Genomic DNA, 252,917 nt, shown 5'->3' on the forward strand with positions numbered 1-252,917 from the left:
TTAAAGGGAAATTAAAAGTACAAATATTTAACTAATCTGCACAGGCTGACAAAGAATCCAAGAGTGGTTTCAGAATATATGGTGTTTAAGGAACTGTTTTGATTTTTAATCTAATGTTCTTTGTGAAGGCAGCCAATTTAAAACTCTGTAACAAAATGAGTTTCTAGAAAATGAAAACAGCTGAGCCAGTTTAAAGTGAAAAATAATGAATCTTGATTGATCAGATTTAGATTTTTTAAATTATAGCAGTAATTGGTCATTAGATGTCATCATTTATAGTTTATTTAGATGATTTTACTTTATTTAGCTGATGATTACTCTGCAGCAACTGGATTTCTAGTGACTCTGACTTTTGTCAATAACTCCAAACAACAGGAGCAATAAACCATTTTAATGAAAACATCAGTGTTAAGTCTACTATTTTGCAAAGTCCATGTGAAATATAAGAAGCTGCAACCCAACATATGTACAGTACAATTTAAACCCGACAGAGCTTCTGTGTGCCAGAGGAATAAAGCCCGTTTCTTGCTCCCTCTAGTGGTCATACCTTCACGTCAGACTTCACACAACTACCTCACACGACATGATGTCCAATGAACAATAACACAAGCATCCCTTTAAACAGATTTATGACGATTTCCTGTGACGTCAGTTCGCTTCCTGTAAATCAGGATGACTCAAACAACTTCATCCTTTCTTGGGTAGAAAGGCCGTCTTTTAAACTCTGAAAAACATAAAAAGAAGAAACGAAAAGCTGGAAAATCATCATAAACAGAGGAAAACAGGAATAATAGTTTAGATCTGTTGAGCTGAGCGTTACAGCCCCTTCCTAAGGTTGGTGCAGCTAAACAAATCTTGAAATTGGTCCATTCCTAACCAGCTATAGATACAGAACTCAGTCATGTGAAGAAAGTATCATAATCCCATTTTTCATTTAGTAAATAGAATAAAAATGAATCAAATGTAAATTACATATATACAACAAATGACTAAAAAGTTTGTGTTGATTTTTACCCTTGATCTGAATCCTCGTATTTGACGCAAGAAGAAGGTTTTCTCTTTCTTTTTGATCGCAGGGTTGTTTTTCACAGAGTCATCTATAAATAAAGACAAAGTGGCAGAAAAGGCAGTGTGAAGCCAGCTTAATAGTTATTTAATAAATAAAACAATACTTTGCATCTTTTAAAATGACGACAGAGTGAGAGTTTACTCACCAACACGATGTGCTGAAGCGTCTCTGCTCGGAGACCAAGTGGCAAACTTGGCTTCGTTGTAGTTGTTTGTATGAAGCGCCTTCAGTTTATTTTCCGCATAAACTTTGTCCTATAAAATATGGAATTGTACATAATAATACAGTATGTATTGTGTGTTTTATGTAGAATTCACAAAACAACTTCTGTTAGTAACAGAGATAATCCCTGTTGATAAAATTTGAAATTTATAAGATTTTTTACCATTTGAGCAATCTCTAAGTCCTCTCTGAGTGAGATCGCTTCCTGTTTGAGATGCTGCATCTCTGCCTCCTTTGCCCTCAGGATCATCTATTACAACAGAAACATCATACAGTGTCACACATATACCATAACTATTGAGTTTTTCAACATTTCCTCATGTTTCATACAACATTTATTTGGGGATTTCATGTGAGATATCAACGCTAAGTTGATTTAATTAATATGTTTGGGGTTTTTTTACTATTAAAATCTGGAAATTTCTCTGTATCCCCCTTGAGTTGAAACATTGTAGAGCCACATGTAGTAGTAATTTAAGCTACAAGTCTGTTGGAGTTTGTCTCTATCTGGTATTCACTTACAGACTGAAGTTTCTGCCAGTTTTGTTTTGTTTTTGCTAAATAGCGGAAAATCAGATTGGATGGAAAGCATCTGTGAAAACACTTACTTTTACGTTTTGCTACAGATTACCAGCTGAAGTTTGACTAGGTAAGTTTATCAATAAAATAAAGTGCAATTGATTACATTGAGTCATTAGCTTTGAAATAGTTCCTTATCCTGAACAAGCATGTGGCCACAGTAGAGAGGAACTACTGCCTTTTATTCCAAGTTAAAGGATTCCAGCTTTTTCCTGATGAATCTGTTCCTAGTTCTCGTGTGCTACCTTGATTTGGACAATCACATTAAATCTCAATAAAACACTAGTTTGTTTTGCAAACTAGTGCATATTTTCAGAGTACATACTATATAACATTAATGGTAATATGACTTCTTTTTTCTTTTTTTGTTTTAAATGTTGCTTTATTAGACCCCTCCCAAAACTTTATAGACACCTACTTCCATCTGGCAAACATCAGACTGTGCTTGGCTTCCTGGTAGCCGAGTCACTTCTTCTGGCTCTCTCTTGACAGGAAACAGAAATAAAACATTTTTGTAAGACTAATATTGAGTCTATGCACTCTAAGTGAAAAGAAAATGTTTCCACCTGCTTGTGTTTGAGTTCCTGGTTTTCCTGCTGGTACTGCATCACTGATTCCCTCTCGGTCTGCAGCTGCTGGCTCAGCTGAGAGTTTTCCAGGCATGTTTTCGTGTGCTGATCTGACAACACCTCCAGCTCCCTCTGCAATAATTGGATCTCCTTCCTGCAAATGAAAAAAAGCAGAGGCATGGAGGATGTTGGAGAGCTAAGTGAGTTTGGGAGGAAATTGCATTAGGTGGTGGCAGTTATTTGATTTATAAACCAAAAACGGAAAGTAAGAGAGCCGTAATGAGAAAATGACATTACTGGACAAATAAAGAGAAACAGAGAATCAATTATTTACAATTCTTCTTTTTTTAAAAAATATATATATTGGGAACATTTGAGGTCCAAAACGTGCATTTCTGGTAACTCACTCGTACTCCACGTGGAGTTCAGAGACGTCTGCACTCTCCCTGATCTGCTGATTCAGTCTGCTTCTCTCCAGCTCCTTTTTATGAGCTCGCCGCATTGCTACGATGGCTGTAAAAAATACAAGTCATTTTCATATCCCTGCTGCTGGAGGTTTACGGCTATTTTTTCTCTTTTATTAATAAGTGCTTAGCACAATTCCCAAGAAGAAGAACCAGACAGACAAAATGATAAAACTGTATCTACCGGACATAGTAGCAGCAGTTTCCTCCTGCAGGAGCTGGTCTTTCTCCCTCAGAAGTTCGGCTACCTGCTTCTGATGCTCCTGCTGAAGGTCCTTTATGATCTTCCTGTGCATCTCCTCAATGGCAGTGAACCCAAGATCACACGAAGCCTGTAGCAAAATGGGGAAACTAGTTTTGGCTGCAACAAAGGTGATTTAAGCGGACAGTTCTGTTATTGCTAAAGCAGAAAATAATATTAAAAATAGAAATGATTAATTTGGTCATTATTGCACCTCTAACCTCAGGAGAAGAACAACAAACACTCAATTCTTCCCTCCTCCACCTCCTCCTTGCTGGACAATGGGTGATACCTGTTTTTGATGATGCCTCTGTTTTTGTGCCAGATGCGGCTAAAATCTCCAATTAGATTACTTCTGTATTTGATGAGAGGAAATTGTGAACAAACTTAGCTCAGAGATTAAACTTGTAGCATCAGCTTGCTACTATGTCAACAGTTCTTTGTACTTTCACAAAGTAAATTAGCCAATTCCTGCTTACATTTACATCTTCAACTATTTGAAATACTTTTATTGATCTACATGCTGAACCACTCAAATCAAACTTAATAGCATTTTCATTTTCAATAAGCAAATATTAACATTTTAGAGCTATAGTCTGTGTTAAAATTCACGCATTTATGTGAGAGGCCCCTAAAGGTTTGAGGGACCCCAAACAGCAGCTCGTTTTGCGTATGCCTACGGCCGGCTCTGCTTTGCTGCAAAGGACCAGGGAGTTGTCCAGATGCTACTCTGCAAGTCAAAGCTTTCCAGTTTTTCCTCTTACAATAAAAATGTAAATTCTTTAGTCTTTTTCATTTCAAAATCATCCAATGTCAGGAACAACATTTCAAATTTCCCTACTTTCCCGCTTTTGAAGGTTAATGAGTCAGAAAGACAGTAAAACACAGAGGTGGCAGCATCATGCTTTGGGGAAGCCTTTCTTTCACAGGGACGAGAAACCCAGAGGAAAACCTGGTGGAGGCTGAAAAAGTTCTAATACTGGAGTGGAAGTTTGCTTTACAGTAAGACAATATAATGACCTAGTCAAAGTCCACATATAAAACAGGTACAAATGTTTATTTTTGCAAAGCTAGTTGAGACTTAGTTTAATAACAGCCATTTGTACTCTGCTCATCCATCAAAGACACAATGAATGCACAGTTCCTAAGAAATTGCTTGAAATGTCCTTAGAGATATTCTATATTCACCAGCAGAGAAAATATTTTTTCAAAATCTAATGAGAAAATATTTGTACTACCTGCAGCTTTTCCAGATCTTTCAGATAAGCTTCTCTCAGAGTGGCTCCATCAGCCTCTTTGGTTTCGTCCTCCTGTCCTTTGCGCTCAGCCACAGCCTGGTCAGACAGAGAGCAGATGGGAATCTCCTCTGTGCACAGTTTGTGCTGCCTTTCTTTAGAAACACACGATTTGGAGTAGTGGCCGTGCAACTGCTTCATCTCCTCCTCGTGGATCTGCTGCAGTTCCGTTATCTTCTCTTGAAACTCCGCCTCCAGCTTCTGTATCTGCTCCTTGTGACAACCCTCGATTTTCTGCATGTCTTCCAGGAGTTTCTGGTTCCCAGTCTCCACCGACGTTATCTTCTGCTCGGCCCGCTCCAGCTCCTCTCTCAGCACGCAGTTGTCGTCCTGAAGCTGGTTGAAGGCTTCGTTTAAAGCCTCCTGCTCTTCCATCACGCTTCCAAGCTCCTGCTCCTTGCAAAGATCTTGCAAACTGTTCTGTGACGCCTTGCTTTGCTGAAACTCTTGTCTTGTGTCTAAATAAAGCCTGTCAGACAAATACATCAACTTGACCTGCTCCTGGAAAAAAGTCAGATCGGCTACAGAAACATTGTCCCCGCTATGATTCATGCTTTCTTGGACTTGGGTGTGGTTGACAGGAAGCTCCTGGCAGACCTGACATAAGAACTTTGCCCGCTTTTGCAGCCGAGACAAGATTTGCTCCAACAAACCTCTTTCTCTCTCCTCCTCTACCTTTTTCTCCTCAAGTCGCTTCTTTATGAATTGTTTTGCAGCTTCATCTGAATCTTTAGCTTGCTCATCGTAAGGAGACAACTCAGAGGGGCTGATGTCTGCCAGGCCTTCCCGCTGATCATGACTGTTTCTTTGAATAACGCTCTGTTGCTGAAGTTTCAGAGCAGCGTAAATGAGCTCGGCTTCAGCACAGAACCTTCCTATCAGGCTCTCTAGAAGCTGACCGCCGTCACATCCTGTTCCTCTGGACTCCATCCTTTCTTCACCTTTTAGGCTCAAGATTTTGGAGATCAAGTTTTTGTAACTGCGAACCAAATCGACCTTATCCTCCTTTTTTGCTGCAGATAGCTCGCAAATCCCGTTTTGACTCTGCAAGACAGAAACCATTTTCTCCACAACAAACAGCTCCTTGATCAAATACTTCCCCACGTCCGACATGCCATGTGTAGGCTGGGTGTTGGCAAATCTAGAAACGATCTCTTGTTCAGCTCCAACTAGTTTCTCGTCGCCAAGGATCCTGCCCTCTTCTTTACTCAAGTTGCGTGCCTCCTGCTGGAGTCTCTCAGCATCCTTCTCCCCTTGCTGAAGGCAGCCAGCGACCCCGGCCAGCTGATTCTCTAAGTCGAGGGCATTGACGGGAGTTGCCTGAAGCCTCTCCCCGCAGGCCTGGACAACATTGAGAGCCACCTGAAACCTGCCGACCAGCATCCTGCAGCGGGCCTCCGTCTCCTGGGCAAAACGCTGACTCTGCTTGGCCTGGCTGTGGAGCAGCAGGCTGAGGTGCTGGGCCGTGGCTCGGCTCTGGGTCAGCTGGGAGCAGAGTTGGGGGTCCCGGCAGCTGACGTGACCCTGCTGCTCCTCCAGTCTCTGAGTGATGTCTCTCAGTTTCTCCTCGGTGATGAACAGCTTGATTTCAAGCAGCTGGATTACGGACATGAATTTTTCCGAGTCGTCTCCGGCAGCGGTGAGGTGCTGGCATGATGCATCCACTGAGCGGGAGCGGGATCTCGCGTGCTCCAGAGACTTGCTGTTGCTTCCTTGAGAGACCTTCGTCAACTGAGAGTTTGGAGCCTCGAGAGTTTGTCTGTCTTGACCCTTCTGTCTGTCTTGAGGAAAAGAGCAGGTGCAAACTCTCATCACTTCGCTCAGTTTCACTTCTGTCTCCTCTAAGCTGTTACCCAACACCTCCATCTTCAGCAAGACCTCGCTCAGCTCCTGCTCCTTGTTGTCCAGCAGCCTTTCATAGCCTTCCCGGATGTCATGTGTTTCAGACTCCCTTTGCTGCACCTTCCCCAAAGCAACCTGCAGATCCTCACAGGCTCTCTCGTATGAGTGCTCCAGGTTGTAGTAGTGTGTTTCCTCTGTGTTCAGGCGATCCTGCAGCCTGCCCACCTCTCTGTCTGCCTCTGACAGCTGGCTCTGCAGCTCCTCACAGCGACGGTCCAGCTGCTCCCGTTCCTCTTGCAGCCGCTGCACGGCTGACACTGTATGAGCCAACTCCTCCTGCAGTTGCTGCTGCGCCTCTTCAATTTGTCTGGTCCACGTCTGAGTCTTGCTGAGGCTCTCCAGCTGCTGCTCGGCCCTCTCCAGTTTGTCCCTCAGGTCCTGGGAGTGTCGCTCGGCCTCAGCCAGGCTGGCGCCCAGGCTCCTTCGTTCCCTCTCCTGACTCGCCTGGAGGAGCAAAAGGTGCTTCTGCAGGCGGGCCTCTTTCTCGGCCTGAGCGTCCTCGTAAGCGCGAAGCTGGCCTGACATCTCCTGGAGGTGTTTCTGAAGCTGTTCGGCCTCCTGTTGGAGGCTCTGTTGGCTCTGCAGCTCCTGCTGCAGCTGGGCCACCTGGGACTCTGTCTCCCTCCTCTTCTCATCGCTGGCGTTCAGCTGGGCCTCCAGGGAGGTCACGCTGTGCTCCCACTCCCTCTGCTGCTCCTGAAACCGCTGGCGGTCCTGCTCAAGGTGCATTTGAGCGAGCGCGGTGGCGTCCCCGGTCACCAGCAGCTGGGCCTGCTGGGCCAAGAGGTCGACTCTTCGCCGCAGCTCGGCCTCCTTGGCCTCTTCCTGGCTCCTCTTCAGCTCTTCAAGCTCCATGCGGAGGTTGTGGTTTATCCTCTGCAGTCGCTGGAAGGTTAAGGCTTGCTCTGAAGAAGAATTGGCGTCATTCTGCAGAGCATATCGGGAGAACAAAGATTTCAGTCTTACAACTTGCACAATAGAGACCTTTAACTTAATTATGACTCCTCTTTGTAAAAGATACAAGTCCACAGCATCACAGATCCTCCATCATGTCTAATCAGTAGGTGTGAGATGTTTTTCCTCATACCCATCCTTTGTTTCACCCTAACTCCACCTGGACTGTGGGTTTCGGAAAAGTTCAGTATTAATCTCAGCAAAGCAAAGCACACAGCTTTGATTAAAAGCCCAGCTGAGCTTAATAAACTCCACAGGTTTATGTTTGTGATGGTGGGACCGTAAAGGTTTTCTTAATGGCATTCCTAGCAATGTACGGGTCGCTATTGAGACACTGTGCTCCCAAAACACCATTAGATTACCAATTGCAAATTCCTAGAAATTCTGATCAACTTGAGGGAAAAGAAATTGTTGGATTTACCTTAAAGAAAAACGTTATGGGTATCAGTGCAACTGTGTGGTATCTACTGAAAACACATTTTAGCCTCAAAGCAAATGTATTCAAATTAAAAGTATACCAGGGATGCAGATAAATTTGACGCAAGGTTAATCATACAAATGTCTGATAGTCTTAATTTCACCTGTACACAAAGAAGTTTCTCTGAAATAATCTCTCGTTCTTGTTGCAGCTCGTCCTGCAAACTCTTGTTTAGCTGCTGGATTCGTGACAGCTCTCTTTGTGTTTGTTGCAGCTGTGGAGAAATAGAAGCAACATTTTTTCTAAAAAACATGCTAGCCTTCTATAAAAACAAGATAATCCATATTTTGTTTGTCCCATTGAACTTTATACAAGATTTTCAGTTTGCAGCAGTTTTGTTGTAGATAAAATCTCACCTCTTTGACAAGTTGCCCAGTTTGCTGCTGACTGAGCAGTGCTGCACGGTCCTTTGCACATGTGGGGTTTGTCAACACCTGCTGCTCTTCCCTCTGTGCCTCAGTTTCACAGCCCTGTGAACGCGGCTGCTCAGCTACTGTCTCTGTACCTGCATGTTTCCGGAAATCCTCACCGTCAGACAGCACCACTGTTGAAGAGGAGTCGTCGCTCTGGAATCCCTCAACAGATATAGATGCGTCTGTCGCAATACCACTTGTTAATCTCATCAAATGTTTTATGTTTCATAAAAAAATATTCACTGAGAAAAATGTTGATGCGTTTAACACTGAAGAATACATATTCTACACGTTATCAATCAATTTTAGCATAGATCTCACACTTTACTATTTTCTTAATGCAGCATCACAAACATCTGGGCTGGTGACATAACTCACCAGTCTCATTGGTTTCCGCAGGAGGGTGGCACTGGGCTTCTTCAGTCTCCTCCACCCGCTGTGGAGGATTTGCAGGTGGAGAAGAGGGCGAAACAGGGGGACGAGGGGATGACGGGTCTAAATCGGCCAGGCTTTGCGTTCCTTCTAGCTCCCGTTGAGACGTCAGTTCTTGTTCACGTGACTCTTTGCAGTCTTCCAGCTCCTCTTCTTCATTCTCTGCAACGGAGCTGGGAGAAAGAATAGCACTTCTTCACACAAAGGGTTAAATGTCAACTCAAATTGCAATTATCACAATTTATTCCAGAATTCATTCCTAAACCTAATGAAATCTGAAATGAAAAGAATGTAGTGCACTGGAAAATTGTGTCAACTTTAACGAGGTCCCTTAGGGAATAACATAAAGCCTACCTTTGGTCTTTTTGTGTACGATTGGGCTGCACATTTTTAAAAACTGCTTGCACCCAGTTGTGCTTCAGTCCAGCGGTCATTGCACACAGTGTGTACACCCCATCTTTGATCTGTGATAACAGAAAAATATATTAATTTCCAGCATCTTGTCCTGACACATCTGCAGTGTATCTTAAAGGTGTACACACCAGGTAAAATGAACATTTCCCATGTAACCAAATGAGACCATGATTAATCATTTAATACAGTTTTTCAAATTGCAAAGTAACACATTTTTCCATCAGGAGTCATCCCTAAAACAAACAAAACTCTTTGAATATAAGACAATTTAAATAACTCAGTCCATATCCTTAAACTCATGCTTGGTTATTTTATACTGTATATATACTGTATTTTATTTTATTCTGGAGTAACCTCACAACATTGGAAGCTCAAAACACTGTCCTGAGCCGTATGCAACGAAATTTCGTTCTGTATACACCCTGTGCATGCAAATGACAATAAAGTCAGTCTAAGTCTAAGTCTAAGTTTAAGTTTAAGCTCACCTTTCTTTCACATTCAGCATAGGCGTCTATATTCTGCATCTTAATTTTCCTCCAAATCAATTCAATTGCAAGGACATTCCTTTTAAGGTCAAAGCACAGATTTTCTTCCAGAGTACTGGGTTCTGGCTAACCTTCGTCATATTTTCTTTAAATCTTTTTGTCTCGATTTATTTTGACTCACTGTGATGCTAAAAAGACTTAAAACCTTCTTTTTCTTTAACTTTCCGGTGAATACATGTGTGCAATTTTAAACGACAGATGAGCAGTAAAATGAAAGTATATATTGCACCTGCTTCTTTTCTTTCGTGGTCTGGTGATGACATATGGCAGTCGAGACCACAGAGGAGGAGGATGGAGTGGAGCTGCTGCGTAATGTTAAAAATGGTAAGGACACAAAAAAGATGCATTTCAGAAAGAAAACACTGAAGAAAGACTCGCAAAATTTAAATATTCATTAAAAAAAATTAAACTTTACCTAATTCTCTCCACCGAAGAAGATTGTCTCCCAGAATCCAGTGTTTTCTTCCCAGTACTTTGTCCTTTTCTTACTTGTGAACTTGCACTGGTATAATATGTATCTTCTGTGGAATCAGAAAACCTCATAAATATCAAAGCGTCTCAAATATTATTTTGCTGAAAATGATCATAACCCCTGCATAATGGATCGCACATATTTAAGAAAACTCACATAATTAGTAGAAACTAGTAAACAGGGCAATTACCAGTGGATCGCTCATCAAGTCTGCTGAGTGAGCGGCTGCTCCTCATGAACGGAGCGGCGGTCAGAGAAGAGGCTTGCAGGGAGGAAAAGCTGCGGCTGCTCCGCAGGCGGAGAGCTGGTTTTGCTGGTTCTGATGTTGGTCTGGTTGTCTGGTGGCTGCCGCTGCCTCTTCTACCAGCAGCTTTACTCCCAGTTGCTGTCGAGTCACTTCCTTTGCTGCTTTTCCCACCAGCAGTCCTAGGAGCGCTGCTGGAGTTCTGCTTGCCTCCAACACATCCTCTGAGCTCCTTTAAGAGAAAAAGACAAGAGTTTTCGCAAAAAAAAAAAAAAGTCAGATATAATTCTAGCTCCTTAGTTGAAATATCAAACACCACACCACAAGCTCATCCCAGCCAAGCTGGGTGTTTTGACACATGCAATCCAATAAACCCAGTGGGAGAGGCTTTTAATCCTGACAAGAGCTCTTAATTTACTTAAGTACCATCTGACCCACACCGAGGCCACAGACAGAAACAAACACACACACACACACATACTTTAAACTTAATCACACTTGATCAAATGAGAGCCACCACATATAGGCAGTGCACTCCAGTGTCTATAGATGCAACCTCAACTACTGCAGAGGCAATGAATCTGTGGCTGGAGCACAAGGCAGAGAAATCAATAGCAGAAAGGCTGAGGAGGCCTGACTTAGGGATTTGTGCAGACTGTAAATACACCGAGCTGATCTTTAGCCATTTATGGCAGCATAAATCAGACAAAACACATGCAGATCTCACATTATAAATCTGAAGTAGTTGTGCTCATATTGCACAACAACTTTCACGTCCACAGGGAATATTGTTAATGGTAGAAGGCCAAATCTGAACAGTTTGTCCCTGGTATAAATGGTATTGTTTTATTAAACTGAGATCCATATTGACAAATACAATGTATTCCCAATTGCTGGATGACCTATGTTTGTATAAATAGATTATTTTCTTATTTTATTTAATAAAACTATTTAGTATTTCTACTGGAATTACTTGAACACCAGCTGGATTTTTACATTGTAATACTTACATTTTCTTTGTCCTTTTGCACAGGTTTGTTGATCTTTGTGGTTACCAGTGCCTCATTCGATCTGCTATAGACACAGACAGAAGATAAATCATCACGGAAACCTTCACATATATACAAATGTCAGTGTAGACTTTTTTATGTAAATTGTCTGGGATGTCTTTGATTTAATTTTGAGAAAAGTTAATCTCTCTGCGCAAACTATGAAGATACTTCCAAGATGTTCTCACTTAAAAACAAACAAACAAAAAAAAGCTCTTTCTATGTAACCAAAAATATTTTTGGAACTGGTAAAAGTTATGACCAGATGTACAAATGTTTAATGAAACACATCTAGAACAATGTCTGCCTTAAAATGTTTTATACAACATGCAACATTTACTCACGTTACATTAGATCACATTGACCTACCTTTGCTTTTTGGATGCCATCTTCAGCTACAAAGTGAAGGAAAAACTCATGGAAACAAAAATTGAAAAGTTTTCATGCTTATGTGATCACCCGGTGCAAAAAAGGGGTCAGCTTGTCTGGCAGAAACTGGTGAATAAATCGCAGACAGGTGAACAGTCCCAAAGACACCCACACAAAGACTCACCCACACTTAATCCTATGCAAACTTGACACACTCCATTAGAGTTTTGTAGGATTAGCCCGACAGCCCAACAGGATTACCATGCTGTGATTTAAGAGAACTTGATGCCCCAACCTTTTGCTACTTTACAAAGTTCTCCAACTATATCAGATTATTAATAAATCTCTTGTCCACAGCCCTCTTTTGCATATTTCTGGCAGATTTAGGGTTTTAAAACTTTAACTTTCCTCACAAGAAGGAATTCTTTTTTGGATCTGGTTTAAAGTAAATGCTTTCTTCATCATACAGCATTGAAACAGACCTGGAGATTTTGGTTGAGAACTGATTGCTGTTCATGATTTAATCATATTTAAAAGAGAAGACCTCAGAGCATGATGCTGACACCGCCATGTTTTACCGTGTTGTTGCAGTGTACAGTATATGTATGTATGCATGTACGTTCAACAAATCATAACATATTCTTCATCAAGGGTTGTGAGAAGTTTTAGAAAGGATTCATTGTTTTTGTTTGTTTGCTTCTTTTTAATTAATTTTGCAACATTATTCATCATCTGGTCACATTAAGAATCTAAGAGATGTCTGTCTTCATTGTGCCACAGGATATGCACATGCAGTATGCATATAATTCTTATTATTTCTTTTTAGCTTTACTGTAACCTTTATGCAAACTGTGGCTTTAGCCAGAAGAGTGTAAATGAACAAATATCAAGAACACACCACCAGAACAGCGTTTGTCTTTTTTTAATATTATTAAAACTGAAGCGCATCAACTTTCAAAGTTTTTATGTTATTTCTTTTACTATACAGTCTTACAGATTTATAGTGGTAATTCGATTGAGACCTGTTGGGTTTGTGGTCTAATTGGTACAACATAATTTATTCAACGTTTACGTGAAAACGCATGATAAAAGTAACAATATGATACAGTAATGAACATAAACTATTTATTTTATATACAGGAATATCAAATACAGCTTCTTCGATTCATGTTAACACACACTGTACATGCTCATGAACCCCAGCATCATGTTTAAAAAAACAAACAAAAAAAACGTGCATTGTCCCAACCATAAAGGTGCAGACGATTTTAGAATTGAATACTGAGGGAAAATCAATACATTAAGTACTAATGCATTTATGTAGTGACACACAAATGCAGTACTATTATAATAATACCTCGATGTTGTTTGCCAACCGAAATAATAAAGAGAATACCTTAATGAGCGAAGCCAAAAGGTTCGGATCATTATCCTAAATCCCACCGCTGTGCTCTCCTCTGTGACATCGCCGCTCCTGATTGGCTGATCATCACGGGACCTCACAGCTGATCCGGTTGGATGGAGTGTTTTCCTCTGAGCAGTTCATCATCATCATCGTCTCATGTAGCCATTTCTGTTTAGCAGAGAAAGCCTAACAGACCGACACCTCTGCCGAAATGGCACAGGCCAACTCGTTTGATGCAAACAGCTCTCAGATTCAGGTGGAGCACGATAAAAAGCGTCGGCAGTTTGTCATAAGACTGAACGGTAGGCTCTGAGTTTCGGGGCTGGCACAATGTGTTAGCTTTGTAACGTTAGCTTCCTGCTCTGCTAACATTGTTGTCGTTGCCCCTCGTGAAGGACTCCAGCTGCCATTTCAGGCACAGCTGCTTTCTTCAGCTCATGACAATGAAGCTTCACAAAAGCTGGTCTTTTCGGGTGGATTCTTGAATAATAAACCCAATCAGACCTATTTCTTCTTAAGATCAAAGGGTCTGTAAGATTTTTAACTCTCTTGGGTATCAATGCACTGTCTGTAACATGTCTGTTTTTTTTTTCTTTTTCAGAGTTTTTATTAATTGTCTTTGCATTCAGCTATATGTGGTGCTTAGTTTCATTTAGTAGTGGGAGACATAAGAGGTTGCTTAATCCATTGTTGTGAATGATGATCTTTATTTCCCTCATTTTGTTAAGCAGCAGCAGGACTATTCTCCAGAAGCCTAAAATCATATCTGCTTAGCACACTTGTGATTTTTACTTTTGTAAGGGCCATATGGGAGCTAAGATGTCCAGGGCAGCACTGGGAATGAGGATGCTTTAGCACCATATAAACATGTCAATTACTTCCTAAAAAGTTATATTGCTTTTATTCATTTCAGTCAGTAGGGACCTGAAACCCTTTGCTTGATGCTGATAATGGGGTGACTAGGTTGGATGCCATGTGTTAAGCTGAATATTATTTTATCCGAGCCCAGAATCTCCGTTAAGTTCCTGCTTTTTAACTGGCTGATTGGCGGCAGAAGGACAGGCTCACAAGAACCGGCACTAATCACTCACATTTTGTCTCACTATGTTTTAGCCTTAACAATATATTTTTATAATTCTTTTACCTCATGCAGTTTGTCTAATCTGATTCATTGGCTGTAGTCCTCAAAAACAATCACCACACAAAAAAATGTGTGTGTTCTCAGGATCCCACGATCGAGCAGTCCTCCTGTACGAATACGTTGGGAAGAAGACGGTGGATTTACAACACACAGAGGTTCCAGATGCTTACAGAGGGAGAGGAATTGCCAAACACCTGGCCAAGGTTAAAATTTGTGGATTCGTTATTTTTCACTTTCATTAAGGTTTTGTTGGGATTTGCAACCAACCGACCTCCACACAAACGTATTGGATTTCCTGTAAGCAATAGAAAATTGTAGCAGCAAGTTGGGGATGGGCCGTGATGCATTATTATTAGTTTTTCTGAGTCTAGATGGAGCATTCAGCAAGAGGGATTTTTGAACATTCCTCTTTGCAATATCTCATCCAGAGTTATGAGTTTGCTGCCTGGCCTTGACATCTAATGCTCACTCCACAGGTTTTCAGTTGGTTTAGGTCTGGGGATTGAGATGACTATTGGAGAAGGTTGATTGTGTTTGGCCAACCACTTATCTGTTGATTTCTAACCACTTTCCCCTCATATTTCAAAGAATAAATGAAGCCATGCCTCTTCAGATAAGTTCCGGAATATAGGCTATCCTACATATTCGTCCTTTGTTTCATGCCTATAAACTCAAACTTATTCTTACCTGACATGGTTTCAGTTTAGGTCTTTGTAGCATTTAGAAACCTCTGTCATTGTTTAATTTCAGGCAGCCATGGATTTTGTGGTGGAGGAGGACCTGAAAGCTCACTTGACCTGCTGGTACATCCAGAAATATGTTAAAGAGAACCCTCAGCCTCAGTACTTTGAACACATCCATCAATGACCCAACAGGACAAGCAAAAAGACTTGAACACAGAGACTGTGTGCAGTAAGTTTTAGGCAGGAGGTTTCCAGGATACAACAAGAGAAGCCTCCGTAGTATTGCTAAACGCAAAACCAAGTGAACGCAGGTGATCTCAAACCAGAGCTGTCGCGTCGGGTGGACGCGGACTGCTGGAGTAAATCGTGCGATCTAGACTTGCAGAGACAAAGCAGCCCAAAGGTGGTGGCTTGTCCTTCCAGGACGTCGCCCCACCACTGACTTGACGCAAACGTTGGTTACAACAAAATGATGTCCTCCTTTTAACTACAAGGTCAGACCGACTTTGTGTCTTTTTCAAGTACTCAGATAAAGAGAAACTGTCATCGTTACACTTATAATATTGTAAAATAATGTTACTTTTAAGATTTTCCAATATTACTCATTTTTCTCTTAGTACATTAAAGTAGTGCTACTACTGAAGAGTCTTGGATGAAAAGACATTTTTAAAACCCGGCTATGATTTCTTTGACAGAAGAAGATGCGTTAGGGGTTGATATGCTAAGGATTTTTAATTACTTTATTCCCCTTTCTCTTTATTTATTTCTCTTTTTTATTTTTTTGAAACTCAGTTTGAGTACAGGAGTGGAAACTGAGCATTTCCATTCTGACTGTGATACAAGATGAACTTGAGGTTAGAGACACTGCTACTAGTTAACACTTCAGTGCGGATATCTATATTTACTTCAGCTCAAACCGGCATCAGTGGCGACACTCTTTAGATTCAGGGCATTTTTATTTCCTAAAGTGTGTTAGTCCTTACTCTCCAATTCAGGAAAATTAGCTTTCTCTTCTCACCACAAGAAAAAAAAACCTGAGAATTTGAGATTTTGCTGTAGACAATCGTCAGTGTTGAGGAGACAAATACCTCAGGCTAACTCAACACACTCCGAAACACTTTCTACTGATAACTGCAATAAAAATCCCTTTTTGTATAACTTTCATATGGTGGCATAAGGCCATAAACTGGCCAAGGCATTATTTTTTTTGTCTTTTTTATGTGAGTTTCTTTGGGTATTTTTGTAATATTTGTTTTGTATTGTTAAAACAATGCCTGATATGTGTACTGAGCAGGTGGCTCAGTCTAACAGATATGTCCAAATGTTCTTGTTACGCTGTTTTATACTTGATATCGTTTTCTCTCTACTTGTTCTGAATAAATGACTCATCTACTCGTCACAGGTCAGTTTGTGGATTTGTTGAAAAGTGTGCATCTAAAGCACAGGTGTCAAACTCCAGTCCTGGAGGGCCACTGCCCTGCAACTTTTAGATGTGCCTCTGCTGCACCACACCTGAATAGAATAATTAGGTCATTAGCAAGGCTCTGGAGAACTGATCTACACAAGAAGGAGGTAATTAAGCCATTTCATTCCAGCGTTTTTTGTACCTGTGGCACATCTAAAACATGCAGGACTGTGTCCCTTGAGGACTGGAGTTTGACACCCCTGATCTAAAAGTTATAGAAAGTTTAATTTGATGAAAATCTCGTTGCGCCAAACAAAAGTATTCATGCCATTTGAGTCTTTCCAGATTTTGTCATTTTACAACCACGAACGTCAATGGATTTCATTTGGATTTTTTGTGATCTACCAACATAAAGTAGTTGATAAATGTTAGATTTGACCAAATATTGAGGTCGCCCTTTGTCGCCAACAGGTGGTTGCAAGAAGAACAACATCAGTTGATCCAAACGCCTGATCTAATTCCTGTCAGTATCTGTAGGGGTGGATGGTTTGTGTGTTTGTTTGTACTTTAACATTTTATTAAACTACCCATTGCATTATTGTAATCTAATCCACTCATGAACAAAGACATTGATTTTCAAGGTCTTTGTCATCTGGGGAAGCTAAAATTCAAGTGTTTAGTCACAAGGACCATTGTTACATCTGCAGAAGGAAAGAACATTATGTGGAAATATTTTTCAAGACTTCAGCAGAAGGATTGAAAACTTGGACATAGATGGGCCAATATACATGCTACCAGATTAGTTAAGAAGTGGCTTAAGGACAACATTAATGTCATAGAGTGGTCATCACAAAGTCATAAAAAGATTTGTGGGGGAAAAGGCAGCCAATAAACATTGGTCAATATTCCAGCAGCAAACTATTTTGAGAAACCTGTGGTGGGAAACCCAAAATATTTCAGCAAATAGAAATAATTTTTTGGTCATCATAACTGCCGTGAAACTGGAAGTAATGTATATTCTATTATGTATGTCTGGAGTATTTCGAAAAGCAATAAGGTATTTTTAACTGCACCTTCAAAAGAGTTTGAGAATAAGAATATTACGGTAACTCGGAAATAAAAACAAAAAATAAATCTAACTGGCATAAAATTAGACACTCTAGGCTTGCAGCTATACATAGCATTATTAATATCCCCAGAAGTTTTAACTTGTATTGATACGTGATGCGTGCGTCATGCTGGCTGGAACCTGAAGCTGTCACATTATTGTCCGCTGCCCAGCATGTGGTTCAAAGCGATCTCACATTCCTGAACGTAGCATTTATCTTTGTTACATCCACAGAGCGTCGGGTTTCGACAGGCGGACAGAAGCCTCACACACGCACACATCCACACAGCACAATATGGGTGAGTGTCCAGAAATATACTCATAAAGCCGCAAACCAATAGAAGACAGCGGTTTGTAGGATATGTTAGAGACGATATGGCCATGTTCTGTTTGCATGATTACAGATTTAAAATCTAAAATTATTAATATTTTAGTTTATGTAGTGCAGTACACTATATTTCTTTAATCAAGTAGATTTACCTTAATTATTTTCGACAGGTTTAATAAAGAATCTCGCCTGACCTCTCAAACTTGTTACAAAATACGTACAGCAAGTACACATAACCTCAATGCATCATGGGAACTGTAGTTCGGCAAATAAGCGATACCCACACATTCCGCAATTTTATTCACTACAACACCCAAAATGCTGAGCGCGACTGTACGTCAACCGAAATCACAGTCGTATCTTCCAACATGGCGTCGCTGGGAAGGAGGCGCGGTGTCCCAGTAAGCAGGGAGAGGTCAGTTACTCCAAATTCAGGCTTTAATGTCAATTTATCGATACAGGATATAGAGTTTTGTTAATGCCATGTTCAGTTCTCGAACACGCACTTTATTTGGGGTTCAAGCGTTTTGCGCCAACGAGGGAAATTTTATTTTTTTTAGCCATGGTTAGCTGTCGTTAGCTACCGTGGTTAGCAGAAAAACAAACTAGCTGCTCATGTGATATTTGGAGTATTTCAGGCAAACTGTTGAAAATGTGGAGAGAAGTTGCATTTCAGCATGAGTCTGTTCCGAAACTAGTATGTTGTACCGGGGGGACGCTCGGTTCGAGGTCTGGCTGGGCTGCGAGAGTCCGCGGCTGGGAAAGTAATACGGTCCTGAACTTTAACTGGACAGTCCTCCAAAACTTTTAAGTATACAGGAGACTGAGGTGCTTATGTAGCCGCCGCTCAGGGACATTATGTTCCTGGTTAAAATCGTCGGGGAATATGTAGACTGTCACCTAGGATTAATAACCTTCTGCCATTACACTTAGATGAGTTTTAATCGTTTGAGGTTGAATGTTCCGACATTTCCTCGGCGGGATCTGGAGGACCTCGGTGTAAAATCAAAATGCAGCAGAGCAAATGTAGCTGTTACCACTTCACATGAGGTTGCAGTAGGTTTGTTGATAAAATGTTCAAATGAGTTATGGTCTTGACGGTCCGTTGTATTATATTTACTTCTTAAAATATATTTTAATAGCCTTGCTATGCCATGTAAATAATTTTGGTTACTTCCATATATTCACATTTATTATGAAACGCTGTAATGAATCAAAATAATGCATGAGCTTCAATTTTGAATTGAGGTATACAATTTTACCTGGAAAAAAAAACATTTAAATGACACAAGAGTTGCTCCATTTGTCAAGTTAAAGTCTTCCTTGTAGTCTTACTATTTGCAGTATCGCTATTAGAAAGAACCATTTATTGCAATATTTAATGGGCTGTCCTTGTGCAGCTTACATAATGTCAACATTCTGATTGAAATTCAGCCAGCCACATAGTTCATGTTGGTCCTAAAAAGCTGGAATTCTCAAATTAATTTACGTTGAATGCTGTGAAAAGTTGTTGTCCAAAATCACAAAAACATGGTTAACTTCCCAAATGTCAAACTTTAAGTAACTGATCTTTGATTGTTTTGTTTTTATTTGTTAGAACAATTGTTAGTGAATTGGACAGCATGGGACATAAAGCAATTGTTTTCCGCAGTAATCTACAATCAATTGCTTGCTGCTGCCGTTGGAGATATTTACAGAAACAAAAAGACCTTGTGGATGCAAAAATATTGTGTGATAAATTAACAAGTTCTAGGTTGCAAAGATTATACAGTAGATGCATGTAAACTACTGACTGTATTTGTGCTGTCTACTTTATTACTTAAAATGTTTTATTTTTAAAGTAAATAGAAACAGAAACAAGTGGGGCTAATAGATTCCCAAAAATATTGAGTTGTGCAAGCACATTGATGTTTGCTTCATCAGCCACTTCTGACTTTCCAGAACTCCCAGCATGAGCTAAACCGGATGACAGAAAACCAAGACCAAGTAATGTTTGTTTATGCTGTGCTTGTTTACCCTCTGAAGTCCAAACTTGGATCTGAGAATCACATCAAACCCGACTTAACTGTTCCAAGTTCGTCAAGCAGTAACACCCACTAATTATTTCCAGTGATTGGATTAACTCTTGATTGCAATAAGCTAATAATATATTTTCTCAACGTGTCGCAGTCTCATACACTGCTTTGACGTGTTTGGGTCTGCTTGTTCTGTAAGTAAATGATTAAATGAAATGCAAATCGTCAGAAACAGATTAATTTTTTACCACAGCTGTGACTAAGTTCTTTATATAAATTTTTAAAAAGTAGAAAAAGAAGTACTATTTTAAGATCTCTTTCAAGGCAGTGGTGGTTGAAAAACTTTGCCCTGGCTATTTATTAAAAAGCAATCATAAACATTTCAAAAACAAAAAAAAATCTAAACCTGAAAGAAAAGAGTGGATTTAACTGGGGAAACATAGTTGTGTTAATGTTGACGACCAGATAGACGTGACACAATAAGTTGAAGCTGTACATGATTTTGTTGTCACAATATCAGTGTGTGCAATATTCATATCAATAACTAACCTGTTGCTAAATATTAGCACCAGGTGGGATCTGGTCAGAGGTTTATATTTTATGCGTGGGAAATTTTCTAAAGGCAAAATTCTGATCCTAAAATCAAAAAAATAAAATTGATGAGGGAAAACTATCTGCAAGCTACCTTCAAGCAATTTCTATAATTTCTGCGTTATCCTGGCAACTCACATTTTCCCTCGCCAACACCCCAATCTGTTTCTGTGCAGGGCAGTGATGGCCGACTCGAACTGCTACATCGTGCACGAGATCTACAATGGAGAGAGTGCACAGGACCAGTTTGAGTATGAGCTGGAGCAGGCGCTGGAGGCCCAGTGCAAATACATCGTCATCGAGCCCACGCGGATGGGCGACGAGACGGCCCGTTGGATCACGGTGGGGAACTGCCTGCACAAGACGGCTGTACTGTCGGGCACGGTGTGCCTCCTGACGCCGCTCTCGCTGCCCATCGAGTACTCGCGCTACGTGGCGCTGCCCGCCGGTGCCCTCAGCGTGGCCTGTGCCGCGCTCTACGGCATCTCATGGCAGTTCGACCCCTGCTGCAAGTACCAGGTGGAATACGACAGCCAAAAACTCTCACGGCTGCCCCTGCATACGCTGACCTCGTCGACTCCCGTGGTTTTGGTACGCAGGGATGACGTCCACAGAAAGAGACTCCATAACACGATAGCGCTGGCTGCTCTGGCGTACTGCGTCAAGAAGATCTATGAACTCTATGCGATATGAGCGCGCTCTGAAGAGAAGTAAGAAAAAAAAAAACATGAAAACAGAGGAAAAAAAATCAACCATAACAACAGAACCTGCAAGTGGGAGGCTCAGCCGTTAGCGCCACATGTGGCAGGCACTTCCATGTAAACTCTGATCAGAGGGATATAGTTAAAACTAGAGAAGTTCTTTTCCCACGTGTTTCCTTTACTTCTAAGTGACGACAACACATAGTCATTTTGTGCCACCTCCCTTCTCCTCTCCACCTTTTCCCCCGACACACAACGAACAGGTTCACGCAAAAGGGAATGGCTGCAGTTCCTCTGGACTGAATCGCTTTGGATTTGAAATGGGACGATGTGTTTTATGTACCAGGCTCTTTTTTTCCTTTCCCTCGGAAGTTTTGCTGTACTCCTTTGTCGCTGATCATTACACCACAGTTTCATTAAACATTAGGATATTTCAAACTTACTTTTCTGTATTTTTCCCCCCCCCCTTTTAAATCGATACCCTCCGATGTCTGGAAAAGAGCGAGAAGCTGATTCACTGACTGTCCTGCTACAGTGAACTGGTTTTAATGAATCAAATTAAAATCACACGAGAAGCTGATACAGCTGTACTTAACATTAAGGGGAGACACAATGCAGACGCTGTTGAACGCTGTTGACGTTACACAGACCTGAAAAGCTGTAAACGGAAAACTAAAGGATGCATTCAGCTCAGAGGAACTAAACGGAATGAAACAGAATTCAGACATAAATGTGTTGACTTTTCTCTAGAAACTAGAGTCATATGTGAGGTATAGTTCCTTTAAACAGCTGAAATAACTCATTAAACACAGGAAATTGGTGCACTCGTTTACATTTGTTTTTGTGCTTCCTTAATCCAAATACGATCAAAACTATACGGACACCGCACACGCTTTTAATCATAGCACCGGTTTCCTTCTGTTATTATTCCAGAACCACTTTTAATGTTATGTTTATAATTGTCCTGTTGAAAAAGCTAGTTCTAAACCATCTGACCCCAAACCTTCAGAAATAGAAGTCGGATGTTCCTAAAAACGCAGTTTAACGTCATCATGGACAGAGGGCGGCCACCAAAAATAACCCCCTCCTTCAAAAGCTACACCTTAAAGCGCAACTACAGTTGCACCTGTGCTAAATGAGTTCTGGCATACAGTTTGCTGGTCACATGAGAATGATTGGATTTTTTGGCCACAAAGATGAGAAGTGTGTTAGGAGGATTCAAGGTGAGGCTTTCAAACCTAATGACCAGCTGTCAAGCATCATGACTAGGCTCTCTTTTTGCACAAGGTAAATATAATAATGAAGGAAACATTAAACTTGTGCACACATTTCTTGTTTGGAAGTGGTTCCTGTATGAACTATCCCACAGGCTTCTAAAGAACCAGAAACAGCATTAAATAGATTATATTCATGTCAATGTAAAGAGTGAACCTGTTGCACTAAAAACACAATTCATTTAAAATGTTTTTCTCTTGCCAGTGATGAGTTTAAATTTCTATTTGGGTTACATTCTATAGTTAGCAAATTAATTGGTTTCAATTCATTAATCAATTAGGCTTGTCTTTCCAGTTTGCTACACCCAGGGGCGCAACTACATACTTTCTGAGGTATATGCAAACATGTCATTGACCCCCTCCACTGACATAAACGTGTACAACTCATTTTAATTAAAGTATCAATAATGATAAATGTACATATATGTAAATAAATTGCTGCCTACAGGGCAATTAAAAAACAATGAAAAAAAAAATCCCATTATTTAATCATTTAATATATTTGAGCCATTTGTGTTCGCCTGTGTCTAGAACCGCCTGTGGGCTGCAAGTCTCAAGCATTTTGTTAGCATGTTTTCTATCATTCTTACAGCTTCATAGGGAGCCTGATCCAACCTGGCAACCCACATTAATAAAATGGTGAAATAATATTGACCACAAAACATTGTATTTATAAAGGATATCAGCATTCTTCCTACACGATCCTAACAGACGTTTTTTAATGTTGAAAAGATAAACGGTTTCTCTTCACAATATTTATTCATCTATTTGTATGATTTGTTCTTTAAATCGCCATTTATATTATTTTTCGGTCTCAGGGAATGACTGAGGGATGAAGAGACTGGTGTCTGGTTCTTTAGGTTCTGACGGGTATGCGGTGTTCCTCTCCTGACCCATTCTGTCTGATATCAACAAACCCACTGTGCGCCACTGAATATCGCCGACACATTTTTAATGCCCCTATTAAACCTCAGTGATTGTTTAGCCTGTGACTTCACACTACCGTCTGTATTTTTGCCAGAGGTTTTGCTTCTAAGGACGGTGTTTTATCGGGTGGACATCTTTAAAAAGACGCGGGTTGACAGCAGCTCACTGCGGTTGCGTAGTGTCGGTCTCTAGGTAACCATGACAACAGCGTCAGTTCGTGGGAAGAAAGGGGGGAGGAGGGGTTATTTAGGTCCCACAACCACAATTTAGCTGACCTTAATAGTTCCCGTGTTTTGTTTTGGTCATTATTATTACACTTATTGTGTGATAGGTGTATCTATCAGACATTTATAGCAATACGGAATAAATCGAGACAACAACAACAACCGCCTGTCATTTTAGCCTAGCTTAAGCTAACCTGAATATTTACAACTCTCTTGTTGATACTCTGACTTTACTTACCTTCTGTCTTTCAACCATTTTGAAAAGCTTTTCTTCGTCTCTCCAACATCTTTATCCTTACCCCTCTTCCGTTTTCTGTTTTGTGCCCCTTAGTTTTTTTTGTGCCGTCCCATCTTTAGCTCCCTGTTGTCGAGGCATTACTACAATTCAAATTTAAAAAATAAAAACCGCCTCAGCGCGTCATCAAAGGGCCGCTGCCCAAGCTACCTGTATGGGAGGGGAGAGCGGCTGGCAGGAGGGGAGGGCCGCCTAATCAGTGCTGCTCCTCTGTTATTGATCATTTCATACACAAACAGCTGTTAAGTTAAGTACATAAAATGCTGACTAGAAAAAAAATTCCCCACATCGTTTCTGCCCCCCTCTAGTGCAGCGCCCCTATGCGCCACTTTTTGCGCCATTGGCTACACCTGACATATTCAGGTTTGGGGATTCAACACATTAGTCCTCACATCAACCTTTGCTGTCAAATACATCAGCTGATGGAAGTTGGAGAGCAATTAAATTTCCTCCTAGGTTTAAAATGTAAAAACATTAGAATTTTGTTATGCGCACCCATTACCGCAGCAATGCCTCTATGCATTCTGGGAAACAACCTTTGAAAATTAGGGGAGGAATGGCGGGTTAATTATTTCTTAGTCTTTCTACCAAAACTATCTACAGGAAAATGTTGCAGTCCGCCAACCATTTATGGAGAGACAGTTGATCTGATATTACAGGTGAGCACAGCCTGTTCCAACCATGCAAAACATTAATTGGTCTTTGTGGGCAGCTAATCCACCAACAGACGAATAAGATAAACAAACGATTTGTTTTAAACTACAACAACAACAACAAAAAGCTCCCTTGCATCGAATAAATTCTTCATAAATGTCAGTGACGTGAAACTACCCTTCCCACGATCCTGCGCGGCAGCTGTGCGCAGACCGATCAGGCCCGTGGAGAAACATGCGGATTGTTTTCAACCAAACAGGAAGTGATCCGTTTTACTCGCACACACCTCGCGCTCTGTAGCCCTCGAAATCAATCCAGGTGAGTTTCTGACTAAGTCTAAGCTGACAAGCTATCGACTGTTGTCAAGCTTATTTGCAGCATTGATTATAGCTAAAGTTAGTGTTACTGTTTTACTCTGTAGAGATAAATTGACATGTGTGGGTTCATTAGAGTAGTACATGCCACTGTCACCATGTAATGAAAAGCCTGCTATACATTTCAGCATGTTAACATAATTAACAACAAAAACATGATCGCCACTGCTGCCGTTGATAGACTAAAGGTCTTTTGCTCTTCCTTTTCCAGTGACGAGTCAGACACCTTTTAGAGGGAAGACATTTTCTGATTCATGTTTTGAAATTGCTTTCTTAGTCATGTCCATCTGTTTACATCTTGCAAAACTGTGTCTCAAATGTGAAGTACTATACATTAAGTTGTGTTTATCATTATTATTATTAGTCAAATCAGCCTCTCGAGGCGCTAAGTCAGAAATCTTATTTTGCATAAACTTTACTGCTTCAGTTTTTCTTGAGGCAATTTGCCTTGAGTTGCAAAGTGACCCTCATCTTCACTTTGTTTTAGCTTTGTACTGAACAATACAGTACTTTGTAACAAAGTACTGTATTTGCATCATTTTTAATTGTCCTTTAAATGGCTCAGAGGGGGCGGAGGGGTGTTAATGAGGACAGAGCAGCATATATCTTCTTTTTTTTTAAAATTTTTACCCTGATTGAATTAGAAGCAGAATATGGTTTCCTTAAAAAGCGGGTGGTGGTTGAAATCATTCTTCTCCCACAAAGCATGGTTACTTCCAAGGGTGTGAGTGTTGTAATTACTGCTTTGCATCACAGAAAAGAATGTTTCTGGATGCCTAAAAATGCCCAGCTGCAGGCAGAGCATCTCCTAAAGATGGATGAAGTAATGCTTCAGGGCAGAGATTTTCCCCTGAATAGCAACTTTATGTTTATGCCCAATAAGGTACTCAGATTATATTGTAGAGGATTGGGTTGAAGTTCTTTTTAACCAGTGAAATTATGTATGCATGTCTTATTAGAAATTTGTCGACTTCTGTACAGCACTTTAGCACTTTGAGGCATTTCTTTGCTGGTTACTGCACTTTCAGTTCAAATAGATTAAATGCATTAATTTACCAACAGGAAGGGTTATCGTCAGACAAAGTGCACCATGGGAGGAGCAGTGCTTCCTCTGGTTATAGCAAGTGTGGGAGTGTTGCTGCTGTTCCAGATGCTTCTCCGCCTCAGACGGGGAGCATCCGTCCAGGGTGCGGTCGTGGTCATCACAGGAGCCAGTTCTGGGCTTGGAAGAGGTCAGCCTTTCATTCATTTTTACTTTAGGTGATCAGGACAAAGTCTCCTAACAATAGCTAACTTTTTTGTTATGGTGTAGAGTGCGCACGAGTCTTCCACACTGCAGGCGCTCGGCTTGTGCTGTGTGGAAGAGACGCAGCTCGCCTGCAAGAGGTGGTGCAGGAGCTTAGGGGAAACTCAGCAGACGGTCAGCGCCAGGTAGGCAGACGTCCACATAAAAAGGCAAACTGGTATAATTATTTTTAAAGTTTGTACTGTCGTTTTAGTGAGAGAGGGCAAAATTCTCTAATCTAGAGGGGAACAGTTTGATTTACCATCTTCGTTTTGTTCATCTTGGCAGACTTTCGCTCCCAGCACTGTTGTCTTCGACCTGGCCAAAGCAGACTCTGTGGGAAAAGCTGCCAAGGAGATCCTAAAATGTTATGGACATGTAGACGTCCTCATTAATAATGCAGGAATCAGTTACCGTGGCAACATACTGGACACCCACATGTCTGTTCAAAGAGATGTTATGGAAACCAATTACTTTGGTCCCATTTCTCTCACTCAAGGTTGGTAATGAGTTTGAGTGGATCACCTAAAATCCATTTAATTTTTACAGCTTGCATTTTGATATCAGACTGAATATGGAAGCAATTAGATAAATTTTTTTCTGCAAAAGGATTCATACCACTAACTTTTAATACACTAATTATTTTGGGGATGTTTATTTGCTAGATGAACACAAAGTAGGATGTAATTGTGAAATGGAAGAGCAATTTGTGATTTTTAAAAAAAATATTCCTGTAGAACAAAAAATTGGAAAAGTGTGACTTGTATTCATATTTATCCTTTGCTCAGTCGATACTTTCTAGAACCTAAACCCAGTTTGAAAGCAAACTCTTTAAGAGTAAGAAGCTGAAGAAAACTTTGTCCACATGAAGCACTATTGTTGTCTTTGCAGCTCTCCTGCCCTCCATGGTTCAGAGGTGCAGCGGCCACATCGTTGTCATCAGCAGCGTCCAGGGAAAGATAGGCATTCCTTACAGATCTGCTTGTAAGCATTTTTAGTTTTCCTCCTTCTGGACAATGTTATGTAAAAAAAATCACCAATATCTGTCTTTTTCTTAAATTATATGACCAGATGCAGCATCTAAGCATGCCACTCAGGCCTACTTTGACTGCCTGCGGGCAGAGATGGGACACCTGGGTATCCCAGTAACGGTGATCAGCCCCGGGTACATCAGAACCAACCTGTCGGTCAACGCTGTAACTGGAGATGGATCCATGTATGGAGGTGAGGCTTTCAAAGAGCAACCACTGCCTTATTGACCGGAGGAATAGATTTAAAAATATAGAGCAGCTGTCAAATGACTTAATGAAAGTATCTGAACTGTTTTTCTGTATCAACATGCTTTACAACTCATCCAGTTGTGGATAAAACCACGGCGTCGGGTTGGGACCCCAGAGATGTGGCACACGCGGTTCTGAAGGCCGTCCGTCTGAAGAGCAAAGACGTGGTTTTGGCCGGACCCCTGCCCACCGTGGCCATCTATCTCCGTACACTGTGGCCCACGCTCTTCTTCAAACTCATGGGGTCGCGGGCTCGCAAAGAGCAGAAACACAAAGACGAGTGACGCAGCAGCTAAAAGGGATTACGTACGAGTGAGTCGGGCCAAACTGGGACTCTGGACGCTCGAGGTCAAACGGATTTAAAGTGGACAGAGTGAGCTCTTTGGTAATTCTTCACACTGCTGGACCCGGTTCCGGGTCTCGCAGAAACCAGCGTGTTTTTTGCATATTGTGGGATTACTGTTAAAATGTTCTGGAACTGATCAGGTGAGGCCGGCTGCTTCCTGCTAGAAATGATGTCTAAGTATGACCAGAAATCTGTTTCAATGTCATTTGTAAATGCCACATCATTATTTATCATAAACAGAAGTATTAGAGGCCAAATTAAACAGGAGGTGATGTGATATCAACTGCTTGCAGTTTTGTTAAATGACTAAATAATCTGATCACAATGGATAAAAATCCTCCATGTTTTGGTTCTGACCCCATCTTTCAGGGATTCGTTTTAAACAAAAGTCATACTCTGTGCTTTTCAGACATTTTCTCCTTAAGGGAAACACTGTTTATCTCCATTTCCTGTTTAACCACAATAATGCATTTTTCAGCCTCCTGCATTCAGTACATTTCTGTTGACTTACTGTTATCTTCCAATGTGCATACAATTTGGAGGTGTGGGCGCACAGATCTATGGGGAAAACATGCTAGTCATACAACTATTTATTACTGCAAATTTGAATTGGTGTGGTGAGAAAGGCTTGTAGGTAAATGAACGTTTTTACATCTTAAAGTTCACCTAAATCAAAGGTGTTTTAGTATTTACGGCAGATCTATGGATCAGTGAAAAAGTTGAAACACTTGAAACTGCCATTAACATCCCACGACTGGGACAATTAGCACAAGAAACGACAAGCAGATGTTGCATCTATCTTTATACACTGAATAAAAACAGCTCTTACAAAACTTAAAACAGGTTTATCCTTTTAAGATGACACCTTAATATTAAGTTAAACAGAGAAAAACACTTTAAGAAATGTTAATAAATAGTCCAAATATCATTTTTTTCATTATGTTACACAGGCGCAGAGAATATTGGAATTAACATTTGTACAAATCCTTCAACAGAAAAAGACAAAACGTTCCAGATTAAAATACAAAACCTGCCATTTATTCCTTATACATATATAGAGTGTCACAAAATGAAGCTAATTTTTGATGTCCTCCACATCGCAGAGCTTCCACAATGTGAAGTCAAAGCCACTGAGGCGCTAAAAGAAACGTCTTCAAATTACTTTTGTGGAGTGAAAAAAAAAAAGCCGTCCTGCAGTTTGTACTCTTAACGTATGATGCCGCGCAGAAGATGTCCGCAAATATGAACCCTGAATGCACCAACTGTGGGCTCACAGCAAGATGCATGTTATAAAACACTGCATGGATAAAGAGGAACCTGTTATCTTAATTAGAGTGACATGATGTCAAAATACAAACAAGTTCAGAAGTCAATCTTGTTGATTTTAGCTATAGTGTTTTAGTATAATTTAGTAACAGTCAAAGGGGAATTAACCTTCAGGGAAAAAGGGGGGGAAAACCTTAAATTAAGTTAAGAATCTACTATGGCTTTAGTGTTTGATCCAGTTACATTCTTCTGACTGTTTGCTTTTACGCTGGGGGGGGGGGGGAAGAGAAGCACCACAGAAGTAGATAATCTCAATAGTCCAGGTGCGTCCATATCGGAAAAAGCATACAAAACCTGCACAATTCGTATAAAATAAAGCGCCAGCTAATGAAATGTAAAAAAATAAAATAAAAAGCTGAAATTTGTCTTTTCAGCTTTGTTCCAACAGCAAACCATCTGACAACTGACACTGCTATTTGAACATTTAGTTGTTTTTTTTATTGTGATCTGCAAAATACTGACAAAGTAGCTCATCTCATCTGATTCCAAGCCGGCAAGCTACAAAAATATCACCTAATTAACAAGCTGCCATTCGGTGAGCGACTGTAAGAAATGAAGCCAGGTTCAAACAGAGCGAGAAAACTTGAACTGATATGAAGAACGGGCAAAATGCAGAGCTCAACGACGGACGCCGTTGCTGGTTTGTGCTACACGTCTACAACTTAATTAGAGCGAGTACCTCATCGTGTTCAACCTATGACTCACTGCTAGATGTTAGAAAGAAAGAAATAAACCACACTTCAGGTTGGGCTCCTGCACATTTTGATGGATTTCCACATTTTCGGGGGTCGATGTAAGAGTAGAGAAACACACGAGACATACGGAGGCAGGTGAGAGAGACTGGTGGAAATAGTTTTGTTCGGACATGGCATAGTATTCTTCTAGAAGATGAGGCTGTGCTTTGTAAACACGGTGATTCATCTAAAGTGTATATGATTTTAAAGGGTGTGTTTTTCTTTCTTTCCTTTTTTCTTTCCTTTTACCTTAAAGAACAGTTCAGAGGAAACCAGAGTTCAGGTTTCTCTGTTATTATTGCACTTATACTCCAGGGCAGGGATGGCTTTGAGGGGGCTTTCAGGCTGTCTCCACGGCAATCCGAGGCGGAGGGACAGTCGTGCGTCCTCCAGATGGCTCTGTTCATCACGGAGGAGGTATGGAGGGCTCGGTGACGGCCAGCTCCTGAGCCAGGTCATTGAAGCGAGCAATGTAATCCACGCTGCTCTCGCTCATCATGCAGGCAAGCTGAGTGTCCATCTGCAATCACAACCATAAAAAAAAGAAAGAAAAAGAGTCCTGGAAAATCATTTTGAGTTCTACTTCCACAAATTACGATTACATTAGTAATCGATTATTCTGACAATTAGATTAAAAAATCGGCACATTCTGCAGATTTTTCATCTAGCCACAATCCTAGAAATACATAAAAAGTACACATGAACAATTCAATTCCTTTTTAAATAAGAAAATAGACATTTATTGCCTAAAATGCAATGACATGGCATTACTTTACTGTTTCTTTTTTTTTTTCCGAAGAGCGGCGCTAGTGGCTCGTATTTTTTGTACAGTAGGCAGACAGGAAGGAGGGTGAGGAGAGGGGGGAAGACATGCAGTAAAGGTCGTCGGGACCGGGAGTCGAACCCGCGACGTCCGCGTCGAGGACTAAGGCCTCCAAACGTGGGGCGTGCTAACCCCCTGTGCCACCACAGCACGCCCCGGCATTACTTTACATTTGATCAACTGTAGCAAAAGTGCATCTCCATCTAAAGACATACTTTTAACATCAAAATGTTTAAAGCTCACCCCGTTCTGCTTGCCTTAGCATCAATAGAGTGTAGGGGTAAATCCACTGATTTTTTTTTAGATTAATATTTAGATGGTAAAAAGTGCCTAAAGCACTGGTTAAATCATAAGTGATGAGTCACATTCACCAACAGTTTACAATACTCCTTCTGCCGGTTGTCACCACCTTTGTTCACACCGAGATGTGAGGAGACGGCTTGGGGAATGATTCCTCATCCTCAGTTAAAATGAGATGAGGAAGATTTTTATTTAAATTTTTTTTTTTTACCTCTGCCACGTCTGGAAGGCCACGGGACTGAAAGGAGTCATGGGAGTTGCAGTCCAGGAGACTAGGACCGAGCAAAGCGGTGCCGCTTGAGGGGCCAGAGGGGGTGAGGGTGGTCCGCCTGCTCTTATCAGGGGAAACCATGCTGGCTGGAAGAGGAAAAAGAAAAGTAAAGCAGGGGGGCTAGTGAATATTCAGAGCAGCAAATATGAGGAACAAAAATGTTTTTCTTTTCATCTTTGGCCATCGCAGCTGAGATTCTGTCTATGTTAAAGCATAAATACCTGAAAGCAAAGAGCTTTTTTAAAATTAAATTCAAATTGTTGTTCTGATTTTACAGCATGTTAGATTTAACTGACACGTTTCTAACCTTGTGGAAACACAAAAGGCTTTTTAAAAAGGAATAATTTATATATGAACTATAAACTATGAGCAGACAGGCTTACATAGGAGGCAGCCCAGCGTGGAGTCTGAAGAGTCGCTGGGGTACCACTGGGGGTCGTGGCTGGGCGACGGGATCCAGCCCCTGGACGGGATGACTGAGGGAGACGAGGCCAACAGCTTGGAGGGGTCACCGTTACCCAGCTTGGCTGGAGAGAGAGCAGCCTCTTCACCTGCAAGAATACACGATATGTTTTTATTACCACATCAATACCAAGCCAAATAAAAGGGGGGAAAACCAACAGCAGGAAAGATTCCTCAGATTTTATCACAGAACTCTGATGGTTCTCTCTTCTGCTGTAAATTATTTTTAAAGAGTCGGCATGTGGGAGTCTGAACGACACGCACCGTAGTTTGTTGAGTTAATGGCGAGCTCGATTATGGAGTCGCTGATGTGTGTTTGGGGCTCCCCAGGGGTGAGGGCCTCTTCAGGGGGGCCGGGCAGAGAGATGTCGAGGAGCGAGGCGACGCTGGGTGGGGAGAGGAGGGAGTCCCCGCTGCCTGCCCCGCCAGGAGACGGAGGCGGCAGACCATTCTGTGGAAACGATGAGCGTCATCATTCAGTCACGTGATAAAAACACACCAGATGAAACATCGTGGAGCAGGAGTTTCTATGGCGGGTCTCAACAGATCAACAGCTGAACTGTATGAGTGAGTGTTTCAAACCCCCAGTCAAGACTGTGACACATTTTTCATGTAAAAAGACTCCAAAGTGAATTTATAATTTATTATTTTTAAAATACAAAAAGAAACTGCTACTGACGCAATTTCTAGTCTTCAGGTTGGACGGACTGAGGGATGGGCGTATTATCCTAACCACATATATGTAGGATGAGCAAAAAATACTCAAGTTCACAATTAATTAAAAGTTAAGACATTTCTACAAAGGGTCTCATTTAAATCCAGAACTTGTATGAAACAGTAAATAAACAATAAACAAAGGTCAGGACGTAGGGCACAAAGAGAAGGGAGAAATGAAAGAACGTCAGGATCTAGGAAAGAAGGAAGTGAGATAGGATACAAGGGAAGAGAGACAATCTTCTACATAAAAAGTGCTCTAATCGCTGCAAAAGAAATATTATATTAGGATATTTATCAAGCAAACAACAAGCAGAGATTGAAAGTATTAAAGATTCTTCATATGTGCAAAATTCTTCAGTTCCATAATTTTAACCCTGAAGAGTATTTATCATGACTTGACATTAACCTATAAACACCTTTGCACCTGTCTGCACATTTATTGCATCAGTTCTTTAATGAGATCAACTGGATGGTGCTCGCTACGTACCACTGGGACATTTTGCTGGAGGAGCTGAGTGTCTGGTGCAGCATCAACAATGGGCGTTGCTGTGAGGACGGCAGCGTTGACAGCCAGAGAATCCAAGTCCCGGCAGGGGCTGCCCGGGATGATGCCTGCGGACTTCGCTGCCAGGTCGATGGCACCCGAGAGAGCGTCTATCAGGAATACAGAGTGCACCACATTTCAGCATTAGCATGAGGATATGAGTGGGAACTGCAAGTAGTGTCAAGACTCAGCAATACAACCCCAAAATGGGGGGGGGGGGGGGGGGGGGGGAGAGAGAGATAAGGAAGTCATGCTGTGAAATAAATTGTTGAATGAAAATTTGTACTGGAGAGCTGGCTGGGTGCTGCTGAGGTGGACGCAGAAGGTGAAGTTTTGGTCACGGGAGGGCGGGAGGACGGAGCCAGGCGAGTGTTGATTGGCCGGAAGGATCCGGTTCCTGGGGAGGAAACAGGAAGTGACCGAGCAAGCACTTAAAGTTGTTGTAGTAAAAGAGGAAATCGAGCCATTTATTTAACTGCGATGTAAAAAATATGCAGTTTTACCCATCAACGTCCAAGAACTGGAAATATAATTACAAACATAGATCACTATGAGGAAAAACGTGTCTGAAGTACCAGTAGCAGAGGAGTTGGAGAGAATGGAGAAGGAGCAGACGTGCTGAGGAGTGTCTCCTGTCGTCCTGGGCAGAAGGGTTCGCTGTGAACCACAAAAAATGCACAAAATTAAGATTTTAAGTGACCAATCAGGCTCATTTTTACTGATTTATGCAGAAATATTGAGCTGGTCTTTCCATCAATACCTGAACTACGAGAGGTTTCCGAAACTGTCTATTCCGAGGTTTTCTCTGTCTGGAAAGAAAAAGATCTGACTGCATCTGGAAGAAAAGATCACCCGGGTCGGTATTGGGCGTAGAGAACGAATGAAGACATCATATAACGGGATGTCGAAGTGATGCGTTGCTCGCTCTTACGCTGATGGAGTCCAGCTGCTGCCTGAAGGCTAGCTGGGCCTCCTTGTTGGGGGAGAACATCCGGCTGTGCCGCGAGCTGTTGGGGGGCAGCGTGGTGGGAACGGCGAACACGCTGCCCTCGCCGTCGCCAGGCGATCCCAGCAGAGACCGAGGCAGGTTCCGCCCACCTGGGGAGGTGAGGAAACAAAACATTGTGAGTAAGTGTGCTTCCTGTCTCCGACAACTGTTAAGTTCCTAGTCGGCTCCAGATATAGTTGGCATATTGGTGCCACAAAAGTCAGAAATACCAGAGGCAGCAGCTGCGTTTGGCGGGTGGGTCCTGGCGCCCCGAACGGACGCCTGCTGCCGGCCGAAGCTGGGGCTGCGGACGCCTGCGACCGGACTCTTCCCTGGAGACGTTAGCGTCTGGTTCTGCTCATCCGGACCAGCCTTAAGAGGAGACGTGGCGGTGGAGCACACCTCTGGAGCCTGCGGATCAAAAATGCAAATCAATACTAAATGTTATTACCAATTTAGGTGTTCTACTCCACACACGTATCTGGGAAAACTAAGGCATTTTTATTCACGTTGGCCTTTCATCCACATGGAAACTCAGTTTAATATCACTAAAAACGATTATTTATACAAACTCTGACTGAAGTGGAGATTTGAGAAAACTCTATATTTGTGTTTGTGTGTACATGGGAAAATTTAGGGTGCCTGCGACAAACAATGTGTCAATATATCCACATACTTACTTGTGTTTTATTAACTTTACATTCTAATACTCTATTCAAAAGTAGTTCAACATATATGTCTTTCCATACAAATGGCTCTCTTGGAGCCATGTTTAATTCCTAACAGGAAGTAGTGGTGCTTTGAAGCAATCTGATTGGCTGACATTCTTTAGCTTTGTGCTACACTGCCCCCTATGGGTTTGGCATGGTTAAAGAAACGCTCAGGGGCAGATTTGTGCAGATTCATGTGGATGAAAACTTCTGAAACCAATCCTGTGTGTACAATATATTTTTTAAAGAATGCGGTGAAGATATTAGTGTTTTTAAAGACCTGGCTGCGTGTGGACAAGGTATAAGATCATTAACAACATAAACTTTTCTGGTTTGTGTTAAACCTTTAAAATTTTAAGAGTTTTAAGAGTTAGTGCTCCACAATAGCACTAACTCTTGTGTTGGTGGTCTTGAAATCCTGAAGCATGAATAAATACTTTGTGATGAAATGAAAGAAATCAAATTAATTAAGATTGAGATGGCCATAGTTGTGCTCAGTACTGTTACCCTAAACTTTGTTTTTAAGGTTGATCCAATTTCCTCTTTTAAATCATTCTACATCCAACCTTTTATCCCTGCATCTCCAGCACCTCAACTCTTTGCTGTTAGTAAGGCCACACACACTTCTGTCTAGAAAACATCTGATTAACTTTAACCTTAAATACAAACACTAACTATAATGTATAAAGGTTGTTGCATGTTTGGATCCTTACCAGAGGTTTAGGGTTGATCTCGGTGGAAACCAGCTTCAGCAGGCAGCGTAGAACCCTGTGTGTCCTGTTGGGTTTGGGCGTCTCTGGCGCTTGCCCGTTCTCCTGGTTGCTGGAAGGAACTGCGGCCGGCTGCCACTCGTACTCCAGCTGCAGCTTCCCCGGCTTCCCGAACATCAGATAGAGCTCGGCCAGGGTGACGTTCTCGGCGTCGCGGGCGCTCCAGCCCTCATCTCTGATCTGTTCCACGCTGCGTTCTTTAGCCGGCGGTGCAGCACCCTGCGACGCATTCTCCTCTAAGCTGGTCACCGCAGGTTTCGCTGACGGAGCCTGGGTTAAATCTGAAGAGCCGCCCGACTGCTGCTCCTCTTTGCACTGCTCTGATTGGGTTTCTGCACCACCGTTGACCTCCAGGCCAGTCTCTGTAGAACCCGTCCCATTGCCCTCTTCTGTCTGCTGACAGGAGACAGAAACAAACAGAGGTTTCTTCTCCTCTACCTTTCCGGAACCGTCCGGAGATGGTTCGGGGTTGGGGGGCTCAGTCCGGCGGCCGTCAGCTTGGATGGCCGCTGAAGCGTTGACAGCGGCAGCAGTGGAACCTCCCCGTCCCGATTTGCTGCCACTCCGCAGAGGCGGAGCACTTTGGATGCCCAGGATCTGGACCGCTGGCAGCTCCTTGGCATTGGGTCGGCTCTTGCCGCTCTCTAACCAATGGACGGTGCAAGAGGCCTTGGAGTGGACCACCCGAGCCACGCCAGGCAGCATGGTCAGGGTGCTGCTCTCGGCAGGAAACAGAGTGAGCTCCTGCTGATGAGCTTTGCTGGGGGAGTCCAGGCTGCTGCTGCTGCCCTCTAGAGCCTCCCTCTCCATGAGACTCTTCAGCTGGAGAATCGGCGTTAAGGACAACAAACGGCACCACAGATTAAAAACCAACTCTGGGATCTTTAGCGCGTTGAGGCAAAGCCGTCATGGTGGAAGCAGGCTTTTCATGACCAGCCTCCAAAATGGAGTGCAAACAGTGACAGTATTTTCTAGGATACAATTCGCTGGTCTTGGTACGCCCACTTCTGTTTGAGATACTCGATGAGGCAGGAGACTTTCCTGTGGAGTTCCACCACCATCCTGTGTTGGAAAAGACAAAACAAAACATTTAGCTGGTGGTTTTCCAGTTGATGCAATAAAGAAAGCCTCTTTTACATAATAGATTTTTACACACATGACACAGTCGATCCCAAAGTCATTCAGACCTCTGGCAGATTTACGTTTCAAATTATTTTCATTCAACCAACAAGTTTCTTTTTGATCGGAAATAAAACAAGGGTGTCTATCAATTGTATTTACATTTAATAATAATAAGTTATTAATAATTTCACCAAACATGAGGAAGCGGCATTCAGTTTCTACGACCCACAAATCTGGATAAACTTGCAAAGATCCTGAAACACTGAGTTTCTTTAAATCAAGGCTAAAAACCCACCTGTTTAGAGTCGCCTTTGGTTAGTAGGAAGTGGAATATTAATTGACATATTTAATGAAAACATGACATTTAAAATTGGAATATCACATCACAATTAACAGAAATAAAAGAAAATATCCATCTGTGTGCAACTAATCTATATAATGTGTCTTACGTGAACCACAAAGTTCCAAAAATAAATATGTTTTTCAATAATATTGAAATTTATTGAATGGGTTGGAATAATTGTAGAAAAATTGTTCTATTAAATCATTAAACAATGAGGCAAACATGCCTATGATTACTGTACGCAAATATCTAAATGGAGACGAGTGTTACTGTAACCTCAGAAGCGTGCTACAGCTGCAGTCAGGGAACATCTGAAAAACTAGGTGGAAATATTCAAACAGGAAATCAAACCGCTTCCTTTTCAAAAGAAAAAAGAAAAAAAAAAAAAGGGTGATGAATCACTGAACTTCTCAGCTGGAAAATTTAAACAGAAACGTTTAAGTAAACGACACCAGTCATGTTACCTTTCTCTCATTACGAATTACAGAAATGAGAATTAAATAGTAGCGGGGCAACGTGACTCTAGATGTAACATATTGATTTATATAAACTTTAGGATAATATGTATTTTTTTAACACCTCCTACCTGAGGCGGGGATTGTAGGCTAAGCTCTGAACACGGGCCCAGGAGTGGTTACTGCGAGGTTGAAGCTCCACTGCCACCTTCAGAGGGAGACGAACCGGCTTCTGATCTTCTTCATCGCTCACCCCTGCAGAAACAGGAACGAGTGGCAGAAACGAACACAACTTTTTATACACCTGGAGAATGAGAGCGGCCAGACAATTACTAGTATTTCATCCATCTGGTGTCATGTAGACAAAAATTGTAGTGGGAGTTCTGTTTTTATTTTTCATTTTGAATGATTGTTCTAACTATTCTTATAAACCACCTTTTGATGACGTTTGGCATGTTTGGCGTTTGCATGCTCACCGTCTGGATCGCAGAGTTTCTTCAGTGCTCGACACATGGGGGCTTTGATTCGGAGGTTTCTCCCCTTGGAGCGCACGGTGGTGGCTCTACATAAACAGAAATTGTTGTTTTGTTTTTTGGGGGGGCTTTTTTTGTAAAAGTTAATTTAACTACTTGTCAATTGTCTTGATGAATCCTTACCCCTGCTGGATGAGTTCATTCAGCTTTGCCACGTTCTTCTCATCCATCACTGTCAAATGCAAAACAACAAACCAGAGAGCTAGTTATGTCATCGTCCCAGAGGCGTGGTAGTCCCACGTGACAGATTTAATCCCATCCCTCGTGTCCCAGCCTAATGAATCTAACAAACACATCCCCTGATTTTATTGGGATTTTATGTGATAGACCAACACAACGTAGAGCATAATTTTATGTAATAATCCATGGTTGTTCAGAAAACTTGAGCGTGTTTCCTGACTAAGTCCTAAAGACATTGGTGACTGTTGCTTTTCCAGTAACACTGGCTCCCCATCGTTTTCTAGAGCAGTGCATGGACAAGCAAGAGCTTCTGTCTAAGAACTTTTAGGCAACGTTTTACACAGCAGGAATGTGCGACCCAAAATTGACCCAATTTGTATCTTTTCGCCCCCCAAAAATCCTATTGGTAATACTTCCACATGTGGTTTTAAATCAGACAAGTACGCGATTGTTTTCAAAAGTTTGACCCAACTTTTGCCTCACTGACACGGAAGAAGCCAGACACAATAAACCTGGATATAAAATAATGCCTAAAATTAAATAATGAAAGTAGTCAGTGTCACTTGCCAATCCCACCAGTTTGACTACGAATCCAACCAGACTTCTCTACAGAAGTTGCAGTCAATGCTCCACAAAAGGCGTTCACAATCAGTTGTGGTTCCTTTCTATTAGCTTCCTTCGTCTTCTTATGATTTTGTGACCAAACAGTCAGCTCTGAATAAAATCGATCCATAGACAGCTTCTTCTGTACTTTTATTTGTGTAAACAGTGTGCTGCTGTGTAACCTTCGTTTTTTGTGCATGCGAGTTGTTTTGGAGTCACAATCTGTAAAGTCTGATTGTGGTCGCATTATTCAGTAGTAGTATGAACAAACATGCAAAAGAAAAAGTCTGATTTTTTGCAAAAAATTGGAATTGCGCATCAAGACCTGCTGTGTGAACGTAGCGTTAGCTCTTTATGTCGCTAGCCTGTTGGCTGTCTAAATTACCGGGTAAATTAAAAGGAGATTTTTACCACTGTTGCTCCCCCCCTTTAGTCTGTTAAAGGAATCACTTCTTATTTCTCTGATTAGTACTGTCCTTGGTTTGCAGTACTTCCACACTCTTTCCATGCTGCTAGATTGAATATGAGACTAATTTAGGCAAAATCTATTTATTAATTAGGCGCCTGCTAAAAGCGACAGCTTGCAGCAGATTTTATTCAGGAGTATCATAGTACGGGGGCCGACAGTAGATACAGATGTTATTGTTTCCTTTTCCTTCCACCTCACACTCAGGTGCTGCTTTGTGTTGGTCTATTACATAATCAATCAAAATTAACTGAAGTCAACGTGAAACAGCTGAAGAGTTGCAGATACTTTTGCAAGGCGCTGTAACATGAAGAACGGTTTCCACTTACGTCCTCCGACTTTTTTGCGCAGCTCAGCGTAGCAGATGAGGCCGTACAGCTCTTGGGACGATTTTTTCAAAACACGGGAGTAAACTGAAAAGAAAACAGGGTACACATGTCACATGTGTGAAGCGACTGGGACTGCGTATGCTACGCAAAGATAACCCAGCCATAACACAGAGAGGACATGACTTCAGCCTTATCTGCTAAACCTCTTTATCTTGTGCTTAAAGGGAAGTCTTGCCAAAGAGAATAAATGCCATTCAGAAGATGTTAAATGGATTTATGTTTAATTTATGTGCTGTAAAAGGTCTCATTAAAATAAAATGCAGGTTCCCCACTCATAAACATTGAGGACCCCCCAAGCAGAAATCAGGAAACTCGACCTCGCCCTTGTTCTCTTGCTGAATGTAACAACATTGCGTCCAAGTGACAAACAGCTCCAATTGAATGGCTCCAGCAGCCATAACAGGTCAGATATGATGACAAAACATCCTCCAGATTTGACCGGCTCCCTGTCAGATCCAGCGTTTGTGGATGAAAGGGAATCTCACCGTTGGCAAAGTCGATGTGTTTGGAGATCTTGTGCCAGGTGCGGTAGTAAAAATGGCGGACCTGCTCTTTGTTCTTCACCATGTTGGCTGGCTTTCCCCTCTTTCTGTACTTCATCGCAATGTTGTTCTGGATTGCCTCGAAATCCTTCCCGTGCTGCAGGACAGGAAGAGCGACGATGAGTATAAAATGGAAATCACGTGTGGGATTCGCAAAGTCCTCTTGGTGCAAGTTCTCACCTCATAGAGCCCCTCGAAGAAGCTGTTTTTGTCCTCCGCACTCCACGACTCCCACTGCCGACGGGCTCTCTTCTGATTCCCACCTTGCTCCTCTTTCTCAGCAGACCCCTGGGCCCCCTTAGGCGTCTTGGAAACGCCTCCTGTGGAGCTGGCCACAGATTGTCCCACTGCCCCGTGGGAAGAGGAACCATTTTCTGCCCCTGTGATGCACAGAAACAGAGCGAAACTAAATTGGTATTAAGACAGAAAAGTGCAGATCAACTTAAGAACACCAGAATATTTAGGTTAAGCCGCCTGTCTGACTTTTAAAGCATAAAATCAACTATTTTCACGACGAAGGTGATTTGGAGGATGTTAAAATGAATGCCCACTAAGCCACAGACTGTCATTACAGCGTCCAACCTGCAGAGCTTCACATCTCTGTGGCTGAGCTCTGGCAAGCAGGCAGGAAAAGCAATCAATCCCCTCTGCCAGGCCTGTGGTGAACTGGTCCAAAAGCAACCGCGTCGCATGGTGGGCTCCACTGGCCAAATTTTTACCCGAGCACAACGCCAGGTGTCATTAAAGTACGCACTATCTCAGTTCAAGTTTCAGAACTGTGACGTTACGCAAACTAGATTTCAGCAGAAAAGGGGGTTCATTTCCTAAAGCGAATGTGTTTGAATGCAAGCAGGCAGCGGCTAAGAATAGCTCTCTTCAAAAACAGATGTGCACGACTAGATCAATAAGAATTATTGTGGCTGAAAAGTCAAACAAATACGTGTAAGAAAATAGCAGCTTTTTTCCTCAACCAACAGTAAGTGGAGGAAAGCCATCAGTCAAACTTGTTAAAGCAAACCAATTCTTCTCACTCGAAACATTTAATTCAGTTTAATCTGAAGGGCCAACACTTTTAGAGTTGCTTTTAAAAAGAAAAATATGACCAGAGCCAAAACAAACCTGCCTTTTTTCTGAACTATTTCCTATATGGCAGCAGCTCAGTGCCAGGATCTCAAATGCACAGAAGCTGGATTTTCCTGCACATATTTACTGGTGACAAAAATCGTCCTCATTGGCACAAATCAAATTGCTAAAATCTGAATTTAATTAGCATGAGGAAGGAAGCCTGATAAATAGCTATTAGTAATCCGATCCAAACAGAAACCCTTACGTTTGCTACAGAAAGTAGCCGAAACTTGGCTGTCCTTAAAAAAAAAGACTCCATTTTGACTCTAATAATCAGCTAAAGTGTTCAATCAATAATTTATGTATAATGCATTCAATTTCAACATGCCAAACAATAAATTTGCCCAGATGGAATTGATTTTTATTGTCCTAAGTGAAGGAGATACTGAAACTCAGGGACAGTGACAATAAAAAAAAAAAAACACAAGTGCAGGAAATGTGGGTTAATTAATGATAAGAAATGTAATATTGTCCAAAATGATGTTCAGCCCCAGCATTACTGCACCGAATTTCACCATAGTTACTGGCAACAGTGATGGTCGGACTGATTAAATCATTCACAAAGGCATAAAAGTATCCACAATAAAAACACACCTGATTGCTGCTGCTTTTTGTTGACCTGTGTGAAACGTGAAATACAAACACACAACTGGCAACATCAAATCTGAAATAATGGACTGCTGCGACAGGCTGAATCAGTGGATCGAAAAGTAGATGGGATGTTTCCACGGAAATGTAATCATCTTTTTTAAAATCGTTGAAAGAAAAAAAAATAATGCTTTTTGTACACTGCCATTTGTACCAACACACAAGGTAAAAACCATGTGCTTGAATAGTCAGCCACCTCATTGAAATCCAGGAGGAAGATGGGAGACAACAGAACCAGCAATGCAGATGAGCTGAAGGTCGCTGCTAAAGCGACCAGGGCTTCCTCAACTCTTTTGATGCAGTAATTCATGCAACAACAAAAAAAAAGCAGTGGCGAGCAAGCACTGCCTACATGGACGCACTCTTCAGTTGGCTAAAATTTCTTCACAAGAAAGATTATGTAATGTTCTATTTTTAAGATAAACTGCATTTCTACTAAATAAACATGCATAATGTAATAAGAGCTTCTCCAAGATGAAAATTCAATTACCGACATAAAATAGTCTGATTTATTTAGCTGTACTTTTCTTTTCATGTTCTTGCAAAAAAAAAAAAAAACAATATGGTTTCTGCAGCTTTATGGAGGTGTGTTAACGGTGCCATTGTTGTCTGTTTCTGGGTAAGTGTGACTGTAAATAGTCGGGGAACAACCTGATAGAAATGTGAGTTCTGGTCTCTCCTGCTTTTTAATAGAATGATGTTGCAACTTAAGCTGGAGCTGCCAGAAGTGCAGCCAGAGTTAAACCCTGCAAGTGTCTCGGGGTTAGAAAAGCAACAAAAACACGCTCAGCTTTAGACATCAAAGATAAACAAACTACACACACTGCGACACGACTAAAAGTGGGAGCAGACCGCCTGCTAATCCAGCCTCTGCCCACTTTTTTTATTTGGACCGATCAGCCGCTGTACCTTTCGATTTTGCCCCGCCGTGTCCATTGATGGTGGATCCGATTGAATCCTTCCGTATCCGTTTGCTGGGAGGTCGGACGCTCGATCGCAGAAAATGATGCTGGTCGTGACACGGAGGGGTGGATTCCGCGGAGCTCTGGGGCTGCTGGTTCGAACCCGCTCCGGTCCGGTTCGGCGGGGATCCGGGGAGGACCGGGGCCGGACCGGAGCTGGGACCCGTGGCTGATGGATTAAGAATTTCCACTCGCTCCTCTCCCTTTGTACTGCGCTCGTCGCTCGCCTGCTCTCCGCTCTCCTCCTCGTCGCAGCCTTCGAGCTTTCTGGTCGGATTCGGCTTCCTATCGACACCGATCCCCTCCCTGGAGCCCAGTGTCATGCTGCCAGGGACACATTCAGAGGGAAATTTGTTCAATTAGGAGCGAAGCGTCGGGCAAAATTAACTTCTAAAGACGACGGTCACTGTCTCTCAACATGGCCGCCGCTGTTTGTTTCAAATCCCCTCTTCGGTCCCGTCAAAACAACGCAAAATTTCTAAATTAATCAAACTGAAACACATCGAAATCAGCAACGGAAGCCGTTTGGCGACTGGCGCGGGTGTTTTACCTAGAATCTTTCGCCTTAAACGTGCAATGATATCGCAGAAAATCAAACTAAATTCAAAACGCGAGCGCTTTTCAGTTTAGCGCCCTGCAGAAACGACGACGAGAGGAGCTCCTCGCTGCATTCGACCTCTAAATAAAGTGCTCATCTCAACCCCGTTTTTACCCATTTTCGAGCTCTTCGGAGGTGGAACACGTCTTCCTTCTCTTCACCATGAGTCCGACCGCTTTGCTTGGCAATCGCCGATCAAATTGAGCATAATAAAGCCGAAAGCGATCCCTCTGCTGCCTGCCCTCTTCTTGCTCCTGCTTCGACTGAGCTGAACTCTGCGCAGTTCAACTGTTTTCTATCAGCAACAACATAACTCAACGAGCTCCCCCCCCCCCCTGCAATAACAAATGCAAATAAAAGATAACTTCCAAATTTAATATATGCATCTTCAGATGTGGATGAGCAATTTCCTAAAGCTCCAGTCAGCCGCGCCCGTTTAAAATGAGAAGTATACATAGTTACACTAACATGACTGCATACAGACTTGACAATACGTTACAATCGCCTGCAGAAGTTATATCAGCAATACTAATTATTTATTGCACATAGTTCAGCTTTAATGCATAAATTTACTGCTTAGTATTGCCCTACTTATATTTAATACATTGCTCAAATGGACGCCAATCAATCTTTGTGATCGCGAATTAAACATTAAGTCCAAACATTTGACCCTTGGATGACAGTGTAACGATAAGAAAAATCAGTTCTCTCATTCTGTGTAATCTTCTGTAATCCTGTACTATATTACCCAAGCTGTGCAGTACAAATTGCAGTAAAAAATAAATAGAAACAAATGAATATATATCTAAAAAAAATATAAAAAAAATGAAACATGCCTAATCTGAAAATGAAGAGGCAGCACATTCTTTGTAAGGTGACACAAAATATTTCAAACCCTCCAATGTATCCCACCTTACAGCTCACTCTACGGTTGGTCAGGTACAAAACACAACTCTGGTCATTCACAGGGTCAAAAACTGTTTATATATTTTTTTTATATGAACTTATGATACAATATCTTCCTGTATTGTATAACAGTTGCAACAAAGGCAGAGGTGCGCGCCAATAATTGCGTGTTTCACCACTTTTAAACCTTCATAAAAAGGTAGTCGCATGTCAGCAAAACACTCACACAAAGAAAGCGAACGTTATCCCACAGAGTTAAAAACATTTTTCATCGCTGACATGCAACTATTCAGTGAGCTTTGAGCTTCTTATATTCTCTCAACAGATTTGCTTTTGTAATAAAATGCTAATAAACACACAGAAGAATTGTAGTTCTGTAATAATTAGCTGTTCGCATGAATTGTTCTTTAAATGGGCATCGAAAAACATTTAGAAAAGAACTCTCAACATGCATAAGTTGCTACCTAGCATAGCTGCTAAATGCTGTTAGGTTAGCTAACGTTAACGCCAAGTCGTTGAAACACACTAAGATGTTGCTAAACCGCCTAACTAAAAAAAATACAGTTTTAAAAAATAGATCCCAACCGTGTTAGTTTTGTAATAACACGCAGCTGAGTCGAAGCATTACCTGAAGTTGAAGCTTCCCAATGGTATTCCTGACCGAGAGGGAGGCTAGCATTGCTAACCGTCTGCAACCTGGTGCCGATGACAGCTCCCTGGGAGGCGCGGAGTCCCGCCTACTACAACTCAAAACAAAAGCCGTGATTGGTTCACTGTTTAGGAGGGCGGCGGTTTGAAAGCCAACTGACAGCAAGATCCGCCAACCGCTGTTGAGACAAGACTCACAAAAGAACCAATTGTGTTTTTCTTCCTGTCATGCCCCGTGAATTGTCCGATCAGAAACTTTGAAGATCAAAAGCGGTTTTTACTCTTTTGATTCCAATCGTGTTGTATCCCAACATTTTATAGAATAAATTGCAAATTAATTTTTTTTTTTCTTCCAGAATTACTTCCTCCCAAATTGACTTTTGACCACCAAAAATTCAACGGGTGGAATCTGGGGGATATGTTTGAATTTTTTATCGGCGTATCCCAAAAAAAACGCAGACGGAAGAGTAGTAGATTCTCCGTAAAGGCTCGGATCGTACGTAAACGTCGCCACCATATTGTGAGTGGCATATTCTAGCCTGTTTAAAAGAATTTTAAGTAAAACTGTTTTGTTGTCTGGTCTGTTGTTACAGTGTGAGAATAAATTATAGAATATATCATTTAAAAATAAATACTAAGGCAGTTATTTTGTAGATAAGTTTTTATTTAATCATGTTTACATGCCTAAGATCTCTGTGGCTTAGAACAATTTGTTGAAGCCCAGATGATTATGTCATGACTTTATAAGTTTCTCAGAGGTCAGTCTGCTACTTTTGAATGTCACAGAGGCACACTTGTGAATGTATTTTAAGGCAACCCAGCAAACATGCTGGTTTTTGAGCGATATTGTCTAAAAATAAGAAAATAAAATAACTAACATGTCAAGAATACCTCTATAAATCTGATTCATCCCAGAGTACAATTTCAAGATGCCTGAACATTTACAAGTTTAAAAGGGTAAGGTTGTGGAAAAATACCTAAACGTTTGACCCAAGTCACATAGTTTAAAAGACAATGCTACAAAACATTAAAGAAATTTAATTTTAAAAAAGTATTTTATGATTATGTGTCAAACTCAAATTAATGTAAGATTCCATTTTTCTGTTTACACATCTGAGACATACGGTGGCCGACAGGTGCAAATGCGCAGCAAAAGAGAAAACATGCAAACAAACAAAAAACACGCGCACAAATTAAATGCAGCAAACAAAAAGAGAGACGCAAACAAAAAAGAAGACACCCCCGAATGAAATGCAGCAAACAAAAAGAGAGACGCAAACAAAAAAGAAGACACCCCCGAATGAAATGCAGCAAACAAAAAGTGAGACGCAAACAAAAAAGAAGACACCCCCGAATGAAATGCAGCAAACAAAAGGTGTTGAAAACGGAAGTGCTCCAGACCACTAGGGGGAGTCAAAGAAAATCGAGACCGAGCCCAGAACGGTATGACTGACACAAAGTCTATCACGCTACCCATAAATTATTCTGTTATTCTATAATATTATAAAAGACGGCGTATCTGAAAAGAAATATAGTTATACGTACCTTTACTTTTTTTCAAATTTCTTTCTTTGAATCTCGCATCTGGTCCCATAGAAATGAATACTATTTTCTTTGACTCCCCCTAGTGGTCTAGAGCACTTCCGTTTTCAACACTTTTTGTTTGCTGCATTTCATTCGGGGGTGTCTTTTTTGTTTGCGTCTCTCTTTTTGTTTGCTGCATTTTATTCGCTTTTTGCTTGCCGCATTTAATTTGTGCGCGTGTTTTTTGTTTGTTTGCATGTTTTCTCTTTTGCTGCGCATTTGCACCTGTCGGCCACCGTAGAGACAGTTTAAGTACAAGTACTTTGGAAAGAATTGCTTTTCCAAGGGGAACTTGCCACTCACAATATGGCAGACACCTATATACTTACGTAAATATAAAAAAAGATATATAAGCAATTTAACGTAGGTTGTAGTGCAGGGGTGCCCAAAGTCAATCCTCGAGGACGGACTTTGGGCACCCCTGTTGTAGTGCATATGGAAAAGAGCTTTGTGACGTCATTTTCTTGAAAAACATTGGCTTCCGAAGCGAACTTGCCACTCACAATAACGGTAGACACGTATAAGTGTCGTTCCTGCAGGGTAAGGAAGCTACTGAAGCATCAACTTTTCATATATGTAAAACTTATAAAAATACAATAAGCATTTGTGTCTTAGGAAATTAGACTCCGCCAGTCGCCTACATTTTCTTCTCAGGGTGACTGAACCAAGCGAACCCTATTGCTGCTCAGTTGACCGCTGACCAATAATAACTCTCTGCGTCACAGCTGGGTGGAGTTAAATTCTTCGGGACTTTTGTTGGCTGCAGTGCAGACAGGGGGCGAAGTTATTGGTCGTCTAGGTGGCAAACTGAAGAAGTTTCCTTCTAAAATTTTGACGTAGTTCAAACAAAACCACTATGACTTCGACGAACATGTTCCAAGGATTGGGTTCTGGTGAAAAACCAAGTTCCAGGTGACTATAATGCCGTCTAACGGCTAGTTTAGCCGAAAGATAGAGGCTTATTTTGACTGTTGATAAACGTTGACGAGTAACGTTTTTCGCTTTCTTGCAACGTCACTTGCTAATTTCTTCTAACATGAGGCTGTAAATATATATTTTTTACCAGGGTAATTTTTACATAATGTAATATGACCATTTACCCAGCTACATAAATATAAGCGTTATTGTTTAAGTTAAACTCAAGAGTCAAGATAGCCTCCAAGCTAGCCTACCAGGCGTTGTCTGTCCCTGCGGAAGTGCGAAATGCTCTTCAGACTGCTCGTCTTTGTATTCACCAATAACAGCGGGGTGGTCACATTGCTCTTGTTACTCAGGAGTGTGTTTTTCTTCTTCTTTCTTTTACTATCATTCGAAAACATCAGCTATGCGGTCAACCTCACTAAACAGTCGACTGCAAGGTAGTTGTATCCTGTTTTAAAGAGATATTGCCAAACTAAAAAAAAAAATGTTTTCAAGCTTTCAGCTTTATCTCCGAGCGCATATAATCAAATAACATGTAATTTGGCTGCCCTTACAGTATGTTTGGCTGCCACATTATACAGGCAGATTACATACTGTTTATGTCCATACTTATTTTTAAAAAAACAAACAAACATTATATTGTGGCTGTTTAACCAGATCCATCCTGAAAATAACTACTCGCTACTTTTTAGGCTCAACCAGTGTAGTCTTGAAAATATAGTTTGCTTTTAGTCTTTTTTTTTTTTTTTCTTCCCCAGAGATGTATAAGTATGTGAAAGCTTTTGTGTTTCAAATCCTATTCTCCATTTCCTAAAAGACAAAAATTAATTTCTAAAGTAAATTGTTTTTTTTTTTTTAGAACTTGAGTACACATACTTTATTTTGACAACAAAAAAGGTTTAAAACAGCAGTTAGAGCGTGACATGGAGCCTGTGCTTACTTTGCACCAGTTGTTCTTGTTTTCACTGCCAACACTCTGGCACAAGAAATGGAAAATCTGGAGGTATGGCTGAGCGGTAGAACCACTTTTCAGAGATTCAACTATGAGATTTTGTGTCCTATTTCTGATCTCAAATCTTTTTTTTAAAGCTCCAACACATAAATATTACTTTTAGCTGTTCAGTTCATTTTAATATCTGTGAAGGAGAGGCTTCAAAATAGGTTTTTAGCTTTTGGGCAAACTGAAATGTTAATTCCTTTGGTAATTAAGTATTTATAGTATTATAAAAAAAACATTGATTTTTTTATTTAACCATCTCACTGGTCATCTACTAATACAATAATGCACTCCGGGTTATGGGACAGTGGTGTTTATACTAATAAAATTCAACTAAAAGCACTTGCAGGACATGCAATTTACTCTTATCCTTCTTCATTTCTAATTAAGAATATTTAACAGTTCTAATTTTCTATTTGACAAGAAAAAAGCCTTGAATTTGTAGTTTAAATAATTCATTATTAATTTATTGTAACTGTACAGGAGCCTTTTTTTGTCAAGATGGATCATTAAATATTCATATTGGGAACAGAAGCGACGTCGTCCTGTGTGTGTGAGAGAGCTTTAGCTGTTCAGCTGTTAAACATGATTAAATTATTGTTAAGAAAGGGAAGAAAAGACACAGAATTGACATTTAAACTGTTTTTAGCATTAGATTGTTGTTGTAGTTTGGTGGTCGGCATTGCTGACTGTAAATGGGATTCCCTATGTGTATTTCCTGTTGATTTACTAGATATTAGAAGTCAGAACTCAGCATGTTTAGTGATGGATAAAATTAGACTCTTCCAACGAATAAAGATGGAAACAGAACAACTTTGCTGTTCTTTATTCTCCTTCTTTTGATTATATCTGCTGGTAATTTCTTCAATATATTTGTATGTAAAGATTGAAATGATCCTTCTGCATAGCACTCTAGGTAACTATTCCACTAAGCACTAGAAATGGAAAATGTTTTTAAATTTCTAAACGCTGAAGTCTTCAATTCTAACCTTAGAGTTTTCTGAATACCTAAGCAGTCTGTTAGTTTAGAGATATAAACTTTTAACAAAAGAATAAAAAGGTTATCTGTCCTCGTTCCTTAGTGAAGGAATATTTGTATGTCTGAATGAGATAAGAGTGTAATGTAAGAGTTATTGTTTCGTTTTTCCATGCAGGGTGCTGCAGCCTCCTGGTGGCGGCTCCAGTAACCTTTTTGGTGGCTACGAAGAGGATAGCGCTCCATCAAGACGGTCTAATAAGATGGCCTCTAAAGTTTTTGCCTCACCAGAGGAGCCCCAAAATGTATCAAGACGCTCCAATCCGCCAGGTCAGCTTTGTCCAAGTCTAAAGTGTGAAAGTTGTGAGTCTGATGTGATAATGCTAGTATAAATATAGCTCCTATGTGTCTGCTCCTAACTCTCCTCTGGGTTCTGTCAAGTGTCTGATAAAACCAAATCAAATCTGAGCTCAGTCTAACTGTTGAAAACTTGTCTACATTTTGTTTTTCTGTCATTAGATTGTGCTCACAACCTGACATGAATTTGTTTCTACACCCAGATTACAGTTTAACGTTGTAACCTGAAGAAAAACTAATGGAAACATCCTTTAATGTCTGTCAGTGGATCATTTCAGATTTTTCAGCAGCTTGATGGCAGACACATTGAAGCATGTAGATTGACATTAGGTAAAATATGAAAACAAAAATAAGAAACTTTACAGTAAAGGTAAATTGACAAGATGGGGGTGGGAGAAATATCATACTCAGATTCACAGAAATGTGCAGCTGTATAAAACCATTTTCTGTCGAACATAAATAAAATCTTCTGCAAATGTAACAATCTAACTAATTTTGGTATCTAACTGTAGAGCTGTAGAGCTCAGCGTCATCCAGACTTTATTACTGCTGCAAAGTGTGACCACAGCTTGCTGTTACTTTGTGCAGGTGGGAAGAGCAGTGGGATATTCGGGGAACCCGAAGCACCATCTCGGCCACAGAGGCCAGTACCTCCAGGTGGAGCCTCCAGCAACATATTTGGGTCTGCAGAAAGCACACCTGTTGTAAGCTCCAGCCGAAGCCACCCAAACAAGCCAAAGGTAAACCAGAAGCCCACTTTTTGGTCTCTTTGATTAAAAACCTCAGTTTCTATTAAAAACATAGCATCTTTTTGTGCTTTGATTTCTCCTATTTGGCTATCATTAACTATTGATAACTTTTACTCTGACAAGATTCAGATTTTTCTCGAGGACTCTTCATTTAACTCTCCTGCAGCCCCAGAATTTATTATAGTGTTTCAGTTTTTTTAAAAGGCTACTGAAATGCAATCCTTAAAATGTCAGATTTCTCTCTAATAATTTATTTCAGAATGAGACTAGGCACCAAATAAAATGTAATTTACTATCCATGTTATTACAAAATAGTTTGTGGGTTTATGAGAGCTGATAAATGATAATAAAAAAAGAAGTTGTTGTGTGGAGATCTATAATAAATGTTGAACCTTTCATCTTTTGATCCAAAAGAAAACGTTTCAGTACTTGAAACACATGGCTGATTAATAATAATAATAATTTAAAAATAATTTTTGAAAAATCAGTTTCGCATATGACGCTATAGAACTAATGCAACTGTCTTAGGTTTGTCTCCTAAAGTTGCCTGAGCTCCTGAACCATTGATAATTTGTGGCCAGTCACAGGATTTGGTGTAAAACTGTTTTCGTTTTGCTCGGGGATCCAAGAAGAGAAACTCAGATTGAACTCGTTGTACTATCTCTTCCCTTCTTCACCACTTTGCTCCTGTCCTGATTTACTTATTTTTTTAAAAATCAGCTTTTAGTTTCATTGAAAGTTTTCACACTGCATGTAGTGGAAGTGATTGTTGTAATGGCGCCAATAAACAGAAAGTCTCTTATATTCACTTATCCAATAGCTACTTAGACTACAGTGTCACCGGAATCAGATTAATGAAAAATGAAATGTATTTTAACAAAAAGAAAGGCATAAATAACAAAGAAATCAGTTGCCCCCTCAAACATTGTTACATTTGCAGAAAATGTAATTTATGTCTGAAGTCTCCCGTCATATTTAATTTGCTTCTGGACACTACAAACTGTATTTTACTATTGCTTTGTCATGCAACACAACAGAATTGCGTTGCATGCCACCTAGTTTCACAGAGAACTTTTTTTTCCCCATCAAAATGAAACTGAATTAATCTTTTTCCCTTTTGTTATAAAATAAATGTATCTGATTTTGTTGCAGGACAATCTAAGTGTGGGACCTGAGCCTAAATCACCAGGTGAGTTAATGTTGTCGGTTTTCAAAATGTTTTTTTATATATATATATATATATATATATATATATATATATATATATAAATGCTGGAAATATTTTTGCTAAAAGACATGAATATGGAAATAAATTAGCTACAAGTCTGTCCTTGCATAAAAGGGTCATTTGTTCCCAATCCACACAGTACTCATAATTCAGTGAATGCTTTTTACTTAAATTATTAACCCAAATTTGTACATTTTTGTTACCCCATGTATATCGTTATTGGCTCTGTGTTGCATTTATTAAGAATAAATATGGTACAGCATTAGGTCACATGGAAAAGACTCTTTCTTCTTTTCAGGAATCTAAATCTTAGCAAAACTATTTATTCCACTAATCTGCTACTTATTGTAGAAACTCCCCTCTGTTTCTGAGGCAGACTTTAAACACAGTAGTGCTAAAGTCTTAGAAACAAAGATTTTTTTTCCCACTCTAGTAAGTGAAGGAAATGCCTCCCATAAGAACAGCAGGAGATGTCTGTGATCGCACCTTAGTTTCCTCTGTGTTGGACATGAAGCAGTTTTCATTTACTGTGACGCCTTGTCACTAACCATCATTTGAGAAACTTTTTTTTTTCCTCCTCTAAGCACCTGAAGCCAAAGTGAGCCAGCCAGCAGTGAAAGAGGAAGTCGCCAGCCCTGCACCTGTGCCTTCTCCAGCTCCAGCTCCTGCTCCAGCTCCTGCTCCTGCTCCTGCTCCTGCTCCTGCTCCTGCTCCAGCTCCAGCTCCAGCTAAGGAAGAGCCTCCAGCCGTCTCAGCCAGTCCGGATCCAAAACCTGCCGCAGCTGCTCCTGACGAGACAATGCCGAAGAACCACGAGCCTCATCTGGGGCCTAAGCCTCGCTCTCACAACAGGGTCCTCAATCCCCCCGGAGGAAAGTCCAGCGTGGTTTTCTACTGATGATCACACACACATCGCTTCTCCCAGTTTGTTCATCGTCTGCTTCCCTGTTGATTCTCTCATTCCTGTTCTGCACCTTCAGTGGTTAATTCATCTGTACAGCACACAAGCTGCCTGTAGATCTTTTGGTGGTGTTGTCCACATCAGATTTCTGATTTCTAGTTGTTTTTCAACTTGTTTTTGCACTTTTCTCTCTTTGTCTCAGTCCTGTCCTTTTGACTCTTCACCCCTCCTCTTCCTCCTCACTGAATCCTGCAATGATACAATCACACACAAGTCAATCAGCTAGCTAGGTATGTCCCAATCGATATGACTGTAACAGTGCTCAAATTCAGTTGTGCGGTTATTCTTGTTTGATTTTTGAGGATATGTAGATTGGATAAAAACAAATTTTCCAAATGAAATGGAGACAATTTTTATTTTTAACCTCAATGGACCTGAATTTATATTGTGGAGCTGATACTTATTAATAAACCTAATATGTAGCCTTTCAGTTAGGAGATATAGATTTTTTTTTTTCACACCAAAGTTTTGTGCAAAATGTTTCAAGAAATTTAGCGTGGTTTCAATATTTTTGACCTGTCAGATCCTTACGGTTTTTATCATTTAAATGTGTAATTAAACACCTTATTAGCTTAGCATTTGTCATCTTGTTTTAATTTACTATTGCCTAACATGTAGACAAAGCTGACATTAAAAATACGATCTGTATGGGTGCCAAAAAACCACAATCAAACAAATATGAATCCTAAGATTGACTTTTAAATGTTTCCTCAAAGTAAGTTTCATTTTGATTGTATGTGAATGTATTGTGCGGGTACTTCTCTGCTCTGTCCTCGTTGCTTGCATTATCTGAGAACATGCCTTTCTTTTGCTTGGGGGTCAGCCTCTGTTTATGTTTTAAATTAAAACGGCTGAAGACGTGTGAACTCTAAACAAGCTCGCAGCCCCATTGAGTGCAGGTGGGCTCCTCTGGTCGCCTTTTTCATCCACATCATTAAGCACAGACGAGTTATTCCGATGCCAGCCTGTCCCCTCTCTGTTCGATGTGCCTGGCAGCAAATGAGTGCAGCAGAAGAAAGGAGTCCTGTGTATTGAAATAAAACTTTTGTTTTGCATTTGAGCTTTGTTTTGTTTGCACTCCCAAGAACAGGGAAGCATCTCTTGATGACCTTGATTTCACTGAAGAGTAATTAAAATCATCTCCATCTCAATTACACTTGGGTTTGACATAAATTTGATGAATTCTTATGTTAACTTTTGATGACAGCTGAAGAAAACAACTAGTTAGGATGCATTTCATAGACTTGGGACAATGAGGCGAAGACGCTGAAGCAACAGCTGGTGTAAACCTTAGACATTGCACCATGCTGTCACGGGTGTGATGCAGAGAAAAGCAACCATTTACATTGCATCAGAGTGTCTATAGCCAAGAAACGCATGTTGTGTTTTTTAAATTTTTTTATTGACTAAACATAAGATCTCCATACAGGTAGAAAAAGTTTATTTAAAAGGGGGGGGATCTGGCATCACTAGTGAGGCAAGTTTGTTCTACCAACATTTAGAAGTTACCATCAAGACATGTTTTTCTCAGCAAAACAAAAAACAACTTGTGGCTGGCGAAAGTATTTATGTCCCTTTCCCACATTCAACAACCACAAACCTCAACGTTTTGTTTTGGGTTTTATTTTGACAGGCCAACACAAAGTAATAATTGCAAGCGAAACTGGATCGACTTGCGTCTTTGTAAGGTCGTGAAATGATCGCTGATTTCCTCCTCTGGGCTTCAGTCTGTCAGCTTCTGAAAATGAAGCTGAAGAGGAACAACGCTGCTGACTCACTGTCAGTCACAAGACTTTAACAGCGACACATTACACGAGATATTCCTGTTTTCTGTGTTTAAATAACTACCCTGGCAAGCACTTAATTGGATTGTCTACATAGCAAATCTCTAAAAAGGAAGATTCATCAATTTTATAAAATGGGTAAGTAATGTTAAAATGGTTAAGTATAAATACTGCCTGTTGTCAACTATATAAAGTGATTTATTGAAGATTTTGAAGAGTGTGTGGTCGTTATGACCAAGATTCTGGCATCACTTATTGATGCGGATACAAGTCAAGTAAAATTCCGTCAAAAACATGTGGGCTTCCGGTTTAATACTTTCAACGTAAAACTAACAGTGATAAGCAGAGGTAAAAAAGCTTTTCTTACTATTATTTCTGTAGAATCCATCTGTACATATGGTTATTTAAGTGGCCCATGTTAATAATAGATTTGTAAATCTGATACAAAAGTCTTAGTACTTCAACAGCCTTTTTCTATGTTTAAGGCGTTTTTAGATAAATATTTTTCTAATTATGTTTTTTATTAAGTGGGAAACTACAATTACAATACTTATTACTCAGTTCATAGCAACGAATGCTAATGAATAATTTCCTGTTATTTTTCTGAAATGAATTGCATAGCTTTGTTTTTTTTTTCTTCAGGAAATAAGATTAGTGCTGTACATTTTTTTCTCAAATAAGAGTAGCATTATTTTAATGTGTTTTTACTTAAGTAGAAGTAAGAAATAGTTAGACACACAAAAAAACATCCCAAGTAAAAGTAATAAGGGATTTTAAAAAAGGCTGTTGAAGAACTGGGTAACTGTTCATACCATCTCATTTAATTGTTAAAATGACTTAATTTGACAGAGGAAAACTATAAAGTTATGTGCATGCATATACAGTACAGTATAAAGTATTTGCTTGACTATATATTCAGTACATAGTCAAGATGTACTGACTATGTACGCTTCGCAATAAATCAGAATGGTACTGAAAAATGTTTTTATTTTCAAGAAAATTAGTCAATTAGACCTGTTAACTTGTTTTAGTCAGCATGAAAATAGAGAAAAAAACAGAACAGAATTAATAGGACAAAGAAATCATGTCAATCCTCAAACTGGGATAATTTAATAATTAAATGCAACCACATTTTTTTCAAAAAGAAGTGATAAATGCCTATATTTTCTGTCCCAATTAAACCATGCACACAATTGTTAAATACTCAGTGAACTCATCATTCAAACTGTGATTTGTACAGCTGAAGTTGTCGAAACAAGAAAGCTAAAAATGTTCCACTCAAACTGAGCAACACACATTCACTTCAAGAATGATATGTTTTTATGTGTGTTGATCTCCTGGGAAAACACAGGGTTGGGGTTGCATTATAGGAAAAGGTCAAAAAGTATAAATAGTTTTGAAAAAATAAATATGCCCCACTACTTAATTCTATAATTAATGAGCAAATAAGAACACGCCTGGAATATAATTAAGAACTTAAACGCAATAATGTCTTTAGAAGAAAGGTTTCTAAATCGTCCAGCAGAGGTCCACACAGACACGTCGAAGCAGCTTTTATTTTGAAATCGTACAGCTGTTTTCTCGTCCGTGTTGCTTGTCCGACTTGACTGATTGCAGACGGCGTGACGTGGGGCTGACTCGGTCAGCTGGCTCCTCCATCTGAACGGCAGGGAGAGCCTCTCCCAAAGGGAGACATCACCATCAACGCCCGACGCAGCTTCACCGGCGGCCCGCCGGAAGAGGAGAAAAACATGGGCGGAACGCGGCTATAGTGACGGATCGGGCCCCAGCGGCAGTGGGGAGACGCGGATTATTTATTCACCTATTTATTTATTTATTTATTTCCCCCGCCAGTGTAATGGCAGGGGTCCATGGCTGCGGCTGCTGAGGAGCAGGTGCAACATCATCGTCGGAGGCTTTTCGTTCCTCGGCATGGGCTGGGAAAGGGCCGAACCCCAGGCTGGATCACTCCGTGGGAGGGGGCCAAAGGCTGGGCCGCGGCTGGGGGCCAGAGCCTGCTAAGACTACAACTGATAAAAGCTCTGTGAAGATCGGCGTATTTTATCCAATATGGCCCTTTTACGGCTCAAGGTTATCCGCACACAGCAGCACGCGTAACCGGCGCATCTGCAGACCATGGAATAAGCGCTTCCTGCAGCCTGTTGGAGGAAAGACTGTAATAAAATACCCTCTATTTCCCACCCTAAGTGCCGACTGGGGTCGTAACACTGTGACAGTCCAGCCTCACAGGCCTGAACATTTTTTTTTTGGCTTCTATAGTCTTGTTTGGATAAACAGAGTGCTGCTGCCACGATGATGGAGATAGACGAGGTGGTGTACCAGGACGACTACGGCTCCGGCACCGTGATGTCGGAGCGGGTGTCGGGCCTGGCCAACAGCATCTACCGCGAGTTCGAGCGGCTCATCCACAGCTACGACGAGGAGGTGGTGAAGGAGCTGATGCCGCTGGTGGTCAACGTCCTGGAGAACCTGGACGCGGTGCTCACCGAGAACCAGGAGCACGAAGTGGAGCTGGAGCTGCTGAAGGAGGACAACGAGCAGCTCATCACCCAGTACGAGCGGGAGAAAGCGCTGCGTAAGCAGGCGGAGGAGGTGAGTAACAGACACTCCCTCATCCTCATCCTCACCTCATCAGTCACGGCCCTTCTGGAAAGGATTGGTTATTTTAAGACAGTTGGCATCAGTCTATTATTTATCAGTATACTTTATGCGCGTAGAGATTTTTTTACAGTCTTACATATGTAATAATAGATGCATTACAAGAAACAGCCTATACAGTATAGGCAGAATGTAGTTATTACTGTACAGTGACAGAGCCGGTCCATGGCATAAGCGAACCTGGTTGCTTCTGTTTGGGGCAAGCAGGGGGCCTCCACTTTGTTTACTTCACAAACAAATAGCAACAACAACAAAAACCATTATATTCTTAGTCAATAATTAACTTTTTTTTTCAATGTTGGTTTCTGATTGTCTAAAACAATTTCAAATTCTTCCTAATTTAAAGCCCATTATTTACTGTCAAAGGAACATTTAAGAAACGTTGATAGTTGTACTGCCTGTAATCAGTGGTTGTTTTTGTATAAATGGATGAACCCCTCCTCCTGCCACCACACACAATCAAACAACTAACAAAAAACAGGTTTTATGCTGTAACTTTTCAGGAACACTAAAAACTAGATATTCATTTTATAGACACATCTGTCAACATTCAGGATCAGTGTAAAAATAAACCAGTTCTTGTCTGACCTGTTGATTTTTTTTTAATTAAAAGTTTCTCAATCTGCTGCTGGTATCATTGAATAAACTATTTTATACCGTTTATCATGTAAAAATAAAGATTGCACCCACTTTCAGTAAAATGAATAAATCCAGTTGAGGTTTCAATCTAAATATTGTCATCTTAATAAAATAATGGTTTTTTTGTACCTAAAACACAACAAGATTTGGTAATTAAATTTATTTATTTTTGCCAAGATCATTTTAGTAAAAAAAAAAAAAAAATACTTTGGCCATTATTTTAAGATATGCAAGATTTTTGTAGTAGAGATTGTAGAAAGCAGATCAGACAAAAACGCAGAAAATGATCAACAATCGCCACAGGCAATAAAAAAAAACTGTTCATGAAACAGTTTTATGATACTTTGGTTCTCTTGATGCCACCCAATAGACCATGCCACCCTGGGCAGAAACCCAAACCCCTCACACTGCTGCTGACTGTAATTTTACAGGGATAGAAAGGCTTGACTAGAAGGCTGCTGTTATTCTCTGGGCTTTCCGCCATCAGAAAAGCGATATATTAGTAATATGCTTCACTTACAGAGTTCTGTCACCAGGCCTCTGGAAGTATATGCAAATATAAAATAACAGCTCTCAATATGCAAACGCAAAAGTAAAGAAACGATCGGTCTGTGGATTCTTGCAGCGGTAACTGGAGTGCAGCATCACTCAAACAAAACAGAGAAAAGCAGAAAGAGTACAGTAGCGCACATCAACATGTAAGCTATTAAATTAAAGCACATACTCCACCTCTAGGAATTTTTTAATACCCAACCATGAGACCATAAAGTGCCTTAACTGTAATTCAGCGTTTCACTGGCATCCATACAAGCATCAACTTTACTTCTAATGCGTTTCGCCGGCTCTTCTAAGAGGGTTCGTTTAACAAGTTCAGAGTGTTTTCAGTACAAAGTTGTTGAATTAAACCACTTCCGGCTGCACAACACAACATATTGTATTTGCAAATTACTAAGAAATGTCAGGGCTCCTCACTTCATTGTAAAAAAGCAACTGAAAGCAGGAAAAATGTGGAATTTTAAAAAGGTCCCAACAACTCAGAGAAGGTTTTTTTTGTTTGCTAACAGTGATGTAAATATGGGGGCTGCACAGTGGCGCAGTTGGTAGCACTGTTGCCTTGCAGCAAGAAGGTCCTGGGTTCGATTCCCGGCCGGGGTCTTTCTGCATGGAGTTTGCATGTTCTCCCTGTGCATGCGTGGGTTCTCTCCGGGTACTCCGGCTTCCTCCCACAGTCCAAAAACATGACTGTCAGGTCAATTGGTTTCTCTAAATTCTCCCTAGGTGTGAGTGTGTGTGTGAATGGCTGTTTGTCCTGTATGTCTCTGTGTTGCCCTGCGACAGACTGGCGACCTGTCCAGGGTGTACCCCGCCTCTCGCCCGGAACGTAGCTGGAGATAGGCACCAGCAACCCTCCCGACCCCATTAGGGACAAGGGTGAACAGAAAATGGATGGATGGATGTAAATATGGTGACTCACAAAGAGATTTGAGGAAACATAATAAAAACCCAGGAAATACACAGCCGAGTTGGAGTTCATCCTCCACTTTTACACATCAATTACGCAAACATATCATTTGGTATCATTTAGCAAAGACAACCGGAGGCGTACGCAAGCTAGGCTCCGGAGCTCCCAGTAATTTAAAAGCTTAGAAAACACACTACCCAGATTTTCTCTTCAAGACGCTGTTTGTTTACACCTAAAAAATGTCGGTCCAAAGAATGTAAGGCGAGTAGGCAATTAAGTTATTTACTAGTGTAAGAAAAATACGACATACATTGGAAATGTTCATAAGTAACCATGCAAACTTCAAATTAAAGCTATCCATCCATCCATTTTCTGTTCACCCTTTGTCCCTAATGGGGTCGGGAGGTGCTGGTGTCCATCTCCAGCTACGTTCCAGGCGAGAGGCGGGGTTCACCCTGGACAGGTCGCCAGTCTGTCGCAGGGCAACACAGAGACATACAGGACAAACAACCATCCACACCTAGGGAGAATTTGGAGAGACCAATTAACCTGACAGTCATGTTTTTGGACTGTGGGAGGAAGCCGGAGAACCCGGAGAGAACCCACGCATGCACAGGGAGAACATGCAAACTCCATGCAGAAAGACCCCGACCGGGAATCAAACCCAAGACCTTCTTGCTGCAAGGCAACAGCTCTACCAACTTCACCACTGTGCAGCCTAAAAATTAAAATTAAAGCTAGTACATTTTATATATCTTTTATTTTATTTTATTTTTTCTGTAAACACTTGGAGCAATGGAGCAGCTTAGGTAAGATAATGGATAAAAGGTTAAATTAAGCTCTGCTTTAGCCTGTGCATCTCCTCTGGCTCTTTGAGTTTGTGTTTCATTACTGAACTGTGTTTACCCCCCAATTTTCTTATTGCAAATGACCCAACGGAAATTATGAAATGGTAAATGTTGCTGTTTACTTTTTTAGTTTACAACTTCTCCTCATACCTTTGACCCTTTCCTTAGAGAAACTAAAGGGTCAAGCTGGTGGTCAAGTGAGGGTATCCCACATTAAATACTCATGCAACCTTGAATCGGTTCTGTCTGCTCACAAAGTCGGTGAGATAAAAAAAAAAACATAGTACCATAAGTGAGTCATTGGCAAAGGGTTCAGTGGGTCAGTGGCATCCAAAGTCAGCCTTCGAGGGTCGCTGTTTAATCCCTTCCTACTTTAACTTAACTGAATCAAACCATGGTTCACCAGCAGGGCTCTGCACATCTGGATGATCAGCTGAAGCCAGACACATTTAAAACATGTAGAACTGGATGTGGACATCTCACGCGGATCACAAGTAAAACGTTGCGGCTCTTTTAAAACACACTGAAAGAGCGATTCTGGTCAGCACGTTATTTACCAGTGCAATAGAGCGACTATCACAAAGCAACATCAAATGGTTTTATTGTGGAAGTTAAAGTCAGCAATAAATATTGGAAAGCTTTGAGTAAGATAAGCCCACAGTTTATGAGTGTCCAAATAAAGCATTTTTTTTTTCCCTTCATGGTTTTGATCGAAGAACACAATGCAATGGATAAACCGGTCGTTTTGTCTGACCGTGAGCGGCGCTCGGTGGGGGATGGGTCGACGTCCGCACGGTTGCAGTCAAGGAAATCAATAGCGCACAGAGCGCTGGCACTGTAACCCGATTTGAGCAGACAACGGGATAAAAGCAAAGAGAAAGAAACAGGCTGGAGCTTACGGAGCCACAGTTGGACTCGGGTCAAGAGACAAAAAGCTAATAAGAGAAAAAACATGTCTGGAATCTCAAAACACATTAAAACTCTCTCTTGAGTAAATGTTGGGAGGCTGGAGCAAAAAGCAGCTCAGATTACGAGGTTGTTGGGCCTCAGATGATGGAAAACAAAGACAGAACCTCGACTTGTCCATAAATCAAGACTTCCATTACCTGTTTTGAAACTAAGCTGCCATTTTTTTTTTCCTCTAATGGACTGGTCAGCTTTCACCACTGAGCATCACATGCTTTAGATAGTTTCTGTTTCAGTTTTGTTTTCTGATTTTATTCGAATTAAAAATGTTCCTCAGGTTGAATCCTAAACAAACAGGTTTGACCCGACAACAAGTCTACATGATTTCACAGCGACTATGCAGATTTCTCAGCATCCTCCCTGCTGTTGTCACTTCAGTCTCTTCACGGATTTCACACGTTATAAATAGCTGAAAATGTGACCGAACTGCATTTAAATGCACTTCGCTGTGGCTTGTCAGGGAAGTAAATTAGATCCACTCCATCATCACAAGGATTCCTGATGAATTATTCATCCAAGACCGAATGTACACAGAACCAAAGAGTTTGACTAAATAATATTTGATTTTATTTTTATCCTACTCAAGGTGATTATTTTATTCCTTTGCATATAACTGCGTCCTTTGCCAGTCTAGGGTGATGGGATGATGTTTTTTGAAATGGATGTCTCATAAAATTAAGACAGATATCCAAAATGAATACAGTTTTGGGCACAAACACAAAATAAAAAATGTTTTCAGCCTTTATCTTATAAAAAAAAATAATAATTTTAGGCCCAAGCTTTACAAATAAAAACCCGTTTTTAGGGAAAATAAGTATATTTTGTTTTAATTTTGTGATACATTTCCTTGCAAAGTTATCCATGACCTATTGAACCTTTTTTTTTTTTTACATGTAAAGCCACAAACAACAATGTCCTGATAGATTGATAGACAAACACAGACTAGCTTATAATTGTGAAGCAGACAGGAAGTGATGCATGGTTTTGAATTTTTTATTTTACTAATAAAATATGTGTTGTGCATTTACATTCCACCTCTGACAACACTTTATACTTGAAGCATAGCTTTGAATCTCATTGTAGTGTGCATGTAAGAAAAACAGATCTGTTGAAGTCACACTCTTCCACCTGAGCTGTAGATCTCTGCAGTTCCTCCAGAGTTACTATCTACCTCTTGCTACTTCTCCGATGAATCTCTCTCTGCCTGGCCAGCCAGGTCAGGTTTGCGGCTGTGCAATGCTGTTTCTATTCCTGGCGGATGTATTGAGCCTTTCTCTGTGAGATGTCAAAGTTTGGGGTAATTGTTTTCTAACCTGACCCCGCTTTAAACTTCTTTAAATTTATCTTTGTTTATCTGCTGTGGTCGTCATGGCGGCGTTTGTTTACGGATGTCTTCTGACAAACAAAACAGCTGGATTTGCAATAACATAAAATTACACATAGATGGACTTTATTTACCGATTAGAGCTACTTATAAGTGCTGGATGCTGCACTCCACACTTTTTATGTTTTTGTTTATTAAAAAAAAAAAGAAAGCCATGTTTTTAATGTGATAAAATGTGGGAAGGTTTATTGGTTATGAATACTTTTTGCAAGGCACAGTATTTAAGGAAGTATTTACCTTAAGATATATCAATAAAATCTATAAAATCAATAATTTTATATTAAATCTTTGTCAGAGCTATTTCATGTGAAGTCCTGTATCTCTGCTGCAGAAATAATTCTGGTCTCCCTGCAGTCAGAGGATTACAGCATTAAGCCTCTGTGTACTTACAGCACTGGGGGGGAAAAGGGCGGCATTGTAAACAGCTTTATGAAAAACAAAAACACAGACATGGAGGTGTGGAGCTGTGTGGCTCGCTCCGTACTGCTACACGCTGAAACAAACTGTGAAATGTCTCCAAGTGAGACAAATCAAAAGATGATAAAACCACAAAGGAATGCCTTAAAGCTGACCTAAGGGTTAATCAGATCAGTCTGCTGTGTCTCGGTAGCAAATCTGATCACTATAATACTATAAAACCCTTCACTTTTTCTTGAGTTGTATGTTTATTTATTTATGTACAGCTAAGGATGGTAGATATCTTTCATTTATGTAGACAGCTGAGTCTATTAATAGGGTAGACAAGCATAAACTTATTCCTTTATGGTAAATTATTGGTTTGCAAAGTGGTGTTTCATTTTGTTTCCTTTTTGGTAATGTCAATTTACCAAAATAAAGCAAATCTAACATTGAGTTAATGTTTTTTGTTTCATTGTGTTTCTTTACCTTTTTAGAAATTCATTGAATTTGAGGACAGTCTGGAGGCAGACAAAAAGGAGCTGCAGATGCAGGTGGAGCTTTTGGAGCTTCAGGGGAAGCAGCTGGAGCTGAAGACGAAGAACTACTCCGACCAGAGTGAGTGGACGTTCTGTCGTTTATGAAACAAACCAGGCTGCTCAAACCAGATGGGAGTTCTCAAGACGGAGCCTGGAAATAGCCTCTCCTGCTAATATAATGCATCCTGATTGGATCATTTTCAGCCTTAGATTTTTGTCGGGCACTATAGTAATAAAGAACCAGCCATTTTCATTTCATCAAAACTAGAAATTCACCTTTCCTTTTTTCTCGCAGTCACTCGTCTTGAGGAGCGTGAGGCAGAGATGAAGAAGGAGTACAATGCTCTTCATCAGCGCCACACAGAGGTAAACAACATTTATCTTTTGTTTGTGTTTATCACGTTTCTAGGCCTACACACGCAGTGCAAAAACAGAAACATTCCTTCTTTCACTCGGCATTTCAAGAACAAATTTCTTTCAGCCCAGGAAGTTTTATGTCCCCAGTCACGCGAAATTTGTTCAACAAATAAGCAGTAAATGTCACACTTACATGCAACCTTAGCAGTTAATATAAAACAAATGCAACTTCTTAATTTTTATATTTTTATTTTACTTTAATTGTTAGGTTGATCAGAGTATCTATCACAGTTTTAAATACTGATTTATAACTCACTGTTTTCTGGTTTTTAGATACAGCATCATTTCTTTCAGCCTGTGCTCAGAAGGCTTGACAGTGACCTATTTCCATCTTGCCACCATTCGGTCTCCAAAACTCACGTAAACGTAGAATTTGCTTAAAATCTACTGGATTTAAACCGAAACATCTCCTTTCATATAATGAGACAAGGATTGAGCTTTTCCGTAACAAACACTTTATGGAGATTGACATAATTATGAATGTGGGTAAAAAAAAAAGCAAGTTCTGCACATTGTACAGTGTAAGAGCTGTCATGCTGTGGGCCAGTCTCTGTTCCAAAAGCCTTGTAAACCTTTTTAGTAAGCATGTTTAAAAGATCATCAGCTAAATCGCAACACAAATATCCAGGTCACGTAATATTTAATAAAGGTATACATAATAATTTAAATTTTGTGTAAATAAAATGATTTTTATTCATTATTTGTTTCTATTTTTAGTTTCCCGTTGCATAAAAATAACTTCCATTATAATATACAGTACAGACCAAAGGTTTGGACACAATTGTGTGTCCAAACGTTTGGTCTGTACTGTAAATAATTGTATTTACCTATTTATTTTTACATTTTAACCTACAAACTGCAAATGCCAACCCTAATTGTCACTGTAGAATATATAGTAAAGCAAATTCCTTTCTATTGGTCTCTTTTCATAACGGATCTAAAGCTTAAGTTTCGTTACTGTTCTGAAAGTAAAGTGTGTCGCTCCCCAGATGATCCAGACGTACGTAGAGCACATAGAGCGGTCCAAACTGCAGCAACCAGGGGGTAACAGCCAATCAGAAGGCCCCGGCTGTGGACGAACGTGAGTAGACGTCGTCTCGCACTTCGGCTCGTCACTCTGTCATTCACTGATGTGTTGATTCGACATGTAACTCTCACGCTGTCTTGTTGGAAGTGTTTTACGTTGTGTTCTGGACATATCAGGGGTTTTTTGTTGCTGTTTTCATCTGTGTGTCGCCATCGTGTGTTGTGGAGAACAACTCCTCTGTCGCACTGATACAGATCAGAGGCAGTGAGCCAAAAATGGATAGCGGCGTTTTGGGAAATCATTGGAAGATAGAAAAGTTTGGTACTCATTTATCAGCTTGCAGCGCTGAGCGCAACACCGCCTCAGGGCGTGAGGGAAAACCAGGAGCAGGACATCTGGAGCAGCTTCACTTAAAATGCTGCATATTAGGTTTTTTTCAGCGTCATTTCTCAGACGCTGAGAAATGTTGCATCTCAACGTTTCTCACTTTTGGAGTGAGAAATGTTTGGAGTGAGAAATGCCGGTCTCCATCAACACTTGATGGAGCCCGGCGTTGCACTGTGAACCCCACTGAGGTTTTGCAGACAGCATTATTTAGGAACTAGAGGAAAAGCTGCTGCAGTGAAACCCCCACTAGTAAACTGCTTCTAATGAGAGGAAACTGAAAAAATTCAACGGAACCGCGATCTAAGGATTTACGTGTGTGTTTCTGTGCGTCATCATGGCACCGTCTCCTGTCTTTCACTAATCTGTCTGTCTTGTCTGTCCTGCTGGCTTTTGCTCTCTGTGCTGCTGTTTGCACAGTCATCGCCACACATGGAGGAAAAGGTAAATCCAACCTGGTGCCATAGCTGCCCTCTCCCCCGCTTCCCTCGGCTGCATCCTGTGACCTGACCTGCTTGGAGTCGAAACCAAGATTCTCCCTTCTTTTTGCCTTTTTTCTGATGAAATCAAAAGGTGTCATGTGGAAGTTTGAGCACCTGAAGTCAAAATGTCTGTCTCTGTAAAATAAAAACGATTCAGTCAGATCACGTCTCGATTAAAAAGTTTTACAATTTTGATATTTTTATTAACTGATAATTATTTGATGGAGGTTTTTCAAAAGGCCATTCTTTAGGCCACGACATAAACCTTCATCTTATGTCTCTCCTTTTTTTTATATAAATTGTGATTTCTTTGTACATTTTTTGATCCTGTTTTAGATTTAAATCCTTTATGTTGACTGACAACCAGTCATGGGGCTTTGAGCTGTTTATTGCGATCAACAGCCAAAATCATGATTTTTTTCCTCTTTATTATTCCTCTTTAGTTGTTAAATTAGTCGTCCTTTTCATAAAATGCATTTTTATTATCCTCCTTTCATTACTATTCTCAGAACGTGAGCGTGAGAATAGTAACAACCTAGTTTTGTTAGTAACAGTGAAACAATATTGACATGGAGTGCACAGACCTTTGCATGCCGCTTGTAAAAAAAACAACTTCCCTTATGCATTTGCTGCGTTATTAATGCTTGTAAAAACGACTTAAAATCATGAATATGCTGACTTTGTATTCTAAAACCAAATTTTAAAAGTAAGGAATGCATTAAGCATCATGTTCAGAGTTTTTTTCCTAATCTACCTTCTCCTCTTTATCCTTCATGTTTTTGTCCTATTTTGTCTTCTTGCCTGCCATCTTTGTCTGCTGTCGCTCGTGGTTTATCTTAAATGACACAATTTGAGTTTGATCAACAAAGTTGGCTGTTGAGCCTCGAGTTAATTCAGTAGGTTACATTTTTGCTTAACGTTATTAAGGTGGAGAACTGTTTAAGCTGAATTATTGATTGAATTAGACTCAGGGGAGATGCATTCATAACACTAGACATATTTAAGTTTAGTTAAACTTCCGTTCTCAAAATGTTGAATTGCTCCTTTAAATGAGCCAGATTTGAACAGTGATTACTGCGAGAGGCTGTTTATTGTTTGCATTAGCTGATCATTGAGTCTCTTCCATCTGAGGGCATGCCAAACGACACCCAGTCCTTGAATATGATCAAGATCTAGTGCTTTGCAAAAGTATTAAAACTTTAATTTTTCTTTTTTTTACATCTTGCCTCATTACAACCACAAATGTATGCAACTGAAACAAAAAAGCTCCAAATAACTGTGAGGTAAAACACAACTGATGACAAATGTTGTTAAAATAATAGAACTGAAAAGTCTGACAATCATTTACACTTAGTTTTCTGAACTAGTTTTCTGAAGTGAGAATCTGAGTCAAATCTTAAATTTTTTTTAGTTAAGAGTATATGTGTCAAACTTACAGCCTACAGGCCGAAACTGGCCTGCTGTGGCAATGTTTGTTCCCCCTGGACCTCAGGATGCCGCAGAAATACAACTTCAAGATAGCAGTCAGATCAAAACAGCCTTTATTTCTATAGAAATAAATCAGTGTGAAAAGATGTTCAATATTATTTTGTCTTAAGAAGTACAAATTGAGTCTAGAGAAAGCTAGCTCTCTATTTCATTAACAGTTTGTTAACGAGATTTACCGATACATTCGGGCAACAATAACATTGTTGTGGCCCAAAATGAAAATGAAAATGAGTTTCATGTGGTAAATAGAAATGCAAGCCACACTTTTCAGACTTTATATTTATGCATTGTTTTGTGCCAACGACACACCTTGAAGTTTGTGGTTGTAACGTGGCGAACTTTGACGTAGGCAGACTGCTTTTGCTAGGCGTCGTGGCAACCAACACAGTCTCACATGACTCTCCACCCCTCTCTCTCTCTCTTCCCCTTCCACCCGCAGCAAAGCGGAGCGCCCGCCGTCGCTGAGCCTGTACCCTGGTGGCGAGGGCATGGTACGTGGGGGTCACGGGGGGGCTAGGATGATGCCCGGGACAGACATCTGGCAGGTCAGCGAGCTCGGCCATTCCACCTTCAGCTCCGCCTCTCAGGTGGGACAGACGGGGAGGGAGGGGGGACGCCCTGTCCTCGTCCACAGCTCCCTGTCAACAGCCGGGGAAGTGGAGGACGGAGGGGCTGGCATCACTGCTGCGCTCTCACCACTCCTCCCACGCCTGCTTGTGTCACTCATAGAGAAACAAAGGTTTTCAACCACATCAGCCACGAATCCAATCCGCTCCTTTAAAATCTAATTTGTATGTTTATGAACATTGACTCAAGCATGCAGGGATCACGATTATTTGGGTCGTTTTTGTGCAGTTTTTTTTTTTTTGTAACTGTGATTATTTTACTGTGGGGCTTCCACCGTGTGTCGTCGTGCTACGCCTTTCGTACACATGTAGTCATTTTTTTAATGCTTTTAATTTAAAAGTTTGTGATTGTTATGTTTGTTTGACTGCAAGAGAAACTAAAAGTCCTTAAAGATAGTCCTTAATGTTCTAAGTGGACTTCGGTCAATGCTGTGTTTTAATTAGCATCTAGCAATTTAACGCTTATCCAAGATATAACAAAGAACATTGTATTTATTCGTGAGCAGAGTTGCCAATGAAAGCATTTCTTAGCTGTAGCGCCGATATAAAGTAGAACACATAAAAATAGCATAACAAATTCCCAATATTATTATTCCTGTTTACAATCATTTTAGCCAATACAGCACAGATAGACGCTGCAGCAAATGAGAAAAGCAGCCATTCATAACTCTCACGAGTCATTGCTTTAAAATGCTCTTGGATTATTTACAGCTTGTTAGTTGATTTTTTTTTCTCTGGAAGCACCAATTTCAATTTGATAGCAGTATTTATTTGCAGGTCATAGGTTGCTAAATGCAAAATTAAACCAATATTAATTCATCATTTGTTGATTTTTGCTAACTACTTCAGGCTTCATCTTTGAAATGACTTAGGTATTTGTGAGCTTTTATGAAGATTTTAGATGAGAACTATATCTAAGAAAGTTTCATTTTAAGATACTGGTCTAACTCGAGGACTTTCATCTAATTAGAATAAATTAATATAAAAATCTGATTGTAGTTTGTATTCTTAGCTCTTAGTTGAAAATCAAAAATATTTGTAATGATCCTCACATAATATGTTCATCATCTCTACCGCCGCTCATCCAGGAGGACGAATCGGAGTCTGACTCGGTTGCAGCCACACCCAGCAGCACAGGAAGCAAGTCCAACACGCCCACCTCCTCCGTCCCCTCCGCCACCATCACCCCCATCAACGAGGGCTTCCCCCCGCACTGCGACTTCGACATGATGCGTGCCGGGAACCGCAGGAAAGGCGCCAAGCGTCTCAGTCGCAACATGGAGGTGCAGGTTTCCCAGGAAACCAGGAACGTCAGCATCGGTGAGAGGACGTCGCTTCTGCTTCCGTCTCATCTCCTGTCGCTTACAGTTCAGGAAAGATGTCATAACGGCTGCTGTGTGACTCCTCTCCAGGTATGGGAAGCAGTGACGAATGGTCCGAATTTCAGGAAATAATCGACTCCACCCCAGAGCTGGAGATGGGAATGGATTCCAGGGTTTATGGAGGTGGAAACAGGTAAAAATCCAAAGCAACTATTAAGAATCCATTTATTGTTCTAAGATTTTTTTTGCAAGTAAAAATCTGAAAGGTGTGCTGAGTATTTGAATTAAGCACCCTTTACTCTAATAAAGCAAAATCAGCATCAAGACCTTTGAACACACCAGACAGATATAACAGTGGAAAAGTTGAGAGCAGGGTTAGGTTATGAAACAACATAAATACGAATCACTGTTCAACCCAGCATCCAAGCATATAATGATCAGCAAACAGCCTGAACCAAAACGTATTCTTGTGTTGAAGTGGCCCAGTCAAAGTCCAGACGTAAATTAATTTGAGAAACCGTGCATGGAGGAACTGAAAATGTACATTCAGAGAGTTTTTCTTTCCAAGGTGACTGAGCTTGAGTTATTTTACAAAACAGAATTAGAAAAAATTGTTAGTACGTAGATGTGGAAAGTTGATAACAGACATATCCCCAAAAAACAACTGTAACTGCTGCAAAGTGTGGACTTTCAAAGTATTATTCCACAAAGTTGGGTACTTGGTCCTTCGATTGCCGGTCGCCAATATACCAATATTGGGTACTTTTAGATGTCATTTCCCTTCCAGATCATAATTATCTACCTCCTTCTGTTGGTTCATCACACAAAACCCTTAAAAGGATTTTTATTGATTTCATTTGGGATTTTGTTTTTAGTGAATACATTTTAAAACATTCTACATATATGAAAACGTTTGCATGTCACTATGTATATCTGGGTGTTTACATCAGGACCGTTTTTGTCTTCCAATAATAAATAAGCCTTAGTCCAGGATTTTCCTCTTACAAAAGAAATGCTTGAATCATTAATGTAAGATTCGGAACTGAAACAGTCAGGTTGTTCGTGGTAGGAGGGATTTTCTTGTGTATACATGGCCCAGGAAAATTATAATTTTTCTACTGATTATTTTCCCCCAGTCCTTCTCAAGGGATTGTTAACGAGGCGTTCGGCATCAACACGGACTCACTGTACCACGAGATCAAAGACGCAAAGTCGGACATCATCGGGGACGTCGACGCCGGTGCCGAGCTGCTGGGTACTGCCAACAATTTCATGTTTCTGTCGCATTATCTCTGGTTTTATGTTTCATAACAGGCCAAAATGAGACGTTACTCTGGTGCTACTCGGATGCCTGGCCGTGTTGCACCAGTTGTTTAGGATTTAGCAGAGAAATATTCTTCTTGCGAGGCTGGGAATGTGGTTTTCTTTGCATGGAAAGCTGGAGCAGGGCGTCACTGCAACGGCATCCACAAAAACGTGCAATCTCACACACTGTTAACCCCAGCAGTCCATTCATGCAGTGCTACTTTCATTATTTCTTTGTTATACCAAATTGCTTGTTTTTCTCCCTATTTTATTACGAAGCAGTGGAGGGTTTATTAAATTATAAGACATTTGGTTCATTCTCGATTTCATCACAATCATTATTTATCCTAAAGGCCCATTGTTTCTCTCAGCTTCGATATTTGTGCAGTTTAAATGTATATTTCTTTCAGTTTCTGTTTCTGGGATTTTCCTGGTCGTGCTTTGCGACTTATTCAAACTGTTTGAATTTTCCGCAGCAGGGAGAAATTTGACCCGCGTTAACCTTTCACCCATTTCTTTTTTTGTTTCTTCCTTTTATGTGCGTCTGCTGGTGACTCCCATAGGCGAGTTTTCAGGTGTGTATCTTTTCAAGTGTACTCTTCAAATTCAAAACTAATCTTTCTCAGAGGAGACATTACTCTGTCCATAATTTAGTTTTAAATATCAATTATTTTAATGAACTGCCTGATCAAGCTGCTGGAAAAATCCAAATCTGCCTCTTTTATAATTTTTTTAAAATGATTTTCAAAATCAGCAGACCTAACATTGTGAGTAATTTTTAAATTCTAACATTTAGAACCTTTTAATTCTTTATTGTCAAGGTTTGACAATAAAGAAAATGATTTCCTTATCCAAGTCCTTTTGGGTTTTTGGTGCACCATATGTACAGCTAATATCATCTTATTGTATTTGTGTTGCTTTATAAAGAGCAAAACGGCCAAAAGGTGCAATGATCTGCCTGATAAGAAGTTTTTAAAAATTACTGTTTTGTCAACAAACATCGAAAAACCTCGCATCGATTTACTTCGTCCTCTGCTTTGTGGAAGTCTATCACATGAGATCCCATTAAAATACACATGAAAATCTAAAACAAATATAAAACAGCTGAGTTTATGATTTAAAGGTAATCCTGAAACATTGCCTCCATGAAAACGGTGAAGCTGGCATGGAAAACAGTGAATGAATGCTTATCAAACTGAAGCGCATCACAACAGCCTTTAGCAGTAGTGGTTTTTAATGGAATCAAAAAGAAATGTGATGATAGTATAATAAATCCTCTGCTTTCAAATGAATACATTTGAGCTGCAACACTTTTAACAAACTCCTTCGGCTTCAGTTCAAATCAATAAATGCTTCTCTTCAACTTCTCTCCTTTTCTTTCCTGTCTCTAATCATTTCTCTTCCTCCTGCCGTTTCTTCTTCTTTTGCCTGCAGTCCGTGACGATTTCTTCGGTAAGGTGTCGACGCTCACGCTCACATTTTCTAGTTAAATCCTTCCTGACTTATTTACATATCGTTCTGCTTTTCCCTTTTTAAAATCTGGCTTGTGTCTCTTTTTGTGTACGTTTTTTTTTTTTTTTTTTTTTTTTGCCAATTTTGCATATTACACCTTTACAGTTTTTCATATCTGTCAACAAAATAATCATAGCAGCATCTGCCTGCTAAAGACTAGTGTATCTAAATACCATCTCAACGTTAAAGTTTTATTACCAGGGGCAAGGACATATAAATAGGTCATTTTGATTATTTCTTTCATTAAAACTAGCTCTTTAAAACACAGAAACCTCTGTGTTTTAAACTGCAAACAAAAGGCAAACACAGGTTTGTTTTTGACATGCCCTCATTCGTGATGTTCAGTTTCGGTTGAGATTTTTGCTTAAAAAGCTTGTAGCTTGGCTTTTTCTCACATTGTGCTCACTGCTTTCACTTCTTCTGCTGTTTTTTTTTTTCTTTTCTAAATGATAGAAGAAATTAATGTATGGCTGTTAGCTAGAGCATGACATTACTAAGTTGTGTGGTTAAGAAAGCAAACCATTTTTACATTGTTGTTGAAGCTGCTCAGGAAAAATAATAACAAGACAGCAGTGCCAATATTTTTGGTGTGTAGACTGGAATATTTATTAATGTTTCATAAGATGGTATCTTATCCTACAAATATACTGTACTTCTAATTATTAGAATTGCATTTAAAAAGAATAATAAAAAAGTTTGAAACTAAATTAAGGGGGTTTAGGTAAGAATCAATTGTTGCCTCAGGCCTTGTTTGGTGTCTATGACGAGTTATAGAGAAATAAATGTGTCTGTTTCAGGGATGGGAAAGGAGGTGGAAAATCTTCTGACGGAGAACAGACAGCTTCTAGAGACCAAGTAAGGATGATCCTGCTAATGAATTCATATCAGTCTTCTGATTGGATGTATGTGTGGCATTGTGTAAGTGTAGGCATGACCTAAAAATGTGTCTGAAATGTTTTTATGCAGTATTTCATTTTTGAAACGTTTGAAGCTTTTAATTCTTAATCCCTGACTTCCTGTTCCCGTGAGGTACAAATAGACTACTTCTCTTTGCTAATTTTCAAAATGGGAAAGACATGAAAACATGTCCAAAAAGTGGGAAAGATTAGTTTTGATCATTTTAATGACTACAAGTAAATAACTATTTGCCAAACGCAAGATTAAAAAGTTCTTTTAATCATAAAATAATTCAGTAGTAATCAGTAATTCAACTCAAACAGTGAAATTTGTGTATTATATTTATTTATTATTTATTAGGGTGATTTATTTCCTGAATTAAATTCAGTTAATTTAATTCTGTTCGTTTGATAAATATAACTTGTAACCCAAATTCACTTCTCATAAAATGTTAATATTATGTAGCACCAATAAAATCTAAGACTACTAAGTCGCAAAAGGACATTGTTATAGAAGCTGTCAATTCATAGGCAATATAGAATATATGTGGAAAGTTGAGTGGAAGGAGAAAGTATGGTAGAAAATAAAACACAAGCAACAGGGATACCATTAGATTAGATTGTCTTGAGAGGATTTCATTCTATAATCATCAAAACTGAGAGAAATAAACACTTTCTGTATTTACTCTTGATATTTTTTTCATTTTGGAATTGGATTATTCAAATAAATGTTAAAGATTTTCAGTGATATGCTAGCCTGACCTAATTGAGATGCTACGCGTGGAAGGTACTATTACATTAGAAAATGACAGCTTGTTTCAATACCCGTTCTTGTCTCTCTGCTGTTTGACAGAAACGCTCTGAACATTGTAAAAAACGATCTTATCGCCAAAGTGGATGAGCTGTCGAGTGAGCAGGAGGTGCTGAGGGAGGAGCTGGAGGCGGTGCGGCAGTCCAAGAACAAGGTGGACGCCAGAATCAAGGAGCTGGAAGAAGAAATCAAGAGGTGAAAGAACCTTTTTTGTTTTTTTGTTGGTTTTTTTTTTTTCAGATTTGTCTTACAAGATTTTAGAGGCAATACAGTTCAGGATGAGAGAGCTCCACAGTTGGTACACAACAAGAACCTGTTGACCTGTAACCTAAAACCCAGGGAGGGTAAAGTAGCAGGTTTATCTCAGCAGCAGTAACATGATAGTGTTGAATACCTGTTTCTCTTGCTGGGTGCAAATATAACAGGGAAGAGGAAAAATATTCAAATGTGAAGCTCGTAGTTTCTGTTTGTTTTTCTCAAACCCACAAAAAAAACTGTTTCGGTCTCCAAGTTCATGTTTTGGACAAAATTCACTAGACGCAGAAATTCAACGCTAATTGAAATGTCAAAGCGCCGCTGCACATTTAAATCATATGTCCTTGCATTTTCCAGAATAATCGCATTTCTAGCACTAGTTTCATATGTCTGATTTTATGAGCTAGGATGATGATCTGGGAAGTTTCTTTAGATGAAACGGTGAAGATGGATTTGAACGTTTAGGTCAAATTGAGCTTATATACATGCAGATTATATATATATATATATATATATATATATATATATATATATATATATATATATATATTAACCTGGCATTTACTTGAAATTCAGTAGTTTATTTTACTTTACCACTTATTTTATTCATTTGCTATTTAATTGAGCTGTTGTAGAAATTCCAATGCTTCCTTTTTGCCTTAATGCAATTAAAATTAATTATATTTTTTTGTTCCTAAAACTCTTCTAGATTTTGGTATGAAGCGTTATGAAGATTTTTAAGTGTTTCTGGAGTTTTGTTATTTTATTTACAATGTTTATTTCAGTCTTTGCTTTTTCCTACTGACACGTTTTCTCAGTCCCACATTTCACATGACATTTTATTCTAGTCATGTTAAATTTTTTTTGTATTAATTAATTGACGGTTGCTTACTTGCTTTTGTGTTCACGTTTTTGTAACTGCACACCTTGTGTTACATTTAATTGTAGAATAACAAATACCATCTTGATTGATCGGCTGATAGATTGATTGACCAAAACGCTGTGGAAAAACAGGTATACGCTCATACATGTAAAAACAGCTACAATATATAATGATAAGCAGTGAATATATGAAATATTAGAATAAAAAAACAGCAAAGATAAAAAGCTGGGTTTGAAAAGTGCTTAGAGTTAGAAATGTTTGTCCACCTTCTGTCAGATATAAATTACATCATCAATTTGATGTTAAAAACAATTCGGCTGGGAATTGATCCTGATCTGCTAATACGGTGGATCATCCAAAGGAACACGACTTCCTCTTTAAAAATGTGTTTTCCTTAAAGCATCTGCATCTACAGCGTGGCTAGAGTCTAGAAGTTAATACTCTAGAAACCAAATTAAATAATTTTTATTCTAGGTAACTGAGTTGTTGTGTGTTGCTTTCTGACTGCAGGTTAAGAGCAGAAGCATCTCGGGACTCCAAAGACGAAGTTGTTGATGACGTGAGTAAACTCAACCTCTGCACTCCTAAGTCCTGTCCTACAAACCACGTTCAGTACCTCTACTATCATTGGCAGACACAAGGGAAAGAAAACAAAACTTCAAGTGTTTGTGCATTAATGACGTGTATTTAGCTGCGTAGGGTTTGTACAATAAAAGATGGGAATCAGCCTGTATGAGTTCCTTTAGTTGAAATTGGTTTGTGAAAGTGTACCCTCCTTCTTTGTGCCCAGTTTTCGTCGCCTATGCAGGACGGGGACATGTCGATGACCCAGCGGCGCCGCTTCACTCGGGTGGAGATGGCCCGTGTGCTGATGGAGCGGAACCAGTACAAAGAGAGGCTGATGGAGCTGCAGGAGGCGGTGCGATGGACAGAGATGATCAGGTACTCATGAACAGATGCAACTTTTGGTGGAAAATTAAGAGCATCTCAAATTTTTCATCTTTTGTCTAAAAGAAAAACAAATCTGATTTGCTTCTTCCATTGCCTTTTCTTTCTCATTTCATCATATTTTGTTACTTTATGAAATCTCCTAATGCCATTTTACAATTGAACTATTTATTTATATTATGAACTTACTCTCCTCTCTTCTCCCAGGGCTTCTAGGGAGAGTCCGCCCATCCAGGAGAAGAAGAAGTCCACCATCTGGCAGTTGTAAGTTTCAGCTTTTATTCTGAAATATTTACTGAAATAAAAACAAAAATACAGCTAAAGTAGATAATTTTATGACTCTCTCTGTCCCAAAGCTTTGCACGCCTCTTCAGCTCCTCGTCCAGCCCTCCTCCCGTCAAGCGACCTTACTCCAACGTCAACATCCACTACAAGTCGCCCTCGCCGGCGTTCAACCAGCGGCGCAGTCACACCATGTGCCAGATCTCCACCTCCAACCGCACGCTGGAGTTCTTCCCTGAAGAGTGAGCGAAAGCAGCCAAAAACAACTACTAATTGTTACTAACTAATGTTCCCTAACAGGAAATAGCAGCTTTGCTTCTGCTTCCTTTCTCCATCTTTTCTTCTTCTTCTCTGATTCTCGCTGCTGGCTGGCCAGGCTGCTAACGCTTCGCCTTCTCTCCCCTCTCTTTCTTCCCCCAACCCCGTTGCTTCCAGACTGGCCAGTAACGGTGTTGCGTCTCTCCTCAGTGACTCGGCGCTGATGGCGCGCCGAGAGCAGCGGCGTGAGCAGTACAGGCAGGTGCGAGAGCACATGCGCCGTGACGACGGCATCATGCAGGCCTGTGGCTGGAGCGTGCCATCTCGCCTCAAGCAGGTGAAATGCACACACAGGGGTCTCCCCACCTTCACGGCTACGAGACCTCCAAAAATGTAAAAGTCCAATCATTTCCTTATGTCTTAATTCACAAAGAATTTCTTGTAATAATTTCGGATCTTGCATGATCGATAGTTCTTCATGTCTTCTGAAGTTTGGCTGTTTTTCCATTTATCTTCAGTCCTGTTTGGTTACATGACAGCATGTTGAGCAGCTTGTAATCCAAAAATGAGAAAAGGCGACAGGTTTTTCCTCAAAATGGGAAAATCTTGTCCCATCCCATTAAAGTAAGGCAGGCGGATGTTGATCTTCATAAATCAGTCAGATTTATTTGCGAGTTTCTGCACACGGGCATTGAGGAGAATGAACCAAATCACAGAGAAAAATCTCGAAACCGTTTTGATCGTCTCAGTCCTCAGATTTGGTTTTTATAGGAAACCTGTAGAGTGAGCAAAAGAGGACCTCAGCCTTTGTGCTAAGAGGAAAGATGTTTTGGAATTGTTCTCAGAGAAGACCAGCGCTCTCCTCGGGCCAAATTAAGTTCCTCAACGAGAAAAGAAAAGACATTCCTCTGACAATGGCTCAAAACTAGACTGAAAGAAGTGAAAGAGCAGCTAATGACCTCAAGAAAGCATGACGACCACAATAAAATATTACAGTAAAATCTTAATCACAACCTAAAAGAAAACACAAGGAAAACAGATAACATAAGACTCTTGCACATTACTGTACAGCGTCAACTGGCAGACATGAGAGATTGAAACTGGGACCTAAACCTTCTTTGTAAACTTTATGAAGTGTAGGAATTATTTTTAAATACATGAGGATTTTAAAGTAACCTTTAAAATAATTTTTAAGGTCTAGTCTTCTTAAACGGACACAAAATCCCAGTACAGTAACTTTATTATCAGCTTAGATTTTAAAAAATCAGCTTGGAAATTGTCCTGTCCTTGGAAATAAGAAGTTAGAACTTATAATAGAAGTAGAACGCTTCTACCTTTTTTTTTTGTCTTTGAGCTATTTCAGCGTACCGTCTCGATTTAAACAGGATGAGACGTTTCCTCTTTCAGGTCAGAAAAAGCACTGTAGTGAGATGGGCTGAAAGGTCACTCAGTGTGGAAGAAGTCATAAAAACAACATAAAACACTCAGAATATAACACATAAATACATTCAGGGACAGATCTTAAATTGAGATGTTTGACCATATTGTAAATGTTACATTTGGGGCATTATGCTGTGGGAATGTTTTACTTCAGGAGGATCTGGTGCACTTCCCAAAACATAACATTACGAAGAAAGGACATCATGTGGGAATATTAGCGCAAAATGTCACGGTATCTGTCAAGAAGTTACAGCATTGTGTGGAATAGGTTTTTCAGAGACACAATGAGCCAAATGCCTTCAAATCTGAATCAAAGTGGCTTAAATATAACAAAGTCGACATTTAGGAGCTGCCATCACGGAGCCCTGACCTAATTCTGACTGAGTTACATCAGTTCTGTCAGGAGGAATGGGCCAAAATTCCAGCAAAATGTTGTGAGAAACCTTAAAGGTTGAAACGAGTCCTACAGTTTAAAGGGTAAATCTGCCAAATCCTAAGCAAATATATAAATTTTGATGAAATCAGAATTAATCAATGAAAAAAGAAGAAAAAAGTCATCCTAACTTACCTAAAACTGAAAGATTTAGTCTGATTTAATGTAAGACAGGAAAAAAAAAAAGTTTGTCTTAGAGTGTATAAATATGTCCGGCTTCAAGTGTATCTTGAAGTGTTGCTGGCAGAGAGAGGTCGATTCTCTTGGCTGGAAAAAGGCCGACGGCGCGGTGTGTTGGTAGGCAGGTGGCTCTAACTCTGGTCTCCCGCAGACTGGTGGTCAGACGGACGGCGCTAAGGACAGCCCGCTGAAGAGACAACAGGCAAGTGAGACCGACAGAGAGCCAGCATGCGCCATCATGGCTTCCCCCTCCTGTTTTTAACCTCCCACCTGAATCTCTGACCCTCTCAGAAGCTGATAGAGGAAGATATTTTTTAATTAAAAAAGAACAAAAATCCCAAACGTAGGATTTGTGATCTAGCGGACTTACAGAAATGCATGAAATTTGAGCGATAACGTTTTATTTGTAGGCATGATGTGGTTAGATATTTGATACAAGACTTTCTTACCCCTGGCAGCCTTTTTACCTTTGACCTCTGTCTGTCTCAACCTGCCCTACCTTACACACTTCTTAACTCTGCTTTACCTTGGTGTTTTACCTAAAAAAAAAGAGCAACTAATGCACTTTATAGTGATGAGACTGTGGTGTTTTGTTTTATTTCTCAATTTTTAGTTGTTTTGGCTTCTAGAACAAACATTTAATTGCTGCTCAAATCCCTCCCTGGCTTAATCTAATTTCAAAATATTGATGCACAGTGGTCTCGCCCGGAACGTCAGCTGGAGATAGACACCAGCACCCCTCCCGACCCCTCTATGGGACAAGGGTGTAGAGAAAATGGATGGATGGATGACGCACAGTGGATTAATATTGTCACATACATGGCTTAGACTTTAATATTTTGTAGCAATGAACACCATAACAGATAGAGGTGGAGGCAAAAAAGATGGATAGCGTGGGTATATCGTGACGTCAAACGGTGCTTTTTGGGGTTTTTATATATATATAATTTTTTTTTTTTCGAGATGCTACGAGCGAACCAAAACATATAATCTCCTCACCTGTCTCCTGACCACTCATCACTTTTCACTGCAGACCAATGAGAAAGAGGATAACCGCATGAAGAATGTGCCTGTTCCGGTGTACTGTCGCCCTCTGGTGGAGAAAGACCCCAACAGGAAGGTGAGAGGATTTCACTGAAATGAGCTAAGTGGGTACATAAGCTCAAAGAATGCTTCATTTACTTTTTTCATCTGTTTTTATTCTTAGATGAAAGATGGAAAAGTTGTATTAGAAGTGTGTGATTATGTGGAAGCCTCACTATTTACTCGGAGTGTGTTATTTTGTGTCACTACTTAAAATATTTAAAAAGCTGACTTCCCCTCAACGCTATTGTTGGAGGTGGTCACAAAACTAAAAAAGTCAATCTGATCCAGGTTTAGTTTAGCTTAGTTCAGTTTAGTTATTTATTTCAAACATATTCACATGCACAATTCAAACTTCATAATATCGGTTTAGCTGACTACATGTTTGAAAAGGGGGTAGAAATATAAACTTATTCGATCCTGGCCCATTTCTTTTATTCTTACTTTATCTGATTGCCTCTTTAGACTGCGGCAGATTCAACGACGGTTTGTGCTTCGTTCTTCATTTGCATTTGTGCTTGTAGTTGTGGTGCGCAGCGGGAGTCGACCTGACAGGATGGAGAGTCAGCAGCCAGGAGGCGGCGCCACCCAAAGCACCATCAGGCAGCGGTGACCCCCTGCAGACTGAGGAGGACCGAGCGGAAAAGAAGAACACGTCACCTGAGAAGAGGAAGGTAGCCCGTCGTGTTTTAATGACTTATTTCCTCCATAATTAACCATGAGTGACCCTTTCCTTTTCTTACTTTATCACCATTGTTTTTATCTTTCCACCCCTGTCTCAGTCTAAGGAGCTCCAGGAGACAGACAGCATGAACAGTCGAGTGTGGATCCTCACCAGCACCCACTCTGCCAGCAAGGTGGTCATCATCGACGCCAACCAGCCTGGTTCTCTGGTCGACCAGTTCAACGTCTGCAACGCACACGTGCTCTGCATCTCCAGTGTGCCAGGTCAAATAGAAAACACCATTTTATGCCTGATTGTTTTATATTTCAACGTGAAAGTAAGTTGTTGTTGTTTTTTTTGCTGCTCATGTGTATTTCTGGTTTCTCCAGCTGCCAGTGAGAGTGATTATCCAGCAGGAGAAATCGTGTTGGATCCAGGTGATGGAGGAGCAGGAGGAGGAGAGGACATGGGTGGCGTGGAGGGCATGTTGGCTGGCATCACGCTGGTTGGCTGTGCCACGAACTGCAGTGTTGCCCGTAGCAACTGTTCCTCGCGTACAGACACACCCATAGTGGATAAAGGACAAGGTGGGCTCATCACCAATACAGCATCTTGCAAAAGTTTCCAAACTGCTTTAACGTTTCCTCATCTTGTCACATTTCTACCTCAGACTTCATGGTACTTTATTGGGGTTTTGTTCAATGGATCAACATAAAGTGGAACATCTTTGCAAAGGAGGAAAAATATTCCAGGGTTTTAAAATGTGACAGATAAATAAATAAATAAATAAAAGTGTGACAGACATCTAATTCAGTGCCTGGAAAGCCATCTTCTTGCACTGGAAAAACACAAATTCTTACCAAGTATTTTTGGTACAGCTTCTAGAGTAAAGTACTCTAGAAATAAGACAAAACTAACTTACATCATGATATAGAAGCTGGTTGTAAGACAACGAAGTAGTTATGTGTGAAATAATCTATCAGTGGAACTACGTAGTGCTTTTCATCAATAGTAAACTCATATCATAATGAAAAGGTACTTGTGAGACAGTTTTATCTTATTTCAAGTGCACTAAACTATTTGTACTAGAAACTAGACAAAAAATACTTTGTGAAATTTTGTGTTTTCGCTGTGGTTTGTACCGATCCGTTTTGCACACATCGGCACTAAAAGTTTGTTTTGAAGTTTTGTCAGATTCTCAGTTAGATTAGTCTGGACTTTGACTGGGATGTTCTAAGACATGAATATATACTTCATTTTAGCTCAGGCTTCATGTTTAGAGTCAACGACCACGCTGGTCTAAGTCTCTTCACCGGGTTTTTTATTCTGTATTTAACTCCATCCATCTTTGCATCAACTCTCTTCAGCTTTTCTGACCCTGCTGCGTTTGTAATGTGACAAGCGGTGTGAATATTTTAGCGATGTACCTGACAGAGGAAATGACATTGTGTGTCTACATTTCTCTGGTGTTTTTCTGCAGCCCCCGCCGCTCCCCCCATAAACGGGAAGATTCACCCCGCCCAGTCAGCCGAGGAAGCCACGGAGGCCACGGAGGTTTCTGAATCCACAGCCAGCCAGCCGGAGATGGGGTCCGGACGCCCGGGGCCCTTCACCGAGCACGTCTTCACCGATCCTCAGCCTCGTCCGGCAGATGATAGGTAGGAAGTCAAAAGTTGCACGTGCACAGACAGATCTGCGGAAAACGTGTCAATAAGCGCACTGGTTGAGGCTTCCAATGGCGTCTTGTCCACTCAGGAACGCGGGCCAGTCCAAAGACGAATCGTCTCAGCCCGCAGAGTCTGAGGAAGGAGGGGAAGAAACCAAAAACTACACCAGCGTGGCCCCCACCATGTGGCTCGGGGCGCAGAACGGCTGGTGAGCAGATCTACTTCTTATGAGGTTTTATTTTTCAACAATTCAAATAAAGCTTCATGGTTTTTTTATATGAAATAAAATAAGAAAATAAATCTAGAAGTTAGATTGTAAACACAACACTTCTTGATGTGCTTTGATGAAAGGAAAAAATAACAACAGTCATAAAATGATGTGTATGTATGTAGTGTATGAAGACAGAAAAAAGTCTACACTGACTTAAATAGGTTAGGTTTGAAAATGCAGTTTTTTAAAAAGTTAAACAGAAATAGCAGAAACAAGAAAGAAAAGCTGTTTTCTCGTTGCTGATCTTCTTCTTTCCCTCCAAGGCTTTATGTCCACTCTGCCATCGGAAACTGGAAGAAGTGTCTCCACTCCATCAAACTCAAAGACTCGGTTCTCAGTCTGGTGTAAGTCAAACATTCCTCCACGTCCTTTTTGTCGCGGCTACATGTCATTTTGTTGTAGCGCTCTGCTCTGAATTCAGGGTCTCTCTCTCCAGTCTTTCAGCAGTTTCTGTCTCCTGTCTCTTTTCAGGCACGTGAAAGGTCGTGTGCTGGTCGCCCTCGCTGACGGGACGCTCGCCATATTCCACCGATCAGAAGGTGTTTGCATCTTGACTGTCGCTTCATGTTGGTGCGACTGCCTCCAGATGCTTTTGTCTGTTGCGGTGGCATCGCTTCACTGTGTTTTTGTCCCCAGACGGCCTGTGGGACCTGTCCAACTATCACCTCATGGACCTCGGCCGGCCTCATCACTCCATCCGCTGCATGGCGGTCGTCCACGATAAGGTCTGGTGCGGCTACAAGAACAAGATTCATGTCATTCAGCCCAAAAGCATGCAGATCGAGGTGAGTTACAGGACATCCCTCTGTTAAACAACCGAATCCAACATTCAGCTTCAGTTTTTCCTTACAGTACGTCAGCTGCTGCTTTTTTCTAATGATTCTCTCTGTTTCTGGTTCTCTGCTGCTTCGTAGAAGTCGTTCGACGCCCACCCCCGAAGGGAGAGCCAGGTGCGGCAGCTGGCCTGGATCGGTGACGGCGTGTGGGTCTCGATCCGGTTAGACTCCACCCTGCGTCTGTACCACGCGCACACGCACCAGCACCTCCAGGATGTGGACATTGAGCCATACGTCAGCAAAATGTTGGGTGAGTTCGAACTCGGTTAATCCCGGCTCATGGAGATTTTACGCAGTTAGTTATCATTGCTGGGGTGTTTGATGTTGAGCTTTAACACGCCGTCCATGGTTCTGGGTTTAAGGTACCGGCAAGCTGGGCTTCTCGTTTGTGCGGATCACGGCCCTGCTGATTGGTGGAAACCGTCTCTGGGTGGGGACAGGAAACGGCGTGATCATCTCCATCCCGCTGACAGAGAGTAAGTGTGACAGAAAATGACACGCAGCAAAATGGGGGGAAAACATTCATACCCCTTTTGAATGTCAATTTTATGGGATAGACAAACACAAAGCAGGACATAAGTTTGAACTTCTTGAAACAGAAGTACACGTGTTTTTCAAACTTCATTATTCTTTTGCAGCAGACTAACATTGCTCATTGCCCTATATACAAGATCTCTATAAACATGGACCATTGTGCTGTGGGGATGATTTTGTTTCTTTCAGCAGAGACAGGGAATCTGGTCGCTGTGGATGGGAAGATGAATGGACCAAAAATTGGGAGAATCATGGAAGAAGACCTGTTAAATCTGTGAAAGACTCAAGAATGAAAGGTTCTTGAGTCTTGAGTCTTTTACTCTATTAAAGATTAGAAGTGTATCACAACATACCATAAATAAAAAGCTGTATAGTCCCTTGTGAGAAGGATATTTTCTGATAGTGTTTACATTGTGGAAACATTTAGGTAGCCTTTTTTTTTTTTTTCATTATATAGAAATTAGGTTTTTGAAATTGATTTGAAGTTGATGGCTTTACCTTGAAATTACTACAAATTATTTAGTAATTGCTTAGAAAGTTAGTTTGGATTTAATTGCACTACAAAACAGAAAATATGACAATTTTTAAAAAATTCATTCCCTAAACTGGTTCTTTGGATTTTTATTTTTTAAAAATCTAAAAACTCCCACCGGGGGCGTGCCGTGGTGGCGTAGCGGTTAGCACGACCAGTATTTGGAGGCCTTGAGTCCTCGACACGGGCGTCGCGGGTTCGACTCCCAGACCCGACGACATTTGCCGCATGTCTTCCCCCCTCTCCTTCCCCGTTTCCTGTCAGCCCACTGTCATATAAGGGACACTAGAGCCCACAAAAATACCCCCTGGAGGGGTAAAAAAAAAAAACTCCCACCGACCTTCTCTGCTCTTCTCCATGCATCTTCTCCCTCCTCCGTCTTTCCTCTCTCCCTCAGTGGTTGGACCTCCTTCTCCCAGTCCAGGTCGTAACATTTTTCTGTTGCTTTCCTCTTTCTCGTCCCTCTCTCCTCTTCTCGCTCCCCCCAAAGCGGTGGTTCTTCACCGGGGACAGCTGCTGGGGTTGAGGGGTAAGTGGGAGCGCTCCCTCCCTTCCTCCTGCTGTTGTGATCTTACTGTTCTCACCCAGTGAACCCTTCGTATTTCCCTGCAGACCTCCAGTATACTACATGCTTTTTGTTGGTGGTATACTTTCAGCAGTCTTGTGTTTTATTACTTTACTGAGAAACACTAAAAGATTTTTATTTTCATCTTTTACCGATTAGATGCTTTGCATGACCGTTTTTTTTCATATATATCTTCTCTGTGTAACACATTTGTTGCATGCAAGATTTTTGATTTATCATTTTATTTTGGGGTTTAAAGTGTTTAAATTTGCATGTGTGATTTTTACTGCAAGCCTTCTTGTTTGCCTGCTCACCAATATGCTCTCTCTCTTTCTCCATCAGCCAATAAAGTGTCTCCTACGTCCTCCGGCGGGGTGATCCATGTGTATGGCGATGACAGCTCTGAGAAGAGCACCGGCAGCTTCATCCCCTACTGCTCCATGGCCCAAGCGCAGCTGTGTTTCCATGGACACCGTGATGCTGTCAAGTTCTTCGTATCCGTACCAGGTAACTATAGATCATGGCTTTACCTTTACGTTAATGAAACGCTTTTTGTACCGCCTTCAAGTGACTTTTTTGTTCATGAGATATGACAGAGATGACAACACAGTATAAAATGAAGCTTGATATCAATTTAAAGGCCCCAAAACACGGTTAGGAAATTTAGGTCACCTAAATTTGATGACTTTAGCATTATTCTTTTTTCACCCAAGCATGAATGCCACTTTAAAGTCCAATAACTTCTCACATATTGAAAACAAAACAGAGCCCAGAGTGGAGCCTTGAGGTACGCCTCATGAACGTGGTGCTGGGACGGAACAGTGTCACAAATCTGAACATTTTAAAGCATCCCTCTACAACAGAGAGCTTAATTTTAAATGATTAGGTTTTTAGATTGTTAAGACAGATTGAGTGAGTTTAAAAGTCTGGTCTAGATGCTTCGTTTACCTGTCTTAATGTCATTTGCACAGAATTGATAGCTTTTATATTAATAAAACATAAAAGTATTTTAAACCTCAAAAGTAACATATTGAAAACAAGGCAGGGCCCAGATGACAGTCTTGAGGAACTCCACAAGAATCTTCAATACTACCATATTTTAAGCCCTCCGTCAAAGGAGAACTCAATTTTGATAGTTTTAATTAGATTTAAAAAACAGATTGTGACTTTTTTTCTAGGCTGTCCTATAAGTGCAATTTAAATTTCCAAATTGCTCTTTTATATTTAACGACTTGTTCCTTTTTTTTTTTTTTTTTTTTTTTGCACAGGTAATGTTTTGGCCACCTTAAACGGCAGCGTTCTGGACAGTCCATCCGAAGGTCAGAGCACCGCAGCACCCACAGAGACGGAGGCGCAGAGCGTCCAGAACGTGCTGGTGCTGAGCGGAGGAGAGGGCTACATCGACTTCCGCATAGGTGGGCAGTGACTCTCACAAACCTTCACTCTAACAAAAAACACATACATGATGTTAGCTACTACGTCACTTTTCTAATAACATTTTATTAAAAGTTACCTTTTTGGGTAACACTTTATTTGAAGGAGTGTGAATAAGACTGACATAATACTGTCATAAACATGATGTAACTCGTGTCATGAACATGAAGGAGTTTTCATGAATGCTTATGATTGTTGTCATGAAGTGTCATTCAGTAAATCATGACACTTTTAATGCAAAGTTGACACTTTTAGTGGACTTTTAGTGGACTTTTTAGTACAACTTTGCACTGAAAATTGTCAGTATTTACCAAAAAATACCAAGTTGGCAATTTTAATGCCCTTTCAATGCAACTTTTAGTGATACTTTGCATTAAAAGTGTCATAATTTACCAAATGATAATTCATGACAACAGTCATAAACATTTATGAAGACTCCTTCATGTTCATAACAGGTGTTATGTCAGGTGTCATAACAGTTGTTGTACACACCTTCAAATAAAGTGTTACCCATTTCTGTGTACTAATGTCAGAGGTGTTTTATTTTCATGAATTATAGGAATAATTGTGTCCTGATCCATGTTTTTATTTTTTCCTGCAGGTGATGGGGAGGATGATGAGACGGAGGAAGGTGACAGCGGCGGTGGTGCTTCGCAGATGAAACCTGCTTTGAGCAAAGCTGAGCGAAGCCACATCATCGTCTGGCAGGTGTCCTACGTGCCGGAGTGACGCCTAAATCTGCTGTAGCAGTACACCTGAACATCTTATTGAAGAAACCTCCCTCTCTCTCCTCTCCCGCCCCCAGAAGCTTCAAGCCACTAAAACTTTGTAATTATTCCCTGGTCATGCAAAAGTTCCCTTCTGGCTCTGAAAATGAATAAACCCTTCAAGCTGCGCATCTTTCCTTGTAACTATTAAACCCCCCGCTACCCCACCACCTTTTAACTTTAATGCCTTGTAAGTACCTCCTTTGGCCTAGTTATCTGCTTGCCATCCTGTGTCTGTCCCACACAGGGCATTGTAACCATCCTCATAAGCCTTGTAACTACCTCCCTCCTCTGTAACCATCAAATACTCACCCTGTAAGCACACCTTATCTCTGACATTCAGTCTCGGGTGCATCGAGCCCAGAGCTCCTAATAATTTTTGCCATTAAGTCCGCTATCTATGGAAACTTAAATCTAAAAACAAAAACAAGAAAGGAGAGCAACAGATACAGCAATGTGATGGTAGATGAAGTTGCATTTTCCAAAAAGAAAAAAAAAAGAAGTACATTTTGCCGTTCTTATGCAATGATATAAGTTAAAGTAAAATACATTTGGTCCCAGTGAAAGTAAATGTTGAATAAGTTGAGAAATTATATTTATTTTCCCCCTTGAAATGCTTTACAGCCTGTTTAGGTCCCGATTGAAAACATGCAGCGCCTTGAAAAACTATTCTTACTCCTTGAGCCTCTCTACATCTTGTCATGTTACGACCATAAATGTAATTTATTGGAATTTTACATGATAAAGCAACAAATTCATTTAAAGGTTTCAGAGTAAAAGGAGAGTTCATGCAAATCCACAGTGAGGATTTTATAATTAGTAACTCATCATTTATCCTCTTGTCCTCTAGGTGATTCTTCCCTGTCTGTGCTAAACAAAAGCGTCCTCGCAGCATGACGCTGCCGCCACCAGGTTTCACGGTGGGTATGGTGCTTTCAGGGTGACATGCAACATTAGTTTACCACAAAACAGCTGTAATTTTGTAAAGAAAATTAAAAACATACAAATGAATTCTGTTTACCAATTAAGTGGTGTTTTTTTTTTTAGGATTTTTATCACAAATTATCAGAGTAAAAGGTGCTAAATACAAATATATGCCTCTCATTTCAATTACATTAAAGTTTATGGATGTAACGTGACAAAATGTGGAAGTTAGTAATTTTTCAAGGCACAGACCTGCTGAGAAAAATCCTGGAAATATGTGATGCGGCGGCAGCAGTCTGAGACAGGTGAAAGGTCACACCGTTTCCACATCTACTCAGACTGGTAGTTGAATATTTTAATCCTTCGGTTCATAAAAGATTTCCCTCTTTGATTGGCTGTGGATCAGATGCTTTGGTGTGAAGCAGGCAAACAGTGGCATGCTGTTATTTTATGTACAGGGATAACTGTAAATGTCCAGACGCACTGAAGCCCATCCTCTTTGTTCAGTATGGAAACTCGTGCATTGATCTCTATCTGTGGATTAAATATTAAAACATATTTGTGTGCCGAAAGCAATCATCTCGAGTGTGTGCTGGGTTTGTTTTGTTTGCATCAAAGGGGAATGCAACAAGTACAGAGCAAAAGACGTCTCAGAAAGATTCAACTTGTTTTGTTTTTTTATTCAAGTTTAATAAATGAACTTACTCCAATTTTAATGCAGTGTTATGACAGGCTACAAACTGAGCCTGGTATAAAAATACAAAAGCAGTAACAATACAGAGTTCAATGCTGTTCAAAAGTTTTAAACTTTACATTCAAGTACTTCCACATGATCATATTTACACCCACAGAGGACCTGGAAAATGTGATACAAATGAAAAGAGGCTACTTTTATGTTTTAATAAATATCAATTTTCTTTTTTATATCGTGTAATGAGTGAGTTTCAAATCCATTATCTTCATAATTCCAGTTTCTTATTGCAACAAGCTATCCTTATAGCTTAAAAACTAAAAACATTGCTGGTCCTAACTATTTTAGTCTATTTAGTGCACCTTTGTTTTGTTAAAGGGCCAGTGTTGTGTATTTTTCCAGGCACATGGTGCCATTTTTTAGCACAATCAAGTAACAACTGAATGTTACATTTAGTTGTTATAAACAATTCTATATATCAATGTGACTTAAGAAAAATTTGACATTACAATTTAATGCTTTGAAATTGGGCCTCTGTCTCTATAAGATACTCCGCATTTCAAGAAGTCACAACCATGCTCCTTCTTAACAACGTCTTTGCCAGCGTTGCACAGAGAAGTAGCCGGTATATTGAGCTCAGCAAATTTTTTTTTAATTGCTGCTGGCTAGTTTGAAGGAGCTAAGCGAAAAGCTCTGTAATGCTCTGAAGGTTGGAAATTGCAGCTCCAAGGAGGAGCTTTGTCATCATCGCTGGCGCTCAGTCCCATCACAGCTAAATGGTTGCCATGGGAGATTAAAGGATTTCTCAAGTATGTATGAGAGGATCAAAGCAACACACCAGGTATGTTTTCATAACATCATAACATGATGCAAAGCTCAAAAAAGTCAATTTTACATAATACTACCCCTTTAAGTTTGCCCCATCTAAAATGTAAACCAAGGAAATGATGCAGGAAAGCAGAGACGACCTTTCTTTGCTACAAACTACTGAAGCTAAAAAGACAAAGTTTACTGAGGTTTGATCTTTTAATGCTGCAGAAGGTCTGTAAACATCAGTAGATCCAGTTGTTGGTGCTGTTCTCCCAGGGGTGGAGCTCACTCTGACGGAACCAGAGACAGATTTCTTTCTGGGCGCTCTCCACCGAGTCGCTGCCGTGGATCACATTCCTGAAAACAGAGTGAAAGTTGCTCCAGTGATTATCATCCCGACGCAAAATTAACAAGTACTTTCTGAAAACACGACTATTTAAAAAAAGTAATACAATCGTCCGTTTTTTGTTTTTTTTAACCAACAATATATCCTCACAATGACTTTAAAGGATTTCTGAGATTGTTAATTCAATGGTTACTATCCTGCAGTTTATTCTTACCCAGTATAACTAGAAAACATGTTTGCATGTTTCCACAGATAAAAGACTGAGATCAGACCTGTAACTTGCGGAGAAAGGTGATGAAATGACTTACCTGCCCACTTCCACACAGAAATCTCCCCGGATGGTTCCCGGCAGTGAGTCTGCGGGATTGGTCTCGCCCAGCATCTTGCGAGCGGTCTTCACAACATCTAAACCCTGCCACACCTACACAAAAAGCAGGACGCTTTTGAACACAACCCAACACATCAAAACGTTGCTGAGAAACCCATTGAGGAAACCCACCATTGCAACAACTGGTCCAGAACTCATGTAGCTTATTAGGGTGCTGTAGAAAGGCTTGTTCCTGAGCTCCCAGTAGTGTTCGCTTAGCAGCTCCTCAGACGCCTGGTGTGCACGTGCAACCAAGATAAACACATTAATTTACCAGATTGCATTTCTGATCCACTGTGCTAACCCTCCGCAGCATTTGAACCACAAGTGAATACCTTTATAAGCTTAAGAGCAACGAGTTTGAAGCCTCTCTTCTCAAAACGACGCACTATTTCTCCCACCAGTTTCCGCTGCACACCGTCCGGCTTTACGGCGATGAAGGTGCGTTCGTTCGCCCCTGTCCAGCCTGAAATGGCACACGGGGAACTGTTTAACTTGACCAAATCATGCGCTTGAGGCCAACAACAAATGAGACCAAATGTATCAAACTCAATCTAGCATCCCAAACTTTACACTGAATTTCTAGCAAACATATTAAAAGATTATGTCATTAGAATAGAATACGTTATTGTTTCTCGAGTTGGAAATACAGTTGCAGGGTTTCACCCAGAAAACTCGCTAAGCCGGATGCTTTGAGCACTAGGGCAGTCATCCAGCCACCTGCCATGTTTTTAAGTAAAAATATTTTTTTAAATTGACAGAAAATTTGAAAATATTACTTGATAACTATGCGTTATTGGAAGACTGGAAGTTAATACCAAAACACCAACTATAAAGTCCTAAAAAAAAAAAGCAATCATTAAAAAAAGAACTAAAATAAATTAACATTGCAAAGCCTGGTGGGGGCACAAGTAAAGTCTGGTGGCCCGCCAGGCTTACAATACATTTTACATAAACCCTGAATTAGATTATCAAGTAAATCTGTATCATTAAACAGTCATTGTCTGTGTTACTTGATTTTAATTATGCTCTTTGTTTACTAATTCTCTATATAAAATCCCTCTTCGCTGAATATGGTGTTAATTACCTATTATACAAAGGTAAAACTATAAAATATGACTAAATAAAGTAATTCTAGAATTTCTGAAGGAAACTGGTTGCATGCATCCATTCCATCCATCCATCCATTTTCTGTTCACCCTTGTCCCTAATGGGGTCGGGAGGGTTGCTGGTGCCTATCTCCAGCTACGTTCGGGGCGAGAGGCGGGGTACACGCTGGACAGGTCGCCAGTCTGTCGCAGGGCAACACAGAGACATACAGGACAAACAACCATGCACACACACACACACACCTAGGGAGAATTTAGAGAGACCAATTAACCTAACAGTCATGTTTTTGGACTGTGGGAGGAAGCCGGAGTATCCGGAGAGAAACCATGCATGCACAGGGAGAACATTCAAACTCCATGCAGAAAGACCCCGGGCCGGAAATCGAACCCAGGACCTTCTTGCTGCAAGACAACAGTGCTACCAACTGCGCCACTGTGCAGCCCATATCAATATGGATATGCATGCATATCAATAATTTTTATTCATAAAAATAAATACACAATGCATCTAACAAATAAAATACTGTAATCCGATTTGGGGTCGGCACTGACAGATCCTGCCTTGGTATTCTCATCCACTGATTAGCATCGCCCCCTAGTGGACACTTATAAAAATGCTGACATTCACAATTTGAAATTTAACTTGCATCTCAATAGGCTTTATGCAAGGCGTTTGTTCTCCGGTATTTTCATGCGCAACAGCAGCTCTGTAGTATATTCTGCATGGCAGCTGGATTTAAAACAAAGTACCTGCAGCAGGCGCTCAGAGATCTGCACTTCGACATCATTTCAAGCCACAACCCCGCTGTCCAAACCAGAAGTTTGGAACCTCACCGGTTTCATCGCTCCGCGCCTGTTTGGGTACCAGATCCTCCAGCTCCTGCAGATCTCGCTGTGACCTTTTTGTCGGCCTCATTGCGGGGACTCTTGTCTGCAGCAGCCTATCAGATCCCGCAGTCTGCGCACGAGCACAAACCTTCCCAATAAGCAGCGCGCGAACCCCTGAGCTAATAATAGGACGATGAATCAACTTTTCTGACAATGAGGAGCGGAACGCGTGAGCCACGCTGCGTGCTGTTAGACCCGCGGCTGACGTTAGTTAGTAATAACTCATTAGTTCGGGTTGTTTTAGTGACATGTGGCAGTCTGAACTAATGCAACGCCCCAGTTAAAGTTAGAAAGCTTCTTAACTCCACTGTATCCGGGTATAAGTGCTGCCTTTCGGCTAACCGAGGAGGAGGAGGCGACTCTGACCCACCAGCATCTCTTGGAAACTGAAAACATCACCTGGTAAAACTCAGAGCGAGGCTCGGTAAACTGCAACACCAACCTGACTGGAAGACGTGGGCAAAAACAGACAGAAACAGGCAGATCATTGTCGAAGCAGGACGGAGCAACACTGTGGTCTGTCTGGGATAGTGATGTGTCGGTCGCGAACGATCCGGCTCTAAGAGCCGGCTCTTTGAAGTGAACGATTGGAACCGGCTCCACAATGGGAGCCGTTTTAGGATCCTATTTGGGAGCCGGGTTTTTTTCTACAGTATATCTCTGTCTCTCCGCCTCCCTGTCGTTGTGCTTGTGCTCTGCAAGTGCCAGAGCCGATAGTTTTTCCCCACAAAGTTTTTGTTTTTTTTTGCCCTGCGGTGCCTCGCTGTGTCTCCCCCCCGTCTCCCTCTCCTTGCGCGTTTTGCTCTTCTGCCAGTGCTAGAGCTGAGAGGTTTTTTTCCCTCGGTCGGTCCACTGCCCTCATGTCAAGCGTGTGCTCCACACATCTGACCAATCACACATAGTTTCAACTAATAATGTGGCGGGAAAACGCTGAAAAAAAGGTTTATCTCCACTTTTTTTGTGGAAACGGCAGGCAATTGGCCAAGCTGTATAGCCTTCGTCGGCAGGTGTTTATGTACAGACACTCACTCAGCGGTCAAGAAGCACAGAAAGAAGGGGAGTCAGTGTGAGAACTGAATAGGTGAAAATAAATGAGTGACAGAAAACGGAGCAAGATTTGGACTCATTTTAATGCTACATCAAGCTCCAGGGCAGAGTGCAGACTGTGCAAAGTCAGCATTTCCTATCGTGCAGGCTCGACAAACAACCTGCACATGCGGACATCACACGCATCGGTATTGCTATAGCATTGTTATGCAGCATTTTTACTCATCATAAGTGCTTAACAATGTCAATAATGAAACAAAATATTATAAAATTAGGTTTAAGCTATTAATTAATTAATAATGTCAAAAATATATATGGGGAGCCGAAAGAGCCGGCTCTCCACAGTAAGAAGAGCCATTAGAGCCGCATCTCGAAAAGGAGCCGAAAATCCCATCACTAGTCTGGGAGAATGAAGGAGGGTGGAGAGGAGAGCTACGTCACGTTGCCAAGGAACGCGCCAAAGCGCGAGCCTGTATGGCAAACCCATAAATATTTAATTGGTACACTAGGCTCTGCAATGCAAAAATCCGTCATTTTGAGCTTTCTTCTACAAATTAGAACCATTTCTAGTTTTCTTTAGATCCCTAGCTTGCCAAACTACAATAATAGAGGCTCCTAATTTATTAGTTGATTAAAAAATTCAATCGCGCCTCTCAATCAAAACATACAAGTCATGATAATTATTCATAAATATTAAGCATCTTCAATATAAAACTAATTACTTGAACTTAAAACTTCCCTTTGCTGCCTCCACTATTGGCTGAATGTAGAAGCTTCTGAGTTAAAACATGTGAAGGTGCATGTACAGAACAGATCTTGCATTAGATTAGAATAAGTGTACTGTAACTCCATCTTTATGGTTTTTTTTAAAAACCAGTGTTTGTGTGTATTTTTATAGTTCATAGACTGTACATAAATCCCTACGGAAAAGAACTTCAGATGCCACTGCAGTTCTATTTTTTTTTTGCATTTTTACAGAGCCCAGGGCGCATTGGCACTATATATCCACAGCACTTAACAGAAAATGTCTTGTTGTAATAATCCCTCAAATGTTTCTCAAAACATGAGTCAAAAAGACATGTAAAAAAATATTTTTAATATTTATCAGCAACATTTTGAATTCATCCTGTATATTGTCTATTTTTATTGATCAAGTAAGATGGCTGTAGTTTTTATTTATACTTACAGTTTAAAACTTATTGGATCTTGTACATTTGCTTTATTAACAGCAGAATTGAATGGTGTAGTTATTAAATTTAAATAATGTCCTGGTCAAACTGTACTGTATCAGAACTGCTTTTATCTGAGCTGCACACAGCTGGACAATGTTTTTAAAAGTTACTTTTGTGCAATGTACTGCAGCTGACAGCGACAGTCTTCATACGTTTTGCACAGGATTCAAACCTGGAACCTTCTTGCTGCATGGGGAACAGTACAAACAACAGCAAATGAATTTAATGAAAAAAACAAATCACTGAAGGAGCCGGTTTGATCCCGCTTTTAATATTTAGCACATACAAGCATACACGGTTCTCTATGAGATTATAAAGAAACCAAATCCTTGAAAAGACTGTTCTGGTTCACACCGCTGTCCCCTCTTTCCTGTGATTCTCTTCTTCCTGTCTGCGGAAATAGTCTTTGTTGAACACCACATTCCTCTGTAAGGGCAAGGCCGGCTCCTCTGTCACCTCCCTGCCTGCAGCTCTCCCACGCTGTGCCAGCATCATGGCACGGAGCAGGGGGGGGTAGGGGACGTAGTGCACCGGAGGCTCCGGGAGGGGCTGGAAGTCCTTGAACTGCTGCTCCATGTCTTTAGGAATCAGGCGCCAGTCGTGGTACATCACCTTCTCCACTTCCTTCACCTCTTTCTCCTGTTTGCCTAACAAGTAAATGTTTTTGTAGAGTAGTTATGATCTTTAATATGTACTTGGTGCATCTTTATCGCAACAAAAAGGCATTTGAATAATTTCTACTAATTTTAATTATTTTTTATTAATTTTGTCACTTTACAGCCACAAACTATTTTTTTTCTCTCATGTTGCAACAACACTACATCCTAGGTTTTAAAGATGTTTTACAAAGACATCTTAACATATATTTTCTAAAAGAAAATATGTTGATACCCCTAAATACAACCCAGTGCAATGACTTTTCTGCAAACATGACAGTGTCTGACTGGCATGTGTTTTATTTTAGTGTAAAGAATGTGAAGGTCTCAGATGTTTGTTGAAGAACAGTAGGAAACAAAATCTCGATACAAAAAAAGGAAACAAAGTCTTGATATAAAAAGATTTTGTATCAAACGCAGTTTGTGGTTCTAATGTAACAAGAGGTATGAAAACCTTTGCAGGGCACAGTAACTGATGCAGTCATTTTTAAAGCCAAATGTAAACATTTTTCAGTGTTTTTCATTTTTTTCAGTGTTAAATAGTACAAAGCCACCTTTTTATGTGTAGCTGTAAATATTCATACGGCATCCAGGCTCCTTATAAACAAGAAAAAACTCAACAGAGCCTAAGATTACCTTTATATGTGAAGATTCCCCATGCTTTGCCATGATCCATGTTCTATAAAAGTAAAGAGAACAGATGCTTTATAAGTTTGTGTTTTCTCCCAAAACAAACATGTTTATGTTTCATTTGTTGATATATTGATCTGCAAACTCAACACTCAACAGCACTGATGCAAAGGATTGGAATATTCAGCAGAGGCTGGTCTTAGCTGAGACACATTTTATCACTTTTATGGAAGTGTTTTTAGCATTGTTCCATAATGGTGAGCCATTAATTAATCTGCTATACACCCAGGACTAGAACATACTATTTTTATTAATGAAGAAGAATCTCAGGTGGCTATTAAAATCAATTGGGATGAAGTTTTCGGACAATAAAAAGTGCTCTGCAATGCCTCACAACATATGTACTGTTTGTTCTGAATCAAAGATGAAAAGGGCTGGCTAAAAGCTGCACAAGTATTTTATTCATATGCATATTTCCTGCTTTGAGTCTTCACATGTAAATAGAATGCCTATTGCATATTAACCATTTATTTACATTGTACATTGTATGCGTTTGTTACAGAAAAGCTCAATTTTAGCTTCAACTAATAAAAAGCACGAGGTTTCTGTTAAATTCCCAAAACAGATTAGAATACTCAGCATTTACGTTTGTGGTGGTAGGAGATTAAAGCCTGATCAGCCGAAATTAATCATGTATAAACAAATAAAAGCAAGACAGCTTCACTGGTGGAGTGTGTACAGTGCTCTCCTCCAGCTCACCTCAGCTGTGTAGTCCACCTTGACCTTGGTAATCTGCCAGTAGCTGGGCTCTGGGTGATCCTCCAACCAGGACTTACGGGTGAACATGCGGCCGACACCGAACAGCCTCATCCCGGCCAGCAGGGAGAAGAGGCGGCTCTCCCTGCGGACGTCCTGCCAGGCCAACACGGGCAGCATCTTCCCAGTGAGAGGCCGCCTCATACTCTCATAGTCCAGGGCGTACTTCTGCGACTCCTTCGGCCGAGACTTCAGCTCCCGGTACGCCCGGATCTTCCGAGCCATTTCTGCGATGAGACGGAGCCGCTTCTTTTTCGCCATGATTGCAAGTGGACAAACACCCGGTCACAGTGTACCCTGAGGACGAAAATGACCGTTACATCGACCTGGTTGGGGCGGAAATTGTGTAAGCGTAGCAGATCTTGGTGCTACAAAAACTTTACAATTACTGATAAGAGTAAGTAAACGGTAACCACCTGGTGTGAAAAGTCAGATTATCTCCTAATGGCAAAATATATTAGTTTCAATGCCTGAAAATGACCAAAGAAATTAACTCATGGTTGACCTCAGTGAGCAAAGCACACATTTTCCGCATAACATGGTCCGTTCATAAATAGTCCCTGAAAGAACTGCGATTGCAATTTGGTTCCGCAGCAGAGAAATTCTGGTTCCAGACACTACTAATACCCATACAAATACTAAGTCTTATTACCTTTTATGTGCAAATTTGGTTGCATAGATTATACTTTTAAATAAAGTAGACAACGGATAACATCAGTACTCTAATTTACTCAAAAGGAAAGCTTTTTATTTGAGAAGTCTTGCGGATTTATCACAATAAATGTTTTTTTCTTCTTTTAGCCAAAAGAGTAAGCTAAGTTAAGTGGACTTTATTATCTTAAATTATAATTAGAAAAATATATTTCATGCATTTCCAGGATAGATCATGGAAAAAAGAAACAGAACATTCGCTGAATCCCTTCAATCCAAAATAACAGTGTTGGCTAAAACCCATTTCAATTTAAGAAACGTTCTCATTGTTAGAACAACCTGGTATAATGCCACATGCCGACATTCATTTCTGCACGAAGGCATTCATTTTCAGTTCCTTTGACAAATTTTAAACGCCACAAATAAAATAGAAAAGGGGTTGATAATCGTCTATAAACACTACAATTTTAGTTTTTCAATGGAACTGCAGGCGAATGACAAAGAGGTGATATGGTGCCCAATCAGACAAAAACAAGAGAAATGAAATTCGGGGGGGGGAAAGAAAAATAAAAGTCGAAAAAGCGCTGGTGGCGTAAAATAGCATATGCGAGGTCTGACCCCTCAGGACTGAAAATATATTTGTTTGCTGCTGTTTTTGATCAAACAGTCTGGTCAATAAAAATGTTTAAAACATGTTTGTCCTTTTTGCCTTTAATACGTGTATTTCAGCTTTTTTTTCTTCTTCTTTTATGCCATGCTTTTTGCTTAGGCTGGATATTTTATTTCTTCTTTCTTTCGACGTTTAAACTTTACTGCCTTGTGTATGAATGGTGCTAAATAATTGGACCTCTTTTGTTTTCTTTATATTTGCTTCCCCTTGGGTCAATATTTAGGAAACATAATATTGCTTTTCATTGCTATGCGGATGATACACAAATTTATGTGCCCCTCAATCGTAAGGGAGTCAATACAGTACCAATTTTAATGGAGTGCCTCGATGACTTAAAAACTTGGATGGCTCTGAATTTTTTGAATTTTAATGAAAGAAAGACGGAAGCTATTATTTTTGACCCTGGTACTACCTGCAAGTCCACTCCTGTGGATTTGGGTCCGCTATCACATTACGTAAAGCCATTTGTTACAAATTTGGGCTTTGTAATGGACGCAAATTTTAAGTTGGATAAACAAATCAGTGCCGTTGTGAAAACGAGCTTTTTCCATTTGAGGCGGCTTGCTAAGATTAGGAATATGGTACCAGTGGATTATTTTGAAATATTAATCCATGCTTTTATTACAACACGACTGGATTACTGTAACTCCTTATATGTGGGTGTCAGCCAGTCTTTCTTTGTCCCGTCTTCAGCTGGTCCAGAATGCGGCTGCTCGGCTCTTAACTGGATCGCGGAAGAGAGAACATGTTACCCCGATTTTATATTCTCTGCACTGGCTGCCGGTACATTTCAGAGTGCATTTTAAGATTCTTTTATTTGTTTTTAAATCTTTAAATGGCCTTGCTCCCTCCTATCTCTCTGAGCTGCTACATATACACTGTCCTCCTCGAGCTCTTAGATCAGCGAGCCAAATGAACCTGGAGGTGCCGAGGACTTCCAGGAGGCAGAGAGGAGACAGGGCGTTTGCTGTTGCAGCTCCCAAACTTTGGAATTCTTTACCTATGTTGGTAAAACAGGCCCCCTCTTTAGCAATTTTTAAATCTGCTCTTAAGACTTACCTTTTTCGGTTGGCCTTTGATTCGGTTTGAGATGCTGCTTTTCTGTATTTATCTGGGTATGTTTATGTATTATATAGAGTGTTTTACGTCACTGCATTGTTGGTTTTGATGTGTTTTAATTTTGTTTTTATTTGTTTAATTTTGTGATTGTACAGCACTTTGGTCAGTGGTACTGTTTTAAAGTGCTATATAAATAAACTTGCCTTGCCTTGCCTTGCCTAAATAAAGCCACCTTGCCTTAAGGTCGGAAACGTTTTTTCCCCGGTTAATTCCTGAAGCAGACCCACACTGCTACATTTGAATGCTGATATTTTTGCAATTTATTTGAAACTCTCTGATTAACGGTATTAGATTTTGCTTTGTGGCCTCCTGGATGAGTCACTATGGCCAAAATGTTGACAGTTTGACTACTGATAAGGTTTGGTTTCCTATATTTAGAAAATGGCTTTTAATTTGGTTCACTTGGCCTTAAGACTGTTTTTGCAAACAATTTCAGACTGAGGTCAATTTTTTTCCCTCGTGTGTTCTGAATTCATTTTCTTTTTTAATCTTTAAGTTGCATTCTTGTTGCCAGACAGATTCCATTTATATTTTACAGAGCGGCCAAATTAGTTAGCAAATGTTTTTAGCTGTACGCTTCATAAAATGCAAACATGGGAGCAATTTAATTAATAAGCAATGCTATTTTGTTTGATTTTTGCTATTAATTCAATGTACTTTGAATTCGGATGTTCTACCTATCAAACAAAGCTACAAGTGACTGTAATTACACACGTTAGCTGGTGTGCAGGTTCAAACCTCCCTGTGAATTAGCTCCTCCTGGATTTGTTTACACGGTCACACTGGCAGAAAGTAGGTCATGGAAAAACGAAACGAGGCGAGTCACCTCTCCGCTTCTTGCGTATTAACTGTCTAGTAATACCCGGAATCAAAGGAACACCACCCCCGTGGATTAGTCGGGTTTATGTGTCACTAGAGGCCAGTTTAACAGGTAACCACTCTACGTTTTATCCATCCTGGGTGGATGTGTGCTAACAGCTGCTAGCCGCGCAATGCTAGCTCTTTTTTTACGCATCAGTAGCAATGTTCTTCGTTCTGGCTGCGCAATAAGTCGCGACAAAACAACAATGTAGTGATTTATACACACATAAATGGTAGCGAACAAATAATTCGAAGTCACGACTTTATTTATTACATTTTTAAGTCGAAGCTCAATCCGAGCAGTTGGCTTGCATTAGCTGCTCTGTTAGCTAAAGGCTAAGAAGCTGATGAAGCTGGCAAAGAAAACAGTAAATGTTATTGTGGGTTTTCTTTTTTTTATTTGTGTTAAATAATGTATGCTTTTGCTGTGTGAATGCCATGAGGCTTATTTCTGTTGCTTTACACAGGATTCGATATTTTGGTAATATCCAGGCTATTTTGTATGCCGAAACACCCGATTGTAATGTAAGAATGAGAAACAACAATAAATTAGGTATTTGGCTGGAAATGCAACGAATAAAGGAAAAGATCTTCATGAAAACAAATGTGATGCACAACGCAATGCGACATAAAATACATTTCATTGAAAACAAGAATAGAAACATAAATATTTCTTCTTAATTACTCTGGGTTTGTTTTGTTATTTTATGGTCGTGCTGTCTAAGAATATGATGTGTGCTCATATTAGTTTCATTGTGAAGAGGTTTAATAAAATAGAGGTTTTTGTGTTTGTAGAAATTAGTTGGATTTTTTTTTTAATTAAGTGCGTTTTTTGATCTCGGGGCCTTTTATTTACGTCTTACAGTTGCCTGCTTGAATATGAAGGTCCAAAAGTGCCTCGATTGAATTTCTAAAAAAAAATCTTACTATAAATAAACTACCAGTGTTGTATAAAGTACTGAAATCTCAGAGTCAAGTAAAAGTATAAGTACCTCTCCAAAATATGACTTTGGTAAAAGTCCAAGTCACTGACTGAAATGTTACTTGAGTTAAAGTCTTAAAGTATCTGAAACTTCTTGTACTTAAGTATGGAAATTGCTGTAAAAATGGATGTACTCAAGTAATGTAATGAAAAGTACAAGTAAAAAGTAAAACAAGGCAAATGCAGTTTGAATGACATTTTTTATATTTTGGTAAACTTGTCAAATACACTTAAAATAATGTACACAACCAAGTGCAGGCAAAATTAAACCTGCTAATAGATATACCTGCAGGCATCATTTAGTTAAGAAAATTAGGTGCTTTACCTATAGCACAAGGTTAACTTAACCTGCTTTACAACTGAGCCAGCTTCTTAGTATACCCTCCAGGACAGAAAATACAAAGTTTTTGTAAGCCTTAAGTTTTCCCTTCAAGTAAGGTCAGTGATAAAAATGAGAAAAATAAATAGTACAGAAAATGCGGCCAACATGAAGAAAAAGAGCTGTTACGATTACTCTACCTCACAAATCAGTGAATCAGTCAATGCTACAGTCAGTAGGTGGTGCACACAACTGGTCATTATGCAAAAGAAAAAAAGAATTGGGAGGGAAATGCAGCTTATTGGCATCTGTAAACCTGGTTTTGAATTTGCATGCCTTTCCTATATTCGTTAAATTTAGTCTAAATTGCTATCGCTATGGCTTCTGTCCCCCTTGAACAGAGGAGTCTAGGTAGCCTGCTACAGTCAACATTAGGCCTAAGCTAAATACACCACGTGTGGAACTGAAACAATGCCAAACAAAGTTCATTTATGGTCAACGTTTCACAATACAGTAGTGTCTAGTGATCAAGCTATAGTTACTGAAACAGGAGGATTATAACCATTTCATAAGACGTTACCTCGATGTGTTTCTTCAAGTTGGATGGGGAGTTTTTGTAAGATAGAATTTCCATGTGACTGCTACTGATTGCGAGACTTGCTTTGTGTTTAATGGGAGAAGCGAAACAGGTGTATCCTAATTAAAAGTAAAGAAATCAAGAAATGGCAAAAAATGTGGAATGAAGATAAAGGAAGATTACATGAAGTACAAAAGTCAGTTCAAATTCGAAGCATTAATGAAAGAAACAGAAGAGAAGAAATAATAATTAGTAGATTAAGAGTAGGTCATACCTACTTAAATGACATGCTTTATAAAATAGGGAGGAAAAATAATGATAAATGTGAGAGATGTGGAGAGAAAGAAAATGTAGAACACATATTGATGAAATGTAAGTCAAATGAACTCGAAAGGGAAGAATTAAAGAGAATAGTTAGAAATATAGGGCATGAATGGAATCTTAAAAGTATATTAGGAAATGAAGGAAACATAACAGATATTCACAAATTAAGGAAAGCATTGTTTATTTATCTTAAGAATACAAAATTAAAAAATAGAATTTAATAGATGTGAAGTAATGCTTCTACACACTCATGTACAGTAGGTGGCGGTATGCACCTTAAAGTTGCTTGTGATCCGCCATAATAGAAAAGAAGAAGAAGAAGGTGTATCCTATTGGTGGTGATGAACAAGCCCAGGCAAGTAGGCTACGGACTTTGTTCGGTAGCCTGCTTGCTACTTGCTAATCAGTAGGTGGATCAAAACACTTTGTTTCTCTCTCTCGCTTTTTTGTAACGAGTAACTAAACCACACATTGAAAATGTATCGGAGTAAAAGTACGCAATTAAGTTCGGAAATATAGTGAAGTAAAAGTGAAAGTCATCAAAAATTTTCATACTCCAGGAAAGTATGAAGTACTCCAAAATATACTTAAGTAAAGTAGTGAAGTATTTTTACTTCGTTACTATACAACACTGTAAACTACTACCTTAATATATCCGTAATTAGTTTAAATACATATCTTATTTGATAAATATATGAAATATAAAGTTAGTAAAAGAACCAAAACAACATCAACGTAATTAGTCTGAAACTGACGCACTTTGCAGGTTAACCAAACAAATGTTAGGGTCTGTTGACAAGTAGTAGTAGGAACTAAATCATATTTCACTGCACTACAACACATTAACCTACTAATTAAACACTAAAGTAATTATATATTGCTTTCAAATATAATGGCTGCAAATTTTTACTGGAAGAATTTTCATTTAAATAGTAGTTAATGTATAATCATTAGCACATTTAAAGGCTTTTGATCATTTTTATTCCCATTAAATCCATTTATATAAAATTTTGCATTCATTATGTTTGTAAACATATTTTATTACACGTTTATTACAGTGTTGCAAGTTTGACACTTAATTATGGAAAAATGCTTTAAAATAAGTTTATATAATTAGGAAACAATAGGATAGTGAAGGGTATGCTGCACGGTTGTGCAACTTATCAACTTTGAATTTCAGCTTCTATTTCTGAAATATAAGCTATCACTTGATTAGTAGTAATTGCAAAAAATAAATATTTTGTCACATTTTTGGAATTTGCTTAGATGTTGATCTAAGAAATCTGGGTTTGTGATCTAAGGACTCTTGTTGTTCCCTAAGAGTTTTTTTCACCCTCTACCTTTACATGCACAGTGAATGAAAAGCAAAAACAGAGACTGTACTGGTCGCTGACAGTGTCATGTGACTCTCTCGGCCTAGGCTAGTCCTTAAAAACGACGTTGTAAAGTAATCAGTTAATTTGTGTGTCTTTAGTGTAAGCTGCACTCAATGCCAATACATCCCTCAAATAGTCGGACATGTTGGTGTAAACATTTGGGAGGAAGAAGTTTATATGACGCATGTTGGTTTGTTTTCCTTCAGCCGCTGGACTAATGCTGCTCCTTAAACATCTGGACTAAACCGTGATCGAGTGGCAAAGCTCTTCTACTTGTTCGACTCCGCTACCATGTCAAGACGAAGCAGGAACAGCCGGGCTTGGCGTTACGTTTGGGGTGGGATACGAAGGGACGCCGACGCCCGGGCCCTCGTGTTGGCCTCTGAAGCTGAACAGTGGCGCTACGACCGGCTGGAGGTAAACCATTCAAAACCGGAAATCGTTCTGGTTCATGTGATGCAGACAAGGGAAATGTCTGTTCATTAAAAACTGCAGATTTGTGTTTTGATTCCCCTGATGTATTGAACATTAAGAGTTGTTCTTTACAATCTCGCTGTAAAGTACAGTGATTCTGACTCGGAGGCGGACTACTCAGCTGTGATGGTTCCTCCGGTCCCCAGTGCTGTCCCTGTTACAGGAGAGTCTTACTGTGCCTGCGACTCCCAGGCAGAAACCAGCTACAATCCTCGCCTACGAGGATTTCACCAAGTCAAAGACTGCCGCTGTGGAGAGGATGACCAAGGTGCAAAGCAGCTGCACAGTTTTAACAACAATCTCAGTCAAGCTGTGTTATTAAAAGGAGAGCAACAGTAGTTTTAAGTCTTGAAATGGCTTTGCTAAATGTATAGAACATTCTAGAAGCTGCAGAAACCTAGACATTTGAGTCGGAAAGACATGTATGTTTGCAAATTTGATATTTAGCAAAAGTCCAGTCAACAATATTTGATTTGCTGTCAACATGACCTCTGATGTCGTAGATTTCGACTGGGTTTGGGATGCAAGCAGCCGTTCGACTGCAACATTGCTGACCTGCGACAATCGCAAAGTGAGCTTCCACTCAGACTACAGCTGCGGCACGGCGGCCGTCCGCGGCTCCAGGGAGCTGGCGGACGGGCAGCACTTCTGGGAAATCAAGATGACATCTCCGGTGTATGGAACAGACATGGTAAGCCTCCAGGATTTGTCGATAACCACGAGAGAAAATAAAAACAGAATGCTGAATAAAAGCTGATTTGTGCTGAAATTGTTATTTCTGGACAGATGGTTGGCATTGGAACATCTGATGTCAATCTGGACAAGTACAGGCACACGTTCTGCAGTTTGTTGGGGAAAGATGCAGACAGCTGGGGGCTCTCCTACACCGGTAAGCTCAATAGTGTTATCAGGGAACATATGTCTGCTTGAAACATTTAAAGGAAAGTGTGATGGATCGTGTTTTCCAGGATTGCTGCACCATAAAGGAGACAAATTGAAGTTCTCCTCCCGTTTTGGACAAGGATCCATCATTGGAGTTCATCTGGACACGTGGCACGGCACTCTCACTTTCTTCAAGAATCGGAAGTGCATAGGTCAGTAAAGTTCATGTTAATAGAACTATTCCACGTTTTACCACATTACAACAAACCTAAATGTATTTTATTAGAATGTTATATAATAGACCAACACAAAGTAATGCTTAATTCCGATGCTGAAGAAGATCTGTTACAGGGTTTTTTAAAAAAAAAAAAAAACCTTTTCCTCAACCTCTCCTATAGTGACCAACAGGTGGAAACGCACAACAAAAAAATACGGCAAATAAAATATGTTGCAACCACGGGAAATAGAGTAAGGGGGAACATGCTGCAATTAGTAGAAACAACAAGTATGAAATGTTGCAAACTCGCTCAACAAAATGGAAGTTCTCCACAACACTAGGGGGTGTCAGCCAACAAGTCATACGGGACCAGACTGTCAGTAAACCATAGAAATATTTAGAGCTATATGATAAAAACCTGATGTCCAGAAGACAGACGGAAAAAGGAAGGCAGAAAAATTTGAGTTATACTTCATGTCTTTTTGAAACACGCCGACTTTTACAACATCAGGAAAATCATTTAGGTAATATTACCTACTCCAGACTCCCCCTAGTGGCCTGGAGCACTTGTGTTTGTTTTGGCCATTTTTAGCATTTTCTCTTTTTAGTCTATTTTCTATGATTGCAGCATTTTGCTTGTTGTTGCTGCAGTTTTTTTTTCTGTTGCATTTGTGTTTGTGTGTTTTGGAGTTGGCACCATCCATGAATTTGGAGCACATTTCACTGTTTGCAATTCATTTGCACCTGTCGCCCACCTTACTCTTTACTTACATACCCCAAAATAAAATCCAGTCATTTACTGTTTTTTCACTTCAGGTGTTGCTGCCACAGAGCTGCACAATAAGAGGTTTTATCCGATGGCGTGCTCCACCGCGGCCAAGAGCAGCATGAAAGTCATCAGGTCTTGCTCCACGCCGACCTCTCTGCTGTACCTCTGCTGCGCCCGCCTCCGCCGCCTGCTCCCAGACTGCATGGACACGCTGGATGTGTTGCCTCTGCCGCCGGGCCTGCGCCAGGTCCTCCACAACAAGCTGGGCTGGGTGCTCAGTCTGAACAGCAGGGCCACAGAGGAGACCACAGAAGGGCCAGAGCGGTCCCCGCAACTACCCGCAACCGTGCCGGCCGAACCATCGTTCTCCGAGAGTGACTCGGAGGGCTGCGTGTCCGACCCCGAGGCCTGCCAGAGGAAGAGATGCCGCTGGACGTGACTGGAAAGCTCAGATCCTAGCTCCGCTTCAAAAGCGCTCGCAGCGGCAAACCATGGCAGGGAGGAAAACCTCCGGGACTGACAGAGCAGAGCGGAGGGAGCCGTGCATCTTTACTGTGACTTTTTCCTCATGCTATTTGTGTCAGCATCCCAACATTTTCAGTCATCTGTAGAAATATGACCATACTGTATAATCTAGCACCGTTGTTGCCATTCTTATATTAGTGGGAATTAGTGAACTGCTGGGATGTGTAATGTACAGTGCAACACTGACATCAAGTAAGGCCAAATTTTGGTGGTCATCTTGGTTATTTGAAAAAATAAACACCCAAAAAACAATGTTTTGTTTTTTTGTGGGTGTTCTTAATCTAAATGTTCCCGGTGCATTACAGAAACAATCTACCCACTTCATTGCTTCTGATCATTTTATTCTGTTGTCAAAGTGAAAAGCAGTGAATATTATTCGGTAAAACCAGATCATTTTTAATTCTAGAAGTGGAAATATCATGAGTGCACTCTGCCTCTTTTTATCCTCTACTAACAAAACTATGTTTTTGTCTTTCTTGAAACAAACACGTAATTAGCACCGCTAAAGGCTTAACCTCCTTGTATTGTGGCAGCATTTATAAATCCATCTGTAGTTTTTAGCTCCTTTAGCCTCTACGTTGAAAACATTTACGCACATTATTTATGTTTCAGAACTTTTTAAAAATGTGACTTTCTATGCCAATGTATTTAACATTAAGCCTTTTGTATAGTTCCGTTTATGCAAAGATGTTTTTTTTTTTATATATATATAATTTTTTCCTTGTTTTCTCCTCTTTGGTCAGGTTTAGATCTCAAACCATAGCGGCGTGGAATGTAAACCCTAACACTTCCCTGAGTTGTTTATTTTTAACTGTTTTTACTCCACTATTTACTTTTGTCAACTTTTTGCTGTAGTTAAAAAACAATGTCTGAACCTGTTGGTAATTTCAGGTTTGTAAATAAACTAAGAAAGTGTGGCCTCACCATCATCTAAGTAAAGTTTTCTTTGCTCTTCTCACTAATAAACCAAGTAATCTCAGCAAATATATGTTCCGTTTTATTTTCTGGGTGTGTAAACTTCGTTAAAAGTCTAAAATTGTACCCAATAGCTTTGGCTATGAAGCTTACCGGAAGTTGCCTTCACTGTAAACAACAACCATCCTCCGCTGTGAAGAGAAAAGTGCCGAGCTGAACGAGTTGGCTGTTTATGTTCATTTAAAGTTTGGAAGCATTTCAAACACGGACTGGACGTCTTCGTTCAACTCTTCCGCTGCCATTGCTAAAACATCCTTAACTATGCTAAAACGGCGCAGAAAATCGACGTCATCGTTCATGACTTCTCCTTCTGTTCACTGATTGGTGAAATCAGTAGAAGTAGTAGAAGAAATTCCAGGAGTTATGAAGTTGTGGCCACGTCGTTCCCACGATATTTTGCCACGATTTATTATTTTATTTCATTGTTATTAATAGCTACTTGTCTTCTCCTCTCACCATCCTCTTGGCCGTGTGGAAGCAAGATAACTTTGAATTATCCTCCTGCCTCATTTCTCATAGTTCTACACGTTTTTTTTTTTTTTAGCTTTTTAAATCATTGTTCTGACCATAATACGTAAGTGAACTAGAGCTAACTTTTTCCATGTATTTGAAATCGATTTTTATTTATATATTGACAATGATGGGGTGACTGCAGCTCCTCCAAAATAACATTTCAGCAGTGAATTGTTCAATGTCTCATGTCAATGCATTTATTTTGAAGGAGGTTTGTGCCGTTTTTCTTCTTCTTGACATTCGTCAGCTGATCTGTTTCTGTTTACTGTTGAGAGTGGTGTCGCGGTCATTGATGATGTGAGTAGTGATATTAATCATGTGACTGATAAGTGAATAATTGGATGTTAATTATCAGTCATGACAGCGTTGTTTAGCTGCTAGTATATTTCTAGTTTTATTAATGTCTTTTTTATTCTTAATATGGTTGATTTTGTATTAAAACTAGCATTTAACCGTTAGCCTTGAGCTTTGACCAGTTAGAGTCCAAGTGCTACATTGTTTAAATGTAAACAGCACTTATGACAGAGGGAATAAATGCTGATATTTAGGTCTTTTTACTTACTTGTGTTAATAGTTTTATTTACATTTTTACAATAGTAATTTGGAACTTTTATCATTTTTGTATTTTCAGAAACTGCTTCACTATATATGCACATCGTTGTACAGTTCTTCAGTAAAGCCCTTTAAAACATCTGATGACCAGCGTGCTTTCTGACCAAAGCCCTGTAGCGGTCAAGTAAACAAATCCAGCAAGAGGTCAAAATCCTCAACAGCTATGATTTTGTACAGTCTTGCATTTTAATTAAACACTACGACATTTTTACACTGCACAGCTGTAAAACAAGAGATGTAAATTAGAGATCAATACTAGTTATTCAGCTACAGCCATGAGATAAATAAATATACACTTTTTGTTCAGATTTCAAAGATATTGTCCACATATTGACAAGGTTCATATTAAAGTTTTCATGAACACAACAAAAGCCGTTTTGACAATGAATGGAGGAGGTTGAGTTTTATTTGGAAATCTGACAGGCATGGCTGAACAGTGAGCTCTCACTTTGAACAAAAGACCCCCCCAAAAAAACAAAATCAAGACAGCAGCACTACAGGTAAACAATACTAGTGTCTGAAAATGTCATATCAAACATAAAACCACACATTATGCACTCAGATCTCTCACACAGACACACACACAGTCATCTTCATGTGAACATGTGGACGTCCTCCAATAATAATCACACTATATCCAGAGGAATTCCAAGCACTTAGAACAATTACCCACAGTGCAATAAATCTAACTATACACAGATAATTTATATATTTTATGTATATAGGGTATTTCAATAAACAGTATTCCATTTAGACGGCTTCAAAATCTTTCATAGCTTTCCATAAATAGTGACAAAAAAAAAATCATCTGAGATTCAAAGATGGTCCCCGAAAAAGAACATGAAAAAAATAAAATACTAGTGTGCACAACTTTTCAGCAGTCTCAATAAAAAAAACAAAAAAAACAACAGATAATGATGATTAAAACCCACCAACAAAAGACAAAAATTAAAAGAAGAATGGGTGGAGGGGGGGTAAACGTTGATACTCACACTCACAGCACAGACTGGTTACTACATTTACTGAGGATGGGATGACTCTGGATCACTGTACAGTTTAAGATTAGACGATATAATCAGGCAGACTGTCCACACATCATCTCACAACAAACAGTACATGTTCATGCCCGTTCTGTACGCACAAGACCTGACACAACCGGATGGCTTAAAACAAAATGGAGTAGATCACATCTAAAGAGGACGAGGCTGTCGAGACCGACAGCCAGCATGTTTCTGCCACCATCCCATCCTGTCAGATCCGCGGGGTGTCATGGAAGAAGGTGAAACTCTCCTATTTGTTCGCGCTGCTTCGATGTGGAATGAATGAGATGGTGGTTTTGATGGAGAGAGACACTTATTTTGTGGATAGGATGAGGGCCACGATCAGGCCGTAGAGCCCCAGCACCTCGGCGAAAATCAGGATCAGGATCATCCCCACGAAAAGCCGGGGCTGCTGAGCGGTGCCCCTCACGCCGGCGTCGCCCACGATACCGATGGCGAAGCCGGCCGCCAGGCCGCTCAGGCCCACGCTCAGTCCGGCGCCGAGATGCAGGAAACTCCTAAACAGAGGATGCAGGAAAAGAAAAATGTCTTAGTTTACACACCTGTGGCCAGAGTTTATATCTGGCCAGAGATATAAACTCGAGGAAACTATTTTTGCCTTCATCAAAGCTAATCAGTCATTAGCTGTTTGAGTACTAGAAATTCTGATTTGCTTCATTTTCAGTCTCTAAGTGCAACAACCAATAACATGCACTTTGATGTACTTTCTCTAATAATAATAATAATAATAAAAAAAAAACAAGATAAGGGTTGGGGATGTGCATTAATGTGAATAATCCTGTAATTTCTTCATTTTGATTAAAAAATGCAACTTTCATTGATTATTTGTGCTACAATAATTATAAAGAAATGAAATCTGCCCAAATCTGAACTAGCAGCTCAGACCCCAAAGTAAAGCAGGCAGGAAAAACATGATTGGTGCATCTCTATTAATTAGACGAATAATTACAAATACTAAAACAAATGTACATGGTAAAGCTTTAGACTCAGTCTTTGGGTAGATACAATCTCAAAGTGATCTAATTTCACACCTGTTAACCAAGATAAACACTCACATAAGATGCTGATGACAGCTTAAAACAGTCATCTCCATAAATATTTAGAAAACTCTGTTCTATATGTTCTATATCTACTGCTCTCACAGCAAGGTCAGAAAGAAATATTTTGAATGCTGTTAGTAATAGTATTTAGAGATCAAAACTAGCAGGTCCAAGTTTTAGAAAAACTACAGGATGTAAATCAGCAACAAATCCCAGCGCATTTCCTTTTTACCAACACCGCTCCTCCAAAACAGATATTTTGAAGTAAACAGAAACTCTTGCAGATTTAAGTTTATTTTGCGCTTAGTTTGAGCAGCTTAGTTAAACCCTTAGGTCTGAACCAGTGACGTGTGGACAGGGGAGGCAGAGCCTCACCTGTCATCATGGAAAAATAATATATAATGATAAAATCATTTAGATTGCCATTTTCATCCTGTGATTTGTACTATAAAGTACCTATTTTTCATTTAGCTTAACCATTTCAGATGATTTTTTTCTTCAAAAATCGCTGGATTTTTGCATTTTCCCATTCAAATGCTGGGCAATGAAGCTGGTGAGGCAGCAGCGAGATGAGCCTCACCTTCGATTGCGCAACCTCTCACTAACTGCCATTCTATGAGAGCATGTTCCTCCTGTCTGTACGTCGCCAATAAAATGGCTAAAAAACATTTAATGTATGAACTGATTTTCCATAATTTAGCTTATGTATATAATATATAGTGTTTTTTGTCACCAGCTGTGTGTGTAACGTGTTTCGTGTGCGGAGGAGCGATCAGAAACGGCAGAGAACAGATTCGAGGTGAGGCAGGCAGTTCTCTTGCCTCATGGCAGGGGGCGCTCATGATCCCAGATATTGTGACTCCACAACTGCAGAGTAAGAGACAGTATCAGCGAGCTAGCCATACAGTGCAGCGATATATTTATAGTTTTCTCCTCTTACCACAGCAATCACTTATTAATAATCACAAAATAAACATTAAGCCTAAAACCATACGACTGCAACAGGCTGAATATTCTGCTCTTTGTGTGGGAAATATTTTTTTATTTGTGGCGTTGTTGTCAGTTGCTACGACAACGAGTCTGCGTGTAGCTGCACTGATACAAAGAGCAAGAAAGAAGTGGTTTTGAGTTGTACTTTAGCGGTTTCTCCCTTTGCTGTGGAGCACAGCACGACATTAATAATATCTACATGTCCAAGTTTGACTGAGTTAATGGAATTATTCTGCTATTATTCTAGTTATTCTATGGATGTAGAAAAATTGTCTTTTTGCCCTCCAGCGTTCCTTGTATAAACAATAACATGCAGCAGGTCTATTTTGTAAATCTGATTATGATTAAGTCAGTTCCTCACCAGCTATGAACCTCACCGCACGTCATGATCTGAACAAAAAAAAATTAATGTTTCATTTGTAAAAAGAAGTTTTAATTGATTTTGTATGTATTAGACTACTGTCATTAAATCAGATAATCTTTGTACACTTCAGTGTAGTATGACTCAAGTGAATCACTCCCTGCTTGGATGGTTTTTTTCTACCTTGCTTAGAAGGAATGTGTAGGTTTGATTTTTTTATCTAAACTGATGTAAATTAATATTAGGTTCTGATAAAGAATACAGTCTGTTTGGGAAACGAAATACCTAGTCTATTTTATTCTGTAACATTCACCAGTTCTCAGTTCTCCAAGCTGAGAACACACCAATCCCACGACTCCCAGTAGGACTGATTATTCCTAACAGCCTCTCTAACACATTGAATCTTTGCTGTTTCAGCCATTCTGGTGATGGGAGACAGAGATCTTTGTTCTGCCACAGAGCCATACCTTCTGGCAACTTGCACAAAAACAATTTTAAACATCCTCAAGTGTTCCTCTTTTTCAATCTACGCTTTCCTATACTCAATTTGTTTGGGTTCAGCTCTTCACATTTATTTGACACGGCGTTAACTGATGAAAGACGTATGAACAGCATCTTTTTCCAGCTTTAATTATTAAAGCTGGAATAATTAAACCCTTAGACAGGTCTAAGGGGAGACGACAGGACACAAGGAACGGAAAAGAAGACAGGAGGGGAAGGATGGAATGGGGTTAGGGAGGACACAAGAGGAGAAAAACACAGAGGGAAGGGAGAAAAGAAGGGTGAATGGATAGAAGGACAAATGGAAGTGAAGGAAAAAGAAGAAAGGACTGAAGATATGAGGGAAACAATGGAGGAGAAGAATGAAAAACAGGAGGATGGAAAAAGGTAGGAGATAGAAAAGAAGGACAGAAATGGAGGTAGAACAAGGATGGAAGGGTAAAAAGAGATGTAGAAGAAAAGCCAAAAGAAAGAACAGACATGGAAGGACAGAACATAGAGAAGGACAATCTGTCCCAGAAGTTTCAGAAAGCAGAGATAAGGTGGTAACGTTGCTAGCAGAAGCTGGATAGATTGCTGATTATCTGGGGACTAAGTTTGCTACAATCCTGAAGCAGGAAGGCATTAACGCTGGTAAATGAGCTGATCATTTATAAGCCAGAACCATGAGGACAGCAGATGTCTTCCTTACTTGTAGAGACTGACTCTCTCTGAGATGTTGTTGGCTATCAGCACGGCGACCACCAGCCCGTAGATGGCGATGATACCCGCCATGACAACGGGGATGATGGACTTCATGATGAGCTCTGGCCGCATCACAGACATGGCAGCGATTCCTGTGCCGCTCTTCGCGGTCCCATATGCTGCTCCTAACGCTGGAACGAGACACACCAAGCAGTCCCCATTAACTCACCTTTTGACTCCAAACTCCCTTCATGCAGATGAGACGACACTTCATTTTCAAAAGCGATCTGGGTAAACTTCAGTCAACGGTTGCGGCTAAATCCCACAGTGCAGCGATGCAAGCCGGTTAAATGTCAATTCTCCAAGGAATTATTAAATATTTAAAGGGATCCTCTCTAAGCTTCAACTGATGTCATGCATGTGAGCTCTTCCAGCAGTTTTCCTCTGAGCCGCTGTCACTCTGTGTTTTAATAAAGTCTCATCACGCTGCTCCAATATGCTGACGTTTAACGGAGTACATATGAAAACTAAAACAATTAATCCGTATAAGGTGTGTCCTCTGAGGCCTGGCCCTTTAATCAGAACAGAAACATGTATTTTCAGCCATGAAGTATCGCAGATCAAAGCGCTACTCCTCACATCTGCACATCTGTCGCTGTGCCGCTCACATCACAGATTCATCTAATCCCGCCGCTCAGGGCTGCAGAGCACAGATCAGGTCAAGAAACTACTCATCACTGCATGCAACTTTGTTATTACAGAATAATTCAGGAAGTTCAGTTTGCAATGATTATGATTTGCTAACCAAATAAATACTCAAGAAAAGTATGGATCTCAAACGGAACTGCATTTGGCTGGATGGGTTCTTATAAAGTGAACCAAAACAATTTTTTTAAATAAAAGCAGGATGTGTGACAAGATCTGAATTTTTTTATGTTTAGTTTCAGCCAGTGAACAAACTTTACTTGTGAAGTGATGCACAATATTCACTGCACTTTCTGGCACCTGGGTTTATTTTTGATTTATAGAAAAATAAATCCAGCTGGTTCTCACAGAAAAAAGCAAACAAACAAAAAAAAAAAACTCAGCACAGCCTCTATGAGGGATGCAACATCAAGTAGAACGTCTTATTAATTTATTGTAAGTGCAGCAAGAAAAGTATCAAGGTAATGGATCTACAAACTGTTCATGTGAAAACTTTAGTTTGGACTTCAGTCATCTCAGAAATGATGATGCTAACTGGTCCAACCCTTTAGGCAGTCTTCATATTAAGGTAGAGGATGACAGTTTTTATAACTTTCTAAGGACCTTATCGTGACAATGCTTTAAACGTCGTCAGGTTTATAATCCACATGTGTCACAAATCTTGCAGCAACACAATAAAGGCTGAATAAAAGCTGTGCTGTTGCTTGTTTTGGCATTTGGACAAATTTGGAGCAGAATATTATATTTATAACTGGTAGAATCATAGACAGGTTAATTTCCCAAACACATAAATTGTATTCAACATAGTTTAATGTTTAAATAAGTTATTTAACGCTCAAAGTGGGAGGACTTTAGCCTGCATGCGTGACAATAGATGTTTTCCTGCTGTTTGTGCGTCAGTCATGTAAAGGGTGAACCACACTGGCTGTGTGGTTCCTACAAAAGCAGTTTCAGCTGCTAGTTTGGGTTTCATTTCAAGTATTTCCAAAAAAAAAAGTAAAAAATATCCATTACATGGGTGGTGATCCATGTCATTCATTCAGTGGCAACATAATCAACAGTTAATGTTGTTTTTGGTTTAGCAAAACTGTGTTTGATTTGCTTGAAGATGAGACAATTTTTTTAAACAAACCAATTAGTCTGTTAGATAATGTTTTACGTCACATATATACACCAAAAGAAAAAGAAGCAGAACTGATTCGACATGTAAACTCAGCCTACACAACACAGTTCCTCATTTAAATGTCTGAGTTATATCCAAATGGAATAAATATTCAGTAAATCTCCCTGATCTGGCAATTTGACTGCAAGTTTTTGAAGCTTTAGCTAATGATTAAAAGCTCAAATGGGAGATTTTGGATGGATCCCACTGAAATGTGTTTTTGCAACTTAAGAAAAACACTTTTTGTTTTTTGTCTATTAAACATACTAAATTCATGAACACTCAAAGTTTTCCCCTTCCTCCATAATTACCACAGTAGTAGTATAGTGTTTTTTGATCCTCCTCCAAAAGCATTGTCTCAGACATAAAAAGGACTATTTAAACCAACAAAGAGCACCAGGGGTTGAATGTAGCCCTGTTTTGAAATTTACAAATGCACAAGAAAGGCTTTTTGAAGACATTTTGTCCTCACTAGTGCAGAGAAAAAAATACACCCTCTCCCTCCAGCTGCCTGCCTGCTAATGGTGAGCAGGAAAACGGACGTTTTCCTGCGCTGTAATCGAGTGTGTGCCAAAACAATAACTTGATGGTTTGTTCCTCTGTAGCATCGATACTGCAAACCTTTACAAGAACAACATTAAGCAGGCAGGGAGCACTGTGAAGTTCAAACAGCATAAAGCTAATTAAAACAGCCTACAGTATCCTCTCTGCTCCTAAACCAGTCTGATGGGTAAAAATAGTGTAATTCAGTCAACTGCAGCTGGGCTCAAATGTACAGGACGTTTATTGAATTTTATGTGTTGAGAACAATAATAAGATTTGGGCAAGTAAAAAAAATCAGATTTTTGTGGCTGCAAAAGAAAATCTGTGGTATTAGTTAAAAAAAAAAAAAAGTTGGAAAAGACATTAGCAGGCTACTACATTCTTTGTGTGTAAAATGAGCTTATGGGACCTGATAATGACCTTCGGATTAGTACTGACAGTTTTAGCTTTTAAATAATTTCCCAATGTCGACTGTTGATACATTAAAGAGGTTTATGCCTAGTTGAAACTATCGTGTGTTCATGGATTTGTATTAAATGTAACTGTTAATTCCTCACGTTTTCATTAATTATTGATGAAAGAAATAAGTGGTTACATTAGCTGGAGTCAAACCCAATGAATTAGATTATATTCCTTCACATTTTCTCAACTCAATCAGCTTGGTGTTCAAGTGGAAATAGTTCACTGCGCATGCACAGAAGGCTGTGCAAGATGAATGCATGAATGAATGAATGAATGAATGGATTATCCCTTTAAATTGTCGCTGTGATGTTTAGGCCTCCATGTTCCATTCCTGACTCACCTTCAACAACAAAACCCAAGAAAAGGATCGACAAGATTAACCATTAACCTTACATCCGTTTGTGTTTTAATTCATTCAATCATGGCTCGTTACATGTCATGTGCTGAGAAAGAGAAGCTGCCACCTCACTGACTGTGTGCGTCACCAGTCAGCAGCAGACACGATTACAGCCTGAATTTAATGTCAGTGGCTCCACCAGAGCAGAAGCAGGCAGCTTGCTCCGGCTGTCCGATGCAGCAGCAGCAGCCTTACCCCGCCTCTACCTCGCATCATCCCCGACAGGTGTGCGAGCCCCGACCGCCACCAAAAAACCAGCAGCCAGCGACACGGTTTGTGTGAAGGCAGCGGTCGTTTCTAATTTCAGCCTTTCTGCTAGCTTGAAACAAAAAGGTGTCGATTTGAGGAGAAGAAGAAGAAGAAGAGGCTGGTTTAGTTACCGCTGAAGACCATGGCCGCAGAGGCTCCCATCACGGCGAAGAAAGGTGAGTACTCGGGGCTCTCCTCAGAAGACATTGTCACTTTTCCCTTCGGACGACAAAGCTAGACGGCACAATATCCTCTCTTTCTTTGGCGGGGGGTTCCCCTGTCCCACCGTCACCTCTGGGCAGCTTAAAACTCCGCGAAACAGCGAGGACGACCAGCGATGGCTCAAGTGGAGAAGAGGAAAATGGCGAAACGGAAAAAGTCACATGACCAGCCATGGCGGAGGGATCCAACTGAGCTGAGGCGGGTGTGTCCGACTAACAAATGTGAAATACTCACTCGTTGATTTATATTTAATGGTCAAACGTGTGTAAAATATTCTAATTTTGAATTATTTTTGAAGTAAATCTCACATAATCACTGTTGTTGATGTTATTAAATGTATTAATTTGTGTTCTTTTTGTTTAGTGGTATGTTCTGCTGCAAGTGCACTGACTGCAGCTGAAACCAGTCGTCACTACACGCTGGCGTATTAATTATTAGTACCAACTGTTCACTAAAAACCAACAACAAACGGCGACCGCTGTCTATAATTTAACATGGAAAACCAACTACTATATCCTATAATAAGTGGTTTTCTCAGTCTCGGGGACTAGAAACCGAGCCCAGACGTGTTTGCGTCAAGGTGACACTCACTCCAATGAAGATGGGTATTTCTGATGTCAGCGGGCGTATCACTTCGTCATCTAATGCTCCCATTTGACAAAACTTTGAATATTTAATTTTTTACAGCATTCTTGTGTCTTTTAATGTTCCTTTCAAAGAAGTATTTTTCTTCGAGTAAGGTCATGTCTTAAAGTTAGCAGGTTTAATTTACAATGTTTTGTGAAATTTGCATTAGATACTGAGATGGTGACAAAAGTCATATGAAAATAAATAAAGGTTAAAACATATCAAAAGTCATACATCTCTAGCTTGTTAGTTTATTTTAAAACAGTTCTTCACATCTATTGGCAAATTAAACATGTGTAATTGTTCTTTTTTATTCAATCCCCAGTTCCTCTCCACACCTAGTGGTACCTTGATTAATTCCTACAAAAATGTATATTTGTTTTATAATTTTATCAGTCTCCATGTAATTTGAATGACTAGCCAAGCACCGTTTACCTGGAGAATAAATATGTTTAGAATTGGAAAGCCACAACAACATGCCTACAAGACTTGATTTGTGTAAAACTTCATAAGTCAGTAAATGACTACCCTTCTCAATTCTGGCATATCTTCTGTCAGAGCAATAAGATTACAGTGTTAGATGACTAGAAAGGTGACACACCACCATAAAAACCATACGTGGTATTTAAAGCTCAGTCAAACAGGAATACTTTTGCACAGAAGAGCACCAAATGTTAAATGCAGACATTTTTCGTTCTTGGTCACAAGTTTAGCTTCACCTTTGAACAGAAAACAACAGCTTCAGGCATTTATCTCACGATCTCATTTTAAAGGTTTTGATTATTTATTGGGTTATTCTGCAACTCATTTAGCTTACAAAGAATGTGTGCTACAAGAATGCTTTTGTAAGACTTTGTTTTTTCTTCTACCCTATTTGTAAGTGTAGACTGGATATAATGTCTTATTTTATTTTCTGAATAATTCTGTAGAACCTGTTAACTGAATTGAGGCCTTTGTTTCTTCATGATGAATTACCAGACCTTTAGGATTAACAAGAAAATGTCAAGCAGAACTTTGTAGTATTTTGAAATTCCCCAAGCTATCATGTGATTGTACTTTCACAACAGTTTTTAAAGAATGAAAAGTGAAAGACGGGCTGCAGAAAATGCAGAGCACATACATGACAGTCAGTAGCCCCTCTATCAGATGGGAAAGAAATGTGCAATCAGTTTCAGAGCTATGTGACCAGTTCCTGCTCAAAGCATCAGAATGTGGTCTTTTCCATTTGCCAACTTTGCTTTTTGATATTCTAAAGTAAAATGTTTAACACGAAGGAAGGAAAAACCTTCTTTTATTCATTAGAAGAATGTATTAGCTTCAAAGATAAGTTCTTAAATAATTTGCCAATTTAATACTCGAAAAAATAGATGACATACTTACGCATCAAATAACCAATCAGAAAAATAAAGCTGAATGACTGCATGTCCACGCATGTAAGCATTTAATGTGTTTAAAGAATCTTTTGTTTAAAATTGTGCCAATATTCATTACATGCTCATCTAACGGGCTGTGGTCGACAGGAAGGCTGAGACGAACATCGCCATCTTCTGGACAGCCATGTTTTAAAATCTCAAAAAATAAAAAGAATGTTAAATAAAAAAAAATATTTTTTGTAAATCACTGATTAAAAAAGGCATTGCCATAAAAGTAATTAATCTATTATGTCATGACAGGCCTTATTCTATTTCTAGAACAGTGGTGTTCAAACATTTTATCACATGAGCCAAAAAAGTCAATTCTTAAGGACTTGAGTGCCAAATAAGTTAGATTTCTTTTTATTGATACAAAATTCAATGTTTTGAATATTAAATATTGAATTGTAGTCACATTTTTTTAGTCTAAAAGATGTCACTAAATACACAAAACATTCAGTTTTGTGTATTTAGTTCTCTACTGTGCCAGCAGGCCAAATTTGTACTGTTCTTGAACTGGAATCTGTGGCGGCACAGAACTGCTCCGCAAATGGATCTGAAATAGTCCTTTACACACCCCTGCTTTAGAAACTAAGTGTAGTTTTAACATGTCTGACAGCCCACACCTCCCTGATATTTTCACTTTCATTTTGAGTTCAGCATATATCTTACACAAACATCTGGTTAATATTGTAGCCAAGTACTTCTCAGCATGCAAAGGTAAACAAACCCCTGCATACACACAAATATTGATATAGACTGATATTAATCATCTTTTTCTGTAGCAAAGTTATGTGGCCAACCCTATTGGTTATTAAGTTATTCTTTTTAATATAAGCCAATATCCCAGCAGACCTATGAAAATGGCCACCATGGTTCAAGACTGTCCTGCTAAATTGATAGCTGATTAAAGTGAGGCTTTAATCAGTCAAAGTGAGCTGCAGATCAAAGCAAGCAGCTGAAATGCTACCAGCTGTTCAGGAGCATGTGTGTGAGGCAGAGGCGCAGCAGAAAGAAGCTGCTGGCTCAGCCTGCTCCTTTCAGCCCATTAGTACATAAAGTACCTTTAAAAAGTATTTAAACCCCTGGAATCTTTCCATATTTTGCCACATTACAGCTGCAGCAACCGACTTTTTCCACCCTTAGACTTCAGTTTAGGATAACTTTGTGCTAGTTCGCCACATAAAACACATTCATGTTTGTGTTTGTAACGTATCACAATGTTTAAATGTTCATGAATTCTTTAGCAAAGTGCTGTGCATTTTATCAATCAAGTATGAAAATATACATTTAGAATATTAATATTATATATCTAAATCAATGTCCAAAAAATAATAAAGTGCCAAGTTATTTTCAGGACATGAGACTGTCTCAGTAATTGACAGAGTATTAAATATTAAACTACATATAGAAGCGTAACCAGAAGTAATATGACAAACTTATTTGCAGCAACAAAAGACGACTCAATCCCAAAATCTACAGCCAATCTGTATTTTAATGAAAGACCAGGTTAAAATAAAAACCACTTTAATGAAAGCAGACACTTTTAAAAATCACCATAAATATGCTACATCTATCCTAACCACAACTTGCATTAACACAGTGAAGCTAATGTGTCGATAGGAACTGCTCAGTGTTAGGTAATGCGCAAACGTATAAAGAATATAGGTCTCATTAGCATTGAATGGAAGTAAAGCTATCCGAAGTGTGCAGTGAAAAGAGATCTAGAAGTATAAATCAGTTCCAGACTAAAGCTTCACAACACCATCCAGCTCAAGATGCCTCACTGCAAACAAGACACGCATCCAAAAAGTTACACCTGTGAACAGAAGACTCACTACAGATTGAAGAATTCTTGCAGAAGATTTCTGTTGGCCTTATAACTAACTCAATATACCGATTGCCATATTGACTCTAAAATAATTAAAAAACACGAATTAATAACAATAATAAAAAAACAAAACAAGAAAACAAAGACAAAGAGCTTGCCTGCTGCTCTATGTATTCCCATATCCTCCTTGTATATTTAACTCAAAGAAGCTCTACCATTGAAACAAACATTGAAACTTAATTCTATTTAGGCAAGATACATCAAAACCTGCATCTTCAGCTCAAAAGAAGAAAAAAAAAAAAAAAATCCAATTATCAATGGTCGAGCTCTTTAGCTTTGATTGGCCTTGCGGTTTCACAGCGACACGGTTTAGTGATCACTGTAAACGTCTGATCTTTCTTGCATTAAAAGGCTTTAAAATCCCTCACACACCCAGTTTCCCATGTAACCAAATCACCCACTCTCTCTCCACACACAGAAGCCAAACACTTATTCAGTCCCAGAACAACCAATCAATCGTGATGACGATCTCAGTTAAGTGTGTTGATGGTGGGGCGGGAGACATAAAGAGTAGACGAAGATAAGGCATCACATGCTATTCTTAGCGAAAGCTGCATGAAGTAAAAGTGTGGCACAGCAGTAGCTCGAAGGCGAGATGAGGACGATACACTTGAACCCTTTCACGTCGAGGGGATGCAACTTTTTTTTTTCTTTTTAAAAAGTCATAAAGAAGCATAGCGGTTTTCCATTTCAATCCCAGCCGTTGTCCTTTATCATATGGGACAGCTCTATGATGTACTTCCCCTCCTTGTACTTCTGGCTGAGTTCGAAGGCTTGCTCCTACAGAGGAAAGACACAAAGTTTTAATGAAGAGAACATCTTCACGGATTTCTTTTTTTTTGAACCAACCAAGGTAGACTTAACTTAATCTGTTAAAACTCTTTTTCAGCTAGTTTTGAAATAGCTAAACAAAACCTGGCTGATTACAAAAACCAAGCAAAAGACCTCAAAAAGCAACACATGCTCCATCCGGTATTTGCTAACTGCTGCCGCTAGTCTGGTGGGGCTGCATGGGGAAGGTGCGGGAGAGGGGTGCTCTCTGACACTCGGCTGCAGACTGCAGGTCTGAGGAGGAGCTTTGTATAAATGGGCGGAGCTTTGTGAGAGAAAGTGTTCAGTCAAACGGTTGCCACAGGAGATTCAAGGATTCTTCAAAAATACATGACCGAATCAAAGCGAAGTAGCTTAGACAGTTATTTTTCGAACATTCTTACAAACTAAAATGCCACAACTTTTGATTTATTTTTTTCTGCAACAAGAGATCTTTATAAATGTTGTTGTTTCAGTAAACTTTTTCCTACTTTGTACATTTCCAAAAACAGAAAAACCTGTTTGTGTCTTCCAGGATTTTATCGTGTCTGAAATGACCTGCAGCGTTTTAAAGTCCAAGGTTTACAGCAAACAGAGGAACTCTGTCACAAGAAACAAATACCGGCTCTCCCATTTTCCAGTTCTACTGAACAGCGTTACCATTGCAATAACGCATGGGAAGAAATTAGTGTATAAGCCTCAGAGTAATTATGAAATGACCGGTTAGAGCTGACGACGCTTAGAAGAGATGGGTGAAAAAAAGGAGGGTATAAAAGTCTAACAATGTGCAGCATGAAGGGAAACCGCATGCTTGGAACAAACTAGTCTAGCAGGCTTTTTATTTGTGAAAGCAACAACTTGTCTGCTGGTGACCACAGGAAGTCAACATTACAGGTGAAAAGTTTCAACTGTCATACAGGCCTGATAGAATGGCCTAGTAAAAGTCCAGACATAAATACATCGGAGAAACCATTGGAAGGCTTGAAATTGGAGTTTACAGAAGCTCTCAATTAAAAATGACTTCTGTCTCCATGCCACATTTTTTCTAACTTTTATGTGTAAGTAACATTTAAAATCATGCATCCTTTACCCTTGCGTTGATCACATAAAATCAAACTATCACACATAAATGTGTTTTTGTAAAGTGAGAGAATGTGCAAGGAGTATAAACATTTATCTAAATTGTCATTTCTTTTCAGTTGGATAGTTTTCTGCACAAACCTGGAACACAGTGAGAAATGTCTTTGTAACCGTAAAGAACTACTGGATGTACTGTAAGAGTTACTTACATATTTCCAGCCCAGAGTGGTGTGACAGTTTTCACAGTAAATGTCGGCCACTGCGTGGAGTCCTGTAAGCAGCAGCCTCTCCTCAGCGGGACCGCAGCCAACATTAACCCTGAAATCAACAGGAATGTCCCAGATCAGATGATTTTACTACTTCTTTCCTCAACAGCACAGTCAGCTTCCTCCCACAGCTACTGTTATGTCTTTTCATAGGAGACGTTTACAGAACATGAAAGGAAAGTACATATCAGGACATTCTTAATAAATAAATAAAAAAATCTAAGAAGGTTTAAGCACATCTAATGTCATTTAATGGACTTGCTTCCGTTTCACTTTATTGCTGACCCACTAGCCTAAAAAACTTCAAGCATGACCAAAGTGAACTGACCCAACTTTGAGGTCCTATCAGGAGGAATAAAAACCAACCTAGCTATCTGTTGACAGGATGGTTAGTGTAAGCACATTTGCTCTCAGCAGTGTGTTCAGATGGAAAGAACATTTCAGAAGCTGCATGCTTTGGAAAAAAGGTCAAAGATTGCCAAGTGTTTCAAAGAAGACGTTTGAGGAAGTGATTTAAAAAAAAAAAAGAAACTCATGATTAAATAAACAAATCTCTTATGAAACTTGTGGTTGCATCCAAAATACTCACACTGAGTTAAAGAGGTATGCTCGGCCTTGGCTGCCTTGAAATGACTGAAAGTAATAGGGGAAAAAAATACCCACATGAAATGAAGAACAAAAAGAACACCAGTTTCTTGCTGATTTTTCTATTTTTAATACATGAGAGGAAAACTAGGCCGCATATAAAGTAAAGCACTCAAAATAAGCATTACAACAGAGGCATGGCAGCATGTTTACCTTTGAGATAAGATCGTCATGGTTTGCCAGATGGGCGCGGCAGTGCACACAGCTGTAACGGCGGTGGCAAGAGTCCAGGTAGGCCTGGAAGGTCTTGGCTTTTGTCAGCTTCACCATGTCTGTACTGGAAAAAGACAGAGAGCACATGTTGCATTAATGTATAAGATAATCCAAGAAAAACTGCTTTGGATTTCACTTGGTTGAACAGAATGCAGGTCAGATCACTAAGGAGAGTCACATTTTGAACACAAACAGATTTGGTCGCTACTGCATGCAGCTTATTAAAGATGTACAATTATATCTGGTTCAAAGTTCTGGACCTGCAGAAAACGTCTGACCTAGAGATACACCAAATAGGTTTTTCCTGGCCAGTACCCCATCCTGGTATACATGCAGGTGTCATTTAGAGATCAATAATGTATGAAGTTTTTCATTTTGTTGAATTTAATAAAGAGCAACAAAAACAAAACAAACCTCCTCACCCTAGATTTTTCAGTATTTGACTAGTTAGTCATCATTTAGAACTGAGAAGTAAAAGACTAGGCGATTAAATGGAATTTCACTTTGATTTGATCAGCAGAACAAAAACTAATAATTCCAATTCCATTTTCAGACTGTGAACACATCCCCCAATGACAACATGGACTGGTTGGTTCAATAATAATATTGCAATTCCTTCATTTTCTGGTACACTCAAAAATATATATATTTTTAAACAAAACCAGCAGTGTAGTTCTAGTCCAATGTGTTGTTTTCCTAATCAGAAGGAATACATAGACAAGCTTGATCAGTGAATATTTGATTATCTGAGCTACAAATGCATCGATCAAGCTATTCTTGGCCTACATTGATTTTCAATTTTCTCTGCCGATTTTGATCAATTCCGTTTTTTAGTTCTAAAAATCATAACATAGAAAAGAGAAAACAATATATTGCAGGTCCTTTGACAGGGGTATAAGTTTTAGAACAAACGGGGGAGAAATGGTGAAGTCCGATCAGTTCATCTAAATAACGACGCTAGATTTAGATATTTAGATATCCAAGCTCCCTGATCATTTCAACTTAAGGAAATGTTGCAGGCGGTTTTTCCATTTTAATATGTTCTTGTTTTCTTACAAGTTTATTTTCTTTTACCGAAAAAATAAGCGATCAACGACATTTGCATACAATGAGCAGTGAGTTGTATAATCTTACAACACAAAGACAAAGTAGGCGAAGACATAGTTCAGCCTGACTACTTCCTGTTTCAAAACAATTTGCACAATCAAGCCTTGGCTCAAATAGGCCACCAGTTACGCCGCATTTCAATGTGCAGAGCTTTTCCCACATTGATAATCGTCAACATGAGCTGCTAAAAGGGCCAAAAAAAACATTACTGTTACAAAGGACAGCACTAGCATGCTAGCTGCGCAAAGTCGGCACTGCAGCGTAAATGGACGAAATGTTTTCTTCTGTTTCCACTCACCTGCTACAGCTGAAGCTGTTCAAAGTATACAAAGCGTTCTTTAGTGACTGACAGTTTAATAATTGAAGGAAAGAGCAAATGTTAAGACTGTGAAATCCAGCCTTTAGCTCGCCTCGGTGCTACAGTCCTCCACGCGCCGACGGTTGAGGGGGAAAAAACCAGCTCAGATTGTTTTTGTTGTAGCAGAGCCCGCGTTTTTGTTCCGACTCAACAACAAAGTTCTTCCACGGCTTTTTCCAAAAAAAAAAAAAACAGGAGCCGGAGATCTGACAATACTGGCAAGCTGACAAACCAGAGGGCAATGCGTTCTCCAGCGGAACAAAAATGCTGTTTGTTTATGAAAGCACGCAGACGGAGGAAGGGTGAAGGGTGCAAAACAAACCTCCGTCAACCAATCACAGCTCCCAGATGACGTTGAGAATGTGGGTCAACCAATCAGCTTCGGCTTCACGGGAGCCTTTTATGGCTATCAATAGGCTTGCTTTTTGATCCAGTTTCATAAATGTTGGGTTGGCTTTAGTGGTGGGAAGTCCGACTTTTTTTCCAGGATTCAGATGTTGTGGCTCCTTTAATAGTAAAGAGTCCCATCTTTCCACTCCTCAACAGTTCTTCACTTATTTTCTTGACCTTTACAAGGAAGGCAAGTTTTTATGGACCAATATAGCTCGAAGTAATCATGGTTGTCTTTATACATATTTTTTACTATTGTATTTCATGTTTACTTTTCAGTTAAAAATATTCCCACCACTGGCAGATTTAAATGATGTAAAATTATTTTCAATCAACCAAGAAGTTTGGATTGAATAGGAAATTTGAATAACAAAACAATATAAATAGAGAATCATATTTCTATTAATTAGATGAGTTCTAACATAAAAAAATCATTGCATAAATATAGGTTGTAGAGTAATATGTGTGTTACCAGGTTGACATTATATCAATCATCAGAATGTTAAGATGTTTTTTAATGGCAACCTTACCTACATTCTATATGATCGACTGCTATGCTGAATACAATACCTGCTTGATAAGCTCCAATTTCTTTGTGCTCGTAACACAAACTTTCCAAGTTACCCTTTGGAAATAGAACAAAAATATCCCCTGAAGTCAGATACCTGACAGGGAAAGTCAGAGTTCACCAAAACGCCCTGAGTTCAGTATCCAATACGGCGGCCACACATACAAAAACGTGGTGAAAGGTGGAGGAATAAACTATTCATTAGCATTTCTGACACTAAACCACAGACAAATATAGAACAATGACGTGTTCAAGCTATCTGGAAACAATGGTAGCCATTTTAGATTTTGGTTGCTTGTGTTGTCTGGGGAATTTTATTCTTTCTGTGATTTTTCTAAATTGGCTCTGAATTAAACAGAACAAAGATAAAATTAAAAAGCTGCTCTAGAATTGAAGCTAGATCTCAACATCCATTTTGAACAGTCTGGCATATCAGGCCAGATAAACAGGACATAGCTATCTGTCTTTCACTGCTTGTCAATTTTCGTCAGTTAAAAACAAGATGCAAAATTGACTAAAACGAATTTTAAAAATGTCAAGATTCAGTAAAATAGATTGTTTTAATTTTATTTTATTTTATTTATGTGACCCCTTTCAGACCCATTTGAAAAGCCCTTCCCAAAATCTACCAAGGAGTTTACTTTTTATAGATAATCTGTTACAATATGCTTGCTTTACAAGCGTAATCATTGTTTCATTCTCTCAAACAAATTATTATATTTCATTGATGAACTCCTTATTGAGTCAAACATTTCTACCACCAGGTTTTGGCGCTTCATACAGTTTCTGTTGTTCAGCTGACCACCGGTTAAAGGCCTGGACATGTGACATGACAAATGATTTAGAAGAGCATTACCACAACACTTGATTCCAAAAGATAATTCAAATGACATTATTTCATAGACATATTCTCTGATTCAAACTTGCTCCCATTTGAACCAATGTGACAAAAAGCTAGATTGACAGCTTTATATCATTTTAACTCTGCTGTCACACTAATCAGCACAGGGAACTGGCTCAGAAAAGTCCAGCCTTTGTTTCATCAGCAGACTGATTGATTGTCATTGTTGCAGTGTGGCCGGACTTTGGTCACAGCTGCCTAGGAAAACAGAGACGTGAGTGAGATCCATTGCACATGCTAAGCATGAGGTAACATAAATTAACAAAACACAGATTTTTAGCCTCATGATAACAGTACCCTGATATCATGTGTGTGCATCCACATCTGGTTCCTTGAAAAGTATTCAACCCGCTTGAACAGTTTCACATTTTTTAACTATAAATTTTTTTTCAAGTAATTTACAGAACAACACAAAAATAGTTGTGAAGAAGTTAAAGGAAACAAATCATCATCTTCATCATCATCAATCACTTTATTTTATTTTGGTAAAATATACTGTTCTCTCTCATCATTTTTGGCAAACAATAATCTGAAAAGTATGATGTGCATTGTTATTTATCCCTCTTTAATCTGATATATAATTAGTGAATATAGTTCACCTGTGTGTAACGCAATCTCAGTATAAATCCTGTGGCTCTGTGAAAGCATCAGAGGTTTGGTAGAGAACATTAGTGAGCAAATATCCTCATGCAAACCAAGCAGCATACCTGACAGGTCAGGAAGAAAGCTGTGCAGACGCTCAGACCAGGGTTAGGCAATCATCTCTCTGATTGACTCATTTTGTACAAATAAAATCAGATCTCATGAGCAGCTACCCATGAGATTGTGTAGGTACGCTTCACACAGTTTCTGTTGTTCAGCTGACCACCAGTTAAAGGCCTGGACATGTGACATGACAAACAAATGATTTAGAAGAGCATTACCACAACACTTGATTCCAAAAGATATTACAAATGACATTATTTCATAGACATATTCTCTGATTCAAACTTGCTCCCATTTGAACCAATGTGACAAAAAGCTAGATTGACAGCTTTATATCATTTTAACTCTGCTGTCACACTAATCAGCACAGGGAACTGGCTCAGAAAAGTCCAGCCTTTGTTTCATCAGCAGACTGATTGATTGTCATTGTTGCAGTGTGGCCGGACTTTGGTCACAGCTGCCTAGGAAAACAGAGACGTGAGTGAGATCCACTGCACATGCTAAGCATGAGGTAACATAAATTGACAAAACACCTACTCAAGTACCTACTCAGTACTTGAGGTTTTTTACAAACACTTTTCCAGATGACTACTTTTCATTCAAGAATGGTCAAAGTCGAGACTTAAATCCAATTGAGAACCTGTGGCCAAATAAAATCCCTGCAAACACATAGAAGCTTGTGGTTCAGGGAGTACGCACACTTTTATGAGGCAGTCTAAAGCACAATTTCTTTATCCTTTTTTTTTCTAAAAACACAAAATATTCCCCTAAACCAATCAATAATGTCAGAAAGTAGCCAGTCAAAACAAAGTCATGTTTGTTTAGTGTCTTATCATGGGTTGTCAGGTCTGCAGCTAGTTAAACATTCACTGCTGACAAAACTCATCAACTGTTTCTTTACATACCGACCTGACTGTATACATGCACAGCAGACATGATCACACCGTAGGCAATGATTGGTGATTAGAGAAGTGAATGAAACCCTTGTCCTATCAGCTTGGTGTTGGGCAGCAAACTAATCTTGTTCAGTTTGGACGCATGGATTCCCCCTTTGGTCTGGCAATGTCTGTTCTAGTCTTTGGTGTTTCTGCTGTCCTAAGAGCAGTTGTTCTGGAGTGTTGCTGCTGTTGGGATCATCCACTCCCATGTGTGTTTTGACGTAGGTAGAGAGCAGAGTTGGATAATCAGTCATGACTCCTGTGGCTCCCAGGTCAAACGCAGCCTTGATGTCTTCATTTTTATTGCAAACAAATAAATGAACCTGCAGTTGCAAACATGGAGACCATTATTATCCACTCAGTCAAGCATGTTTCATACAGCGGAAACTGTAAAAGTGCCTTAATACATTTCAATTCAGTTTTGATCATTATTGGTCCAATGAAGGAGACATGGACAAAGCAGGTTCCTGCCTCTGGTCTATAAATAGTTGGGCAAGCGCAAACAGAGAGTAATCTCCCAGGAAGCGCCGAGCCACATCACAGTGGTTAATGTTTTGTCATGTAAAACTTGTCAATACTAAGCAACGGTACTAGAATAAACCTTAAGGTGGTACCTGTATCCCACGGTCTGAAAGGTGCTTGAAAAGGTTTTTTCTCATTGTTGTTCTGAAAACATTCAAAGGAGAAAAGGATTAAATGGAATAAAAACAAGAAATATGGTTCCATGTTTCCAGTCGGGCCTCGAAGAGTTTCTTGCTGGCAAATAACACAGATAGTCAAAAGTCGGACTTACTTGTCTATTAAAGAAACAACCCAGTTTTTCTTCAGGATTTCGGAATTTTCGGGTTTGTAGGTCCTATCAGTGCACAGGAAAGACATTAAACACCACTCTGAAATGTTCATTTATTTGTTTATTTCACTCATTTACAGTTTATAATGAATGACTGAAATAAACAAATAGATTAATTATTTGTATTTTTTTTTTTTGATTTTTCATATAAAAAGAGGAATTGTGCTGAAATCAAAATCACATGTAAGCACCTACTGCACAGAGCTCGGTCTTTTTTAACCAGAACTAGATCTCTTACAGGATAAACAGGCTCTGCAAACAGACCTGTTAATGATGCGTGGCAGGTAGAACTGCAGTACGCTCTCTCCCACAGGTACAAAGGGCAGCAGGCCGGTATAATAGAGAAGCAGAAGCAGGATGCCGCGTTGTTTGGAGAAACTGTAGGGCATAGAGCCGTTCTACAAAGAAACACAGACAGAGGTTTTGAAACATGGAGAAGGAGAGACAACAGAGGAATGAAAACACAACTTGGAAAAGCATTTAACGTGTACATTTCCACCAACACAGAAGCAAATTTTGCGTTTCAGTGGGTGAATGTGCGGTAAAGGTTTTTGTTTGGTATTCTATCTCCCCCTGCCGGTCAACTTACGATACTGCGGCACTTGTTCATGATTTTGGCATCCTCGGAAGCCCACAAAGTGATTCCTTCCCTGTCGTAGCGTTTAACCAGGGTTGACACCTGCAGACAGACATGATCGTGATGAAAACCACGAGCATCCACCTCCATGCAGGACAGTCTACTTCCAAATTGTACTTTCGACCAAAACAGAACAAGCTAATTACCACCACAAACATCAGCATAGGAGCCAAAATTCAACCATTCTCTCTTTTGGGTGCTATGCCATACTCCTTGAATTTTTTACACATTTAAACTGTTACAACCACACATTCTATGCAACGGTGGTGGCATCGTCACGTGGGAATATTATTCTTTAAGCGTCACAGAGGCAGGTCAAAAATAACGGGAGGATGAATGGAGCTAAATACTTTGAGAATAAACTGATAGAGGTAAAGAAAAAGTGGAAAAATTGTGATGCAGAGGGAGAATTATTCATATTGTTCATTTTTAAAGTAAATATCTGTTTAAAGACCATTACCCCTTTACTTGAATACTCCTAAATAAATTCTCGGGCAACCAGTTATCTTTAGAGGTCTCTTTACCTCTTTCTGCATAATGACTCAGAGAGGGCGTGGCTGAATGCAAAGACATGGCACACTCTTCAGACTTATGTGTCTAAAAATACGAGGTAGTGAGGAAAAAGTTCAAGGTATATGAATATTGTTAGGGGACAGTTTCTTGAACGAATAAATCTTGAATCAAAGCATGACTATCAACATTGCTGCAGTTTGTTGTTAATTTTGGGGGGTAATTTGGGCAAGATATGCTTGCATTTTTTAAAATCTGCATCGTATAGAGTGTTTCTGCACCTCTCGCATCAGCTGTGGGTTGTCCTCCTTGATCTCGATGCTGACAGGGGTCTTTGGGAACTTCCTGAACACGTCTTCCAGTAGAGCAATCTTTCTGTCTGTACCACTTTTGTTCTCGTGGCCTGAAGGGTAGTACGATGTGAAAAGTTAGTGGGTATTGAACAAACACACACTCCTCTGAGCAATACCTTCACTAAACACGTTTTCATTAATGATTAATAATCTAAACAAGAGAGAAGGAACTGGCCTGCATCGAATGTCACCTCCAGCTTTTCCTTATACAGAGGCAAATCCTGAAACAATAAAAAAAAATTTAAAAAAACCTTAGTTCCGGAAACAGTCATCTCAATGTTAATTAACCTAAAATATTTGCATTTATTTACAGATATTTCTGGTTATGCAAGTTACCTTCCAGATCTGTTAGTGCCTGCAACTTACCTGGATGTGAACATTTCCTTGAAAGTGTTCCAGCACTTAAGCAAACAGATTATTTTCTTAAGATAAATAAAAGGCTGAATATAAACACCAGTTCACCAGGATGTTTGAGCTCAAAGACTCTTTAGCTCAGAGGTGTGTTTATAAAATCCACCAATCAACTAACCTGATGGCATCTTTCTTATTTCACTCCCAAATCATCCCTTATTTCTTTACATCTTGTTGCTAGCAGTTAGATTTTCATGCCATATTTAATGTGCTCTTGGTTTGTATTTTTTATATTTCCAAGGCTTTTTGAAGGTTGTTTGAAGTTTTTTTTTTTTTCTTGTATTTTGGCTAATTGTTTTTACTGATTTTCAGTCCTGACACTTCTCAAAGGATTGTTGTTTTATTGTCATGCTGTTTATATTGATAATTTGATAACCTAGCTTAGCTTCCCACATAGAACAGTAATTAGTACTAATGAGGTGAATCACAAGGAGCAACTAACTGAGAACCAAACAAACGTTTGATGTTCAGCTTAAGGATTACGATTCGCTCAGGAACTGTAATTGTAAAAAGTTTTCAATATTTGTCTGCTGCAGATATTTTTTTTGACTTTTGACTCTGCAGTCTGGTTTCCTGCTTTTTTAAAGTGACACTTTCAAACCTAAGACAACTTCAAAACCCGATAAATAGGATGGTGGCAGCCTTATGATGTGGGATGTTTTTGCTGCTAGTGGTACTATGCATAAGGGTAATGGGCAGATACCATATTGTTTATTATTATTATAAGCGATTATTTGTTCATAAAACTATTCTAGTTCTTCAACTAGAACAGTTTCTAGTTGAAAAACTTTAGAGATTCCTGAAACTGAAACTAGGATTGGCGTTGCGACTTTTGTGATTTAAACAACTTTTTTCCACTTTTTGTTTCATTAGAGCATCAATGACTGATTCATTTATGATTCACATTCAGATTGAATACCATTTTTATGTATTGTCTGGCATCACAGTAGTAAGACATAAAGCAGTTGATGTACTTAAGTAGCCTGCTTATTAATGGGTAAGTTTTAATTGTAGAATTGTGTTTGTTTTCATAAGGCTCTGACTGTATGCATTGGTAGATTTATATCCAAACATTCTTTTTACGGTCATTGCAAACATACAGTACAGTTGTCAGCTCGAACAGCAATAAGACATGAAATCAGTAGAAACAGGAGTCAAAGTCCAAAGATCAATGCTGAAAGCCCTTCATAAAGCCTGAAAAAAACACTAACTGTGAAATGAAAATTTTTTGCATATTCTGTTTTAAATAAACATAAACCACTTCTTTAGTTTAAGCAGTCAATAAAGACAAGTGGTGGCTTGTCTTACCTCCAGATTGAATGAGGAGATGTCTTTGTCTACGCCGGTCTGCCTTTCCAGGTTCTCGTCGTGAGAAACCACCACGTGTCCGTCCTTTGTCAGGTGGCAGTCCATCTCCAGCATCTGTGAGCCTTGTTCTACCGCACTGATAACAGAGAGAAAAGCTCCTGTAAGGAGGAACATGTCTGATATTTGGGGTGAAGCATTAATCCACGATGAAAGGACTGACCGAGAAATGAACACTGGCCATTCTCATGACCTTACATACACTTTAATTTATTTTACTAGCAAGCATTTTTAAAAATCTGATGTCACACTTTAAAAACTCAAAGTACAATTAGCACAACGTCAGGCTACTGTGGATGTAGCTTTTATACATTTTATGCCATTTAAAAAATTTTTATGTCAGCAAATCAATTTCTAAAATTGATTAACTGATAAGTTTTACTCAAAAGCAAAATTATGGACAGTTCTTGTCTTATTGACAGACCAAATCCATTGCTCTGAGCATTAGATGCTGTTTAAAAAGAGTTAAAAAATATAAGTCAAATCAGCTTATTTTTAATTCACAACAAATGTTCCTTCAAGATACATTTCTAGGCAAATGCAATCTTTCCACAGAAATGAGAGGAGAAACTGCAGATACAAAACCAATCACTCAATAATCGACAGATAACCGATCAACACCCCTAATTCCAGGTTGAACGTTACAGTAACCTGCGGGAACACATGTCCCATGCTTTGGATGCCGACTGTAAAATCAGCATCCATGACAGCAGAAAGACTGAGAGAGATGGAGCCTCAAGCAGTTTTAGCTGCAGTGAAATACCTGAGGTGATTTTTGATGCAATTTTGATGAAAACACACAGCCTAGTCCTGATGATCTACATTTCTGTTTGTTTTTTGGTTTTTGAGGTTGTACTCATAGGTAGTACTCATACATTTTGTTTTGCGCATTTTTGTCATCCTGTCATTTGTTTCTCGTCCTGTACCTGTTACTGTACACAGCAAAGAAATAGTTGATTTCCAAAATTATAAATGTGACGTACTCTGTGTGTGCAGACAGCAATGAAAAAATATAAAAATAACCACCTAGCTTTCAGCAGTCGGAGCCTATCAGGCTTTGCAGCTGATAGAGTGCTGTTAGGCTTGAACGCATCACCTAGAATCTCTCAAACATACTTTTTGAGTCTCGGCTAAAACAGTCTAATCTTTGTTTTGGTTTACCGTAAAACATTTCTTCTCATTGCCTGGGTAGATAACATGTTTCAAACCAGCATCCGTGGATTGTTTTTCCTTTTATCTGTGGTTGACAGTTTGGGTCGGATGGTTGAAGTTTGGGTTTTCCAGCCACACAGTGAAACACACAACGAAAGCGGCTTTGAACTGGGTAAAGCAGATTATATGAAGCTTCTGGAACTGAGCAAGTGAAAATAGCTGGACTATGTTTAAAAGCCTTATTTATGACAGAAAGTTGACTAATTTAAATTAACTCTCTCAGCTCTGCCAGGAGGTGTGATTAAAGTAAATTATGCCAGGAGCTTTCTGATGGATACAAACGATCAATACTTCAGTACTACAAAATATTTAAGCTGATACTAGTGAGGTCGTGTGCACATATTTGAGCCTCAGTGTTTTAGCAGAGCTCATTTTTCTCTTACAATTTGAGGTAGTACTCACTTTGTGAACGCCTCCATCGTATTTTCTATCTTCTCTCCAGATCCTGAAAACAGTCAAAACCAAATCTGAGCAGCAGCACAGTTGACAAAAAAAGGCAAAACAAACTTACCATCAGCCTATGAAACAGACTTTAAAATACTCCAGGATTCAGGATTTTAACCATTTATTTTCTTGATCCCATTCAAATGTCTTCAGAAAAGCATTGAGCTCCTCATCGCACAGCGTGGATCACAGATCCCTCCCTCCGGCAGCCCTCCGGAGCCCCCCTCTTACCTCCTCGGTGTGAAATTTGAGTGCAGTAGAAAGCTGTTTTCTTCTTCCAGTGGAGATAGTGTGGGTTCTTCAGCAGATACCGTGAGATCAGAGTGTATAGTCCCAACGGAGGGAGGACAGAGTACAGAAACACGCTCATCCTTTCCCTCACGCAGCTCCAATGAGTCTCTGTTCTCACACAGGTTTCCTCCTAAAATGTCTAGAAAGGTGCTTTCTTTTGTACCGACTGACAATTACGCCATTGTTAGATTATCTGCTGTTTTGCAGCTGCTTCAGGAGAAATGGTAGTAAAAAACTGGATTGATGAGTCAGAAAAACTGTGCTCCACCTTCACTCCAACAAATATGTCAGAGTGTGTCCTGATTTCTGACGAAGACAGCTTGAACCAGAGCTGTAAACACGAGTTAATAAAGCACCAGCTCGCAATCCATTGGCGTCTCCTCTGCCAATGGCAACACTTGTCCCTCTGTCAAGTTGCTCTGTTCCACTGGGGAGGGAAGGGTGTCGTGTGTCATACCTTTCTGAGGCACATTTTCCAGCACCTTTCCAGGTTTTCTTTTGTTCTGCTTCACACTGTAGCCGTAGTCCTATAAAATCTACCTCAAAATGACCTCATCCTGCATTGCTGCTTGGAATGATCAGTGTAGGATCTCATAAATTTAGCACACAGCTGGAATATTCCTCTCCGGAAGAGCAGGACGTGCATTCGTCGAAAGGGCAGGTGGCAGGAGGAGGTACGAGCTCCAAAACGTGCATGTTGGCATCACCGAAAACTCTCTATATCAACTGCAGAGTCAGCAGGACGCGGTATATTGTTCGGTTTCAATGCAACAAACAATGCAGAGGTGCAACAGCTACAGAGTGCTGCAAAAAGCTGCAGCCAGAACACATGAAGCTATTCACAGCAAGACGACCTGAATGTCCAGCATTGCCTTGCATTCGCAGAGTCATGCTTTTTGACATTTGGCTGTTCGTTTCTTTTTCAATAGGACAGGTATACGCTGTAGCTTTTACACTTAAGGAATGTCTGAGTGGGAGCAGCCTTGCCGAGACATGCCGCAGAAAATGAGAAAAGCAGGTAAGGTAAGATCCAGGGAAATGAGCATTCTCACGACTCAAAGTCCACCAACGAAGGAGGGTTCACAGAGAAACCTGAGACGGATCTGATATGTTCGGGCGTGTCTAAATGTACATTAAAAACATTTAATAATAATTTAGGATCTGTTCTGTCTCACTTTGCGGAGTACAAAAATACCTCATCTGTTTGTTAACCCAAATTAACACAATCTAGTTGGGCAAAGAAAGCCATTCGGTCATGTTTAATCAGAAAATCGAAAAAAAACCCAAAAAGATTTAGACACATTTGGTGAGCTCTGGAGCTCTTGAGGTATTTTTTTAAATTTTCAACTTGGAGAGATTTGGCTGCTGCACAATAAGTCAGTACACAGAAGAAAGAAAGAAAGAAAGTGTTCAGTCACTCAGAGCGTATGGTTCATTATCTCTTTGTGAGGTGAAACTGTTTGCACTCTCAGCTGAAACTGTCTGTACACAGCTTCATCTGAAATCATTTTTATCCTTTTGATAACTTCACCAGGAGTCATTTTATCTCGCCAACATGCACACTCCCACCGCTCGGATATCTGTAACCAGTTAGGCCACACAAATAAGTTTATACAAGGATAAGGGCCCTTACAGCGAGCGTAGTTTAGAAAGTAGATAAATACAGAGCTGTCTATTTTTTCCCCCCACTTCTCTCTGTATCAACACTGAGATATGCTGACTGACGCCCCAGCACTGGATGGTGACTCTCTGTAGTTCTGTTCCAATTTATGATTGTACTTTGCATTATGTGGCATTAAATATCCTTTTATATAGCTAATAATCTCATTATTTTTTACAGGTGGGTGAATGAATGTACTCTGATCTCACCTGGAATCAAAGGTCCTGGGGTTGTGCAGTAAGGAAGACGAGCGCAACACTTTTGTGACCCAGGACACTACACTATGTCCTGTTGACTGGACCATAATGTGCTGCGTTTTAAAGTCTTTTACCCTACTTCATGTTGTCAGACAGGCTCCATTTAAGTGATCTTTGATTCACATGCCTGACAGTAATTCTGGATGAGGCTGCTGAAATAGAAATTTTGAAAAAGGGGATATTTATATCATGTTATTTGATCATATGACTGTTTCTCAGTCCAAGCACTGTTGTGAGGACGTGCTGAGGGTGGAGTGTCGGAAAGAGCAGGACCATTTTGTCCAATTAGGAAGTCAAATTTCTTTCAAGATATGCTTAATGAATGCAGCATTTTTATAACTGAAGGTAACATAGTAACTCGATTGTACTATGTGCCTAGAAAATATATACCACACCTTTAAAAGTTAATTACAGTTAATTCAAATTGTGCATTTGACAAAGACGGCTCATCTTTGTCTAATTACAAACTCTGTTTTGAGTGTGACTGAAAAGCCAAATCAGAATAAATCTGTTAAAGGGCAAATATTTTGTCACATTTTGTATTTGAAGCATGTGGGGAACATCTACAAATTTTATCCAATAACAAATTCATTAATCCAGCCTAAATGATTAACAAAGAGAGGATGTAAACGTCATGTTCTGTATGCTTACTGCCCCCTCCTGGTTCCTTTGCTGAACAACAATCTCCAGCAGCGTTGAAGACAAAACAATAAAAAAGAAAAACAAGGGTCATGAAACAGGGTTAACAGCATGTTGAAATTTTATTTAATTCCATGTATATAATTCTGTTTTTGTTAATCATTTAATTAATAATACCACAGAATACAGACTATAACTCTCAGTGACTCATATCCTCGACAATCTCTGTAAAACAAAATTAATCCTTTCACGATCTGGTTGGAGAACATAAAAGACAAAAAGTATACGCTTCAGAAAGACTGAAAACACTCCTAGTTATAGTAATATTAATAATAGCCATAAGAGAAAACACACAAAAAAAAAATCTGAACTCCCTTTTATGAAAAAAAATAAGCATTCTACCAATAAAACTTAATAATAATAGCCATTTAAAAACATCCTTAAACAGGCTTTAAGACAGGCAGGCCCTTGCCGATACAGTGAATGTCGACACACGGGGTCAAACCCCTCACGTCAGTCAGAGAGGGTGTGTGTAGGAGTGTGTCAGGATTCCTCCTCTTTCATTATTCCCAAAAAAGATATTGGGTCAGGTGGCGTGTTAAGAGGGAGGAAATGATATTAATAAAAGAGAGGCCTTTCCGTGCAACACCAAGAACACATCTGGTGGATTAAAAATCCACAGGGAGTAAGTGATAATCCAAAAAACGGAAAAAAAAGAGGAGTCTTGGTTTAACAGTGCAAATACACAAACAGTCTTTACACAGACATACATTTCTGCAACCCGAACTTAAAAGCTCTACAAAGACGACACAAAAGATGGAGGCTAGCTTAAATAGCCTCCAAAAAATGGAGGGGAGACGAAGGGCGCATGGCTTGAAAGACAAAGTGCAGGCGTGCTGATTGGGTCGGGATCGGACCAGGTGTTCTGCTCCCGGAAGAACTGATGGGGGACAGCGAGCAGAGAGGCGAGGAGGAGGATGAGGAGGCAGCCCTTTGAGTAAAGCATGGCGAGGATTTGGAGGAAAACGGAGAAAAAGAAAAAGAGCTGGTTATGGCTTCTGAGGGAACAGCGACACGAATCAGAGATGTAGGAATATAAGATGAGGGCAGGAAGATTAGCATCACAAGCCAGCCGCGAGTGATCCAGAGCAGATCATTTTCTCTGCGAGCATCTTCTCTTACTAGTCCCAGCACAAACAAAAAACAACAACGAAATACAATCGAATAGCGCTCCACAGAGCAGCAGGAGGTCCAAACCAACACGGAACATGAGCAGAGCTGAACAGAGGAAGTTACAGAATCAAGAGCAAGAAATAAACCCTCCCTGTTAGGCAGAACGACGCAGATGCAGCAACAGAGGCCAACTCATATGTAGCATAAGCCTACAAAGCAATGTACATAGATTTTTTTTTTTTTATTAAAAGAAAAAAGATGCAATAACTTTCTTGGCCACTAGCAATCAGTTTGGCATGTAACAGCATGAAAAGACACAACCGTCACTTGTAACACCAACAGCCAAGTGAATTTCACCGCGCACTGTTGTGCAAGAATGCACGGCGGCACCAATCGTGGGAAAAGACGTTGCCTCTCTCAATTTTTGAGGTACAAGGACCAAGACTCAAAGAGGCAGCAACAACAACAACAACAACAAAAACCTCATTCAATAAACAAATAAATAATCTGTAGCGAACACAGGCAGGATTTTTTTCTTTTTACATGATGGAGTGTCATTGGTGACAATTTTGTTATGGGAATGTAATGTGATACAGGAAAAAAAGAAGTCATGCATGCCAGTCCTTGCTGATGATTTTTGTATAGCTTAGAGAGCAGAGCAACAACAAAGCAAGAAATACTCAACAGAGAGAATCCCACAAGTTCTGGGGGGAAAATAGAAAATAAAAGGACTTTGGTATCACAGCTGCAATATTTTAATGAGCTTGTGGGCATTTTTTCCCTCATCTTTATTTCCTCCAGTATGTGTCATGTTGCTAAACCATGTGGGAGTCTTCAGTGTGCTTGGCCTTGGGGTGAGTTGTGCATCAATTTTGTCCCCCTAGGATCTTTTTGCACCTTTGCTCAATTTCAGGAATGCATGCATTCAGCTGGGTTTTCGTACAGAAAAAGGAGAAACTGTAAGGAAATCCTGACAACATGCCACTAAAAATATCAATTGTTTAAAAAGCACTAACAAAAAAAAATCAAAAACACACAAAACAACAACAACTAAAAAAAGACTCAAAAATACACCCTTACAAACAAAAACTGAGAACCACATTTAAAAAAAAACTAGAAAATCCATTATATTCTGTACATACATGCACACACCCGGTTAGCATCCCCGTCCCGGTTCTTTAAGCCCTCAAATATTCAAAGCTGTAACTCGTTCTCAGAGATCAGGAGCGTTACGGAGCTGGTTAATACAGTAGGATGGTTCATACGCGTTGGTGAGAAGAGTTACTGCAGAAGGTGCTAGACAAGCCGGAGCAGTAAAAATAGGCTTAAAAACAAGGGGAAAAAAATTTATATCCGAGGTGTGTGAGGAGTCCAACATGGACAAAACGGAAACGGCATGAATTTGACAGAGCATACCCTGCTCAGTAACAGCAACCCATTTTTATACTTAGCTCCGTCTTGCAGTGGAAATGCAAAAATAAGCAGGTTAATGTTTATATTTGTTGGTTTCTTCAGGATGCACGTTTCTTTTGTTTTAGCATATCGTTCAGGGTCTTCTGGCTCCAAGCGTCGCTGGAATAACTCAGTAAAACTGCAAAGAAAGAACAAAGGAAACAGAATCATCCAAAACATCCAGACTTTTATTCAAACTATAAATTAAGAAGTGCCTTCATCCAACTTAAGATGTTAGTTTTAAATTTGGTTTTTTTTCCCTCCCCACTTCAAGTTCACAAACTTTTCAGCAGAATACCAACGAAGAAGCTTGAAAGAAAAATTCTCAATCCAGCCGATGTTGCATTCAATGAGACAATTACAGACTGGTTTTACTTTAAATCCAGGTAAAATGGCCACTGAGAACATGCGACTGACTGTCACGTACCTGCGACTGACTGTTCCTCAGCTCATCGTCTGGAAACGAGCCGTTTCATCATAGATCATTTCCTTCAGTGTCTCCTTGGGAAGATCGTCCAGTTCTGTTGTGAAGTCAAATGGCGTCTCCGCTTCGGGCTAACACCAGAGCACACACAACACGGATCAAAACAGGAGCTAAAGAGTCTGATTGGTTTAGAATCGGCAAATTGGCAACTAGTAACTTTAACAGCTTGCAGTTAAATCCAAGTCCTTCGTCTTAAAATAAAATCCAAAATCCATTTTTCTGGCACAAAAGGAGTCTTTGAACTACACCTCTGTAAAATTAAAAAGTACACTAACGAATGTGGTTGAGGGCACCTGGAGGGCAACAGTGCAGAAAGCAGATTATTTTCTCTCTTTCTAACAGGAGTGTGTGGCCACTTGTGGGAGATATAGAGAAAGGGATGAAGTGAGGACTCCTGTCTCCCCGAAGATCTTCCATGTGCAAGTCAGCTTCGTGACAGCAAAAAGGTAGAAAAGGGTCCATTTCTCCTCACCCATCAGAAACAGCCTCCATCGGAAACGCTTTTAGCCCCAGGTTTGAACGATTTTTGGAATACTGGCTTTAAGGAAGTAGGAGGAGCAAGGACATGGTTCTGTTGCCATGGTGACAGCAAATGGCTCTAGCAAGGTCAACAGCCAGGCCATTAAGGCAGCCGCAGGTCTTGCCATCACAAGTTTTTTCATGTTAGAAAACACTTACTGTGGTCTGTTTAGTGAAATGTGGATTGAGTTAAACTAAATTAGCAGCCACACTCTCCAAATGTTCCCCTTCATGTTCACCCCACAATAATTCGCTTCACCCGCAACATTTTTCCACCTTGTTGTTTAAGTGAAATAACAATAAGAAAAACAGTCTATTTATATTTGTAATTTCCTTTACTTTAAAAAAAAGGGTTATCAGAAACAAATGCACAGAATTTGAGTGACACGACTGAAAGTCTCCTATGAATGAATTACTGTAGTGCAGTAAAACGGACAAAAAAATGACTTAATGTTTTAAAAAAGAAGACTTTCAGCTGCTTCCATCCACTGCCACCATTTTGCACAATGGAGGTTTGTGATCTGGAGCAACAACGCTGGTCAGAAATGGATCAAAAACTAAAAAGTGTTCCTAGGAAATTTGATTTAATCCAATTTATTTACTCTCATTAAAATTTTGTTACATGTAGCCGTTCACATCTGTGGTGAACTACAGGTTTTTTTTCTACAAATAAAACCAAACTGAAAACAAAAATAACAAAGCAAATCAACGGTATTACACGCCCTTTTACAACTATGATCAACTTTCTTCCCGTTTGCAATTCCAGAGCGCAACTCCTTCCGTAGGCTTCGCAACAGTTTAAACTCCAGTACAAAGTCGCTTCTCTAACCTTCGCTCTGCGATAAACTTTAGATACAGGACGTATTTGTACCTCATCGGTGGGGTCGTAGTACTGCTCCAGGTAGGGATGAGCCAGGGCATCTTCAACAGTGATGCGCTTGTTGGGGTTAAATGTCAACATGCAACCCAACAGGTCCAAGGCTTCAAATAAGAACAAGGAGTCGTCATTAACCATCCTCTACCATTAGCAAATGTTTTGAGTTTCTACACCCTCGTGCAAAAAATTAATTCAGTAAGAAATTTTTTTGTTTGTCAGAAACTCATATTTAGTAGTAGTGCCATTCATTTAATCCACTTTTTAAACGTGTTTGGGGTCGATCCATCTTTTGCTGCACGATCCCAGAGAACGCATCTCATTTGCAGTGAGCTTTGTGTTTTCCAATAAAACAATCCAACTTTATTGACTGACAAATATTCCCACAAGCAGCATTATTTCTCTAGCAACACGTTTCTTAGAGTTTGTTTTTTTTATATAGGTGTTTTGTTTTTGTTTGTCAGATTTTCACCTACAGTTTGCTTGTTTAAACTTAATGTAACTAGTGAATCTTTGTGCATGTTAAGTTTCTCTCTCTACAGATTCATATTACATTTTCCTGCTTTTAATCAGGCTGTGGTTTCATTACTCTGACCCACTATTCAAATGTTTAAATGCTAGTAATTTTTAAATAATGGAGGCTGCAAAACAAACTTATCAACTTTCCTTTGGAATATCCTCATTTTCCAGGTCTTTTCAAACATTCGCAAAAGTCATAATAAGCTGAATTACCTTTTGGATCTGCCTTTGGAAAGAGTCTGTCCCAGGGAATCCTGGTCTTAGGGGGCAGGGATTGAAGGTAGTTCCGCGCCTTCAGGTTAATTATGCAGTTCAGATCTTCTTGAGATGGTGACCCAAGTACGCCTGCACACACAGATGTTCAGCACAGCAGCTTTTTTTTTTTGCTTTTTGTCCCCATCATGACTGCACAGTTAATAAAAAAAAAAAGTCTCACCCAGTATGTGGTTCAGTTGGTCCAAGTAGTGTTTCCCAGGAAAGATGGGTTTGTTGGACAACATCTCAGCCAGGATGCAGCCCACAGACCACATGTCGATAGACTTTGAGTAGCCCTGGAAAAACACACCCGTGCAGCTGAATTTTTACTAATTTGCCAGTCAAATACCAAAACTGCGAGAGCGAGTGAGTGAGTTCGACTCGTACCTTTGAGTTGAGCATGATTTCTGGGGCTCTGTACCAACGTGTGGCTACGTACTCGGTGAGGAAACCAGTGTGGTCGTGAACTGGATCAGCTATCCGAGCCAGGCCGAAGTCACAAATCTGAGAAAGAAACAAAATTGAAAATAATGCAAGAAAGAACTGATTTGTTGATTTTGTTTTCCAACTAATTCCCAAGCTCCAGCCAGAGGACACACACCGCTTCTTAATAAGTTCCTGTTTTGTTAATAAAGCCACTTTTGAAGTCCTATAAATTGTGTAACTTGCACGTAATCCGGCTCCATTTAAGCAGGATAATGTGCTGAGAAAGAATGGACTTCACTAGGGGGCAGCAGCTGGTTTAATAAGAGGAACAACGCAAGTACATCAAACCTTTTTTTAATGAAAGGTGCAAATATGACGGTTCATTCTTTCTAACTTACCCCTGTTTGCTGTGCAAATCTATTTTTAATTTAATGTTTTCTGCACATTACAGCCAGAAAGCAAAGTCACAACTGTCCAGCTGCTCTAGGATTAGGTCAGACTTTGGCAACACGCTGCTTTGAAACGCTTCCTTTGTGCTCCATTCCTCACATATGATCAGCTAATCCAGGGATTGATGGTTGAATGCCAAATGTTCACAAGACCACTGTGGATTGTATGCTACACACACACTGAGAGGTTAGTTCAAGCAAACAAAAAACAAGACTGAGAGGAAGCTGCAAAATGACATTTTAATTGAACAATTTTCCCCAATTTCTCAGCTATCAGCACAAACTTAGATAGATTTTATGCAAAAGAGCAGAACCTGCAGCTCCAAAGCTGCAAGTACCGGTAGTTGTTTTGGGTTGTCCACAACAGCTCTTAATGAGATAGCAAAAGTTAAATAAACTTTGTTTTCAACTTAAGTGATTATCGTATTCTAAAAGAAAAATAATCACAGATTTTGAGGCACCTTTTTCACAGGCTTGTGGTCAAAGTTGCAATTGTACTTTTCTTTGGTTTATTCATGTCGTAACATGGTCCTACAAAAAAGCATCCTTAATGCAAATGAAATCATGCCTGAATAGAAAGAAAAAGCAAAAGAAGAAAGAAAAAAGGGCAAATATTTTGCGTCAGACATGCTCTCGTCTCGCAGGTTTGACTGTCAAGAGATGTCATGAAACAGGAAGTCATATTAGAAAAGGGTTGAGAAGACTGGACAAAATTCAGCTGAGAGTGGTGATTGAGCAGAAGAGAAGGAACTACAGAAAACCTGAAGGTGATTGGTTAGGCTTGTGAAAAACCTGCGGTGATGGGTGAAAATTGCATCGTTCAAAATTCGAGAACGATGAATGAATTTGCACAAATAGTTGCGATTGCAACTTCTTGGAGGGGCTTGCTTTGCATTGCCTCATAACACAAAGTCCCACTAGAATAGGCTGACGTTTGTGTTTGTTACAAAGTGTGAAAAACCTTAGCGAATAAAAAAAACCTTCACATCTACTGTAATTTCAAAGACATTATTATTTGTAAACAAAATTATGGATGCAAACTTTCTGAACAAGTTTGCATTTTACTCTGCTAAAAAAAAAAGACAGAAATTGAAATGTGAAGTTTTTATAACTCTTGAAACTAACGAGGTATTTAAAAGCAGCACCTGACCAAGAGCTAAAATCACCAAGCCAGGTGCAGCTGTACTGGGAGCATGTAGATTTAAAGCAAAGGTAAAATGAAACGGGGAAAGCCAGATCGGTCCGATACAAAACACAACGTTGTACAGAGGAGGAACTAGAGTTTCCATTGTCATGAAAACACAAAACAAAACATACCAAGTGCCACGATATTTGCATCCTCCACACACTGCGGTGTACTTTATTGTGACGGGCGGACAAAATTATGCAAAAAGTCTTACCACAGATCAGGACTTTAAGCACTAATTTGTGTTGCTCTATTAGATAATGACAAAATGTGAAAAACGTCAAGTGGTACGAGTACCTTTGAAGGTAGGACATACTTCTACTTAGTCTCTGATGAAAACTTTAACGCCAGATGTCCGGACTCACCTTGAGGTCGCAGGTGGTGTTGATGAGCAGGTTGGAGGGCTTGAGGTCCCGGTGCAGCACATTGGCAGAGTGAATGTACTTAAGACCCCTCAGGATCTGGTAAAGGAAGTAGCACACATGCTCGTTGCTCAGCTTCTGGGTCTTCAAGAGCTTGTACAAGTCCGTCTCCATCAGCGTTTGCACGATGTAGCTGGACACACGCACGGGTCAAGGCAAACAAACCCAAAACTGACAAAGTCACATCCTTTTTACATTGACCTGACAAAATTTGGGTGCTTTGTATTTTCTTCTTAATTTATTTCTCTCCAGACCAACTTTCACCTCTTTTATTCAACCTGAAACTGCAAAACTTTGGGCTGCAGACAATGTGAAACGTGTGTTGCAATGACTATGTTCCTCTAATCATTCTCTGGTAAACCAGAAAAGAAAAAAAAAAAAGAATCAACCACAAAATCTAAACAGAAAGAACAGATGCACGGTTACCAGAAGAACAATCAATGAGGCTGCTCATGTTCTGACCTTTAGCCACAAGGAAATGATGTAAAGTAATATAACAAAAGTTACGCATAGTATTAGAAAATCCCTGTTAAACATAATGCGGCTGTTGTTTAACAAGACAGTTCCATGCATAGTTGCATTGACCAACCAAAGCTTGCAGATGTGCATGCAATGTCTTTTAAAGTAAGTGGTACCAATTAGAGCTGCACAACATATTGCAAAATTATTGTTATTGCAATGCTACTTTTAAAATAGCAAAAAACTGCAGCAGATCTTGGCTAACTGTACAGCTACTTTACGCTGTAGACAGATGCAACTTTCTGCAATGTACCCAAAAGAGAAGGTAGGTCAAAATATTAAATGAGATTATTGCCTACCGTCATCCTTTCCTAGCAAAACTCTGATGGACTTCAGCTGAGCTACGGACTCGGCAAACACTCCTTTCAACAAGGATGAACATGTGTGACGACACTTCACACCCACTGGCTAAATGCGATGGTGGATCTGTGAGGCTGTGGGCTTGATTCTCTCTCTGCTGAAAGGGCGTGGGAATCCTCTCAGAGCGCATGAAGATTTTTAACAAAAATCTGACGGATTCTACCAGAGAACCGATAACGGGGTCGTCACTGGGTTTTCGTATAACATACTGATCCCAAACCTGGGAGCAAATCGAAGCAGAAGTAGCAAAATCAGCTTTCTTTCATGGTAATCTTCGCCCTAAATCTACTAGAAACCTTGCAGGGTGAGATAAAAAAAGAAGAAAAAAAAAGATTAGAAAAAGGACCCAATACTGTTCTTTGCTGTGCATGACCATGACAGGATATTGCTGTGTGTTTTTTCACTGGGCATAACCAAAAACCAAACGACAGACAGCAAATGAGCAGCTTTTCTTTGGCAAAGAAAGGAGAAAAATGATCGGCTCCAACTGTTGGCATTAACACAAAGCTGTGTTCACAGCATTATCTGTTGATCTCAGCTGATCATCAGTTGCTACTTTTGCTCGGTAACAAAACGCCTTTGCGAGGTGGCAACACTGAGTAACTAAACCGACTGGGAGCATCAAACAAGACAAGATTGAAAGACTCAGACATTCCTGCCATTTTTTTTCTTCTGGAAACAATGAAGCTTTTGAGCAAAGCAGCAGCCAGAGCAGCTCTCAGCGACAGCAGCTCTCAGCGACAGCAGCTCGCTGGCGGGCCGTGCCCACACATCACTGCTCAACGGGAACCAAAGAAAAACAACCGAAGCAGCTTAACCACCACAGGTGATATGTTAGATTAACGCTGCCCGGTCCATGGACATTTTTCTATTTTATTTGACTTTTTTTACCTATGCCGGTGTTGAATGGACCACTTAGGCAAATCAGAGAAGCACAGTCTAAGGGATTGACGGAGTAATCCAATTACAAATTTATCCATTGCTGCCAAATCTTGAGGCTCCATGCTCAGATAATATCCCCAAAACTAACTATTACAAATATATGATGGAAAAAAATAGACTTCACTTAGCATTCAAAAGCCTTTTTAAAAAACATGGCTGGTAGTAGCATTCTTACAAAACAAATGGGTAAGTATTTATTGCATTGTTTATCAATTATCATGATTTTTTTAAATCAAAATTTTCATTTATTGCTGTCTTGATAAATTCCAACTAATAATAAAAATCCCCCCAAAACTAACAGTATTGTCAGACACGTTATTTTTCAGAGTTTTCTCCACTAGAACATCAATAAATATCAGTAAATAATCTGTGTGCAGTGTGTGATAGAAATCACCAAGTCATCTTGAAGAAGCCCGTTTTAAAAATTTATGTTTTTCAGAGCAGTTTTTGTGTTTATGATGTTACGAATGCTGTGACATGCAGTCACAGCCAAACTGTTGCCTAACAAAAAAAAAAGGAATAGTTTATTATTTTTACCATCATCACAACAGTACCACAAAATTTTGTCCATATTGCCCATCGCTAGTTTATACTAAACCTGCACAATATGTCGAATCAAAATAGTCATTACAAAACCCCAAATGAAACAAACTACTTGGATGCAATATTTGGAAGGATATACAGTAGTACGGTATTTTTGTTCTGTAGGAAATTAAATTAGGTAATCCCTGTAAGGCCGGCCTCGTTACAGTAACCTCAAATAATAAAAACACTTGAAACTGCAATAACCTTCCAGCAGTTCAACTCTGTTTACTTTATATTCAATACAAATCTCAACAGCGTTTCATACTGAAGTTTTTTAAGCTGGAAAAAAAAGGGCCTGTTGAAGCTCAATGGGGTTGTAGAATCCCGTCTAAGTCATTACTAACGGGTTCGTCTCATCTAACCTCATCAGACGCCTCGCAGGCGGCGCACAGATGCGCAGGCTTGACTGGAAGCCCAATTCTCAAAGCCAAACACTTAAAAAATGAAAACCTGCCGCAATAAAAGTGCGAGCACAGGAGTCTCTGCACAATTAAACATGACAAGAGCAAATGATAAAGCCAAACAACAACAGCAAAACAACTCTTCCAAGGCTTTTGGCTCAAGTACTGAGCACCTGCTTTGGTAACCATAGAAACCTTGATGCTATCTGAGCTTCACTGCTCTTAGCAGAAAGTTTCCTCTCAGCACATGTTAAAATGACAAAAAATCTCCGCAACACTCAGCTCCCAGCGAATTACGTGTGGCAGGATACACGTCTCTCATGTTCTCCAACTGCGGCGCCCTGATGATGTCATTGATCCCGATGATGTTCTCGTGGCGGAAGCGCAGCAGGATCTTGATCTCCCGCAGCGTGCGCTGGCAGTAGGTCTGGTGCTCAAACGGGCTGATTTTCTTGATGGCCACCCGCTGTTGGGTCCAGTTGTCCTGAGCTGAACTGCATATGGGTAAAGGAAGGACAAAACACAAGTAGTAGCACACACACAACTCACACACACACAAGCAAAAACGACTGCAGACGACGCACGGCAGCTCTGAAAGGTGTGGAGTGTGAGGACGACGACATGATGTCGGCGTCACGGCTTTATCTAGGCGCTACTTCCTTTGTTGGGGTTATCGAAGTTGGGTTTTGCATGACACTTTGCAAGAGAATAGGCGTTGTTACACCACCGCGCTGCTGTTAGTGGAGGTGTGAAACTGAACATTTAAGTCAAATATAGAGATGCACTGATCAAGCTGCTTGATTGAAATCAGACAATTTTTCCTTGATTGGTAATTATCAGAGATAAAAAAATCTACTTTTTTCCTAGTCATTGAATGCGTCAAAGCTAAGAACTCCCTCAGTTTTCTGTCTATAAATGCATCAGCAAACAGCACAGTTTGTACTTCAAAGTTAGACCTAAAAAAAAATAAAAAATTGGCGCATTTCTATCCTTAAAATGTACCAGATTTATTTTTCTTTCAACTAACCTTAAAGTGCCTCAAAATAGACAATGATTAAAAAGAAACATTTCTTTTGAATCCAGGGGAAATTGGCTGATTTAAACATCTGGTTGATTCTAGTCAAAACATCTCTATATTTGGAGAAAGAATGTATGATCATTTAAACATCAAAATGTGTTCCTTCTCCCTTAATTTTCTGTATGAAATAAGATAAATAAATCCTCCCCACCACTCATCAAGTCATTAAAGCTCAGCTCTGAAATAAAACCACAAATTGGCCAAACCAGCCAGCAGCCAGTCAGATGACTCCTCCTCAAGTCTGCAAAATGACTTTTTCTGTCATTTTGCAGACTAACTGTTCTTCCTCCACTAAACCAACCGGTTGCGATGTTCACACTGACTGCATGTATAGTGGCATCACACGTCTGACATCAGGCAAACAAATGTGAAATATGTAAACTACCCCGTGTCTCATCCCGACATGAATGGGTGTATTTATCTTGATTTTTTAAATTTATTGCACTCCCTATCTGATCTTCTGGTCCAGAGATGACTTCACAAAGTGGCCACGCAGGGCTGCAGATCACATAAAAGGAGGAAAGGCCTCGCCATAACTAACAAATCCACCCTGGACACTATGCTGCGGCTTATTCCTGCAGAGAGGAGAACTGTGGTCCAATTAGTCTTATGGCACATTTGAGGTTGAGTACAGCTTGCGAACATATTTGGGAAAAGTAAACCGCGTCCTGCGCAATCACTCCCAATCTCGCTTCCTGTATAGCTTTACTAGAACCCCGCCTGTAGCAGCAGCTCAGCTAACCTGTTAACCAGGACTGCTGCAAAGTTGCATGTGTTTTTGCACTCCCTGTTTTAATTGCGTCTATTCTGAAAAGATGTGCTGTTAAAAAGAGCTTGAAGGGAAGTGCGCGATGGGAGCTAGGGAATAGTACTCACCACACCATCCCGTACGCTCCCTCCCCGATGTAAGCCAGGTTGGTGTAGCGGGGTCCAACGTCAAATGCCTGTCCCTTCACCAGCTCCACGTCTGTTTTGGGCAACCGAGGTGGGGGCGCAGCCTCCTCCGGTCCAGAGATCGCCATGGGGACAGAGTCGGCGCAGGGGGCACGACCAGAACCAGGGACATGGCCGGGGTTGCGAGCATGACCAGGTTCAGTCCTGGGAGCAGCGGCCGCTGCCTCCTCAAACTCGGACACAGTCATGGGTTCTGCTGAGCCAGAATCGGCGCCAAGAGAAGAGTCAGAACCGGAGACAGCGCCAGAACCAGGGGCCGCTGCTTCCTTCGGTTTGGATACAGACATGGGGATGAGTTTAGGTGCAGCTTCAGGGTCGGGGTCGAGTCCAGGACGGGGGTCAGAGCCGATGTCTGAGCCAGGGGCAGGGTCAGAGCTGGGGCAAGGACCAGAGCCAGAGCCGAGACCAGCACCAGTACTAATCGCTTTCGACGGCTCAGTTGTATCAACAACTATTTCAGCGCACTCCGAGTTCTCGGCCTTGACAGGCATATCGCCGCATGAATCCGCCATTCTTCTCTACCAACCGCTCCCGCTCTTTGAGGGTGTTTCCTGCCGAAAAAAAAATGCCGCTCCCTTCAGCAGGGCTTTCCAGCTTTCCGTTACTTAGCTCCGGCGGATGATTCTGCTGAACGGAGGGAACGGAGCAGAGAGGGCGATGTAGTTCCTCTTTACAACCAACAACGTAAATGGATTTGGTGCGCGAGCGCGGTTAGTCCTCAGCGCTAAGCGTAAATGCGCGTGCAAAACTACGGCATCGTACAGGTGCGCTGGATATGTTTACAGGGCTGCATTGTTTGGGCGGGGCAAGATCGGTCTTACAGCTAAACAAAGCAGCAAACGAAGAAGAAGCGCATTAGAGCGACAGCCACCAGCCAGCAGTAGTAGGTGTTGTAGGCGAGTAGGCGCCGCTTTAGCTGTAGAAGCGATACGTCAGTGCCTCCACCATATTGGAAAGGGAACGTTTGACTTAAAAATCTATACAGGGTTTTCATTATGTAACAACCCCTTACAAATTACTTTAATCCTTTAGTAGATTATTGTTCCGTTTACAGTGTTGCATCATAAGGGTGAGAAACGGCTGAAAAGCACCGAACAACTACGATTAATTCATTTCAGTTATATATATTTTTCTAAGTAAGTAATTTCGTTACGTCAGAAACAAAACAAAAGTGGACTCTGTTTTAATTTTGTTTTTCAGATATCAGTTATTTGAATAGAAATAACTCTATGTTAGGTACTGTAAGGTAGGTAACCAAAGTTAACATTCTTAAAGGACGCTTTGGGACATGTATAACTTTACCACATAAAGCATGTTGGTAGCAAAGTGATGGTCTGTGTCTCCTTTGCTGGTTCAGGAACCATAACTGATGGAACCATTTTATTCCATGTCAGATGACATTTCATTTGTCTCATGTAAGCTAGTAAAGTAAAATATGTCATGATGCTAGACACTTTCAGTCATATATATAATATTTTTATTGTAGAGTTGTAGTTTTCCCGACAAACACTGTGAAAACACTGTGCTTTTAGTAAAAAATGCGTCTACGCCCTTGCCTACGTCACCACGCAAAGGGATGCACTTCCTGCTCATGGCATGAACGTTTACCAATATTGTGAAAGGAATGGTTTTCTCATCTTCGAGACGACACTGGATAAGTGCTGTTCGTTTGGCGATCAGTCTGTTTGGACTCCCGTTGACTACCTCCACCCCTGGAGCAAGGTATGGGCAGCTTTATGTTTTCGGTTTCATAATAGAAACTAAGTAGTTACCTACATGCAGCCAATAAACCAGAACGTAAAGTAGGTGTGTGATTTGTGGCTTTTTTGTTGCCCTCTTCAGACCTGCGGTTCTTTGCTCATCCCATCATCTTAACAGAACCAGTACACATATTAAACCTATTTGTGGGGACTATTACACCAGCAGTATCGGTACCATGTCCTCCCCAGCTTGTCCTCATGTAAAATCCAGATGTCCACAGTATCCAGAGTCCACCATCAAGCGCTTCACTGTACCTGAGGACAAGGTGGACTGGGATGAGAAATGGCCCCAGTATAGCCCAGTCAGCCACACTGCTCCAGCTGTTTTAAATAAGCCAATCTGGGCTGATCCCGATATTGGGTGAGTAACGCTTGCTTTTTAAATAAATCTAACATCTGGATAATTTGATTTGATCACACAGTGTACAATTCATTTCTTTGCTTTCTCATACTTGCAAAAGTACTCCCTATTTGTCACATCAGAGCCACAAGGTTCACGGCACGTTAACTGTGATATATTGTGTAATGGATCAGAACAAAGTAGTGCATAATTTTGAAGTGGGAGCAAATCTATACATGGTTTTCAACTTTTATTTTTTGAAAATATGAAACTAAAAATTAGGTCATTCATTTGTATTCAGTTCCCCCAATGAAATGTCTGGTAGAGCCAAATACTTTTGCAATTAAAGCTGCAAATGTTTCAAATGTGTGTTTCTGTCAGGGTTACGTCTGCAGTGACGGATGTTTTACCTTTTCTTCTTTCTAAAATAGCTCCTGTTCAGTCAGATTAGATCGCTTGTGTCTGTGAATGCTGATTTTTCAAGTCTTAGCGCAGATTCTCAACTGCATTACCATCTGGACGTTGGCATTTCTTACACATGACTATACAGTAGCTTGAATTGAATAAAAATGTGAGTTTTATTTTATATTTTAAAAATTATGTGTATATTTTGCTTCCCAGTCACAAGCTGCTTTGTTTTTAGTCTATCACATAAACACCAAATAAATGTATTTTAGTTTGTGGCTGTTATGTGAGAAAAGGTGGAAAAAATTGGGGTCTGAATACTTTTTCCAAGATTTTTGTATAATTTCTGTGTACCGTTTGCTTGTCCTGCAGTTCCTTCTCTCCAAATTTCAATGCTGTTGACGGTCTTGTGGACAGGTCAAGTTTTGAGGGACAATACAAAGTGGAAAATGGGAAGCCATTGTAAGTTAAACAGTAATTTGCAACATTTTTCTGAAATCGGATTAATAAGAATGTGTGTGCAGCTGGTTCTTTCAGGACAGAACTGAAAACAACAACAACAAAAAAGTAAAAGCCAGACTCTTTAATGTTAATGTAAAGTGACATTTGGGTGAGAACTTTCTGTAGGTGCTTTTTCCTAAGTGGATGCCAGCTAATCAACGTTGTGATCTGTACTGAAGAAATTTTGTGTTTAAACCAGAAATCCCAGTTTCCAATACTGAATGTTTCTGATCTAGAAACCCTCGTGGACGCACTGGTTTGACTGGACGAGGCTTGCTTGGACGATGGGGACCTAATCACGCTGCCGACCCTATTGTCACAAGGTAACGTCTGTTCAGGTATAAATTAGCATTTTGATTATCATTCTGTTTTTAAAAGAGGGAACTCTCACTATCAACTAATTAAACTCGTTTTCTTTTATCTGTAAAAGGAAACGAGTCTTGGTCGTTTCAGTCTTGGTCAGAAGTTTCCATCCAGCCATCTTTTGAATGAAAGCCTTATTAATTTAGATCTAAAAGATTATTATTTTTTAGCAAGTTGCACAGAACCCCACATGTCTTATTTCTTTTACCTTCAGCTATCTTCTGCCTTAATGCCGGTTGTATCTTTTAACTGCCATTAATTTTGGAAATGGTGGAAATAATTTAAATTGGTTGGCTTTTAAGCATGCATTTGTGACGGTTGAGGTCAGGCCCATTAAGAGTGCTTCATGTGAGTCTGCTTTATCTTTCCCAAAACCCTTTTTGATGTGTGTTTGGCGTCAGTCGGAAGACCAGATTGAATCCAGTTCCAACCGTTCGATCAAAAACTGTCCGAAAGCGATTTAGTTATAATGTTAAAGAGCAACACAGGCGCTACAAGGATTAATCCTCAGCTCCGAAAAGGACACCTGAAAATTTGCGGCTGTTGACGCATATAAGAAGACTGTTTCTGAGTCAAAGTGAGGCTTTTAAACCTAAGTACAAAGTATCTACCTTCCAGGCATGGTGGTGGCAGCATTTTGCTGAGGGTTCATTTTGCTCTCACTGGCACTGGTGCATTGCATACAAAGTTTCTAGGATAATGAAGACCGAGGATTACCTCCAAATGATTTTGAGGTTTACATCAGATCAACAACTAGGTGGTAAAAACTTGGATATATCTGGCATTTATGTGGGAAAATGATCCCAAACACACATTAAAACTGAATTTGACATGGATAAAGCATTAAACATCTGGAGCTGCCTTGACTAAAACCATTTAGAAAATCTCTGGAACCAGTTTTTATTTTTCAGTCATGTGTTGTATTATTAGACCAAACTGCAAAAAAGGATTCAAGTGCCAAATTAAAAGCTCAAAATGATTACTAAACGTATGCTCCTGACGAGTGCATGTAAACTTCTGACCGTCTCTATGGATGATTTTATTCTTTTAACTCTCTGATGACCTGAAGCGTTACTCTGTGTGGCAGATGGAAGGTAGATGCCAGCGGAGCAAAGATTCATCACTCAGCCTCCAAAAAGCCCATCCTGCAGTTTGTGTCCATCAAGAGGAGAGACTGCGGGGAGTGGGCCATTCCAGGGGTAAGCTATTTTCTTAGTCCATTTTTCATGACATTTTCATAGAGGCTGTGGAGAAAGACAGAATAAACCCATTTGTCTTTGCATAAAGGAATTTAGAGTATCCAAGATCCCCAATCAATCAACTTTGCTATTAGACAGATTTGGTTACAGTGAGTTGTGTCAGCTTTCATGCCAGACAGAAAACTTAACATCAACACACAATAAATATAAATATATCATGATTCAAAATGGCCTGATTCTCAATTCTGAAAAATATCAAAAACAACATAAAAGCAGTGAAAAATGAAGAAACACAAACCTGACTCAAATACAGTATACTCACTAGGACAAGATTAAAAAGTTAAAATAAAATAAACCGATATTAAAACTATGGTAAATTGAATTTTAGAAGTTTGTGGCTACAGGAACAAAACTGGTTTTATACCACTTAATTTCACATTGGGGATGAAATATCTGCGTTCGGATGGGAGGAGCCTGGACTCGCAGTGCAGAGGATGAGACGCATCTCTTTAAGATGGATGTGGATAACCTCTTCACCTGCCTGAAGTAAAAGGAATCTAGGTTTAGCTGCATCTCATCCTTCTACTTACTGGACTGTTTTACTATTTGGTTCAGGCAGTTGTTCTTTTCAAGAGTTAAAATACCAAACCAGGACATGGAGCGGAAAGATGGAACCAATCCAATAAAGGCTCGATTAAAGATGGAATGAAAAAGGTTTTGTCAAGGTGAAATGAAGAGTTTTCTGAGTTCCCTTTCTTTTATAAAGCCTCTCAGTTTGGGTTAGTTTGCTGTTAATAACTGTGACCAGATATTTGTAGGGGTCAACAGCTTCCACAGTCTGGTCCTTTAGAAGAGTCGCTTCCTGTACCTGAAAGTGTGTTCTGAAAATCAGTGGTCATATCCTTAGTTTTTGAGATCTTCATCTGTAAGTAGGATTCATCACACCGCTGAACGGAGTCCTCCACCACAGAGCCGCGGCCCGTTTCTTTTAGGTTAAGCAGGCTAATAACGACTGAGTCATCTGCATACTTTAAAATGACTCATCCCTGCGGAGAGCCGGTGGAGGAGCAGGGTGTCTTGGACAAAAACTTTCATTCTCTGTTTCCTTTTTCCTTGAAACGTTTAAAATCCAGCCCACAGGATTAGAACTTGTGTTCTGAAAAAAACAAAAACGAAAAAAAACCCAACAATAAATAAAAGTCGTGCATGTGATCCGTTTCCTTCCAGATGTTTGAAAAGCGGGTTCATTAGAAAAACCTTGGCATCACTAAATCACTAATTCACCTCCAGCAGTCACAATTTAAATATTCGGCAATGTTCACAATTTTATGGCACACCTGACTCGTGCTGGTTTATACTCTGGCTAAAGTTAGGAAACTTAAGTTTTGAAGCCACTGTTTTTTTTCGTGTGCTTTTTCATTCTGAGAATATATTTTTGTCTGCACATCCTGGTTTTGACAGGGGATGGTGGACCCAGGGGAACAGGTTTCCCTCACGTTGCAGCGGGAGTTCTCCGAGGAAGCCCTAAACTCGCTTTCGTTAAAGCAGTCAGAGAAGGAAGACATCCACAAACGCATCCAAAAACTCTTCGGGTCTGCAGGGTTTCAGGTGAGTAACTTTGGAGTAAAATGTGACGGTTTGTCGTCACATTTTAGCTAAGAAAACAGATGAGAACCTGTAAAAGAATGGTTTAGATCACAGCATAGCAAGAGCTAGTCCAGAACTAAGTCAGTTTGTAAAAGAAAAAACTAATCCAAAACACTCTGCTTTGTTTATGTCTGTGACATGCAATCTATTGGCAATTGTGGGTTTAACATAAAATCTGAAAAAATTCAAGGGCTCTGAATACATGTGAGCGATCCAATAACCAAAATTGCATATGAGAGCACTCAAACAATATTGGAGAAACCTGTCTCCTTTCAGGTTTATAAAGGATATGTTGATGATCCAAGAAACACCGACAATGCCTGGATGGAGACGGTCGCCGTCAACTTTCACGATGAAGCGGGTAACTTTCTTTTGCATTTTTCCCGGAATCCTCCTATCACCACAGGTGCACACTCGTCCTCTAAATATTCCTGTGATTGCAGGCAACAGTGTGAGCGAGCTGCCTCTGCAGGCTGGCGATGACGCAGGACAGGTCCAGTGGGTGGACGTGGACTCGTCGTTCAGCCTCTATGCGAGCCACTCCCACTTCTTGGAGCTGGTTGCCAGAGAGCGGAAGGCCCACTGGTAATCAGGAGACAAAAGGCTGCTCTGACGTTACGATGAGGCAAAGCAGAGCCTGAAGAGCTCTCGTCCATTCAGCACGCATGACCCCTCATGGGAATGATCCCACTAATTCATTAATGATATTCTGACCTAATAATGGAAAACATAAAGTGAATTTAACCAGTTAGCATGATAAAGCAAAAAAGGAAAAAAAAAACAACAACAACTAAAAGAAAAAAGAAGTAATGTAACTTTAGCATAAGTAAAATCTATAAATATTATGTACCGGTACATATATAATAAAGCTATGGTCAGAGATTTCAATGCTTTTTCGATTCATTTGAACAAACTTCTCCACGAAAGATTTAAAGTGTGACCTTGTATGTTGCCATATTTATTGAATCCCTCCAAAAATTCTGCTTTGCGCCTTACGTAGGTATATTCACCATTTCAGCTCTTCCATGTCACTGTAGGGCAAGGGAAAGGAAACATGGTTTAGTATTTAAATAAAAATCTGACAAGTGTGGTGTGCATTTCTGCAGGGTCTTAAACTGTCTCACATAACTATCAAATGTTTAGATCCTCAAAAACTCTTCGATATGCCAAGATCTTCAATACTGCCTCTAAAATTACCTCTAATTACATCTCAAAATGATTGTTTTTTTTGTTTGTTTGTACAAAGAACGCATTCCTGCTACTAAAACTAGCTTATTTCATCTTTAGACAATTAAAATAGTCTTGATATGATATACTGAGAAAGCTTAGGAAAAGGTACTTGCCCTGAACTATGAAGGTATTATGAGGTTTGGTTTAAATGCAGGGGTTTTATCAGTTGGTTAATATCTGCTGTCAGTACTGAAGGTTTATTATTTGTTGTAAGAACAAAGTGAAGTAAAGCAACCAATCTGCAGCAGCACCGGATTTACACATCATTTTCATCAAATTAAGTTCACTAGGTTATATTTACCTTGCTCAGGTTATTACATAAATATAATTAATTTAATGAGCTCAGATTATTACACTTAAATAATACTCATCTTAAAAATGGGAGAGAGCATCTATAAACAGCAGATTCTCAATTGAATTTAGGCCTGGCCTTTGATTGGACTACTTCCTGACGGAAGCTAGAGGACTGAAGAATGTCTCTGTACTTCCAAGACCGTTTGGCAGCCTGCGTTTCCAAACTCTGCTGTGTAAAAGAAATTCAGTGTGTGGACCATGGTGAATATAGCTGATCAGGAGGCATTCCAGGAAGAGCCGAAGAATCCAGCTGCATAAGCTGGAACCTCTTACAAGAAATCACTAATTAAATAAGAGCCAGTTCTAGTCGGCGCCACAAATCCAATACGCCTTTTTTTTTTTTTTACCCTCATTGCTTCCCACACTCCAAACATTTGCCTGTTGTTCAATATTCAAGTGATATTCAGGTCAAAGATCTGCTTAAATAAGTGAACAAAGTTTGCTGTTTGACCAGAGAAGGAAGCTTTTTTTTCACACTTGTTTAGGGGATTTTTCACTACTTGCAGACAGAGAGAGAGAGAGAGAGACAGAAGATTTTTATCTATAAACCACTCAAGCACTAATAGCATTTGTTGTTGAAAGAACAGAGACTATGACCAATCTTTCATCTGATTCTGATCAGGGCTGCATTAGTCACTTTACTGTTTAATGTCCATTTATAATTGGAGGTTTCCTCTATTGGCAGTGCTGGCCCCAAGAATAAACAATATGAGCAGCTGCTTAAAGCTCAGAACCAATAGAGGGAACCCAAGAGCGCTGGGACAGTCACAAGTTGTGCTTCGAATACTTTGTTTGTAGGGGTGTGTACTCAATCGCATGAGTAGCAATTGTGCAAAATAAGACCTCTGATCTTTGATATTAATATGTTAAATGTGATGGTTGTAGTCAGACTCTAAAATATTTTAATGTTTTACTCAGCATTTTTGCAACTCTTGCCAGCTTCCATGGGTCTGCTGAACAGTAGCCCCACAACATGATGCTGTCACCACCACCGTGTTTCATTGTAGGGATGCTCATGTTCGGCATGTTGTGCAGCGTATGTCCTCTGTCACACATAGAGTTTAATTTTAGGCCAAAAGGTTCAGTCTCATCTGGCCAAAATGTGCTTTATATGTGGGTAGACTGTAAATAAGACCTCTTCTGACATTCTTGTGACATTGACTTGCTTCTTACCGCTCATCCATAATAGCTAAAATTAGGGCTATATGTGCATATTGTATCGTTTGTCCGACCCTTGAATACCAAGATATATCTTAAAGTTTGTGTTTGTGGCACGGAAAATATGAAAAAGTTCAAACTGTATAACATTTGTCAGGAACTGTATTTATTTCATTTTATAAAGTATTTAGACAGAATTAAAAGGAAAATCAACAAAACGACGTCTGTCATCTTTGATTAGAACATTTATTTAAATCATAATTTGATTTAATTTTTTTTTTGAAAAACTTCAACTTTAATCTACTGTACTAGAGTTAGCAGTTTGATTAGGCGTTGCGAGTCAGCTAAGAGGGAAACTACATTTCCCATAGGTCTTTGAGACAAACGACGCCCAAAGCTGACGACGTGGCTGAAAAACGTCGCATCACCGGTTTCCACCGGACCGGGGTGATTCAAATCAGAGAGCAGGCTGTTCTCTCATTGCTAATTCTGGACTTGTAGAAGTTCTAGCGGTCCTTCGCAACTCTTTGACCTCATCACTGTGCAGTTATGTCGGGAAAAGTCAAAGGCCGAAGTGCGGCTAACGCGGACTCCATGGCTGGCTTAGTGTCCTGTGATGAGCGCATCTTGCGGGATATTCATCAGCTGTACACGGAGGCGGACAGCGGTGGGTTACATCACTTCATTAATACCTGGTCGTAATGCAGCTGCCCTTTTTTAAATGCAGTGTTTGAGATAAAGTTTGTTGTTACCCCGGTAACGCGCTGGAGTATTTCGGTTGGAGCTAGGTGTTAGCTACTTGCTAATAAGGATTTTGTGATTTTGGCTGACGTTGCACTTGGAAAGGTTGATGCTAATCGAGTTAGCCACCTCTGTTGCTGAGAACCTGCATAAAATAAATTGTTGGACAACTGCGTTGTTTAATGCAAGTGTATCACAGCATTTGTTTTATCCCTCAGGGTTCAAGCTTAGCCCGGTGGACGAGAAGACTTTCACACTTCTTTAATTCTATTTTTTTAATGCTATAAACAGATGTAAAACAAACCCTAATAGTTGTTTTGCCCGTGTTTTTGTATTTTCTACAGGGTTAATTCCAGTGGCTGAATCTGTTGGTGTGAAGCTCCTTCCACCCAGGAAAAAAATCACGGTGATGCTGATGGGCAACCACTCAGCCGGGAAAAGCTCTTTCATCAACTGGTAAATATGTGTGTCCACTTTGACCTCTGCAAACTTCAGTGTATTTTACTGGAATTGTGTATGTTTAACACAAAGTATAACATCATTCTGAAGGTTTGTATTTAGCCTGCTTTTACTCTGATGCCACTAAATGAAATCCAGCTCAATCAAAGGCCTCTTGAAATCACCTGAGTGAAGTGAATAGACACCACCTGTATCCTGTATGTAATTTAAAAGGTTTGCACGATAAAACTGGTGAACAAACAGCATTAAGTCAAAAGAACAAAGTAGACAAGTCAAGGATTACTTTGTAAAACAAGCTTTTATTTATGACTCATACACCATCTGTTCTACATTTAAAAACAAACAAACCGCTAGGAGTCATAGAGATGTGTAGTCATGTGCTGTGTACATGAAGAAACATACAAAATCAAAGCTTTTTCATGCATTAGCATGACCCAATCAAAGTCCATTAGGAATCTGTGTGAGGTCTGGAAATTGGATTAGGGTTTTCATGTTAGATCTTAATTAAATACCCTGAAGTTTGTTGTTGTAATGTGACAAAGTGTAGAATAGATCAACAGGCCTCGTCTCCTGTGATCCATTTTAAGTTGCCCCATATTTTCACTCGCATGTATTTGCTGTTCCCAGGTATGTAGAGGAGCACATCCAGCGCACTGGGGTGGCTATTGAGACGCAGGGCTTCAGCTTTGTTACAAGCGGTCGCAAAAGAGAGTCCCTCACGGTGAGCGCAACAGCAGCAGATTATCTTTGTGGAACAGGAATGTTGTTGGTCGAGGCGTTAACATGCACATTCATTTTTCTCTACTCTCTTGTCGTTATTAGTAGATTATTGCAGGAACAGTGACAAAAATTTGGTTTTGTTTCCATCTTTAGGGAAATGCAACCCTCCATCTATATCCACATTTCAAGCCTCTGCAAGAGTTTAAAGGTGAGCATTTTGATTAATCGTCACCAAAAAATTTACTGGCTGCTTGCCTCAAGAGAAGTTGCTTAAATTTATATATATATATATATATATAACCTCTTTTTTCATTACTATGCTATTTTTCAAATGGTTTCCAACCTTTTAAATTGTCCTCAAGGTGTTTCAGAGTACCTGAGCACGGAGATCTGCACATCTCGACAAAAGCGGTTCAGCCTGGTGACGTTTGTGGATTCTCCAGGCTTGGTGGATGGAGATATGAAATATCCCTTTGATGTGGACGAGGTGATCCTCTGGCTGGGTAGGTTCACACAAAAATGCTTCCAATCATTTGGACTTAGATCTCCGTGGTCAAGTGCCCTTCTTCCAGCCTGATGGATTGTTCCACTTCCTGATTGTTCCACATCATAAGCAGTTCTCTCCTCTAGCCAGTTGCTTAAATGTCAGCAAAAATGGACAATTTATTCTCTAAACATATGTAAGAACTGTTTCCCAAATGTGCACATCCTTTGTAGCAAACGCCTTCAAGCAATATTACAGGAATTATAAATAAATGTGTTAAAGAAAACATTTTAATTAATAGTAGCAATGAGAAATGGCTGGAGGAACCTCTACACTTTTCCATTTTTAAAGGCTTTCATTCATTCCTGTTATCCTTCTTTCTAATCCTTCTATTTTTCATTAGTTTTGTGTAACACACATTTTTTTCTTATATTGTACTCCTTACTTATGAGGATTTTAAACAAGTTTAGCCTACTTGAACCTGCCGTTTTCTTGTCTTTCCCATTTTTAGTAATAGCCTTAAGAGTCAGTTGTGTTTGTGAGATGCATTTATATTTTTGGGAAGCAGAAAGTTGTGGATTACAAATGTAAGCTTCCTTCATGGTGTTAAATTTTAATAAGTCAAACTTACTTACAGTATTATGTTATGGTATTTTTATAGGAATTGTTATGGATAGCATTAATTATTTATATATTAAAAAGAAGATTTTTCAAACATTTGAGCTAAAGCTTTAGAAATAAAAGGTACAAATATTTTACGGGTTTTCACGTTTCGTTTTCAGATATGCTGACATTTTATTTACTATGAAATACTGAATTATCAACATTTTTACTTCACATGTTCAGCTCAATATGAGTAGAAACAGGTTCTTCTAAAGCTTTGTTTTCTCTGCTTTTTTTGTAAACAAAACCATTTATTGCCTCAAAGAAAAAGATGAACACCTCCAGTTTTCTACTCCAGCTCTTGCAAAGTACCAACTTCTGTTTCTGAGTGACTAAGCAATATAATGATGTACTCCAACAAGTAATTGTTTCATTTACTTTATTTGCTCTTGATCATGTATTCATGTGACTTTTTTTTTTTTGCTAGATGATTCTGTCTTCTATGGAAAATGATGTATTTTATTATTGTTTCTTTCAGGGGAACTTTGTGACCTTATCCTGGTTTTCTTTGACCCCATGGGCCAGGCTCTGTGCAAGCGGACCCTCAACATTGTGGAGTCCCTGAATGAAAAACATGGCGACCGGATACACTTTTATCTGAGCAAGGCGGATGAAGCTGGTGGAGAGTCAGACAGACAGGTAAACTCAGCTACAGATCTGTCCAGGTGCTCTTCTGCATTGGTGTGTTTTTGCAAAAAATAATCATATGTGCTACACTTTTTCACATCGTTTCTCTTTCAGCTTTGAAAATGTAGAAACAAATGTGTAGTCCACCATTTTTTAACAAACAGTTCAGGCTTACTCAGATTGCATGGAGTGCTTGTGAACATCACTTGTCAAGTGTTTCTGCATGACGAATTCAAAAGCTGAAGATATTAAGTTAATTAAAAAGAAAAAACAGTATATGAACAGTTTTTGGATTGGGTTTCTGAGCTCGCTTTTCAGACTCTAACAGTAATTTTTTGGAGAAAATATTTGCGTTTAACCCTGGGAATCAATGATCGGTTGAAAGCGTAGATGACTGTGTTGACAATATTTGATGGAAACCACTTCCACTAATACTTGTTTTGTAATTATGTCAGAGAGTAATGATGCAGATTGTTCAGGAGCTCTGCAAAAGACCAGGACTCAACAAATGTGGTTTCGACATGCCCACCATTTACATTCCCAATCCCAACAAGGTGGGTCAGATTGGAAAATTATGTTCTGACGTTAAACGTGTGCATATAAAATGATTACTTGTTTTATTGATCATTTTTGTGCCTCTGTTTTCAGCCCAGTCGCTGTGTGAACCAGATTGAGGAGGTCTGTCGTGCCGTCGAGAAAACCATCAACCAGACGGTCCAGAACACCCTCAACTCCCTGGAGAAGGACTGTGAGCTCATCAGCGAGGCCATCACGAATAAACTCATCAATGACAGGTAAAAAAAAAAATACACTTCACAATTTATTTCTATGATCCTATTTTTTTCTGACAACAGCTTGATGGTCCACTTATCTCATAAAATTTTATTTATTTTTGAGTCTAATAACATACAGATTTTTATCAGGTTTCTAACATATTTTTGAGAGTTGAACAAAAGCATGGAATTTGTCTGTTTGAAATCATTAATAAACCTAATAGTCATGCAACAAATGTGTGTACTAAAGATTTTCTTAAGTTAGATGTCTGGAAAAATCTTGGAAATTTGAGTTTGGAAAACGGTGGACATTTGTGGAAATGTTTGAAGTGCTCCCTGGATCAGTGATGCTTTCAGAGTGCAACTCTGATCATTTGATCCACAGGCAGAACAGTTTGCAGAACAGACGCGCCCGCTGCCAGAGCTGCTTCCTGTCCCTGCTGGGTTTCTGCATCCCACTGGCTCTGCTGGCCTTACTGGCACTGGGGACGTTGTCCAAAGAGCTACTGGACATGGCTCTGGGCCAACAGGGCAGAGAGGCTCTCTCACTGTATCTGGTGAGCATCCATCAGGTGCAAAATCAACCACTTTGTTGCTGTTTTTAAAGTGTGGCTAAAATTTGTGGCTTCTTTGTGTTGCACAGACACCAGTAGTGAAAATATTTGACTCCCTGTCTGGGGAACAGCGGCTTTATTGCTGCGGTGGACTGGTCCTTCTCTCCTTCCTCCTGCTCATCATTGCTCGCTTTGCCTTCAGGTAGGAGGCATCAGAACCATCTGTGCCTTCAGTTTGATCAAATATAACTCGGTCACTGTCGAGTGTTTGTTCTGTCTTTCTTCTTTTCCCAAGAAATATGCAAGTACGTTTTTTTTTTTCTTTTCTTGCTTATATAACCTTTTGTGCTAAATTTGGTTATTGTAAAACAAAAAAATTCAGATAGGAGCCAAATTGGAAAAACATCAAGTCCAAACAACTGACTTTTTTTAATTTTATGTGATAAAACAATACAAAGAGGTATTTAATTTTAAAGTGGAAGGAACTGAACTATTGGGGACTTTTTTTTATTTTTTTTTTGACCTACTGCAGAACTCGGCCAACTCTGTCAGGCAAACAGAAACGGCAGCTTCAGGAGAAGCTCGAATACATTCAGGAGGTGGTTAAGACCAAAAAGGTATCTTGATCCACTCTGACGTGATCATGGCGGGGAATGATGGGTTTGGGTTTTAACATTTTGTTTTCTCCCTCTAGAAAAACCTCTACGAGGAATATCTGCGCCAGAGTGTTAGTGATCATGACATGGACGTGTAAAGGGGGGAAAAAAAAAAAGAAAAGTTCCTCGCAATGACTTGGGACCAACTTGCCAAGATTCCACACCAGCTCAAATACGTGTCTTTCTTTTTATTCCAAATATATGTGGCATTCAACAGAAAACCCCTCCATGATCTGGTGCTTTGACTTGGGTACAGCCTGTTACATGAACTTGTACACTACTCTACCTGTACATGACATGAGCTTGTTACTGATCTTCTTTCTTCTGAGCACTTCCTTTCTGAGTCCTGTGCCTCTGTCCCTTTCCAAGTAATTCAGGTGTGAACCACTCTATAACACAAAGATGTTGAAGCTATTTATAGCAACATGTAGCACTGATTTGAGTGTCTTTGTAAACATTTTCAACTTTGATGGTGTTACCCAGAATTTTATACAATATTTTTTCATCAAGATGTCACATATTTGTATTATCCCTAAAGATATCTGTTTTTTTTAGTAAGTAGAATAATCAATTAAAAATTCTGCGGTTCTGATAGTTTGCCAGCAGTCATGAAATTGCATAGGATTGCATTTCAATTTTTTCATTTTCTCCCCACCTTGTCGTGATTTAAGTAACTAAATAAACGGTTCAATCAAGAAGGTTCTGGGAGAGAAAATGTATTCATACACACCACCTTAAGGGCTTTTATCATCATTTTTCTTTACTTAAGTCGGGTTACAATGTTTAAAGATTTAGTAAAGGAGACCAGACAGATTAAATGCCACATACTGTAAAGGATAAAGCTAAAAACCTTCAGAGAATTTTATTTGAAAAATCACACGAACAGGCTCGCGTCATTTCTGGAGTGAAACATCCTTGAGGTATTTTTGCGGTTTTCCGACACCCACCTGAGGTCCCAGTGTGTCATGCTCCAGTTTTATTCTTGATTCATGCAGTTCTGTAATAAGGTGGTGAAAAAGCTTGTGCTCCTGGAGTTAATTCCTAAGATCATGAGATAAAAAATGTAAGTCATTCAAGACAATTGAGGACTGGAAAGTCTGGAATTGACTAATTCAGGTGTGAAACAAGCAGGTAATCTTGTTCCCTCCATTCTTTTTAAAAGGGTTTTCAGCACCTGCAAACACCTGATGGTGTGACTGTTTTCAGAGGCTGTAGTTATGTGGTCACCTTATAAAATGTAAAAAAAAAAAAACATGACATACTCAAATGTAACGCCTTTCAACGGTAATGAAAGTTTCTGGAGGTAAGATTAGTTTATAAAAGTATATTTGGAACTAGATTAAATTAGACTTTTTAGGGGGTAATTTACCTAAGTTAAATCAGTCATAATTTCCATCAAAATTAGCCTAAATTTCTACAAATCCAGCATATATCTTTGCTTTGCAACTTTCTGTTGGCATGGGGTATGAGTGTTTTGCTGCAGGAGGGACTGGTGCGCTTCACAAAATGAATCAGAAAACTACTCATACTGTGTGGGAATATTAAAAATTGTGCAAAAGCATGATGGTGTTGTCAGGCAGATTCTGTTCATGACTTCTTGAATCTAAGTCTGGCACTAATCAGGCCCTGGGTGTGGCTGGCAAAAAATAAATCAAAGGAAAGTGATTAATCAGTCAACTCATGATTTCAAAAGGGGGATTGGGTGTGTCTTAAAATGTATGCTTTTAATTTGAAAAATGTTTAGCAACTCTGTAGTGTATATTTTGTCTGCTTACTCTAAAGAAACTGCTAAAAACATACATTTACAAAAATTTTCTCCAAGTAAAATTTATAGTATTTTAAAGTAACTCCCACAATAAACTTCTTACATATTTAATATCTCAGAGTGAAATAAACACTTTTCCTGGCTTGTTTCTGAGTGTTTGCTTTAATGGCATCCAGGGTCAGGACTTTGTGAACAGGAAGGACGTTGACGTGTTTTCCGCAGGCTCACACCGGGGAAAGTTGTTTCCTGAACTAATGCTTTCAACACCAAACCCTCGCCCTCCTACAAAATGACTGAAGCGGACTTTATGAACTGTTAATACTCGTGTTTTTCTTTGTTTTTTTTCATTTTTAAAACATTTTTCTCGCCCATGTCCCGCCTGTTATTGAGCTGTCTGATGGGAAGATGAGCTCGGAGAAGAAAGACACAGGTACTAAAAGCAACAGGTTTAACTCTAATCTGCTCTACAAACAGCTGCGAGACGGTGCAATTGGATTTGAAGCTTGAATTTAAATTTTTTTTAATGTTATCTTGTTACTAGTGTCGGGTTAAAGCTTTAGCTTGCTTACGTTAACAGATAAACGGCCTGTTAGCATGATTGACCATTGAAATTAACTGCGGCGGCTAGGCAGCAGCTAACACATCCAGCTAACAAAATTGATACTTTAGAAGACAATTTTATAAAATACGTGCTTTGTTACTAACTGTAATGGTTAGTAATGATGCAAAGTAACATTAAATATTAGTTTTTAAACCAGTTACCCACACTTGACAAAAAAAGAGAAGCGATTCCGAAAGTAAATGATGAGAAGTGGAAGCGAAACTGCCTATAATTGCATGTTTTTGAATGGTCACTAATGCATTAAATGAAGTTTTAGAAATGTAAAACCTTTCTGTGTAAAGTTTGGTTATTTTCACATCTTCTTTTACAAGCTGTGCTATTTTGAAAGTCAAGTCAAGATTACCTGTTGCATGTCATGAAGTAAAAATTCCTCAAATGCTGTTTAGGTGTCTTAATAATTCTTAATACAAAAGTCTTTTGCAGTTTGTATTTTAGTAGTTTTGTTAAAAGATAAACAGTGATTATATAATTTCTACTTTTTGCGAAGCTTTTCACCTGAGATCTGTTGTCACAAATAGATAAAAGTACTTGTTTCTAAGTGTAAATGAAAAATAGAATTAAAATGTGTTGTCATGTTTGATGTGACATGTACAGGTGCATCTCAGGAATGAGAATATTATCCAATATAATTTCTGTTGTTCAGTTCAGAAAGATATTGCCTATACAAGAACATCTCAAGTATTTCAAGTGTTATTCTAAGTTTTATCATTTTGGGTTATAACTAATTAAACGTTGACATTTGTTTTGTTTTTTTTAGAAAATAGTTATGGTATCAAGGAGAGAGTTTCGTTGACAGCTGTTCACCAAGCAGTCTTTCACATGGAGTGGAAGGCACAAAAGGCCATTGCTAAAGAAACGGGTTGTTGGCAGAATACTGTAATCAAGCATTGTGATAGAAAATTTTGTGGAAGGAAAAAGTGTGATAAAAGTAGCACAAGCAAGAGGGATAAGTGCAGCTTTGAGAGGATTTGAGGCCCATTCAACAGTATAACAAGGAGTGAACTGTGGCTGCAGTCAGTATTTGGTCTACTGTCTTCATATCCTGAGTGAGTTGTAATGTTTATAGAAAATAGCTGGGTAAATATTGAAGTTAAACCTGCTTGCACTTTTTGTCTTCTATTGTTTAGATTTCTAATCCTGTTTTAGGCTTTCCAAAAGACACAAAGCTTCATCTGCAGGTCAAATTATGGAGACATTTCACTAAGTGCAGTAAAATTTTACTCTAAAAGAAATTTTATCTGTGATGTTTATTTAATAAATCTTACATAATCGAGCTTTGACATAAACTACCTTAATTTAGAAAGAAATATGCATGCTGCAATGATAGTGGCGCACTTGTCATCAAATTAGCTTCAATATATAGATTTGTAAGAGCTCAAAATAAGTTTGACTTCTTAATTTCTTATTGAAATACCAGTTTGTGTATAATTAAATCAAAAGATTTTGAATTTATTAAGCAGGTGTAAATTAAAGAGAAAATCAAAACACATTGAAAAAGTTTGCCAGCATGAGATTTGTCTCAGTTCTGCTGAGACTTTATTTCCACTAAAGAAAATATTGGTTTTAATGAGCTAGGTGTAAAGTTTTCTCTTCAATCATGTGTGATTGCTGAAATTTGGGGTTTGTAGCACATTATCATTTTATAGCATCCTGGTTTGTATTAACTTTATATTTAGATCTTAGTATAAATTAAACTATTCAGCATTTAAAACATAATGTTAGCATTTGAAAATGTTTTTTTTTGTCTGCTTTCAGACTAATAAGAGTTTGTCTTTTTTTTCAAAATTGTGAAATTGGATCCGAGTATAAATAAAAAAATAAAAACACAGGAAATATTTTACTGTGAAATGTTGTTTTTATTTGCTCAAAAATAAAGCAAACATTATTATTAGGATCATCAAGCAGATAAATCTGCTCTCTGCTGTCAGACTGGAATTATAATCGTCACTTCAAAGTTTTGAAATTGGGGAACATTTGTCCTATTGAAGTGATTAGAAGTCAATTCTCTGAACGGGGGTTTCCTGATCCCACAAGCAATTCCTCATCACGCACCAGTGGTTCATCTGCACACTGTCAGCTGTCAGTATTTTCTTTTAAACAGATTTAGTTACCTCCGCCATTTACTCTGTGCGTAAAGTTGAAAATGTCTGCCCATCTCCTCCAAGTGGTCAGGAGTGCGAACAATAAGCCGTCGAAATGACAGAGAACAAACACATTAAAATAATAGAGTAACATTTTCTATGTGAAATGATGCGACCAAAGTAACGGATTCATATGTTTCTCGATTTCTTCCAGGAGTGTCAACATATGGATATTGCTGCTTATCAGATTTCCTGTGGGAAGTGTAATAAATGATAACGCTGTGTGTGGTTTTCAGTGGCGAGCCTGCAGGCCCAGCTAGCCGAGTACCGGGCCCAGGCCGAGCACTGGCAGGGCGTGGCAACCATCTGTGAGCTGAGCAAACAGGAGGAACTGGCCGAGCTGCAGAAACAATGTGATGAAGAGATACAGTCTCTGCAGGAGGCGCTCAGAGGTCAGGAACTGTGTGTTAGCACTATGTTGTTATACTGCTCTAAAAGTTCACAGCAGCAGAAACTAAATGTTCATTAGGGCATTAGGGCTAATTAATCCCGAACACTTGTTTTCAGAGACTGCAGCTCAGTATGAAGCCAGGATAGCAGTGCTGCAGTCCCAGCCTGTGGACTGGAGGAGAACCAGTGGACACAACGCAGTCAGTTTGCCTCTCTTTTAATATTTTAAGTGCTTTAGTCCGGATCTCATCGATTGTTTTCTGTCTATTAGACCAGCAGCAGGAAGGGCCGGGGCGACGCCGACTTCTCCACTAATGACTCTCCAACATCGGCTGTTAATAGCTCGAAAGAGGATGAAGCAGCTTCGCTTGCGGACCAAACGAGAAGTCAACCAGCAGAGTCGGAGGCAGCGGCAGAAGGAGAAAGCTCGGCACTCTCGGCTGAGGGTTATTTCTCATTGCAGAACTGCGACTCGGCATCGCTGTCCTCGTTCTCCTTGGACACGCCGTCTCTGCCCAGAAAGCTCCTCGCTCAGGACGACACAGATTCGCTGGTTTCCACAGGAACGCTGGTTCCCGAAGCCATCTACCTGCCGCCAGCCGGACACCGCCTCGTAACGCACATCGACTGGGACACCATGAATGCGCAGGTCCGGAGACGGCAGCATTCGGCTTTCAGGCGGTGGCAGGTCAGGGGGTTTAGTAAACCTGTGCTGTGCTTGGCAGCTGTCAGAGCTGCGAGGGGAAGTGAGCCGGCTGCAGGCGGAGAAGGAGGAGCTGGAGAGAGAGCTGGATACACACACCCACCAAACCCACAAACAGGTGGGACACACTGCTCTGATTGGTTGATGTATGAGTCAATGATTTGATGTGTGATCATATTTTTTGTTAAAGGGTATTATTTTTGCATTCTGATTTATGTGTAAGCAAGAGATGATATGTAATAAAGTAAAAATTGCTTAATTTTTTGTGTGATTTTAAAGTGTGGCTCCAATTAAGAACAGCACAGCACATTTGTGCTTTTCTTTAACAAGTTGTTGAATTTAGCAAAGAAAACAGTGACAATTGGATGTGTCCTGATTAGTGCGTCTCCAGAGTTAATCAGCTTCATCTACCAGAAATGTGCAGATTTGAATAAAAGTTGTTTGTTGGTGTTCAGGTCTCACTGCTCCAGTCTCAGGTCCAGGCCTCAGAGACGCTTCTACAAGATTTACAGAAATCTTTCAGCCAATCACAGAATGCTGTGCAGAGCCGGCTGGTGAGTATAAAAACACTGATCTGAAAAATTTGTCTAATGAAAGTGTTGCAAAATTACTGTTGATTATTATATATTTATGTATTTATTATCATCATATAATAATATCTGTCTGCATCCTCCTCCACTTACTGGACCAGACAGAGCCTAAACACACCTGTTCGCCTTACAAATCAGATTCTGCATGTGTGTAACTTTCATATTATGTGACATATCGGAAGCATGCATCAGGAACTATATCAATAATATGTTTAGCATGACATATTTTAAAATAAACTATTAAAAAAGCATTTTTTGCAAATAAAATAAGGGTTTCATAAACCTCAAATTGGGTTTTTTTGAACTTGGGTCTTGACATTTTGGGTTTTAAGCAATTTAAATTGTCATAGAGGTGATCAAATGCAATTAGGTCAATGAAAAATCTGTGAAATAGCCCTTTAGTTAGAATTGGAAGCCTCACTCATGAGCATTATTTTCTCCTTGGACATAAAGGCATCTTTTCTTTCTTAATTTTTATTTTTTTTTCGGGGGAATGCAGAATTAAAATAAAATGCGCTTCTAAATGTCCGAAACCAACCTCACTCTTTTTTTCCCGTGCAGGCAGAGCTGTCCCTGTCTCAGCGGAAAATGTGCTGTGAATTGTCCAGGCTGAGGGGAGAAGAGGTTGACGAGAGCTTACTAGATCCCATGTCGTCCCTCTCGAGCGCACAGCATGTAAATCCACCATTTTTAAGCACATTTACAGAACACCTCACTCAGAAGAGCTGTCCAATTGTCTTTATTTAAAAAATCAATTCAAACATATTTTATAACAACACTTGTGGATGTTTCAGTATATAAAATTAAAGCTGTGAAACACTAAAGCTTTACCTTAGAGAATCTTAGGAACAGAAAAATGTTTTTTCTGCTTTAAAAGAAGATTGCCGTTAATTAAAAACCTAACATGGTGATGTCATCCATCCAAAGATTTGTTTTAATCAAATTGAATCTATAAATCAGATTTCTACATTTAGATTACATTTTGATGACATTTTTCATTTTACAGTTTGGGTGACATTATTTAAACTTTGACTTCCAAGAAGAGCTTCAACAGCTCTATAGCAGCTGACTGCTGTACTGTAAAACTGTTAATACCCTTAGAACCTTTTCATATTTTATTACATTATTTGTACATATTAAATCGGTATATTAAATTGGTGTTCTTACTTACCGTATTTTCCGGACTATAGAGCACACCATACTATAAGCTGCACCTACAAATTCTTTGAAAAAAACTGGAACCGTACATATATAAGCCGCACCGGGCTACAAGCCGCTGGTATCTCTGCCGCTCTCGGTTTTCCATAAGGACGCAGAAGAGGGCTGCAATAAATCTCCTGGATTTATTAAAGACGCAGTCCTCCGTCTCCAACGCCGAACCATGGTTTCGTTCACGCCGAGTTTACGTACAGCGGCTCTATTTCCCTCCTGTACTGCCAGATCGATAGCCCTCAACTTAAAAGCTGCATCATATGAGTTTGAAAACATTTCTACGTCGTGCCTGCTGCTACCATGTGCTTGTTCTAAATGAAAATTAACGCTTTCTTCTTTGATTTCTAATTTTGATTTCCAATGATTCACTTCCTGCTAAAGAGCCCCCTGGCGGTTGAAGAAAAATCCACAGAAAAGCCGCACCGGGCTATAAGCTGCATGGCTCAAAGCGTGGGAAAAAAGTAGCTACTCATAGTCAGAAAAATACGGTAATTGGTTAACATGTGGAGTATCAGTGGAAAGTAGAAGGAAAACAATACGTGGCTTTCAAAAATCTGTAAAATGGATTTACCGTTTTTATTCACCCTCCTTTGAAACTTTTAGGTAAAATGCAGTGCAACAAAATGCATTCACAGCATTAGGGAAGCTTATTAAGAACTGGAAGATTAGACGGACACCCCCGTTAAGGCTAGCATTTTATTTGTATTTCTATGCAACACCTTGTGTGAATTCATTGTTTACCGTATACCGTGTAGGGGGCGCACTGTGAGGAGCGGCTTCGCATTGAGATTGTCAATCTGAGGGAGCAGCTGGACAGTCGGACTGAGGAGAACGGTCTGTGGACAGTTTTTTTTTTCTTAATCTGTGATTATCCTGCTAACTTTCACAATGCTGAAATAATTTCTTCCATTCCCTTCATGCCTCGTGGCCGCTGCTGTTTACAACGACTGTCATCAGATGTTTTAGAGGGTGAGTGAACATCATGCTTTATTATCACCCTGGTCACAAATGAACCTTCCCTGTAGGATAATGTTTCATTTTAAACGCTTTTGGTTAACTATCTGTGCAGTAATAAGTCTCATAGTTGTAAAGTTACGGAGCTGCGCTTGTGATTGCCTCCGCAGTGCAGCTGTCCACTCTGAGGACGGAGACGGAGAAGATCCAGGCTCAGAAGGACCAGCAGCAGGCTGAGCTGCTTTCCTGCCGCAGTGAACTGGACGCCCTGCGGGTGGCGCTCACTCATTTGCAGAGCTCGAACAAAACCCTCACTCATGATAAAGTAAATAAAACTTGATCACAAACTCTTATTTTGATGCAGTTTCAGCTATTTGAGATAGTACTGTGTGCTGGATGTTGTGGTGTACTATATTTGTAATTTTTTTCAATGTATTTATCTGCAATTGCTCCTAAGTGACAATAAAGTTTATTTAATCTAATCTATTTAGTCAGAAGAGTGAAATCTACAGGAGCTGACGATGTTAGGCTGTAGGGACTTTAAATAGGCCATTCTGATGGATGCATGTGCTTTGATTTGTGGGGTCTCAAACATTGTTCCTGAGGGCAGAGGTCCTGCAACTTTTAGGTGACTCACTTAATCTAAGTGTCTGAATTACCTTCTCAGCAGGAAATCAAGTTTTAGAGAGCCCAGCTAATGGCCTAGTTATTGGAATCGGGATCCCAGCTCTGGAGTTTGAGACACCTGATGTAAAATCTTCCATTAGTACAGCTCAGGCTGTATGTTTAGGGTCGTTGTCCGCCTGGAAAGTTGAGTTTTTTTGTAAAGTTCTGTTTCTCTATTTTTTTTTGGCTCTCAGGCCGTTCTTCACCAACAGTGTCTGGAGCTTCGAAGCCAAGTGATCAGTCTTCGCTCTCAGGTGGACACCAGCCAGACCGTGCAGAGAGACTTCGTCGAGCTCTCCCAGTCGCTTCAGGTGCGTTACGAAACGACGCCCAGCGATGAGGCGTAAGCTATCGGAACCGCCCTGGTACGGTTGATACCTCATCCTGATACCTCATCCTGATACCTCATCCTCCATCTCTGTCTCTCTCCGCTCTCCAGGTGAAGCTGGAGTTGATCCGGCAGGCGGAGAGTCTGGAACAGGTCAAGGAGATTCTGGGGGAGAGCGTCCGTGAAGCGGAGTCTCAGCCGGCTGACGCCTCGTGAGCGTTAGCGGAGAAAAAGATTAGGAAACCAAAGTAAACGTATCTCCCGGACCGAGACAGTCCACGCGCCGAACTGACAGGCCTGATAATGCAACACTGATTTCCTTTTTCGCATTAAGACACTGGAACCTCTCACAGACGGTATTGTCTGCTTCCACTAAGCTTAAAGAAACGGTTGATCGAGAACCATTTTTATATTTACTTCTGGTAACACATTCCTTCATTCCTGTACAGCACTAATGCTAACCTGAACGTAATTTGTTCATGAAACTGACACTCATCTGCGCAACACTTGACTCTGCAGTGATTCTGCATATTTAAGCAATATTTCTCAGTGAAGAAGGTCCTCTATGCAGCTCAGTGCAATAAGGATGGATAAAGCAATGCAAAATAGAGGATTTTTAATGTATTTTGTTTTTATATGTAATTAATCATCTATTTGTTGTCATTTATTGGGCGAGTAGACGTAGAACCCATACCTTTTAAATTTCAATATACAACTGAGATTAGAAAATGAAAGCGTTGTATTAGTAGAGGCATATAAATGTGTAGCATGTTTTTTTGTTTGTTTTATTACACACTGAAGATGAAAAACAAGTTGTCACATTATGTCTCTCAAGCATTAAGGTCACAATCAAACAGGTATAATAAAGTTCTGCGGCTCAGAGCTTTTTGCAGTTTGACTGTACATGCAGACAGATTAAGAGTTACAAATCCCATTATCCTCAGTACACATCTTTATTCTTTAAGAATAAAATAAACAGAATAGCTTTAAAACACCGTAACTATATATTATTTTTGGAACATACACAGAAAGAAAAAAACACAATACTTTTGCAGCTTTTTGGTGTATTGTCAGATGCCTTTTGTGTCTCCTGTTGATTTCACACCACTTGATGTTTAGATCAAGTGACTCGGCGAGTTTTCATTCATTTGCAGCATTGTGCTGTTTTTATCTCTCCGCCCTCTGTGTTGCCGCACTCCCTCTGCTTCAGATTCTCACTCTTCCACGCTTTCTTTTAAACTTTTCCTGTACGACCAAAGCAAAGAAAATCTATTTATTAAAAGTGCAAAGGCTTTCCTTATGGGGTTTGACTGAATACTGCCCTAACTTTAGAAAAATGGGACTCAATATGAGACTAGTAATTAGCTTTGCTCCATAAACGAGATGCACTGCACCAAATAGACAATGTGTTGCTGATGTGAGGAGGTGTGTGTCTTTGTACGGATACACACAGTTTGTTGCTAAGTGTTTCCTTAGAGCCAAGAAATGGTCCAACAAACACCCAGGGGCTTCTGTGCAGTTTGGGGACGTTTGGAAGTCAATTTTATTTTCCAGGTCTTGATAAATGTGGAGAAGAAAATAAAGAATGGATATATATTTGTATTTACATGATCTAAAAGCTAGATAAACATTTGTCCATAATCCATGCATCTTTTTATATTCAGCATGGAGGCCTATCTTCTTCCGAGAGAATACTATCAAAAATTTAACCTGCGGTCATTTGGTTACTGAGTTTGCTTCTGTCTCTATTGTGGTTCTGTTTGGTAGATGTGTTTGTGTTGAATAAAAATTTAAAGTTTGGTTAAAATACTACCTAAAAAATTCAAATGTCTGCTTTCCGAACAGAACAAATACATAAAATTAGGCAACTATAAAGCCTCTCATAAAAACAATGAATGTGGAAGGATTTATTAGCACTCAAAACGTTTATATTTGCAAAGTCAACCTGAAATATGAGGCCACAGATGATAATAAACTAAGAGCCGAACATGTCATCACTTCAATCCAGCTTTCCATTTCTCTATCCATTTGTTCGTCCATCCATTCACCCATCCCTTCCTCCCTGGAGATTTTCCACATATTTAAAGCACAATCCCTGAAAATCTCTTACTGTTGATCAAATCTTGATAATCATCTTCCTGCTTCTCTGAATCTCATTCAAGTAGCTCTTTTATACGTTACCAAAATGCCTCTTAAAGAAAGAAGTTCGTGTTCCCAGATTTTGGCACATTATCACACTCTTCAAGTGAGTCTGCCTTTTGAAAAAGAAACCTCTTGCCTTAATATCAGGAGCCTAAACTCTGATTTGCAAAAGTGCAAAGTCCATATAAAAGTAAAGATTCAGCGTTAGTGCTTGCAAAAATTAAAACACAGCAAACAAAGCTTTGGGAAATGAAAGAATCAGCATACTCCAGAAATGTTCTGACAAAACTCACCTTGAAGCAGCAACAACCAGCAGGATTAGTTTTAGTTACTGTAAAATAGCTCAAAAATGCACGACCTGCTTCATGTGCATGTCAGTGGTATTTTTTATTAAGAAGAAAGTGTTTGGCGTTTGTTACTAGTGTTGTTCTCTACACACCAGATATCTAGAAAGATTAGTAGACTTTTAAAACCTTTACAAGAGATCCAATCGACACTCAGGATACAGACAGGTCGTTGCACAGTGCAAAGAAAACGCTCAGCTTTGAGTCAGGAGGAGAATACCTTTTTTTGTTACAGGGGGATGGAGGAGGGGAGACGGGGTTTAGACTGCATTGTCAGAAAAAGAAATGAGGAAGTGGAGCGTCCAGGAAGGGAAGAGGAAAATTAGATTCATCAGAGAAAACAGATTAGAGGAAAGAAGGTGGCTGGACATTAAAACTGGAATAAATAAAGGGGAGATGTTAACAGGTAACGCTGCACCCTGATAAGACATTGAATAAAATAAAACTATAACAACAGTGGCTGAACAAGCTCACCTTCCAGATACGTTCGAGCCACAAACTTCAAGAGCTCGTCAAGAAGGATGACCGGGAAGGAAAGCTTCAGCACCATCAGCCACTGCTCCACATTCAGATGAGTGAGCTTGAAGATCATCTGTGGATCAGCAGCGTGAACAAAAACTTCAGCGGTCGACCCACAAATTCTACACCGAAACGACGACGGATGGTGAAGTTTCTCTATTTCTCAGTTTGCTGCGGCAGAGCACAAAAAAGAATATCCTTCCTAGTGTTAGGAAGGCTATTCCTGAGGGCTCCTATAGCTGAGGACTCGACTTACAGGCAGGGGGTCGACGTAGATGATCATGAAGTGGAGGGACATGGAGAGGCTCATGGCGCCCATCAGCCAGAGGTTGCTCCAGGGAGGCATCCTCACCAGAGACTGGTTCTCCGACAAGCTGGATGGTTTTAGGAAGAGGCAAATGAACAAACCTCAATGCATTAGACCAACACAAATGAACAATGTTGTCAAAAAATAAATGTACATGATTTTAAAAATTCTTCAAAAATGCCGAAATTACTATCAAAATTGAATTGTGAGCTCTTCCTTTAAAACTCCAGAGAGAAATCAAGAAAACTTTAAGGTTAAATCTTTAATCAGCTTAGACATTCAATCCCAAGTGATAAAATACTTTTTTGTCTACATCGAAAACGGATTTGAAGTAGACAGAAAACGACAGCTTTATCCAAATACTCTAAATTATTGATAAAGTCGCAATTCAATTGTGCGACCACTGCTGCAAATTGAGTTTATTGTCAAAGAGAAAAAAAATGACTTAACCATTTACACAAAAACAGCTGAAATGGAAAAAAAAGCTAAAATCCAATGACAACAGCAAACTCAAAATAATTCCCCTCCCTTTCTGTAATTCTTTGTGAGAGTATATATTTACAAGTCGACAGTAGCCCAGCTGTTGCAACTATTTAGGTGCTTGATTTGCATCAGGTGTGCTTGAGATGAAACACTTATAAAACAGACTGCTGATGGAAATCTTCCATTGACTGGTGAAGTCATGTCTGGTAGGTGGTGAAAGCTCTTGACTGACTGCAAAAGACCAGCAGCAAGAGTTGATGGCAGCAGAAACTTAGATTTTAAAGTCCACAGTATGGCACTAGACTAAATACTGAAGAGATTAGGGGCTAAGGCTAATTAGAAATAGTGCCTGGCTTTAAATCACATTTGCAGTTGATCAGATGATGTTTGTCATGAAGGGCTTGAATAACTCTGAAAACAGCAGTAATCATTGAAAGCTACATTTTGTGTTAATTTCTAAAGAACATGTTCCTGTTTGATTTGTTGATAGCAAGCTGTTGCTAGTTTGTGCAACCTGATTTGCATGTTTTTTTTTGCTGAGCTTGTAGAAGTCATTGTGCGCCAAAGGGACCCACCTGTTCAGAGCGTTGCACATCTCGATGGTGACCAGCACAGACAAAGCCATCGTCATTGGCGGCGCAGCCTCGAACACTTCACAGTGGATGCCTTCGAAGTCCTCGTTTTCCTCACTGCACTGCATGAAGTGCGACTGTAGGGAAGATTAAGATAAGTATTAGTCTTTCAAAGTTCGAATGTTCTCACAGTGAAGTTCTCTGCTTGCACTTTAAGAACTCCTTTAGTATAATGATTTTTTATTACTTACCAGTTGGTAGAAGGTGACCATTGGACCTTCATCACAGTATAGGAACCACCAAGCTGCTGCGGCCACTGTTGCTGCACCAACATAACCTGGAAGAACAGGCATCAAAACTGAGATTAGTAAATAAAGCCATTATAATATAATATAAACCATTTTTTAAATGAAAGAGAGTCTGGATAGGATCCATTTACTAGTTTAACTGAGCAAATTAATTGATTTTAGTGGCTGTAAGCCAATCTTTGTTCAACAATCTACCTCCAATGGCCAGATATCTGAAGAAGAGCCAGCCTGAGATAAGAGGCTCTTTGGGAGAGCGGGGGGCTTTGCCCATGATGTCCAAATCAGGGGGATTGAAGCCCAGAGCAGTGGCTGGTAGACCATCAGTCACCAGGTTGACCCAAAGAAGCTGGACAGGGATCAACGCCTCTGGCAGACCCAAGGCAGCAGTCAGGAAGATACTGAGAAAAGGAGAATTAAACGGCTGTCTTAGTTATTTTCTCAATATTATAAAACAGAGACTTTCACAAGTCATCTGTTTTACGTAAGTTGAGAATGTTGCATTTTTGCATATTGAGCTCCAAATGAGTGTCACATTTGATTCCTCATCAGTTAATGTTATTCAGAATAAAATTAAAAAAAAAACTACATGCTCACCAGACGACCTCGCCAACATTGGAGGAGATGAGGTAGCGGATAAACTGCTTCATGTTGTTGTAAATGGCTCTGCCCTCCTCAACAGCAGACACAATAGAAGAGAAGTTGTCGTCAGCCAGGACCATCTCAGAGGCGGACTTGGCAACGGCAGTGCCAGAGCCCATGGCGATGCCAATCTCCGCCTTCTTCAAGGCGGGAGCATCGTTCACTCCGTCACCGGTCTTGGTGAAGAGAAGGAAGGGGGAAGAATTAGTTTCGCCAGATTTACTTGATGAAATCACATCTGCTTCATCAGAAGGGAAGCATATTTCTCCTCACCATGGCTGTAATCTCATCAAAGCCCTGCAGGAACTCAACAATCTTGGACTTGTGGGATGGTTCCACTCTGGCAAAGCAACAAGCCTTTCGGACTGCTTTCTTCTGATCGTATGGACTGAGGTCATCAAACTCACGGCCTGTGAAGGCCTTACCAGTGACATCCTCTTCCTCAGAGAAGATGCCAATGCGTCTGCAGATTGCCACGGCCGTACCCTTATTGTCACCTGAAAGAGAAGAGCAGTAATGAGAGTTTCGTCATCTCTTACCAATCTTTGCTCAAGTCTTTTCTCAAATAGATTGGTCTGTTGCTCAGACTGACCAGTGATCATGATGACACGGATGCCAGCAGCCCTGCACAGCTCAATGGAGCTCATGACCTCTTTGCGAGGAGGGTCAAGCATGCCAACACAGCCAACAAAGGTCAAGTCAGTCTAGAGAAAGGAAGGGGGGAAAAAACATGATCCACTGCATTCTGCCATGACGGATATATTTTTGTAGTTCCTTTTTGTTAAGACGATCCACCTCGTAGTCTGCAAACTGCGTGGAGTCCTCCAGGTTCATCTCTTCCTTTCTCAGAGGTGTGTCGCGAGTAGCAAGTGCCAAACAGCGAAGCGTATCGCGTCCAGTTCCCCACTCCTTGATGACTGACATGATATGGTCTTTGACTGGACCAGTCAGTGGTATGCGGTTGGTGCCCACGCGAACATAAGCACAACGATCGATCACACCTTCTGGCGCACCCTGATGATGACATAGAGACACAGTCTTTAGGTTTAAGTTACACCAATAAGCTTAAAAATCTTGTGCAAGCAATCTCCATATATTTCCATGTCTTTAAAATGCATGGTTCTCAATCCAAGTGTCTTTCAGTACAGGTGTAGCATAAAACAGATCTTCTCCCGCCAAACTTAAACTGAGATATTTTGATTTCGATAGATCCAAATTCTTGTTTTAGGTGTCACAGTTTCAAAGCGGTCCTATCACTCACTTTGACAAACATCTTGTTCCCCACAGGAGCTTTGGCGGATTTTGCGGGTGAGCAGTACACTGACATGGACTTTCTGTCTCTGGAGAACTCCAGGGTGAATTCCTTCCTCATCAGCTGCTTGATGACCTGATTAGAAGTGGACAGACAAATGGAAATACAAATGAAGGTTACCTCTAAAAGATTAAAGATCAGGACAGTTTTAATTAGCTAAGCTGCTATCTGTCCATGAAAAAGATCCCTCTGTAGCTCAGCAGCTGCTTTTGTGTGTTGGCATCTTGGTGCTGAGAAGGATTTCATTGTAAATTAATTAACTTTTAGCAGGATTTTTGCTGACTAATCCCTGCTGTGTTGAGAGTTTGAAACTGATGACCAAAGCAGGTTCTCACTGCAAACAACGCAAAACGTTATTTAAAATATCAACAAAAAAACAAAAAATCTAGGGCTTTAATATGCATAAAATGCTACTCTGAAGAACCTCTTTGTTAGGCATTCTCTAAATTTAATTTTACTTAATGGAAAATATTGATAATGTTACAACTTAGTGCAGGCTGAATGAGATCTGTTACAGACTCACCGAACAGCAAGCGTTTGCCCTCTCGACCTTTGACAGACCACGCACTTCGGTGTTGAACACGTTCATCTTCTCCACCAAACAGCACAAGGCTGTTTCTGTGGCCTCGCCTACTTTCTCATAAATGCCCTTGGACTGCACCGTGGAGCGAGGGAAGGAACCAGAATCAAAGCATTTTCACTTTTTCTTGCAGCATGTAAACATCGATGTAATGAATTCGTAGTTGTGAATGCTCCGCTGACCTCGTTGTAGTCCAGAGATGAGTCATTGCACAGGGCACAGATGGTTGCCAGCTCGACCAATCCGTCATACTGTCCGCATTTCACAAGTGCATTGTTCTTTGTCCTAGAGGGAAAAGTGGAACAAATTATTTTCCAATGCATTCGTGGTTCTAGATTGTGAATCTCATTTAGTCTTTCACTTACACTTCTCCTTCGGGGGTGTACTTTGAGCCTGAAATGTCAAACTGTCCAAGGGTAACGCTATCACCTTCAACTTTATCAATGATGAACATCTGCAATAAGGAAGGTTTAAAATACGGTCTGCACATTTAAAAATTACGAAAATAAAACTCCCTGTTGGTGGACACGAACCGACCTTGGTGACACACATCTGGTTGGTTGTGAGCGTGCCTGTCTTGTCGGAGCAGATAACCGAGGTGCAGCCCAGGGTCTCCACAGAGGGAAGGCTTCTGACGATGGCGTTCTTCTTGGCCATACGACGCGTTCCCAACGCCAGACAAGTGGTGATGACAGCCGGCAGTCCTGTGATGGGAATAAGGGCACAGAATATATCAGGAACTAAAAGCTGGCCTATTGGCAGAGGGGACATTAAGACAAAGAACTGACGTTAAGAAGTCTCTGTTCAGTTTAAAACCACATGAATGACTGTGGTGGCATTTTAACATCTGAAAGAATTGTGAAGGTGTAGGAAAGTAGAACATGGTTTTTGAATATACATTTCATTCACCTCCTCTATACGTTGTAGGACCACCTTCGTAGCTAAACTTTTAGATTTGTGAATGATTTTGAAGTCTTGTCTCTAATTCTTCTTGACTTTGACTAGGCCATCCAATGCATTAACAACAATATCGAGCACTGGATGTATGTTTATGGTCGTTTTTATGTTGAAAAGTGATATATCTGCTGCCTGAGTTTCACGTTTTCCCAGTCTTTAACAAGTTTTCTCCCAGGAAGGACTTGGATTTAACTCCATTCACCTTCCCATCAAATGACATATCCATGCTGAACACAAACATCACCACAGCATACTGGAGCTACCACCATGTTTTCCTACAGGGATGGTGTATTCTGGATTATTTGCAGTTTTAGAAGACCTCTCCTTACTAACTGGGTGACTTCTGAAGGCACTGATTTTTTGGGGGATTTTTTTTTTGTGGGATAGCATGGTTTTTTAACATACATTTCAAGGGGGCGAACATTTGCACATTAAAACTATGAACTAATACTTTGAGGTGGCATTTAAAAAAGCAGATCAGGTAAATTCTGTAGCTCACCAAAAAACTCAGCTTTCTTTCATAGAAGTCAAAATGGTGGCACCATTTAACCAGCAGTTTGGCACTCTGTTAAATAACCGTCTGGCTTAGTGAAACTGAAGCTAATCTCTGTGGTTTACCTTCAGGAATGGCAGCTACAGCCAAAGCCACAGCAATCTTGAAATAGTAGATGGCACCACGGATCCAAGATCCCCCATGGACGGGGTCGTTGAAATGACCAATGTTGATTATCCACACGGCCACACAAATGAGGGAGATGACCTGAAGGAAGAGGCAAGCAAAGGATACGGCATGAGATTTAAGTCAAAGCTTTATATTTTGAAATATAAAGGCACTTGTTGCTGCCAGACCAGCAACAAGTGCAGGATTCATCAGATCATGTTCGCCAGTCTTACCCACCTTGGAGAGCTGCTCTCCAAACTCATCCAGTTTCTGTTGCAGAGGCGTCTTCTCCTGCTCGGTGGCCGCCATCTGGTCACGAATCTTTCCGATCTCAGTGGAGACACCAGTGGCAACTGCAATGCCAGTGGCTTTCCCGGCAGCGATGTTGGTGCCCTGCAGGAGTTGCAGAAAAGTTTAGAAGCTGCATTATCTTAGCAATTGTCAGATTATTTCAAGTCATATAGATTTTCATGAAGTTTGTAGGTGTTTTTTTTACTTGGGAACATATCTTCAATAAATAGCAATTAGGGAATAGTAGTGAAAATTGACAATAAGTGAACATGGAGTGATCAAGAGTCAGTCTTCCTGTCATACTATTGGAAATATATTAATTTTGACTACTATGGTTTCAAACAATTGCCACTGTATTCAATTGTTATTAGGTAGAGTAAGGAGTGTAACATGGGGGTGTAATTAAAAAGAAAATATGAAGCTACATTATCAGATCTTAAAGAAATACAAACTGCACTACATTTGTTGAAACATGAGGTGAAGATGATTAAAAAGCCTTAAAAGTTTCTGTTTTATTGCAGTAACAAAACACCACAATAAAAAACGTGTGTACATTTAAGTAACAGGGTAAAACATATCATATTAAGAAATATTTTTTTTTCTATTTTTATTTTTATAAAGTAGTTGATACCATAATCATTGGCACTCAACTAACTATAAAATAAATTAAACAAAGCCATTTTTTAAAATTATGCTTTACTTTTAAAAGTTGATCAGAATGTGAACTTTGAACTTGTCAACGTGACTTCCTGTTTCCTTGAGGGACACACATGACTTGGGCCCATTCTTCAAAATGGGAAAAATCAGAGACCCCCTGGTCAATGTGTTAGATTGTGTAGTATGAGCATCATCTTCAGTCAGTGGTGTCATACTGGCAAAAGATGGCTGGGTTTTCTAAAAGGTGGTATTGATTTGAATGATTTTTAAAACTCTAGCTGAGGTTGTAAAATGTGGCGGATACTGTGTACATCTCTAGGGAGGGTAAAGAAGAGACTTACAGAGAACAGCATGTTCTTCTTGTCCTGGTTCACAGCTCGGGGGTCTGGAACAGCCTCGGTGTGCTTTATCACGCTCACAGACTCTCCTGAAGCACAACAATGAGTTAGCGTGCTCAGTGAAGACATCAGAAGTATTTTTTTTGTTGTTGTCTATTTTTGATGACAGGCATACCAGTGAGAATGGACTGGTCCACACGCAGAGTGGTGGACTTGATGGAGATGATCCTGATGTCTGCTGGTACTTTGTCACCGACTATTGTCCGCACAATCAACAAAGACAGGAAGGCAAACACTTGGTTTACATTAAAACGTGTAGACCGGTTAGATAACGTTGGGCTCCTTTTAATTTGCCCGATTTGCTGTGGAGATTTAAAGTGCAAAGCTCTGCAACAATCTGACAGCAGCATGCAGGTTGAAGGGGGCAGGGGTGATTGACTGGTCTTAGCACTTTGGATGAATAGTGTTGTTGTTGAAAACCGATACCACTGTGAGAGTCAGAGGGAGAGCGAGACCTTGGGGAGATCATAACAGGAAAAGAACAGGTGGACGGGGAGAGACAGGGGACTGGGTCAATATCAAGTGCTTTCACAGTCGAACTTCTCCGCCCCTTTTTCTTTGTGCTTACCTTAAGAGGAGGGTGTCGTTTCTTTATAGATGGAACCACCAGCTAAGCAGCAATGTTTAAGAGGTTTGCAGCTTAACAAAGAGCCTTGATCTGACTGGTCAAATCAAATGGCCTGATTTGTACTGGAACTGAAAAACTCATCATGCAAGTCCAAGAAGGGTCACAGTGATTTATTATGTTTTTTGTACAAATGTCCGACAACAATGTCCAATTTTTTCATGCATATGAATATTTTTGCCCCAAGAACAACCAAAATTTTCACAACAAGCTACACAAGAATGACATCCTTTTTCTCTCATTGGCCTTTTTTCTATCCCTCCAGGGGGTCTTTTGTGGGTTCTAGTGTCCCTTATATGACAGTAGGCTGACAGGAAACAGGGAGGGAGAGGGGGGAAGACATGCGGCAAATGTCGTCGGGTCCGGGAGTCGAACCCGCGTCGATTACTCAAGGCCTCCAAATATGGGTCGCACTAACCACTACACCACCACGGCACGCCTGGCCTTTTTTCTTTTGATAAGATTGACCATTTCTTATAAACTTTTCTGAAGAAAAAATTGCATCTACTGGTAACAGAGTGAGTCTCAGATACCCTTGTTTGAACTTCAAAATAATAAAAAATACCCCTCAGCTTTCGGAAAAAACGAAGAAAATGCAGCTCATTTGGACGACAGTCGCTACTGCACTAGAAATTGTTGTTGACATCTGTTAGGAGAGTCACAACAATATAGCATCATTTTTAATAAACGTAGGGCTTACCAGAAACCTCCACCACATCCCCAGGAACAATCTCCCTGGCCTTGATCCTCTGCACACTCTTCCTGTCAGCCCTGTAAACTTTTCCCATCTCAGGCTCGTACTCCTTCAGGGCCTCGATGGCGCTCTCCGCATTCCGCTCCTAAAGCAGAAATTCACATTAATTACAACAGTGACTTCCTCTGTCAGCCACTTGTCAAGTCATATAGAAAAATGGAGGAATATCCTCCATGAAGTTTATTGGGATGTGCATTTCATTGAGAGTTTAACATATAAGTGTATTATCGTGTGGAAGCGGAAAGACTGTGATGGTGAGTTTTCTCATTTTAAATAACCTAAAAAAGTTGTGCAACCTGGTCAAATTTGTTCCTCTATATCTCACTGTGTGGATGGTGTACTCAGGTTGATGCACAGACATTGAATAACATATTTACATTGAGATTAAATTACATGAACTGACCAGGCGTCTATTGGAGGGTGGGCTGCACTGGAATTTATTTCGCATTGCACACTTCTTTTCAGATATGTATTTTTGAAAAATAATTAAGAAGCATGCAAAATTTATATTTCACTTCCAAATAACGAGCTAACTTGTGTTGTCGTGAAATCCTTGTAGCCATACATTTAAGTTTAACACTGAACTGAAGTGAAATCTGAAGAACATTTGACGTCCAGCGTACTGCAGAGAAGAGCAGTGAAAACTGCATCAGCCTGATTTAACAGCGACCAGACTGGGCTGATGTTCAGCTCAGTCTGTGGTTTTCTTCCAAGGCTACCCCCAATCGCCTCAAAGTGTAAAGCTCAACTTATGCCAGCTGTCTTCCCTCTCCATATCCTCCATGTGTGAACCCTTGTGCATAGTTTCCAAATGACAAGGGCTGTAATGCACTCCCATTAAACCAAATGCCCACTTCAAGCCTATATTGTTACTTTGAACTGAGAAGACTATCAAGAAAAAAGCAACAACATCTGTTTAGGCCTTCCAAGCAGCTGTGGCTGCAGGTCATCACCTTGTTGTTCTGACCTTCAACCTCTTGACCTCTTGCTGACGTCACACCTCTCATTCTGGCTTCCCTTGAATCCTCTGGTAGAGGAGTGCAATGTCCGTAAAGGACACAAGGCCGGAACGGGTCGACAATGTGTGTGATTTATTGTGCGTGACTGTTGCTAAGTTTGAGAGTCTATTTAGGTGTGTGTGAAACACAGTGTGCAGGGGAAGCCACGTGCCCTTCATCCTCCAGACTGTGATTATCTCACTGTGTGTGTGTGTGTGTGTGTGCTCTCCGACTGACCTGCCACACCCCTACGATGGCATTGGCAATGAGGATGAGGAGGATGACAAAGGGCTCGACAAAGGCGGTGACTGTTTCTTCACCTTCCTCAAACCAAGCCAGCACCTGTGTCAGGCAGATGCAGAGAGTTAGTGCATGTTAGAATATTAAGTTTTAAAAAATGACTCCATATCATCTTAAATTCTGATAGCAGCAGTCTGCTATTCTGAAAGCAACAAATCTCAGGGACAGCTTAGATATTAACAATTAAAATACAGTATTTTATATTTTAGGTGAAAAATAATCAACCTGAATGATTAATCTTAAATTTTAAGAAATCTTAAGAAAAAATACAATGATGCATTGCAAAATTTACCTCACTCTGGGGAAAAAGGTTCAAATTAAATTAAAACCTCATGTCCATTCATTGCCACCATTAACAAGTTGAGTTTGTGTTTGTCACAAAACTCAAACAGGAGCATAATCTCACACTTTTACTTCAAACACAAAAGTAAAGTCTTGAGTTTTGACTTTTAACGCTTTGAAATTTCTATAAATATGGAGAAAAAATACACAAGTCAAACAAACATAACTACTATGAAAGTTCAACCCTTTTTGTTTTCACAAGTTCTACTTTAGATTTTAAACTACAGATTACTAAATAAAAACAGGAAGTAGCACTTTGGCTTCAAACTGATAGTCAGTCCCGCTGTCAATGCTAAACTTGCTAATGTTAGCGGCTAATAATTAGCCATTCACACTGTTGTTTCAAAGTTTAAAGTTTCACAAAATTGTCATATTTTATCTGATACTCTGCAGTCTTTTATTTTAAGCTGATCTATATCCAGTGTTGAATGTTCAAGTTATGTTTTGAACAGGCCCTTTGTTTTTATGCTTTTCTAATCCTAAGGTGGTTCTAATGTTAATAATAGTGTTATCTACTCCATTTGTGTTTTTACAAATAATATTTTAGACTTTAAAATACAAATAAGCAGATGGTGTGCAGACATATTTAAAACTATGAAGACAACAGATATATTTAAAACTATGAAGTAGGACTTTAGCTTAGCACAGCTGACAAGTGCAGAAGCAGATGCTAACTTTATTGTTGCTAGCGGTAACAGTTAGCTGGCTGGAGTTTTCTCATAGATCTTTTAAATAGTTTGTTTCTTGTTTTCCATTTTTTTCACCATTTCTGGCAGACACAAAAAATGATTGAAAGTGAAGGCAAGTCCTTTTATAAGCAAGTACTGCTGGGTTACCCAATGAATAATATAGCCTATGAATAATAGCTAATATATTATGTATACTTATATTCATACATAAGAGGCCTTCGGAGTCAAACCTTACTTGAATAAGAAATACAACAAAGATCTCATTACACCATTATTACACACTGTTGATATTTAGCCTAAATCCTGCAATTTGGAGTTCTGTTGTTTATTTCTTTTTTTGATGTTGAAACAAACTATCGGTGTTAAAGAGGGTCTAATGTCACCGAATCTTTTAAAGCATAGTAATCCTTTCACACAATAATTTGGATACACATCAGTTTGTATATCTGGAAAATATGCAAGAATTTCCAGAGAAAGTCTTGGTAAATCTAAACTGATGATTATAAAAATTACAGGTCAAAAGTTACTACACTTTTGATCTCTAATAGAAAGCCTACTATTTGGCAAGAAACCACTGTGACATGTCTTGCTGTTAACTAATGGACTATACCTGTTTAAAATGGCTTGTAAACTGTTTGAGGCTGCATTACTGACAGATTTTTAAAGCGTTTATAGAGCAACATTGTTGTAAAGTGGTACTTGTGGTTTTGTTAACTGAGGCAGTAATTTGTCTCAGTAATGATCCTTTGGTTGTCTCTTATGTCATCCAATGTGTGAACTGTCTCGCCATAAGTACCACGTGACTCATTTTGTAATCTATAGCTTAACACGTGCCGTCCCTCTGTGAGCGGGACACCCACCTTACAAAGGCAGGCCTGTTTCGGAAAGGCTCCGTGTTGACATTGACACAGATTAGTTGCAGGCCAACGGAGCATGGGCCGAACCTTGATGATAAAAAAAATGGAGTCTTCCCATCCAACCTTTGGATCGCTCAGTTTTTTACTCTGCATCTCAATTTGCCTCGTTTCCACTTGTTGTCCCTCCTCCTTCTCCCATCTTTTCTCACCTCTCTTATTTGAAAATAGCCCCTTATTGCTCCCTCCCTGCAGTCTGTCTTCACAGTGCTTCTCTTCAAACACACAATGGATCTCCAGAGTGAGCGTCAGAGCCTGTCAGCACGTTGCAGTGACATAACATTCCTGTGTGTATGAATAGGATGAGCATGTATCTGCAGTATTTAGTGTTCTCTTTTTTAGAAACTGTATATGACTCTCAATCAATTGCTATCATTTGTCATCGTAGAAAACAATGCCATTGTGCAACCCAATCCCCAACCACCCCTCCTTCTGCCCCCTCCTCTCTGTCTGTTCATCTCTCCTGCTGCTGCAAGCCATCCCTCGTTCCGACCATCCTTGACCTTTGTCCAAGGATACTGTTTCTCGTCCTGGCTTGAGACTTTCTTAAAATAAAGCCTGTGCCATGCAAATGTACTAGAACACACTGTCACTCACTTTCTGTCTTCCTCTTTATCTTGCTCTCTCGCTCGCTCGCTCGCTTTTTTTTTTTTTTTTTTTGTTCCACACACAGCCGTCAGGCCTTCTAGGGCCACAACGACAGCTGTAAGGGAGGACGGAGTTGAGAGCCTGAGGATTAAGACAATGTGTGCAACGCGCTGTCCTTAATAAAACCATAGCAGAGAGAGCAGCAGCAGAAAGGGAGAGAGGGATTCCTTGTGGAAATGAGAGTGTATCCAAACGTAATTTAATATCTCGGTGATGTACATGCTGTATTTGGCAGCCTGAGTGTGTGTTTGTCTTTACCACAGAGATAACAGGTGAGAGCTGAATGCTCAGAACTGTACCGCTATTTTATAATTAGTTTTCATCACCATGTTTTATAAGTTACGGTCCATCTCAGACGCAAAGATTTGTTTGAGTAATCTATTAAGATTAATAATGCGTCTTTTCAGTGGAAATAAGATATTTACATATACCGTGTAGAAAACATTCCTTTTATTCACTGTTTTGTGTAATCTCTTGTTTTAGGATTTACTGAATGCCAGAACAATGATACTTAACTTTCAATTATTTCTTCATCATATAAAGTTTTCATATATCAAGACTGTAGTTCTTTTGAACAATTAGAGGGTTTTGTAAGCTGCTCAAAGTCTAAATAAAACATTTGTAAATAGACAGAGATCTGTTTAAAGATAAAACCTCAGATTCATTGCTTCCTTGAGTGACGTCATGGGAAAATCAAAGAACTCAAGATGAAAATTGTGGACCTGGCTGAAGCTGGTATGTTTCACTATCTGTAGTAAAATTAGTAGTGTAGCTGCTTGGACTGTAACGTTACTCAGAGATGGAGATGCTTATCCTAAAAAATAAAAAAAAGATAAAAAGCCAGATTATAGTTTTCAAATGCACATGGGCCTTAGTTTATGGAAACATGCCCTGTTTTCTGATGAAAGTAAAATTTTGTGTCTGGCTGCAAAGATTATTGGTGGTCATATTTAGAGGAAACAACATAAGACTGAGAACTTATTCCCAACTGTGAAGTGCAGGATTACATTGTTAGGATATTCTACTGCAGGAGAGACTGGCGCACTTTATGAAATAGATAACATCATAACTGAAGAACATAATGCAGATGTACGCAACATCTTACGAAGTTAAAGCTGGGGAAACCAGATCTTCAATAGGATACAGTCCAAATATTTAAAATGTTGTTTAAGGACAATAAGGCTAATGTTTTAGTCCTTAAAAGAAATTTGTGGGCACAGCTGAAAAGGAAGGTGATTTACAAACCTCCCCCAGTCACCACAGCTCCATCAGGAGGTTTGAGCCAAAGTTGCAGCAAACAATTGAGATAAGGTTGAAGAAGGACGATCAAAGCCCATCACCCATGTCATGAAATTCCACCAAATACTGCAACAATGTTTTCAAACCTTCAAAGTCAACATCTCTCTTAGCAAACAGAGGTAATTTTGGAAAGCCTAAAATTAGTAAGGCTCCTTCAGGACATGTTGTTTGTTTGGTCCAAAGGCTGCCAAATAGAGACGTCCTGATCGGACCCTATATATAGTCTTGAAAGTGTGGTTAAGAAATTGGTAAGTTTCTCACTGAACTCAACACCTGATTTCAGTGAGCTGCACCCCAATCCAGTTATATTTCCATTTTTAAGAAGGTCATGCACATTATAAACAAATCCTACAAATTGTGCTATATTTATTTAAAAAAACCCTTATTAAATGAACGAGCCTAAAAACCCCTAGAGTCAGTGCATGCCCAACAATCAGACTATCATGATTCCACCTACATCTTGCACTGCACTGCTTGCCTGTTTGGTTTATCCAACAAATTAAGGTTTTTCACCCATTACAACTTTCACAGTGAAAAAATAACTGAACTGACTGCTGCAGCTGGGTAACTCACACATACGTCTGTCATAAGTTCATAATTATAATTTTCAGACATTGTTTACATCCTGATTTACATCTGGATTCTGCTGGTGCAGAATTATGACACATGTCTCACATCAATGACATAAAAGTCAGATTAAATGCAACATGACCGTTCTGACTGCAAATGCTTTGGAAACAATTGGATGCACATCCAATTTAGCTCCACATAAGGAAGTGGCACAAATCAGATTTTTTTTTGGGTGGGTGAAAAGATCCGAATTGGGACATTTAGACTGTCATGCATTTTCCTGTGGTGTAAACGTATCCAAAGCTAACGTTAGCTTGGCACAGAGTAAGGCTGTTCTGTGGGATACGGTGTATGCTACTGCCAAAAAAGGAACTAAACTAAATAAGGCAAACAAATGGATGAAACTCAATGATTTTTCATGAAACATTTGGAGATCTTAGGTCTGTTTTAAACTTCATCATAAATCTCCTCCTCCGTTATAAAAACTTGAGGTTTAACACGATATTAAGAGTGACACTACTGCCTAATTGAAAACAAACCGTGTCCAATTTATCAAACTGATACAGATGCATCATGGGATGTCAGCAAAAAAAAAACAAAAAAAAAAACATGTAAGAACTCACAAAGGAGATGCATGCAGCCAGAAGGAGGATTCTGACCAACAGGTCCTCAAACTGCTCCACCACCAACTCCCAGATACTCTTTCCTGATAAACAGAAAACACACTGATTTTAATATGCACTGGTACAGACTGTGTTCATGTGCTTAAACTATATAAATGAGGGTGTTTGTACATGCAAAACCGATGAGGGAATACATTTTAAGAAGGCCATGTAAAGCTACATAGTCTTGTTTAAAAGCCATAACCGTCTATCAGCGCTTGTTTATGTTAAGTGCAGCAAATGTGCAATCCAGGCACCCAGCAGGGGACATCTCCTGCAACAATGTGTGGTAATGGCGTATTATTAGCTGTGTGGGGACGCTCCACGTCTGCGACACACTGAAGTGCAGCGAGAAGCCAGGAGATAGGTGTTAAGCAAATGACCACATTAGCTGTCATCACAGGAAGTGAGCGGGACAGGTGTGCTCGGGTCGCTTCGCGGTGAGGGATGCACTTTGATGGACAGAACATGCGATCCAGATGAGAGAGTAACAGGCGTGTAGGTGGACTCACCCTCCTCTGCTGGCAGCTCTGTAGGTAAGAACAGAACAGAAAACATGAATGAAAGCCATACATTTACTGTCTCTATAGATTCAGAGGGATTAAATGGCAACGAGAGGATATTTTACTTGGCTTACACAGATGCTCAGCTCAACAATTAACTTTCTTTAATCATGCAGCTAAAATGTTCTTTGGTGGCAAATTTTGGTTTTGAATTCAGAATGAGTTTTTTGGAGTCGGAGCTCAATGCCTGACTGCAGAAATGGATCAGAAAATGGCGTAAGCTTGACTGACACCCTTTCATAGCATTCCCAACAGTTTACAGCCAGTAATCGAGCTGAGAAACATAACACCAAAATGTGCCTGCTCTATAAACGTAACCACCCAGCGTTTGTCACACACACACACACACACACACACACCCACACACACCCGCACACACACACAGCTGGTGTATTTGTCAGTCTTTAAACACTTCTCCGTCTTCCTCCTCTGTTTTTTCATCCCTCCACCTCTGCTTGTGTGATGCTCATCCACCATGACAAATCCAGTGAAAGAATAAAAGATTAAATAAAAACATCTCATCATTCACTGCCCCTTTGTCCCAACCTCCTGTTTCTTTCTCTCCCTCACCGTTGAAGCCATACTTTTCCAGGTTCTTCTTCACCTGCTCAGGCGGCAGGCCCGTCTCTTCTGTGACTCCAAAGTAGGCCAGAACTTCGGCCGACTCTTTGATGTGCGCGTTCTCCATCCTTGGCAGAAACGGAGAGGCTTCGGGAGAAAAACAGAAACACTCACATTAACCCGACTCAACTGGGAGAAAACTGAGGTAAAAGAATAATAATAATAAAAAATAAATAAAAAGTTGATTCACCCACCACTTTCTTGAGTGTGGGATTGGGATTATGAACTGGAGACCCCCCCCCTGTGCTGCTCTCTCTCTCTCTGGGCTGTTCCTCGCCTCCTGGAGCCCTGGACTGACAGAAAGTGCAACCTGGCAAACTTTCTTGAAAAGTTTTATACAGATGAAAAACTGGCCCCATTGGTGCTCACTCCACACGCTCTCTCTGCTCATTGGATGGGAACGTCCTAAATAGGTGGGAAGGGATTGCCCAGTGGCGAAGAATAGGCAGAGGGGAGGTGGACAGGGTGGGTGAGGGCAACAACTGCAGAGGGGTCCACGACCCGGCGGGCTGGAAATAAGATGTGATGAAGAGAGGTTGCACGGTTAGAACAAAGACGAGAGGAAGGGACACTGACGGGCACATGTGGGCTCACGTGTCAGCAGAGACACGGACACTCATCTAACAAATGAACGGAGCGAGAAGGTTTACAGTCATTCATACTCCATGAACTTTTTCTGTTTTGTTTTTTTTTTTCAATTTGTTGTTTTGCAAACACAAACTTCAATATATTTTATTAGGAATTTGTAAGTAGCCCTGGACATTCATATGACATATCACTTCTACACTTGTGAAGTAGAAGTGAAAAGAATAAGAAAAATCTGAGGTTTGACAAGGATTTGTTTCAGCCTCTGTGTGTAATTTAAATCCATTAAAAAAAATGCAGCTCTTCTGCTAAGGTGTTGGAGGTTTGCTAGAGAACATTAGTAAAAATTTGCATCAGAGAAACACCGAGGGGGAGATGCAGAAATCTACAGCTCAGCTGGGAAACAAAAAGCTTGACAGGATAGCTATAGGTCGTCCCAAATATCCATCTGCTGCTAAAAGAAAGCCATGATAAGCCTTGTTGGCTATTTGCCACAAGCCCAGTAGGAAGCGTGTGGAAGTAGGTACACTGGTTAGATAAGACAAAATGTAACTTTTTGACCTAACACCCCAAACACCTGTTCAAGAGAAAAGATTCTCCCCCCAGCAGGACAACAACAACTAGAGTTGTTGAGTGAAATGGTTTAGATCAAAGTTTAGTTATTTGTTAGAGTGGCCCAGTCAAAGTCTAGTCCTAATTGGTCGTCAGGAACTGATGTTCACAGACAGCCTTCATATTCAGTCAGAATGGACTGAATATGAACTTTCCTGTAAAAAAAAAAAAAAAAGCGGCAAAACTTCAGTCTCTAGGTGTCCAAGCCTGGAGGAGACAGCACAACTTGTTTCCCTTTTCCTCAACTTCAAAATGATGCACTACTTTGAGACACTGTGTCACATAAAATCCCAATAAAATGAATTGAAGTTTATGATCAAAACTCCAAATCAAGCTCTTGAAGGAAGGGGAGTCTGAGGATACGCTAACACACCAGAGGGGAGACAAGAAAAGAAATGTTAGCTCACTTTCTGGCTGAGAATCAAGAAAACGTTCTGCTACATTCGATCACCGACTAAACCATAAAAAGTGAAACCTCTGCCCTAACTGCATGTTTTGTGATCACATTGGACCTGCTTCACTTTTTGAGCCATTGTTCTGTGACGGTTCACAGTCGCTGGATGTCATAAATGAAGGTGGCTCACTGACATTTCGCTCAATCCACTGCAGAGATCGGATTGCTGCAGCTCATTCTGAGGGCTGAGCTCTAATACTAATAAAGCAAAGCAGTGATAATGCCATGCCCCGTTACACACTCCTGCCCCTCCCCCCAACCTCTCCCAAACACACACACACACACACCCACTGGAACCACCAAAGTTCAGGAACTGAACTTTGTTTCAGTTCCTGAAACAAAGTTCGGAATCATTACTAAGAAAGAATGAAAAAGGGTTGGATCCTTTACGCAGAATAAAAGAGCCAATAAGTCCCTTTATTAAATAGTAATTGAGTTAACATGACTGACTTTGTTTGACTTTCATTAAGAAATATTCTCAAGAATTGACCTTTGTCCTCTGCAACTAAGATTTGACCCCATAATGACTCATAATATTTAATTCAAAGGTCAAACGTGAATATCACTTGTGTTTGTTAATCTGTATGCCTTTCTTACCCACATATACATATATTTAGGACTGGTTATTTGCTTATTCATGATGTCTTTACTAAATTAGCTAATTATTTTATTTAACAAAATGCCCCAAAATAGAGAAAATATCTTAATTACTGAATATCTTAAGTACTGAATACACTTTACTTTTAATGTGAAAGAATGATAACATCAAAGTCTCAAAATAACAGATGATTAATTTCATTTTAAAATATACAGATACGGGCACATTAAGTTGAATAGCTCCATTTCCTAGCTTATGAAAATCCACACATGTTTCATATGATTACATGGTATGTTCTCTTGTCTTTCCCATTTTGAAGACTGGCTAAAAGACACCGGGCTCTGTGTTGCATCGTATTTATACCCTACAGAAACAGGAAGTCATGGATTGTAAAAAGTTCCTTGGTAAAATGATCAACCTAATCAGTAAGTTTTAGCGATATGTTATTTTCGTTTAGCCCTTTACTGATGTTTACTTGAATGAATGAATGTTGTCATGGCGATTTCCATTTTAAAGAGGAGCTAAGGAACATAGGGGTCTCTGTTATGTTGTACCACAGCATAACAGTTATGGATTAACAATTAGAGGCTGCTAAACACTCTGGTCAATGTAAAAACTAAAATATGAGTTAAAATAGATGTTTTATTCAGTTTTTAGGAATTTTTAGGGAAGGGGGGGATTTACTTATTTTGAGAATTATCCACCCACCCATTTTCTAATACCCTTGTCCTTAGTGGGGTTGGGAGGGGTGCTGGTGTCTATCTCCGGCAGACGTGTCGGGCGAGAGGCGGGGTACACCCTGGACAGGTCGCCAGTCTGTCGCAGGGCAACACAGAGACAGACAGGACCAACAACCATGCACACTCACACTCACACCTAGGGAGAATTTGGAGAGACCAATTAACCTGACAGTCATGTTTTTGGACTGTAGGAGGAAGCCGGAGTATCCGGAGAGAAACCATGCATGCACAGGGAGAACATTCAAACTCCGTGCAGAAAGATTCCCGGGCCGGGAATCAAACCCAGGACCTTCTTGCTGCAAGGCAACAGTGCTACCAACTGCGCCACGGTGCAGCCCATTTTGAGAATTAATGTTGTCAAAAATAAATTTAGTCTTTTACTAAGATTATCAGTGTGACATACTACAAGATAAATTATTTAAATTTAAATTAAACAATTTTAAATACCACAATAGTATTACAGAGAGCCATAAATGATTGCTGCTTATAGAAAATTTTATGTTTTTTTTTTACCGCTGTGCTTTCATCATTTTTACTATAAACGTTAAATTATCGTCTAAAAAAACACAAATAAATATAGTACATTTCCTCACTGACAGCCAGTAGATATTTAATTTACCTTTAAAGGGCAAACATAATATCAAAATGTTCTAAAAAGAAAAAACAACAAAGTCCCCGACAAATTATAAAAATCATTCACTCGCCGTTTTAAGGTCATATTTAATTTATTTGCTCTCACCTTTACCATGAGTAGGCAAAACAAAAACACATTAAAATTGTTATGGTATAAAGAAATAAAGAAATTATTGCTGCCGAAAATATTTAGCAATCATGCTTAAATTGAAGGTGAAGCAAAAATATCATTAGATAACAGTTTAATTTAATTTTATTTTATTGTATTTAATTTAATTTTACTTTACTTAAGACAGAGACATGGTTATTAGTTTAATGTCCAAACGTCTGAGCAAAACTAGACCAAAATCACCTGAAACAAAGATTATTAAAATAAACGGCTAATGTTTCTGTTCCATATTAGCCTCGTTCTTTGTCTTATTTACCTTTTTATTCTCTCTGTCACCACTCTTTCCGTTCCTTTGTACCATGAAATTTTTATTTACACACTGATTTCTGACAGGAATTAGTCTGTCTCATTCTTGATGTAGCCAATGAGAGGACAGGCTCCTTGACAGTCTGGTCGGTGTGGGAGGGAACCATCTGGGTGATCGATACAGGATGAGAGCCAACAGCAGTATCATTGTGAGTATCAGTGAAAGTGTGTGTTATGCCTACAGTGTGTGCATTGTACTGTATAATTAGCTGAGGCCAGGCAGCTGCAGCATGAAGTGCCTCACTGTAACTGTACCTATAGCAGCAGTTGTGCTCCTCTGGTATAAATAGTGTGGCGGGCATGTGGGCAGGCAGCTATGACACAACGGCAGAACTTCAGTGTTCTTTTGGGAAGCTTTCAGAATGTGACACCATGCAGGAGAGGAACACTGCAGACGTTGCTCTGACGCTCGAAGGTTACATCAAGGTGCAGATATGCTCGTGCTGTCGTAGTCGCACTAATCCCCAGCTATCAACTCTAATCTTTTCAAGAATAAGAAAAGCATTTGTTGACTTTCTTCCTGGGTATTTTGGTTTCCTTTCTAAGAATCAGAAAAGGTCACTCGGGTCACTAAACGACGGGTGCTGCTCAGTTTATTAGTGTGGGTCAGCTGAGCTTCTCTCTTAAAGATGAATCTGTAACTTCTCTCCTAAATTTGTGTTTTTGACTTTATTTTCTCTTCTTTTCTCGTCATCTCTGATCAGATACAGATGCTGCAACGCAGGCCCAAAGTATGAGAGTACCACCATGTCGGACAGACTATCTGATGATCACAATTTATACTTTATACTTCCACAGTCACATATATGAACACTCATTCATGCAGAACTTTTACAGTCTTTGTGGGAATGACTCCATGATACACTAATGAAGGCTATTTTTTAATTTAATGTTTACTTTTCTGACTGCTCCTATAATGTTCCACTGCGCTTCTGGATTTTGGCCCAATCTGTAGTAAACATCAGACAGCTGGTGGTGTTCTTGTTGGAGAGCACTGGGTTTTTCTCCTTCCAGCCATGTCATAAACACCAGTGTATTTCAGTAGTCTCTCCCCCGTGCACTTACTTGACCATAAACACCTTTGTCTGCTCCACACTTCCATCAGATGTGGTGCAAACACAAACCTTTTGGCAGCTCTTAGTTCTCATCTATAGACCACAAAACTGACACTGCAGCGTCCGTTTTCCTCGCGTTGGCGTTTCTTCGTGTCATCCTAAAAATGTAGGCTGACATGAAGAATCTACCTGTTTCATCAACCTTCAGGAGCCGCCGAGTTGTGCAGCCGGTTCATCACTTTTCCCACAATGTGCCCTGAAAATCTTCCCTTGGAGCCGAACCAGGAGGAGACGGCGTCTGAAGGGAGTGTGCCTCTGTCAACATAAACTGAGGATACGCTCCAGGCTCTCGTGTTGCCTTGTTATGTCACCAGATCTCGTGGAGAGCTCCGGCTCATCCTTCCTCTCCGTTCCAAGGAGATATCGTAAATTATCGAAGAGACTTTTCCTCTTTCGATAACATGCTTGGACTTTGCTTAAACCAAACCCAGTAGGACCCGAGACAAACATGCATGTTATCACGACACCATAGCATCTTTAATACAGTAGGGTTTGATGGAATGTTTATAGGAGCACTCAGTCACAGCATCTTCCAACGACTTCTGTTTTCCATTGTGTATGAATTTGGCTCTTTTTAAATTAGATAAATATTTCTGGAATTAAAAAAGTCTGGAAATTGACCTATATGTACAGTATATACAATACAGACCAAAAGTTTGGACACACCATCTATTTCAATGGGTTTTCTTTATTTTCATGACTATTTATAAGGCAAGAAATCCCACTTATTAACCTGACAGGCACACCTATGAAGTGAAAACTATTTCAGGTGACGACCTCTTGAAGCTCATCAAGAAAATGCAGAGTGTGTGCAAAGCAGTAATCACAGCAAAAGGTTGCTACTTTGAAGAAACTAGAATATAAGGGGTATTTTCAGTTGTTTTACACTTTTTTGTTTGGTGCATATTTCCACATGTGTTATTCATAGTTTTGATGCCTTCAGTGTGAATCTACAATGTCAATAGTCATGAAAATAAAGGAAACTCATTGGATTAAAAGGTGTGTCCAAACTTTTGGTCTGTACTGTATATATATATATATATATATATATATAATCACCACACAGGCGGAGCATGATTTTAATGGGAGTTAAAACAAAATATCTCAATGTTCAGTGCAGCAAAGAGTGATATATTGGGGTAAAAGAGTTTCCACCAGAGTCATTTGGTAAAGGCCAACCAGTTGTTCAGGAAAACGCTGAGGGTCACCAACCTTTGAGGACTCGAGCTTCCTATCTCCGGCCTATAGGGACTTTAACTAGACCTGTGTGCTTTTATCAAACAAAACAAAGTTTGAGTTAAGAAACACTCCTTTTTTGGTTTTTGGCATGAAACACAAAATGTGAAAAGCATCTGATGCTCACTGTTATGTAGAGAATCGGTGATGCTGTGGGCCTGTTTCTTTTCCATTCAACCTGGGAATCCACCATGACATCACAAGCTGTTTTAATTACCGTTAATTGCCCTTCTTTGCTAGAGGTGGGGTACTTCCTGGATGGGTCGCCAATTCAACACAGAAATCATGAGGCTTTAATTTAAGTTGTTTTTCCCTTTTCCCCCCATTTTAAATATCTGCTCACACACATGCTTTGAAAATTTGCCAATAAAACTTGTCTTTTCAGTTCACGCCACAGCAATCTGAATAAAATGCTCATCTTAATGAGATGGTGAACAAACGCGCACGATGCGTGGCCCTCTGGGCCTCGGTGCAACACCCTTCGGTGGTTTAGCTGGAGTAGTCTGGCATTCTCAGAGTATATTTAACCCTGTGGCTCCCCTGCTGGATGGCCCCTCCATATACGGAGCTGAGCGTGAGCGAGAGTGCGCGGCAGAGGTTGGAGAAACAGTGGCAATGAAGGGGTGATGGATGACTTTGTGAGCAAGATGGAGGGAAAGCAGCTGAAAGAAGGCAAGAAACCGCTGTCGCTGTTTTTATTGGCCTGATTTAATTTGATGTCCTCAGTCAGATTCATACAGGAAATCACAGAATACAGACTACGTTTCTGTGACTTTTTGAAGAAAAAAAAAACAGCCCACACACTATCGGGCAGAGTTTGACAGGAGTAATTGTCAGGATGGATGCGCGCTGTAATCAGAAGACAGTAACAGCAGCCATGTGAGAGAATAAATCAATGTGACCTTGCAGACACAAGTGTAAACATTTCTAAGCATGTCACCGTGTGTTCAAGAGAGAGTGAGACAAGCAGAGAAGCAGTCAGACAGTGCATGGCATGCCATGCATCAGACGAGCGTTTGTGCGGGTGTGCATGTGTGAGTGGTGTGCAACAGTCGGGGTGTGTGGGCGTGTGTGTGGGTGTGTGTGTGTGGGTTGGTGACAGGTGTTTTGCAGGACCGGTGTTAAGCTGTAAGTGTTTTCCCAACCTGAACCCTATTCCTGGTGAACACAGATGCTCGCAGACACAAACACCGCCATGTTTTAAGATCCGAGTGACTGCTTGCTGCTACGCCCATGAAGCTCCTCCATCAGAACCGGGAGGTCCTCAGGTGTGTGTACCGTGATCATATTGTGGGATATTCACGAAGTGTAGTACAAAAACCTTAGCGGGAATTTTATTTCTATTCTCTAAATGCACGTACCAAGAACTTTGAAGTCTTAGATATCGAGCCACTAATGCAGACGTAGGAATAAACCAACAAGATCTTGGATCCTCACATGATCCGAAATATTAGTGGATCAACTCGTGCAATTTGAAAGGACTTGTAATGTTTTGTTGTTTTTTTTATTACCAAAACTATGATCTGAAAGGGATTTCTGTCAGCACAGAGTGACTCAGCTCAGAGCAGATCTGCTCTTGGGTTGAATTTTTAGAACTAGAAACCTGTTGAACAAATGTGCAAACATGTAGCAACCATTTTGTGCCTCTGCCCATGAATGCAAGACAGTTGTTTTTACACGGAAAAATCAACCAGGAGATTATTGCTACAACTTTGAACCAGTGAAGGTTAATGGGAGTTTTAAACTCAGGCTTTCTGCAGCAGCCAGCCTAACTTTTATCTAAACAGGAACATCTCCATCCATCCATCTGGATGGAGATGCTTACTTTATTAGAGTGAATGCTGTGTGGATTCACACCTTTGAGTTCCTTCATTTTTTTCTGTACTTTTTGCCAGTAGACTTCTTCTGCAGACTTTGTGCTATTTAAACTTTCCCCATATTCTGCTCATTCAGGACATTACCAGCTTTTGGTATTGACAAATTCTATGGTTTATAAAATATTAAACTTTTTGTGATCATCTTGGAAATGAAAGGAACATTTCTGAAAAGTTATGATGAGTTCTTTAACAACTAAGTACTTCAATGCATTTTCAACTAGAAATGCCACTAAAACTTTAAACTGTAGCATTATCCTTCAACTGTTTATTTCACTTTTTTCCAATTTTTTGCAGTTTTCATAAAATCCCTCTTCAAGGGGTTTTTGCTGGTATTACGTTTTTTATATTCTTAAAAAATAAAAAAAACACTGGCCCTGTAGCTCTGAGGATTCCCAAACTAATCCTCCTTTTTAACCCTGCTTAAAGCATTTTCCCAGGAAATGCACATTTTCTAGTTATGTCTGTCCCTTTCTGTAACAGTACGACACCGTCTTTAACTTTTTGCTCAAGAAAAAGAGTCAATATTCCTTCTCCCAAACCTCTGCATGTGGCAGTATGGTGCGAATTTCCTGAGTGATTCCTAAATAGCTCGGTGCACTCGGTGTAGACGCCGACTCAAAAACAGTTCCTCTCATTAAAAGTGGATACCAGCGATGACTTGAAGTTTATTTCTGCGTTCAGACTCGGGGGGGAGAGCTGATGCCGGGACGGCTGAATGGCAACCTCAAGGCGTATAAATCACCTGCAGTATGTGTGGCGTTTGATTACCACACCAGAGCTGGAACCACAAGAGCCCAGTGTTGACATATTAGCCAAACGGAGTCCATCAAGGCTGCTCCAGAACGATCTGTGTGTGCTGATAATGCCCAGAGAACAATAGCCACTGCATCCTTGCATGTCAGGGCGAAGGAGCAGGAAACGACTTCTTGTTTTAACAGCTTGGCACCATTATGGTGAAATCTCACTGGAAGTAGTGGGGCTGGCTTGATTGATTGTCCCAGTAAGATGTAATTGACAGTGTGAGGGGTCATAAGTAGAAAGGGCTGCAAAAATAGTTAGCTGAACAGAAGGTCCCATTTCTCCAGAGTCGGTTGACAACACTTCTATTAATAGTGAGGATTGTCCTTGGGTATTTTTATAAAAGGTGTGTGTGTGTGTTAGCGAGAGAGAGAGAGAAAGAGAGAGGAAGCATGTGCAAAGCAGAAGAGGATGAGGATTTCTCAGAGAAGACAGGAAGAAGATCCTATTACAGCAGCAACCTCAGACACTGCTCGGCTCATGCGTCAGACCTGCAGGCTTATATCACTCCCCTCAAACCTTGTCCTCCGTCTCCCCCTTCATGCACCTAATGTCACACATTCCATGTAGCTTTGTGTTTGTCTGTAATTCTCACCACTGACACACACATCCCCGGCCTATTTATAACCCAGTGCGGGGTTTTAAGGTAAAACTCTGTTGACTCCTTTTCTTACCCCCAGCTGCATGCCTTACAAGGACCCCCTTGGAGAGCACAATCGCTTAGCAACCAGTAGTGTTTGCACCTAAGCTGTGAAGGTCCAGCACACGACCCCCACCTGCCCTTCGTCGTCCTAATTATCAGCGCCACTGCGTGCCGTCCCGCTCAAGTTGTCTCGATCCTTATGGATTTTATTCATCGCAGAAACTGAAAACCCTGTGGACAAACTGATAAGAGTTTAAATAGTTGGAGATCTGAATATAAAGATCCGGGCCAGCCACACATTTACAACATTGATTTGTTTGTTGATGTACAGTGGAGAGATGGTTAGGTGCTAAAAGACCAGATCTCCAAAGTACACACATTCAGAATCATTTTACTAACCAGGAGGACATCAAGTCAGCTGGTTTTACTGGGAGATTAAAATGGACTGAATACTAAAACAGTATTTTGACATTTGAGATTGTTTTGTCACTTTGTTTTCAACACACACAACAAAAGAAAACAATTGAAATCCATCATTTAAGGTTAAAAATGTTTTTGTATTTACAAACCCATGGTGAAATTAAGAGACTGCTTAAAATTGTTAGTTTCTCTGATTTTATTTTTTATAGGCATATGTTTGAGTAAAATGAACATTGTTCTTTTATTCCATGAGCTGCTGACAACAGGTCTCTGAAATTCAAAGCAAAACCTTTGGATTTATTTGCAGAAAATAATTGGTCAAAATAACGCAAAAGATGCAGTGCTTTCAGACTTCAAATAATGCAAAGAAAACAAATTCATGTTCATTTAGAAACAACAATACTAATGTTTTAACTCAGAAAGAGTTCAGAAATCAGTATTTGGTGGAATAAACCTTTCATTTACACAGTAACTCTGACAAAGTTTGGAATAATCCTGATAATGTTGTTGCATTTGCTGCTTACAGCTCTCAGCCAGATGGGAAGTCCACAAACCACAAGAGATTCAAGATTTTTTTTTGTGAAAAATATTCATCAATATCTTCAGAAAATTCAATTAAAAAGCAGAGCTCTGGCAGTCCCTTTGTAACGATATTATCACTAGTGCTGATGCTTTGCCAGCGCTCCTATAAGCAATTATAACAATCACTATAATCCACATTGTTGGACTATCTTATTACAACATTTCCAATTTACCTGATGGTACCCTGATGTCCCACAATGTCATGAAGTCCAATTAAGTTCATTATCCCCCGGAGAGGGACGGTGAGCGGCTCACAGAGTGACAGAGAGCCGTGGTAATGACGGGAGGAGAGTGTTGGAGCAGAAATGTCAATGCTATTAGAGAGAGCTGGAGAGACATGTTGGAGGATACATAGATATCCATGCAGTCTGAGGGGAAAATAGTGAGAACTGGAGAATACAATTTGGCAATAAGTGGTATAGTTGCATTAATTAAGGCCAACTTTAAATTTGTGCTTGTTGGATGTGACATTTAGTTACCAGGTACAGGAAAACAGATTGCATAAAAGCATGTTGGCCTCAATTTGGACTTAAACATTGAGGTGCACGAGGCATCTAGAGAGAAAAAAAAAACATCCTAATATAGGAAGACCAAGTATGTTATGAGTTCTGGAGTGGAAAAAAACTTTCTTTTTGAAAAATATTCAGTCAGAGCAGAAGTATTCATATCCTCTTGCTTTTTTCACTTTTTATTTTGATACAACCTCAAAGTTTACTATATTTTGTAGAGGTTTTACAATAGGTAAAATGTCATTTGCAGTTTCTCAAAACTTGGAAAAGCGAACACGCCAAGAGTTCGCACTCAAAGAGTGTTTCAGAAAACCTAACGTCACTAAACACACCATCTCCAGTGTGAGAAATGGCGGTGGCAGCTTCATGGTGAGGGGAGGATTTTCCTTTTCCAGTGCTATAAGTTCTTGGGGAAATGGATGAAGCTGAAAACAGGAAAATCCACAAAGGATTCCTGCAGTGGTTGGGACTGAAGCATTTTCAACTATCATAGTGGTGTGAAACACAGCTTTAATATAATGCACAAAAGTTCATCTACTGATCAAACATTCGCCAGTCACACTTTTCAGATTTTTATTTGGAAATATTTATGTTATGTGAAACATAAATATGCTGTACTTAGTGTTGTAATGTGACAGTGCGAGTTTAAAAACTTCTGTAAGAAACTCTATGGGGCCCAGAAAATTCTTAAAACATAGATTTGAGAATATTTTTTATTTATCCTCAGATAACACAATATTGCTATCATGACGGACACACTACAGATCTGAAAATCCTTATTGCTTCCACAAAGTACAAAAAACTTCCCATAGATTCGGTCTTTGTCTCCACTCATCTCGACAGCAGTTACTACTACTGATGAAATCTACTGAGGGACAGAAAGCCCATATGATGTTCGAAATGACACAGTTTTACAGTTTTTAACACACACCTCACATTTTCATTTCTCCCGAAGGAATAAAAACCTCTAGCATTTATTTGAGCCATAAGCAGTTACAGCGATGGCCACAAGGGGGCGGTAAAGGTTTCCACCATGGCTCACACGCTCAGTAAAGTACACATTTGTTATGGCTGGATAAAAATCAGTGGAATTTCAGTCATAAGCCTAAAACATATATAATAAAAGAAATATATACACACATATATTAAACAATAATGCAAATTAAAATATAGTTATTTCCTGTTTTAAGCTGTCTCTCCCCCCCCCCCAAAAAAGCTGGATCACATCAAAACAATTTTATAACAAAGCAGCAATGCTTATTTTATTGAATAATTAAGGATATCTAATAGGGATTTAGGTTAAAATGATATATAAACTCAAAAATGACAAGAAGGACAAACTATGGAAACCCTGAGAGGCAGGTGAAAATAAAATATCTGTTTTTAGCTGCAATACAAAATGTTAATTTTCTATCGACTCCAGATGAGTCAATACAAATGACTGTATCATGTGTTAGAGAGCATTTTTCTAAGGTTTTGAATTTTACACGTAGCTGAAAATGAACGCATGAAAACATGGTGGCAGCATCATGCTGTGCTTTTCTTCAGTAGGGATGTGGAAGTTGGTCAGAGGTGATTTAATTATTTATAAAATACCAAATAGGGTTTAAGCATAAAAAGGATACACAGTTAGAATGTAGATTCTAGGGGAAAACAATGAACTCTTTCAGTGATTTATTTTGGGAATCCATCTTTCACTTCAGAACTGAAAGACATGTGAGTAACTTAGAAAAAACGTTATATTAATTGACTGATTGTCAGGCGGTAGTCATGTGGCTGTTTTGACAATAAAAAGTTCAGTGTTAAAATATGCAACTCCTTCACATTTCCTCATGTGCCCAACACACACGCTTGGTCAGACACACACTCAGAAATCAAAACAGAAAGAGACAACTGTCTACTCCAACCTGACCAGAATATAGGTCTCTGTTTCATTGGCATATATATTTCTTCTGGTTAGAAGCACATAAAAATAAACAGTATTATATACGGTTTATAATAACGTGAGGAATAATACCTAGAGGAATGCTATATTTTATAGAACAGCATTAACTTCCTATGATGTGTTTATCTGTAAAACACCATCATAATAAAATACCTCTCTCTGACATCTCTAGGAAAGATTTTCTAAAATTAAAAGTGTGGCTTCGGGTGAACGCAGGGATCCTATAGGTTGCTGAAGAGCTCGTTTTTCTTGGTCCAGTCCATGGGCGGTGCTCTCTTGTTGGAGCGTTTCTGGTGGGTGAGCTCTTTGACCTGCTGCAGCGTGAGGTTGAGACCTGGGATGGCATTTGTGACCAGACCCTGAGGAAGGAAACAAACAAAATATGTTAACTCCCCTGTTTAAAAAGACTCTACTTTAAGAACTAAATCATATATGAGGAGGCTGATTATTTTCTGCGACGTACCTCAGGTGGGGTGTGTGCAGACGAGGTTGTGAGTGAGGCGTTGGACGACGCGTTGGACGGAGAAGGACTGACGGAGAGCTTCGAGTTCCTCTCTCTCTCTCTCTCTTTGGGTACTCTGCCATTCACCTAATAATCCAAACATTCATTGGCATTCCTTCAAATATTCAAAGATTTTATGTAATAATATTAAAAGCAAGACAGCAGGAAGTCAAGCTTTGTTGTAGTATCTAATTTCGCCACATGGGGGCAGAGTTGGATTTGAAATATTTTAGAAAACTATCCAGACTTGACTCACTTTAATAAAATAAAGTGTGCCACATAGCAAACGCACCCCCCATAAAAACAGGGCAAAACATTTTTACCTACAAAATTTTGTTCTAAATCTTTTACAGCATATTAAATATTTTGTTTTTACTATTATAAAATCTCTAAATTTATTTTGGAAGAAAATAGCAGGAATTTGATCAAAAATAATAATGAAAAGCTGGTAAGCAAAAAAATTTAAATAAAATAAATATTTGTTTCAGCTGCAAATGAATCTTAACTTGTATCAGCAAAAACCTTTCCAGCTCATTGGTCATGGAAACGTGTTACTGGTTAAACACTTTTATCCACCAATAATCCAGCATTTCACCCGACCTCCAGGTTCATCTCCTCCCTTCACTGCTCATCAAGGTGCGTTACGCAACAATGCACCGAAAAAGTATGTCTGCTGTTGCACATAACGTTCCTGAGTAACCTGACCGGCACTTCCGGTCAGGTTACTGGCCCAAAGCCAGAGTCAAATTGGTCAGCGTAAAACAAAGCAGTTTCTCTTAATTCTCTGTGTGGGTGTATCCACCTAAAACAATATCACTTACATGTCGATATAGTGCATTTACACAGAGGTGAGATATTATAGATATCTGGCACAACTGATGCAAATGACATTGGAACAACTAACACAAGTGCAAGGTTATGAGGTTTTGTTTGTATATGCAATACCTGATTTCAAGGAAAATGTTTGGCAACTGGGAAAGTTAGTGGAAAGGTAAACAGTGATTCAAAGTTTGGCTGTGCCCCAGGTCGCTAACGAAAGCAGGAGAAAAACAAATCAGCTTTGCTAAATAAAAATTTTATAAATCTTGTTAAATCTGGACAAAAACCGTTCCCATTTCCATTGTTCAAACTCATTTCAGAAAACAAGGTATTTTTTCATATATAGTCTATGAAGCACACAAATCATCCAAACTTTTTGGAGAGCCAGTGGGGCGGAGACTTTAGCAGATCTCCACACAATAAAGACCAGAGTTGTCAGACAATAACAGGAAAGGCTGTTCTGTAAACATCTTTGATTAATAAGTCAATTCATCAGTGTTTCAATTTTCCAAAGTAGCACACCACTATACCAAAAAAAATATAAAAAAAATATAAAGTTATATTTTGCTTTTGAACATCCTTGGTTTCAAGGAGTTCTTGAAGCAGAAAACTATTCTTGTCCTCTTTCTGTTGGCAGGAAGAAGCTGGATCAGAGAAGAGGGAAGTCACCTCTGCGGGAGATTGGCCATCTTTGCACACTTAAAAGTTCAAATCACACACTAAGTTTTTGTTTCAAAGCCAGCTGATAAAAAAAAAAAATATTTGAAAACTCAAAGATGAGTCTGCTATTGTTGGTTAATCTTACCTTCTCTTCTGTTTCTCCATTAACGACTGGCTCTGGAAGTGGACCTGAAGAAAAAAATCAAATAAGCCGCCGCAGTTAGCCAGGTAAATGTCTCAATCTGTCTCAGCTGGAACAGTAATTCAACTAATTCCTTTCTTATAAACCACATGCTGAAAAGTCGAAGCTTTAGCATTACCTTCCATCCTATTAACTCCTTCACTACCTGAACAGATGACTTCTTATAAAAGACTAATAAGAAATAATTTTAGATTTAAATCTTCTAACCCTTGTTGCCTATGTAACTCTATGACCTTTTTAAAACAAGCCTCAACGTAGTCCCGGCATGAGTGGCGTCTTGTACCGGACTTTGTGGAAACCAAACAAAGTGCTGTGCAGCGAAGGCTGCTTGGAGACGTGCAGCGGTGTGCGTCGGTTTGCTGAGTGAGAGTGGGCAGCGTGTGGAGAGCTGGCAGTTACCTGGGAAACACCTCGCTGAAATCTTTCCCCTACAAAGAGGGACATCATTTCTAATTCTGGACCGAGCAATTTAATCCGTCACGGAAATATAGAAAGTAGACATGGGTCTGTAGAAGTAAAGTGATTAAAATACAACAAATTGATGGCATGCAGGTAGAAGTTGTTTTTTTAAATTTGTTTTAAACTAAAAATTTTTTACTGTTTTGCACTTTGAGTAGAATAAGTCTAACAACATGGGTAATTAGTGGGGCTATCTGCTCCGATAGTAAAGCTGCTAATGGCTGCTTGACAGACCAGCTTCTAAGCAGCTTATAACTTTTTGCACAGTATTACCTTAATGAGAATGATAGGAGGCACTCTTATTACAGAACCTAAAATATTCCCAAACAGGCTAGTTAGTCTTTTTTCAGCCATCAGTTTGCAGCAATAGATGAGGGAGGGGCAGTGTTACATAACTTTATACTTTATTGTCACTGCACAGCACCACTAAATTGTATTTTTGACAGCCTTCAAGGTTCTTGAGTTTAACAATGAACAGCCATAAAAACATGACATGGGCCAAAAAGTAGACCATATCAATCTCAATTCCTAAATATTTAAACACAACAAAATTTATTTAAAATGGAAACTTAGCATAAAAATCAGACACTTTTTTTAGTTTGAGGTTACAGCTCCAGTCCCCAAGGCTTACGATGTGTCTTTGCTTCAACACACCTCATTCAGACACAGATTATCTCCTCAGGATGTCACTTTAGCTCTGCAGAGGTCTGATAACAAATAATTCACTTCATTCAGGTGCCCTACATCTAAAATGCGCAGGAAACCACACAACATGTGTACAATACTAAGTCCGCAAGATATTGTGCCTCTGTGATAAAATATCCCATAATTTGTACAATTTATCTTACTTTGGACAATAAAAGTAGACAAACAAACGCAAAAAAAAATGAAAGGGAACCTGCCGGGTCTAAATACTAATCCTTAAAGTCTCAAGAGGCTTAGCTGAGGCTCAAACTGTTCAAACTATGCAGTTATTCCACCGACTAGCTTTACCTGACTTGTCATTGACTAAGGAATCACTGGACCAAGTAAATTTATACGTTTAATATAAGAAGACTAAAATGACAACTTGTAAATAAAAACCTTGAGTTGAGACACAGAGTTCCTCTACTGTTGTCTTTTTTTCATTTAAACATCTCTGCCTGGGTGCAAAGACGTTCATGTTTATAAAAGTAAACATGTTGAGTGTCTAAGGAGCAATCTTGTGTTTTCTGGGAGAGGTTTTTACATCAGAAACAAGGACTTTACTAGAGCTCCCTCTAGTGGCTTTATTAGAAAAAAACAACTCGAAACAAACCTCTTCTTGAGATAAAAAGGGAAAAGGAGATTTAAGTAGCTTGTGAACTTCACCTGCACTCAGACACATCCTCAGATTAAAATAATCAGATTTGAGAAAATGCTGTAAGATTATTCAAATGTAGTTTTTATGTAATATTTCTGGTATTTATTTGCACTGTTAGGCTCAATTTCGGAAAATCTCTTTGCCCTCAAACGTAAACAACCCGGCTAGTCTCTGATCCGTCTGTTCTGATGTATTTATGCTGAAAGGATTCACTTTCCCTGCAGGGCAACAACATTAGGTGGTTCGGGCAGGAAGTGACTTAGTGTCTGTGATCCTCAAAAAAACCCAAAAAAAAAACAAAAGAGAGAGGGCGGCTTGTAGAGAGAGAGAGAAAAAAAGAGAAAAATATAGCAGAAGAGAACCAAGGAACAAGAGGGGAGGCAGTGAAGTGGCTATAAATGCAGCCGGTGACTGACAATGAACCCGGAGAGAAACATTACGAGATAATTGCAGTCATTCAATCAATCACTGCCTCACAATTGCTGCTGATGTCAGTAGGGTGGTGGTGGTGAAGCAGTCGTCTCACCAGTTAAGTGCTCCAAGGTGGGGGTCACCCTGCATCTCTTGAAGAAGGTGTCGGTGTCGGGGTCCACCACGAGCAGCCGGGTCACGTCTCCGCCCGCTTTAATGGCGCCGACCACCTCCGAATGCGTCTTCCCCTCCACAGAGACACTGTTCACCTGAAGAAGATAAAAAGAGTTTTAGATCCTTTTACTTTAACCAGACACAGTTCAGAAATAACTACATGTTTTTTTGGTGGGGGGTTTTTATGTATGTTTGCTGGCATGTAGTTTATCGCTGTCTTCTTTTCTCAACAGTATCAAACAGGAAGTCCTGTGTCCACACACGCACACAAAAGAGTGCACGTTCTTCCATGTATTTACACTCTTTTCAGAGACTGTCGTCCCTTAAGAACGGCACAATCCATCATGGGTCAGCTTTCAGATCAGATGATTATTTTTCTGTTTAAATCTCCATAGGAAAGCATGTGAGAAATGTCCCAAGCCATGGGTGTGTGTGTGTGTGTGTGGGGGGGTGTGTGTGTGTGTGTGTGTGTGTGTGTGTGAGTGTGTTTAGGTCACTGGGTGGACCTCCAAGACTTAAGCCCAGTCCTACAGAGGAAACTGGACAATAGCAGCTTGGCCAATAACAGCAGCAACAATGGCTGTCCGCTCCCTCCTCAGTGGGTGGCGTGGCTGTCTGGGGCCCTCTCAGGGAGTGGAGACCTAACTCAAGATTGAAGCACATCCTGCAGTCCACTTAATCCCTCTCTTCTTCCTTTCATTACCTTTTATTGTACTGTTGCTTATTTTTTATTTTATTTTTTATTTGCAAAGAGGAGTACACCACACTTTGCTCCACCTTTAAGTATTGCAGATTGTTATGAAATTCAGTTTCTATGTTGCTTTGCCTGGAAGTTTCTTAGGCATGACGTAAAGGAAGGTGTTTTTTTTGTTTTTTTAACATTTCCATTACAGTCACTATTTATTAGTCTGACTCCAGGTTCTCAGCGTCCACAGACCTGCCAGGTTCGACTAAAGGTTCCAAGTATTTTAACCTCACAGTATTTGGTCGAATTGTTCCTGTTTAAGAAACATTTTGGGAATCCTCCCACATATTTCTCACACCAGTTTGTGGAAATGTAGGCCCATTCCTCCTGATAGAACTGGTGGAACTGGGAAAGTTTATTAGGCTGCGTTTCTCACTCTCCTTTTCAACTCGGCCCAAACATTTCCAATGGGGCTGAGATTAGGGTTTAGCAAAGATTGCTCTAAACGTGGTCACTTTAAGCTTCAACATCTTCCACTAAAACACTTTAATTGTAGTTTTATCAGAACAGGTTTCTAAAAATTGTCACTCCATTGTCGTGGAGTGACAATCTTTTTAATAATGGATTCTTCCGTTCTGAGTGGCCTTTCAGTCCATGCTCATACAGGACTAATTTCACTGTGGATAATGCACTCTATTACCAGCATCAATCAGCATCTTTACATGGTGTTCTGCTTTTTGTTTATATTTTAGACCTAAACATGTTCCTCTCTATGACACACACCAAATGAATGTGGCACTTTTTAAAAATTGCTCCCATGGGATGAAGTACACACTTTTCTCTGATATCTTGTCTGATTTATTTATGCCCATAAAAACAAAGAAGCCTTTGTTTTTATGGACATAAATGCCACGTTCAGGACATGTGTCTCTAATTAACTCAAATATATTGCCAAACTGTCACAACTTCATCTGGGCTTTAACACATTTTTAAAGGCGTAGCAAATTTGTAAACTCTGGAATTTGAAGAAAGACTTTAAAAAGAAGCCACAATACTTTTGACATTTAGAAATTGGAAATTATTTTGCCTATTGTTACTAAATCTAATTTAACAAAGAGGAAGTGTAACTTTTTACAGGGTTTTATAAATGTGATTTCACTTGTTTATGCCCTTTATTAAATGCATGTTCTTATGCTTTCCCCCCATTTTGAACAGTGACTGAGGAAGACTAGCCTCAGTTTCACTGCTTCACATTAGACTCAATATTGGCGAACCCCATTCAGATTTCCAAATGAACCTTTTAAAAAATAAGCTAATCTTTGCAGCAGTCAAGAACGACTGAAACTGGTTCAAACAAACAAGCAAACGTGAATTCATGCCCTTACGCACGCCCGCCACTTGATACCTAAAACGTGAAGCCGGCGGATCACAGAAAAGCCCAGAACAGCAAACATAAAAAAGGCTTTCAATCTTAAACCACACTGTAGGTGAGGCCTGATTACGCAACACGCCATTCTTCTCTATTTTTGTCCAAGAAACCCTGAGCTGACGAGAGCGGAAGTGTGCAAGACTAATCAGGATGCGCCTGTGGGAATGTTTTCTGGTGGCTCTTAAGCTTATTTCTACAAGAATATAACAGGACTGATCCTGTTAGACATCCACTTAGCTTTAATGATGTCTCTGTGGTTATTTCCCGTCCTGTGTGGCTTCAAAGGACTCCAGATTTTTAACATTACCTCTACTATCCTGTCCTTCGGCTGCAGGCCGGCCCTCTCGGCTGGAGAGTCGTCATCCACCGCTCTGATGTACTGGCCCGGTCGCGCCCGCTCGCTGTGCAGGTTGAAGCCATATCCGTTAGACCCGCGCTGGATCACGCAGAGACGCGGCCGCAGCTCGGCGCGCTCCTCCTGTAGGACAAAACACACATGTTGGTGATCTGAGCAGCAGGAGCGAAGCAACGGGTCAGAACCTCAGGGAGGAGAAACAATAACTAAATACCTCCACCATGGGTGTCGGCTCAGAGAGGACAAGGGGCACGAAGATGACGGAGAGCTCCTGTGACTCGTTTACCATGAATATAAAGCCGAGGGCAAACATGCAGGTGTCTGCTGCTGCATGCTGCTGTGTTGTGTGCCGTGCTTTCAACAATCAGGGGTAAACTTCAGCGGCGGTTTTTCGGCCCACGTGATTCCGAGTGCTCGCCAGGAAGGAAAGGGGGTCTGTGATTGGAGGTCTGTGGGGAAGGTTTCTGGAGTATTTGCGAAGGGGGCTCTGAGGAAAAGGGACCGGTTCCGGAGCGGCTCCGAGGAGGACAATGGGAGCTGGGCGTTGACCTCTGACCGCCTCTGCTATCCCTGTCTCGACCAATCCTGCTCCGAGATGGCAGGGAGAGTCGGAGCTGTATTGTCATCCAGGAAAAAGCCTCCTGCCTGATCCCAGAGCCTCCCTTCCGCTGGTGGGATGAAACAGGTACTAAGTTTAGAACTGGGAGGGTTGAATGGTTTTGTCATCAAAGAGGACGAGGCTAAAATAATGAGTGAAATTCTAGAGTCAAGGCGATCTTTGTCACCGTGGTCACACCTGACCTGACGCTCCCTCCCTTAGTCAACCAGACGCTTTCAAGAGAAATCAGTGGCCAATTAAAAGCACATAAAACCATTAACTTTACTTATTTCAATACCTGATGCAGCCTGACTCAACAATTTATCTCGCAATACAGAAACCAAAGAGTAGTGATTGTCACTTCGCTGTTACGTAAGCCAGCTGTTCTTAGCCAACAACCCCTCCCACATCCACCAAACTGCTCCGTTTTGCAGAAGAAAGTACCTAAAATGAGAAATTCAGGTTTAACCAGGTTTAACAGAAGTACAAAGGTTTAGAGGAAGATCTGTGTTGGCAGAAAGAGAAACCGTAAGAATAAACTGGAACAGTTAGAATATATAAACCAATATACATCAGTTTCTACACCGGAGGATGTAAAACTGAGAAATTCATTTATTATAAGTCACGTGGCGTGATAGAGAAAAAAGAGAGGCCACACCACTCTTGTGATTAATGAATCACAATGTCTGTGACCCTTTGTACGAACCCAGCAGCTGATAGAGACTGGAAACGTAACCTCTGAGGTTAGATTGACCTAATATAAGAAAAACGTCACCTCAGCAATGAGAACTGAAATTAAACGGCACATTGCATGGCATTATGATCGTCACTGTAGTCTCTGCCAACGCAACATCGCAGTAACAAAGCAGCATTTGATAAACCATTATGCTGTGCAGTGAAAATGCAGTTTCACCGTCGCAGATTTCTTCTCCTTTTGCTTTTATGTCACACAAAATGTTTGAATATCCTGAGTAAATACAAACGTTTCAAAATGATGATTTCATTTATTAAAGGTAAAAAACTATTCAAATTTCTAGGTGAAAATGTAACTGTCCTCAATGTTAAATCATAAATTAACTGTGAACATTTTTGGTTCAGTTTCATCAACCTCACCAAAGCCATACCTCTAAAATCAATACGTTTTAAAGCAAGACCTGACTGACAACATGAAATACGCTAAAAAATCTCAAAAAGAAACACATTCAGAAATTCAGAGTTAGGAAAAGGATCTACAATCTGTGTTTTAATGATAGTTTAGCACACCCTGGATGGTTTTGCATCAGTAACAAGCGTAACATATATAATTTGCAGAAGGGTAGATGGTTAATGTCTGATAGAATTGCATTGCATTCCATCAGTGTCAGCATTTTTTTTTCCTATTTACTAAAATCATCCCTAAAAAGAAAGCTCTAGTAAGTGTAGCTGTTAGCCTTTGAGGATCTCTTCACTTTTGCTTGCTTCTTTAATGTCTGTTTGATGCAAGTTAAGGAAGAAATGATGAAAATATGTCAGTTTTGTAAACAAAAATTATACATAATTCTGAATCTTAACCGTGAATGTGTTTTCTAATCAGAAAATAAATATATTCCTACTCAATGTTGACTTTTCCAAGATTTGCATGCAGAAGTAAAAAGTATAAGCAGATTTATTACATTTCTATGATGTGGAGTTTCTTTAAATTGGGAGTAAAAATATTGGTAATATCGGGGTCTTATTAATGAGCTACTTTGTAATGAGAGGCATGAGTGTGACTTTTAAATTAGCATATAAAATCATCTTAATTCTTTTGTGTAATTTTCATTTCTTTCCTTGGATTTTGTGTAAAGCTCTTTGGACACATTGCATATGCTAAGGGCTGCATAAAAAAAAACGTGCATTGCCTTACGTGGGCTCTAAATTGCAAAGATGCAAGTAAAATTACAGAGGGGACAAAAAGGTGGAGTCTGCTTTTTACGCTTCATTTTGCGTCAGTGGGTCTAAATTAGTGGATCATTTCCTTTCTTACTGCCGTTCCCCCAATGCTACAGAAGCACTTTGCACCATTTTCAAGCTATGTTTAACTCAGAAAAGCACCATCTCTTGTGCAACGTTAAAAACTCCTTTGATTCACTGTTTAGTGACATCTCACGCCGAATGTGCTAATCAGCTAAACCCTCTTTGCTCGTGACGGTGTGCGTGCAGTATGGGTTTCAAAGCTTCTACTTGTTTTTGTGCCGATTTCTCTTTCATGTTAGGAAGTTGAGCCAACAGACGGAAGCTTATTGAGGAAAGATGTGTCAACAGTTCCTGTTCTTCACTTCCTCTCTTCTCCAAGTGAAAGTCTGAGTCCCTGAAAGTGTGTTCGTTTCAAAAACATTTCTTTTTTTTTCCATTTCTGGAAGGAACGTTTCGCAAACTCTAATAAAGACGCCATTTGACTTTGATCTTTCATAAAACTGCGGCAAATATTGATAAGCGGGACAAGATGGTGAGGATTATTTTTTTAAGCTTCCTTAGAGATAAAGAGCTTCACGCGGGTGAGATGATGTTGTATTATCATGTGTCATGCTACAAAAGGAAATTAGGGATTTTCACAGCCTCTCTGTAGGCTTTGCGTTAACCAAACAAACTCTGAACAAGCAACACAAGTCGAGGATTCAGTCCGTTTTCCTTCCACGTATCATATTCTTTCGCATGATTTATGTTCTGGGAAGAAAACTAAAACAAACAAAATGTCAAGGAGATAAGACATACCGTTGGATAAGTCAGTTTTTTTAGGATAGATTAAACACTTTCTTAAAAAATAGTTTCCTCTGAAACATTTTGTCATATTGTACATAGTGTGCTTGTACCATTAAAGCACTGAGCAGCTGAAGTATAATCACATTTGCCAGTGTCTTGAATTCTCGTCCTGGGTTGCGTGTGCTCAGCAGATTCCACAGATTGCTGAGCCGTGGAGATTCCTCGGCCCTCCGCGACACAGATCGTCCTCTGTTGTCCCTGCCAGGGTGAGCTGTGTCCTGTCCCAAGTCGCAGGGATGCCCAACGTCAGCTGGGGCGCCCACCAAGCGCCAAGGAGTCCAGTGCCGTGGCTGAAACCCTAACCCTTTCTCTTTCCACTTGTCTTCATGCAGATTAGCATATCTAATGTCTAAGTGAGTTTAATATAGTCATCACACGTCAAGTAGAATTTAGGACTTTTTTATTTTTTAATCATAGATCAGTGCAATGCATCATCCTTAATCTATTCCAACTAGCACTCCCATCCAAACTCTTCAGTTTGGAAGTTGCTACCAACTGAAGATGGGTTAGCTATTCTCGGTTTTGCGAGGTGTTCGTTTTGAAGGCAGATGTATACCATCAAGATGGTATTTAAAATAATTCAGTTTTGACCTCAAGGGTTTTTCACTGTTGGCAAATTTTAAACCCTCAAAATAGCACTTTTCTTAACTTTTTTTTTTTTTTTTTTAGAACAAAACTAGTCAAAGAATCTGTTTCTGCTTTTGGAGCCTTTTGGACTTTTTTTTTTTTTAAATACTGCCTTAGGTGCGTGACACTTTTGTAGAAATAAATCTGAAGCTTTAGCTCCTGCTTTGTTTTGAAGATTCACTTCACAGCTTGACGTGATCGCGTTCGAGACCTGGTCTGTGTTCCCTCTGAAAGCTCTGATAACAAATTTCACCATTCGGTTTGACATAATGGCGCCTAAAACTGAATGCTTTTTGCAAAAGCGAAAAATGTATATACAATGTCAGACAGTTACAATAGGCTTTACTTTTTTTTCTTATCATTTTAAGATTCTGCATAGGACTTGTATTGTATTTTCATAGGTTTCCAATCACATAAAGACACACAGAACTTCTTTTAAACTTGTTCTCTGCGTTATCACATGTCAACAATCATTACTCTGTGGTTTGCAACAAACATTTTCTTTATTTGGACTCACTACAGATTGGACCATGAAGCTTTCTATCTCAAACTGATCAACTGAAGTCATAATTTCCTACCCTGTAGAAGAAGTTATCAACAAGAACAATAGATGCAATAGTAGATGTGACAAGCATAGTAACGTTGCAAAATCAACTAGTAAACACACACGCCCACACACATGCAATGTAAGAATTTATACTCATGGGACAGTTTTACAAAAATTTTACTGTTTTATTGTGGAATGTGTACTTAACATAGGGGTAATTCAGGAGATATAAGTTCAATATTGTGTCAAAAAGTCACTTTATCTATCCTATCTGGCCAAACCAAGACTGAAAGGGTAATTATATCTAGTTTCTTTCAGGGAAACCCTGTAAGGAGTATCTGTAAAATCAGAGGAACTTCCCCTACTCCAACCTCAGCAGACCAGGCCGCCTTCAACATTGTCAAATCTAATGTAGCTTCCCGTATTTTTATTCAAAGGTAGGTTTAAACTCTCATTGTTCCTTTCTTATTTGTGTGTGCTGAATATTGCCTGTCATCAAATTATATTTTTATGAACTGCTTTCTCATCCAAAGAACCAAACACACGCTGCATGTCTGACATTATAGCTCAATGACAATCCCTAGTCTATCCCATTTTGAAGAGTTACTAAGGCCTCTGTGTCAGGTCATGTTTATGCTACAGAATCAATAAGTCACCAATTTCAACTTAAAAGCCTAATTTATAGAAGGAAAGCAAAAATAAAGAAATGTTTTTATTGTTCTTCGTTTTTGGGACTCGCCGTGGCACCATAAACTTAGCAAAAATATGCTTAATGTTTGATTAACGTCTCTGGAAATTTCAGTAGAAGATCATGCAACTACAATAAAAGTTGCACAATCTTATAAGTAGTTGTGTGTAAGTTCAGGAGAAATTAACGGGTTAAGTTTTTAACCCGTTACTAACCACTGTATAATTTTTTAACCCTTGTTAATCACAGGTGTAACAAGCCTAGATCATAAATGCCCTGAGAGCATAATATCAGTTAAATGAATAATGCAAACTAATTCAAAGTGTGACGTAAAATGCCAACATTCCTACAATAAATTTATTATATTTATTGTGTTATTAAAACACAACAAATGCGTAAACAGTCGAATTTAAAGGACCAATTTATTATAATTTAGTTTAATTCAGTTCAGTAAACATAGTACCATGTCCTAACAAGTCGTCTTCATAAAAGTAATTTAAATTCAGTCATGATTATATTTCAAATGACCCTCATTATTAAAGTTTTTCAAATTAGTTTAAAAAGTTCTCTGTCTAAGGAAACCCAGCAGATCGCACTGAGTCATTCATTCCTCCTGGACAAGCATGTCGTTGCGTTGTTGACTTTGCAGCAATCTCTCCACATCCACCTTGCATGTAGCGACAGTGGAGAGTAAACACTTCCCTTTAACAGGAAGTAACCTCCTGCAGAACCAGAACCTGTGTGGCCATCTGGCACTGCTCAGTTAATTATAGTTAATTATTTGACTTTAGATTATATTTTAGAAACCTCCCTGGTTATCTGTGAAATATTTTAGCCTGCACTAAAGAAAATGGCCAAGAATCAAGTTGATGCTGCAAACACACACACTTCTAAACAAGATATTTAACTCTGACTTCCAAGTAGGCTTGACTGATATGAATCTTCAGGGAGTCGCAAATGTCATAATAAATACCCGTCATGTTTATCACCCGCCGCCTGAGCCAGCAGCCATTCTGCATTATCCAGTTTGTTGTGCTGATGCTGTTCAATGGAGGGGAGCTGGAGCCATAAACCACTCAGTGTCTGGCACAGAGGGAGCAATTCGAGTGTGATATTTCAGCTGCTGCAGCCCTGCCACTCAGCCAGCCACTTAATTCATATTTTCCCTAATTCTTGGCCAATTTGACAAATAACCACAGGCAGAAATGTAAGAGAAGAGCATCCATTTAAAAAATACAAACAAGAAAAGAGCATTTAATCCAATGTGACATTCCAAATTTTCCCATAAAACCACAGCGATGCATTTTAGCAGAACATCTTTATCCAGAACAGACGACATGCTGTGAAATCACACTTTCTGTAGATCATCAGTGACAACTGGTTATCGGCCATTTCTCTGTCAGCTCTCTGTTCAGACTTTGACCCCATTTCCCTTGTCGTGCCAATGAAGCAAGACGTCTCTCACATGAGTCTGGCCTCTTTGATCAGCATAAACAGTAACCGCTGAAGTGACATGCAGCCAGGCACCATGGTTACTCCATGACACGGGACACCGTAAGTAAGCCTTGTGGTCCTTGTGATTGTCATGAGCAGGTAACAGCCTCAAGATCAGACTCGATAAACGTTTGATGTAAATCTTGGTCTTTCTTAAGCATAGCAGAAATTTTTGTGCTTCTTGCATGTTTTGAGTGAACCCTGTGAGCCAAGCTGGGTTTCAAGCTGGATCATTGGACCAGGTGGGAGGCTAGGAGAGAGGGGAATAAAGCCCTGATGGAGTCCAACACACACAGGGAACAGGCTCAACTTTGTGGCGAGAATGTGAACGCAGCTCTTGCTTTGGGCAAAGGAGGACTGGATAGCTGTTAAAAGCCACAAATTTGAAGATGGATGAGTCAGATGCTTGCTAGTGCTGTTCAGAAACCTGTTGTTGGCTCCAGCCGACCTGATCCTGGGGAAGAGGTTCACTTTCCAGTTGGATGACAATCACAAACATGCAGCCAGTGTTAGAATGGCCCAGCAGACTGAAATTGAATTACCAATCTGCTCCAGTCTGACTGAGCTTGAGTTGGTTTGCAAAAAAGTGACAAAAATGTCAGTTCTTACAGGAGCAAATGGTTGCTTTACAAAGTTCTGACTCAAAAAGTATGAATAAAAATGGATGCCTTTATAGTTCTTTTTCTTTGGAAAAACATAACATTTTCTTCTGCTTCTCAATTCCGTGCAACTTTGTGTTGGTCTGTCACACATTAAAGCCCAATAAAACACATTGAAGTTTGGGGTTGGAACGTTGTGAAGTTTTTGAAATAAAGTTCTATGGATGTGAATAATTTCACAAGGAACATCAGGTAAAAAAAAATTATTATGTGTATTTACCCAGGATTGTTTAAAATCAAGTCAGTGGCAATATCATCCAATCATACACCAAATACGCAACAAAGACAACCCAATAGATGAATCCAAAAAACATAAATAATGAAATTTCTCATAAAATAAAGGATGACATGGAGAATAGAAATGGTGACATTGAAAAAAAGCTGAGCACTCAGGCTTTGTTGAAAACAAGCAGAGCTGATGACATGTACTGGGCACGCTCTGTTCCTGTGGCCTTACTGTGACAGCTTTAAAACCACAGAACCTGGAAGCTTCGCGGTTCATGGCTCGGTTCTGGTACTCAATCACTTTTGAGCCTGCACTGTAAAGTTATTGTTTCAGATTTGTTCTGTTTGTATGTGGGACGGTTTGGGCCTGGAAGCAGTGGATGGAAGGACCTTTTCTTTTATCACCATTTCTGGTTGTACGTGGCGCTCTCATCCTGTTCTGAACAGTTTCAGAACGTAGATGTCACTGTTATGTTTTTAAGACAGACAGTGAGACATGTTCTGGGACAAAAGTATAATTTCAGATAGTTTTGAATCAATCAATCAATCAATCAAATTTTATTTGTATAGCACATTTCAGCAGCAAGGCATTTCAAAGTGCTTTACATCATTACAAACACAGAAACACAATGCAACATAGAATCAATAATCAAAACACAGCATTAAGTCAAGTTCCATCAATAAATTTGTAATTGATTACATTTCAAATACAATCCTAAACAGGTGGGTTTTTAGTTAAGATTTAAAAGAAGTCAGTGTTTCAGCTGTTTTACAGTTTTCTGGAAGTTTGTTCCAAATTTGTGGTGCATAGATGCTAGATTTGGGCTAATAAAAGAACTGTTGTTGCATCTCGTCTACTATGTTGAACCCAGCATACTCTGTCTTTCTTTCAGGGTATTACATCCAGTTACTAAAAAATGAACATATTTAAAACATTTATTTCCAAGATGACAACATTTTCATCCTGGAACTCGACGTGGGAAAATTTCTAATTCAAAGAAAGCATTTGAATAAATGCTACAGTTGCGAATCGCCTATAACAGTAGCTAAAAACAACTCTCACCTGCTTTCTGTCACTCCCCTCAATCTCTCATGGACACACAAGGTTACACCTCGGCCCATGAATATTTAATTTATAGCAGAAAAAAGCTCCTTATGGAGGCTTTGTTGGTGGACGTAGCAGCTTTTCATATCAACTTACCAACATCTACACCCAATAAAGCTAAATAGTTGACAACAGCTATTGTCACCCCTCTCCTTAATGTTAGCAGTCCTTATACAGATTTAACAGCTCTGTATCATAATGTTAAATAGAGTGGTGAAAGAATTTTCAATCTAAGGGTTTCCCCCAGTGAATTACAAGCCTGGCGGGCCACCAAGCTTTACTTGTGCCCCCACCATGCTAAGCATTGCTTATTTATTTAAGCCTTTTTAAAGATTTTATAGTTAGTGTTCAGGTATTAATCTTTCAATCTTTCAGTAACACATAATTATCAAGTGATATTTTCAAATTTCCTGTCAACTTTAAACATTTTTTAACTCAAAAACACGACAGGCCGCTGAATGAATGACTGCCCTAGATCACAACCACCGGGCTTAGCAAGTTTTCTGGGGGAAACCTTGAATCTTGTAAATCTGTACCTGAGGCTCCTTCTAGCCTCTTTTTCTTAGAGGTTTTGTTGGCTCTGGTGGCCTTTATTTGGAAGTAGTTCGACAGGAAGGAGGGTGATGAGAGAGGGGAAGACATGCGGTGGTCGCAGGTTCGACTCCCTGCGACCACCGGCGCGAGGACTAAGGCCTCACTACGTGGGTTGTGCTTTGCCCCTGCGCCACCACAGCATCCCTTTGCCTCTTTTTCACCCATGTATCCAGCATAATTTCTTCTACTTTGATAATGAAAACTAAATTTGAAAGGAATGTGCCGCTGGATTTAAATAGAAAGTGGCTGACAGCATTACGGGGTGAGGGTCGAGTCATTTCCCTCCTCCACCGCCGATAGGGCGGGGCAGAGCCTCCAGCTCATTGTCCGGCCAGGGTGGTGAACCTTTAGCATAATGAAGTGGAGACTTGGAATGTGCCATTGTGGAGTCTCTGTCCAGTATCCCATGAGACCCAGTCACCACCAACCTCACACACCCACACACACACAAAGGGTTCAGGTTCCACTCCTGACCTGGAGACAGTGGCTCTGTTGTTTGGGCTGATGTCACACAGTTTTCAGGAGGATAGAGTGCTAAGTAGCAATGATGGCATGTTATGGAGAACACTCCAGACTGATTATTTGTTATGATCCTGATTATTAAAACGATGCAGTGTTCTTCACCTAATTATCTGGAGCTAAACATTTACCAGAGGGAGCTTTTGTTTTGAATCGTTTGACATTTAAGCAACATTACATGGGAACATGAGCTGACGCGCGCGCGCGCGCACACACACACACACACACACACACACACCCCCACACACACAAAATTGCATACAGAGATGTCTGTGTTTGTTAAGGGTTAAAATGACAGGGTTCCCCGTTGAAGGCCAGCTGAGGATTTATGTTGCCCTACCCTTGTTTCTGCCTCCTCTCATTTCCTGTCGCCACTCTTTTTAGCGGATGTATACATAAAAACATATCAATATACTTTAAAAAGCCAACTCTGCTCTCTGATTGTTATTTCACCAATTAGATTGTTATGTGTTGTGTCACGTTTCTCTGTTTTCCCCCAAATATTGCACAGGACATTCTTAGAAAACATTGCCAGAGGGTGTGTAGTCTTTTATGACAACACTCTGCTTATAGTGGGTTACCTTCCACAAGGCACGCAGCTTTTCAAGTCGAAGCAGCAACACAAAAGAAACTATTTTTATTGATATCCTTCTTTTATAAAACCTGAAATACCTCAGGGATAAGTGAAACTAGATTATAGTACAGCCCTCTGTTACTGAGTGACTAACTCTTAAAAGTTAAATTTACAAATCAATTTAGAATCGCGTAGAAAGAAAAGCACATTTTCCACAGCATGCAGAGACATGACACTGCCCTCTGAGTACACTCTGTTGTTTATTCAGGCTTTGAGAAAGTGAGAGCAAGACTTTAAAAGATAATGGCAAAGCTAAACATAATGCAGCAACAGTGATCTGTTTTATCTCTCAGGTTTGCTATGATTTTTAGTTAAGATTTTATGTATGGAAATGTTGGCAGTGGTTTAGAAATACCCGACTTGAGGAAAGTTCACTAGGAATAAACACGGTTTACGATAACAAAACTCTAATCTGTTGAGCACCTAGATTTGGGTAAAGTTACCTATTTTCAGCACTAGCAAGGTGTTTCTATTGAGGTCAAAGGCTGTAACAAATATTACAAGTCATTTAAATGAAAACTGTGACTTCTACAATGTGTGTGCATTTTTTTATCCAGGCCTTGAGAAAGTGACAGAGTGAAAGACTTCAGCAGGTGACAAGAGAACAGCAAATGTTGGAAATCTTGGCAGCCATTTCTACATTTCATATTTAAGATAAAAATGTATGTTGTCCATGAATACATCAGGAGACTACTGTTTTATTCATGCTAACCACAGCTAACCGCTAAAGTAAGATGCTAAAGACATTTTTAGACGTCCACTCTGTAATAATATTTCTTGTTTTAGAAATCAATTCCTTCAGAAACATGATGTGGCTTCACTTCTACTAATTGTACACACAATTAATGATCACCCACAACAGGAAGGCTAGAAGAAATATTTAAAATGCTCTTGTTTTTTTCACTTACTTTATATAGTTTCTAAAGAAAATTTTGAACTGACTAACATTTGTATCAGTACGTCAACGATGTACAAAAATGGAAGATTGCAAATGAACCACAACGTTCTGACAAGTATTTGTGAATGCCAGCTGCTGGTGGAGGCTGATCTGATCATTACAGCTCTATTATAGAAGTGCTGTATGTGTGCACTTGGTGTATTTCTTTATCTAGCTTGTACTGATAAACACAAAATTCGACTAGACGTTTTGTTGTTGTATCTACATCTCAGGCCGAAGCGCTGATCTCTCAAAAGGGGAACATGAATATGCAAACCTATCAGAAGGTTCAAATCTTATAAACAAAATAGAAATTGCTCCAGAACGCACTTGCGCATGCAAACGTGTCCACCTCAATATGTGCCTGAACACCCACACAGGACAAATTTAAATGCGACAACGCATGTTCAAGTTGGGAGTCCGCAGGTGGTCTGAATGAATCATTCGGTACATCTGATCCTGTCAGACGGCGCTTCGTTACACAAACAGGGAATAATAACCTGGCTTTGTCACAGTAGCTTTTAGAGTAACCAGACTTTCAGAGGCAGCAAACCATCAGCTGAACAAACTGCTTACGTTTAACCAAAAGCTTAGCATCCATTCTTAGGCAGAAGGTAAGAGATAACCAAACAGACATCACCATTTATAATGGGATAATATGTTTTTTTTTTAGATGAAAGATTGTTTGTCCTTGAAAGATGGGTCAGAGAGGGATCAAGCTGAAGGAAGTGGGAGAATCCTACGCCAACAACAATGACAGGAAACCGGCGTTAACGTCCTGAGTTCAGAACCTCCTCCTGACCATCCTGGCTCGAATAGTTACTGTAGGTGTGCCCATTTCTGCCTCTAGTGCAAATAAATTCTCAAAGCTGACGTCTGTTCTATTATCAGCCTTATCAACCTGCTAATCCTTAAAGCATGCCTTTCAATGTCAGTAACTTGAGCTCAAACTCTGCTGGCAAACACACTCTATTCATACCGTATTAAGTGTTTTCAATGCTTTTTCTTCCAACCACTTACTTTAAAAAAAAAAAAATCCCTTAATATGTAATCATGTCCACTCTTACGTCACAGCAGACAGGGAGAAAATTGTGGGGAAGTTTAAAGCAGGATTAGGTTTTGGATATCTCACAAAGCTACATCATCTGAAAATGGAAAGGCTACAACACAACGCACATTCATCCACCTAAATTGACAGGCGGAGCAAGGAGATTATTATTTAGAAAGCAGCCAAGAGAACCAACGGTAACAATAGAAGAGATGCAGGGATCCAGCTGAATAAATCTTTTCTTTATGGAGTGGCAAGAAAAAAAAAAAACTATAGCAAAATTTAAATAGGTTTTTTTTTTAAATGTTAGGGGCCAAAGCAATCACGCAGATGAAGACACTCAGTCAAATCAAGTTCATTTGTGTAGCACATTTCAGCAACAAGGCAGTTCAAAGTGCTCCACATCATAAAAACGTCATACTGTCACCAATTATAAAATAAGCGATAAGCATTGAATTTTGTCAGAAGCCATCATCAAAATCATCAAGTAAAAAAAAAAAAAAAACACATCAAATATGTTGATAAATGTTCCACGTAATGCTAATAAAGCAGATCAGAGCAGCTCAGAGCTGATGGGAAGACGGATAAGAGTAAATTAATTGCAAATATGTACAAAATTTTATAAGAGGCTGCAAAAGACTTAAGATTTGGTTGGAGGTTCACCTTCAATCTGGAATCTGGAATCTGGAAGACCCAGAAATAACGGATATCCACAGACGCTTAGTCAAACCATTCAGTCTGACATGCCATCTGACAATCTGTGGACGCAAATGAGGTGATTCTGACTCCTTAGACAAATGCATGCCGCACTTTTCAGATTTTCTTGCTAAAAATTTGCAACTAAAGCAAGTTTTTATTTAGCTTTACAATGATGTGCTACACTGTGTTGGCCTATCAGACAAAATCCCAATCAGATACACACAATGCCATGGCGTATGAATACTTTCGCAAAACACTTTGCTGAAGATCCTTAGTTTTGAAAAAAAACAGAACTTTAAGAAATTGAAAACGTGTTTGAAAGCTTTGACGGTTAAAATATTCTTCACATGAGTCACAGCTGTCTTACACAACCACACCGAACCGAATGTAATCTCTAAGGACCATGTAACGCTTTGGGCATAAAAATCTAAACTAAATCTCCTCTCACAACTGCGTTAGGCTGAGTCTGCTGCAAAAAACAAGCCGTTCTGCACAGGTTTCCAAATAAAGTGAGAATAAAACTGTGTCAGGCGTGACTGGTGACACATCGGTTCCAGGCTCTTTAATAAGCAGCTTTTATAGGAATCAGATTAGAGAGAAGAAATGGCAAACAGAGGGCACTTCGACACAAACTCTACCTCATGTATGTGTGTGTGTGGTGTCTAGGACTGCAGAATCCCAAACACACACACACAAAGATATAAACTTAGAAACGCCTCCCTGCTTTTTAGATTTCATCTCGGCACAGCCAATTTCATCTGACACAAGTGCTCTTCTTCTGTAATTACAGTTTAAAGACAAGCTTGTGAAAGCAGCCAGTGGTGAAGAGAGGAGCTTCCAAAATAACATATCACACCCTGTTTCTGCGATCTGAATCATAGGCACTGTTTTTATCAGAAATGGCTACATTTGGTCCAAATCTACAATTTAAAATACAATGTTGCTCATTTGGATGATTAATTATTTGCAAATACTGTGACTAATGACTAAAAGAAAACACATGATTCAGCAGTCATAAACTCATTGATTTTGCTTAAAATTACACAGTTAATCGTTTCTCTAAACCTAGTAGGCGCAACAGCTGCCTTATCAGCTCCAAGTTACATAAACTAAATTTACTCACACCGGTTTTTGTGAAGCTGCTTTTCTGAAAGAAAAAAATAGTACTGCACACAATACTTTGAACACATTGTGTGTTAAATAATACACCACACTATGCAAGAATAGCCAAAAAGGTGTGTTAATGAAAGTGTTGTCAATGAAGAATGTTTTTCTTTTCAATATTCAAGCTCTCTCAGAAATGAACTTTCGCATTAAGAGACGTGAGAGTTACCTATTTTGTACTAGCTCAGACTAATGTGAATGCCTGGATTCTCAAAAGATTTTATTTTGTCTAAATATGTAATATTTCAAGGTAAAAGTTTTGATGTTTGCTGGTCCTTATTTTGCTCTTTTTGGCACCGTTGAGGGTCTTAAACATTAAATACTGCTCTTTTTTTATTGTTTTTAAAGGGAAGCGCCAGCTGATTTGATTTATATGGGGTTACCTTGGAAAAACAGTCAGTATCTTGCAGGTATAAATTATTTATTGCAAGGTTATTTACATCTACTATTAGTATTACACCAGAGGCAACCATGATACTGTATAACCTCTATTTGTGAGCATGTTTATTAAATTAATCTTTTCGAACATTAACAACAGGCAACTTCTATCTAGAACATACCAACATTAGATGTTTAGTGATACACATATTGAAGTTCTGACTACCAATTAAATCCAACGTTGTTTATGTTTTTCCAAAATCAGACGAGTACCATTTAGGTCAGACACTGACTGCTGATAAATACTCCACATAACTCCACTTCAACAACATATACTACCACTTTAAGATATCTATACTATCTAAATCTTTTCATAATAATATGTAAATTAGAGCATATTTTTGGCATCGTTAATTTCCTGGACCTTATCCAACAAAGTTTAGCTCAGAATATCTCAGTTTCTGGGACGCTCTATGTTTTTTTGTAACCAATCTTTTATTCTTGTGCTGCTAGAATATTTTGTTGCCTAGATACACGCTGATATAAATAAATTTGGCATGAACATTCATAAAGTTTCCTCAACTTTTAAGCATTTAAATAGTAAAATATTGTGTTTGACTACATAACTCAACTTTTGCATTCCAATTTCTATAAATTTTACCCTTATGCCCAATATTTTTATTAACGGCAGAGGCTACATCCTCCAGGCACTTTCCTGCCTGATGACAGAGTAAAAATTTTACAGCGTGGTAAACAGAGCAATGACCTTTGGAACGGCCGATGTGCTTTGGTCTGTTTTTCCGCTCTGCAGTGACGATAGCGGACTCTGTTCTCCCGGGGCGAACTGAACGTTTCTGACCCTTAATCACCGCTCATCCATGCTTTTCACACCTCCCTTCTCTTACACGTTCTCACTTCCACCTACCTCGGTCCTCGCGCACACTTTCACAAGGCCTGCAAGCGCGCGCACACGCTCGACCCAGCGTTGCCGTGGCAACCGCAAAGCTTAGCCTCCTCAGCTTCCAGAGAGTACATGCAAAGTTCGGGCCGCAAAAAAAAAAAAAAAAAAAAAAGGTGAGATCAGACAAGCAGAGTTGGACTTCTGAACAGGAGCGGAGTGTGCCTGGAGTGTATGCGATCAGTGTGTGTGTGTGTGTCACTGGCTGAGCGACAATGCTTGGACACAGGAATGCCAGACAGGATGCAGGAAGAAAATTCCAGAAACAGTCGAGTTAACGCAACATTACGCCTCGAGGTGCCCTTGCAAAGCAGAGACTAGAGACTTGGAGGCGTCTCTAGAGTCTAATTTTCACCACAATCTGCTCTGATGTCGACGGAAAATCATCTTCAACGCAAAGAAAATTCCCAACTGGGTTTGCTGCTCAACATTATTTACTCAGGGTCTCATTTTTTAAATATTTTTTGTCTAGGTTCAGGCGATGGGAAGCTGCTGAATTAAAAACCCAACGCTTGAAAACGACTTTGTTGGGGAGCGCCATTGTTTGCCTCGACGCCGCTTCCCCTTGGCTTGCGTGCCAGACTCAAGTGAACTGCCGCAGCTCCATTAGGCCATCTGTGGAGAGTATCGGGAGTAAACACAAGAACAATTGCTGTGTATTCGTAGGACAAACAACACAACCCAGCAATGCTCAAGTGCGGAGCACAAACAAGCGTGGGCAGTTTCTATTTTCATGTGAGAAGGAGAGAGAGAAAGAGGAAAAAAATCTTTTAAATACCAGAAACATGAATCCAAATGGAAGAGCCTGCACTGGAAAACCCAAAGCTGTCATTATATTGTTGTTATGAACTAAGACGAATGTAGCGCAGCAGGGGATTCTGCTTTTAAGATTCATTCAATAAACATAATTGCATTCAACTTAGAAGACAATGGTTTCTGTGTCTTTTTTTTAAAGTTTTAAACATCTGGCAGGAGCGAAAAAGACATTCTCCAGTTCAACATAAGACAGCAGCTGAAGTTTGCACCAATTTATCAGGTAGGCGATTTCTAAGAATGATTTTATTTATCAATTTTAAAAAAAATTGAAATTCTTGTCCCTTTGGGTTTTTACACGCTTTTCTGAGAAAACACACACACAACCTGACAGATTCAGATTTTCTCTACAGATTTATAGGGTGACAATTGAGAAGAAAACAACCTAGAAGAAAAAAATAGGTTGATTTCTCTCCAGGATATTAATGCAACTCATCACTGACAGAAAAATTATACAACTGAGGGAAACAGCAGATCTCCCCATGCTGTATTTCATAAAAACAAGAGCTTAAAAACAAACTGTAAATCACATGCAGTCCTCTTTAGATTTCTCTATAATAACCTAGTAGATTCTTACATTTATGAATATATTTTATTGAAAATCATCAAGCAAAAAGAACGAAAAGCAAATCTACTTTTTAAAAAATTGAAGCGGCTTCTCAACAAGGTGATTCCTAAGCGCCTTTATTCTTACACTTTCTACGTTTTATCAGGCTCCTGCAGCACCGTGGGAACCGTTTATGGTTCAGTTTGCAGAATATACAATAAAAGAAGCTATAACAGGTTTAATTTTGTGTTTTTCTGCCCCTCTGAGGATGAGCGTTATTTGGACACGGACAGAAACAGCCCCGGGGGTAAACATCCAGCAAAGCTCAGCGAGGGGCCACAGCTGTCCTCGACTGGAGCGTCTTCTCAAGTGCTTCGAGTGAAACACAGCCTCACGCACACACACACACACACACAAAATAAAAGAGGACATAGACAAGTGACTGAAGAAAAAAAACAAAATTCCCCCATAATGTTTAGCAGGCAAAGATGAAAGGGTGAAACAAAATCAAATAAAGAGATTCATTGTGTGAAGATTAAATAAACAGAACCAAATTATTCCCTGCTGTTTGGTGAAGTCGATTTGCTGTAGTCGGCAGAATCTGAAGTTTTGTTTTTGATTCTCCTTAACTTTACTCTGCTTGTTTTCATTTGACTCAATAATTCACCTAAATGTGTCAGAATCCAGAACATATTTTATTTGTAGGTGATTCCTCTGTGAAATGGCAATATTTGTGGTATGGGCATTATGGCTAACCACCCAGGGTGGCACATTCAGGGGGTCACGAATAGCGATGAGCATTATATATATATGTATATAAAAAAAATACAACTTGTCAAGTGGACCCAAATTGTTCATCACAGTTACCTACTGGCACTAAAGCTGATATCCGATTTGAAGATCTGAACTGGATTATTATTATTAGTTTTTTTTTTACCCCTCCAGGGGGTCTTTTGTGGGCTCTAGTGTCCCATATATGAAAGTAGGCTGATAGGAAAGGGGGGAAGACATGTGGCAAATATCGCCGGGTCAAGGAGTCGAACCTGCGACGGCCGCGTCGAGGACTCAAGGCCTCCAAACATGGGTCGCGCTAACCCCTACGCCACCACGGCACGCCCCTGAACTGGATTATTTACTCTTAAAGATTCCTTAAAGCACAATTTGAATTTTATGAAACCTTTTTCTTAAGTTATGAAAAAGAAAAAAGAAAAATTCCCTAAGCTTTTGCACCAGCTTAGATTGAGATAATGTTGATCGGTAAAACCTGCTTATATGTTACTGTTAGGGGCTGGTTCCTTGTGGGGTGGGGTAATGGGGGCTCAGAGTCATGTGCTTGCCCAAGGCGGCGTTTAAGCAACAGCCGCCACTGTCTCAGTGGAGGCAGACTGACAGAGTGGGTCTCTGTTTCTCAGGAGGATGGAGTTTTCTAACCCTTTCTCTGAACCCCCACCTGATTCTTGCTGGATGGACCGACCTGTCAGCTCTCATCAAAGCTTGATAATAAAGTCTTTGGAATCAGGCGTTTCCTAATTAAAGCAGCCAGCAGGTGGAGGCTGTGACATGATGCAGGAACATTTCTGTGTTTGACTCACCTTCTCGGAGCTGATGCTCAGCTTCTTCTCCACCTGTTGATGGACTTCTCCGTTCCTGTCCGGTACCACCGGGACCGGAGTGAGCTCCCTGGGTGTCTCCTCCGGTTCCTGCTCCTGCTCAGCCACCTCCACCTCATTTTCCACCTCTGCCACCTTCACATCCCCGTTTTCTGTCCCGTCTGCCTCCGTGTCCTCCTCCTCCTCCACCACTACCTCCTCCTCCTCAGCCTCCTTCTCCTCTTCCACCGCCACCTCCTCGCCTTCCTCCTCCTCCTCCTCCTCTAGAGGTAAGGGGAGACCCTCGGAGACGTACTCCTTCAAACACTTTAAGTTGTGCTTCTTCAGCAGCTGCTCCGTCTCCGGGTCCACCACTATGAGCTCCAGCGGGCCCGCGGTGGCTCGTATCCGGGACACGACCTGCTGGTGGCTCTCGCTCTCCACCTCGTCGCCGTTCACGAACACCAGCCGGTCTCCGGCGCAGAGCCCCGACGACTCGGCCGGGCTGTCGGGCTCCACCAGGCGGATGAACTGGCCCGTCTTCCCCTTCTCCCCGTGGAGGTGGAAGCCGTAGCCGTTGTCCCCCTTGTGCAGCGTGCAGAGCCGGGGGCGCAGATACTGGCTTTTGCTCGGCATGGTGAGCTTCTCTCTCTGCTTCCTTCTCAACCTGTTGCTCCCTCTCAGTGGAAGTGACTGAGACTCCTCAGGATGCTGCTGGGGAGGGTGTGTTTGTTTTAGCCTGAGCGGTATCCCTTAAAAACACCCGGCCCCCGTCCTGTTGGGGAGATAAGTCCGTGAGAGGGACGGGGAGGGGGACAGAGAACCGCGCTGGTGAGCGTCCCACTCTCTACTCCTCACTTTCACACAAGTTACTGCGTGGACGCCTGGTTCAGTCCAAACTGCGGCTCTGCTGGATCCTGATCCGGGTCTGCCGATCAGATCTGAGTCTGATTAAATCCACTCAGCTGTAAAGGCGTTTCACTGCTGCTGCAGAAGTGGAAAAGCCACTCAGGAAGAGGGAGGTGCGTTCACGGAACAGCCCAGCTGCTGCTTTATGCAAAAGAGGGGGGACGAGTGGATGAGCGAAGACAAACCGAGGCTATCCAGAAACAGTAGCGGTTCATGCATGAATGGCGCCCAGGGCGAGCCCTCCCCTATTTATAAAATACAAACGTGTTTATGATTTAGTCAAGGTGTCGCCAGACAACACAGCACGTTTTAGTCTTCTCTCTGTCTGAGTTTGTATTTATCTATCGATGGCTGATTTTGTTTGCTTTTGTTCTTCTGTCAAGCCTTGAAACTCTTCTCTATAATTTATTTAGCATATTAAATGACCTTCACCTAATGGACAAATTATACACGTTTACAGAGATCATTAACAAATAATCTGTTTGAAATGGAGCCTGTCACTAAATCTACCAAAGATAACACCGTTTTTAAAGTGTATTAAAAACAATAGCAGTGATATGCAAAACACCATTAGCTGAAAAGTTGGGATTCAGCACACGATTAACTGAGAGATGATGCTCTTTTCAAGCCAGTGTGCGGTTGGATGATTTTTATTATTAATTATTATTATTATTTTAAACCCTGGGATGAAAGTTTGAGTGCCTGTGTGTTTTGCCTCAGGTTTCTTTGGTAATCATTCAAAAATGTCCAGTCACATTAGAGTGAGCTAGCATTCAGAAAGGATCATCTCTGCGGGGTACATAGTAAGTTTCTCTACTTGTTCTCCGTTCAGAGCTTTAGTGCTGTTTTCTTGTGCTTATCAACTGATTCCTGTTTTTTTTTTTTGTTTTTTGTTTTTTTTTTTACAGAAAAGAACAAAGAAATGCACAAACTAACTCCTGCATCTGCAGAGTGACTCATGCTATGGATGGATGTGAGGGGGCGAGGTGGGAAACCGAGTACAGGTGTCGCAGAGAATCGCACGTGCGTACTCCACCCACTGTAACTTCAAACACAGGAAAAAAGACAAGCGAAAAAGTAACACACTGTTAGCAAAAACACCACAATTAAAAAAAATATCCTTTTGAATTACTGTCTGTTTGTTTACTATTAATTTCAGATTCAAAATTTTTATTATCTGTCCTGCAGTAGTAAATATTTACTTATTGTGCAAAGAGGAGAATAAACAGGGAGCTGCTGCCACACTGTGGCTCATTAACCTCAACACACCCTGCCATTCAGGGTGGACCCAGACTCCTGTTTCACCAACACACACTCACACACACAAAGCAGCACAGACAAGACCAACTTCAATAAGGCAACATCACATACATTACAAAATATACTTTTTATATCTTTCGTACGATAACAAAGCACTTTAATGGCACTTTGTGATCACTGTGACGTCTCCGAGGAGGGAGAGACAACCAAACATTCATAATGAACAGAGTACAAAGTAATACAGAATGTGGTGCATCAACAAATACAGCTTGGCACAGCCTCAACAACAACATCCATCATTAGAAGAGACACAGTAATGCCTGAGGAGGCGGGAAGGGTATGTATGAGTATGGTTTTTTATTATTATTATTCATATGAGGTGAAACTACAGCACCAGTAAGATGTTTGTATGCTCTCAGAAATTATGAAAGTCCCAGTAAGCTTTCACTTTTAAGGATTTCTTTGAAACTGTTCTTCCAGAGTTGACCGACTGTGCAACATATAACTTGAGGTGGAATATCTGAATGCCTTCAAAGCAGAATAAGTAGAGTTCACTTAAATTGATCGGTTTACTGACACTAACCCAGTTGTCAATCCCAGACAGTAAAATGTACAACTGAGCTGGGATCAGGGGTCATTCCGGCATGCTTTTCTCACTTCCAAACCCAGTTTTGATGTGTGTTTGAGATCATTGTCCTGTTGGTTCACAAGTTGTGCCCCAAGTTTTAACCACTTGATCCAAATTCATTAGGATGTTAATAAACAACCCAGGGAACACAGAGGCTCGAGGGCATCACTCTTCACGAGGCCTTTAGACTTTAGAGCACTGTTTCAGGTTTATAGTCAGATGGGGCAAAGATTGAGCTCACTCGGGCACTTTCGCATCAGGACTCTTTGGTACAAGTAAAACGGACCAGAGTTTGTTTCATTCGATAGTTTGATGCCTTTGGGGAGACTCTGGTGTGAACAACAAATCACAAAAACATCCGTCTAAGTTTACTCACAAATTGACCCTATTGGGTTCCCTTACACTATGAATGCAACCAGATTATCCGTGAACAAAATTATATATGATTTTTAACTATTTATGCGATACAAAACATTAACTCGCTCATCATTACTCATAGTCCTATGACTATGACCAGAAGAGATTTTGGACGAGCTAAAGTAAAACTTTCAAACCTAAGAACACTTACAGTTGTGCTTTAAGTGGTGCAGGGAATAATTACAGAGGACTAACCCCAAACTCCTCAACTTTACTTAAAAGTCAACAACTAGATGGTTCAATTTTGGTGACAGTTTGGTGTTCAAACAGGACAATGATCCAACACTCACAGTAAAACTGGATTTTAAATGGATAAAGCTGGCTATTATGAATATTCTCGAATTCCCTTCACCTAAGGAAGTAGTTCTACTCTACTGAAAATGTACAGTTTGTGTCCCTGTGCTGGGTTTGCCCCGAGAAACCAAACAGTACTGATCTGTACTCGTTCTGATAAGAAAAGAAGACGTATGTTAAGCCAGAATTACACAAGAAGTTTATTTATGGCTCTTAGAAATATTTAACCACTAAAATCAGGATTTTCTGTCCATTTTCTAGACACCAATGACTTAATTAGTTCTTCCAAACTGCAGAACAGCTTTCGTATTGAAAACTTATTGTAGACTAAAATTTGACACCATCAAATTTAAGTCTTCTTCAGTGCTGAATGACCAATTCAACACCCTGCGAGTTGGAGAACGACACCGTAAATTAAACTTCCAGTTCTTTCCTGGAAAATCATTGAAGTTTAATGTTGGAAAAGCGGCACACGTAGAAAATGGACGTTAAAAAATATCATTAAGTCCCTAAATAAATGTGACATTAACATCCATGATGAGTATATGTGAAGTTCTAACTGGAACCGTACATCTACAGCATCTTGATATGAACGTACAGACAGACACGAGGTTGGTAATTACCCTCAAAATATTGGCTTTATTCTACCTGACAGCAGTACAGATGAAAACAGATGGGACCATTTAGCTACAACCTGGCTGTGAGCTCTCGACTGAAGATGGAGACTGTAAGGCCAGAAGGATGGGGTTCAGTTCACACAGAGAAAATAAGATAAAATAAAATGCTATATCCACATCAACAGTCGCTTTGATGGTCCATGAAAACCTGCGGCTTGTCAAGGGAGTCCCTGCAGACGGGTATAGCATTTCAGATTGTTACTCCTGATTTGTACTCCGATACAACTGTCACCACAAAGACCACGAACGTTTCTACACATTACACAAACTATTTAAATTCACATTTCAGCAAAGGGATGGCAATAAGTCCAGATTCGCTTCCACTCAGCCAAAAGCTCTGCGCAGAAGAACATCCGCCTCTCGGGACGGGTTGTGGGGTGTATGGTTGCTTGGATTGGCTTTTCATAAAAGAGAGCTGACATTTTTTCTTTATTCTTTTTACCTTGACCCCATCTTCAATCCCACCCTTCCTTCCTCCATCCTTTCTCTACCCTTTATCTCTCTGCGTGGCGTTCAGCTTCTGCTACCCGAGCCTGCAGCAGCCAGACTTGTGCTTCTGAGATTCGATGTAGTCATGAAGCTTGAACTTGGGCTCATTTGGCAGCTGCGTTGCTCTGTGCTTCAGCTCCCTGACAGAGAAAAGGAGAAGGAGAGAGGGAGGGAGGGAGAGAGAGACAGGAAGTTAGAAGCAGAGGGGGTGGATGTGTGGGATGGAGCACAGACAGGGCGAACAAATCAAGAATATAAAAAAGAAGGAGGGAGAAAGGAAAGCAGAAGCATTGAGATTTGATCAAAATGCCTCTGGTGGAATATCATCTATCACAGCTTGTGCTTCAAACTGACATCACATGGAGACGACACATTGCCTACATTTAAGCCCAAAGACGGATTTTTATGTACAATAAACTCTGTCGAACCACAATCCAGAGGTGTGACCAAGTCACTGTGTTGCAAGTCTCAAGTAAGTCTCAAGTCTTTGTCCTCAAGTCCGAGTCAAGTCTCAAGTAAAGACAGGCAAAAGTCGAGTCAAGTCTCAAGTCAGGAACCTTTAATTTCAAGTCATTTCGAGTCGTTTTTATTTTATTTTTTTTTAATTTGCAATTATACAAAAAATTCAAATAATAGACCATTTGTTCGTTTTAAAATATGTATTTATCTCAAATGATAGAACATGTGTAGCTGAACACAAAGTATAAAAACATTTTTAAATTGGACCACTTTATTGCCCAGTTCTGTTAAACTTGATATTCAATAAAAAAAAGACAAATGCTGACATTTCCACAGCACAATACAAAGAACCATCACAGCAGTTTTTTCCTCTTTTCTCTCACCTGTCAAAACAATATATTGTCAATATAATTTCCCAACGTAGATGTCTTCAAATACAACAACCATCCTTAGATGATACTAGACCCGGCTCATCATCATGATGGGACAGAGAGACTCTGTTCCCTGTGTTCAGGTCCAGAATCTGCTTTCTGTTCCGGAGCCCCGCTCACTATCCACCGGCTTCCTGAGCTAACACGGTGCACATTATTTGTGGAGGCATTTGAAGGACCGGATTTATGGTAAACAATCACCAATTTAACCCGGAGTACACATGCTAACACGAAGTTAGCTAAAGTCAGCTATCTTACAGCAAAAGAAAAGCGCCACCTACCGATCTTTGTGAAGCTTCAAATGCCGGACAAAGTTGGACGTCGTGGCATCTCCATCCGATATTCTCTTCTTGCATGTTTTACAAGTTGCAGTTCGGTTTTTAGTCGAAAGTTCATAACCTACGTAGCCAAAAGAAATTACTCGCGGAAGCATATTCCAGCGGTTATTTCGTATTTCGTTCCCTGAGCTCTGTAGCTTTGCCGCGTTTTTTTAAACGTCCAAATCCTGTTAATTTGATTGGTTGTGCTGCAGCTACGTACACATACATACATAAGGAGAGAGGAAAACCATAGTGACGGTCTGCGCATATTGATACGGAATGAGTGACATTAATTAATGACGCCACTTTATAAATAATGTGTTTTAAATTTTAAGACTTTGAGTAAAAAATATCAAGTCTTTTCAAGTAAACAGCTTCAAGTCGAGTCAAGTCCCAAGTCAATGGCATGAAAGTCAAAGTCAAGTCCGAGTCTTTGAGCATTTTTTCAAGTCAAGTCTCAAGTCGTGATTTTAACGACTCGAGTCTGACTCGAGTCCAAGTCATGTGAGTCCCCACCTCTGCCACAATCTAATGAAGCCCCACTGGAGACGAAGCTCTTGGTGTGGAATGATTCTCGTCTCCTTTGCCAAACAAAACGTCGTCACCAAACAACTCGGTTCGAAACGCAGACTGTGCGACTGGCGCATTACGACGGGATTGGTTGTTGTTGCAAGGAGAGGTGAAGTTAGCGCTCCTTAGACAGTATCTATGGTGACCAGGGGTTTGCAGAATCGACCAGCTCTACACCCTCAGCAGGGTCCTGGAGGGTGCATGGGAGTTCGCCCAACCAGTCTACATGTGTTTTGTGGACTTGGAGAAGGCGTTCGACCGTGTCCCTCGGGGAGCCCTGTGGAGGGTTCTCCGGGAGTATGGGGTACCGGGCCCTTTGATACGGGCTGTCAGGTCCCTGTATGACCGGTGTCAGAGTCTGGTCCGCATTGCCGGCAGTAAGTCGGGCTCGTTTCCGGTGAGAGTTGGACTCCGCCAGGGCTGCCCTTTGTCACCGATTCTGTTCATCACTTTCATGGACAGAATTTCTAGGCGCAGCCAAGGTGTTGAGGGGATCCGATTTGGTGGCCTCAGGATCTCATCTCTGCTTTTCGCAGACGATGTGGTCCTTTTGGCTTCATCAGATCGTGATCTGCAGCTCTCGCTGGATCGGTTCGCAGCCGAGTGTGAAGCGGCCGGGATGGGGATCAGTGCCTCCAAATCCGAGGCCATGGTCTTGAGCCGGAAAAGGGTAGAGTGCCTTCTCCGGGTCAGGGGGGGTGTCCTGCCCCAAGTGGAGGAGTTTAAGTATCTCGGGATCTTGTTCACGAATGGGGGAAGAAGGGAGCGGGAGATCGACAGGCGGATTGGCGCAGCGTCTGCTGTCAAGCGGGCGCTGTACCGGTCCGTCGTGGTGAAGAAAGAGCTGAGCCAAAAAGCGAAGCTCTCGATTTACCGGTCGATCTACGTTCCCACCCTCATCTATGGTCATGAGCTTTGGGTCATGACCGAAAGAACGAGATCGTGGATACAAGCGGCCGAAATGGGTTTTCTCCGTAGGGTGGCTGGGCTCTCCCTTAGAGATAGGGTGAGAAGCTCAGTCATCCGGGAGGGACTCAGAGTAGAGCCGCTGCTCCTTCACATCGAGAGGAGCCAGTTGAGGTGGCTTGGGCATCTGGTCAGGATGCCTCCTGGACGCCTCCCTGGTGAGGTGTTCCGGGCATGTCCCGCCGGGAGGAGGCCCCGGGGAAGACCCAGGACACACTGGAGGGACTATGTCTCTCGGCTGGCCTGGGAACGCCTCGGGATTCCCCCGGAAGAGCTAGAAGAAGTGGCTGGGGAGAGGGAAGTCTGGGCCTCCCTTCTGAAGCTGCTACCCCCGCGACCCGACCTCGGATAAGCGGAAGAAGATGGATGGATGGATGGATGGCTGGTATTTCTTCATTATAGAAATGATCCGTTTATTTCTCCTGTAAGTGTAGTAGATGTTTCTTTTTTACTACTCTACCACATTTTCTTTTACATTTGAATTTCCCTGTATAGTGAGAGAGCCTTTTTCACCTCATCCTCCGGTAATATGCAGATAAATCAAACATCTCTCCGCTGTAACAAAATGATGACTCACTGATTACTTTTATGGCCTTCAGTTGTGAACAAAAACTAAAAACCAGACGCTACTTCCTGACTCCTTTTCCTGAGACACAAATAAACACCAAATTGCTGATACTGTTTGCATAATTAAATATATTTTTGCATAAAAAACAAACAAGGTTTTCTGCTCTAGGTCTGTTAGGATTACCAAAATTGCGTCAAATTTTTAAACAGTTTTGTCAAAGTCAGAAAGGTTCGCTCATTAGCATTGGGTAGGATTGCATTTGGATGTATCTCCAATGTTTGCTGGAATTTTGGCCCATTCCTCTAGTGTGAACTGGTGACTGAGTCAGATTTGTACGTCGTATTTCCATACATACCTTTTCAGTCCCACCCTAAATTTTTCCCTGAGAAAATATTGATATCAGGACTTTAAGATGGCCACTCTAAAATGTTATCCTTACACCACTCTGCAAGTAATTTGCCAGCAGAGTTTTATTTATTGGCTGAGATGTCACTTCAATATTCTTCAGCGTTGGGAAGTGGGCCAGACACCAACACAACATGATGCTGCCATTCCCCAGGATTTCACAGCTCTGCAGGCTTGCAAGCTCCTCTAAAACTTCTTCCAGAAGGAGTTCATCTTTTTTTATTTTTACTTTTTAATTAAATAAGCTACAACAGAATTTAGTTTTCCTTTGGGATTAATAAGGTATTTCAAATTGAACAGAATTTAACTGAATTCCTGAGCATACTTGCACATAATTGTTTCAGCGGATGAATAAGGCAACTTTAGGCATCTGAAAGTTATGACAAAGGATGAACCAGAGTGGTGGTGGTTCAAATTTTGTTCTGATTTCTTTTATATTTCCCCATAATGTCAAAAAAGAAAACACTGTGTTCATAGTGTTCCCTTAAAAACATCCAAAGCTGAGCTTCCAAGTGCTTAAAGATGGAGTAATCTTAGTGTATGCAAACCTCTGACTTACAGAAAAAGTAATTAATTGGGGATTTAGAAATACATATTTATCGTAACACTAACTGACCTAAACCTCATTGTCACACAATAAGGCAAAAATTGGTTGCGATTTTATACCAGATATCTGGTTTCGACTGTAGGTAGGTTGATTTTACAAGTGAGCCACTGCAGTGTAAATTGAACCTTATGGTTTCAAACCATTTATAAAAATGAAAGATAGAAATAATATGCCCATACTTGCGCCTTGTGAGATTTATTAGATACAGTCAAAAACAATATTCCTCTACAGAGTCTTGAACATGTCCCCTGGATCCGGAGAACTGGACTACACTGGTTTAAATCACATTTGACAGATTGCAGTTTTGTCTTGTTATAGATAAATCTGACTCACACCAGAGTAACAGTGTTGTGATGAAGCATCTGCTCCTTGCAGATTTCTTCTCTTTTTGCTTTTTTTTTTGTCACGCTCAGATGTAAAAAAAAAAAAAAAGATCAAACAACCTTTTAATATCAGACAACAATAACCAGAGTAAATCTAAATTATAGTTTTAAAATAATAATAAAGAGGAAATACTATTAAAATAAATAATTTAATAAAAAATTTTAATAGATAATATTATAAATTAATATTAGTATATAATAGATATGCAAATATTAGTAATATTATGTTAACATTAATATAATATTATTATTAATTTTTAAAATAAATAATTTTAAAATAATTTTATAATAATCTATAAAGAGGAAAACCGATCCAAACCAACCTGACTTTTTGCAAAAAATATATTTTCCCTCTTGCTAAATAAGAAATCCCTTTGATTGATCGCATATATTGGAATGGTGAATTAAATCTTAAAAGAATCCAGAAAAACATCTAAGCTCTGCATATCAAACATGCTACTAGGACTATCTTTGCTGATCTGCATTTTATTGCAAAGATTTAAAGATTTTGTTCTAAATAAATAAATATTTCAAAACGAATCACAGTCTTTCTTAGCCGTCTATATTGTTTGATGAAGCAAAAAAAAACAAAAAAACAACAACAACAAAAAAAACCGCAATGAATCTACATTTTTATTGGTCTGAATGACGTTTCCAAACTGAACATGCTGTTGTTATGCAGCAAGAGCGACCTGGCTTCTAAAAGGAAAAGCGAAGAAAAAAAAAAGAAATGATTTCTTGCCATACAGTTTGAAGGGCATCCACACAAGGAATAGAAATTACACCATAAATGTCTGACACCAGGTGGGATTCTCAAACACACAATCCCGTTAATAGGAGACAACAGCAGCCAAGACCAAATTAGTCAAGAACCACTACGCTGGATTAGACGATGCTGGAGTCGGACTGGGACGAGACGGCGTCCGTGCACGAAATGCAACAATGAGAATCCCCAAGAGGAACTGCAAGGTCAACTCAGAGAAGGTCAGCTGCGAGCACGAGCGAGATTAAAATACAAATCCCCTAATGCGAAACATGGTCGTCTGACCCACATGAAAAATGATTCTCCATCAATTTAAATTTAATTTTTCCATTATGTGCAGCGAAAGGTGCAAAATTTAGTGCAATATGTGGGTAGATTAGCTTTGTGACCGCGGGTTATACTGTCGTTCTGGGGCTTTTGAAGTGAGAAATGTTTCATCTGGTGATAATAAAACAATTTAAACTCACCTCAATGATATACTTTTAATGGAGATTTTTTTTATAGTAGTTTAACCAGGGTAAGTATCTCACAGCCTGAATACCTAATCTTGTATGATTTCAACATTTTATTTCTCACAAGGGTTTTCTGAAACACTGAACAGTTGACTAAATAAAAATAAATACAAAAAAATTATAAATTTTTTGAACATTTAGCTTTAGTTAGTTATCTGTCGCTGAAACTTGCGTATCGGATATGCGTGGAGATGAATGGAGAAGTATAAACGGGTTAAGTTGCATCGACAAATCTGACAAATGATCCGCTGTAACTCAGATTGCTGAAAAGTTTGATGCAGGTCTCGGCTGACAGGACAAACTCTTACTTATTCACTCCACAAATCCGGCCTTTGTAGAAATATGGCACATAGAAAGAAAGCCACTGAAACTTCCACTTCTCAGTTTACCACAGGCGACGTAAGAAAACCAGAAACTTTGTGCTGCTCCTTCACAAAATCTCCTAAAAATACTTTAGACTTTTTGCCGAGGTGTAAATAAATGTAAATAAGATCAGACACTGCTGTAATATAATATAGTGTGATGCATGTGACGTGTAGCTTGCAGTAGAAAAACTCAAGAACAGTAGAAACAAGCTACGTAAGGCTTATGACTTTTATTTGATTAAGTGTCTTATCTGAAGCTGTTTGCAACTTTAAAAGCAGCCGAGTCTGCAAACGGTGATTTTAATCTCCGACTTAGACTTGGAGCCACACCGCCTGAATAAATCCTCTCACTTTTAGTTTTTGACGTCACGATTTTTAATGCCTCAACTTCGGAAAGTTTTTGTCGCCACTTGATGGCAGCACAGCAAGCTGATTAAAAGAGGCGCATAATCACTCTTTCAGCAATCACTGAACAAAAGAACGAAATGAGAAACGAGCAAATCTGCTCTTCATCAGAAACGACACTTTAAACCCAAGACATTTCGTGGTCGGATTTAGGACTTACTTTGCTATTGCGAGAAAAGCCAGCTCCACGTTGACCCCCGTCTTCGCACTGGTCTCCATAAACGGCACTCCATATTCCTAAAACGGAAAAAACATTAGAAGAGCACCGGCGGAGTGTTTTCTAAGTGGATGTAAGCACTTAGAGGACATCCTTCATTACCTTGGCCAGCTTCTCTCCTTCCTCCGTCTTCACCACTCTCTCTGCAGCCATGTCTGACTGTGGGAGACAGAGAGAGAGAAACATGTCAGGGGGTCACAGATTCACCAGAAAATTAGCCACAGTGATGCACCGTCCTGTCAGCCTGCTTATCTGGCTGCCAGGCTGCCTGAGCTGCGGCTCCATCAGGAATGATGGGATGTCAGCGGCTCCACCCCCAGCAGAAGAGCAGCGCTCGCACAGACCGACGCCGCCAGTCCTGCTGCTTTCACAGCAAATGATCTGAGCTGCTGCTACGTGACACCCACGACCCTTTGATGAGTCCTCTCTGAACCACCAGAGGGAGCTTTTTAGATAAATTAGCAGTGGCTGCTGGTTGGGATGAGGGAACAGATTTTTCCTCTTTAAAGCGTTTTTTTTCTGCTCTGGGTAGAGGTTTAAAGCAAAAGGGGGAAACGCTGAGGGGGCAAGTTATAGAGTCTGTTATGAAGTCATGTTTTTGCTTTTTTATCACACTTTAATGTGTGATGTCAGACAAAGACATCCTGCTTGAATTAAAGAAAGGAGTTTTGAAAACAATGATTGTACATGTTAAGGGAAAATGCCAACCCATACTAACCTTGGCCTCTGGGATAAAGAAATTGTTTCGATGGTTATGCCATCTTTCGATGAATCGACTTCCATCAAGTGTTTGTGATAGTCTTTTACATCACAGAGGAGGAATCATAGCCCACTTCTCTTGGCAGAATTGATTTCATTCGTCCACATCTTGAGCATCAGTATTTTGCTTAAGCTCCCACCTCAACATTTCTATCTGATTCAAATCCAGACTTTCGCTAGGCCACTAGAAGGCCTTTCTCTTCGAAAGCGATGAAAGGTTATGGGTTTGATTCCAGTTTCCTCCTCGCTACCTAATCCCAAGTTCCCAACTGATCTGTGTCCTGGTGTCTAAGGGTGAGTGAATAAAACATTTTTGAGTTGTTAGCATAAACAGAAAAGCCATCTTATGAGTTTAATCCATTTACTGTTAAGGTTTCTTAAACAATTCGGTGGACTTGATGTGTTTTGGATGATTGCCTTGCAACATAACCCAAGAAGCTTTAAGCTTTGCTGACAAACTTCTGTCCTTTCTGAGGTTTTTACTGACAGCAACAGAACCAGAACCTCACAATGCCTCCATCGTACTTCACTATCAAAATAATTCTGTTAATATGAAAAGCTGTGTTCGTTTTACGTCTGGAGTTTTGCGATGCAAACCGTCCAAAAACATCCACTTTCCTCTCCCTTGAGTCCAAGGAATACTTTCTAGAAAATCTTGGGAAACATCAGGAAGTTTATAGCAACTGACTATTTGATTTTCCCCTTTGAATGCAGATTTTTGCTCAGTTTCTTGTTGTTGACCCTTGAACTCTGACCTTACCCGAGGCAAGTGAGTGACGCCTGCAGTGCATGGGATGTTGCTGTGGATTCTTTAATGACTTCCTGGATGAGTCGTCGATCTGCTCATGGAGTAATTTTGGAAAAGGAGCTTCAGCACTGGGACATGATTTGGTTTCATTTGTGTGTAACAACCCGAAACCTTGGAAATGGTTTAGTAACCCTTTGTAGATTTCTGTTCGTTTATTTCTCATTTGTTCTTAAATTTCTTTATATTGGGGAATGTTGTGCTGCTTTTAGTGTAATCAGACATGTGTGTGATGAGTGAAAATGAACCAAAGAAATATGGTTGATCACAGCTAATGATATAATAAAAGAAGCAAGTATGTTTTCACAAAGGGCCACATATTAATGGTTTGCTTTAATCCCTTAATAAATGAATTATCCTCGAATACAGTTTTTGTATTTACTCTGATTATTTTTGTCTGATGTAAACCTGTGTGTTATGAAATGCTTTGTCACAGAGCTGTATTATTGAGGACACATTTTCCATGTTTCCCATGTTTGTGTTGGAATAAGCAAACCACAGTTTGCCTTTATGCATTCATGTCACACTGGAAAAATTTTCCACCTTTTAAGGCGTTCACATGTCTGCCCGAATGTGATAAGAGTGTGTTAAAACTGAGCTAAAGAAACCAATATCCTTCCCATCATCTAGAAAACACACACACACACACAAAAGAAAAAAAGAAATGAAGCTTTGCTCACCTTGTTGCCGAGCAACATGATGACCACATCCTTCTGGGCATAGTCGAATATTTCAGTCAGCCAAGCCTTCAAAAGTACAGAAAGAAGAGGAGATGTAACCAAAACAAACAGGGACCACTTGAAGAATGCGCCTTCTTCTTCTTCTTCTTCTTCTTCTTCTTCTTCTCCTCCTAGCTCTTCTCCTAAGCTGCGTTGCATTGTGAGCACGCTCTTATCAATCATGCCGACACTGAGTCATTCTTATCCTTGAGCGCTTTTATTGCTTTTCATTACTGAAACCGGGGAGCGTGTAGCCAGGCAGACGACAGCGTCGCGTCATTTCTAAATAGGTCTGAGAGGAAAAGTTACAGGCCCAGGTGGGGCTTTGCATGTGGAGAGGCGGAATCATTCAGCTCGAGTTTTAGGAGCAGGAGGGAAAAGGATGATAAGGACAGGAGGTGGAAGGGGCGTCTTACCCTGATGTTGTCAAAAGATGGTTTGTTGGTGATATCATAAAGTAGAAGTAACGCTGCAAAAAATAAGAAGAGAACAGCAGATTTTACCGTCGGCGCCTTCATTCATGCGTGAATTTCGGCTGCTCCATCACAGACACACACACGCTCGGCATGGAGAAGTGAAATATAAACAGCAAAGGTTACCCTGGGCATCTCTGTAGTAGGCGTGCGTTACGCTCCGGAATCTCTCCTGACCAGCTGTGTCCCAGATCTGCAGAACAAGAGGCACAATTACACAGGATCCGACACAGAAAGACCTCCCAGCTAATCGCAACCAGCCCAGGGACGACGCAGCACCATGGAATATTAATGATCTACAAACGCAGTACAAAGAAAGCACAGATCACAGTCTGAGGATTTTTTTTTTCTTACTAAATATAATCTGATATGCACACTGCTGAGTAAAAATACCATATAAAGGGATTCTTAACTTTGGCGTAGCGCTTAGCAGAAGTTTTCATACCCCTTTATTTATTTATTTTTTAAATTATTACCACAAGCCTCAGCAGTCTTTGTGTTTGGAAAGATTCTCAATTAAATTTCAGTCTGAACTTTGACTAGACCATTTTAAAATAAGAATATTCTTTGATTTAAACCATCTGACAACTGCTGGAACATAAAACATGTAACTCCCTGATAGTTTGTAATTCCTAATATCTGAAGTTTTCCTAAAGATGTATTTTCTTTTCACCATCTAATATTTTTTGTTTATGTCCCACGTGTTGAAGTGTATGAAAAAAAAACATATGCCACTAAAGGTGACCTATGTTAAGGTGAAACTGAACTTGAAAGTAAAAGCACGCACAAATATGTTGCAATACATCAGATATGTCTGGAAAAGAAAAAAGGCATTCTAGCTGACTAATTTAAATAAAATAAACATTTATTTCATTTATTCCTTAATCTGTTTGAGAATAGTTGGTAAACCCTCACCACCATGGCCGCCTGACAAACCTCCACCCCAAATAAAACACATGAAATGTGCAAACCACAGAAGAATAAAATATCAATAGCAGACTGTAAACTCTAAAACTTTGGTTGGAAATCAAACAGCAGTGACTGTACTGTAGTTATTCAGACATTTTTGAGTAACCCGCTAAAGAGATTTTCACAAAGATTAATGTTATTAGTGTTTCATAAAGCTGAAGAAATTATAAAACTACTCAAAACAGAAGTTTAATAAATACAACTGTTTTAAATATAACTTTTAAACATAGTGTCCTTCCTCTTCATTGGCAGACGAGATAAAATGCAGCTTTCATAACATTAACATGATCTCAGACTTAAAATGTCAGGAATGTCTGTTTTTATTCTAACTTTATTGTTTTAAAACAACATGTTAATAAATATGTATTTTTACCAAAACCACAGTTGTTATAAATACCAATACCATTGTTTAATGGTAAAATGAATGTACCTAAAGTATTTAAAGCTTTCTAAAATAAACTTTACATTGTGCATTGAGAATCAATTAGTGATTTATCACTTCTAGTTTCACTTCGGTATAAATAAGGAGAAACCACAGAGACCAATTTCCTTAAAATTTCTTCAAAATAGGAAATAAAAGAGAACATTCCATTCAAATGATCAGATTATTCACAAGACAGGAAATTCAGCCTCATCAGTAATTAAAAAGTGGAAAAAAAAATCCATGATAGAGAGGGAATGAGGGAAAGGCCTTTATGCTAAAGTGTGGAGGATTCTTTTCATTACATTCTGCTTCCCTGTTCGTCTAAAATGATAACACAGACTTCTTAAGTCTCACTTTCCTTTTTTTGTTCTGGGGGCTAAATTTACTGTCAGTATCTATTTATTACCAGAGCAGCTATTATGTCATGTGAAAAACGTGTGGAAGAGAAACTGATGATTTACAGGAGCCACTGGAGGGAGTCTAATTTTGTCACCTCCCACTCAGTGTTGAATGAACGGGTCATGATGAAAGGGGGGGGAATATGCGCCTCGGGTGGAATGGATTAAAAATGGCAGCCGGGCGAACAAATTTAAAGCACGTTTCACACCGATCTGTTTATTTAGCTCCTGCAACACCTACTGGATGAGTGTTCAGCTTAGGTCACAAATCTATCAGCAAGATGAGCTGATAGGATCTGAAAGGTGCAAAAGGATAACAGCGCTCTCACCTGCAGCTTGACTTTCAGGTTGTCAACATCCACCACTTTATTCTGCGGAAACAAGAGGGACCGGGAGTGAAAGACAATCCGGCATATGTTTGAAAAATGGCACGGAAGCGGCTGATAAGCATTTATGGCGGGGCTAAAAAAGCACAGCGACTCAGCGTGTGGCAGGAGATACAAGGCGGCTAAAAGTGGCTTTCAATGCTGGCAGAGAAAGTAATTTGCAACACCCACACAATAACAAGGTCCCGGGATTAGACTTAATTACAGCAGAGTGAGAAAGGCGGCTGGCAGCATAACAACGGACTCCCCCGTTAATTTCCTGCAGCCCTGTAGGGGTGCCCTCTGATTTCCTGCAGACCCAAGGCAAGTCTGGAAAAGGGTACGACCCCCAAAGTGTTGCGGACGGGTGCTCTGAGAAGAGCGGAGATACTCTTAAGCATGAGGATTTTGTATTACTGTACAGAGCCATGTAAATGCGTTCACACCACTTGCAATTTTTCAGGATTTGTTTCATCACAAACACAAACCTCGATGCATTCTATTGAGGTTTTATGCAATAGACCAACACAAAGCAGCCTGTGGTTTTCACTGTTGTTAATACAAGATGTTTAAAAAACAGAAAAATATGGACTTTGACTAGGCCACATGATCTGGATGGTGAACTTCTGTCCCAGCCTCAAATCTTTTAAAGCAACTAAAAATGTCATTTTTCCAAGATCTTCCTGTATTTCACTTTAAGCATTTTCCCAGTCGCCAGTTTCACTGTGGGCATGACGTACCCACCGTGATGGTAGATAGAGCACATCAAGGTGGCTTCTAAAGTCCTTAGGCTTTAAAATACTTCTGTTAGTTCATAAATCACTGAACAGCTTAAAACCAAAGTACATTATAGACCAGGACTCATTGTGTCAACCTTTCAGATGCCTCCGGTTTTCTGGTTTAAGTCTACTCCGCTTCTCCATTACCAGAATCAAACACGGAAAAGTAGCATTCAGTTTCTATGCTGAACAAATCTCCAATAAACTTCCAATAAACCTCCAAAAATAATAACGCACTAATTCATTTAAATCAATACTAAAAACCCACCAGAATAGACTTGCCTGATTAATAACTAGAACATTGTAAACTTGTCCGTCTTTCCACCTGTCATCGTTCTCTCTTACTCTTTTTCTTGTCGTTTTATTTTCCTCTTAAATCACATAAAGCCCTTTGTGGCTGAAAATGTGTCGTACAAAACAAAACTACCTTTCCTGCAGCTCCTCTAGAGTTATCAACAGAGTGTGGATTGCTGTATTTGTCTTTGTGCCTTACTCCTTCCACATTTGTTCAAAGCTTGCAATATTGCTTCATAACCCGACTCTTCTTTAACTTTCTCCCTGACCTGCCTGCTGTGCTCCTTGGTCTTCCTGATGTTGTTTGTTCTCTGTTGTTCGCTAACAAACCCCTGAGGTCTTCACAGAACAGCTGCATCCTTTTACTAATTAGATGACTTCTGATTGCATCGCTTTGAACTGGATTTCGTTTAGCCATCTCAGATTAAAACGGGTTTTCGTGATTTTTATGTGCAACAATTAAAAAAAAAACAAACAAAAAAAAAACATGCATCCTTTTTCTTCGACTTCACAATTAGATTTTAACTGGTGTTGGTTTACCGCAGAAAATCTTGTGAAAAAGAAAAAAGTGATATAGCTCAAAGGGTGTGAATTCTTTGTGCGGCGCTGTAAATGCACCACGGTTTAGATGCAAAAGCTCTGTGCTTTCTGTTAGTCGTCATGACCTCCTGCTACAGGCAACGGGTCGCAACCAAGAAGCAAAGTAAAAACCACAACAGCAAAAAAAGAAAAAATTGCTTACAAGAAGGAAGTGAGGCAAGAAAAATGCACTTCCTGGAGGACCTTATCAGGTCATGACTAACAGCCCACAAAAAAACCCCCAAAAACAAACATCCACTTGCTCAACAAGGAAATGCAGCAACAAACTACCTCAAAGACAACGCTGAGCCCAAGTGTTGCGCGCCGAGCCGTCGGCGACAGTGAGCACCGCCACCCGCTGAAGCCTCAGCCTTGGCAGAGGGAACACAGTTCAACCCTTGCATTAGTTGCCATGGGTTTCCATTTTTTGTGTCCTTCTCCCCCCAATTATGACGTGAGAGCAGCCTGCATGCTGAGAAACTGCTACAAGGAAAGCAGGCCTAAAATAGACCAGCATGTAAAAGCTGCCAGCCTTGCCTGCCTAACCATGCAAAGAGGACATCCTCAACATATTGACTCAACTGTTTATCTCAAATTGCTTTGTTACCAAGCAGCTTCAGAGCCCTGCTTGTGAACGAGCATGGAGACAGAAAGGCAATTACACCCTCAGCCACTTTTTCTCAATGAATGGTATCGAATAATTATGGTTTTTAATGAATGTAAGCCAGCATCTTTGCCCCCACATCGTCGGAGCGTTTCAGCGGAAACTTGTTGCTTTTGTACAAACAAAAGGGACATTTTGAGGCATTTAAGAAAAAAAAAAAATCTGTCAGACACGGACAATGTTCTTTTGTGTCCGCTGAGAGACTAGGCATCACTTTGGCTAATGCAACACACTTTCCTCTCAGACCGAACACCCCTATACTTCACTTGCCATCATTGCACATGTTTTTCTTTGACAGGAGGTGAAGCAAAGCTTGAGGCCCAGGCGCCTATTTGTTTTTGTTTTTCTCCCCACTCTTGCACAGACAAGAATGATGCACAGTAGTCATTTGCTTGAAATCCACCACCAGCCGCTGCCTTTGTTCGTATGTGTGGCGTGTCTCTTTGTGCAACAGATGCGTGTGACGAGGTAGGAGCTCATCCGACAGCAGGGTGACTCCTCCAGGGCCGAGCTGAGCCACGGCCAATCTTTCCAGGAGACAGAGACGTGGGCAGGCATCTGCCAAGACATTTACAAAGCCGTCCAAAGCTCCTAGCAGCACAAGTGGTCTGTGAACTTGACTGATTGGCGAGAGGATTTGTACATTTGGTGCTATCATCGCAGAGTGACGAAGCAACAGGCGCTAATTGGCCCGATGGCACTCCTGCCAGGGGGATCACTTGTTGTTTTTGTTAATTTCATTAAAGAAAAAAAAAAAATTACCTCATTAAACTAATAAGTGGAAGCACACACACACACATACCCACACAAAATAACGAGATGGTTCACACAGGTCAGATGTATCGTTTCTCACCCTAAAGTCTATTCCGACGGTGGCTATAAAGTTTCCTCCCAGAAACGCCCCGTCTTTAAAGCGCACCAAGACGCACGTCTTCCCCACCGCAGAGTCTCCGAGCAGCATCACCTAGAGACACCCCGCCAGCAGAGAAGGGTCACAGGTCACATCTGGTCAGTGGAATGAATGTTACGACACCAGGTTCACATTATCTAAACAGAATCTGCAGCAACTGTGAAAAACTAAATTGCACAAGTTGGTTTAAAATGTTTGGGAGTAGGCATGGGTCAGTTACTGCGGTCAAATTATATCAGTGCCTTAAGTAGAGATGCACCAATCAATAGACCAACGTTTGAAATCAATACATTTTTCCTTACACAACTCTGAAAGATTAAGGTTAAATACTGAAAAATGTGGATTTTCTCCCCCAGCTATTAAATAAATCCAAACAAAAAAACTCACTATTTTTGGTGGAGATGCAATAATCAATCACTCAGATCCATCAGCCAACAGCATTTACTTTGATGCAAGTTTAATAAATAAAATCCGATAAAGCTCAGGAACCTGCACTTTGAGGCATTGTTATTCCTTCTGTCAAATTAAAGCTCTTTTAAATAACATGCAACAGCATTTAGGTACAATAACCCCAGAAAAAATGGTCTGAATCAGCAGGTTTGACCCAAGAGAAAAGCAAAAATAGGGAAACCCTGACTCGTGCAACTTTGATATTTATCAGATCTTCACAAAACCTTAAAAATGGGCATCAAAGAGCATGCTGAGATGAGGTCTGAATGGTGGGAGTTTTTTTGGTTGGTGTATTTTACAAGAAAAAAAATTATTTTCATTAGTTAGCCTATTAGCTCAGCAGATTGGCAAGATTTCATCTGTGGTTAATTGATTGGTGCCAGGCAACAATATCTGTACTTTCAGTTAGGAATCAAGTAGACGTTGCAACTTTCTACAATATCCTCTTTCATTCCTTAAAGTTCTTAGAATAAAATAAATAGGTTTTGGCCAATAAGGTCACTACAGAAAACTGGATATAAATGTTGGACAGTAAAATGTTAGCTAGATATGCTTGGTGCATATCTAGTTCTTAAAAGTTACATTTCAAGAAAAAGTGTCAGAAAGTTGCACCAGCTGCCTATTGTCTGACTTCAAAATCCTACAGGATTTGAACATGTCACAGTTTGTGTTTAGGATTTCTTGCTGCAAATGAAACACTCAAAGATTTGACAGCTATCAGTCCATCAATGAAAAGACAGCAAGCTATTAGTTTTAATTTTAGGTCATCTTTGGTCAGGAGAGCTGTCGGTGTCACACTGAACGACCTCAGATCACAGATTCCAGCTCACAATCAGAGATTTAATTACGGAAACTGTGAAAAACATCTACAGTCGTAGAGTGCCAACCACTGCAATGTTTTATGATGAAAAGTAACCAGCTGCATGTCCATTCATCAGTCAGCTGCAGGCTACATGTGTGGATAGCTTGACTAATTAACCGTTTTAAAGAGGCATTAAATTTCAAGAACTTTAATGCTGACAATCCTCACAGCTCAACTAATATTAACATCCATGTTTAAATGTCTTTGTAGTAAACATAAACATTTTTATAGTTTACA

General features: G+C 40.1%; 20 protein-coding genes and 2 long non-coding RNA genes across 50 annotated transcripts in view; 11 read left to right on the forward strand and 11 right to left on the reverse strand.

Annotated features, from left to right (window-relative positions):
- Positions 1–374: 374 nt before the first annotated feature.
- On the reverse strand, positions 375–12,267 carry LOC114160406 (trichohyalin). Its single transcript, XM_028042992.1, has 18 exons — positions 11,712–12,267; positions 11,304–11,367; positions 10,240–10,525; positions 9,993–10,098; positions 9,807–9,882; positions 8,973–9,082; positions 8,565–8,791; positions 8,130–8,368; positions 7,877–7,987; positions 4,383–7,268; positions 3,088–3,235; positions 2,847–2,952; positions 2,437–2,593; positions 2,289–2,354; positions 1,455–1,541; positions 1,215–1,323; positions 1,015–1,097; positions 375–724 (listed from the first exon to the last, which is right to left on the reverse strand). Exons 1-18 carry the CDS (start codon positions 11,729–11,731, stop codon positions 668–670), a joined length of 4,938 nt encoding a protein of 1,645 aa, XP_027898793.1. The 5' UTR covers positions 11,732–12,267; the 3' UTR covers positions 375–667.
- A 935-nt stretch (positions 12,268–13,202) lies between these two features.
- natd1 (protein NATD1) lies at positions 13,203–16,339 on the forward strand. Of its 2 annotated transcripts, XM_028042993.1 has the most exons (4): positions 13,203–13,418; positions 13,512–13,643; positions 14,342–14,460; positions 15,008–16,339. In XM_028042993.1, the coding sequence occupies exons 1-4, from the start codon at positions 13,328–13,330 to the stop codon at positions 15,122–15,124; spliced, it is 459 nt and encodes a 152-aa protein (XP_027898794.1). In that variant the 5' UTR covers positions 13,203–13,327; the 3' UTR covers positions 15,125–16,339. The 2 variants fall into 2 exon arrangements, with proteins under 2 accessions (XP_027898794.1, XP_027898795.1); XM_028042994.1 differs by lacking the exon at positions 13,512–13,643 and having other exon boundaries at positions 13,209–13,418.
- A 1,260-nt stretch (positions 16,340–17,599) lies between these two features.
- tmem11 (transmembrane protein 11) lies at positions 17,600–21,797 on the forward strand. Of its 2 annotated transcripts, none has more exons than XM_028042921.1 (2): positions 17,600–17,752; positions 20,564–21,797. In XM_028042921.1, the coding sequence occupies exon 2, from the start codon at positions 20,571–20,573 to the stop codon at positions 21,078–21,080; it is 510 nt and encodes a 169-aa protein (XP_027898722.1). In that variant the 5' UTR covers positions 17,600–17,752; positions 20,564–20,570; the 3' UTR covers positions 21,081–21,797. The 2 variants fall into 2 exon arrangements, with proteins under 2 accessions (XP_027898722.1, XP_027898721.1); XM_028042920.1 differs by lacking the exon at positions 17,600–17,752 and adding an exon at positions 18,077–18,196.
- A 2,855-nt stretch (positions 21,798–24,652) lies between these two features.
- On the forward strand, positions 24,653–28,747 carry dhrs7b (dehydrogenase/reductase (SDR family) member 7B). Its single transcript, XM_028042327.1, has 7 exons — positions 24,653–24,780; positions 25,899–26,068; positions 26,149–26,267; positions 26,410–26,620; positions 27,013–27,105; positions 27,193–27,345; positions 27,480–28,747. The coding sequence occupies exons 2-7, from the start codon at positions 25,927–25,929 to the stop codon at positions 27,683–27,685; spliced, it is 924 nt and encodes a 307-aa protein (XP_027898128.1). The 5' UTR covers positions 24,653–24,780; positions 25,899–25,926; the 3' UTR covers positions 27,686–28,747.
- A 766-nt stretch (positions 28,748–29,513) lies between these two features.
- cramp1 (cramped chromatin regulator 1) lies at positions 29,514–45,036 on the reverse strand. 2 transcript variants are annotated; one of them, XM_028042326.1, is made up of 20 exons: positions 44,893–45,036; positions 42,708–43,084; positions 40,206–40,405; positions 39,969–40,122; positions 39,424–39,507; positions 37,969–38,017; positions 37,789–37,874; positions 37,444–37,567; positions 36,373–36,454; positions 35,336–36,214; positions 34,143–34,323; positions 33,856–34,022; positions 33,685–33,759; positions 33,500–33,581; positions 33,211–33,321; positions 32,868–33,034; positions 31,928–32,114; positions 31,585–31,752; positions 31,142–31,287; positions 29,514–30,327 (listed from the first exon to the last, which is right to left on the reverse strand). In XM_028042326.1, exons 2-20 carry the CDS (start codon positions 43,081–43,083, stop codon positions 30,214–30,216), a joined length of 3,432 nt encoding a protein of 1,143 aa, XP_027898127.1. In that variant the 5' UTR covers position 43,084; positions 44,893–45,036; the 3' UTR covers positions 29,514–30,213. The 2 variants fall into 2 exon arrangements, with proteins under 2 accessions (XP_027898127.1, XP_027898126.1); XM_028042325.1 differs by lacking the exon at positions 44,893–45,036 and adding an exon at positions 43,473–43,633.
- A 2,187-nt stretch (positions 45,037–47,223) lies between these two features.
- Positions 47,224–53,740, forward strand: jpt2 (Jupiter microtubule associated homolog 2). Its single transcript, XM_028042660.1, has 5 exons — positions 47,224–47,408; positions 49,569–49,720; positions 50,336–50,487; positions 51,649–51,685; positions 52,309–53,740. The coding sequence occupies exons 1-5, from the start codon at positions 47,353–47,355 to the stop codon at positions 52,620–52,622; spliced, it is 711 nt and encodes a 236-aa protein (XP_027898461.1). The 5' UTR covers positions 47,224–47,352; the 3' UTR covers positions 52,623–53,740.
- A 2,341-nt stretch (positions 53,741–56,081) lies between these two features.
- mapk8ip3 (mitogen-activated protein kinase 8 interacting protein 3) lies at positions 56,082–88,184 on the forward strand. 17 transcript variants are annotated; one of them, XM_028041948.1, is made up of 34 exons: positions 56,082–57,082; positions 63,341–63,461; positions 63,678–63,748; positions 64,789–64,880; positions 65,631–65,654; positions 67,620–67,767; positions 68,895–69,126; positions 69,219–69,321; positions 70,265–70,383; positions 70,997–71,008; positions 71,868–71,885; positions 72,743–72,800; positions 73,695–73,847; positions 75,301–75,349; positions 75,581–75,732; positions 75,946–76,002; positions 76,095–76,262; positions 76,456–76,615; positions 78,483–78,533; positions 79,365–79,451; positions 79,939–80,088; positions 80,197–80,362; positions 80,468–80,665; positions 81,559–81,736; positions 81,834–81,953; positions 82,280–82,360; positions 82,488–82,555; positions 82,653–82,801; positions 82,931–83,102; positions 83,215–83,328; positions 84,409–84,447; positions 84,826–84,990; positions 85,752–85,898; positions 86,519–87,974. In XM_028041948.1, exons 1-34 carry the CDS (start codon positions 56,783–56,785, stop codon positions 86,644–86,646), a joined length of 4,050 nt encoding a protein of 1,349 aa, XP_027897749.1. In that variant the 5' UTR covers positions 56,082–56,782; the 3' UTR covers positions 86,647–87,974. The 17 variants fall into 17 exon arrangements, with proteins under 17 accessions (XP_027897749.1, XP_027897754.1, XP_027897762.1 ...); XM_028041953.1 differs by having other exon boundaries at positions 76,489–76,615; XM_028041961.1 differs by having other exon boundaries at positions 67,620–67,671; positions 76,489–76,615.
- Positions 88,185–89,311: 1,127 nt separating this feature from the next.
- On the reverse strand, positions 89,312–92,347 carry nme3 (NME/NM23 nucleoside diphosphate kinase 3). Of its 2 annotated transcripts, none has more exons than XM_028041968.1 (5): positions 92,262–92,347; positions 90,158–90,288; positions 89,955–90,056; positions 89,764–89,876; positions 89,312–89,466 (listed from the first exon to the last, which is right to left on the reverse strand). In XM_028041968.1, exons 1-5 carry the CDS (start codon positions 92,305–92,307, stop codon positions 89,352–89,354), a joined length of 507 nt encoding a protein of 168 aa, XP_027897769.1. In that variant the 5' UTR covers positions 92,308–92,347; the 3' UTR covers positions 89,312–89,351. The 2 variants fall into 2 exon arrangements, with proteins under 2 accessions (XP_027897769.1, XP_027897768.1); XM_028041967.1 differs by lacking the exon at positions 92,262–92,347 and adding an exon at positions 91,766–92,237.
- A 2,001-nt stretch (positions 92,348–94,348) lies between these two features.
- mrps34 (mitochondrial ribosomal protein S34) lies at positions 94,349–96,771 on the reverse strand. Its single transcript, XM_028041966.1, has 4 exons — positions 96,617–96,771; positions 96,144–96,497; positions 95,391–95,433; positions 94,349–94,745 (listed from the first exon to the last, which is right to left on the reverse strand). Exons 2-4 carry the CDS (start codon positions 96,459–96,461, stop codon positions 94,447–94,449), a joined length of 660 nt encoding a protein of 219 aa, XP_027897767.1. The 5' UTR covers positions 96,462–96,497; positions 96,617–96,771; the 3' UTR covers positions 94,349–94,446.
- A 2,615-nt stretch (positions 96,772–99,386) lies between these two features.
- Positions 99,387–106,930, forward strand: spsb3a (splA/ryanodine receptor domain and SOCS box containing 3a). Its single transcript, XM_028041483.1, has 7 exons — positions 99,387–99,571; positions 103,286–103,496; positions 103,641–103,821; positions 104,057–104,244; positions 104,340–104,442; positions 104,522–104,647; positions 105,469–106,930. Exons 2-7 carry the CDS (start codon positions 103,371–103,373, stop codon positions 105,858–105,860), a joined length of 1,116 nt encoding a protein of 371 aa, XP_027897284.1. The 5' UTR covers positions 99,387–99,571; positions 103,286–103,370; the 3' UTR covers positions 105,861–106,930.
- A 1,280-nt stretch (positions 106,931–108,210) lies between these two features.
- Positions 108,211–116,586, reverse strand: atp6v0ca (ATPase H+ transporting V0 subunit ca). The gene is made up of 3 exons (XM_028041484.1): positions 116,333–116,586; positions 112,691–112,874; positions 108,211–109,604 (listed from the first exon to the last, which is right to left on the reverse strand). The coding sequence occupies exons 1-3, from the start codon at positions 116,406–116,408 to the stop codon at positions 109,400–109,402; spliced, it is 465 nt and encodes a 154-aa protein (XP_027897285.1). The 5' UTR covers positions 116,409–116,586; the 3' UTR covers positions 108,211–109,399.
- LOC114159521 (uncharacterized) lies at positions 112,881–116,563 on the forward strand. Its single transcript, XR_003598601.1, has 2 exons — positions 112,881–116,177; positions 116,286–116,563. It is a non-coding gene; the product is annotated as an uncharacterized LOC114159521 (long non-coding RNA).
- Positions 116,587–119,937: 3,351 nt separating the features above from the next.
- Positions 119,938–125,138, reverse strand: ypel3 (yippee-like 3). Of its 2 annotated transcripts, none has more exons than XM_028041486.1 (5): positions 124,773–125,138; positions 123,308–123,426; positions 123,099–123,142; positions 122,453–122,561; positions 119,938–121,133 (listed from the first exon to the last, which is right to left on the reverse strand). In XM_028041486.1, exons 2-5 carry the CDS (start codon positions 123,422–123,424, stop codon positions 121,044–121,046), a joined length of 360 nt encoding a protein of 119 aa, XP_027897287.1. In that variant the 5' UTR covers positions 123,425–123,426; positions 124,773–125,138; the 3' UTR covers positions 119,938–121,043. The 2 variants fall into 2 exon arrangements, with proteins under 2 accessions (XP_027897287.1, XP_027897286.1); XM_028041485.1 differs by having other exon boundaries at positions 123,308–123,431; positions 124,773–125,137.
- A 2,004-nt stretch (positions 125,139–127,142) lies between these two features.
- Positions 127,143–135,078, reverse strand: gdpd3a (glycerophosphodiester phosphodiesterase domain containing 3a). 3 transcript variants are annotated; one of them, XM_028042683.1, is made up of 10 exons: positions 134,865–135,078; positions 134,075–134,117; positions 132,404–132,539; positions 130,860–130,905; positions 130,613–130,734; positions 129,774–129,863; positions 129,449–129,582; positions 129,128–129,190; positions 128,949–129,000; positions 127,143–128,657 (listed from the first exon to the last, which is right to left on the reverse strand). In XM_028042683.1, the coding sequence occupies exons 2-10, from the start codon at positions 134,089–134,091 to the stop codon at positions 128,412–128,414; spliced, it is 906 nt and encodes a 301-aa protein (XP_027898484.1). In that variant the 5' UTR covers positions 134,092–134,117; positions 134,865–135,078; the 3' UTR covers positions 127,143–128,411. The 3 variants fall into 3 exon arrangements, with proteins under 3 accessions (XP_027898484.1, XP_027898481.1, XP_027898483.1); XM_028042680.1 differs by lacking the exon at positions 134,865–135,078 and adding an exon at positions 134,348–134,849; XM_028042682.1 differs by lacking the exon at positions 134,865–135,078 and adding an exon at positions 134,184–134,335.
- A 1,983-nt stretch (positions 135,079–137,061) lies between these two features.
- Positions 137,062–150,613, reverse strand: LOC114160039 (mitogen-activated protein kinase 1-like). The gene is made up of 9 exons (XM_028042394.1): positions 149,484–150,613; positions 147,841–148,023; positions 144,666–144,855; positions 142,627–142,743; positions 142,421–142,535; positions 142,198–142,329; positions 141,463–141,572; positions 140,016–140,143; positions 137,062–139,727 (listed from the first exon to the last, which is right to left on the reverse strand). The coding sequence occupies exons 1-8, from the start codon at positions 150,071–150,073 to the stop codon at positions 140,033–140,035; spliced, it is 1,548 nt and encodes a 515-aa protein (XP_027898195.1). The 5' UTR covers positions 150,074–150,613; the 3' UTR covers positions 137,062–139,727; positions 140,016–140,032.
- Positions 150,614–151,042: 429 nt separating this feature from the next.
- nudt9 (nudix (nucleoside diphosphate linked moiety X)-type motif 9) lies at positions 151,043–156,661 on the forward strand. Its single transcript, XM_028042397.1, has 8 exons — positions 151,043–151,283; positions 151,404–151,682; positions 152,439–152,528; positions 152,804–152,890; positions 154,018–154,129; positions 155,591–155,737; positions 156,053–156,137; positions 156,220–156,661. Exons 1-8 carry the CDS (start codon positions 151,186–151,188, stop codon positions 156,363–156,365), a joined length of 1,044 nt encoding a protein of 347 aa, XP_027898198.1. The 5' UTR covers positions 151,043–151,185; the 3' UTR covers positions 156,366–156,661.
- Positions 156,662–158,885: 2,224 nt separating this feature from the next.
- Positions 158,886–164,890, forward strand: LOC114160041 (uncharacterized). Its single transcript, XM_028042396.1, has 12 exons — positions 158,886–159,185; positions 159,604–159,715; positions 160,346–160,439; positions 160,592–160,646; positions 160,801–160,941; positions 162,064–162,224; positions 162,668–162,766; positions 162,861–163,006; positions 163,371–163,542; positions 163,629–163,741; positions 164,072–164,156; positions 164,234–164,890. The coding sequence occupies exons 1-12, from the start codon at positions 159,068–159,070 to the stop codon at positions 164,291–164,293; spliced, it is 1,356 nt and encodes a 451-aa protein (XP_027898197.1). The 5' UTR covers positions 158,886–159,067; the 3' UTR covers positions 164,294–164,890.
- A 1,245-nt stretch (positions 164,891–166,135) lies between these two features.
- rabep2 (rabaptin, RAB GTPase binding effector protein 2) lies at positions 166,136–174,448 on the forward strand. Its single transcript, XM_028042395.1, has 12 exons — positions 166,136–166,390; positions 168,960–169,115; positions 169,231–169,313; positions 169,385–169,762; positions 169,839–169,934; positions 170,272–170,370; positions 170,968–171,081; positions 172,374–172,452; positions 172,576–172,587; positions 172,743–172,897; positions 173,433–173,549; positions 173,678–174,448. The coding sequence occupies exons 1-12, from the start codon at positions 166,366–166,368 to the stop codon at positions 173,780–173,782; spliced, it is 1,419 nt and encodes a 472-aa protein (XP_027898196.1). The 5' UTR covers positions 166,136–166,365; the 3' UTR covers positions 173,783–174,448.
- On the reverse strand, positions 174,339–193,050 carry atp2a1 (ATPase sarcoplasmic/endoplasmic reticulum Ca2+ transporting 1). 2 transcript variants are annotated; one of them, XM_028042393.1, is made up of 26 exons: positions 192,916–193,050; positions 192,671–192,808; positions 192,050–192,067; positions 191,499–191,581; positions 186,351–186,455; positions 185,062–185,200; positions 183,852–183,932; positions 183,680–183,765; positions 182,628–182,783; positions 182,348–182,489; positions 181,310–181,476; positions 181,138–181,226; positions 180,955–181,057; positions 180,716–180,847; positions 180,142–180,267; positions 179,676–179,894; positions 179,473–179,584; positions 179,154–179,377; positions 178,836–179,056; positions 178,437–178,639; positions 178,185–178,270; positions 177,937–178,070; positions 176,828–176,945; positions 176,527–176,644; positions 176,273–176,317; positions 174,339–174,811 (listed from the first exon to the last, which is right to left on the reverse strand). In XM_028042393.1, the coding sequence occupies exons 2-25, from the start codon at positions 192,786–192,788 to the stop codon at positions 176,313–176,315; spliced, it is 2,985 nt and encodes a 994-aa protein (XP_027898194.1). In that variant the 5' UTR covers positions 192,789–192,808; positions 192,916–193,050; the 3' UTR covers positions 174,339–174,811; positions 176,273–176,312. The 2 variants fall into 2 exon arrangements, with proteins under 2 accessions (XP_027898194.1, XP_027898193.1); XM_028042392.1 differs by lacking the exon at positions 176,273–176,317.
- An 11,507-nt stretch (positions 193,051–204,557) lies between these two features.
- nherf1b (NHERF family PDZ scaffold protein 1b) lies at positions 204,558–232,611 on the reverse strand. Its single transcript, XM_028043042.1, has 6 exons — positions 231,589–232,611; positions 212,934–213,104; positions 210,454–210,607; positions 208,070–208,113; positions 206,407–206,532; positions 204,558–206,302 (listed from the first exon to the last, which is right to left on the reverse strand). Exons 1-6 carry the CDS (start codon positions 232,219–232,221, stop codon positions 206,165–206,167), a joined length of 1,266 nt encoding a protein of 421 aa, XP_027898843.1. The 5' UTR covers positions 232,222–232,611; the 3' UTR covers positions 204,558–206,164.
- LOC114160448 (uncharacterized) lies at positions 213,200–229,558 on the forward strand. Of its 4 annotated transcripts, none has more exons than XR_003598764.1 (3): positions 213,200–216,046; positions 227,649–227,710; positions 229,109–229,558. It is a non-coding gene; the product is annotated as an uncharacterized LOC114160448 (long non-coding RNA). The 4 variants fall into 4 exon arrangements; XR_003598765.1 differs by having other exon boundaries at positions 227,649–227,695; XR_003598763.1 differs by lacking the exons at positions 227,649–227,710; positions 229,109–229,558 and adding an exon at positions 216,489–218,254.
- Positions 232,612–233,862: 1,251 nt separating the features above from the next.
- The window catches only part of LOC114160446 (ras-related protein Rab-37-like), a 21,539-nt gene continuing 2,484 nt past the window's right edge, over positions 233,863–252,917 (reverse strand). The window contains exons 2-9 of one of the 2 annotated variants that reach the window (XM_028043043.1): positions 251,312–251,422; positions 248,107–248,148; positions 246,113–246,179; positions 245,930–245,982; positions 245,475–245,540; positions 243,333–243,389; positions 243,174–243,250; positions 233,863–236,399 (exon numbers count right to left, since the gene is read on the reverse strand). In XM_028043043.1, coding sequence (XP_027898844.1) covers positions 236,294–236,399; positions 243,174–243,250; positions 243,333–243,389; positions 245,475–245,540; positions 245,930–245,982; positions 246,113–246,179; positions 248,107–248,148; positions 251,312–251,422 — 579 coding nt within the window. In that variant the 3' untranslated portion in view covers positions 233,863–236,293. The remainder of the gene's footprint in view (positions 236,400–243,173; positions 243,251–243,332; positions 243,390–245,474; positions 245,541–245,929; positions 245,983–246,112; positions 246,180–248,106; positions 248,149–251,311; positions 251,423–252,917) is intronic. The other variant, XM_028043044.1, reaches the window with a different exon arrangement.

This window comes from Xiphophorus couchianus, chromosome 16, assembly GCF_001444195.1.
Source record: "Xiphophorus couchianus chromosome 16, X_couchianus-1.0, whole genome shotgun sequence".
NCBI lineage: Eukaryota > Metazoa > Chordata > Actinopteri > Cyprinodontiformes > Poeciliidae > Xiphophorus > Xiphophorus couchianus.

Excerpts from the sequence above, each read along its gene's own strand:
- LOC114160406 (XM_028042992.1), bottom strand. The coding sequence starts at position 11,731 with ATGGCATCCAAAAAGCAAAG. Across the intron at positions 10,099-10,239 it reads ACTTGATGAGCGATCCACTG|AAGATACATATTATACCAGT; the intron begins GTAATTGCCCTG and ends CTGATTCCACAG. Across the intron at positions 2,953-3,087 it reads AACTGCTGCTACTATGTCCG|CCATCGTAGCAATGCGGCGA; the intron begins GTAGATACAGTT and ends TATTTTTTACAG.
- natd1 (XM_028042993.1), top strand. The coding sequence starts at position 13,328 with ATGGCACAGGCCAACTCGTTTGATGCAAACAGCTCTCAGATTCAGGTG. Across the intron at positions 13,419-13,511 it reads GTTTGTCATAAGACTGAACG|GACTCCAGCTGCCATTTCAG; the intron begins GTAGGCTCTGAG and ends CCCCTCGTGAAG. Across the intron at positions 13,644-14,341 it reads TTTCTTCTTAAGATCAAAGG|GATCCCACGATCGAGCAGTC; the intron begins GTCTGTAAGATT and ends GTGTGTTCTCAG.
- tmem11 (XM_028042920.1), top strand. The coding sequence starts at position 18,150 with ATGGCGTCGCTGGGAAGGAGGCGCGGTGTCCCAGTAAGCAGGGAGAG. Across the intron at positions 18,197-20,563 it reads GTCCCAGTAAGCAGGGAGAG|GGCAGTGATGGCCGACTCGA; the intron begins GTCAGTTACTCC and ends GTTTCTGTGCAG.
- dhrs7b (XM_028042327.1), top strand. The coding sequence starts at position 25,927 with ATGGGAGGAGCAGTGCTTCCTCTGGTTATAGCAAGTGTGGGAGTGTTG. Across the intron at positions 26,268-26,409 it reads CAGCAGACGGTCAGCGCCAG|ACTTTCGCTCCCAGCACTGT; the intron begins GTAGGCAGACGT and ends TCATCTTGGCAG. Across the intron at positions 27,346-27,479 it reads AGATGGATCCATGTATGGAG|TTGTGGATAAAACCACGGCG; the intron begins GTGAGGCTTTCA and ends CAACTCATCCAG.
- cramp1 (XM_028042325.1), bottom strand. The coding sequence starts at position 43,522 with ATGGTGAAGAGAAGGAAGACGTGTTCCACCTCCGAAGAGCTCGAAAAT. Across the intron at positions 36,215-36,372 it reads CGTACCAAGACCAGCGAATT|CTGAAGAGTCTCATGGAGAG; the intron begins GTATCCTAGAAA and ends CCGATTCTCCAG. Across the intron at positions 33,035-33,210 it reads AGCACCCAGCCAGCTCTCCA|ACGCTCTCTCGGGTGCCATC; the intron begins GTACAAATTTTC and ends TATTCCTGATAG.
- jpt2 (XM_028042660.1), top strand. The coding sequence starts at position 47,353 with ATGACTTCGACGAACATGTTCCAAGGATTGGGTTCTGGTGAAAAACCA. Across the intron at positions 47,409-49,568 it reads GGTGAAAAACCAAGTTCCAG|GGTGCTGCAGCCTCCTGGTG; the intron begins GTGACTATAATG and ends TTTTCCATGCAG. Across the intron at positions 50,488-51,648 it reads GCCACCCAAACAAGCCAAAG|GACAATCTAAGTGTGGGACC; the intron begins GTAAACCAGAAG and ends ATTTTGTTGCAG.
- mapk8ip3 (XM_028041948.1), top strand. The coding sequence starts at position 56,783 with ATGATGGAGATAGACGAGGTGGTGTACCAGGACGACTACGGCTCCGGC. Across the intron at positions 63,749-64,788 it reads TTCATCAGCGCCACACAGAG|ATGATCCAGACGTACGTAGA; the intron begins GTAAACAACATT and ends GTCGCTCCCCAG. Across the intron at positions 81,954-82,279 it reads CTCGGGGCGCAGAACGGCTG|GCTTTATGTCCACTCTGCCA; the intron begins GTGAGCAGATCT and ends TTTCCCTCCAAG.
- nme3 (XM_028041967.1), bottom strand. The coding sequence starts at position 91,847 with ATGAGGCCGACAAAAAGGTCACAGCGAGATCTGCAGGAGCTGGAGGAT. Across the intron at positions 90,289-91,765 it reads GGCGCGGAGCGATGAAACCG|GCTGGACAGGGGCGAACGAA; the intron begins GTGAGGTTCCAA and ends GTGCCATTTCAG. Across the intron at positions 89,467-89,763 it reads TTCTGTGTGGAAGTGGGCAG|GAATGTGATCCACGGCAGCG; the intron begins GTAAGTCATTTC and ends CTCTGTTTTCAG.
- mrps34 (XM_028041966.1), bottom strand. The coding sequence starts at position 96,461 with ATGGCGAAAAAGAAGCGGCTCCGTCTCATCGCAGAAATGGCTCGGAAG. Across the intron at positions 95,434-96,143 it reads AGGTGGACTACACAGCTGAG|AACATGGATCATGGCAAAGC; the intron begins GTGAGCTGGAGG and ends TTACTTTTATAG. Across the intron at positions 94,746-95,390 it reads GGGAATCTTCACATATAAAG|GCAAACAGGAGAAAGAGGTG; the intron begins GTAATCTTAGGC and ends TTTACTTGTTAG.
- spsb3a (XM_028041483.1), top strand. The coding sequence starts at position 103,371 with ATGTCAAGACGAAGCAGGAACAGCCGGGCTTGGCGTTACGTTTGGGGT. Across the intron at positions 104,245-104,339 it reads CGGTGTATGGAACAGACATG|ATGGTTGGCATTGGAACATC; the intron begins GTAAGCCTCCAG and ends ATTTCTGGACAG. Across the intron at positions 104,443-104,521 it reads CTGGGGGCTCTCCTACACCG|GATTGCTGCACCATAAAGGA; the intron begins GTAAGCTCAATA and ends CGTGTTTTCCAG.
- atp6v0ca (XM_028041484.1), bottom strand. The coding sequence starts at position 116,408 with ATGTCTTCTGAGGAGAGCCCCGAGTACTCACCTTTCTTCGCCGTGATG. Across the intron at positions 112,875-116,332 it reads TGCGGCCATGGTCTTCAGCG|CGTTAGGAGCAGCATATGGG; the intron begins GTAACTAAACCA and ends GTCTCGTTCCAG. Across the intron at positions 109,605-112,690 it reads GAGAGAGTCAGTCTCTACAA|GAGTTTCCTGCATCTCGGCG; the intron begins GTAAGGAAGACA and ends TCCTCTGTTTAG.
- ypel3 (XM_028041486.1), bottom strand. The coding sequence starts at position 123,424 with ATGGTGAAGCTGACAAAAGCCAAGACCTTCCAGGCCTACCTGGACTCT. Across the intron at positions 123,143-123,307 it reads ATGACGATCTTATCTCAAAG|TCATTTCAAGGCAGCCAAGG; the intron begins GTAAACATGCTG and ends TATTACTTTCAG. Across the intron at positions 122,562-123,098 it reads GCATACCTCTTTAACTCAGT|GGTTAATGTTGGCTGCGGTC; the intron begins GTGAGTATTTTG and ends TGTTGATTTCAG.
- gdpd3a (XM_028042680.1), bottom strand. The coding sequence starts at position 134,486 with ATGAGCGTGTTTCTGTACTCTGTCCTCCCTCCGTTGGGACTATACACT. Across the intron at positions 134,118-134,347 it reads TCAAATTTCACACCGAGGAG|GATCTGGAGAGAAGATAGAA; the intron begins GTAAGAGGGGGG and ends GACTGTTTTCAG. Across the intron at positions 129,864-130,612 it reads ACCCACAGCTGATGCGAGAG|GTGTCAACCCTGGTTAAACG; the intron begins GTGCAGAAACAC and ends GTCTGTCTGCAG.
- LOC114160039 (XM_028042394.1), bottom strand. The coding sequence starts at position 150,073 with ATGGCGGATTCATGCGGCGATATGCCTGTCAAGGCCGAGAACTCGGAG. Across the intron at positions 148,024-149,483 it reads GGAGCGTACGGGATGGTGTG|TTCAGCTCAGGACAACTGGA; the intron begins GTGAGTACTATT and ends ACCCATATGCAG. Across the intron at positions 142,744-144,665 it reads ACACCACCTGCGACCTCAAG|ATTTGTGACTTCGGCCTGGC; the intron begins GTGAGTCCGGAC and ends TTTCTTTCTCAG.
- nudt9 (XM_028042397.1), top strand. The coding sequence starts at position 151,186 with ATGGTTTTCTCATCTTCGAGACGACACTGGATAAGTGCTGTTCGTTTG. Across the intron at positions 151,284-151,403 it reads ACCTCCACCCCTGGAGCAAG|ACCTGCGGTTCTTTGCTCAT; the intron begins GTATGGGCAGCT and ends TGCCCTCTTCAG. Across the intron at positions 152,529-152,803 it reads GTGGAAAATGGGAAGCCATT|AAACCCTCGTGGACGCACTG; the intron begins GTAAGTTAAACA and ends TTTCTGATCTAG.
- LOC114160041 (XM_028042396.1), top strand. The coding sequence starts at position 159,068 with ATGTCGGGAAAAGTCAAAGGCCGAAGTGCGGCTAACGCGGACTCCATG. Across the intron at positions 163,007-163,370 it reads AATAAACTCATCAATGACAG|GCAGAACAGTTTGCAGAACA; the intron begins GTAAAAAAAAAA and ends TTTGATCCACAG. Across the intron at positions 164,157-164,233 it reads AGGTGGTTAAGACCAAAAAG|AAAAACCTCTACGAGGAATA; the intron begins GTATCTTGATCC and ends TTCTCCCTCTAG.
- rabep2 (XM_028042395.1), top strand. The coding sequence starts at position 166,366 with ATGAGCTCGGAGAAGAAAGACACAG. Across the intron at positions 169,314-169,384 it reads GAACCAGTGGACACAACGCA|ACCAGCAGCAGGAAGGGCCG; the intron begins GTCAGTTTGCCT and ends TCTGTCTATTAG. Across the intron at positions 169,763-169,838 it reads GGGACACCATGAATGCGCAG|CTGTCAGAGCTGCGAGGGGA; the intron begins GTCCGGAGACGG and ends TGTGCTTGGCAG.
- atp2a1 (XM_028042392.1), bottom strand. The coding sequence starts at position 192,788 with ATGGAGAACGCGCACATCAAAGAGTCGGCCGAAGTTCTGGCCTACTTT. Across the intron at positions 185,201-186,350 it reads CCATCGTAGGGGTGTGGCAG|GAGCGGAATGCGGAGAGCGC; the intron begins GTCAGTCGGAGA and ends TTTCTGCTTTAG. Across the intron at positions 181,477-182,347 it reads TGTAGCTGCCATTCCTGAAG|GACTGCCGGCTGTCATCACC; the intron begins GTAAACCACAGA and ends TTCCCATCACAG.
- nherf1b (XM_028043042.1), bottom strand. The coding sequence starts at position 232,221 with ATGCCGAGCAAAAGCCAGTATCTGCGCCCCCGGCTCTGCACGCTGCAC. Across the intron at positions 213,105-231,588 it reads TGAGCATCAGCTCCGAGAAG|GAGGAGCGCGCCGAGCTGCG; the intron begins GTGAGTCAAACA and ends TTTGTCCTACAG. Across the intron at positions 206,533-208,069 it reads ATGGAGAAACAGAAGAGAAG|GTGAATGGCAGAGTACCCAA; the intron begins GTAAGATTAACC and ends TTGGATTATTAG.